The sequence below is a fragment of the Lontra canadensis genome, unplaced genomic scaffold, assembly GCF_010015895.1.
Source record: "Lontra canadensis isolate GAN:19392208 unplaced genomic scaffold, GSC_riverotter_1.0 scaffold51, whole genome shotgun sequence".
In the NCBI taxonomy this organism is placed as follows: Eukaryota; Metazoa; Chordata; class Mammalia; order Carnivora; family Mustelidae; genus Lontra; species Lontra canadensis.
Genome location: NW_022631045.1, coordinates 14,061,251 through 14,323,553, shown reverse-complemented (window position 1 = coordinate 14,323,553; position 262,303 = coordinate 14,061,251). Strand labels below are relative to the sequence as shown.

General features: G+C 43.1%; 6 protein-coding genes across 12 annotated transcripts; 4 read left to right on the top strand and 2 right to left on the bottom strand.

The window, feature by feature from the left end:
* Nucleotides 1-2,682: 2,682 nt before the first annotated feature.
* VPS36 (vacuolar protein sorting 36 homolog) lies at nt 2,683-32,755 on the bottom strand. The gene is made up of 14 exons (XM_032874138.1): nt 32,608-32,755; nt 25,925-25,993; nt 24,076-24,146; nt 20,559-20,673; nt 19,428-19,517; nt 18,615-18,701; nt 11,934-11,966; nt 11,748-11,825; nt 10,992-11,126; nt 7,534-7,599; nt 5,934-5,998; nt 5,355-5,439; nt 3,977-4,053; nt 2,683-3,891 (listed from the first exon to the last, which is right to left on the bottom strand). Exons 1-14 carry the CDS (start codon nt 32,701-32,703, stop codon nt 3,798-3,800), a joined length of 1,161 nt encoding a protein of 386 aa, XP_032730029.1. The 5' UTR covers nt 32,704-32,755; the 3' UTR covers nt 2,683-3,797.
* Nucleotides 32,756-44,020: 11,265 nt separating this feature from the next.
* On the top strand, nt 44,021-62,231 carry CKAP2 (cytoskeleton associated protein 2). Of its 2 annotated transcripts, none has more exons than XM_032874133.1 (9): nt 44,021-44,170; nt 45,137-45,218; nt 52,804-52,879; nt 52,994-53,853; nt 54,316-54,520; nt 55,810-55,980; nt 57,754-57,823; nt 59,534-59,780; nt 60,690-62,231. In XM_032874133.1, the coding sequence occupies exons 1-9, from the start codon at nt 44,101-44,103 to the stop codon at nt 60,943-60,945; spliced, it is 2,037 nt and encodes a 678-aa protein (XP_032730024.1). In that variant the 5' UTR covers nt 44,021-44,100; the 3' UTR covers nt 60,946-62,231. The 2 variants fall into 2 exon arrangements, with proteins under 2 accessions (XP_032730024.1, XP_032730023.1); XM_032874132.1 differs by having other exon boundaries at nt 52,801-52,879.
* A 4,141-nt stretch (nt 62,232-66,372) lies between these two features.
* Nucleotides 66,373-88,039, top strand: NEK3 (NIMA related kinase 3). 4 transcript variants are annotated; one of them, XM_032874128.1, is made up of 16 exons: nt 66,373-66,408; nt 69,262-69,434; nt 71,180-71,273; nt 71,361-71,458; nt 72,724-72,807; nt 73,587-73,654; nt 73,748-73,834; nt 75,682-75,736; nt 79,029-79,229; nt 79,656-79,728; nt 81,874-81,923; nt 84,373-84,472; nt 84,995-85,138; nt 85,635-85,769; nt 86,936-87,062; nt 87,466-88,039. In XM_032874128.1, exons 2-16 carry the CDS (start codon nt 69,318-69,320, stop codon nt 87,548-87,550), a joined length of 1,518 nt encoding a protein of 505 aa, XP_032730019.1. In that variant the 5' UTR covers nt 66,373-66,408; nt 69,262-69,317; the 3' UTR covers nt 87,551-88,039. The 4 variants fall into 4 exon arrangements, with proteins under 4 accessions (XP_032730019.1, XP_032730022.1, XP_032730020.1 ...); XM_032874129.1 differs by lacking the exon at nt 66,373-66,408 and having other exon boundaries at nt 69,062-69,434; nt 81,877-81,923; XM_032874127.1 differs by lacking the exon at nt 66,373-66,408 and having other exon boundaries at nt 69,062-69,434.
* Nucleotides 88,040-91,477: 3,438 nt separating this feature from the next.
* NEK5 (NIMA related kinase 5) lies at nt 91,478-150,493 on the top strand. Its single transcript, XM_032874126.1, has 23 exons — nt 91,478-91,490; nt 93,010-93,147; nt 100,368-100,464; nt 106,815-106,912; nt 108,821-108,904; nt 108,990-109,060; nt 110,314-110,400; nt 112,651-112,705; nt 115,054-115,254; nt 115,334-115,415; nt 117,353-117,486; nt 119,865-120,049; nt 121,041-121,107; nt 121,916-122,032; nt 123,000-123,086; nt 124,554-124,646; nt 126,973-127,053; nt 127,282-127,350; nt 129,269-129,395; nt 135,495-135,587; nt 136,605-136,742; nt 141,625-141,730; nt 150,079-150,493. The coding sequence occupies exons 2-23, from the start codon at nt 93,031-93,033 to the stop codon at nt 150,344-150,346; spliced, it is 2,457 nt and encodes an 818-aa protein (XP_032730017.1). The 5' UTR covers nt 91,478-91,490; nt 93,010-93,030; the 3' UTR covers nt 150,347-150,493.
* Nucleotides 150,494-155,788: 5,295 nt separating this feature from the next.
* Nucleotides 155,789-167,745, bottom strand: ALG11 (ALG11 alpha-1,2-mannosyltransferase). 2 transcript variants are annotated; one of them, XM_032874124.1, is made up of 4 exons: nt 167,640-167,745; nt 162,808-163,038; nt 158,615-159,546; nt 155,789-156,108 (listed from the first exon to the last, which is right to left on the bottom strand). In XM_032874124.1, the coding sequence occupies exons 1-4, from the start codon at nt 167,681-167,683 to the stop codon at nt 155,837-155,839; spliced, it is 1,479 nt and encodes a 492-aa protein (XP_032730015.1). In that variant the 5' UTR covers nt 167,684-167,745; the 3' UTR covers nt 155,789-155,836. The 2 variants fall into 2 exon arrangements, with proteins under 2 accessions (XP_032730015.1, XP_032730016.1); XM_032874125.1 differs by having other exon boundaries at nt 155,924-156,022.
* Nucleotides 167,746-168,116: 371 nt separating this feature from the next.
* Nucleotides 168,117-238,822, top strand: ATP7B (ATPase copper transporting beta). 2 transcript variants are annotated; one of them, XM_032874123.1, is made up of 22 exons: nt 168,117-168,289; nt 168,605-168,708; nt 198,693-199,923; nt 206,103-206,360; nt 208,266-208,429; nt 212,481-212,642; nt 214,678-214,754; nt 216,264-216,438; nt 217,483-217,716; nt 218,431-218,522; nt 225,312-225,439; nt 225,559-225,713; nt 225,930-226,064; nt 228,968-229,162; nt 230,569-230,751; nt 232,050-232,218; nt 233,601-233,744; nt 234,961-235,103; nt 236,486-236,689; nt 236,790-236,907; nt 237,395-237,497; nt 238,027-238,300. In XM_032874123.1, exons 3-22 carry the CDS (start codon nt 198,738-198,740, stop codon nt 238,298-238,300), a joined length of 4,299 nt encoding a protein of 1,432 aa, XP_032730014.1. In that variant the 5' UTR covers nt 168,117-168,289; nt 168,605-168,708; nt 198,693-198,737. The 2 variants fall into 2 exon arrangements, with proteins under 2 accessions (XP_032730014.1, XP_032730013.1); XM_032874122.1 differs by lacking the exons at nt 168,117-168,289; nt 168,605-168,708 and adding an exon at nt 188,249-188,497 and having other exon boundaries at nt 238,027-238,822.
* Nucleotides 238,823-262,303: the final 23,481 nt, after the last annotated feature.

Below are 262,303 nucleotides of genomic sequence, written 5' to 3'. Positions count from 1 at the left end.
GAGCAAAGTCTGATTCTGGTTATTGGGCTGGAGATGATAAGTGAATGGGGAAAAGTAAAGAGAGGCAAGTCTGCACAGTGTAAGGAAATAGGCCCCAGGAATAGGAAGGGGAATGCCTCATGTTGTTCCCCTACAAAGCGCCTTCCACCTACCGACAATCTGTTGGTCCTCGTGAGCCTAGTTTATGAGGCCCTTCCTCTCCCACACGGCCTTTCCAGATCCCTCCATGGGTACTACAGGACCCTCCTCCTGCCTGCCCCAGCAAAGTGCCCGTGCTGCTTCTGTGACAAGCACCTCCTTCCATCTTCAGGTAACACTGTTCACATGTCTATTTACCCAAGTAGGCCACCTTCCTAAAGGCAGGAGTTATATCCTATTATTAATCACCCCCACACACCAGTGGCCACACAGTTCCTCACGCAGCCAATATGTATTTAAAAATTTTTTTTCTTTTTATTTAATTGAATGGGAGGTAAGGTAGGATAAATGGAGCCAGGTTATAAAGAGGTATATACATCAGAGTTCACTCATTCAGTTAATATTTATTGAATGCTTACTGTGTGCCAGGCCCTGTTCCAGGGCTCTGAGGATATATCTATGAACAAACCAGATAAAACTCTCTCCCCTTGTGGAGTTCACAAGAGATCTATCATGAGGGGTGAGATTAGCAATAAATTTATATAAATTCAAGCATACCTAGTGGCCAAAAACCAAAAACAAACAAACAAAAAAAACCACACACATTTAAATAGTTTAATTACTGGTGTTATAAAAGTCTACTGATGCTATGTAGTTTTTATTGTGTATTGTATGTAATATACTTACTATGTTCATAATATATTCATATCCATGTATCACTCTACAGGGATTCTAATTTTAAGACTATACAGAGAACTTCATTGGCAATTTAAGAAATCTTCAGGGATCATTTTGAGCATGCTCGATTTGCTTCTGAGGCACAGTCTAAAAATCTAAACAGCTTGTGAGTCGTGACTCTACCATACCAAAAGGAAAACACTGAGATTACCGGGCAGAGCATGAGGATGAGGACATGACAAATCCATGTCTGCTCAGGCTAGTCTGGTTAAAGGGAACAAGAGACAGTACATTCATGTGAATACACAAGGTCAGTCAACGATGGACTTCACATCAAGAATTAAAACAAAATAAAACAAAAAACCCAAAAACAGTTCATGAGCCATTTCCCATTGTTTTCTTTTTAAAAAACTAAAACAGTAAGATCTTGAGGTCAAAAATAAAGAAAAAAATCTTAACATACTGGCTTATTCTCATTAAAGGTTTATCACTTTCATATATTTTTCAAAGAGTATTTTAAAAAGAACACGTTAAGAAAAAATCACTTAAAAGTTTTCCAGTAATTTTACTCTATATACATTAATTCTAATCATTTAACCCTGAAAACAATCTTTACTCTACAATGTAAAAATATTTTTGACAGTGACTAGAAAAATTCCATTACTATAAAGCTACAAACAAATTTATGCTCCTAAGAGCAAAGATAATAAAGCAAAAATAATAATTATACCAGTGATAAGCACCAAGATGATTTTTTTTTGCATTTAGGGCCTGATTGGTTTTATTTAAACATAACCTCTGCAACACCTTATTTGGCAAAAAAAAAAAAAAAAAAAAAGGGGGTGGGATAAAAAGTATACATACAGAGGTCTGGGAACAGTGAAGAATGCCCACTTTAAAAATAAAACAGTAGAATCATACTTTTTTAATTAATGTGACATTTGCAAAATATATTCATATGTCACTTTTCTTCCTCTTTAGTTCACTTTATACAATTTAGATTGCTCCATTTTTTTAATGTGTTGTCACACTAATGGAAATAAATACACTGAACCATGGGAGTCTGCTGTAATGAATCCAAATCGTGAAGCGCTAGATCCAGTAGCTCAAACAATCTTAGTTGCAACTCACTCCAACTACTGAGACACATTACTATTTACCTTTGTAATTTTTTAAAAACCTTAGCCAGATGAGATATCGTACGTGTAAGTGTGTGTGTGTGTGCACATGTGAGCGTGTGTGTATGCGTGTGCCAGAGCAGTGTGAGTACAACCCAGAGACAGGAGTGCCACATGTACAAGTTTACACAACGGCCTGCACGACACGGGCAGCCGGACACTGAATACCCTTCCAAACCAACGGAGGCTGAGCACTGAGGAAATGAGGGGATCTGTCATCATATTACAGAATCAACGACAGGTCTGGAAAATGAAGACAGGCAGGAGGCCTTGGCCGAGACGTTCCCGTCATGCTGGAGGACGAGAAGCAGCGACGGCCACTTTTGCAGGCAGGGATCAGGGGACCGAATCCGGCTGCGGTGGTAGGGATTCCCTGGGTCTGCAGCTGAGGATCCCTGCAACTTCCCCACAGGGCATCTGTCGTGGCCTCTGGCAGTGGCCTCCACCTCACCCAGTGACCTCTATGGGATCCCAGCTTGTGAGCTGGGGTATCCCCTCCTGCTGGTCACAACAGTTAGCTCAATACAGACACTATCCCTTCTGGAGAATTGGCCGAAAACCATCCCTACTTTCCATTTTCAACACAGTCTTAGAAGGGGAGGCTCCTTCTGTCCCTGTGGGGTCCCTGAGTTTGAGGTAATGCCAACACACCATACGCTGGAGAGCAATGATGTAGGAAGTCAGGCAGTCCACTTTAGAACTCAAGCAATCGACATTCAATATGAGCCAGTTTTTGTTATTGCAGTAATATTTCTCAGTGAGATAGTTTCTCTACACAACTTCTAACAAATGGGGTAAAGAAAAAAAAGTATTGCTGGAAGATGAAAGATTTTTTAAAGTGTCTTGTTGAAACTCCTTAAAGGAAGGAAAAGGAAACCGATTACTTGTCCACCTTCTTTGTTCCTGTCTTTGGCTTTCGAGGTCAAAGAGCACCAAGGTTCCTGTTAAGTTACTTAAAGGTTCTCCCGGCCCCTCCACCCACACAATCCTAGGGAATTCCTCGGCCTTCTACTTTCCAAATTTGTAATCATATCCCTGGGTGTGTCTATACAGCTCATTAATTCAGTTTCAAAATCCACAGCATTTTTTTCAACAAAATGAGATAGTTACATTCTTTAAATGCCAGCCATGAGAACATCATGTGAAAAAAAAGAACGAGTTAGATTATATATACGTAAGTCAATGACAATTTTCTCCTTTTTTAAGGTGTATGTTGAAGACATGTTTATGACTGCTTCTAAAGAAAAGCCCTTAGGGAAGGAGCCCCATACAGTGTCCCCCAGTCTGATGCTCTGTCCCTGTGCTGTCAGTTCTTAAGCTATACTCTAGCTATGACTTGCGTCATGAACGCCACCTCCCCAAATGGGCACATTAGATGCAGAGAAAAACTTCGTTTATAACTCAGTGAATTTTAGTCACACCAGAAAAATGATCTAACCTGTCCAAACATGCAACTTCTTTCTTCCCCCATTAACTAAACTCCCTTCTTTAAAAAAAAAAAAAAAAAAAAGGTTAGATTGGAGGGTCAAGTTAAAATCCACCATATTTCAGGTTAAACTCTGAGAGTAGCATGATTTCAAATTCATAGCAGCCTTCAGTTTTCTGTATTTTCCTATATTTATCTGAAGTAAATTTCCTGGACCATAATATTTAGGGAGAAATTAAAAGGGTTTTATAGTATAGTATAGTATAGTATAAAGTTCCAGAAATTCTCAGTTTATCAGGGTTTACTCTGAGCTCAATGTCCTACAACGTTTACATGATACGAGTACGTGAACAAGAAGGATTTGAAATACAAAACCCTCAGCTCTGTGTCATAAATAAATTTGGGTAAAAACGCAAGCCTTCCACTGAATCATCTCGGCAAAGATGGCCCATCTTCTCTGCAAGAAGCAACCTAGGAATTAAGGGGAGACACCACAATCATTTGTCCATTCAGAAACACAAATACAGTGTTAAGGAAGAGCAAGGACCGCACTTACCTTTCCTTAGCCAGGAGGACAGACATTCCCACCAGCTTAGCAAACTCTTCTGATGTCAGGGATCCCTTTTCTGAAACCTACCAGAAATACAGCAGAGACAAAAATGTGATAATTTAGGCCAACTAAGTACTCACCTAGGGAGAGTGTCTACCAGTATACTCAGGAAGTAATTTACCGAATTTCTTACTCAAATCCAAAGAATATTCACTATAAAACTAAATCCTCTTCACTAGTGTTTAATTCTACAAACGCTGAAGGACCGAGAGAAACACAGCAGAGCTGAAAATACCAACATATGGTGAAGCCCTCTACAATGTAACGAAGGCTCTATACTGAACAGAAGAAGAACTCTTTGAGATTCTAAAAAGGAACATGTAACAAATTCTGAGTGCATATTTCATGCTCCAGTAAAGGAAACTTATATATAGGTTAAGCTTTAAAATATATGGCAGAAATATCAAGTCTTAAGCCTCAATTTCCTCATCCTCACCTAGTTTAAAATAAGTGTAATAAATACGAATTATTCAAATCAAACAGGCTCACCACAGAGGCTATGAAGGCAGTAATATTTCAAGTCTCCTAATAAGTAATAGGAGTAGTTTGGCCAGTAAAATCCATCTAAACTACAGCTGCTTTTCATGTGTTTTTTTAATATTTTATTTATTTATTTGAGAGAGAGACAGTGAGAGAGAGCATGAGCAAGGAGAAGGTCAGAGGGAGAAGCAGACTCCCCGTGGAGCTGGGAGCCCGATGCGGGACTCGATCCCAGGACTCCAGGATCATGACCTGAACCGAAGGCAGTTGCTTAACCAACTCAACCACCCTGGAACCCCTGCTTTTCATATTTTTTGAAGCAATTATTTTGTAAAACAACTTGTGATGTTTTATAAAACCACTTAAGTAGGTGTTACTCAAAGAAAAAATTCTGTCAGGGGTCACATTCTGATCAAGAAAGTTAAAAACCTGTCCGTGAGACTGAGCTTCAAACAAAAAGACAGCACCTCACGAATTCCAGTTCTCCTTGGTTAAGTTTCAAAAACTTGAACAATGTAATTTTGATTAGTATTTATTCACTGTTAATAATAGGTGTTTTTGGCTGGTCCGAAGGTAGTGAGTTATCTCAACTGATTGTTCACAGGCAGTTACAGATCGAACCCCTTGTTCTACTCTTTCCCCCTTCTCACTACTACACTTGACTAGTAAAAAAAAAAAAAAGTAAAAAAGAAAAGTAAAAAAAAAAAAAAAAGGTGTTTTTAATTGGGTCTACAAACATTACTTTTTAGTAAAGTTAAATTCAAAAGGAAATCCTGTTTCTCAAGTTGCTAGGCATTCAGGTCTTGGTGGGCAGACTGATGAGGAGGAAATGGGGTTCACATACTGTCTCCAAGGCTGAGGCCACCATTTCCTCTTCCTTATGGCTCTGAAGCTCAATTACCATGACGCCACTGTCAAAAACTCGGAGCCTAAAAACCACAGATGGGAGAACAAAGCTGTGAATATCTAGGATCTTCACACACTAAGGAGGTGTAGCTACAGCATAACTAAAAAGCTCACGAATAAGCACTTAATGAAAGTATGAACTATGATCCACATGCTGAAGAAAATATGTCTGGCTCTCTTTACTGAACCTGGGGAGAGGAAAATATAATTCTCAGCTGAACATCTATACTTTTAAATCTCCAGAAACTAACACAAGATGTCTAGCAGAGGGGCTGGTAATTCTGACCTCCTAGGAAGAGCCCACATTCCTCTGTCACTGCCCCCAAGTCAACAAGACTTGGACCACTAGCCCTGATAAGGAGGGAAGCCAGGATGACAAGTGAATTCTGTTCATTTCATTCCAAGAGGGGCAATATGTTGGCTCACCATACAGACGGCAGGCCCGGCAGACCCTTCCTGTCTACCCTGTATGGAACAGTGGCTCTAGTTGGCAAGCTTCCCGCAGAGGTTCTTTTACCTGAGAGGTAATTTTAGTGCTTCCAGCATCTTGCACGCATTCACTAAATCTTCTGGTGAGAGCAACTAATAGGAAAAAAAAAAAAAAATCCAGTTTACATTGCAAATTAATAGAGTGATGTTATATAATTATAATGATCACTAAAACACAAGAGGAAACTTAACAATTATCATCTATCTGTGACTTAATCTCAGGGTCATGAGTCAAGCTCCATGTTGGCCCATGGAGTCTAGTTAAAAAAAATTTTTTTTAAATAAAAACATAAAAATTATCATTTATCAGGGATTTTAGGTGGCTTCATCACTCTAAGGCAAAAAGAATTAAAGAAGCAAAGCAGCACTATCTAACAGAAAACAGCACAAGCCATGTGTATAATTTTAATATTAATAAAATATTAGTAGTCATTAATAAAATAAAAAGGGACAGGTGAAATTAACTTTAACACATGTGTTTCATTTAACCCAAGAAATCTAAAACATCAATATATAATCAATATAAAAATTATTAAGGAGATATTTAAACTTCTTATTTGGTACAAAGTCTCCTACATGTGGCATATAATTGATACTTCTAGCATAGCTCCAGCTGGATTAACTGTATTGCAAGGTCACAGTTGTCACATGTAGCTAGCTACTGGCCACCCTTCCAGACCACACAACCTTAAAGAATCTGCCCAGCATGGTGGCTGACAAGTACAGCTTTGAGTCACCCAGAACAGCTCCAGAGCCAGCCCGGCCTGGGGCCACGTGCCTGTCAAACCACTGTTTCCAAGGCACAGCCTTGGTCAAGTAAGTGAATCTTTGTGAGCCTCAACTTCCTCATCTTCATATCATGCCCTTGATGGGCAGAGTGAGAGTGACTACCTCCCTGGGGTACCACGAGAAGAAATGGGGCAGTGCCTGCAGAGCGCCTGGCTCATAGTCAGTACTCACTGATGGCACTCACGGTGACCAGTCAGATGAAGACACAGCAGAGGCTCAAATATACGGCGCTGCAGCGAGCGCTGGAGGGACAGGTCTATGAGCTATTCGCACAGAGGCAACTACTGACACCACAACTGTGTTTGACTAAAGGGCACAAAGAGTGCACGGACAGAACATGGGGGGCCAAGGACACGTGGGTGTGAAGAGACAATGAGGGTCAAAAAACAGCCACTGCTTATTCCAAGCCCGTGGAGGAGGGCAGCTTTCCCCCGGCTTCTCCACAGACCATCTGTCTCCAACCCAGTGAATCTAAAAACAGTTGACAACCCTAGAGAAAAGACATCATACACAGGCTTATTAATCACAGTATGGACACGGAATAGTAAAGCCAGAAGGTATCAGTCAACCCAAATTCCCATTTCAAAGGTAGGGAAACCGAGTCTCAGTGAGGTTCAGTGAGCTACTCCAGGTCACTAAGCACAACACTTGCAAAACAAGGGACAGAGTCTTCCTCCCAGATCCCAAGGCAGTAGAGCACTCTTGTACTACACCACACTGCTTCTCAGAGAGTTCTGGTATTCTCAACCCTTCCTCAAATTGTATTCACTTTGGGGAATTTGTGTTATATTAAGAAAGTCTATATTTAGTTAAAGAATATCTAAATGTTCTATTCTTACTTCCATTCCTCGAGCTCGGTTTACTAAACAGTACACCTCCGTGAGTGACATTATTCCCCCTCGTTCCTGTTAAAATATGGAATTTAGCAAGTATTAGGTTATAATTAGCACCAGTTGGCATTTCTTAACAGAAATCATAATCAGAGTGAAATCAAGAATCATAGAACTTCCTAAAAAGTCTTTAAAAACTAAATTTACACACAGGAAAACCTAGTCAGATACATGAAGCATTTCAAATTCAGTATGTGGATTTTAACATCATTATTACTGGTTTTTTTTAATCATTTATATAAATTGTCAGATTTATTGGCATAAAGCTATTTATGATACTATCTCATTTTTTTTATAAACATATAATATATTTTTCCCCCCAGGGGTACAAGTCTGTGAATCGCCAGGTTTACACACTTCACTGCACTCACCATAGCGCATACCCTCCCCAATGTCCATAATAACCCCACCCCCCCTCTCCCAAACCCCCTCCCCCCAGCAACCCTCAGTTTGTTTTGTGAGATTAAGAGTCTCTTATGGTTTATCTCCCTCCCAATCCCATCTTGCTTCATTTACTCTTCTCCTACCCCCTTAACCCCCATGTTGCATCTCCTCTCCCTCATATCAGGGAGATCATATGATAGTTGTCTTTCTCTGATTGACTTATTTCGCTAAGCATGATACCCTCTAGTTCCATCCACGTCGTCGCAAATGGCAAGATTTCATTTCTTTTGATGGCTGCATAGTATTCCATTGTGTATATATACCAAATCTTCTTTATCCATTCGTCTGTTGATGGACATCTAGGTTCTTTCCATAGTTTGGCTATTGTAGACATTGCTGCTATAAACATTCGGGTGCACGTGCCCCTTCGGATCACTACGTTTGTATCTTTAGGGTAAATACCCAGTTGTGCAATTGCTGGGTCATAGGGTAGTTCTATTTTCAACATTTTGAGGAACCTCCATGCTGTTTTCCAGAGTGGTTGCACCAGCTTGCATTCCCACCAACAGTGTAGGAGGGTTCCCCTTTCTCCGCATCCTCGCCAGCATCTGTCATTTCCGGACTTGTTAATTTTAGCCATTCTGACTGGTGTGAGGTGGTATCTCATTGTGGTTTTGATTTGTATTTCCCTGATGCCGAGTGATATGGAGCACTTTTTCATGTGTCTGTTGGCCATCTGGATGTCTTCTTTGCAGAAATGTCTGTTCATGTCTTCTGCCCATTTCTTGATTGGATTATTTGTTCTTTGGGTGTTGAGTTTGCTAAGTTCTTTATAGATTCTGGACACTAGCCCTTTATCTGATATGTCGTTTGCAAATATCTTCTCCCATTCTGTCAGTTGTCTTTTGGTTTTGTTCACTGTTTCCTTTGCTGTGCAAAAGCTTTTGATCTTGATAAAATCCCAAAACTTCATTTTTGCCCTTGCTTCCCTTGCCTTTGGCGATGTTCCTAGGAAGATGTTGCTGCGGCTGAGGTCAAAGAGGTTGCTGCCCGTGTTCTCCTCAAGGATTTTGATGGATTCCTTTCTCACATTGAGGTCCTTCATCCATTTTGAGTCTATTTTCGTGTGTGGTGTAAGGAAATGACCCAATTTCATTTTTCTGAATGTGGCTGTCCAATTTTCCCAACACCATTTATTGAAGAGGCTATCTTTTTTCCATTGGACATTCTTTCCTGCTTTGTCGAAGATTAGTTGACCATAGAATTGAGGGTCTATTTCTGGGCTCTCTATTCTGTTCCATTGATCTATGTGTCTGTTTTTGTGCCAGTACCATGCTGTCTTGATGATGACAGCTTTGTAGTAGAGCTTGAAGTCCGGAATTGTGATGCCACCAACTTTGGCTTTCTTTTTCAACATTCCTTTGGCTATTCACGGTCTTTTCTGGTTCCATATAAATTTTAGGATTATTTGTTCCATTTCTTTGAAAAAAATGGATGGTACTTTGATAGGAATTGCATTTAACGTGTAGATTGCTTTAGTTAGCATAGACATTTTCACAATATTTATTCTTCCAATCCAGAAGCATGGATGGAACATTTTTCCATTTCTTTGTGTCTTCCTCAATTTCTTTCAGGAGTACTTTATAGTTTTCTGAGTATAGATACTTAGCCTCTTTGGTTAGGTTTATTCCTAGGTATCTTATAGTTTTGGGTGCAATTGTAAATGGGATTGACTCCTTAATTTCTCTTTCTTCTGTCTTGTTGTTGGTGTAGAGAAATGCAACTGATTTCTGTGCATTGATTTTATATCCTGACACTTTACTGAATTCCATTATTACTGTTTTAACATTTACTTCAATGAGAGGAGGGCTTCTACACCACGTTTCAAAAAGTATATTGAAATGTTTTAAGTTATTACAAATAATAAATGAGTAAACTATGAAATTAAACAGGAATATCACCACTGTAAGCCCAAATGAAGTTAACAGATCTAGCTATTGAATAGCAGGGGCTGCTGCTACATCACAAAAAAAAAGACAAACAGGCATTATGTACCCCCTGATGGAAATGCACAGCACACTCTATGAAATATTCAACAGAAAAAAAGAAAAAAGAACTTCTAGCTGTAAATTCCAGTCTATAAGGAATAAATTCCAGTCTATAAGGAATACATGATTTAAAATCAATAAAATCTGAGACACTCTATAATATAAACCACTAGCTTCTTTAATAAATACATTATGTGGAATAGAAAAAAGAGATAAGAGAAGGGGAAACATGGAATTTTAAAAAAAAAGGCGTTGAGAGAAAAATCAACCGATTGCAAGGTATCCTGATTTGAACAAACTAACTGTAAGAGAAAATGTGAATACTAACTAGATATTTGAAAATACTAAAAAATTATTTTTCACTTTTCCTGTGTGAAACGGGATTATAATTACATATAAAGCATGTTTATCATTGTAATTACATACTGAAAGTTTACATAGTGATGCGATGTCTGGGATTGCTTTAAAGTGATATTGAGTGAAGGCTGCTTACACACGAGCCTGGATAACAGGCACACAGGGATTCATCATACTATTCTATTTTGTCACGATGGAAATACTTCTTAACATAAGCGTTTTAATGAATGGAGTTTTGATTGCCTGAGTAATGTCAGAAGATAAATCTGTATTATGAGATGATTAACAGCACACTTGTATTAACATCCAAACATCTAAATGTCTCTAAACATCTCGAGATCATATATTTCCTTTTGAAAATCAGAGATAAGAAAAACTTTCTATCAAAGAGACTGAAGAAGTTACAGATACCTGAGGTGGAAATTGAAAACAATCTAGATTTTGACAACAAATCCACGAATAAGTAGACCAAACTGATTTAATATTCCTAAAAGGAAAAATAACATGTGGGATGAACAGGAGCAGCGCTGGGAAAGGAATGTGAAGCTGGTGTTTAACCTTACGATGACTTGGCAGTTACTTCACACAACCGAGAGCCTGCCTGCGCCCTGTTTTTACCTCTAGCGGCGCCTGCAGCATCCCAGCCAGCTGCTTGGCCAGCTGCATGTGGTACTGTGTGCCCGAGCCGCAGGTTTCCCTGGTAACTGGGTTGGCTATTCCCATGCTCAGCAAATAGGACTTAAACCTGATGGTCTATAAGTAGAGAAGAACATGCACAAAAAGACAAATAAGCGGCATTCATCTCTCCACCCCAACATTTGAAATCTTTCCACCGTAAACTCAATTCTACTAGTTATTTCTATATCCACCCATTTCTTCCACCTTGTTCCTATAGTATAAACTCGAAGAAACTGGATTTCTAGGAGTTCCCTGCATAAAGCTAATTAATTAGTCTTCTTCCTTCTCCTGTTTTGATATTTCATACTCCACTAACCTCACAGGTCTGGAGTGAGAAGAGGGTTAGGAAACAACTGTGCTGTATTTAATGCCAACCAAATGACAGAGCCAAAAACTTAGAAAGGAATGTGGCTGGGATCAGCCTGGAGATAAATTTAATGAAACAAATATCAAACATATGGATATGTATAAAACAACCACTCCTTACACATTTCACTATCTCTCTTTTCCACACTCCAAGAGAAGGTACTGAAGTATCTTTTAATCCTATTGGCTGGCTTTTTCTTTAATACTTTCATATATCCACAAGCCCTAACAGAAATCACTACATTAAGAAAGAAACTGCTGACCCACCAAAACATCACTGCATTATTTGTCCAATCTGGTTTCTAATGACTTAAAAGGCAACCTATTTACCTCATCTTCTGTGATGTCACCTTGCTTGTCTTTGATCTTATTAGCAATTGATTTTGATAACTCCACCATTTCCTTAGCCTGTCAAGAGAACAGTAAAAGACTGAAAAAAATCATGTCCCCAAAGTGTCTGTTAACAAAACTCCTATCATAATTGGTAGGAATCCAACAGGTGTAAAGTACACATACCTTGACCATTAGCTTGCTGAGGTCTTCAAAGGCCTGAAATGAGAAATGAGTTTTTGTTGGAATCTATCTAAAGAACTAGAGTGTTTTAAAGCAACGGAATACTCTATTTTCTTCCCTTAGACAAACATTTTTGAAAATGTCCTACAAATATCAATTTATACAAATATTTTTTTTAAATTTATACAAATATTTACATAAGTAATAAACCCATCTTATTCTAAGAATTTGATTTAGCTAAGAAACCATGCATTTTCCAAAAACAAACTGCAAAAAAAGACTTTTTACATTTTCCAAGAGAAAACAGTTATTATTGATTAAACAAAGGGTGACATAAGTAATACATTGTTGAGAAAAATATTATTTTCTGTTCTTTCACACAAGTAAGAAAATTTGTCACTGGTTTTTCCCCAAACCATTTCCTGACAGGAGGTCAAAAATCAAAGGCTTTGTGATGCCCTCCTGGTAGAAAATGGCAATGTGCAGCTGCCGGAATACTTCCTTGGGCACAACAATTTTGGCTTTCATAGCAGGTGTGATTTAACTGAGACTGAAAACCTCAGCCTCTAAATATTGAACAGATTATACTTGTAGCCTTGTATATAGTGGCTATCACAAAAGAAAAACATTCAAATACCACCCAAACATACTTATATAAAACTCATCGGTAGTTTGATTTCCTACAATGAATATCCACTTCAAAGTCTTCCTCAAACTTAATCAGACATATTTATAATAAATTTATTTCATGTGGCCAAAACTATACTTCCAGTAACGAACATCTTCCAAATGATGTGCACGGACGTTATTTTTTAAACCAATTAAGCAGCTTATCATTAAATGAAAAATCTTTTGGGCCATACAGAATAGTGGTCCACAGATTCTGATTAGCTCATGCCCATCTTAATTACAGGCAGAAAAGTATCCCCTATCTGCAAAAGGATTTTGCTAGAAGAATAGAGTGCTGTGTGAGATTCTTATGGCCAGACTTATTAAGGCTAATACTGAAAACAAAGGGGAATGTGCACACACCTAACAGGAATTTCCTCAGATAAACAAAAGGCTGAAACACTGGATTCTTATCAGCAACAGCCAGCAGATGCAGGAAACCTTTTGTGGGAAATTCTGGGCACCAGCTCTGAAGCTAAGTCAGTTCTAACATTTAAATGGAAGGCAAATAACACACCAACCTAGTTTTCAAAAATAAAACACACACACTTTATACACTTAGATTCTTACTTCAATAATGCAAAATATTGATAGACTTCTCTTACCTGTGTAAAGAAAACTAGTTAGAGAACACTTTTTAAAATTTTATGGTAAATCTCTTTATTTACTGTGTTACATTTTCATATAAAGAATATGCTAAAAGTAACAGTGACTCTACACCAAATATAGAATACATAAATTAGTGCTATTTCTTACAGTCCGTAAAAAATAAATACAAATATTTTAGTATGTTAGAATACCTGCATTTTAAGTAATCATAAAACACAAAAATTTGGGTGCCTGGTGGCTCAGTGGGTTAAGCCACTGCCTTCAGCTCAGGTCATGATCCTGGGGTCCTGGGATCGAGTCCCACATCGGGCTCCTCGCTCAGCGGGGAGCCTGCTTCTCTCTCTGCCTCTCCCTGCCACTCTGCCCGCCTGTACACTCTCTCTCTCTGGTAAATAATAAATAAAATCTTAAAAAACAACAACAACAACAACACAAAAGTTTCCTTACTTCTATCTATATTATTGTTCTAAAATTTGGAATTTGCCAATTATCTAAAAAATAGAGAAACTACCCATAATGAAATTAAAGCAATATACACACAAAGGCAAGATAGATGCATTTGCCCATTCTATCATTTTAACTGCCTCTTTATTGAATCATCTATCCCTCTGCCATAATCACAGTCAAATCTCCACTCCAATTTAAAAAAAAAGGGGGGGGCACCTGCTTTAAAAGTATCCTTATAAATTGATTTATCGCATTATTTCTTGCTTTCAGTCATTATTTTGGTTATTAGCTTTAGTAACTATCAATATATTCTTGAATTTTCTGTTTTAGTTTTATTGTTTTTTAAGAGACTGTATGTTTGTATGTTTGTTTTTTAAGAGACTGTATGTGCACATGCTCAGGAGGGGCAGAGGGAGAGGGAGAGAAAGAGAATCCTAAGCAGACTCCACGCTCAGCCCTGAGCCAGTGCAGGGCTCAATCCCAGGACACGGAGATCATGACCTGAGCAAAAATCAAGAGCTGGATGCTAAACCAACTGAGACACCCAGGCGCCGCCCCCGCCCCTGCCTCAAGAAAATCAAATTTTCTTGATTCTCTACCTTTACTTATTCTGTTCCCTCTACCTGGATCCTTTTACCCCTACTAGTCATCTGCCAGTCACTGCTAAACTTTCAGGCCTTGGCTTCCATTACATTTGCTAACAAGGCCTCTCTGACACCCAAAGAAGTAAGAGGCCATGTAATATGTTCCTGTTGCACCCACTATTTTCTCTACCATGGCATTTTTCCCACTGTAGAGAACACCTGTTTGCCTGCCTGTCTTGCACTGTCGTATCTAGAACATCTACCTGATGTAGTACTTTTGCGTAAGGTACTACTTGCACAAAGTAGAGAGCAAGGACCACCTGGTGAATAAATCACTGACCTAGGTGAGAGAACACGATGATTGTGTTAAATTCTTTGAGCTACGCAACTGTGTGAAGATTAGATTGAAACGGAATAGCATTTCATAAATTAGGAAAAACATGATTTTGAACACCGCATTAGCATGGCACCACTCAGAAAAATACTAGTAATTCAAAATCAGTTCACTGCTCTATGCCATCTCCATAAGTGTCACACAAAAAGATGACAACAAATGTCACCGAACTAGGACAGTGATGATAGTACCTTCCAAATGGCAAAGAGAGGGGCCATGACATAGGAGGACCACACTTGTCTGCAAATCAGGAGACCTGAGTTCTCACACCCTGCTTCCAAAGCTAGTCACTAGCTCTGAGATGATTACTTCTCTGGATAGTAAGAACTCCTGTAATGCCAAAATTCTGAACTTTATGAATTTAAAGATTCTGGGAAAATGATGGCTATGGCAGCAAAGTTTCTGAATCTCTCCAAATCCCAACATAAAGACAGAGAGGGCAACTAGATCTCAAAACCAAAAATCCACAGGCAGCATATACTGTAAAACTAAGTGACAAGATAGCAATACAAAAACCTCAAGATACAAGTAGGTAGGGACAAACCACGAAGAGCCACAAGATCGGCATGCTCTCCGCCTCTAGGAAGGAGAAAGAAAAGGGAAGCAACAGGGCAAGTGATGGCTTCCACAACAAGAGAACCCCAAAGGAGTCCACAGGTGTCACTGGAAAGAGAGTCTAGCCAATGTGAGGACAGGAACTGAAACAAGGAGGTTTTCACCCACTTCGATAATGGTGGGTATGAGGGGTTCTCAGGAAGGGCTGGCCCTCCAGTCTTCCCTTCCAGGAGGGGATCCTACACCAGGGAGAAACCGCTAACAGAGGATTCAAAAACTGAGCAAGATAAGAATAAGAAGAGAGGAAGGGCAAAATAAAGGTCTAGATAAAAATAAGGGGAAAAGAATATAGGGCCAGGAAATCAGAAAGCAAGCCATCACCTTTTTTTAACGCTGCATGAACACAGGAGAAGAGAGAGTTCTGTAGAAGAGACAAGCTACCTAGACAAGCTACCAGGCCTTCCTCTCAAAGTTCACAAAAACGAACTTCACATGAAAAATAGCAAAGTATCAAGGTCAAATGCCACACAAAGTTATTATAGAAAAAAGAAAATAAGGAGTAGAATAATATTACAGACAACAAAAGCAAGCTGGAAAGACATGCTCACAGATCAGATAAAAATTTAACCTTTTATTTTCAACATGAGCTAAAAGATGTTAATAAAATGACATAAGCCGTGAATGGATAAAATAAATCAGAAATGAAGTGACATGATTCAGGAAAGAATTTTTGAAAGAATAATTTCAGAAATAAAGATGATATTGGAACATAAGAATGAATAAACACAACAGATAGAATCTTAAGAGAAACAACAGGTTAGGAAGAAGGAAATTTCCTAATAAAAAAGAAATGAAAGAGATAAAAAAGGGTTTGAAAGTCACAAAGTGGGGGGAGACACCTGGGTGGCTCTGTTGGCTAAGCGTCTGCCTTCAGCTCAGCTCATGATCCCAGGGTCCTGGGATCGAGTCTGACACTAGACTCCTTGCTCAGCAGGGAGCCTGCTTCTCCCTCTGCCTGCTGCAGCCCCTGCTCTCTGACAAATAAATAAATAAAATCTAAAAAAACAGAAAGTCACATAAGGTAAAGCTAGGAAGTAGAACTGTAGCATACAGCTAATAGTCTCAGAGAGGAAAAATAAAAAAAACAATTATCAAAACTTAAAAATTTTTTAAAAATTCCCTGAAATTAAAAGAAACAATTTCTAGAACCAAATACTAAGAGCATATTGTGTACCTGAGAATAACAATCCAGAATGACTAACACATCAACACATTCTAGCAAAATTACTGGGCTTTATAAAATAGAGAGGGGGAAAAAAGCCTCTGGGCATCTAGGGAAAACAGTGACTTCTCAGGTAATGGCTGATTCCAAATCTGGGGCAGGAAATAAACAAGCAGGTCCTGGAACTTTTGCCACCCTAGATAGTAAGGAAGCTACCAAAGTCCACCAGGTCACGTCAAAAGCACTCAGGAGCCAACCTAAAGAGGCTCCCACTGCCAAAGATGGGACAGTATGAGCTTTAAACAGGATAATAACTGCAACTGATTGAAACCCATCAAATATGTTAAGATTTGTAAATTCATACTACTATGTAAAAAAACCTCTAGTGAGTTGCCATTAGAGGATGATAAGGAACCAATTTATTACCCTGATGATAAAGAAAAAGGCACTTACTCTGCTTCCCTGTATGAACTACATCACTGAGTAGTCAAATAGTAGATGAAGGGAAGCATCTCTTCAAAATGTATTCTAACTAACAAAAAATAAATCCTAGAATATCACCATTTGTAACCACCGGTGGACCAACAGAAGTAGGCAATGAACATGAACAGCTGCTGCCATTGTCCACAAAGACATGGTGTGCCTCCTTAGGAAAGAATACAGCATCACCGCTAGTCTCAGCAAAGAGATCAAACATGCATCTGATCAGGCCTCTGGATCCAGCTGCCATTTTGTAGGAAATACTCAGAGCTGAGGAACACATACAACTTTACCATATAGATGAGACCAGCAAAACCTAGACCAAGGGCACTTAATAGGTCAAATGACCTTGGTTTCTCAAGGATCTGTATTTTCAAGCTAGTGGGCCCAGAACTGGTAATATGGTGGTTAATTTTATATGTTGACTTGACTAGATCATGGGGTGCCCAGGTTCTTGATCAAATATGGCTGATGGGTCTGTGAGGGTACTGCCACATGAGGTTAGCATGTGAATTGGTGGGCAGAAGCAGAACTACCCTCCTCACTGGGGGTGGGCATCATCCAATCCACGGAAGGCCTGAACAAAGGGTTGGAGGAGGGGAGGACTCATGCTTTTCCTGCCTGACTGGTTAAGCCAAAACAGTAGTCTTACGCTGCCCTAGAGCTGGACCTAAACCACCAGCGTTCCTGGTTCTTAGGCCTTCGGACTCAGTTTAGGATTTCTATCACCAGCTTTCCTGGGTCACCAGCTTGCAGGAGGCAGATTGTGGACTCTTCAGTCCCCACAATCACATGAGTCAATTCCTTATATTAAATGGCATTGTATGTGTATATATAGAGAGAGGGATACATTGATATCTACATCTATATAGCGATATCTATATATCTACTATTGGTTGTTTCTTTCGAGAATATTGAATTCTTGATTAATACAGGTATCCCATAACTATTTGCAGTTTAGACTTTGATTGATATACCACCTTTGAAATTCTATGAACAGCACTAGTCAATGGGATTTTACTTATAAACTCCTATTAAAAATTAAAGAATTATTTCATAGAGTCATTTCATAAAAAATCCCAGACCAATTTTATATAAACACAGGAAGACCAATGACATGCTCTGATGTAGTAGCTAACCGCAGAATCTAGCACGCGTAACTGCTTAACTAGACTGCTTTCCCTTTCACTTGCATTTCCTCAAATATGATGAAGTTGCAGAAACACCGCAAAGTACATGCTCACAGCTGTTCTCCTGGTGGAAGGGATGGGATGGTCTGTGCCTTTCTTATTGTGTCTGTGTCTGGTCCCTGAGCATCAGTGGTAGAAAACTGTGTGGTGTCCGGCAAGGTTAACAGCCACAGAACAGCATTTTCCCCTCAACTAAGCTAACCAAAAGTCCAAATAATCATACAGAGGACCAGAACTCATTAGGAGGATTCTCCAATCAATTCCATCTAGGTTTTAAAATTTACACACAGCAACCCACAATGTTTTCTAACATCACAGAAAACAAATTTGAGTTTCATTTTTCTTTTTGGAAAAAGTTTTTTAAAACATGTTTTAACCAAATCATACCAACCTGAAGGAGACTTGGAATAAGGGACTGTGGCTTCAGGCAAACTAAACATATTCTAATACACAGAATGGAATTAGTCACAGCTACATCCAAAAGAATATGCACAAATGGCCAAAAAAGCTGACCGGAACTTATATATTAGCTACCTCAGAAATGTTTTTGTCCGTTTCTTTCCTTTTTTCTTCCAATTTCCTTTCAATGCCTACAATTCCTACAGCCCTTATTCTTCCTGGCTGAAAAACAAAAGTAGAAAATAAAACATACAAAATAGGAAGGACCCACTCTTTTACAACACACCACAATGTGTTTTCAATGGCGGGAAGGGACCCACAAAGAACCAAAGAAAACCAGCACACGATTACATCTGGTTTCCTTTCAAAACATTTATCAGTTTCTTGTCATACATAATGATTTTCAAATCATTATTAAAAAAACTAAACATACAATAACTGGCATATTTTACCCTGTATTTTAGATATAAGTTAAATTCATGTTTGTTCTTTGGCAAGCTATTATGTATGTATCAGATATTTTATAGGGTCTCAAACAGGCAAGAAATTGTAGTTAAAATTTTGGTATTTGACGGTTATTATACAAACTACTTTCACACATTTGAGTGTCAGCGCATGGTTCGTGGTTAATTTAGACTGGCTGAGAAACATCACCCAGAGGCATTGTCCGTTCTCTCAGATGCCACACTGATTATGAAGAACAGAATGTAATGAACAGAATCTAACTTCTACCACCCCAAGAATCACTCTGGTCCCCGGTCGTTTATTTTTGCTAAGTGTCTGCTGTCTGCAGAGCACTAAATTAGGTTCTATGAATACAAACGATTTTAATCAGAATATCATTATTTTGCTTCTGGCAAAGTTCTATAATCACAGAAATCTTTTCCTTTAATGAAGATGCAAGTACAGAACCAAACATATTGGATTAAGAAATAGTCTTAACAATACCTGGGGTCCTCTATTTGTTTGCAATGATTGGGAAACTGGCATATTCTCCCATCTTCTCTGTGTCATTTCCTCAGATAAACGCCTGTAAAACTGTTGTACACATATATTCACTTTAAGGAGTCAGTCAGGTTAAAATATCCTCATAGAAATCATTACTTAACATTTCTTTAGTTGAAAGTCCTGTTCAGTCACTTGCAACAAGCCTAGAAGTCTCAGAAACATCAAAGGAAACCAAAGGAAGTTCTCTTCTTGGATCAGCTTCATAAAGCACAAAGGAAAAAAAAAAAAGAAAGAAACTGACCTTCTATATAAAGTGAGCTATTCTCAACAAAGAGATGAGTGACAATGAATAAATAGACCTACTTTAAACAATCCCACATATGTGGATTGTTTTCAATCTATAGTGAAACAGATATAGTGCCAAGAAAAATATACAATCATTATCCATGAAGGAAGCAGAGAATAATTCATCTAGGTAAAATGTGAAGCCAGAAACTAGGGCCAAAACATCCCTACACTCACAAAAAATCAACTATAGTGAGAATGATTTCAGTTAGTCACTTATATTTGCTTAGTGCCTACTGTGTGAGGAGGGATGGGTGAAGTGCCATAGAAAACCACATAAATAATTTAGGGTATCAATGAGGAGATAAATACGTACTTGTAAATGTCTGAAGAATACTTATCCAGTGACTTACTAATCAGAACATGTAAACTATCATACTATGGAGTAAGTACTTCAGTGATTAGATTTGTGTGGAGTCAGGAGGAAAGACATCCTGCCTTAAGGCTGTGAGCTATCAGATACTGAGAGGGTTCAACATTTCACTGCATTATACTCTGCCTCTTTAACCAAACCACTGAAAACTTTACTAGTAGCCTAACAGCATTGACTTAGCATAGTTCCAGCTTCTGCTTTTCCTTGGAACCACACCCTCCAGCCTCCAATTCCCACCAAAACCTAAACCTCATATTTTCTACTGCTAAGGCTTAAGATATAAAAATTTTATTGTAAAATATGGTGAAACCTGGTATGTTAAACAGTAACAATTTACATCATATTAACAGACAACAACAAAAACACACACAAGCACACCTTTCTAGTCCAATTTTACGCATATAAAAACCTACCTCAATCTGGCCATGTTCTTTGAAGGAGAGTTTGATGTAGGAGTTCTTACTGCTCTGGAATGGACCGGGTTCTTTGTTGGGTGGAGCTGGGTGAAGATGAACCACTATTTTGGCACTACAGAATAAATGTAATGAATTTAATTACCTTTTAAGAATCACTAATTCTGTTTTCATAATTTTTAATATAGTTAAGTTCACTTTTAAAATTTATATACATCCTGAAAGGAATCCTTATAAACTGTGTATTAATTCAGTATTAATGAAACTTTCAAAAACACCTCTACTGGGTCGCCTGGGTGGCCCAGTGGGTTAAGCCTGTGCCTTTGGCTCGGGTCATGATCCCAGGGTCCTGGGATCAAGCCCCACATCAGGCTCTCTGCTCAGCAGGGAGCCTGCTTCCCCCTCGCTCTCTGCCTGCCTCTCTGCCTACTTGTGATCTCCCTCTCTCTGTAAAAACAAAAACAAAACAAAACAAAACAAAAAACCAAAACACCTCTACTTACAGCTTTTAAGCTCTGAACCAAGAAGTTCAAGTTACCAGCTCTATAGATTAAAAATGTGGTTTCAAAAAAAATAAGTTCAAAATAAATTGGCCAAATGTGTGACAGTTCATTATTTTGGTTTACGATTAGGGTTTTCCATGTACAAAGTCAAACCCAAAGGTTACCGGGGGGCCTATACTTTCTGCCAAAGCATACTACCCTAGTCATTTGAAAACAAAATATGAAAACTTATCTGTGTAAAACTGGCCAGCTGACATTTTATTAAAACTCCATCCAAAACTAACATTCTACAGGATCATTTTTGGAAAACGCCACTCAATCAACAGCATGATCTAGAAGATAATCCAACAGCAAAAACAAGTCTCAAAATGCTGCTATGCTAGAAACACAAACTACCATAATCTTTATAACTACCGTTGTCTCCTGTGCTATTAAAAATACTGGTATATTTGTTCAGTTTTGTAAGTCTTTTTCCCTAACCTGTTCAATAAACAGTCTGCTTCCATAAATTAGCAAAACCAAAAAACTCAGTCAAAATACTTTGGATATGCAGCGTAGAGCTTTTCCCTTATGACCACATTACAGGTCCGCTTATTTATTATTCTATTTCCTTTAGGTCCATTTAATTCCTAAATATCGCTGTGAAACTGAAACACTGTGTGTGGGGCCTCGTCAGTGTAATAAATGCTTTGGTTAGTAAACTGGGGATAGACTTGTAAGGACTCTTCACCTATTCCTCTGTGGTGAACTTCTTTAAGTGACTGAGCAAATAAACTGCAGTCACTGTAATAGGACTGTCTGACATGAACTGTCAGGTAGAGCAACCAAATACGACAATCAGGTTAAGGGAACTAAGCAAAGAATTACATAATCTTTAAAACAGAAAAACCTGAGCCCCACGATCAGATTTTGTCAAAGGAAACTCAGTGAAGAACTGAAGATTATAAGACAAAGTGAAGTTTAAAAAATCTCCAAGTCGGCAAAAAAGATCCAGGCCAGTTTTTAAATATATTCATTTCGCAGGTCATTCAATTACCATATTTCAAGTTTAAAAACCACCCAATCAGAGAAGGATCTTGGGAGGGGACAGGTTAAAAGGTGAAACTATATGGACAATTTTGAATCAATGAAATATGGTAATTGCTTGGGGCAAGGGGGCCGAGAATAAAGAGAATATCTGAGAAATGTTTACGTGACATATTATTAAATTCTTCCTCACTGGAGATGTTTAAAAAATAAGATACTAATGGGAAGGTAAACATTTTTTTTTTAAAGATTTCATTTATTTGACAGAGAGACATGGCGAGAGAGGGAACACAAGCAGGGGGAGTGGGAGAGGGAGAAGAAGGCTTCCTGCTGAACAGGGAGCCCAATGTGGGGCTGGATCCCAGGACCCTAAGATCATGACCTGAGAAGAAGGCAGACACTTAACAACTGAGCCACCCAGGCACCCAGGAAGATAAATATTTTAAACAATTTTTGTTATACAGTTTAAATTTTCTTGGAACACAGCAGAGGAAAATTCAAATGATTTGCAACACCTTCAAGTTTTACTTTATAGAACTTAAGAAAAGCAATATACACAAATATCGAATCATTATGTTGTGCACTCGAAACTCATACAATGTTGTATGCAATTGTACCTTCATTAAAAAAAGAAGAGGGGTGCCTGGGTGACTCAGTGGGTTAAGCCTCTGCCTTCAGCTCAGGTCATGTTCTCAGGGTCCTGGGATGGAGCCCCACATTAGGCTCTCTGCTCAGCAGGGAGCCTGCTTTCCCCTCTCTCTCTGCCTGCCTCCCTGCCTACTTGTGATATCTCTCTGTCAAATAAATAAGTAAAATCTTAAAAAAAAAAAAAACAAAAAACTTCAGATGGAAAAAAGTGAAAAAGAGAAAAATAAAAATTATAGAAATCACCTAAAGTCTGTACTTTTATTAACCTTTCTAAAATGTCAGTTTCTTTTATGTCAAATAAACAATCTTGCACGCTAGCTATACACTATAACTAATGCATGCATTGCATTTTCAGTGAAGTTCTGTATTTGTTTCACCTCTACTGAAATAACTATACTAAAGCTCAAAATGGGCCCACAAGGAAAACAAAATTCTTATCAGCAATACTTGTTCATAAGTTGCCCTCAATTATATGCACTTAAAATAAAAGCCAGATTTTTCTGTACTTGATTAAAAAGAAACATTTTAACGTGCGGCTTTAAACCAGGGTGATGACATGTCCTGGTTTGCCTAAAACTGTCCCATTTTATGCTTCCTTGATCCAATTATAAACACCGCACCCCCAGGGCACTTGGATGACTCAGTCAGTTAAGCATCAGACTCTTGGTTTTAGCTCAGGTCATGATCTCATGGGTCGTGGGATCAAGCTCCTCTGCCAAACTCCTCTTTGGGCTCCATGCTCCGTGGGGAGTTTGCTTGAAAGATTCTCTCCCTCTGCCCCTCCCCTCACCGTCCTGACTCGCTCTCTTGCTCTCAATAAGTAAATCTTTTAAAAAAATGATTAAATATAATAAACAGCACCACCTATTACTTTTATAAATGTCCCAGTTTGAACAATAAATATTATGAAACTCTATTTAACACTGATATCCAAAAATGTCAAAGTGAAGAAACTTAATGATCAACTAGAAATAGGAGTAAACTCAGTCATTTTTATCGGATGAGTCACTTCTGATTTTAAGTATTAGATTCACAGACAAGTCAAAGCGAATGCTTGTGGAAAGACATGCAATGACAGCTGGCCGACACTTACTTATTTTGACCCAAGGATATTACAGCAAATCGTAGTACTTAATTTGTCCATTTATCCATGAGTTTAATGTAGTAAGTATCTTCCTAGGGGAGCTTCTGACCAATGACTATTCTTTATAAAGCCCCCCAAAACAATCATTAGATTCATTCCCACATATGCAGTCATGGCACAACAATAAATCTACCAAGTTGATAATAGCTTGACTGGGACATTTTTGTGAAAAAAGACTGCCTCAGAGACACCTCACCTTTTCCCAATTCCAGCTGCCTGTTCTTCAATGAACACGATTTGGGAAAGAGGAATGGCCATGCAGCATTCCTAGAAGGAAACCATACAAAATGTGATTCATAAGTCTCCTTGTCAGAAAACCTTGTTTTATAGTATTTAATAGAGTGTCATGCACCTGTACTTAATAATAAAAACAATTTAAAAAATAATAAAATGATTTTATTCCTTAAATAAACTGAAGGAAAATGGAATGAAAACAGTAATGTGGTGGCATTTTGCCACATGGAAGAATGTAAGAGTTTTAAAAGCTGCGGGCGCATGGGTGGCTCAGTGGGTTAAGCTTCTGCCTTTGGCTCAGGTCATGATCTCAGGGTCCTGGGCCCCACATCGGGCTCTCTGTTCAGCAGGGAGCCTGCTTCCCCCCTTCTCTCTCTGCTTGCCTGCCTACTTGTAATCTCTGCTGACAAATAAATAAGTAAATAATCTTTAAAAAAAAAAAAAAGCTGCTGTAACCATCTTCGTTTTTAACATAGGTACATCTTTTTAAAAGTAGTATTTAGGGCGCCTGGGTGGCTCAGTGGGTTAAGCCGCTGCCTTCGGCTCAGGTCATGATCTCAGGGTCCTGGGATCGAGTCCCGCATCGGGCTCTCTGCTCAACAGGGAGCCTGCTTCCCTTCCTCTCTCTCTGCCTGCCTCTCTGCCTACTTGTGATCTCTGTCTGTCAAATAAATTAAAAAAAAAAAATCTTAAAAAATAAAAGTAGTATTTATATGAAAACTTTTTACATGTAAGCTATCCTTCTATGGAAAACAAAAAAAAGAAAGACAGAACAGGTAAATCAAAACAACTTTAAGGAGTGCTATACAGGTGATCTTTTTTTCTTTTTTTCTACACTTCACTCACCATTTTTAACAGAAAATGCTGATGTAGGTTCCCTTTATTAGTATATTTAATTTTAAGTTATTATAAATGACTGGCATTCAATAGGTCTAAGGGTTTCTGAATTAGCTTCTTGATATGAAAATCAAAAAATGATACTAAGATTAGTTTATAAACATATGTTTTAAGGACACCTATCTTCCAAAAAGACTTTTTCCTAAACACATACTTCTTTTAAAAGAATTAGATGCCATTAACAGTTGGAAGGTATGCGTTACCAACAACAGCAATGTCACCACTAAGGGAGGAAATACTGATTCTTGGGGGACAAAAAGAGCCAGATTTTGCAATAGTTAGTGGCCTTTCAAAGAGCCTCAGTATATAGTTTGACTGTAAAATTCAAATTTCATGGTGGAAGGGGCAGCAATTATGAAAATACCATAGATTACTTCTTTTACTGGCAACAATACACACATACACTTTCAAGTTAAAGCTCTTTGGAGTTAAAATAGCTTTATACACATAACTTGTTCTCTCTTCCTAGAAATGAAACAACAGGGAGGTTTCTCCTCGTGCTGAGTGACTTAGAGGCCATTCTTCTCAATATCTAGGTAAAAGCATGTACTTCCTGGCAGACCGTTCCTCCCAGTCTCAGGATCAGGTTGTTCTGAGGACTCCTGACAATGACTGGGAGAAATATTCTCATTACACACAGAACATTCAGGTATGGGGTAGGTTCTGACTGGTGTTTTAAAACAGGAGTGACCATGATTCTCTCTCTACTCAGCAATTACAGACTTTTCTGGAGCTGAATGAGGGACAACCCCTAACTCCTTTCTCTGCACTCCATTCAGAAAGATCACATGAGACACACTCTTTTAACATTCTGAAAATGGAAATTTACTGCATTTTTTAGTTTTGACAAAAAGAAAGAAAGACTTCAATGATTTAAAACCTAGAACAGATTTTTTAAAAACTGTTTATCTTACATGATTTTTCTGATCTCTCCAAATTAGTCGGTGTGTACTAAGAAGGAGGGTCCCAGCATCAAATTTTATCTAGAAAGACAAGATCATCACAAAACATTAATGATGTATCACTCAATGTGGTCCAGATTTTCCTCCTCACAAGTTGCACAATAGTTAAGTTAATCATATAAACACTAGAGAATCAGGCTTACCACAAATTAAAGAGAAGCAATGTTACACATTTTGTAAGCCATTTTATATATATATATATATATATATATATATATATATATATATATATATACATACATACACAGCCTTAATAAAATTGGGAAAAAATCACAAACAACCTAGATGTGTAACAACAGGGTAGTAGTTAAGTATGATACATTCATACTCTAGAATCCATGAGAGGTTAAAAAGAGTGAGGTAGAGCTGCATGGACTATCATAGAATTCTGTGACAGAATTAGTGGGGAGAGAAAGCAACTTGCAGCACATCACATATAATGTAATCAGATAGAAGATAGAGATAATCTCCATATTCCCCAAACTACATTGTGAGATATATGCATATGTCTGTGTGTGTACACATACACACACACACACACACACACACACACACAAGTAGTAGGAAAAGATATAAAAGGAATACTCACTGATCTGTTAACAAAGATTATCTCAGAAAAAGTGTGAGGAAATGGGAAGAAGAAAAGCAAAGGCCCCCTTTGAAAGTGGCCCCCTAACCACTTCACTATCAACTGAAATTTTTAAATTTTTTTTTATTTTTTATTAACATATAATGTATTATTAGCCCCAGGGGTACAGGTCTGTGAATCACCAGCACTCACCATAGCACATACCTTCCCCAATGTTCATAACCCCACCACCCTCTCCCTCACGGCATTGTGTCACCTACTCAAAATATAAATGTAAAAAAGTTCTTAAAACTGTAATACAATCGCACACACAAAAAAAGCCTGCTGTGTCTTTAGGACCAAACCCTTAATCCTCATCCTTTGTTATTATGCATTGAAAATCATATAAATAAGCAAATTTTAGAGTTTGAATCCAAGAGATAATATATCAAATTCTTTCATTTCTGTTAAAATTAAGAAATATATTGGAAGCTTCTTTTTAAGTAGAATTTGTCATAAGGTAGGACTTGCTTATATCCTTTTGAGGAGTAGTTAGTTATTTCTGAAGTTGTAAGGCTGCTCCCATATCAAGGCCACCTTACAAGACAACTCAGAGGGGGAAGGATGATACTGCATTGAGACAGATGGTGGCTACACTTGTGGGGAACACAGCACAATGTATAATCTTGTCAAATCACTATGTATGCTGTACACCCCAAACTAATGTAACATTGTGTGTCAACTATACTCAAATAAAAAAAAAATTGTTTAATTAAAAAAAAACTCAAAGGAAAGCATTTTCATTGGGGTCCAGTTTATTACAAATAATCCTTTTGAATTTAAAATAATCGGGTTAAAAAGCCAATGAGTAACCGATTAGAACAGGTATACATCATTAAGTAAAAATAATCATAAATTTAACTATGTATGCAAATTGAAAGTTAATATATTACAAAATACTCATGATATTAACAAAGAAAACCTAGGTTTCAAAGTGGTATACATAGCATGATCACACACACACACACAGCCACAAACAGACGGATAATGTCCCAAAAGTAATTATTTATGGGTAGTAGGATTACTAATTATTTCAAGTTTCTTCTTTTGGCCTACCCATATTTAACAACTTTATTATTTGTCTAATGAAAAAGATAAGAAATTTCTTAGAGACATACATAACTTCGTGAGGTTTGAAATGTACATAAATTATTTTTTGTTAAATCAAACATATACAGAAATACTTTTTCTGTCAAAAAACTTTTTGGATAATAACCAATCCTCTTTTTAATATCAATTTTTAAAAACTGTTTTCTAAGAGTAAGGTATACTCTATTACTAATATGTTAGTCATTATCAATATGGTTAATAAGCTTTGATGGTAAGAGACCTACTGAGCCGTCTAGTTTAAATACACTCTGTGAGATATCATTCCACAAAGGCACTTCAAACCCTCAGAGAAAAGACTTGATGAGTTCCATATTTCCTACCAAATCAGAAGTTATATACATGTACTTCTGGCACTTACTTCAGTCTGGCTCCAAATGTTTTATGGGAAACCAAATAACTGAGTTTAAGAGATTTTAAAAACTTCTTTTCTGTCAATGTGTAAGATTTCCCTTTTCCAGGGACGCCTGGGTGGCTCAGTTGGTTAAGCGGCTGCCTTCGGCTCGGGTCATGATCCCAGAGTCCGGGGATCGAGTCCCGCATCGGGCTCCTTGCTCAGCGGGGAGCCTGCTTCTCCCTCTGCCTCTGCCTGCCACTCTATCTGCCTGTGCTCACTCTCTCTCTCTCTGACAAATAAATAAATAAAATCTTTAAAAAAAAAAAAATCATTAAAAAAAAAAAAATTAAAAAAAAAAAAAAAAGATTTCCCTTTTCCAAAAACAAGTATTTTATCAACTTGAGAGTACACGATGCTACATGACAGCCTAACAGTTCTGATTAAGAAAATGCACTTTCTCTTACTGAAGTTCAAGCATAAAGATGTGATTATAAAGCTGAAGGCAGAGTCTGTTCCATTGCTATGTCAATTAACAATGTGCAAACGTAAAATGCTGCTGTTCTAAGTGAAGAATTGTGTAATACTTCCCTTCAGGGATTCCAAGGGATTATGAGCTAAACCTGATAGACAAGTTTAGGCTGGCTTGCTCCTGCCACTCAGAGCTAGAATAATTTTAACTACTTAAAGGTTGATCTAACTTGGGCATTAGCTAGATAAACTCTTACCCTGTTTTATTATTTAACATTTTTCTGTTATAAAAGCAATATACTGTTGAAGATCTGGGGAAAAAAGATTTAAGTCTAAAAAAGAAAATGAAATCACTCATAATCACACCAGCCAAAGAATACACACATGTATACATATGTATATTGAATAATCTTTAAATAAAATGAAGCCATTATATTTAGTTTTATAACTTGCTTTTTTCAACTGGTGGCCTATCATTAACAATTCCTCATGTTGATTAGGGTGTATCATATTTAATTAACAAAACCCTCTGGGCAACATTCGGGTTGCTTCCAATTTTCTATATATGTAATAATATAGAATATATATAACAATGCTGAGACGAGCATCCTCATTCATTATATTTTTATGCATCTCTGGTTATTTCCCAGGGGTAAATTCCTAAAAGTGAAATACCTAGCTGAAAGAAAATACACATTTTCCAAGTCTCCCAGTGTATGTTGCCAACTTGCCACTTTATACACTACTAACCTGCTTTCATTGTATTTTTAAATTAGCTGAGGCTATAGAGGCTTGTGTGAATTTAAACAAATGACCTGTCTACGCTGCTTAAGAAAACAACACACTAACCCGTCATAATGGGCCCATGAAAACTATGCCTGTAGAAACAAGCAGGCATGCATTTATCCACAAGAGGTGCTTGGGTGCTGGGGCGGTGGGAAAAGCCGTCTACTAGGGCTCCACCAAATACTAAGTGTGTGACCTCAGACAGGTCACAGTTTCCTCAGCTATCAACCAAGAGCCTCTGTGTCTTCATCTCTGGGAGTATCGACTATATTAAACATTACACAGAGTCTGACGCTGGTGGCTACTGTGCTCATGAAGCATCACAGCCACGCAAACCAAGTGCAGGCTTTGGGAGTCTGATCAAGAGATCTCACTCTGGTGTCTCCTGCTAACCAACTGTGTGTGGGCAGGCCCCTTTCTAACAGTTATTGTCTCATCCATAAAATAGCACCTCTTATGCCCACGGAGAAGATTAAATGAGATTATATGTAAAGCTCCTGGCACACAGTAGGTGCTCTAATTACTCAGGTCTCTTTTTTTTTCCCCCATGTACTTCATACCCTCAATGAACCAAAAGATGCAAGGATGAGTAAGGCACGCTTTCTGCCCTCGGGAGCGACCGCCTGATCTAGTAGACGGCCAAGTACACCCCTGCCTTGGGATGTGCACACCTGCCTTGGGAATGTGTCAGGATGCACAGCTATTAAGGCCACACTGACTGGACTCAAGTGCCCTAGACCAAGGGAGCCAGTGCAAGATACTGAAAGGGAACTTGACCAGAGTTCAAGTTCCCTGGAGGCCGATAGGGAGCTTCCTAGAGCCTTTAGACCACATGAGGTCTGGAAGCCTTCCAGCAGATGGAGGAAGCCAGGACACGGGACTTTTCCCCGGGATTCAGCCTAAGCCCTCAGCCACACTGGGGATGGCTCAGCCAGTGACTCATTCCATGCAGCTTGGGGACCGCAGCGGTGAGCAGGCTTGTCTTAGAGCTCTGCTTCAGTTTCAGGACACCTACATCCCTCCCTCACCATCTTCAGCTTTTAGAACAGTTAAGAATTCCTCAATAGATCAAAGGGACTTACTAAATTTTTTCCAATACTTTTTTATTAATCCTCTGATAACTATATCTACTTGTCTGCTAAAAGAAGCAAAAACTTAAAAGGAAACATTAGAATACACTGGTTTAGCAATTGTTCTTCCATATACAGGTACTCATGGTTTTGACTTTTTGTTGTCTTAAATAGAGTTCATAGTTCATAGAGTTCATAAAATCATAGTTTTATTAGGTGCCAGCCAAGATGTTCCTAATTTGCATACTAGAGTTACACAGAACAGGGTGTGATGTTTTGCAAAAGTGTGACTTCCAGCATGGACTGTCTTTAGTAGAGTCTCTGAATACCAGTCTATGATTGTCAGTACTGAGAGGGAGGCATCATCAAACTGGCTGAGGGAGGGAATTTGATTATGCTTTCCATTTAAAAAGCTCCAAAGACTGGAGGAGGTTTTGCTGAGTGAAATAAGTCAAGCAGAGAAAGTCAATTATCATATGGTTTCACTTACTTGTGGAACATAAGGAATAACATGGAGGACATTGGGAGAAGGAAAGGGAAAGCGAACTGGGGGAAATCAGAGCGGGAGACGAACTATGAGAGACTGTGGACTCTGAGAAACAAACTGAGGGTTTTGGAGGGGAGAGGGTGGGGGGATGGGTGAGCCTGGTGGTGGGTATTAAGGAGGGCATGTATTGCATGGAGCACTGGGTGTGGTGCATAAACAATAAATCTTGGAACACTGAAAAAATAAAGTAAAATTTAAGAATGAATTAATAAAAATTAAAAAGTTCCAGAGATTGTAACCTTGTTGTTAAAACGTTTTAGTTTAGTCACTCCAACCAAAAGATGTAAACCCAATTTGAGATCAAGTCAATAAAAGTGCTAAGGCAGGAAATCAAGCAAATCCAAGCAAATTATTTTAAGAAAAAGACCTGGACTTGATAATGGAGGCAACAAAGTACACGGAAAATACCCTCAGGGAAGCAGAACACCTGGGTCCTATGCCATGTCCACTGTGCCCCTAGATATCTGGGTCTGCCCTCCATGACCTAGGAGGACGGAAGTCTCAAGCTTCTGCCGACAAGGACCAGGAAAAGCTGTGAGTCAAGGAACAAACGCAAAAGTAGAGAAGGAAGTTTCATGAACGAAACCACAAAGAAGAAGAGAGAGCAAGTGAAAACTTCTGGAAACTAAAAATGTTGCTGAATAAATGGGTTTTTGACATTTTTCTGATTCCAGCTTATACATTTCATCCAGGTGAGGTTAGCAGTTCCGCAACAGCACTCTAACCTCAAGCTTAGGCGCTCCGTGCGGGCTGGCCAAACTCCCTTGGTGTGAAGGGGACTAACCTACCTCCCTTGAGACTTGCAGACCACTGGCCTTGAGGAGTGGACCAGACTTGCCCTGAAAATAAAGGCTGACCGCACTGGAAAACAGCTGCGGCTGATGCCAGCAAGTCTGTTCAGGGTCATGCCCACCTCGGACTAACCGCCTCGGCACCTGCTTCCCCTGCACAGAGTACCCCGCCTCCCCGTCCCAGCACCCTGCCTTCCCCTTTAAGCCCTTCCGGCTTCGCGGGGACCGGGAGGATGGTCTTTGGGGCGTTAGTCCACCGTCTTCCCGGGGAAAGCAGCCTTCCTCTCCCTCTCCAGAAGGCTCGTCTCTGGAGCGCGGTTCTTCCGGGGGGGAGAGGAGGGCGCAGCCCCAGCCGCGTGGGACCCGGCTCCCCCGCGCTAACAGCGGGACGGGAAGTCCGCCCCGAACGCTCACGCTGGGAACACTTCTCCCCATTCGCAAGCGCATCTCCTGAGGTTTCCGCCCGCATGACAAGGCACGGCCTACCACATCACTTTCCCAAACAAACGCTCTAGACTCCTTTCTAAAGTCATTCCCGGAAAAAAAAAAAGGGGGGGGGGAAGAGCCTTCAAAAAGGCGTCCCGGTGAGACCCGGACACGCTTCTCGGAAACCCCTGCAGGACACTACCGCCCGCTCTGTGGGGCAAACCCCACGCGCAACGGCCGCGCCCGGTCACGGAGGCACTCCGGGTCAGGGGGCCGGGCAGAATGGCCCGGCGCGGCGCGGCCCGGCCCAACCCACCGTCACCAAGCCCGAGCGCGGGCCGGAGGCGCCGGCACCCGGCCACTCGTCGACTGTCCCCGCCGCTCCCTGCGCGCCGCGGGGTGGGGAACCCGGGGCCCGGGCGGGGAGGCCCCGCAGGCCCGCCAGACCGCGCACCGTCCCGGAGGCAGCCCTCACCTTCTCCTCGCCGTCGTAAATGCGCACTCCGCGCTGCTGGATCACCAGGGTTTCGTTAATCTCCAGGAGGCCGCTGGTCCACAAGAAGCGGTCCATGGCCGCCGCCAGGCCGGCCTCCGCCGCTTGCCCGCGCCGGCGGTCGGGGGCGGCGAGCCGAGCGCTGGGCAGCCTGCGGCGCCCCCTGGCGGCGGGCGGGGCGGAGGCCAGGATGGGAGGGTGCCCGGGACCGTGGGGTCGTGCGTGGAGCGCCCCCTGGCGAGCGGTCGGCTTGTGGTCCGGCGGGAACGTCCCCCCGACCCTTTGTCCAGCTCTTCTGGGGGCGCAGACCCGGAGCTTACCAGAGACTTTGACGGAGGCCAGGCCACAGCCCGGACTTTCTAATTGTGCATTATTCTTGTATATTTGTGCCGTTTCCTTGTCAGGGCCCAGCGTGTTGCCACATTCATAAAAGGTTGTTTTCTTTTCAAATAAGGATTTATGGCCTGAACGGTTTTTTATGCAACGGCCATCAGTATGAAAGTACCATTTTGTGCCCCTCTTTCTTCCCCATTAAGATCATTTTCGTTTAAACATTTTCAACGTCAACTCGGACCTCATGTATTTACTCTAGACACTATTTTAATCTATGGATCTTCCATAATTTATCTGTGTGCTGTCCCCACAAACCCGTCCATGGCTGCCAATCGCATGGGCTGGGCCTCTTTCGCTGTCCCTGTTCATTTTACTTACATCTTTACGTTATAAACGAGTACCTATATTTGTACTCCCACAACTGATGTATTTTGGGGGCTTTGGAATTATTTTCTTAAGAGGGTCTTCCTGAAATAGAATTACTGCTTTAAAGAGTTTGCACACATTTTAGACAGCTTGTTGCATATTGGGAACTTTCTCAACAAGGATACAGTGCCACCTGCAAACTGGTCTTTTTCCCAGGCCAAGTCGTTCTGTCTACAGTAGACATTATCATTTTTGTTGATACTGCCTGTGAGATGATGATGTTTTCAAGTTGAAGACTCAAATTTCTGTCTTCTTCAGAAGTGTGTTCCTCTATCATTTATTTGATTATTGCTTCTGGTCTATGTGTTTGGGTTTTTGTTTTTTGGTTTTTTTTTGCCTCTTTGGGACCTTTATTTGTGTATTTTAAGCCTGTCATAACTGTCTGTCTCCCATGACTGCTACCTTTTTCCTCATCATATTCATTTCTATGTATCTGGGGTCTGAACATGTGTTTTTACCAGCGATCATTCACTTTTCTAATTCTTCTGTTGAATTATTAAATTGGGCATTTTTTTAAGTTCTAGAATATTTTTTAGTTCCAGAAACACCTGCGTGACTGTTCTGATTACATCTACATAGAGTTCTCGTTGAATTTTTAATAACGTTTTCTTCTAGGACTTCCCTGAGTTCACACTCCACAGTGACATCCTATTTTAATTCATCTTGTTCCTTCTCCTTTAAGTCACTGTCCCCTTAAGTTTCTCTTAATAACTTTATATGTGAGATCTTACACTGCCTATGCAAAGCAGCCTATTAAGATCTCACATGACAAGGACTGACAGGTGGTTTTTCCCAGGGGACCATACGCAAGTAGTACGGTAAGTTGAGAACATCTCTTCTGAATCACTTCAAGACAGGCTTCTTGGTTCTCAGCCTTCTCACTCATTCAACAAGTATTCAAAAAACATTTATTGAATACCCACCAGGTGTCAGGTACTATTCAACTCCTCTCCAGTGCCACTGGTAAGAGAAGCTGCTGGTTCCTCCCAAACTGGGCAGGATTGGCACTCAGGTGAGGGGAGGGAGGCACTCCTCTCAGGTGCAAAACCTAAGGGCATGCCAAAAAATTCAGTGATCCATATGAATAATATGTTAAAGCAATATGTTTGGGGTTTTTGTTCTTTTTTCTTAATTGACTATATTCCCCATTCTGTACCTTATATTCCTATGACTTATTCCACAGCTAGAAGCCTGTTTCTCCCACTCCCATTCACCCATTTTGCCCTTTCCCCATCCCCTTCCCCTCTGGCAACCATCAGCTTGTTCTCTGTATTTATGGGTCTCTTTCTGCTTTTTGTTTATTCGTTTATTTTGTTTTTTAGATTCCACATATGAGTGAAATCATATAGTATTTGTCTTTCTCTGACTTATCTTAGTATAATACCTTCAATGTCTATTCATTTTGCCACAAATCACAAGATCTTATCCTTTTTAAGGCTGAGTAATTCTCTCTCTCTCTCTCTCTATATATATACATATACCACCTCTTCTTTATCCATTTGTCTATCAATGGACACTTCATCATCTCCATACCTTGGCTATTGTAATTAATGTTGCAATAAATGAAGGGGTACATATATCTTTTAGAATGAGTGTTTTTACTTTCTTTGGGTAAATACCCAGTAGTGTAATTACTGGATCATATAGTAATTCTAGTTTTAGTATTTTGAGGAATCTCCATACTGTTTTCTATAATGGCTGCACAAGTTTGCATTCCCACCAAAGTGCATAAGGGTTCCTTTTTCTCCACATCCTCATGAACACCTGTTATTTCTAGTCTTTTTTAATTTAACCATTCTGACAGGTGTAAAGTGATATCTCATTGTGGTTTTTAATTTGCATTTCCTTGGTTAGTGATGTTGGGCATCTTTTCATGTGTCTGTTGGCCATCTGTATGTATATCTTCTTTGGAAAAATATCTATTTAGATTCTCTGCTATTTTAATTGGATTATTTGTTTTTGAGGGGTTGAGTTGTATAAGTTCTTTATATATTTTGGATATTAACCCCTAATTAGATGTATCATTTGCAACGATCTTCTCCCATTCAGTAGGTTGCTTTTTTGTGTTGTTGGTTTATTTTGCTGTCCAAAAGTTTTTTATTTTGGTGTAGTAAAACAGTTTGTTTTTTAAAAATCAGAATTAATTTTAAAAAATCCATGATAAATAAAATACCCATTTTAAATAAAGGCAAGATCAACAGGCCATGAATAGGGCAAGGAGAGTAAGGCCAGGCCATGCATGTGAGGCCACTTACCTCACTCTGGTCCCAGTCTATCAGGTCCTAAAGTTGATCACCTGCCCATGTGGTGGAGGGGTGGAGGGAAGACTCCCTTTGTTCCCAGGGCTCTGTATTTCCTCTAATCATGGAGTCACTGATCTGTAGCACAGGTTCTATGAGAAAGGTAAGACTCTTTCCAATTTTCTCCACTGAATTAAATTGCCACCTTTATCGTGTTCTAAAATCCTGTGTGTATTCTGGTCTATTTCTGACCCTTCTTTTCTGTTTTTGTATCTTTCATTTTATTGCATGAAAATATCCCAAAGCACTAAACTTTGACATTTTATTCATAGTAAAATATCATCATTACATGTGATCATTTACTGTCATTTCCTGATTTTTTTTAGCATTAGCATTTTTTAGCATTATTTATATATTTTTTAAAAAATCTTTTCTCCTGGGGCGCCTGGGTGGCTCCGTGGGTTAAAGCTTCTGCCTTCGGCTCAGGTCATGATCCCAGAGTCCTGGGATCGAGCCCCGCATCGGGCTCTCTGCTCAGCAGGGAGCCTGCTTTCTCCTCTCTCTCTCTGCCTGCCTCTCTGCCTACTTGTGATCTCTGTCTGTCAAATAAACAAATAAAATCTTAAAAAAAAATCTTTTCTCCTATTAAAAGTACATCATGTAAGCTAAGTGTCCTAGTCTGATGTGAAATTGTGCAGTTTTTCCTGGACTTTGCAATGATCAAAATGTTGGGCAGTGTGGACATGAAAACAAAGTATGCTTTCTGCCCTTGAGAGGCACACAGTTTGCAGTAAACAAATAGGAAGCCTGACATATCACAGCTGCTGGGATAAACCAAGAGTTTTCTCTTTCCAGGCTGGAGCAAGGAGAAACGTCATGTGTCTTAGACATGTCAATAAATGAGAATGAAGTAGGCCAGAGTACCTGCCTGATAATTCATCCAAGAATGTGAACAGGATATCTATATTAGAGTTCTCCAGAGAAAAATATGGGATAAAGAATTAGCTTGTGCTGTTATCGATGCTGGCAAGTCCAAAAACTTCAGGACTGGCAAGCATGCTGGAGACCCAGGAAAGCTAAGGTTATAGTTCAAGTCCAAAGTCCACCAGGGCCATTGATCTGGAGAACTAAGAGGAGCAGATGTTCCAGTTTGAGTCTGAAAGTCATTATTTGTTGAGTTTTTCTTGCCGTGAGTAGGGAGAGTCCAGCCTTTTGTTCTGTTCAGGCCTTTTAACTGATTGGATGAGGCCCACCCACATTATGTAGAGCAATCTGCTTTACGTGGAGTCTGCCAATTTAAACATCAATTTCACCCAAAAACACCCTCACAGAAACACCCTGAATAATAATATTTGACCAAATATCAGGGCACCATGTGGCCCAGCCAAGTTGACATATAAAAGTAATCATCACAGCATCTAAGTGAAAGCAGAAAGATGTTGAAATCCAATGGACAGGGCTGTCAGGATTCCCATGGGTCAGTCCCCCTAGATCCCTGACTTGGGAGAAGTGTTCAAAGGTGAGAACCAGGGAGAAGGAATGCTGAGAAGCCAGCAGGGGCAAGGAAAGTACCATCTTTTGCTCAGGATGCAAGTCAAGATTAAAACACTTCACCACAGTGAGTTCCCTAAAAAGAAGAGAGATAATAGAAGTGTACATGGTTGGGTTCTGTGATCTGAGTGTTCCACTACACGTAGGGAAGATGGTACAGGATCCCTTGTTTCCTATGAGCTGTGGAAGACCACCCCAGAATGCAATCTTTTTTTTTTATTTTATTTATTTATTTGATAGACAGAGATCACAAGTAGGCAGAGAGGCAGGCAGAGAAAGAGGGGAAAGCAGGTTCCCTGCTGAGCAGAGAGCCCGATATGGGGCTTGATCCTAGGACCCTGGGATCATGAACTGAGCAGAAGGCAGAGGCTTTAACCCACTGAGCCACCCAGGTGCCCCCCCAGAATGCAATCTCATGACCAAAGCTGCACACATATACACCACACACACCATAGGTTATATACCTTTTGAGCTAAGTATCGTATATATCATAGATCATAAACCTTTGGACCAAAACCAGAGCAAAGATATGGGAAGAAAGCTAGAGATAGTAGAAGAAAAGCTTAATTTGTGAGTTTTGTTTTTCTGCAGGCATTATGTTCCTCTCCTAAAATATAATTTTTTAATTATGAAATTCTTCTGTAATAATGGTAAAATGTTCAAAACTGCAGGTACATGTATTGTAATTATCACTAATTAAATTTATTCCACATTTTTTTAAGTATGTAATGGGAAGATTTCTGTTGTTATAAGACTAGATACTAGCAGTATACAGATTCATTGCAATATCTATCAAAATACCAATAACATTTTTCACAGAACTAGAATAATAAAATTTGTATGGAACAACAAAAGTCTTCAAATAGTCAAAGCAATCTTGAGAAAGAAAGAAAAAAAAAACCCTGGAGGTATCACAATCCCAGACTTCAAGAAATATATTACAAAGCTGCAATCAAAATAGTATGTTACTGGCACAAAATAAACACATAAACAAATGGCACAGACTAGAGAGCCCAGAAACAAACCCATGATTATATGGTCAATTAATCTGTGACAAAGGAGGTAAGAATATACAACAGGGAAGACAATCTCTTTAATAAATGGTGTTGGCAATAGCCAAACTATGGAATGAGCCTAGATGTCCATCAACAGATGAATGGATAAAGAAGATGTGGTATATATATACAATGGAATACTATGCAGACATCAAAAGAAATGAAACCTTGCCATTTGCAACGACGTGGATGGAACTAGAGGGTATTAGGCTGGGTGAAATAAGTCAGTCAGAGAAAGACAATTATCATATGAACTCCCTGATATGAGGAAGTTGAGAGGCGGTGTGGGGGTTAGGGAAGGAAAAAAAAACAAAACAAGATGGGATCGGGAGGGAGACAAACCATAAAAGACTCTTAATCTCACAAAATAAACTGAGGGTTGCTGGGGGAAAGGGGTATGGAGAGGGTGGCTGTGTTATGGACTTTGGGGAGGGTATGTGCTATGAAGAGTGCTGTGAAGTGTGTAAGCCTGATGATTCACAGACCTGTACCCCTGGGGCAAATAATACATTATATGTTAATAAAAATTAAAAAATAAAAAATAAATGGTGTTGGGAAAAACTGGACAACTACATGCAAAAGAATGAAACTGGACCACTTTCTTACACCATACACAAAAATAAAATCAAAGTGGATTAAAGACCTAAATGTAAGACCTGAAATAATAAAACTCCTAGGAGAAAACATAGGAAGTAATTTCTTTGATAATAGGCTTAGGAACATTTTTTTACATATGTCTCTTCAGGTAGAGAAAACAAAAGCAAAAATAAATAATTAGGACTACACCAAATCAAAAGCTTTTGCATTGCAAAGGAAACCATCAACACAAAAAGGCAACCTACTGAATAAAAGAAGATAGTTGCAAATGATACATTTGATAAAGGGCTGTATAAGGAACTTATATAACTTTACACCAAAAAAATAAGCAATCCCATTAAAAAATGAACAGAGGATCTGAGTAGACATTTTTCTAAAGAAGACATACAGATGGCCAACAGACCCATGAAAAGATGCTCATCTTTAACTACCAGGGAAATTTAAATCAAAACCACAATGAGATACTACCTTACTCCTGTCAGAATGGCTAGAATCAAAAAAGATAGAAACAAATGTTAGGATATAGAGAAAAAGGAATGCTTGTGCACTGTTGGTGGGAATGTAAATTAGTATAGCCATTGTGGAAAACATTATGGAGTTTCCTCAAAAAATGAAAAATTGAAATATTGAAATACCATATGATCTAGTAATTCTTCTACTGGGTATTCGCCCAAAGAAAATGAAAACACTGGGATGCCTGGGTGGCTCCGTTGGTTAAGACCTTCCTTCAGCTCAGGTCATGATCCCAGAGTCCTGGAATCGAGTCCCACATCAGGCTCCCTGCTCAGCGGGTGTTCTTTTCCCTCTGCCTACTGCTCCCCTGCTTGTGCTCTCCCTATATATATCAAATAAATCAATAAAATCTTTAAAAAAATAAAAGAAAATGAGAACACTAATTTGAAAAGATATATGCACCTCTATTATTTATTGGAGCATTAATTATAACAACCAAGGAATGGAGGCAACCAATACAATATATACCAACATATATACATATATGGAGTGTTACTCAACCATAAGAAAAGGATGAGATCCTGCCATTTGTGACATCATGGTTGGCCATAGAAGGCTTTACGCTATGTGAGATAAGTCAAACAGGGAAAGACAAATACCATATGATTTCATTCATGTGAAATCTATGTCTTTTTTAGAATTTCATGTAAATGGAATCATAAGGTATGTAGTCCTTTGTCTCTGGCTTCTTAAATGTAATGCCATGCTTTTGAGACCCACTCATGGTGAGATAATAGAAAATATTTATTGGTCTCTGCCCCTGGATCCTGGCATAGAGCTCCTAAACCCCGTGTAATTTCCTAAGTGATAAGCACACAAGGAAAATCTTTCGTTTTATTGAGGCGACTCTTGGTGGACTTCTGGATGGGGGTTGGTCACCAGAAATCCCTAGTAAGAGAAGTTTGGAATTTTCAGGTTCCATCTGGCCCCCCACTTCTCCAGAGAAGGGTGAGAGACTAGAAACAGAGTTAATAATTGATCGTGCTTACATGAGAAAGCCTCCATGAAATCCCAATAGTTGGGGGTTTGGAGATCTCCCTGGCTGGTAAACTCATCCACGCCTAGAGAGTAGTAAACCCAACTCCACAGGGACAGAGACTCCTACCCTCCGGACCCTTCCAGACCTTGCTCTATGTATCTCTTCACCTGACAGTTCATCTATATTCTTTCTGTTATCTTTTTAAAAACTGGTAAACCCATGTAAATACTTCTCTTGAGTTTTGTGAGCTGCTCTAGGAAATTATTCAAGCCCAGGAGGGATTCAGTGCCTAGGTTTCCACAGGCATCTGAAGTTGAAGGGAAGGAGTTTGGGGGGATTGAGAGATTAAGTCTTAGCCTGTAGTGGCTGACATTCTCTCCAGGTTGTGTTACAATTGACTTCAATCGTGGGACACCCAGCTGATGTCACAGAGAATTGCTTGTTGTGGGAGGGAAAAAACCTCCACACCTTTGGTGACTAGGGGTGTCAGAAGTGTTTCTGTGTGAGAGTAAAGAAGACACACTGGAAAGAAACACAATAGGGGGAAGCTGCACAGAAAGGGAAAAACTGAGTTTTTTCATTTTATCCATGTTGCATTTTTCAGTAATTTGTTCCTTCTCATTGCTGAGAAGTGGTCCATTGTATGACTATGCCACAATTTGCTTATCCAGTCATCAGTTGAGAATTTAGGTTATTTTCTGCTTAGGGCTATTGTGAGTCAAGATGCTATAAACATTTGTGTACATGCCTTCATTTCTCTTGGGTAAATACCTAGAAGAGTAATTGCTGGGTCATATGGTAAGTGTATGTTTAACTTTATAAGAAACCTCCAGTTTTCTCAAGTAGCTATATTATTTTGTATTACTACCAGTGGTAATATGAGAGTTCCAGTTCCTTGCCAAAGCTTAGTATTATCTATCTTTTAAGTATTAGCCAATTTAGTGAGTACAAAGTGAATGGTATTTGTGATTTTAATTGTATTTTCCTGATGACTAAGGATGGTAGATATCTGCCTTGTGCTTATTTTTGGTTTCTTGTATCTTCTTTGGTGAAGTGCAATTTTTTTTTTGCACATTGAAAAAATTGAGTTGTAAGAGTGCTTACACATTCTGGTGAAGTCCTTCATTAAATATGCTTTGCAAACATTTTCTCCTGCTCTGCAGTTTGTTTTTTAGTTTTCTAAAGTGACTTTTGAAGAGCAAAAGGTTTTAATTTTGATGAAATCCAGTGTACTGTTTTTTTTATCGTTTGTGCTGTCTCCTATTTAAGAAAGCATTGCCTAACACAAAGTCACTAAGATTTTTCTTCTATGTTTTCTTCTGGAGATTTTGTAGTTTGGGTTCTTACATTTAGGTCTACATTCCATTTTGAGGTTTATTTTGTTTGTATAAGGAGTGAGTTAAGGGACATGGTTAACATTTTCCATGTGGACATACAGTTGTCTCTGTACTTGTATTAGTTGGAAAGATCATCCTTCTCCTCCATTGAGTTATCTTAGAAACTTTGTGGAAAATCAAGCGACAATAGAGGCCCGAGCAGGTTTCTGGTGTCTCTACTATATTCCCTATATTCCATTGCTTTCTTTTTCTTTCCACCAAGCCAGCTATACTATCTTGATTACTGTGGCTTTATAATACATCTTGAAGATCAGGTAGTGTTAGTCCTCTGACTTTGTTCTATTTCAAAATTTTTTTGCTTCTCTAGATCCTTTGCATTTCCATTTAAACTTTAGAATCTGTCAATGTCTATAGAAAAGTCTTCTGGGATTTTGATTGGGATAGAATTGAACAGCTCAACTTGGAGAAAATGGACATCTTAACAACATAGGGTCTTCTGATGAATAAGCATCTCATCTCTCTCCATTTATTTAGGGTTTCTTGAATTTCTCTCAGCAATATCTTGTACTTGTCCACGGAGTATTTTTGCCAGAACCTCTTAGCTTCTGAATCCAATGGTTCCTTTCAGTCCCAATCTTACTACACCTCTTCAATGCCTAACATTGGACCATTACCTCTTTCTTTAGGCTCCTTTCTTCCCAGACTTCCTGTCCTCACCTTGCCTTTGTCTTCCTTCTGTTCTTTGGATAGTCGCACCCTGGCATCCTGTTCTCTCACAGGTGCTCTCCCTGTTTCACAGGAAGCTGATCAGCTATACTCCAGGTGGCTACAGTTAAATGTCAGCTGTGTTGGCAAAGAAAGTCTTCTCTTGGATCTTTTAGAGAATCGTCTGCCTTCCCTTCAACAATTGTGCGATGATGATATTTTAAACAGTGTTTTAAAAAGATAGCATTCTTGGAGTGGGTGAGTCTGGAGATGGAAAGGAAATTGCCATGTTGGAAAACCTAGCAGTTTTGTAGGATTTTCTACCCACCATCTCAGCCTATTGAGCTTTCCACATTTTCTTTGAGTCATTATTTTTAACGATGCCCATTTACAAAAATACTGAAATTTACATAACATAAAATAATCCTTTTAAAGTGAACAGCTCTGTGCGCTCTCCCCATTTGCCCCTACCTGTAGCCTCTGGCAACCACCAATCTGTGTCATTTCACTGTGGATTTATCTATTGTGGATATTTCACATGGAATCATACCATATGTGTGACCTTTGATGGCTGGCTTTCCTTAGCATAATGGTTTAAAGAGATTCTTGAGTCACTTTTTTTCTTTACATTCTATTTTGTTCTCTGTCACTTTATGGGAATCCGTGGTTACCCAGCCTGTCTGATGAAACTGTAGTAGATAATCGACAATATTAACAGTAATGTGCAAGCAGCAGTGTTGTCTTAGGTATGGTGATTGGTGCTGTTTGGTTCTTGGTTCTACCAGACCTGGCCTGGAGTGCAGGCAAAGTCACACAACTTTATACTTCACATTTCATCAAGAAAAAAACAACAGAACATCCCAAACTAACTTCCTCATTAGCAAGATGCTGCCATACGTGCCTTTAGGAAAATAGCAGAGAAAGACAGGAAGAACTGACCGTTGGGAGCCAGCTCTAGAGGCTCTCAGACCTGTGCAGGAGGTATAGAAGTTGTATCCTTCTGGCTCTGTGTCCATGCTCAAAACCAGGCTCAAACAAGTTACCTAAAGTGACACCTTTTGTGGGTCTGTCATCCATACTGGTTTACCTAAAGTGGCTCCTTCCGTGCCCCACTCCACGGACGATCAGAACAAACCTTCTCGCATTCCGGTCCAGGCCTACATTAACCTCCAGGGGCCTGGAACACGAATCCGGAGGGAAATCATTGCGTGGGTATAAACAGGATGCTCCGCCAAAGGAGAAGTCAGTGTTGTCAGCAGTCCCACAGACCCTCTTCCTAGCTGTCATATGGCCCCAGAGTCAAGTTGGGGAAAGGGAAATACACCTGCTGTGGGTACAGCAGTCTGTGCTTACAGCCTCCTCAACGAACACGCGGTTAATGAGCGCGGCCAAACACTTCTCCAGTCTGCCTTTCCCCACGCTCCGTGAGCGTTCAGACTAGTCCTATCTGCCACACAGCAGGAACTTGGCAGGTCCAATACCCCCAGGTCGCAAGCTCAACACGGAAACAGCTGACCAGGCTGGCCAGCCAGGGCACTCAGCTGGGCGGCCCTAACCGAAACTGGCAGACGCACCGCCCGCCCCCGCCGCCCAGGCTCCGCCCCTCGGCGCCCATTGGCTCATTCAATTCACGCCGCGCCTTCTACCGCCCCGCGGGCGGCGTGCTCTGTGTGCCGCCGCCTTGGCTTGAGCAGTCCGGGACTGTCAGAGGCGAGACGCGGCCCCCTCCGGTAGCGGCCATGAGCACCCCAGCCGTGCCTCAGGACCTGCAGCTTCCCCCGAGCCAGAGGGCTCAGCCCGCGTTCAGAGGTGAGGGTAGCGGTGGATGGAGCGGTGCGACCCCCGGGCGCCTCGTTTGCCCGAGAGGACGGGGGTAGGGGGGTGACCGTGGGGGAGGGGGTCGCTTGGACACAGCGGCCAGGACCTCGAGTCCTCCGACCAGCTTCAGCCCTGACCCGTTGTGTGAGAAGCCTGGACAGATCGCTCGGCCTCTCACAGCCTCATTCTCAGCAGGAGCGAAATGGACAACCAGAGCGGTGCCCTGTCCGTGGTGTTACTGTGCGGGGCTGAGCGCCTCACGTGCGGTGGTTACTGGCCGGGCGTGACCCTCTGGTGGCGGAGATGGGCCTGGCGTGGACGAGTCCGTTTAGCGAGGGAGGGTGCGTGGCACTCCTGCCAGCCCCCGGGGGTTGGGGACTTGGGACCTGCGGGGGGCGGGGCCGCGCCCAGCTCGAGGGCCGACTGCGCTTGCGCAGGGCGCTCCCGCCGCCTGTGTGGGGAGCTAGTTTTTGGGAGAGGTGGGATTGCATTGTCGGATGCTTCAAATTTAACGCAATCGACTTTAAATCCAGGGTGGACTGGGTCTTCAGAAATAATATTGTTAGTTCTTGGTCCTGCACATGGGAGTACAGAGGAAAGAAACTCAGACCCATTCCAGTTGTGGTAAATTAGAACTTGGAGTCTAGTGTCTCGACTCTGCTGTTTAGTGTCTTAAAGCTTGGCTTTCAGTAACCGTATGTTGAAAATGATGTCCTCCAGATTTTTCACTTTCAGACAAAAGAGAATGTGATTCTTGTGCAGTGTTTGTAGGGACCTTTTATAGTAATGATCTTTTAAAAATGGGATTATTTTTCAAAGTCAATACTGAATTGGGAAATTTTCTGTTGTGTTTAAAGTCTGATCTCTAGAAGAACATTTTTGGAAGATGTTCATTTAGTGAATATTTATTTGCTGTTATTGTAACAAATGTTGACTTGTTGCTTTTTTGTTGTCTAGAACAAAGAAGACAAAAACTTAAGGAACATATATTAAAAAGAAAAACTTTTTTTGCATACAAACAGGAAAATCACATACCCAGGTGAGGTCAAATTTTCTTGTTTCAGATCTATAAAATTGTATCAGAGCTGTCTAATAAAAATGTAATGGGAGCCACAGTTGTACCGTAATTTAAAATTTTCGGCGTGTCTGGGTGCCTGGGTGGGTTCAAGCACCCTGCTCTTGATTTTGGCTCAGGTCAGATCTTAGGGTCCTGAGATTGATCCCCACTTCCAGCTCCCCTCTCATCGGGAATCTGCATGTCTCCCTCTCCCTGTGCCCTTCCGCTAGTTGGCTCTTTTTCTCTCTTAAATAAATGAATCTTAACCTTTTTTTTTTTTTTTCCTAGGGGCACCTGGGTGGCTCAGTCATTAAGTGTCTGCCTTGGGCTCAGGGTCATGATCCCAAGGTCCTGGGATTGAGCCAGGCATCTGGCTGCCTGCTCAGCGGGAAGTCTGCTTCTTCCTATCCTCTGCTTGTATTCCCTTCTTGCTGTCTCTCTCAAATAAATAAATGAAAAAAAATTTTTTTAAGGTTTTATTTATTTGACAGAGACAGACACAGTGAGAGAGGGAACACAAGCAGGGAGAGGGAGAAGCAGGCTTCCTGCTGAGCAGGGAGTCCCATGCGGGGCTTTAATCCGGGACTCTGGAATCATGACCTGAGTCCAGGGCAGACATCTAACAACTGAGCCACCCAGGCGCCCCTAAATGAAATCTTAAAAAAAATTCTAGTAGCCATATTTGAGAAGTTTTTATTTATATATATATATACATATTATGTACAGTTAGTGAACATACAGTACATCAACAGTTTTTTATGTAATTATTTATATTTAAAAATATATATATTATTTGTTTATCTGAGAGAGACAGAGAGCACCAGCAGGGGGATGGGCGGAGGGAGAGGGGCAAGCGGACTTCCTGCTGAGCTTGGAGCCTGTGGTGGGACTCAATCCCAGGACCCTGAGATAATGATCTGAGCTTAACCGACTGGGCCACCCATGTGCCCCCTGAAAATTGTTTTTAAATGATGAATTGTAATAACATTTAGTCCAATATACCCCATGTTATAATTTCAACATGTAATTCTTAAAAGTTATTGAGACATTTTATATCCTTTTTTCGTACTGAGTTTTCAAAATCTTGGTATGTATTTTACACTTTCACACATCAATTTGGACTAACCACATTTCAAGTGCTCAGTAGCCTTACCTTCTTGGATAGCACAGCATTGCTTCCTGTGTAAATTAATTCATACTCCAAGATGAAACAATTAATTTTAAAAACAAAGTGCTTGTATATATCAAAATATTGACTTATGATTTATGCAGTGCTACAAAGGTCAGTCTTAATTTAGTAAGGTTTTTACTGTGTGTGTGAGAGAGAGGGAGGGAGAGAGGGGGGCGGGGCATGGATGGTTATTTTTGAGAGGTCACTCTCCTCAGATGTTTAGAGATCATTTGTTTTAGTCTCAACCCTCCATTGGGTTCTTATTGGTGTTATTGATGTTATTTTGTTAAAATTTAAAAACAAATAGCATATGGTTGTGGCTGGAAGGAAGCCCCATGAAAGTATATAAAGCAGAAGATCAGATGCCCCCTCTAGAGCTGTTAGTCACATCCTTTAGACTCTTTCTGGCATTCTAAGAGCATTGGCTTTAGAGTGTTAAGGGCTGGACTCCCAAGTCTGGCACTACAACTGTGTAACCTCAGGGGAGTTAACCTGGCTTCTTTGAGTCCATTTATTTATATTAAAATGAGATAGTAATGTGTGGTTCTTGGGGATCAGATGAGATAGTGAATGCATTGTACTATGCCTGGTATATAGAGAGAGCCCAACAAGCAGTAGCTATTATTTCACGAACTCTCAGTGGCTTTATACACAGAGCACTGGTTCTTGAGTTACTCTTACTCCTAGTTTCTTTAGTTTCTCCAAAGAGTTATTGCTATATTTTGTCTTTGCAAATGCTTCATACCCTTCCTTGTGGTTGAAAGTGGTCAGACGGTACTTATATTTAGGAGGTACAGGTGATAGGGCTTGCTGATGGGTTAGGTATGGATGGGACATGAAAGAAAGAGTGCCCTTTAAGAGGACCCTGAATGTTCCAGATTAAGAGCAACCACTCAATCCAATACCTGATCCTTATACTATGTCCTACTGTGGAGGGGGAAATGTTAGAAAAGACATTATTAGGTCAGTTTTCAACTAGAATATAAATGGTACATTAAGGGGTATGTCAAGTTGAATTTGATAACTAATGTAGTTATGTAAGAGAAAGTCACTATTTTTAAGAAATAAACATGGAAGCATTTAGGGTTTAAAGATAATCATGTATATATCTTAACTTTAAAGATTCAGGAAGAAAAAATTGCATGTACTCCACACCGACACACATTCAGAAACAATGCAAATGATAATGCAAGTGGAATAAAAGGTTAACACCATGTAGATCTGGGTAAAAAGTATGGGAATATACTTTGAACTATTTGTAATTTTGCAACTTTATTTGAGTTTCACATTATTTCCAAATGTTAAAAATTCTTTTTAATTTTACATTAATATGTTACTTTAAGTGCTTTACATTTTCTTCTACAAATCCTGCATTTCTTCATTTAAAACAGAAAGATGATCCTAGATTTTTTATTTGAATAACTGAGTGGATAGTGGTACCATATGTCTAGAAGGGAAAGACAGAGGGAGGAATGGGGGAATCAGGAACTTTGATTTGGCCATGCTCAGTTTGAGGTACCAACAGGACATCCAAGTGGAAATGCCAAATAGTTACATCTGAAAGGCTGGGTTGAGATTGGGACAAGAGATTTAAACTTGGGAATTATCAGTTTGTAGATGATATTTATTTAAAACTTTGAGGTAGCATAAGATTACTAGAGAGCGAATAAAGAGAATATTAATTCAAGTAAGAGCATAACTCTCAACTACTTATTTGAATAAGGAATTCACCTGGGCCATGGGATACTTTTATACACAGTGGGAAGACAAGAAAATTCTGAAATTCTTCTGGCTTTACCGAGAAATCTCACAAGTACTATATTTATTCCTTTCAAAAAACAGATGTCAACTTAAGTATTGTTATTTGAGCAACAAATTGTTAAATAGACAACTAATCAGAGTTGTAGCTTTTCAAAATTAAATCATTCTATTTTACAGTCTCTAGGGTGTGTATTTTAAGATTCCTTTGTTTAGATAACTCTGGTGAGGGCAGTTATAACAAGACAGAATGGGACAGAACATATTTTCATATAACTCTCCTATAAGGTAGATTCTCCTTATCCTGAAATTTTATAAGCTAGCAGTTGAAAGGTCAGCACTTTCAATACTAAGTACTAGAATTCTGTTAGCACAGACAGACAAGGAGGAGATCCTGAGAAGTATAAAACTAAAATAAAAAGCAGAAGAAAAATTTAAAATTTATTCATTTTTTAAAAAGATTTTATTTATTTCTTTGAGAGAGAGAGTGAGCAAGAGTGAGAGCACAAACTGTGGGGGGGGGGCAAGAGGCAGAGGGAGAAGCAGACTCCCCATTGAGCAGGAAGCCCAACATGGGGCTCAATCCCAGAACCCTGTGATTATGCCCTGAGCCAAAGGCAGATGCTTAACTGACTGAGCCACTCAGGCGCCCCCAGAAATTTAAAACTGAAATGCAGCTTTGAGCCCTAGCTCAGAGGTTAGGAAGAAGATAGACAGACCTAATCAAAGTGGACCAATTGAGGTAGGAGGAAAGGTAGAAGAGGTGGTGATCCATAGCCAAGCGAGGAAAGTGTCGTAAGAAAGAAGAATGTCTGCCTGTGTCAAGTGCTGCTTAAAGGTTCAGTAAGGGGAAAACGGAATTGACCCATGAGTTGTAGAAACATGGAAGCAGATGACATTAGGAGTCTCCAGTGGAGTGTTGAGGACACGCTCCCAATAGGCGTGGGCTGGGGAGAAAATGGAATGTGACAACATGGAGACAGTGTGTACAGATACAGGCTTTTGAGGAGTTTTGGTGTAAAGCAAAGAGAAATGAGGCAGGACCTGAAAGGGGGAACATTAGGTTTAAGGCTTTTAAAATGAGATAAAATAGATCGTGTTTATATGCTGATGGGAGGATGTAGTAGAGGGGAAAGTTAATGATGCAGAAGAACGAGCAAATCAAAGAACAAAGATCCTGAGTAGGCAAGTGGGAGAGCACAAATGGGGAGTCTGCCCATGGGTCAGCATGGTGTCAGTTCATGCATAGGAAGGAAGGCAGAATATCTGGGGACAGAGGCAGATAGGCGGGCAGGCTTCGGTGGGAGAAAGAAGGGCTAATTCTTGTTAAGATTGCTTCTGATTTTCTCTGAGGTAACATCACAGTATGCTGTACGCCCAGGTATAATACAGGGGTTCTGATTAGTTAAGGTGCCACATCGGGAGGACCTGACAGGTTGACCCTGAGCACCGTCTCCCACCCCACACCGGGTTGCAGACCAGTGAACAATCAGAGGAGTATTTGCCTCAGGTAGTGAATGCAGGGGCTTAAACTGGGGAGACATTGCTCTGTTCAGTGATGCGTATTGACTCTTCTCTGCCATCGTACAAAATGGCTAGTACAAGCTATGTCAAAGTTCTTCCCCTTGTCCAAGCAAACTGAGCAAACAGATGGGAAAAGCAATATAACCCAGATTGTCAATTATAGGGATAAGTTTTGTTCATTCTAAAATAGACACTTTTTTTTTTTTTTCATTTTAGCATCTCTGAACTGGGAATCTGTCTTAGAGTCAATGGCGTGTCTAATTGAGCCTGTTTTTCTTTTCTTAATGGAATACAGATTGTTATAATGACTTGTTAAGAGAATCTCATGGCCTGTACAAACCAGTCTATATCTGTTCAAAGGAGTGAACAGATATAACAATTTATATTATTGAGGTATATAATATACCTCAATAATACATTATTGAGGTATATTATATATTATTGAGGTATATTATATACCTCAATGTAGAATTTATATATATATATGTATACAATGTATATAGGTATATATATATACATATATACAACAAATTCTTAAGGAAGCATTTGTTTGGGATACATATTCTAAATACATTGCCATCTAAAAACCAAAGTCCACATTTGTAATGAATTGGGCTGTGAGTGTGTATGGAAAATTTTGGATTTCTTTTGGGAAGGCTATTTTTTTCTTTTATTCTTTTTATTTAAAGTATAAGGGACCTATAATATTATATTAGTTTTATCTGTACATCATAGTGATTTGACAATTGTACACATTAAATACTTTCCAAAAGCATGTGTAGTTACTTTCTGTCACCATACAAAGTTACTATAATATTATTGACTATATTCCCTATGCTGTACTTTTCATCCCCATGACTTACTTATTTTATAACTAGAAGTTGGTACTTCTTAACTCCCTTCACCTATTTCATTCTCCCACCCCCTCACTGCCTTCCTCTCAGGCAAAGATCAGTTCTCTGTATTTGAGTCTGTTTCTATTGTTTTTGTTTTTGGTTTTGTTTTTAAGATTCCACATAGAAGTGAAATCATTCGGTGTTTGTCTTTCTCCAGTTGTCTTATTTCACTTGGCAGAATACCCTCCAGGTCCATCCATGTTGTCACAAATGGCAAGATTTCATTATTTTTTATGGCTGAGTAATACTCCATTGTGTATATATGCCACATCTTCTTCTTCTTCTTTTTTTTTTTTTAAAGATTTTATTTATTTATTTGACAAGAGAGATGGAAAGTACAAGTAGGCAGAGCGGTAGGCAGAGGGAGAGGGAGAAGCAGGCTCCCCGCCAAGCAGGGAGCCTGATGTGGGGCTCGATCCCAGGACTCTGGGATCTATGACCTGAGCCAAAGGCAGCCGCTCACCTGACTGAGCCACCCAGGCACCCCTGTACCACATCTTCGTTATCCAGTAATTTATCAATGGACACTTAGGTTACTTCTGTATCTTGGCTATTATAAATAATGCTGCAGTAAACACAGGAGTGGATATATCTTTTGAGTTACTGTTTTCATTTTCTTCACGTAAATACCCAGAAGAGAAAGTATTGGATCATCTGGTATTTCTATTTCTAATTTTTTGAGGACCCTCTATATTATTTTCCACTGACTGCACCAGTTTATATTTTCAGTGCACAGGGGCTCCTTTTTCTCTATATATATCTTTGCCAACACTTGTTATTTTTTTGTTTCTTTAATACTAGCCATTCTCAGGGCACTTTTGTGGCTCAATCGGTTAAACATTTGACTCTTGATTTCGGCTCAGATCATGATCCCAGGGTCGTGAGATTGAGCTCCACTTCCAGCTCTGCACTCAGCAAGGAGTCTGCTTGAGATTCTCTCTCTCTCTCTCTCTCTCTCTACCCCACCCCTTCATGTTCATGCATGTGCACTGTCTCTCAAAATTAAAAAAAAAAATACTAGCCATTCTGACTGGTGTGAGGTAATATCTCATTGTGGTTTTGATTTACATTCTCCTGATGATTAGTGATGTTGAGCATCTTTACATGAGTTTGTTGGCCATCTGTATGCGTTTGGAAAAATGTCTGTACAAGTCCTCTGCCCACTTTTTAATTGGGTTTTCTTCATGTTGAGTTGTAAGAGTTCTTTATGAATTTTGGAAATTAACCCCTTATCAGATATGTTATTTGTAAATAACTTCTCTCATTTAGTAGATTGCCTTTTTTTTTTTTGAGAGTGTGTGTGTGTGTGTGTGTGTGTGTGTGTGAGAGAGAGAGAGAAAGAGAGAGAGAGAGCCATTTGGGGCAGAGGGAGAAAGAGAGAATCTTCTGCAGGCGCCACACCTAGTACAGAACCCAACGCAGGGCTGGCGGGGGCAGGGCTGGCTCTGTCTCACAATCCCAAAATCACAACCTGAGCTGTAATCAAGAGTTGGAGGCTTAACTGACTGAGCCACCCAGGTGCCCCACCTTTTCATTTGTTGATGGTTTTCTTTCTTGTGCAAAGGCTTTTTAGCTCGATGTAGTCCCAGTTATTTTTACTTTTGTTTTCTTTGCCTGGGGGAGACATCCAGCAAAATATGACTAAGGCTGATGTCCAGGAGTTTACTGCCTCTATTTCCTTATAGAAGTTTTATGGTTTCAGGTCTTATATTTAGATTTTTAATGCATTTTGAGTTTATTTTTGTGTATGATGTAAGAAATTAGTCCAGTTTCATTCTTTTGCTTGCAGCTGTCCAGTTTTCCTCAAACCACTTACTTGAAGAGGGCCTATATTTAAAAATTTTTCACTGTAAGTCCTTTACTAAGTAGTTAAAACTAACCAAAGAAAATGTTGCTTAATAAAGATTTTGAGGACTTATTTGAGTGACTAGGAAGAATGTTTTGGAATGAGATTATCAAGTGTTTACATATTCTGTGTAGGGGAGTTGTTAAGATTTTTAAGAAAATATCTTTAAATTCCTCAGCTATCTTCTTTATACTGTTAAGTCCACCCTGTAATAAAGAAAAAGGACACATAAAACTCAGCTCCATTCTGGCCTCAATTTAAAATTACAAAGTCAGATGATTGTTAATATTCTTCCATCCCTCCCCCCAAAGAGAAAACTTCCTTGGTACATGGTTAAACTTTTTTTTTTCCTTTTCTTATTTCTTAAAGTAGTAGAGACCAGAAAGTGATGAACTCTGAGGGCCAGGTCCACGAAGAGACAAAAGTTCTGAAATTTAAAACAAAAATGGTAAGATATGGATTATAGCCCTCCTAAATTGTCCTTTCCCCTCCCCCTTTCTCCTCCCCAAACCTTAAAGAAATGAGTTCTGAAAGACTTATTTGTCTGAAATCACTCTTTTAGGCTGGTAAAGAAAATGTCAGTAGACCTCCTGGGAACAAAAATCATATAACGGGAAAAAATTGTATTCCTTTAAGACCTTCTAATGAATCAACCAATTCAACAATAGCAACTGACACACATAATTTTGAGGATAATAATCAAATGGGACAGTCTGTACCAATTAAAGATGACCCTCAAAGTCAACACATGACATTAAGCCAAGTGTTTCATCTTAAAAACAACAATAAAAAGAAACAGGTATCCACAGAAAAACCAAAGCAAGATGCTAACACGTCCAAGAAGCTTGTGCTTGGGTCTTACCGTGGCCAAATTGTTCAGTCTAAGATTAATTCATTTAGAAAGCCCCTGCCAGTCAGAGATGAGAGTTCTGCAACAATGAAGAAACCTTCAGCCGCTGTCCCTAAAGCCCCAGAGCCTCTGCCCGCAGATACCCGAGGTGCGACCGTGAGAAGTGATAGAGCCCTGAACACAGTGACCACCACTAAATTTGGGAGCACAGCATCTCAGGACAGACAGCTGGTGCGGCCTCCTATCAGAAGTCACCGAGACAGCGCCCAGGACGCTGTGAAACAGGGCCTTGGGAGAACCACTGCCAACGTTACAATCCGGAAGGGGCCTCGGGAGAAAGAATTATTGCACTCAAACACGGTTTCATCTAGTGCCAAAACCGGTGCTCAGGATGTAGAGAGAAGGAAGACATTGGCAAGAAGCCTGACCTCTGAAACTGTAGCCAGGCCTGCTTTGTCTTCTAACACCAAACTGGTACAGAAATCAAAAAGCATTGACCCTCGCAGACACACTATAGCAAAAGCAACTCTTGATAGGTCGGCCCGGCCCAAAGAAACAGCAGAAGAGAGAAAGTAAGTTGATTTCATTTTATAGGCTTAGTTTTCAGTAGAGTGCCACTTGTGCATGCGGTTTATAATCTCCATGAAGGTACTAGAATTTTTGTGTCTGTATGTGTGTGTGTGGAATGTCCTCTGTTGTAGGCAGATTTATCCAGTGGTGGAGTAAATTTATCCAGTGGTGGAGCAGATGTGACCTAAGTTACTGTGCTTAAGTGTGTTTCATTAGGTTGCTGTAATCTGAGATACTTAATACAGTTGGGAAATGTCTTATAACCTCTCCATTTAAAAACACAGTCTTGGGGTGTTTGAGCATGTAATGAACATTGATTTCTTTTTCTTTGAACTTGGGAACTTAACGTGTGGGCCATGGGTGTGGAACTGCTTAAAGACCTGAGTTATTTTTTAACTTCTCTGTCTGACAGAATTCTATCATCAGTAGCACAGGTAACGCTTATATCCTGCTTCTAACTGTAGAGCTCGTCTGAGCGAGTGGAGAGCTGGCAAAAGAAAAGTGCTGAAAAGGCCTCCTAGTGCAGTGGTTACCCAGCCTGAGCCTGGAGGGCAGAACGAAAACTCAGTCGGGTCCTTTTGGACAACCATGGTAGAAGAAGATGAACAAAGATTATTTACTGAAAAAGTAAACAAGACATTTTCAGAATGCTTAAACCTGATTAATGAGGTATAGTCCTTATATTTGTGTAGTAGTTTATAGTTTGTAAATTATCTTAAAAATGTTCTCTTACTAAATTACCTTGTCACTCTTTTGACCATGTAATGTGTTAGTGGTGTTATGTAGACTCAGTGTTAATTGTGAGATTCTCTTTAGGCTTTAATGGACTGCATTTTCATTGAGGACATATAAATGTATCAAAAGGATAACTAGGTTTTTTACTTGATTTTTTTTTAATTTATAAATATGGTATTCCTCTAAGATGTTAATATAGAGTGGGCTGGGGGTGGATATTCACTCTGATACTTTAATTTTTTCATTCCTTCAGCATATTCACACATTTTTTTCTACTTATTACATATTTTATCAAAGACTAGCAACCTAAATTAGTGGGTCATTATCACAGATTAAATTCAAGTTAACTAAAATACTTGCAAACAAAATGCCATTAATTGAAACCAACATCATCATGGTCTTAAACTTATTGTAGAGTTTCACTATTTGGACCAAAATCCTACAGAGTGTAATAACTCCAGAATGTTTCCTTTATTTCCTGACTACTTTTTCATCTTGATTTGGTCACCCCTGGTGTCTAAGATCCATAACAAGACTGAATATGGAGAGTATGATTTCAAACCTTACTCTGGTCTTCATGAGTGTCTGTAAGCTTTTTGTGATTTTTGAAAACCAGTGAAAATTAGGACCAGAGTTTCCCTGATTATATTCTTACTTTTGCTCAGCTGGGGTTTGTCATTGATTCTGTGGAAGTTCTCTGTCTTACCATCTATATATAGCTCTTAACTTACTTCAACCATTACAGATTCATTTTAACCTTAATATCAAGAACTGACAAAGACTGTTTTTAAAAATCTGCAAGCTATTCCCCCCACATAAACATTTGGTAGTTGCAAAATTCCAAATCAAGTATTAAATGGAATCCCACAACGTATTTAAGGATAATCGTCAAGACAAAGTAGTGTTAGTCATTTGTGTGTGTGTGTGTGTTAGTCATTTTTGACTAATATTTTTCTCAACTAGTATTTCATTCTTTTCATGCTTTGTACTCATGACTAATAGGCTTCTTACTACCCATTCAGAATAAGTTTGGAGTAAGGAAAAGAATACTGAATATTCTAATGAATAATTTTCTGTCAACTTTTTCTTTTCTTATCATTGATCTTGATAGTACACTTACTTATAGCAAGTGTATATAGCAAGATATAGATCTTATAGTACACTTACTTAATTGTTCATAGTTCAGAGGCTAAAGGATGTCACTTCACTTCTTGCTGTTTTAGGGATGCCCAAAAGAAGAAATATTGGTCATACTGAATGACCTGATTCAAAATATTCCAGATGCCAAAAAACTTGTTAAATATTGGATATGCCTTGTACGTATTGAACCACTCACAAGTCCTATTGAAAATATTATCACAATCTATGAGAAAGCTATTTTGGCAGGAGCTCAGGTAAGATTAAAACTTACCGATCTTTACTAATACAGTGTAAAGGATTCAGAGCTATTTTGGAGCACATCACAACATAACTTGATAAAATTGTGGTTCCATATGTAGTAGTAATGTATGTTTAAAGGCCACAGTGATCGCATGTTATAAAAGCTGTTTCTCAACATTCTAAAACTTGCTCATGAACTAGTGATAATCAGACCTCCAAAGACAGATATACACTGAAATGTACATTAATGAAACTTGCTATAAGAAATATTTTAGCACATATCATTTTGTACATTTTCTAGTTAAGAAATCTGGGAAATTGAATTTTTAATATTAAAATTTGTTTAACAAATATAAAGCAAATAGAATTAAATTAACTTTTAAAGTGTTAGCAGGTTCTGTGGCTATGTGAAAGAAGTCTTTCACTTGAAGAGCATTTCTTAATGCTCTTACATGTTCTCACATTTTTATGCCATATGTTTGGTCCTACCCACGCATAGAATATGGCAGTAAACTAGTTTCTCTGACATACTAGCGCCATAGTGGTTTTATAAGACACCTCTCCCCTCTTCCTAGTCTATTGTTACAAAAGGCTCTGAGTATAGAATAAATTGTATCTGTAGGTTTTTCAGTTTGGCTGGGTTTTTTGTCTTTATGGGCAAGTATTTCTAAAATGCATTTCCTTTTGACCAAGTTTCCCAAAAATGCATTTTGGAGATTATTTACAGAGAGAGTTTTTAAAAATTCTTTTCTTTAGCCTTTCTTTAAGAAAGGTCTACTCACTTGAGTCTCAGCAAAGCCAGCAGATGCTATTTGACCTTGCACTTGGATCATAAATATTCAGCAGATATTCTCTCAAAGGCTATTATATAAAAAACACTTTGTTGAAGGGTGATTATATTTGACAGAATCCCACTTGGAAGAGGGTGTGGAGGCTCCGACTACATGAACCAGAAGGGACATTACTTAAGGTGGCTTAAAGCAGAATAGCTAGGATCCGTGCCAGAGGCAAGGACTCATACGGAGAGCAGGATGTAAAGAGAGAAATGTAACATGGCAGCAGAAAGTGGAAAGCAAGGATTAAAATTAGGCAAGAAAATTGAATGCAGGCTGAGTGAGTAGTTCAGAACTATGTTCTAGAACTAAGAATATGAGCCAGAACTTCCTTTTTATATAATATCTTGAATATGTTGCATTAGCAATCATGATAGTACAAAAGAACATAGTGCTTCCATGTTCTGGCATATAGTGGACACAAAGTAAACTGTTGAATTCGAATGAGTGAAATGTTAGGCTGGTCAGCCTTGAGCTGTTCAGAGATGCATTTAATAGCATGTGGAAAAGCATAGCCATGGACTTGAATGTAGGAAAAAAAGAGTAAACTTTATATTAAATTTACTTTAAATTAATATTATCAGCTCTTTGATATTGTTGGCTTGCTACTTATCCATTAATTTTGTTTATATCAGACAAATAGTTAAAAGAGTTACCAGAGGCTTAAGAAAAATTGTGGGGAGAATTTTAATCTGATAATTCTACCCCTTGTATTCATTTTTATTCTATAAATTAGAAAGAGAGTCATTTTCAAACATTCGAGTGTCAAAATAAGTATTCTGAGAAAAGACACATGATTTGCTTCGTTTTAAAGTATGAAATATAATCAGTGCTTTAAATATTTTTGGCTTGAATAACCTTGTTAATGTCTTGACATTAAATATTTTTGACTTGAATAACCTAGTTAATGTCTGAGAATATAAAAATTATATTTTCTTCATTAAAAAAATTAAGCCTATTGAAGAGATGCGACATGCAATTGCAGACATTCTAACAATGAAGAGTCAAGAGAAAGTGAAATATGGTAAGTTTTTAATTTTCTTCAAGTAAATTGTGATTTTATTAAATTTGAATTATTTGTCTTTTATCTTTTTAAATTTGTAGAATGTTTCTTTCCTCTTATGTCTGTAGGCATACCTCTGAGATTCAGTGGCCTTATGTAGTATAAGAATTTTTAATTAGGATGTCTGGTTCAGGGGTGCCTGAGTGGCTCAGTTGGTTAGGCAGCTGCCTTCAGCTCATGTCATGATCTCGGGGTCCTGAGATCAGGTCCCACATTGGACTCCCTGCTCAGCGGGAAGCCTGCTTCTTCATCTGTCACTGTCCCTCCCCTCTGCTCATGCATGCTCTCTCTCTCCCTAGCAAATAAATAAATCTTAGGAAAAAAAAAAAAGATGTTTGGTTCAAAATCCAAATTTATCATTGAGTGTTTTTGAAAGTTACCTTACTTCTCTACACCTTAATTCCCTGTGTTAAAAATGAGGCAGTTTGATTAGATGATCTCTAAAATTTTACCTATTAATTCTATCATCTGTTCTATGCTCTAGAGAAGCTCATTCAAGAATTCTCTTTGCTAGGGCTAGTAGATAGAGGGAAGAGATTCATTAGCTGTCAGGTATATGAAATGTAAACATTTTCTAGATTCAGATATATCCTATAACTGAAACATCTCTTGGTGCAAATCTCTAATAATTGCCTAATAGTCAAATCTAGAGGTCTTTTCAGCTTGCTGGATTTATCAAGATGTCTCAAGTATTTCACATCAAGCATGTTGTATTTTGAACTCATTGTCTTCCCTCATTGCTTCCCCATACCATCATTTGTTCCTCCCACCAAAAAAAAAGAAACTCCTCTGTCACTGAAGATGCATAAGCAAGAAATGTTATGAGAGATGCCCTCGGTACACCTGCACGTTCATTCTGATGTGCACATACATTCATTAAGTCCTAACTTAGAAATAACTCATAAACCTGCCTTCTTGCTGATGCCTACCTCTCTACCGCCTTGCCTAGAGACAACCTCGTTTGTCTTCTTATCATCACAGATCATTCCTTTTCATTCCTTGCCATTCTAAACCATCCTTTATAGTGGTCAAATCTGATTGTATCTGTTTCTCCAGTGAAGATTTTTTTTTTTTTAACCAAACTTCCTGCATGTAAAGTTCATTATAATCCAGCCCTTCCTACCTATTATCACCTCCTCCCCACATATATTACCCTATATTCTAGGCACTCTGGCCTGTTAATGTTGTCTTAATAGGTCATTTCCTTTTAAGCTTTATAACCAAGATTATCTTCCTTGGTCTTGTCAAGTACTCGTTTATCAAGCCCCAGACTGAATGTCATTTGTGAAGCTTTCCCTAGCTCTCTCCCTGTCCCTCAAGCAAAGGTAGTTGTTCCATTTTATGGGTTCCCATAACCCTTTGTTCTTACCTCACCTTTATAGAATTTTTCTCGCTTTAATTATTTTCAATCATATCTCTTCCATGGAATGTGAACTTAAAGGACAGGGATGATTTCAATCTTATATCTGTATCTATAATCCCAACCCATAGGTGATAGTGAATATTTGTTAATAGTTGTCAGCAGTATTGACTTAGGAAAAGTAACGGGTAGGAGATGGCAGTTTGGTTCTTCTATTTTGAAAATCTGACCAACTATGAATAACTTTAATGTCTTCTGATTTTTCTCTTTAACTTTGACCAAAAGCTTAATCTATAAATGTATTTTCATAGGAGAAAATGTTGAGGCTTGTGCAACTAAGGAATACATTCAAGAAGTCAACAATGAAGATATGGGTGTTAATCTAGAGTCAGGAAGATCAGAAATGGAAAAGAAATCTAGAAATGTGGTATTTCAAGATTGTGAAAAAGAGGAAGATGACAAAAAAGATCCAACCAATGATGTTAAAACCCCCAGTACAGAGACCAGGGGGAGTTGCTTAATCAAATATAACGTGTCTACTACACCATACCTACAAAGGTAAACTTTCAAAATGTAATGTTCTGTGATTGGTTTTTATGTTTAAGAATAATAAATATGGTATCTAAAAATCTTTAGCTTCCAACTTAGAATGGTTTCAAACAAATCAATATCATTGGGACACTTCACCTTGTGTGTGTATGTGTGTGTGTGTGTGAGAGAGAGAGAGAGAGCGAGAGAGAGAGAGCATAAAAGTCGGGGAGAAGGGGCAGAGGAGAAAAGAGAGAGAATCTTAAGCAGACACTGTACCCCTGTCACAGGACTCGATCTCACAACCCTGATATCATGACCTGAGCTGAAATCAAGAGTTGGATGCTTAACTGACTGAGCCACCCAGGCACCCCTGGACACTTTACCTTTTAAACACTGTATTTGGGGGCACCTGGTTGGCTTAGTCGGTTAAGCATCTGCCTTTGACTCAGGTCATGATCCCAGGGCCCTGGGATCAAGTTCTGCGTTGGGCTCCCTGCTCAGTGTGGAGCTTGCTTCTCCCTCTCCTTTCTGCTCAATGCTCTCTCTCACTATCTCTGGTACTATCTCCACCCCTCTCTCTCAAATAAATAAAATTTTAAAATTAGCGCATTTTCTTTGCTTTTACCCGAAGTATTGCCATTTTGTAAAAGAAAACTTTGACATCATTTTATTTAATGTCCATATGTTATTGTAGGTTATGGAATTGAGCAACTAGCCAATTGTACAGATAGTCAAGAATCTACTGTGTACAAACTGTGACAACAAATAGAGAAAAGAAGGAGTTCCTAACTACAAGAGCTCTCATTACCTCTTTTTCTATAAGGCAGGCAATCACATAGTTTTAACTTACAAGCTCTAGGATGATAAATGTCATAAAAGAACAAAGAGAAAATGTTAATGTTTTTTAACTCTGGGAATAATTTTGTGTCTTTTTAGTGTAAAAAAGAAGATACAGTTTGATAACACAGATACTACATTTAAAGAGCTAAAGTTTCTAACACCAGTTAGACGTTCTCGACGTATTCACGAGAAGACTTCTAAACTGCCAGATATGTTAAAAGACCATTACCCATGCGTGTCTTCACTGGAGCAGCTAACAGAGTTGGGAGGTGAAACCGATGCTTTTGTGTGCCGTCCTAACGCTGCGCTTTGCCCGATGTACTCAGAGACTGGAATAGCACAAGAGAAATAAAGTGATGATAAGCAACGGGGCTTCTGTTGTTCCTGGGGTCTTTTGTTGGCTTCTTGTGGCTTTGTATGTCTATTGCGAGTTGGCCAAGTACCTAAGTATTCATGGCGGTAAGCTCTTTTACTGACGTTCACCTTGTAGCAGGAATTGCCTTCCGTGTAACAGAAAGCTAATCCTACCTTGTCAATCTCAGCAGAGGGAGTTTCTAATAAAGGTAGATTTTGTCAAGTAGTTTACTATGTTCCTTGAATAAAGACAGGTTTGATCATAATATTGGCTTGTTCACTTTTAATAGTCTTAACTTGTTAGTCATTAAATATAAGTAGTACTGTGGCAGAAAGGGTGTTCAAGATAAGATTTCTATATTTGCGTGTTCTTAAAATTCACATGTTCTTAAAATTTATAATACACATGCCAGCTTTTAACAGAATACTGACTTTTTTTTTTTTGCCTTTCCTTAATTCTGGATCAGTAGGAAAGTCAGTAATTGCAATGTAGTGCGACCCCCTGCAAAAGTGAAGACATGGAAGACTTAGCTTGCGTTTTCACCCAGTTCTTGTTACCTGGGCTGCTGTGGTCTGTCGTGCTTTGGCTCTTCCCTCTCACTTTCCATCAATGCTAGTGAATCTGTGGTCACTGTTGGTTTCTTTTTTATTGTAGCTGAGGTCACCACAAATGATAATTCACTAAATGCCCCATTTCTAGGAGGAAATACTTTACAGTAAAAAAGAAAATGTGCCAAATGCAGCAGATATTTGAAACTTTAAATCTGAGTTTCTTCCTTTAGTTCCTTTTGTAACTTGGCTGTCTAAAATGTTAAAACTTTAACTGTCCTCATTTCATTTGATACAGTTGTAGACATTAGAATGGAATTAGAGAAGGGATATATGACGTCATTCTAATTTAGGTAGTATTTCTAAAATAACTAATATAAAATACAACTAATATAAAATGTAATAAAAACTTTACTGTTAAGTCATGTTCCTTGAACCATGATAGTTATATACAGTAAACAGTTTCTTCTCCCCACACATTAAATATCACCCCTAAAATTGTTTTATAAGTCTCCAGACTAATACTTAAATATCCTCTACCAATCTAGTTTCAAAGATTCGATAGTTTTAAAACTGCGTGTGATATAAATGTGCTTGAAAATCACAGTCTTGTGTTCACTCATTCACCATTTGTATAATAGCACCTATCTTTGTTCTATTATGTTCTGAAGAGGAGTCTTATTCTTTTATAAACTGTGTTCCTAATATTTATAAATAAATATATCAGTATAGCAATGTTTCAGTGACATTTATTTATTTCAACAAATATGAAATGCAGTTTAACTACAGTGAATAAATTTGAACCTTGCTTTTAGAATACATTATAGTTGGATTTGACTTGGGGTTTTTAATACTTAAATATGTGCTTAATGATATATTTCCTTTTGAAAAATTTATCAATTTATCTAAAAGTTTACCTTAATTTTTTTTTAATTTTTTATAAACATATATTTTTTTTCCCCCAGGGGTACAGGTCTGTGAATCACCAGGTTTACACACTTCACAGCACTCACCATAGCACATACCCTACCCAATGTCCATAACCCCACCCCCCCTCTCCCAAACCCCCTCCCCCCAGCAACCCTCAGTTTGTTTTGTGAGATTAAGAGTCACTTATGGTTTGTCTCCCTCCCAATCCCAACTTGTTTCATTTACTCTTCTCCTACCCCATTAACCCCCCATGTTGCATCTCCTCTCCCTCATATCAGGGAGATCATATGATAGTTGTCTTTCTCTGATTGACTTATTTCGCTAAGCATGATACCCTTACCTTAATTTTTATCTTAAGTTTTTTTTCATACTTCGTATGAGTGGTACAAAATATGCCATTTTGAAATAAACTTCAGGCTGGCTTATACTCTCGGCTTTAACAGGAGTATACCGTGTTGTTCATTTGGCCATACAGAGTAGCTTGAAATGCCTCAGTGAGAGGGAACTTGAGATAAACCATTCCTTTGGAAGTTTCACAGAGTGCTTTTCTCCCCACCCCCTACCCTCCCAGCTGTGAGGCAAATCCGTCTCCTCAAATAATCCTAGTGCTACCCTTTACAGACATTGGTCTCTCTCCTTTCCCGGTGCTTAAGAACATTTATCAAGTGTCTGACCTAGGTTTGTTCCAAGCTAAATATCTCCAAGCATGTAATATACGGTACATGAGCTTTGAAGTCCAGCAGATCTACATTCAAAACCTCAGCTTCTACCTTCCCTTAAAAGGTATGCGACTGCAGAGGAGTTAGTTGAACCTCATCTTTCTGCGGGGTAAAGTGGAGATAATCCTCTGTTATTTTTGTGTCATAATTACTGGCTATGCCTCTGGTTAATAGGACAGAATGGGCACCTGACCCAACATGGACTGTCAGAGACCTTTCCATAGGTATTTGGGAATCAAGATGGGGTCTTTTCTATGTAGTTAGACCTGAAATATGTAAAAATGAGGTACTGGGTGACCACATGAAGGTTGGGGAGCAAAGGTCACCAGTAAACCAAATGATGAAGTAACTATCCAGGCAAACGCAAAGAGACTCCTGCCTGGGGTTTTCTCTAGCTCATCACTTCTATATCTGAGTATGTTCTTGTTAAATCCAAATACAGGTAAAACACAATTTTTCTACTTCAACCACACCACCCTTCTTAAATGTTATCAATATTTAATACAGACTTATATAAACATGTGTGTATGTGTAGATTTTGTAGGTTGTTTTGCTTTGTTGGTCATAAATGGCACCATATACTTCAGGTGTGTTCTACAACGTGTCTTTTTTCTAATTTATTTTATATACATATATAAAATAAGGAACTTTTCATTGACCTAGATCAATGTAACATTAAGACTACATGGGAGCTTTTTAAGTCAGCTTTTCACACTGTTTACCACTGCAAGCAACATGTATTACTGCAGGATAGTGGTTAAGAATCAAGTTTTGAGTCCTACTGCCTGGGTTCTAATACCAGTTCTACCACTGACTAGCCTCTTGTGCCTCAGAGATAATTGTACCTTTTAGGGTTGTTGTGGAGTTGATAGCTAATATTTAACTAGTCCTACTCTTACACACTTCACATGTACTGACTGACAAAACAGTGCCTAGTACCTTGTATATGTAATCTGTAGTAATATCTTATTTCCAATCACAACCCATTTCGGAACCTCCCCTGGCTGAGATCCACACCTTGGCAATAGCTAGAGGAGGTAGGGTTCAGATCTGTTCTATTTCCTCCTCCAGTCTGTGCTTGCTGATGGTTAATGGTTGATTTTGTCATCCCCAAAAAGATACATTGGAATCTTAAGCCCCAGTACTTTTAGGATGTGACCTTATTTGGAAATAGGGTCATTGCAGATGCAATTAATTAAGATGAATTCAGGCTGGTCCTAATTCAGGCAGGTTCCTAATCCAATAGGACTGGGAAGATGATGTGAAGAGAGGGAGAAGACAGCATTCTACAAGCCCAAGGGATAGGCCCAGAATAGGTCCCTCTCTGAGTCCTCAGCTCAAGAATCCTGCTGACAGCCTTATTTTGGACTTCTAGGCTCTAGAACCCTGAGAGGATATGCTTCTCTTGTTCAAGCCCCTTGGTTTGTGATACTTTGTTAGGGCAGCCCTAGCAAACTAATGCACTCACGCAACAAGATAAAAAGTCCTTTTCACCTGGGACGCCTGGGTGGCTCAGTTGGTTAAGCAGCTGCCTTCGGCTCAGGTCATGATCCCAGAGTCCTGGGATCGAGTCCCACATCAGGCTCCTTGCTCATCAGGGAGCCTGCTTCTCCCTCTGCCTCTGCCTGCCATTCTGTCTGCCTGTGCTCTCTCTCTCTCTCTCTCTCTCTGGCAAATAAATAAATAAAATCTTAAAAAAAAAAAAAAGTCCTTTTCATGTCTATAGGCATTGGGCAGGGGGGTGGGGAAAGAGTTGGGTGTTTTTATGACTTTTGCCCCAGCACTGTCATGAATATAAAGTGGTTGGAGTTTGTGCCTGTGGCCAAGCAGCAGGCCCATTAGTTCCTGGAAACGGAAGTTGTAGCAGCATTCTGGGCATAGGCATGATAGTAGTTTTGGTTTTGTTCCTTTTTTTTTTTTTTTTAAGATTTTATTTATTTATTTAACAGAGATCACAAGTAGTCAGAGAGGCAGGCAGAGAGGAGGAAGCAGGCTCCCCGCTGAGCAGACAGCCTGATGCGGGGCTTGATCCCCTGGGATCAAGCTTTAAACCACTAAGCCACCCAGGCGCCCCTGTTTTTGTTTCTTTAATTGAAATCAAGCAGAGCAGATATCGCAAATGTTGGGCCATTCAGAAAGAAGAGGATACTCCAGAGACCTGCTCTTATCACTACATTTACAGATTAATCACATATTAACTCTGCCATGTCATGCTGAACACGCTCAGCACTTACAAGTACAACCAGAAGTTGTTCTACAATATATTCTAATATATCCGTTTTGATTTTCACAAAACTCCTAGGAGGTAGGTTCTCTGCCTTGCTGTTATGAGTTTCTTAGATTTGCTGCTGTAACATACGACCACAAACACAGTGGCTGAAAACAACAGAAATGTACTCTCTTCTACAAATCAGAAGTCTGGATTGGATCTCATTGGACTAAAATCAGGGTATAAGCAGGATGATGTTTCTTCTGAAGTCCAACGGGGCAATTCGTTTCCCGGCCTTTATCAGTTATTTGGGTGGAGGGAGAGGGAGAAGCAGACTTCCTGCAGAGCTGGAAGCCTGATGCAGGGCTCAGGCGCAGGGCTCCATCCCAGGACTCCGGGATCGTGACCTGAGCCAAAGGCAGAAGCTTAACCCACTGAGCCACCCAAGCGGCCCCTTTCCCAGTTTCTTAAGGCCTCCTGCTTTCCTTGGCTGGTGGCCCTATCCTCCATCTTCAAATCTCTGACCACCACTCAGCCTCTCTCTTCCACTGGGAGGTGCCCTGGTGATCATACTGGGGACCCTGGAGAATCCAATCATCTCCATATTTTAGAGTTAGCTGGTTGGCAACCTTAATTCCACCTGCAGTCTTAAGTGCCCTTTGCCACGAAACCTAACATCCACAATTTCCAGGGTGAAGGATGTGCCCATCGCTGCAGGGGCTACTCACTCTTCCGCCCTCCTCACTTGGGCCCAATGTCCCCCAGCTAGTAAGGGAAGTGCTGAGCCCGAGAAACTGATCGCGTAAACTGGAGGCAAAACTCTTGTTGCTGGGAGACACTTTCCCTCAATAATATTGGCATTGATCTAGGGCGCTTTGGAGCTACAGTTTTAAAACGCGCCCTTAGTAGGCCCGGCTACTCCGATAATAGCGCCTCCCGCCCAGCCCGAGAACATTCCTTTAACCAGCAACCCGAAAGACGACCTGTCGGCCCGCCCCGCGGAAACGCGCTAGTCCGGGGACGCCGGGGTCGGCTCCGGTCGCCGGGAAAGCCGGTAAGCGATCCCGCAGCCTGGCAGGGAGCCTCTGGAGGAGGGAACGCGGCCGGCGGTGGGGACTTGGGGCCCGGGAAGCGGGCGGCGCCCTCGCGCGATGGGGGCGAGCAGGAGACCCGCTGTCGGCGCTGTCGGATCCCCGCCCCAGCTCCGCTCCCGGCCTGGGCCGCTCACGCCGGCCGCGGCCCCAGCGCTGGAGGAGGAGGGGACGCGGCGCGGCAGGATTCGCGCTTGGCCCGCCCCCCCGCATGGTGAGGGCCCCCCGCATGGTGCGGGCGTCCGCGTGCAAACCTGAGAAGATCACGCGCCCGGGTGTCTCACCCGTGATCCCACTTCTGGCTATTTCCAAACCATTTTACTAGTATTTGGGAGGAGCATGCAAAGGGACTTCGTCACAGTGTATACAGGTCTCTTACTGATCTTACGGGTGTCGTCAGATTGAGTAGCGGGTAGATGGGGTGACTCAGTGGGTTAAAGCCTCTGCCTTCGGCTCCGGTTGTGATCCCAGTGTTCTGGGATCAAGCCCCGCGTCGGGCTCTCTGCTCAGCGCCTGCCTCCCCCTCCTCTGCCTCTCTGCCTACTTGTGATCTCTCTCTGTCAGATAAGTAAATAAAATCTTAAAGAAAGAAAGAACCAAAGAAAAACTGGTTTTCAGCTAAGAAAATCAATGGTGGTTCTTGCTTATTGGTTATGTCTTTGACATAAAATGAAGACCCTGAAGAATAAAAGAAAAGAAATATGGGAAAACGTGGCCTCCTTGTTACTTTTTTTTTAAGGATCTTATTTGTTTATTTGAGAGAGGTAGAGAGAGAGAGAGATTGAGAGCAGGAGCAGGGAGCCCAACCCAGGACTGGATCCCAGGACCCTGTGATCATGACCTGAGCTAAGGGCAGACGCTTAACCAACTGAGCCATCCAGGAGCCCTCGGCCTGCTTGTTAAATCGGGTAATACCAAGGGCCAGTTAGAATAGGAGCAACTTTTTTCTTTCAGATCCCTAAATACACTGAAAGACCAGACTGTTCTTGAAAAGAATTGTTTTTGAACACAGTGCCTCTAATTTGGTTAATATGGAGCAATTAATTTTAAAGTTGCTGGGTGATTCTATGACACATGAATACAAACGACATTTTACAGGTCGCTGTAGTGTTTGTTTTAGTTGTGATTTTTGCTCTACCTGCTGTGTTCTCTGTGCCTCATAATTCTTTGTGGTGTGATTAAAACAAAAAACAAACAAAAAAACCCCACTACAAATAAGCTTTCTGAAAATTAAGTTAATTCATTCTGGTGGTTTTCTTTTTACTTAATGCACCAAGTTGCTAAGGAAAAAAATGCGTCATGTTGCTAAGGTTTTAGTAATAATAATGGCTGCCATTTATCCACGGCCTCCCCTGTACCAGGCAAAGTGTTAGGTACTTTATATTCAATCTCCTTTACCTATGATCCGATCCAGCTAACTGCTTCATCTGGGAAATACAGAAAGGGAGACTGAAGTTCAAAGACTCTGCTTATGTCTTCTTAATCCCAGCACCTCTAGCTCAGTGTGTCCTAAAAGGAACATGTCTCCCTTCAACATGCTGTTCCCCAGCCCTGCCACACTCCCACCGCCAGAAGAATGAAACACACACACACATACACACAGAACCATTGTGCTTTTCCTTTTTTTCAGGGAATGGTATCATCGTTCACCTAGTTTACACTGGAAACCTGGGAGGTCTGCTTTGTCCCTTTCTCCCTGCTTATCCCCCATAAATTTGTCACCAAAAATCTTACGAGTTCTTTCTACATAACTTCTTCTCATTCTTCTCTTCGTTCCCATTGCCACCACCCCATTCCACTCCATCATCATTTTCCTGCCTTTTCTGTTGTCGGAGTCGCACTCCAGCGCTCCTGTCCCGTCCTGTGTGCAGTCCATTCGCTCTATGGCCAGAGTAAGTTATTTTTTCTAATATGCTCTCTTGGCTAAAATCCTTCAGAGATAGCACATTAATTACCCCAAGGATAAAATCCAGCAACCTGAGTTTGGCTTGCAGTGGCCTTCAGATAAGACCCTGTCTGCCTCACCAGCCTGTGACAGTCCTCTTTCAATTCCTTGAACTGAACACAATCCCTTTGGCTCTTTTTTTAAAATAAGATTTTATTTATTTATTTGACAGAGAGAGAGATCACAAGTAGGCAGAGAGGCAAGCAGAGGGAGAGGGGGAATCAAGCTCCCCGCTGAGCAGAGAGCCCGATGTGGGGCTCAATGTGGGGCTTGATCCCAGTACCCTAAGATCATGACCTGAGCTGAAGGCAGGGGCTTAACCCACTGAGCCACCCAGGTGCCCCCTCTTTGGCTCTTAAATATGCCAGTCCCTCTGCCTACATCGCTTCCCCCTGCCCCCCATTGCCTAGCCAACTTCCAGTCATCCTTCAGGCTTCAGTAAAGTATCATTTTCCTGACTTGTCTGGATATTTCTGCCATGCGCCAGCCTAACTCTGTGAGACTTATCACCCTACATTTGTTGAGGTCTGAGGTCCCACCTGCTTTGGGGCATGCGTGATAGCAGGGACCATGAGAGGTCAAAGTCTGGTGCTGTAGCATCAACGTATACAAACCACACCGTTCCTTGAACAGTGCAGGTTTGAACTGCACAGGGCCACTTACATCCAGCAATTTTGATAAATGCAGTACAGTCTGTAAATGTATTTTTTATTCAGGATTATAAAACCTGGCATGGGTGCCCAGGGTCTACCTGTTTAGCCAATAAAGGAATAAACTGCTGTTGTCCTACCATGGTCATTTTGAGCTACTTTGACTTCATTCTGCCTTTTGAAATATATTTAATTTTCAACGTTTCCGTTTTTGAATACAGGTCGAGAGAGGTCGTGGTGACCGTGTCAGTGGAGCTGGGCTGTGTGGGTTCCCAGCATGGATGGCTACGTGGTCCTGAGAGTGATCGGAGAGGGCTCCTTCGGCAGAGCCCTTTTGGTTCAGCAAGAAAGCAGTAATCAGCTGTTTGCCATGAAGGAAATAAGGCTTCCCAAGGTCACTGCTGAAGCCATTAGCTCATGTTGAAAATGTAGATGCAGTTTGCCCAGGAAAATTAGTTCTTGAGATTTAACATGGAATTGCTCTTTCGTGCAAAAGATGTAATGGGTTTATTCATTAGCTTTACAAGGTCTTGATGTATTTTATATGGATTTTAGGTAATTTTTGTAATTAACAAAGAGGGAGAAAAAATAATCTAGGTGGCGATTGCTGTTTATCTCAATGAATAATTTCCAATTTTGCATACCTAAGAGGGAAAGAAGCTTTGCCAGAAGCAGCTCAGGAGCCCTATTAATGAAAACAGAGCATAAAAAATACAATGAAGAGCAAAAACCTAACATGCTAACTTTTGATATCAGAGAAGCTATTTTGTGGATCAGTTTTGGGTTTTATTTCCCTGGAAGGTGAGGAAGGTGCTACCTGGTTCTTGTTTATCATAGTTGTTGCAGGAAAGAATCTGTGCCATTGAGGTTGTTTAATAACGTCTTGATCAATTTTCTAAAATACATTTTGATACAATTCTCAGAATTCTAAGCATTTATTTCCCCACTGTGTTCTTGACCTCTTTCCGTGATTCTCGAGTGGGCTTCAAAGTCATCTGGAGGTTAAAACACAGATTGCTGGGCCCCACCCCTAAGTATCTGGTTGAGGAGGTGCAGATGGGCTGGTGAATTTGCATTTTTTTTTTTTTTTTTTTTTTAGAGATTTGTTTATTTTGAAGAGAGAGTGAGAAAGAGAATCTCAAGCAGCCTCCCTGCTGAGCGTAGACGCCAACAGGGGACTCCATCTCATGACCCTGAGATCCTGACTTGAGCTGAAATCAGGAGTTGGAGGCTTAACCTACTGAGCCACCCAGGCGCCCCTTTTTAAAATATCTTTTTGTAATTCTTTTTTTTTTTTTTTTTCCAATGGCAGTTTCTTAATTGAAAGACAAGCCATTCAGAATTTCGTCCTCAGAGAGTAAGTTAGGGATAAGCAGTTTTGGAAACCAGCTTTGTAAATCACCTTCTTCCATGCTTACTGCATTAACATATCAGTCTTTCTCATCTGGGCCAGTGGGCTGCAAACATGATGCAGACAGTAAGACATGAGAGCCCCAGTTCTTAAGGATATGCTATGGTTAATAGCATGCCCATTCTCCACATCAGTTACGATGAGACTGATGTGAAAACTGGTTTACGTTCTATACTTGGAAGGATATAAGGGTCAACTTTAGCATGTAAAATATAGCCACAGTTGAAAAATCATGTTTTCTCGTAGAGTTTGATAAACATAAGTTGGGTCACAGCGTGTTGCTTCAAAACTGCCTCTGGCATTGACGTATACAAACCACACTTGACCCTTGAACAACACAGATGTGAGCTGCGTGGGGCCACTTATATGCAAATTTTTTGGATAAATGCCATCCAGTACTGTAAATGTATTTTCTCTTCCTTATGATTTTCTTGGTAACACTTTCTTTTCTCTAGCTTACTTTATTGTGAGAATAAAATATTATTTATTGTGAGAATAGCATATAATACATGTAACATACAACATGTGTGTCAATTGACTGTAATTTGACAATGCTATTAATGGTTATGTTTTGGGGGAGTCAAAAGTCACAGGTGGATTTTTGACTGCACAGGGGAGCGGATCACTGCTCCCAGCTCCCATGTGGTTCAAGGGTCAACTGTATTGTTGTAAAGCTGTCCATTTTAAAATGAAGTATTCCATTTATGCTATTTAAAATCTTCTTCTAGTCTCTCTCTGGTACACAGAATTCTAGGAAGGAGGCTGTTCTGTTAGCCAAAATGAAGCACCCCAATATTGTTGCCTTTCAAGAATCATTTGAAGGTAAATATGAATTCCCCCAAATAAATGCATTGTGGAATTTGACTTATGGCCTCCAGGCTTTACTCAGGAGTCTTCTGTTTGTTCTAGCTGAGGGACACCTGTATATTGTGATGGAATATTGTGACGGAGGGGACCTAATGCAGAAGATAAAGCATCAGAAAGGAAAGTTGTTTCCTGAAGATACAGTAAGAGAGGGGCTTCCACGATTTCTCTCAAGATTTAGAAGCAACTTTCCTCCCAAAATGGGTATAAGTTCACATGAAAGCATTATACGTGATATAATATACCTGACACACTTGTTAGAAGGAACTCGCTTCCCTATTGCTGCTCCTGTTTGTGTGTGGGAGGTGGCTGCCAGAGATATTTCCAGCAAGTTCAATAGATATGTTTATAAAATATCAAGGAATAAAACTTCTGTGTGTAGAAGAGTTTCAAAATTGTATTGCTCCTATTTTGTCCCGTATATTTCAAATTATAAATTTTGTGGTACTGACATTGTAGAAGACAGATAGAGTTATTTGGCATTACTTGATCATCAGAAGAACGAAGCCCAAATTCCTGGGTCATGGAAATACCTCCTCATGGGAATACCTATTCTCATACTTTTTCCTTTTACAATTTAGCATTTTCCTTTATGTCTAGTATTTCCTGCCTTTTTAAAGGAAAATTGTGTATTAAATATTATTAGAATGAATTGACTAAGGAAAATAGTTAAATAAACACCATGAATGGGACTTTGTCTGGTTTAGGGTATAACATGTTATGAAAGCATATTGGTATAAATATTTTTATTTAGCAGTTGTGTTGTTAAAAATATGGATTCCAGAGAAGGAGGTCAACCTTGGCTTCAAATGAATGAATCTCCATAGCAAAAAAGGAAAAAAAATCAGTTTGACATTTAATTATAGGCTTAGAAATTCTGAATACTACTGACTTAGGATTCGTAAGAAGAAAATGCTGACTCACAGGATGGTTGACAACATAATGAAATCTTTTAATGATAATAAATGAACACTCTGAAAAGGCAAATGAAAATCTGATGTAATGATTACAAAAAGTTGTAGCATACTCATTCCTTAGTGGTGAATTACCTTTATATATATATTTAAGAAATACTTTTATTTGGTTGAATTCAAGAAAACCATAGTGGGAGTTTTATTGAACTAAATTGCTGTTTAGATCATACGTAAGATGATGGAACATGGGATTCACAGTTTTTCTGAATTCTCCCAGGCAATGTGGAATCTTAATTGAACTATGTAATTTTTAGGGTTCTGTATTAATATTACAGAAAAATCCAGGTCAGCTAAGGCCTGGAGATGATTCTTTGGGATTTGGCATGTAAAATACAGCCACAGTTGAAAAATCACCACGTTTTCTCGTAGAGTTTGATAAACATAAGTTGGGTCATGCAGTAACGAACCAGTTACTGCATGCCTTTTCCTTACAGATACTTAATTGGTTCACACAAATGTGCCTTGGAGTAAATCACATTCACAAGAAACGTGTGTTACACAGAGATATCAAGTCCAAGGTAAGTGAAATACCTTTTGGGGCCTCAACACGAAAACAGAAACAAAGACTATTTCACTCAGTCTTTTTTCTGTGTTCTTCTGTTTCGTTTTGGGACATTTTTATTTAGCCTAGAAGTCTTTGTCAGCCTAATATTTATACGAGCCAAGGAAGGTACTACTTGAGAAAGATCATTTAATCTCTTTACTAGTGTATGTTACTAGGTTCCTAGCTCTCTTAGCGATTGCTAAGACTATCTTTCTCAAATGGAAAATGGTCAAGACCTGTGCCATGGAGTCCCCCTGACACGTTCCCAGGCGCTCCATCGGGCTCTACTGATACGAGATTTTATTTATTTATTTGAGGGAGAGAGAGAGAGAACACACACACACACACACACACACACACACACACACACAAGAGCAGGTGGAGGTGTAGAGGGAGAAGCAGACTCCTCACTGAGCAGGGAGGCCCAATGCAGGCCTTGATCCCAGGACTCTGGGATCATGACCTGAGCTGAAGGCAGATGCTTAACCGACTGAGCCACCCAGGCTCCGGTCTACCGATAAAATCTTAAGCTCGCTTGTTTGATTTCTAAGCAGTGATCCTGAATTCCCAAGCAGGGTAACGTGTATCTGTCAGAAGGGTGTCTTATTTTGTGTTCCGCTCCAGAACTGAGCTGTCAGCATCTCTGCCCTTAATCTCCATCACCAGCAGGCTTTGATAGACAGCTTCTCCGAGATCTCTGCCTTTCGGGTGAATGATGCAAGACATAATCTCAGCTCTTCTTTTTTAATGCAGAACATCTTCCTCACCCAAAATGGAAAAGTAAAACTGGGAGATTTTGGATCTGCCCGTCTTCTCTCCAAGTATGTATATCTGTTTTGTAGTAGTGACAGCAATCAAAATATCCCTTATTCAGGAATGCGCTGTAATCGTGCTTTGCCTTCTTATGGTTTTAGTCCTATGGCGTTTGCTTGTACATATGTGGGAACACCCTATTACGTGCCCCCAGAAATTTGGGAGAACATGCCTTACAACAATAAAAGGTAAGTAATGTTCTTGCTTGATACATTAAGTCCTGAGCTTGACCACTTGATGACAGGCATCGTAACAAGGGAAGTTTGGTTTTTGAAAAATATATTTGAAAGCAATATAGAATCTAAATGCCCAGGCTTCTAGATGAAAGTCACAGTTTTCCAACTGTTTTAACCAGAGCTAAAAGGAGCCCAGTGTAAATGCTAAAGGAAAGGCTAGTCATTTCTAGGGAACAGTATGAATGACATAATAGAATGAATGACATGACTGCTTTTCACACTCTACTGCTCTCGCTTTTAAAAGTCCCAAAGCTCAGGTTGCAGCTCTACCAGTTACATCAGAATGTCAGGGGGTGAGAAGCGTACATCGGTAATTTTCCAGCATCACCAAATGATTCCAGTGTGTGGCAAAATTTGGGAACTACTGGATTATGTCAGTGAGTTCATATTGGCAGGACTGGATAATAAGTACTTGACTGATAGGTTAATTAATTAAAAGAAGATAGTCTTAAGACCTTATGATTTAAAACAGAATTTTTTTCTGAATATAAGTCATGACATGCCCACTGATGGAATGGGTGAACAGAGGAATACCGGAAATAGATATACAAGAAAGGATATGGCCATCACCTACTTTTTCACTGCTGTTAATAACATTTTGATGTTTTTTTCCATCCATTCACTTCCTCCTGCCAAACCTAGTTTATGTATTCTATATACAACTTAGTATCCTCCTTTTTTATTTTATTATATCATATTCATATCACCACATATTTAAGCTCTTCACAAATATTGTTGGTCTAATGATATATTTCCAATTTTCAGTATCATAATCAGTGTCATGATTAATAGACCTGTTGTGAGGAAACATCATTATTTTGTAACACATTCTTGGCATGAATTCCTAGAAGTAGAAAACCTACAGGCTCTTGTTACCTTCTGTCGAGTTGATTTCTGTAAAGAACATGGTAATCCATACTGAATAGTTTCTTTTAAGAGTAAAACTGAGTGCACTGGGGACACAGCAGCTATGGAGAAACTTACTGGGCCAATTGGGGAGATTCGATTTTGGACAAATATTTGGTGATATGATTGAATTAAGGTTAAATTTCTTGGATGTGACAATGGTATTGTGTTTATGAGGGAGAGTACATGCTGACGTGTTTGGGGATGAAGTCTTTGGTGTCTGCAGTCTTTTTTTCAAGAGGTTCAGATATATGTGGAACTAGGTGGTAAGAAGGATGGAGGAAATGGGGATGCTTAGAATGAAGAAGGGTGGGCCTATGGGGCAAATTATAGAACTCTTCTGATTTATGAAGAACTGTTTGGGGGAAGAATGAGTAGTCTTATTCTCTTGGTTTGGGAATGTAGAGCTAACACAGGGTGATGAGGGTATCCAGAAGACACATTTTGGCTTATGATAAAGACCACTCTCCCTAGAGCCATCCAACAGGCTGCGTACAAGGTAAAGAGCTATTTATCAGGAGGTGTGGCCAAAAGGCCTGGGGTTGCGCACAGATGGTCTAGGTAGAAGCAATACTGCATGACTTCTAACCCTCCTTCCAACTATGCCAGTCTGAGTCCACAAATACTCCCTTCTGTACTGAATGCTACTGAAATGATATCTGAACAGCCTTGATTTGGAGGGTAGGGGCTCGGGAGCAGAGAGTTTTACTGTGACCATTACTGTGAGTAAGTATCTAAGTATTAGACCAAACTTACCAGGTATTGTATTTTAATAACTAGGAATTACTTGTGATATTTATTCTTATTGAAGATAATTTTTCATTTTTTTCTTTTGTATTTCATATAATCACGCATAACCCATTTGTCATTCCATTGCTTCTTTATGCTTCCAGTGACATCTGGTCCTTGGGATGCATTCTCTATGAGCTCTGTACCCTTAAGCATCCAGTAAGTATGGTGTGTAAATTGGAAAAGGCAGCCTCTTGTCAGACCTGGCTAAGTCCTTAGTAATGTGCCAGGTTCCACTTGGCCGTGTGCTTCCCTTGGGCTCTGTAGGAGTGCTGACAGCATTGACTCTATCTTTGGCCTGCCATGTTGGCCCACAAGTGGTACCACAAGGGATACTCCCTTGTGACCTCACCACCATGCTCCTCGCTCCAGGGAAGCTGGGGATTAAGGTCCAGATAGTTGCCCTCTAGAGAACAGGGCAGAGAATAGCTGCGTAGTGACCTGCATTCCCCTGCCCGCCTTGCCCCCGTGCCCGTTGTCCCTGTCGGTAATTACCCTGCATAAAACTCTGGGTAAACGATATGGAGTGGCTTGCTTTGTGTTTCAGTATTAAAATGCCTTCTTGGTCTGAATGGTCCATGACTGACCCTCCTCTCCTTTCTGACAGATGAATTCATACTCTTTCCTTGGGTGTCACCTTTGCCTTGAGTCCCTTTGGTAGCATATACTAATAGGAAATTTTCATTATTTAGTTTCTGTAGTTTTATATTTAGCTTGCCTGCCTTCCTTCCATTTTTCTTTCCGTCCCCTCCTCCATCCGTCCTTTCTTTTTTTTTGCTATTCTCAATTTTTTTATGTTGGTAAAATACAATCTCTATCATGAAATTAGCCTTTTTAACCGTTTTGTGTGGCATTGATTACTTTGCAGTATTGTGTAATCATCTCTGGTACCTATTTGCCAAACTTGCCCAGCCCATGCTCCTAAACAGAAACTCTGTACCCATTAAATGATAACTTCTCATCCCCATCCCTCCCCACCAGCCCCTGGTAACCTCTAATCCACTTTCTGTCTCCAAGAACGTGTGTATTCTAGATATTTCCGATAAGTGGAATTACACAGTACTTTTCCCTTTGTGTCTGGCTTGTTTCATGTAGCATAATGTTGTAACATGGGTCACAATTTCATTCCTTTCTGTGATTGAATGATATCCATTATGTATGTTTATATCTTATTTTGTTTATCCATTCATCTGTTGCTGGACATATGGGTTATTTTCTCCTTTTGGCTATTGTGAAAAAAATTATCTTTATTTTTTTTTTCAAGATATTTTAAAACACAATTTAACAAAAAAGAGGCTAAATAACTTGGCCAGCTTGTTTAGCAGTTACTATTACATAGAACTAACAATCATAGCACTTGTCCCTGTTAAGTCTTGGCTTTTCATAGAAATAAATGCTGTCCTTTGGGTATAGATTGAAACTTAGCTCTAACCAAGCATTTTTTCATTTTTTATTTTTTAAGTTTTAATTGAAATACGGTTGACATAGAGTGTCATGTTAGTTTCAGGTGCACAACATAGTGATCCAGCACTTGTAAATACAGTATTGCTCACCGTACCCATAGTCACCATATTAAGTTACTATGATATTATTGGCTGTATTACCTGTGCTCTACTTTTCATCCCCGAAACTTAATTATTTTATACTTGGAAGTCTGTGCCTCTTACTGCCCTCTGCCTATTTCACCCATCCCCACCCACCCCTGGCAAGCATCTTTTCAGATGTGCCTGAGAGGTATGAGAGTGAATGATGGAGGAACAGCCTTCGCCACCACTAAGAAAGCCCCTCACACTGAAACCACATGCTGTCTTCCTCCAGTGTGCATGGTTTATAATGCCTGCTGCATCGTTACAACAACTTGGGAGACTTTACAAAATGGCGATACCTGGGCCCTTACTATAGTAATTGAATAGAAACCCCGGAGGGTGTCCTGGACAGTAGTGTTTTATAGAACAGGTGATTCTAGGGGCGCCTGGGTGGCTCACTTGGTTGAGGGCCTGACTCTTGGTTTCAGCGTAGGTCATGATCTAAGGGTCATGAGACTGAGCGCTGCGTGGGGCTCCCAGCTCAGCTAGGGCTCTGCTGGAGGTTCTCTTCCTCTCCCCCTGTTCACATCTGCTCTGTCTCTCTGTCTCTCTCTCCCTCTCTCAAACAAACAAATAAATAAATAAATCTTTAAAGCAGGGGATTCTAATGTGCAGCCCAAGTGGAGAGCCACTGTTTTATATAAAAAGGATTATTTTTAAAATACCAGTACTTTATTTATGATTATATTCTTTATTCCCCTGATTCTGTCTTTTGTGTGTGTAGGTGTGAACTTTCATATACATGTTCTTCTTCCTTCTAGCAAGAATAAGAATTAAGGAGTATGGTGCCCTGATATTTGACACACAATCTGTTTTCTCATCTGCTTTGAGGCAAAAGTAGTTCTCAAACCTTTAGGAAATGCAGAAACCTGGTATAATGGTTCAAAAGCTGGAGACAGAGCAGATTTAGTCTCATTTTTCACTACCTGAATTTTTCCCTTGTTATCTGTTGATTTTTTCTCTTTTTTCATATCTTCACTTGCATATTTTACTAATCGGGTACATTTTCAAGGCAGAATGCCAACATGTTCTTACATTAAGTATCACCAAGACTAACTAACATCTAGTGTTAATTTCAAAGTTTATTCTACAGTGAAGATTTTTTAAAAATGTTATGCTGGCATGTCATTCTGATTCCCATTCTATTGCTTGTCAAATTCTAATAGCTACTTTGATTATATGAAAGGTAAAAGGGATTTGGCAGTACACTTTTAAAGCTGGAATAGTCTGGAATGCGTATCATGAGGGGGCAGGCCTAGCAGGTTCTGGGGAGGAATGAACCTAAGGGATGTTACACTTATTATTGGCCTGTTAGGACCATTGACTTCTTAAGCTACATGTATGTGGGGCTTCTGGGTGGCTTAGTGGGTGAAGCCTCTGCCTTCGGCTCAGGCCATGATCTCAGGGTCCTGGGATCCAGTCCCACGTTGGGTTCCCTGCTCAGCAGGGGAGTGTGCTTCTCCCTCTGCCTCTGCCCCTCCCCCTGCTCCTGTGCTCTCTGTCTTGCTCTGTCTCTCAAATAAAATCTTTTTAAAAAAGCTACATGTATGTATTACCTTGATTTTTAACATATGTTAACAATGTGTATCTGCACACACGTTGATTATGAGTGATAATGTACCCAAAGCTGGCATCAGTGCTCAGATTTTCCTCTAGATGGGCAAGTTTTGCCCTGTTTATTTTTACCTTCCCTCTGAACCCACCATAAGATTTCAGATAGTACCTTAAGGATCCCTCTGGGAAGTAAAATGACCAGGCGGCATATATTTTTATAAAATTAAATTAGTTCATAAGGATTTTGTTGAGCTGGCAATTTCTTCCACTCCTGCCTTGTCTCTTCTCTTACATTCAGTTGTACTTTTTAGTTTCAGGCAAACAGCTGGAAAAGTCTTATTCTCAAAATATGTCAGGGGTCCCTGAGCCCACTGCCATCTCAGTACTCCTGTGAACTCCAGCTTCTGATCAAGCAGATATTTAAAAGGAATCCCTCACATCGCCCTTCTGCTACAACACTTCTCTCCAGAGGCTCTTTGGCTCGGCTTATCCACAAGTGCTTACCCCCAGAGGTACGGTGGGTCAACTGTGAGTGGTTTTCAAGTATGGCCAAATGGTTTGTTATCTTTTAACACAACATGTAGGACATGCTTGTAAAAATTCAAATAATGCAGAAGAGTATACAAAAAAGTAAAAACTTCTTTTCCCTCCTCCTCTCCCTTCCACAGTACCGTTCCCTGAGAATCCTCATAGGGAGAGTTTGCATAACCTTTCTGGTCTTTTTCTAGACCTGTAGCAATATCTATATATGTGTCTAAATTATAGGCATTTTCTAAATGGCATTTTAGATGCCATAAATCATATATTTATGATTATGGGGAATATGTTTGTGGAGAATATGATTGTAGGGAATAATGTTGATAATTAAATGACATTATGTCAGTATCTAAAGAAAAGTGTACCTCACATATATAAGATTCTTTATTTGAAACTTTCAGATCATCACAGAATATGGCAATCAGGTATTAGAAGAAACCAAAAATTCTAAGCATAGTACACCAAGGAAAAAAGGTAAGAATTTTAGAAAGCTTGCCTTTTGTTCCATTTTCTTTTAAAATATAGTTTAACAAAAAAGAAAAAATATAATTTTCAAGTTACTAGAGACAATTTCAGAGATCTCTTAAAATTAAAATTTTTTTATTGCTATTTCAGATGTAATTCTGTACTGACTTTTATGCTTTTAATTTTCCAGGGATCAAAAGGCCTAGTTTGGAGATTTTAGTGATTTAAAGATTGTTCTCCATTTCATTATTAGTACCATGTTCCCTTCAGTCAGGTAGAAGGCTTCTGTGGCCTGGCCTAGGAATCTAACCATGAAAATACAGTGTTAATCTTATAGGAAATTATCCCCAAGTATCCAAAGAACCATCTGGTAAACAAAATTTTAAAAAGCAGAGCCATGGGACGCCTGGGTGGCTCAGTCAGTTAAGCGTCTTCCTTCAGCTCAGATCATGGTCCCAGGGTCCTGGGATCAAGTCCCACATCAGGCTCCCTGCTCAGCGGGGAGCCTGCTTTTCCCTCTCCCTCAGCACTCCCCTTACTAGCTGTGGGACCTTGGGCCCAAGAGTGGAGGGCGGAAGAGTGAGTAGCCCCTGCAACGATAGGCACATCCTTCTCCCTGGAAATTGTGGATATTGGGTTCCATGGCAAAGGGCAGTTAAAACTTCAGATGGAGGGGCGCCTGGGTGGCTCAGTGGGTTAAGCCTCTGCCTTCGGCTCAGGTCATGATCCCAGGGTCCTGGAATTGAGCCCCGCATCGGGCTCTCTGCTCAGCAGGGCCTGCTTCCCCCTCTCTTTCTGTCTGCCTCTCTGCCTACTTGTGATCTCTCTCTGTCAAATAAATAAAATAAAATAAAAAAGATTTTATTTTATTTATTTGACAGAGAGATAATAAATAAATAAATTTAATTTAATTTTAAAAGATTTTATTTATTTATTTGACAGAGAGAGAGATAATAAATAAATAAAATATTTAGTTTATTTATTTGACAGATGGAAATCACAAGTAGGCAGAGAGGCAGGTAGAGAGAGAGGAGGAAGCAGGCTCCCTGCTGAGCAGAGAGCCCGATGCGGGACTCGATTCCAGGACCCTGAGATCATGACCTGAGCTGAAGGCAGAGGTTTAACCCACTGAACCACCCAGGCGCCCCACCTGACAGTTCAATTTTAAATGTTATTTTTGTAGGAAGGTATATCCTTCTAGTAATGCAAACCCTGCAGTCTTGTAATTCAGCCTTTCTCCATTCCTCAAGGGGTAGCCAGTTACCTTTGTTTCCACAGTTTGCTTTAGTGTTCATTTTACCTTAGGTACTATTTTGTAGCTTTTTCCCCTTCCAGGGTATTGGGAAATTTGTTTTAAAATGCTGGGCAACAACAACAATAAAAGCCAGTCTAAGAAAAGTTTTGAGATAGTTTGGCCAAGTGTAGTCTTACTATTCCTAAATAAGAGGAATAAACCAGTGGAGAAGGGCCACCTTGGGAGACCGTGTGTCCGGTGGCATCTCCACCTGGCCAGTAGACAGTGCCACCAGGGCAGTGAACGTTCCCCGTGATGGCTGGGGCTGTGTCTCATTCACTCCCAGTTGTAGCCTCAGCACCTTTCATCACAGATGCTCAGTAGCCATTTTTTACAATGTTGAATGAAAGAGGAACATGGGCGGCCGGGCTCTGTCAGGGCAAATCAGCCTCTCTTTCCAAAGTGATCGGATGCCCAAGTTCTTGCTGACTGCCACCGCCACTGGTGCCTCAGGAGGGAACAAGCAGCCCCCTCCTTCCAAGGGATCCCTGTTCCACAGGCTCTCGTCACTGTTGGGGACAGCAGAGACTCCCTCGCTGTTCTGAGCTGGAGGTGATGGTGACCTCCCCGGGATGTGGAGGTTCTCACCTTCTAGAGCCTAAATGGGCTGGCAGAAGTGAATCGTGATGCCTTACCTTTCAGATGTTAGCATTAGGAATAAAACAGCAGAAACAGCCTTTGTTTAAATTACTGCGTGGTTGAAGCTTGATATCACTGTTCAGGCTAAGGCTTTGGCTCATGGACTTCAAAAACTTCGTTTGTCTTCATTTGCCTTTTGGGCTTTCTGCAGATCACCTGAGAAGCTTAATCATGTGATCTTCTGTGTGCTTTCTCTTCCTACCTTCTCTCTTCTTTTTAAGCAGACCCCAGCAGAAGCAAGATAGCTTTGGAAGATGAGGCAGCCATGATGGTAAGAGCTTGAAAATTACGATTATGAAACACCCGTCTCCTGGGTACCAGCCGGGGCTCTGAGATGTTGGTAAGACTGGGACCTGCTCCCTCCTGGCCAGCAGTTTTTCCGCCTTTGGCATGTGAGGTAATTGGTGGCTGTCGTCCATACTGTCAGCTGAGCCACTGGAGATCACCGAGCATTTGGTTCACGTGCCTCATTTTGTCGTTTTTAATTATTGATGACCAGTGGTGTCAATATAGACGTGAGAGAACTCTGTTCTGCTTTCAGTCATGAACATCTTGTTTAAGCCTAGCTTTTAGTTTGTTTGTCATTGTGGTAAACCATACATAACACAGAATTTCCCATTGTAGCCATTTTTACGCATAGGATTCAGCAGCATTAATCACATTCACAGCATTGGGTAACCGTCACCACTGTTTCTAGTACTTTCTGATTACCCTGTTACAGAAACTCTGCCCTTGTATAATAGCTCCCCATTCCTTCCCGAACTGCACTGCCACCCCAAGCTCCTGGTGACCTCCAGGCGCCCAGCTATGAGCTCTTTGACACGAGAGCTGCGGTAATGTCCTGAGGAGAATAGCGGATCCACTTCTCAGAGCTGCCAAACCCAACTTAGTAAATCATGCCCTACTCAGGATTTGTTTTTCTTTCTTTTAATTCCAAAAGAAATTCCAAATTTAATTCCAAAAAGAAAAAATCTTGTACTAACAACAAATCATTCTATTTATGGAATGTACTAGAATTTAAACTTGTCAATTTTTTTTCGAATGGAGATTTGGCTCTAAATAAATAACAGCATCCCACCATTATGTTGCTACAAATGGAATAGATCCTGCCCCTGTACTTTTTTTTTATTCTTGTGAGAATATCTTTTTTTTTCCCAGCTTTGTTGAGGCATAATTTATATGCAATAAAATTTACCCTTTAGTGTAGAGTCTGATGAATTTTGAAAAATTTTTAGTGTCACATAACCACCACCATAATCAAGATCTAGAAATCCCAAGCATCCCCCCACCCCCGAGAAAGCTTCCTGAGGGCCCTTTGTAGACAATCCTGACTTCTGTCCCAGATGGTCACCACTGTCGTTTTAATACCATCTACAGTGGACACATCCATGTGTTCTCGCAAAATGAAAAGAGCAAAATGTAAGCAGAATGAAGAGAGAGCTGGAAAGGAAGTCAGAGAAGGGAAGAGCTGAGGTAGGGAGAAGGTCCCAGGCAAGCCGGCAAGGTGTGATGGTGTGAGGGCAGAGCCGAGTGGCGCCAAGCCAGGAGCACTGTTTGAGGCTGCTGTGTGTAGAGCAGTGACTGTCACTGGGGATGGAACATCAGAATCCCCTCAGGGCTTTTAAAAACTGCTCATCACCACTACCTGCCAAGATTCTGACTTCTTTGTCTGGGGGGGGGGCCCTTTGCCGGGTGGGGAGAGAAGTTTGAGAACCATCGATAGAAGTAAGAACAAAGTCCCAGCCACAGTCTGCTGTTTATTTATTCATTCAACAAGTCATTGAGAACCCACATGCTGGAAACTGTTGAGGAATAGGAGATGTATTCTCAAAATATATGCAGATTTAGCAGCGTCTAGACAGTGTGTTACTCTATTTCATGAAATCAGGAGCTTAGATAATTTGGAAAAATACCAAATTAAGTGGGAACATTTTAAAGATTTTATTTATTTATTTTTAGAGGGAGGGAGGGGCGTGGCAGAGGGAGAGGAGGGTGAGGGAGAATCTCAAGCAGACTCCCTGCCAATTGTGGAGCCCTACATGGGGCTCGATCGCACAACCCTGAGATCGTGGCCTGAGCCGAAATCAAGAGATCAAGATGTTCAACTGACTGAGCCACTCAGGTGAAGTGGGAACATTTTGACCATATATAGCAACTTTATAAAGTACCTCATTTTGATATTCCAGCATAAAAAGCCCAATACAGCAAACAATATTGAAGTTTTTCATTACTCATTGCTTCTATAAAGCCCTCTCAAATACCTGTTGTTTTATATATCCTCTTCATATTTGCAATGGTTGATATTAATGACTAGTAATATGGGGGCCCCTGGGTGGCTCAGTCGATTAAGTGTCTGACCTTTGATTTCAGCTCAGCTCATGATCTCAGAGTCGTGAGATTGAGCCTTGTGTCGTGCTCTGCGTCAGCACAGAGCCTGCTTGGGACTCTGTCTCTCCCTCTCCCTCTGCCCCTCACTCTCTCTTTAAAAGAAATATAATGATTACAAATATAGATGACTTTAAATACATATATGTATGTATATATATGGTTTTTAACTTACATATAAATATGTATGACATATAACATATGTATAGGATTCTGTGGTTATGTTTTTTAATTCATTAATCTTTATTTAAAATTAAGATAGCTGACTTTGCATACTTTACCTTGTTTGTAGCATTTCAAGCTTTTTTAATCTGTATTTTTAATCCCTTTTAAAGCCAGAAGAAGAACAAGATAGAAAGTATAGCCACACTGATTTAGAAAACATTAATAAAAATTCAGTTGAAAGTACACTGGGGACATTAAATAAAGAGAAAGGTAAGTTATTCAAATTTTAATGTTGTATAAGTGAGGAACTGGGGAATATGGAAGAAATATTAATTTTCATCTTACTAGGTTATAGGTATCATAAACATGGGAAGATTTTTGTTTGCTTATCCAGTGATTTATTTAATGGTACAGGAATTCTTTATTACTCTTAAAAAAGAAGAGAATAGTGTTATTAATAAGAGCCTGTAGGAAAGGTAGTATTTGTTGTACTATCTGTCATAGAAACCATGTACAGAAATATACAGCCTCTTGGGGCTTCATTCTTATACATTGTGTAAGTATAAATATATACATATTTTTAAAAATTCACTTTAATGATTAGCTTTACCTTTTCATTTGGAGGTTTCTTTTTCTCATCTCCTTTACTGCTTAAACTCAAAAAACATTGTGAGTAGGCGTGAGTTTGGAAGAGAAAAGAAAGACTTCTTTCTCTGTAGTTGTTCGAGTATATGTGTGCGTACAGATGATAAGTAATATGCTCAGCGATACTTTTTTACATTTTAAAATCAGATAATAAATCAGTCCATCTGAGGAAACGCAGTTCACCAAGTCCTGTCAGGAGACAGTGGGAGAAAAATGTCCCCAACACAGCTCTCATGGCTCTGGAAACTGCAGCCATACTCTCCTCCAGCTTAGCAGCCGGGGATGAGAGAGGTTAGTAGTCAGATTGAATGTTGTTACTATCAAACATTTTCTTTCTTCTTCTTTAGGTGATTGATTGATTGATTGATTGATGAGAGAGCAAGTGTGAGTGGGGGGAGGGGCAGAGGGAGTGGGAGCCAGAGAGAGTCCTAAGCAGGCTCCACTCCCAGTGTGCAGCCTCACATGGGGGGTTGATCCCACAGCCCTGAGATCATGACCTGAGCCGAAATCAAGGGTCTGACACGTAACCACGTTAGCCACCCAGGGACCCACTATAGAACATTTTCTAATGGTTGTTTGATGGGCCGGAGGTTGTTCTTGTTGTTGTTTTTAATGTCACTCTGTAGAAGATATTAGGTGTCACGTATCAGAGCAGGGCCCATGTAGGTGAATGAAAGAGATTTGAGTAGCAAGTCAGATATAATTACCTTTGCTTAAAATATGGTCTGGAAGATATATGCTGAGAATCTTTTTTAGATGGCCCTAACTGTCACCTTTTCACAACTAGGTGGTTCTGTAATAAAGTACAGTGAAAATAACACCCGTAAGCAGTGGCTCAAAGAGACTCCAGAAACTCTGATGAACATCCTTAAGAATGCGGATCTCAGCTTGGCCTTTCAAACATACACAATATATAGACCAGGTGACTCAAGCCTATCACGTACCTATGGAAACGCTTTGATTTTTAAAATATTTATTTATTTATTTGTTTATTAAAGATTTTATTTATTTACTTGAGAGAGAGTGAGAGAGTTCATGAGCAGGGGGTAGGGGCCGAGGGAGAGGGAGAAGCAGGCTTCCCACTGAGCAGAGAGCCTGATGTGGGGCTTGATCCCAGGACCCTGGGATCATGACTGGAGCCAAAGGCAGACGCTTAATGACTGAGCCCCCCAGGCACACTGATAATTCAATTACTAAGGCATCTTGCTAACTCAAGAGCTAAGACAAATTACGCCAAGTAGAGTGTGTAATGCTGTGGCAAGTCTTGACCCTATTTATTGTAACAGATTTAGTTGTCTTTGTTTATTTGGTCAGTATTTATTGAGTGCTAAATATGCTGGGTTAAGACTTAAAAAAAAAAAAAGAGTAAAACACAGTTCCTTCCCTGGGTGAGCCCTCAAGGAGAGAGTTTTAGAGTGATATAGATGAATTTTTAGAGGTGTTTTCTGATAGAGCTGCGTGCAGATGGTCATAGGAGCCCCAACGGAAATGGGTGCATAGAGGGATGGTGTTGAGGAAGGTTAACAGTTGTGAATTTTGTTGTAGCAATTGTAGGTCCTGGATTTTGTTTCTGGTCCCTGTTCACTGTTCAAAACCTATGTCATAGCTCTAGTATGAAAGGCTTTTATAAAGATTTAGCTCACATTTTTATATTAGGTTATTGTGTGAGCAAAAATCTGAAAACAGTTGCCATCTAGAAAATTCTTTGAAAGCATTCATGCATGTGGTCTCCATTCCCTAATTTTTAATTCCCCATCATGGGGAAAAGTTGGGGGTGGAGAGCTCAGAGGAAAAACAACTGGAAGATGACGATCCAAAGATAACTTTAATATAGTTTCTTATATTTGAAGGTTTTAATTATAATTTTCTAAATTTTTCTTTTGAAGAAAGTACTGTTTTTAAATTTTATATCCATCCTAATGCTTCATGGGCCTGTTTGATGCCAGAAGTCAGGCTGTGTAATGGGGGAGGCACTACAAAAGAAATATAGCATTGTCCTCAGTGAGCCAGCAAGCTTTTGGAGGATTTTAGTCCAACATTCACTAATTATTCAACTACTGTTAAAATTGGCATAATTTTCTGCTGAAGGTTCAGAAGAATTCTTGAAGGGCCCCCTGTCTGAAGAAACAGAAGCATCAGACAGTGTGGATGGTGGTCATGATTCTGTCATTTTGGACCCAGAGAGACTGGAACCTGGACTGGAGGCAGAGGACACGTATGTTGGGATATATACACATGGTGCTAGTCGTTGTGTGTGAAAATCAGACCTTAATTTCAGGTTTAGCAGGAGCTGGTTATATTACTCAACATCACAAATGAATATTCATATCTCAATCTTTTGTCTGGGATGAGTAATGTATTACGGTATTATTACGGAATTCCTGAGCCTAACTGTTCAGCTTGGACTTACTGTTTTTTGTTTAATATATTGGGTTTTATTGGCAAATGTTTTAGAAACATGAAAGGAGTGCTCCTTTGGAAGAGCTAACAGTTTTTTTCCTCTGGTCAGTTGCTCAAAAATGTAAATATTTTGATGGTAGTGTTCTGCTTTGAGCCACCCAAAAATACTTACTGTGCCCCTGCTATGGAGGCTTAGTATCAAAATTGTTTCTTCACAGGGATTTTGAGGAGGATGACGACAGGCCTGACTGGGTGTCAGAACTGAAGCGGCGAGCTGGCTGGCAAGAAGCTTCGGATGGGTGACGCCCAAGGAAGCGCTCCGTAGTCACATCGAGTAGATGTTGAAAATGAGGAATTAATGTTTGGATAATATCAGCTCACAGGATTTATAGTTTTCCTTGGACACAGAACGAAGAAGGGGAAACTGTGAATATTTAAAATTGTTCCTGATTAGTACCACAAGGCTTAAAAAACCTGTAACTCTCATGAGTTGTTGAACTGAAAGGAGAAGGCGTAGAAGAATGGCTCTGAACTTCAGGCTTTCAGTCAGAAAAGAAATCGGAGGCTACTGCTTCCAGTTTGTGTGATTGTGGGAAATTATTGAAGCTCTTTGAGCCCCAGTTTCCCTGACTCTAAAACGAGGTGATAATGCCTTCCTCACAGGGATGCTGACCAAAGACCATGGCGGCGGCCCTTCACATTATTTCTGCACTGTTACGATTGGTGCTTAATTGCTGTGTAACTCTTTTTACATTTCTGAAAGGCTTGAGGATCTAAATAAATTAAATTGGAATATAAAAATGTGTAGTTTTCCAGTAAGTCCTATTTCTGGGTGATGGTCCATGATCTTCAATGATCTTCGCCAGTGACCCGCCATCCTTAAATACAGCCCCTGTCAGGATGCACAGAAGGGCCCAGGTCAGAACATCAGCCGTGGGAAGGTGGGGAGGGACACTACAGATCCTGTCAGAAGTTGGCAATCTTGTGCAGGAGAAAGAAATAGGCCAAAGGTGGGAAATACTGGAAACTAGAGAGTGCTGTGGAACTAATGGGATGCCAACTTGTGTGGGTCACCCTGACACACATGTTCTGGGTCCTGTCGTTCCATACTGGGATGCTGTTGTGAGGTGACATATTGTACTCCAGAAGAAAGAGGCTCCCCCCCCGAAGATCTCGCGGAGGCAAGTATGCAAACAGCGGAAGCCTAAGCCAGTATGAGGAATGGTGCTTGAGTGAAGAACCAGGGGAAGTAGCTGAGTCTATGGCAGGATGGTTAATAAGGATCTCCTGGAGTATGGAATACACACATCTTGTAGATTTAAACAATTTTTTTTTTATCTTCAGTTAACAAAAACTGTGGTATAGACCTTCACCCCACCCTCTTCATCTTCCTTGAGACATCTTGTCATCCTTTGTCTCCTCTGTTCTCTCACGGTCTCTCCATCCGTCCTTATTTTTCAGGACCTTGACATTTTTGAGGAATACCAGTTAGGCATTTTGTAGCATGTCCCTCAGTGTTTTGTGTGGTGTTTTTCTCATGATGAGGCTGAACTCAAGGGTTTGGGGAAGAATATCATGGAGGTGAGGTGCCCTTTCTGCCACATCTCATCAGGGAGTAAGCGATTTCAACATGATTTATTACTGTTGTTGTTAACTTTGGTCACTTGGTTAAGGCAGTGTCTGCCAGGATCTCCACTGTAAAATTACCTTTTCCATTTTCGAGCACTGGGATACAAATTTCCCAACTAGAGGACGCAGTATATATACTGTCCTAGTGCCTCTAAGCGACTCACTCACTGAGTCCAGCTCATCCTCAGCTCTACCTCCTGAAGGGGGCTCTAATCCAATGCGAAGTCATTTGTTTTGTTCCTTCAATTGGTCTAGCTTTGGCTGTTGGGAGTTTTCCAGTTGCCTCTGTGTTCCTCTGACATGCCCTCATTCTTTTGTGTTTTGAGAACCTCCTTCCTTCCTGGTACTACAAGAAGATGGTCCAGACACATCTTCAGCTTTCTCTGTTGCAGCTCCAGAATCAGCCATTTCTCCGAGGAGCCTTGGTTTCTTTCATCAGTTTGGAAACCAGGAGCTGGGGGCTGGGTGTGTTTGTTGCTGCTGGGCTGTCAATGCTTCTAGGCCCTCTTAGCAGACAGAGTGAGGAGATCCATATATGTTTGCTATCCTGTGCACATCCACACAGCTATAGTCATTTCAGTGTCTCTCCATCTCTTTGTGTGTTGAGCCGAGGGTGAGCTCATACTGATGTCTTGGACTCTGATCTAGTACTACAGGGTTCATTCTAGCCTTCCCCTCCTTGCTTTTCTAGCTTCTCTTCTGACAGTGAGAAACCTGGCTTCAGCCATCCATTATCTACTAGATTGCTCAACACTAGGATACAGATGTTTCCAAATTATCAACCCATACTCCTGTGAGAAACAAATTTCCTAACTAGAGTACAGAGTTCATGTACTGTTCTAGTGCCTCTAGCCTTACAATTCCAATCAAAACACCATTTTCCAGAGTTACTTAGGTTAGGTTCCCCCTGCCCTTTTTTTTTTTTTTACCACTCTCTTTTAGTGGGGATAGCTTTAAGGATAGTTCCAGATACCCAACTTCCATAAATACTATATTCTGTACCTCTTAGTCATCTCAAACTTTAGCATTGCCCCAGGGGATAAATATTTCCAAACCACCAAACAAAGGGAACTTGAAATTATGTATAGTTATTGAGAGACTCAATGAGTCTTGATTGGATGACAGATCATTTCACAAGTCAGTTGGCTTGCAGAATTTTGCTTTTAATAACATTCCAGGATATTTAATGGATGATTAGGAGCCAGTTTTAGTGATAGATTATTATGATTCTTGACTTAAAACCAGGCAAGAATTGAGGGATACTTTTTTTTTTTTAAGATTGTATTTATTTTTTTGACAGAGATCACAAGGAGGCAGAGAGGCAGGCAGAGAGAGAGGGGAAGCAGGCTCCCTGCTGAGCGGAGAGCCTGATGTGGGGCTCAATCCCAGGACCCTGAGACCACGACCTGAGCCAAAGGCAGAGGCTTAACCCCCTGAACCACCCAGGCGCTCCCCGAGGGACACTTTTAGCAAAAATTCCAATTCCTATTTATTTAACTGAATGAGTTTTCCCAGTACTTAATGGCTTGAAAGAAAGAAAGGATGAAAGAAAAGAAAGAAAAGCAAGAGAGTAATTTTTGAACCTTGCTATTCCAGCAAAAAGTGAGCATTCATCTAGTGATACTAATTGAGGGGGGGAAGCCCATTGACATCTTTAAGTGATAAATTTCCAATACAATTTTACTTTTTATGTTTAATGATTATTTATCAATGCAATTCATTTTTTTGTTTACCAATTCTGTACCTACTAGTACTGTTAATAATTCAATCAAGAATGAAAGAAAGCCTATGATTAGGAAATATAAATTAATTTCCACTTATATGATAGTGATCAATAAAACTTCGAAGCAGAAAAACATTAGCTATAGGGATAGTTCAAGGAGAGAAAGGAATGATGTAAACTTTATGATTCTCAAAAGAAGAGTTTACTTAAAAAGAGAATGATGGTTGCTTTCAAATTACCGTGGTTTTTAGATTACTTTGGATATGTTTTACTCGTGTCAGTATTTATAATTGCTGGAAATTACATCCTTTTCAACTATTTAGACATGTAATGGAACGTTTTAGACAGCAGCTTGGTGTGCCTTCGCAAATGGGGAATGGGAAGGCGGGGGCGGGGATCAGCGGGGAGTGGCGCCAGTTTGCAGACCACTGGGTTGCGGCCAGTTTGGTAAGGCCGCCAAATGGAGACCGGTGTCTGTCCATCTTTTGATAGTATTTGAGCCTTGCACGAAAAACTCTTCCTGTCTCCATTTAGTTCATTTAGAAAACGATGACCGCTACTTTGCTGGGTTGTTGCAAAGAACAGAGATAATTTCTGCAAAGCATCTGGTACGCCGTGTGCGACAAACAGGAGCGTTGTGCTGGTGGAGTGAGAGGCACCGGAGTCCCGACCCAAGACAGCAGAAGGTTGCGCGGCCGGGTTTCCAAACTCCCTGGCCTCGGATCGCTCTTCGCGGAGGACGGTGCAGACCAGTCCTCTCTCCGCCAGCGCCCCGCGCCCCGCCCCCCTTCCGCTGCGCGGCTCCACCCCCGCCGCCCGGACGCTCAGCGTCTGGGGGAACCCAGATTCCCCCGCAAGGAAGCTTCCCGACAGGCGGAGCCGGCTCAACAGGTATGCTGCGGGCGGGCCGCCCGGGATCCTGACCCCGAGCTGCCCCCAAGGCTCCGGGAGCCGCGGGGAAAGGGACCGAACCCCCGACGGGTAGACAGGGGCTGGAGGGGAACTGCCCGAAGTCCCGGGCCGCGTCGGTCTCCGTGGCAACGCGCTACACGCGGAGCTCCGGCCGGGGCGCCAGCTCTGCAGCCCAGCCAGCGGCCGCCTCGCGGAATGCCGGTAAGGTAGAAGGCTTGTCCGGAGAGCTGGGGGCTTCCACCCCCTGGTGCCGCCGGGACGGGACGGTCGCCGTCCCTCAGTTCCCGGGCTGGAGTCCTCGTGTTCCAGTTCCGCAGCCGCCTCCCTTAAAACCAGGTCCTCGGGTGTCTCCGGCCTCCCCTGGCAGCGGAGCTGGTTCCCAGACCCATGCCACCTAGTTGTCCCCTTTCCTACCATGACACAAGTGATCGAAAACCTGACCGGTCTGCTCACGCAAGTTTTAAAAGTGGGCATGATGTCCTAATTGTGGTGTAAAGAGGAAATACAAGGAAACGGTTTATAATAAAGTTTGCATTTCAGTCTGCAAATGCTTGGTACGACCACAGTCGAAGAAGTTAGGGAAGTAGCCAAGGGCCCGCGCCTGGGCTAGGAGGCACCTCACCTTGACGGCCGCCCACTGTTAGGTCTCCTCTCGGCTAAGGCTACCTTGAGCAGCTCAGCCAGCTGGGGCGTGATTTTCCAAACCCGTGCACAATTCTTGGTAATATTCCAAACACAACAAAGTACAACCAAGCCTTGATTTACATGCGGTTGCATTCCTCGAAAATTCAGTGTTCAGTAAAACTGCAAAAAATATTCTGTATTTACGTGTAAAATGCAGTTTGGTGCTAGCTGCAGATCGTTATAAGTGGATTTTTCCATGCACATGAATGTGTGTGGGGACTTGCTAGGGTTGTAGGGCCGCGGGATACTTCTTTATTTTCAGGACTGTGCCTCGCATCTCAGGACATTAGTATTCCAGGCCCCAACCACTTCTAAATGCCATAGTGCTTTTCACTTCTCTGCAAGGAACAGAAAAACCTCCGCAAATTCCCAAAATGTTCCCTAGGGGGCAGCACGTCCCCGTTGAGAAGGGCCGAACTGTAAAACCGCACCAGTATTAAGGACATTCCCGCTTTACAGAGGAGCCAAGACCCGGGGTGTTGTATCTTAGATTCTCAGAACAATCTTGCAAAACCAGGTATTGTTATTTCCATTTTAGTAATTAGGAGAGTGAGGTTTTGAGGGATTAAGTGACTTCCCCAGGATCACAACACTACAGTTATCAAAACTGAGTCTGAGCTCAGATTACACCAAGAAACAATGTTTCCCCTTCGTTGTTGCCTGCCATCCCAAGGAAAGTTATTTGACTTTGTCTTGGTGAGGTTGGTAGGAAAGTTTTACCAAAAGAAGTTCCTTTACACTGCAGTGGTCAGTTGTGTGACTTTGTTCACGTTTATGAAAGGTGTGCAATAAAATTTCAGTGCTCTAATTTCAGGAACCACCGTGCATTGACACCATGGATAATTATGATGTGATTAAGGTCATTGGGGAAGGTGCCTTCGGGAAAGCATTCTTGGCTAACGGGAAATCAGATGGCAAGTACTGTGTTATTAAAGAGATCGATTTTGTGAAGGTAAAGTGAAGAAGTTCACATTCCTGTTCATTTTCAGTAATATATTCAGTTGGCTTTTAATTTAGTATGAAAAAGAAAGTCATTTTTTTGCTTGTTTGTTTTTATAGTATGAACATTAAGCCTCAGTTGACTAGGGGCACCTGGGTGGCTCAGTTGGTTAAGCATCTGTGGAACTGGAACTACGTTGAGTGTAGAGATCATTTAAAAATAAAATATTTTTAAAAATCCCTTTAGTTAAAAAAAAATGTGTGCAAAATCAAGTGTGAGTGTACTTAATGCCTCTGAACTGTACAGTTAAAAATGATTAAAATGGTATTTATTTTATGTTCTGTATATTTTACCACAGTTTTTTAAGGTTGCAAAGGAAAACAAAAGACCTTCCCAAACTTACACTAAAGCTCAGGTGTAGATGGTTAGCTTTGGAGAGAATGCTTTTTTTTTTTTTTTTAAATATTTAATTTATTTATTTAACAGAGAGAGAGATTACAAGTAGGCAGAGCAGCAGGCAGAGAGGGGGAGGAAGCAGGCTCCTTGCCGATCAGAGAGCCCAATGCGGGGCTCGATCCCAGGATCTGAGCGAAGGCAGAGGCTGAACCCACTGAGCCACCCAGGTGCCCCGGAGAGAATGCTTTATTCACCACTATAGGTCCTTTCTTGTGGCCCTGTGGCATCCTACTACTAGTGTCCAGTTATTCTAATGCGCTCTCAGAGCTTCCTTCCTCGACATTGTTCTGTTTGCTTTCCTTTGTTTATCTGGCTGCTCTTTCAGGTCTGTCTGCCTTCTCACCCCGTAGATGTCCCCCACCATCTGTTCTTTGCCGACTCTCTTCTCTTTCTCTGGGCAGTCACCTCTCACTCTTGTCTTTCCCAGTAAGCAGACCACTCTTAAAACTCTATCCAGCCCTGGTCCCTCCCAGCCCCCGGTTCTGCATTTTATCTGCTCTGTGTTGCACTGTGTTCCTGGCATTAGTGTCCTTGTGAGATCCAGGCTCAAAACCATGGGATCACCTGTGAGTCTTTGTCTCCCTCCACGTCCGATTACTTGCCACATACTGTTGGCTCCTTCTGTCCTCTGAGTTTGTTTTATTTGTTTGGTCAATGCCCTGGGCTGCTTCAGTATCTTTGCCAAGGCTCCGGCTTCCATGTAGAAAATTTTTGATAATGCTCCATCCATGTCCCCAGACCTTCACTGGGACAGAAGTTGTCAAGGAAAGATGACTGGATGCATTGTCACTTTTGAGTACATAAAAACATAAAACTTCTGAATGACAAAAAAACACCATGAATAAATTGAAAGGAAGTTGACAGAATGCCAAAATATTTGCAAGTATTGACGAAAAAGTGCTAGCCTTTTATAAATGAATAAAAAGGAAAAAACCCATAACCAAAGACGTCATCATACAAAAACTTCAAACTCATGAGTAAAGTAAGAAATATATATCAATACATACAACTTTTTGCTTATACATTTGGGAAAGATAAGAAAGAATATAAAAGTGGGGAAGTGGGCACTCTTCCTCTGATGATGGGAAGGTAGATTGGTATCACTCTGAAGGGAATTCATTAGTATGTATCAAAACCTTAGAAGGATCTATGCCCTATTTGCATTATAGGTCCACAGTATGTTGTAAAGATGAAAAAAATCAGGCCACCAAAAGTTATGTATGTAAGTGTGTGTGTGATGTTGACAGTACCCACACACACACACACACACACACACACACAAACACGCACACACACACTAACAGTGATTATTGCTGAGTGATAGGATTTCGCCTCCACTACTCCTCTCTGCATTTGCAAAATTTTTAACATGGAGCATATATTCTTTTTTTTTTAATTATTAACCCTCTTTTTGTTTTTTTTTTTTTACATTTTTATTTATTTATTTGAGGGAGAGTGAAAGCGAGAGAGATCACAGAGGGAGAGAGAGAAGCACACTCCCCACTGAGCAGGGAGCCCAGCATGGGGCTTGATCCCAGGACCCTGAGATCATGACCTGAGCTAAAGCCAGATGCTTAACCGACTGATTAACCACTCAGACGCCCCTGAATTGTATTATTTGTGTAGGCAGAAAAAGTTATCTTCGTTTTGAAAAAGACAGGGAAAAAAGTACACATCCCAGGATCTACTTTTGGGAGTGTACTCCAAGGAAATACCCGGAGACGTACAGTCAGAAAGCAACTTAAGTGTCGAACAGTAGGGGATTGGTTACTTCATTTATAAAAAAGGAAGCGGCTTTTAGAAATCATGTTGCAGGTGAAGTGTTGAGGTGAGAAATGTCACAGCTTCTGCTAATTGAGAAAACAGTGTGTGTAGAACGAGGTACTCTTGGTAAAAATATGTATTCTCTTTCTCCAGGAATATAGATACCCATGCATGTAGTCACATACATAAGAGGAAGATGTACTCGATTGTTGTTATGTAGGTGGAATGTGGGATTGTGGGTAATTTTTGCCTTGTACTTTTATATTGTTTTACTCTTCGGATTAGTTTTCATACTCTCTCTGGTTTGTTTTCCCAAATTCCATTTCCAACTTCCCCTCCACATACCCAGCTGTCTCTGTGCTCACCCATGGGGCTCTTTTTTCAAGAAGGTCTTTGCCTGCGCGTCTCCAAGCATTAAGATCCTACTTGCTTGGGGCTGAGCTCCAGGAGACCTTCCAGGACCTTCCCACTTGAAGTAATCTCTCTCTGTGTAAACTCATAGCTTTTTACCTGTCCTGCTGCTATGGTACTGATTGTCCTCTTCTCTGATGGGCTTTGACTGTTTTGTGTGTGTGTGTCTGTGCCTTCTCTGTGCGTGCTATGCATGCAGAATGCCTACCTTACTTGTCTTGGCCTTCCACACAACGCCTAATAATGCTTTGCCTCTGTAGGTAGTCAATACATTTTTTTTTTAAAGATTTTATTTATTTGACAGAGAAAGAGATCACAAGTAGGCAGAGAGGCAGGCAGAGAGAGAGAGAGGGAAGCAGGCTCCCTGCTGAGCAGAGAGCCCGATGTGGGGCTCGATCCCAGGACCCTGGGATCATGACCTGAGCCAAAGGCAGAGGCTTAACCCACTGAGCCACCCAGGTACCCCTCAATACATTTTTATAATTTATAAATAATTCAGTGGCTAGACACTTTCAGGCCTTCTAGCTCTGTTGTTAAGATGGTACGTACTTAGGAATTACAATACCATTTTAATTCTAAGGAAAGAAGAAAGTATTTTGGGAGGTGAATTTTCTACAAGGATATATATTAATTCACTTTATAGCATCTCTCCCATTCTTAGTATACATAATAAAAAGTCAACCATATTTTTCTAATATAGCACTGATTTTTTTCATCCATTTTCTCATGAACCGCCCTGGCCTCCAGGCCACCACTAAGGAGAATGTCATATTAGGCCTTGTTTTTCTTGCTTTCCCGTATCTCTTTATGTTATTAAATTTGCCTAGCAACGCCTGTGTCCCAGTATTAATAGGTATTGCTTCTTTCTTCCTTTCTACCCTAATGTAGTTTTTCATTACTTCTTATCTAGAGAAATCTACATTTCCTCACATTGCCAGTGTCTCTCCATGCTGTAAACTCTAAATACAAGAACCTGAGTGGCTTATTTCTTACAGGTACCAAAAAGCTACTGTTTTCTCTCTCATCATCCTACTGTTATCAAGCATATTCTTTTGATTCTTATTTATTTTTTTTTATGTAAGTTCTACCCCCAGTGTGCACCTTGAACTCCCAATCCTGAGATCAAGAGTTTTGTGCTCTAGCAATGGAGCCAGCCAGCCGCCCCTATTCTTTTGCCTCCAAAATGTGTTGTATACTTTCTTGATTATAAAATGAAAGTGTTCATTACACAAATTTTTGAAAAGAACTGAAGGGGAAAATAAGGCCATTTAGAGGAAAATACAATCACTTGTAACCTCTCTCTTTAAACATTATGGTACATTTTTTCTCCAGGCTATTTTTTTTTTTTTTAAGATTTTATTTCTTTATTTGACAGAGACAGTGAGAGAGGGAATACAAGGAAGGGGAGTGGGAGAGGGAGAAGCAGGCTTCCCACTGAGCAGGGAGACCGATGTGGGGCTCGATCCCAAGATCCTGGGATCATGACCTAAGCTGAAGGCAGACGCTTAATGACTGAGCCACCCACGCGCCCCTCCAGGCTATTTTTAATGCATAAATACTTTATAAGATACTGGCATGATAGGTGCCATGATAGATATACTCTTCTATAGCATCTTTTTGTACTTAGCAATCTGTCGTGAATATTTTCTCAAGTCATTCAGTGTTTTTATATAGTAAAATGTTCTTTGGGGCCCCTGGCTGGCTTAGTTGGAAGCGCATGTGACTCTTGATCTTGGGGTCGTGAGTTCAAGCCTCACGTTGGGTGTAGAGATTAATAAAAAAAAGTAAGTAAATAAACTTAGAAAAATATTCTCATATAATAATATTAAATGTTCCCAATAATAAAGATAATGCTTACCACTTACTGGGTGCCTATTTTACTTCTGCCATCCTATGTGATTTACATATATCAATTTATTTAATCCTTGCAACAGCCCTGAAGATCTATCTCGTGGCTCATTGTATACATAAAAGAGCTGAGGCTCAAGGATGTTAAGTGATTTGCTCAGTGATGCCCAGTGGCCAACAGATCTCTCTCACTCTTCTATTGCTCTTTCTGCTATAACACTTTGCCTCCCTTGATTTCTGATGACTGCATAATATGACATCAGGTTACGAAACACCAGGGGTGCCTGGGTGGCTCAGTGGGTTAAGCCTCTGCCTTTGGCTCAGGTCATGATCCCAGGGTCCTGGGATCGTTCCCTGCACCAGGTTCTCTGCTCAGCGGGGATCCTTCTCCCCCCGCCCCACACCCTGCCTGCCTCTCTGCCTATGTGATCTCTGTCAAGTAAATAAATAAATACATAAAAAGAAACACCATGATTTAACTATTTTTATATTTTCAGACATTTATGTTTAATTTTTTAGGTATGATTAAATACCATGTAATAAGAATATAAGTCACTTTTTGAAAGATTTTATTTATTTATTTGAGAGAGAGACAGGGAGAGTGAGCAGGAAGGAGAGGGAGAGAAAATCTGAAGCAGTCTTCCTGCTAAGCGTAAAGCCTGACACGGGACTCGATCCCACAACCATGAGATCATGACCTGAGCCAAAACCAAGAGTCGGACACTTAACTAACTGAGCCATCCAGGCGCCCCTAAGTCATTCTCATTAAACAAACTATGTACAAATGTTTACCTCTGTGTGCATTAAATAAAAAAATTTAGCAATTAGCAGCAATTACTCCTAAGGAATGGGAATTAATGGAATGGGTGGGGAGGACAAGGGGCAGTTTCACTTTCATCTTGTTCACTTCTGTCTGGCTTCAAATAATTTTTAAGATCACAAGTGTATGTTATGACAGTAATTAAAAAACTAATAACAAAGCATGGTAATGAAGGTTTTATATGAAAACACTTGGCACATTTCTGATTATTTTCTTTCGATAAATTTCTAGAAGAGATAAGCCAAAAACAGGAGCAATTTAAAGTTTCTTAGTTCATGTTGTAAAATTGCTTTACCCCCACATTTATATACCTATACCAGAAGTATATGAGTGCCGGTTTGCTGCTTTTTGGCTAATCCTAGGTATTAACATTCTTGTCTTTGTTTATATCATAGGTGAAACATTATATCATATTTTATTTCAGTCTTTGTTCTTTATTTTTTTTTAATTAATTTATTTATTTGACACAGAGAGAGAGAAATCACAACCAGGCAGAGAGGCAGGCAGAGAGAGATGGAGAAGCAGGCTCCCTGCTGAGCAGAGAGCCTGATGCGGGGCTCAATCCCCGGACCCTGAGATCATGACCTGAGCCAAAGGCAGAGGCTTAACCCACTGAGCCACCCAGGCACCCCAGTCTTTGCTCTTTAGATTATTGAGTGGGGTTGGATATTTTTTTCTGTTTCTCATTTCTGTTTCTTTTCTTTTTTATGAGTTGCCCATCCGTGTATTTTGCCATATTTGTGTTAGCAGGTTTGCTCTTTTTGTCTTGTTAATTTGCCAGAACTCCTTATATATTATAAATACTGAAATATTTGCCACATCTATTGCCAGTATTTTTACTTAGCTATAAAAATACAGTCACCTACCTATGTGTGCCTTTTGGTTTTGTGTATAATGTTCTTTTGAAAAACAGTAGTTAAAGTGGTTGAGTAGCCAAGTCTGTCAATCTCGTAGGAGTAATTCAGTTACTTGTGTTTTGAAACTCACATGGAGCAGCTGTTTTTAAATTTAAATTGGGGTGGAAGAGACAAGCTGAGATTTAAATGATTTACAGAAGGATACATAGGTAGGAGGCAGTAAAGTTGGGATTGAGAACGTTAATGTTTAAAAAATGCTTAACTCTCAGTGAGGATGAGAAGTATGGGAACTCACACATACCGCATGGGCTGGTGTTGAAGACCATCACAGAAGGAGCGGGGGAGAGGAGCAGGTGACCTGCGGGGGCTGGAAAGGTGGGGCAGCCAGGCCAGAAGTCAGGTGGAGATGACCAGTCAAGCAATCGCAAAGTGTCAAGAACGAGGAAGAAGGGGTGGGAGCCACTGGCACCGAAACAATCGAAAAATACTTTCAGTAGATGATCTATCGAGTAATAAGAAAATGCATCAAATCAAAATGAGGTCCCAAGAGACCATTTTTATTTGAAAATGAAAAATGTAGTAATCTTACTACAGAATTTTACCGGCCTGGTTGAGGTGATATATGACTTTTTTTTTTTTTTAATTTCATGTGTTTCTTCTCAGCAATGGTTGCTGCTGAAACATTGCCTTTTTATAAGGAATTTCTTTGTTGCTGAGAGATAAATATTTAAATAAGTTTCCTCCAGAGGCCTAAGTAATTAACAAGGTGCCACCAAAGCAACTGAACCTTTAATACAGCAGACCTTCACCAGAAATATTTATTTTCTTGTTTACGATTATCACCGACAAACCATTGATTTGCTATAGATCATGCTGTTAATTCTAGGAATGTCATTTCCTGCCATTGAACGATCAGTTTCAGAAGTGGCATTAGAAGCCAATGAAATCTTCGAGAGTTTTAGATGATAGCAGAAAGCATGTTCTTGAAAACAAATTATTGATAACTACTTAGATTACTTTATAGATAATACTATAGGTAATAGTATCTTTATACTCTGTCTCTTAATGTAATTTAGATGCCCAACCAAGAAAAAGAAGCTTCAAAGAAAGAAGTAATTCTTCTGGCCAGAATGAAGCATCCCAACATTGTAACCTTCTTCAGTTCGTTTCAAGGTTTGGCTTTCTAATATTCTTCAAGTGCTTTAATAATAAAATGTAGGCACATAGACATCTAGAAAAGATTTTTGAGAACTGTGCATAAATTCATTTTTGTAAAGGGACTCATTTTCCCATTTACTTAAATCATAATTTGAGACACTGACTTTATTTCCTTGCTAGTGAGTTTTTGTAGAAAGCTTCTAAGTTCGCTTAATTTTTCCCTCTCCTTAATTCTTGCTGCCTCGATAGTTAATGCTGGTGTATTAGTTTTGCTACAGTAAGAACCCCTAAATTGTGGCCTCCCAGTAATCCACATAGATTTCTCACATTACACCTTGGCTGTGAGCGGGCGGGGTCTGAAGTCTGGGGTCCAGATGGTGGAGCAGCCAAGACAGGGAGCATGCTGAGTGAGAGAATGAGACAAGACACAGAGCCTGCCACGTGATCACTCTCAGAGCCCTGTTAGGATGTGGCCTGTTCCTCACCTTCCGTCTGAGCTCCCATTCCTATTGGCAAAGCAGCCATGCAGCCAGCCCGGGTCATGTGGTGACAGGGATGATGTACTCTGCCTCTGAGAGTTCTTGCATGTGCTGGGGCAATAGGTGGGCCCCCGATCCTCTTACAGCAAACAGCCATGCTCTAGGGAAAAAACATGCTCGAACACAACATCTCTTCTGCCTCCGTCTACAGTCGGCAAAATAGGCAGAAGTTACTGGCCTGGCAGAGCTTATCTTCTATGGGGAAGAGACAGGCCATAAACACGTCTCCTGTACTTCGGGTGCATCTTAGGCTGTGATGCACTGTGTCTGCCCACAGCTCACCACGGGGCATCCCCCTTCCAACCCCTGGCACTGGGCTGGGAGCTTGAATTCCCAGGTTGTAAGTAGTTAATGGAGCAGGAATGTCTTCAATGTCTTCAAGCGCCCTCGGGGGTGTACAAATCAGGAGATAAATATGCAGAGCCACTATTTTTTGAGCTTTCACACTGTGTAGAGCACTTGGTTCCTTACAAACTAAAACGACTGCGTTCAGAGCAGTTCTCTGTATGGCCCTCTTTGACTGCTGGGTATTTAAGAGAGTTCTTAGGGCTCTTGTGTGGTCTTCCTGGGACTGGAGCAGTAGACGTGAGCAGGAAGTCGAGTTGTTTTGAACAACTTCTAAGGGGCAGCCACTGAATAAAGTGCCCTCCTTTCCTATTCTTGGATTCCTAACAAAGCCAAAAGACGATCTTTCTTTTCCTCATTCTTTGGGTTGTTGCTGTGACTCCCTCTGGCTAATGTCTACTCATGCTCAGGCCTTCTCCGAGACTGGGGGTCTCATCATGGCGCCCTCTACTGACATTGCATAACACCTCTGCCCTTGTGCGCATGCCTCTGTTTACAGGACCAAGTCCAAATTCCTTTCAGATAGTCGCATTAAGAATTCTTCTGTCACCACTTGATCCTCCACATCCAGCGTGTAGTAGGTGCTTAATCCCCAGTTGGCTGAGTGACTACGTGGTCTGAACCCCTTTCATAGAGTAGACTATGTCTTTATGCCAAATAGACATTTGAGGACCATGGACACAGGTGCTGTTATAAAATTAGAGGTCATTTGGACCACATAAATGACCTCCACTGAGTCTGTTTATATTGTAAGCTTAAACTTTCTTAGAACAGCTTATTTTTTGTTTTTGAAGTTGAGTGCCCCTGTGTTTAGGAAAGCCAGAGCTATGGGGATGCCCCTGGATTTGCCTGGCAGGTTTTCGGGACTTGAAACCTGGAGCTTATCAAGATAAAGGCTTTGTTTACTCTCAACAGCTTGTCTCCAAACAGAAGAACCGTTGCTCTAGTTCAGCAAATGTTTGTCTGTAGAAAGCATGAACTTTTTATAAGTTTGAAGCGATGTATGAAAAACAGGGCATGTAGTGAGATTTTCCTAAAGCTAAATTGATTCCACTTAAATTCCTTCAGTAAATATTTATCAAGTCCTCTTACATGCTGGGTGTGTCCTGGGTTTCATCAGTGAACACAGGAGGCAGAAGCTCTCCCTGCACTGTTGTTTTCTGTTGCTGTGTAACAAACCATCACAAATTCAATGGCTCCAACCAACACCCATTTATCCAAGATCACAGGTCTTGGTGTGGCTTAGCTGGATTCTCTGCTCAGGGAACCACAGCTGGGTCTGCTCTCTCCATGGAGGTGCAGAGTGCCCTGCCCTGCTTACTTACATTGTTGGCAGAACTCGTCTACTAGGATTGTAAGAATGAGGGGTCTGCTTTCTTGTTAGCTGTTCACTGGGGGTGGTTATGGCCTTCTGGAGGCCAACCACCCTTCCATGCCCTATGGCCCTTTCAGTAGGCCTTCTTCCACTTGTAATCTCTCCCTTCCTCTGTCTCTGACCTCTAGACCTAGATCTCTATGGCTCTGGTGATTAGGTCAAGGCCCCCAGGTAAAGTCTCCTTTTCTATGAACTCAAAGTCAACTGACTTCAGCGATATCAGCAAAATCCCCTCTGCTGTATGTAGTGACATCGTCAGGGGAGTGATAGCCCATTGTATCTACAGGTCCTACCGGCACTCCCCAGGGAGGGAGCCCACACCGTGTATGCACTGGGGCTATGGTGGGGAGAGACAGACAATAAATGGAGGCATAACTGAGAACCACATTGTAGAGTATGTTAGAAGGTAGTAAATGCTGAGGCAACATAAAAGGGTGGGGCAGGAGTACGGAAACAATTTCCAGCAGGGTGGTCATTTGAGGAAAGACTGGAAGATCCATGCTCAGCTCTGCTGAAGAACTTTCTGGGCCAGAGGACCAGCCACTGCAATGGCATGAGGGCAAGAGCAGGCCTGGTGGGTTAAAGCACTGGCCAGGAGGCCTTTGGGAAGGGCTGTCTGCCATGGGCCCTGAGCATCTCTGCACATCTCTGCAGAACGTGCCAGGAGTGCGAAGTCCTGACCGCTGTCTCCCCAGGCTGTATCTCCAGATTGGGTTTGTGGTGAGGGACACTGAAAGGCAAAACATCTCCCAGGCAGAGCTGGCCTATTTGCTGCTCACTGGAAAGTGGCAGCTTCCTCCAGCTCAGGTTCCTCTCCTGTCATGTTGCCCATGGCAGGTGCACACGTCCGTCTAGGCTCATGTGTTTTACCTCCGTGGGATGAGTGCTAACGTGAAGCTCTGACACCTGCTTTTGCCAAGAGTAATAAAGTCCTTGGCCACTGGCCCAGGAGTCACATGTCCTAGTATCCATGAAATAGAGGCTTGTAAGTGGAGGAGACACAGAGCCTTGTGGGATGTCCTTGTGAGTACAGTGCAATGGGCAAGAGAGAAGAGCAGAAGTACCTTCATTCTTGATGCTGACTCTGTGTCCCTCCTTGATTTGGGGCACTAAAATGCTCTTATTTTATGGAATGATGGTGGTAGTGGGTGATACTTCATCAAATCTAGAGGCCATCAGTTGCCAGATGCGCCATTTCATGCTAATTCCGAGGAACAATACTGCCAACTTGACAAAACAGTGTTCTTCCTTAACCCAATTTTTATTTTCTATGTACTAAAAGAGCTTTTTAAGACGTATTTACTTTCTATTCTTCTTGTACATACATAAAAAGGAAACTACGGGCGAATTAAATTGGTTAAGGGGTTCTAAAAATTATTCAAGCAGTGGTAATATCAAGACTGCTGGGTCCACAGCAACCGATTGAAAGATGCCAATATCTGTAAGATGCCATCCTGATTTTTACAAAGTGCACTTAAGAATGAATTAATTACAATATTAATTAATTAATTTTTGCATGTTGGAATTTGACCGTAGAAAGGTTGGTTAATGTTAGTCCCTACTATGAGTGCCCCTTGGTAGTTTAGAAAGGTTAATGACCAGTGAGCTTCGTAATTCCAGAAGTTGCTGCCCTACAATGTGTCTTGCACTTCTTTTTTTAGAGCATCCTTTTCCTCCTTTCTGCATTTTCAAATATTATGCATGCTTTAAGACCAAACACAGATCTGTCCCTTAACGGAAAGGGACCTCTCTCACTTCTGCTCTGAGAACCTCCAAACTTGTACTCACATGGCACATAATATACTGTATTATAATGCTAGTGTATAATCTTCATTTCCATCTGTGAGACGAGGCCATGAGGACAATAATTGTTTCTTATACCTCTTCCCCCTTCCCCTACAGTGCTTACTTTGCTTAAATAGATGGAGAATTTGAGAATATAAATGGTCTTTCCAGAACGTTCTAAGCCCATCGCATACGAAATTAATGGTGGCTAGTTGGGGGGGCAGGGGAGGATGTGTATTTAGAGGCAAATGATACTCATTGACCCAAATAGTTTCTTCAAGATGGCTCCGCCATGATTAATCCTGAAGCAGCCACTTAACTTCTGTCACAGAAAGCCAGTGTAAGGCAGAGTGAGTTGAAGGTTGGTGGCAAGGAAGTAAAATGGAGCCCTTTCTCCTTAGTTTTCCTGATTTCAGCAGTCCCACTGCCACACTGCCATTCCTTCATTGCTGAAGTGGCCCTCTCAAGGACTAAGCTATGAGAAATAGCAGTTCTCCTAAAACTCATGCATTCCTAAAGATAATTTACCCCCTAAATAATTAGGGCATGTCCGGAAACACCTTCTTAAAACCTTCCTGGACTCTCCATGTCTGTCGTTCACTGTCTCATCCTCATTGCCGTCTAAGCCACAGACCTCTGCGGTGGCTCTTCTCACCTATGCTGACCGACTCCCCAACTAAACGGTCGCCTCCTCATGCAGGAAGGATGGCTTGTTTGCTTTTTATTCCCAGCACCTCCTTCCTTGGCATGTCCTCAATAACGGTCTGTTGATGAATGAATGGATCTGTCCCCTTTAAGGAGGCGGGAGTCGAAGTGTTCTGTGAGAGGAGCCCTGAGTTTGTGAATTAGCTGCAGCAGAGGGCAGATGCCATCAGGGTGCTCACAGCCTCCGGAGCTGGTTTAAGCTCCTTGAAAGAGAGAGGGAGCAAATGATAGCTCTTGGCAAGAGATTCTGAAATTTAGTGGATACTCAACAACAAGAGGCAAAACACGAGGAGGATTAATACTTGTTTTTAAGCCTGATTTTATGCCATTTTTTGTTGTGTTCCTTAGATGGTTTTATGAAACCACTTAACCGCCCTTCCTGAAGCCCCTTCCAGGTGGCAGTTCCCATGCCAGGTGCAGGGAAGACAAAAGAACAAAGTGGGGACTCTGTCTGCAGGGAACCCACAGAGGAGTGGGAGAAACGAGCAACAGAGAAGGAGCCCTTTCCAGCAGGAGTCCAGCTGGCAGTTGGCTGGTTCTGGGGAAGAACTGGTTGAGCAGGAAATTGCACACACATATTTATTTTCATCTATAAATGCACAACCATTTGCCGAACTTTTGACAGAAGACCAAGGCCTCATCTTTGATGCTGAACACGTGGACTAGACTTCTGAAGACTCCTTCTTGGGAAGGCTACTCTCCTCGTTTCTGGCTTCCCATTTCCTTTCCTCAGAGTGGAGTCAGAATTTATAGACAGTCTGGGTGCACAGTCTTTTTAAAGCTTTGTCAGTTATTTTCCACTTGTCTTACCCAACATGTAGGTCGAAGACACCCCACTCTTTTTTTTTTAACTACTTTCTTTTACTGAGTTCTCCACAGTAGTCAACATAGGTTTTGTAGAAATAACCACATCTGTCTTTTTCCCATTCATTTTTCATCAGTTCGTGCAATAATGGCAATAACAAGTGTATTTGGCTGAACAGATTTGGGGATGGACACCATGATCTTGGTGACAATTCATGGGAACAGAGGTACCTGAGCGTGTGGGAGAGTCTAGTAGGCTCCACGGGTACCCTTGAGTGGGCAGCAGGAATGGTAATGACTCCAAAAAGTAGGTCAGGGAGAGGTTAGTTTAGAAGAGTGTGCATTGTGCTCAACAACATAGTTGAGTAAGTGCCATATAAATAAAAGGTTACACCCAAGTTCAAAGGTCTATTAATGCTTCCTGGGGTTTGGGTTAAGATTCATGGCTGCCGTGTAACAGAAGATTTCTCATCTCCGGGAGGAATGTGTTCATAATTGTTAACATTTATGGAACTCTCATTATATGCAGGCATTGTTGTGAGTCTCTGACACGGATTAACTCGTTTAACCTTTGCGACAATCCTTAGAGGAGTTTCCATATTATTATCTCCACCTTACAGATGAGATAATGAGGCACAGAGAAATTTAAATAACTTGCCCAGAGTCAGAGAGCTAAGAATGTTAAGTGGCAACGTGCGCCGGGAATCCAGTCCATGATTCTGCAGCCAGTGTTTTTAACTGTCGTATAATGCATTTTTCTGTATATTCTCCACTTTTGAGAGCACGAAAGGTAATGATGCCTTTTCTTACAGAGAACAACAGGTTGTTCATTGTGATGGAGTACTGTGATGGAGGGGATCTCATGAGAAGGATCCGTAGACAACGGGGAGTGTTATTTAGTGAAGATCAGGTAAAAATGCCTCCAGTTTGCCTTTTAATTTGTACTGGGGGGAATTAAATTCAAAATGCCACAAGTACGAGGCCGTGTATATATACAGCATGATTTCTGGCAGAGAAATTCAAACGTACAGTAGGGGATCAATATTGTTGATAGATTTAGTCCAGAACAGATCTGCAATTGAATTGAAATTGAATCTCTTTTTGAGAGTGAACCTTGCAAAGAAGATAGTGTTGTATTTTGGGGCAATCTCAAGTAGGATGCCCTTGAGATCAATCTTCATGGCTAAAAAATTGTGAATGTGGATATTCCTCAGCCATTTTAAATGTGACATATTTATAGCTTCACTCTTCTTCCTTTTACCATTTAGTACGTTGTTATAAAATAGCTATCCCACTTTGCTAGGGAGCATAGAGGCCCTTCGTGGCAATGGCTATTTAGTTTCATTGATTATGAAGAGAGAGGAGAGAAAGGCCAAGAATAATGGCCTCGATTCCCATTCTCTCTTCACACAAACACATTTTTCTTCCACCCTCTGAGCGTCCTTTGGAACCCTCTTGGGAGCTGTGCCTTTGAAGGACACAGCAGGAATGTGTGTGTGTGGAAGGGAATCTGAATGGGGCCTGTGTGACAGGTGGGGCAGACCGCTGCCTGGAGCAGCACTCAGGAATGGCCCGCCGCCATCTTTTGGCAGTTTGTTTCTGTGTCCTATTTTACTATTGAAAGACCTCATGCCTCTATCATTTCCTCCTAGAGCTAAAATGGAATAGTTTGAATGTACACATTTATCCCTAAAACTTTGTAAATTTAATCAACCATCCTTCCTATGCTCCTTCACATTATATATTAAATTCAGTATTTGTAGAAACCCTCCTTTCTTCCCCTCTAGGGATTATTTTGCCACATTTTTTTTAAAGTCTGCTTTTCTTTTCTTTTCTTTTTTTTTTTTTTAAAGATTTTTTTTTTATTTATTTGACACACACAGAGAGGGAGAGATCACAAGTAGGCAGAGAGGCAGGCAGAGAGAGGAGGAAGCAGGCCCTGCTGAGCAGAGAGCCCAATGCGGGGCTCCATCCCAGGACCCTGGGATCATGACGTGAGCCGGAGGCAGAGGCTTTAACCCACTGAGCCACCCAGGCACCCCTATTTTGCCACATTTAATAAAAATGCTCTTCACCACAAAATTTTGAATTACATTTCCCTTTGTTGGAAAAGAGCTAAAATTACAACTGAATCTTAGCATCTGGAGTATGGCTATTTTTTGCTTTTGTTGTCCTTTTTTTTGTGGAATCTGGTGGACAAGGAACCAATGACATTTTGGAAGTTTAAAGAAGTCTTTATAAGCATAGAACACATTTTTAAAAAGAGGCTCATGGCCAGTTAAGATAAAATAAAATCATGACTAAGAAATGAAATTAAGTTCCGAAAATTTCAAAAGTAAAATACTTGTTTTTATATTATATACACATATATTGATAGTTCATTGAAAATTTTAATAAAGTCACAGATTCTCTGCTTACTCTTTCCCGCTCTGCCTTGGCAACCCCTTTCCATGGAATAGGAAACACCAATGGCACCAGGGTTATCAGGAAATGCTGCTTATCTGCTATCCTGATGGAGTCAGCAAACCAGTGTTAAGAGAAAAAAAAAGCACAACTGACTCCCTCTTTCCTGTGCTTCTACATCTCTTTTCTGTATGTGGAGTTCCCTTTGTTACTTGCACATTTAGATTGCCTTTGTGCACCTTCATTTTTTTTCTATAAAAGAGAATTGTGTGATTAGATGATATATCTAATATAGTTTCATTCACATAAATACATACACATAAATATGTTATTTCTCTCTTTTTGCATATTTTCATGAAGACATTTCAGTGTCCACCAGACTACTGATTGGCTTTGTTTTATGTTCCCTCTACAGATTCTGAGTTGGTTTGTACAGATTTCTCTAGGACTAAAATATATTCATGACAGGAAGATCTTACATAGAGACATAAAAGCTCAGGTAACAGCTTGGAGAGATCAAGACAGAACTGATCTTTCGTTTTCTTGAAATATCTCCAACAACGTAGCATTTTCTCCATTTATAGAACATTTTTCTTAGCAAGAGTGGAATGGTTGCAAAGCTTGGTGACTTTGGTATAGCAAGAGTTCTGAACAAGTAAGTATTTTTAAAAATCATTTTCTATTTATAACAGCCAAAATATGTATTTTTAGGTATCATGAATTAAGATATTTAAAGTTTGGTTTCCAGATAATTTTAGAGAGCTATTTATATAAATTCACTAAATCATTCATTCATATGATGTTTTGCTTACGATTAAAATTTCCAAGATTGGGGCGCCTGGGTGGCTCAGTGGGTTGAGCCGCTGCCTTCGGCTCAGGTCATGATCTCGGGGTCCTGGGATCGAGCCCCGCATCGGGCTCTCTGCTCAGCAGGGAGCCTGCTTCCTCTCCTCTCTCTGCCTGCTTGTGATCTCTGTCTGTCAAATAAATAAATAAAATCTTAAAAAAAAAAAAAATTTCCAAGATTAATCTTGGTATAATAGAAAGATAGTGGCAATGTTTTATAGTATGATATAAGTTTATCAAATGAGTTGTGACTGCATATGCATAAAGCTGGTGAGAATTGAGTGCAACAGGACAATTTGCACATGCTCTGGGCCATATGTTGATGCAACTATTTTGGAAGACACTTTGGTGGTGATAAACATCAAGAATTTTTTAAATGTTCTCTTTGTTCTAAAGGAATAGTTTGATATTTGGACTAATTTAAATGCCTAATAATTGGGAAATGGGTAAATTTTATAAAGCTTGGCACAAGCATGTACCTGAATGTTATATGGCCACTCACATTTATGATTTTGAAGACTTCTTGATAATGTGAGAACAAACTTTGTTATATTAAGACAAAAATGGAATTCTGAATTTTAAATACTCTGTGATCACACCTATATGAAAAATATGCATGGAAAAAAAACAAGAAGGAAATATATCCAAATTTTAATAATAACTATTTTGGGATAGTAAGATTCTAGGTAATTTTCTTCTTCTTTATTCACTCCCATATTTTCCAAATTTTAAGTCATGTCTGCATTACTTTGGTAACTGGAAAGGGGGAACTCTTTCCACATCTAAGAGTTTTGTAATGTAACAATCTATTTCTTTGTGAAGCCTTTAACCATAAATATATTTTTATGTGTAGATTTTGGGCTGGTGAAGTATAAGTTTAAAAATCAATTTATTTTACTACTCTGTTATTAATATGCAATATGTTGGCTTTATTTTAATATGTATATTCATCAAATTTTGTGTTACCCATTTTTATACTTTCTTCTCGCATGTCTGTGTCTTAAGCCTTTTCTTACTCCAATAACAAACCATGTTATTTTATTATCTAACATAACTTACTAGTTCCATGGAACTTGCTAGAACTTGTGTTGGAACGCCATACTACCTATCCCCAGAGATCTGTCAGAATAAACCCTACAACAATAAAACGTGAGTTGCCGACGATTGGTTTGAAAGTCTCAGTAAAGCGGGCGGATTCTTTCTCATGGTACTTTCATAATTTCATTTCCTTCACATGTGAAATGGGGATCGCGGTGACTGTCTCCAACCACCTCAGTGTCCCCTGAAGCTTTTGAACATATTTAGAAGAAATACATTTCATCTGAAGACACAAGTGATAAAAAGACTAACATTGAAAATTGCAGTCTCTGTGATGTGCATCTGTTTGATTTTTCATACCTTCCAAACACTGTTTAGCCTAACACAGGAAAGTGTTGTGGAGGGGTCAAGGAGAAAGCAATCAGAGTACTGGATTAGGAGCTAGGAGCCTTGGCCCTGTCACCATTTTGACCCCGTCGATTGACCTCTGTAGGTCTCAGTTCCCCTAGCTGTTAGTTAGGCAATTGTTAAGGTATTTCCAGCTTTAAAACCCAACTAGTTTTGTGTATGAGATACCAGAGCCTACCATTCCGGAATAATATTAATATACACAATAGTAAAAGGTGAACATGAGGTAGTTTTTATTTCCATATAAGAGATGCAGAAAAAAATCACTTTTCAAAGCTGCCTGTTGAGCTAGTTGGTTTAGCAGGAAGACTGAATTCCTTCTAGGGGTTAATTTTGCATTTGTTTTGGAAAGTACTCAAGGGATGTTTGGCTGTTTGACTTTGCAAGAGATAAGTGGAGGGCAGAGCCCAGAAGGTAGAGAGTTCTAAAAAGAGTAGTAAATATTTCTCTGCATAATAGAAAAACAAGCTTTTTTTTTTTTCTTTTTCTTTTCTTTTTTTTTTTTTTCCCCCCTGGAATAGCCTAGAATAATACCAAGAAGGGGTTTGGCCTCCAGTTGGGCAGGAATGCAGCTAGTATAGCCTGGGTGGAAAGGGGGACTGTCCAGAGAAGCACCCTGGATCATTTGCATTGTTTTGTACTGCTTTTTACAATACTTGAGTCAACATTTAAATATGCTGACTTGGTGCTTTTGTTAATTGGAAGACCTTAGCAATAATCAGCTGGGTAGCTGCTGCCCCCGTGGATCAGGAAACCAGTCCCTGGCTCACCGTAGCCCCCACCACACGTAGGGCATAGGAGACTTGTAGAAGTTTCCACCCAGTGCCGGAGTGGCTGTATTCCCCACTGGACCACACTGGCTGGTATAGAGGGCGATCTGGGACAGGGGAGGGTGTGGGCCTAGGGAAGACCCGGTGATTGTAAAATTCTGTGTGGTCGTGGGAAGTGGTCTGTGAGTTTCTAGAAACTCTTAGGAAAACACTAGAAAGCAGTTGGAAATTGTTTCCTACCTATTCTGTAATCGCTCTTCATTTCCTCAAGCCTTCAGGATGTCTCCCTCTGCTCCTGCCCACACTCAGAGGAAGTGTGGCTAAACAGTGGGGCCGTTTTCCTCACTTTACAGAATCCTTGTTTTCATTGTTTCATTTCTCACTGTATTTTCTTTGGTTTTTTAGATTTAATGATGCCTTTTTTATAAGATAACTCCTTATTACACCAATCACATAAAAGCACTAAGTACTGAAGAGCAAGCCTCTGGTCATATGTTACAAGCACAATTTTCAATTTATTGAGTGCCAGATACTATGTTGTCTCTCTCTTTTTTTTTTTAAATAAACTTATAATGTATTATTAGCCCCAGGGATACAGGTCTGTGAATCGCGAGGTTTACACACTTCACAGCACTCACCATAGCACATTCTGTCCCCAATGTCCATAACCCCACCACCCTCTCCCTATCCTCCCTCCCTATCGCCCACCCCACCCCCCAACCGTCAGTTTGTTTTGTGAGATTAAGAGTCTCTTATGGTTTGTCACTATGTTGTCTCTTAATAGAGCTTTGGTTCTGTCAGTGGCTTTAAGAAGAATATACCTTCCTAAATCAATCAAATTTTACCCTTTGAATCAAAACAAATCCATGTTTGAGTCTTGCCAGCTTCCTCCAAATTGTTCAGAATTCCTTACATACACACATTTCCTCCGAGCACATGAAGCTGAGGTAAACACTGAGCCCTCAGATTGTAGCAAAGTTAGTATATCTTTTCTCTGCTAGGATTCTCACAAACTGTGCCTTGTTTCGATGTGACCTCTTACCTTAGTAGGACAAAGAATTGAAAAAGTAAGGATAAAACCTGTAAAATTGTAAGGATACACAAATATCAGTCACTGTAAGGATAAAGACTTTAATTGAGAATTATGGATATTTCTTGGCATGTGATCTCTTATCTTCCCCAGGGATATTTGGTCTCTTGGCTGTGTCTTATATGAGCTTTGTGCACTCAAGCATCCTGTAAGTATGTTAATCATCAGAGTAATCTTGAATTATTAAAACTATAAAAGTGAAATTATCTTTTGAGAGGAAAAAGGTTAATGTTTGGAGTTATTAGGTTGTTAAAAATCACATGGACAGGGGCGCCTGCGTGGCTCGGTGGATTGGAGCCTCTGCCTTCGGCTCGGGTCATGGTCCCGGTGTCCTGGGATCGAGCCCCACATCGGGCTCTCTGCCCAGCAGGGAGCCTGCCTCCTCCTCTCTCTTTCTGCCTGCCTCTCTGCCTACTTGTGATCTCTATCTGTCAAATAAATAAATAAAATCTTCAAAAAAAAAATCACATGGACAAGCTATTAAGATGAGTGATCAATCCATATATACAGACATGGAAAAATGTGCAACTTGTACAGTAAAAAACCCAAGCTACACAGCATATTTTCCTTAAAAATCAACTGTGCGTGAATATATAATCAGCAAAGGGAAAAGGTGCGTGGGGTGAAGTCTGTAGGAAACCAGACACAAGCTTCTAAGACCCTCTCCCAATGGAGTCACACAGGAGTCATGCTACTTTCTCCAGCAACAAGTAGTGACAGCACCTGTGAAAGGTTCGCACCCAGGGAAGCTCCTTAGAGACCCAGTGCTCAGGGTTTTGATGTGGAACTGGTCATGCAGGAGCCCTATGCCTGGCAGGTACCACGCTTCCAGACTCCCAGGAAGAAGTGGGTGTTTAGCATCAACCATATTGTTTGCACCATCAGTGTAGGCAAAGAGAGCCACTCTGAACACTGAGAGAGCCGTGGGAACTCTCCAGAAATGTGAGTTCCCAGAAGCCAGCCAAGGGCCAATGTGGTAAGGAGGCCTGTCTTTTTTTTCTTCTTCTTCTTCTTCCTTTTCTTTTTTTTTTTTTTTAAGATTTTTTTTTATTCTTTTAACACACAGAGAGAGAGATCACAAGTAGGCAGAGAGACAGGCAGAGAGAGAGGGGGAAGCAGGCTCCCCACTGAGCAGAGAGCCAATGCGGGGCTCAATCCCAGGACCCCAAGATCATGACCTGAGCCGAAGGCAGAGGCTTAACCCACTGAGTCACCCAGGCACCCCAAGGAGACCTTTCTAAGGAAAGCAGCCTTAAACCTGCTGTGTGAACACTTTTCTACACAGCTGTTATTATTGTTATTTATTATTACTACTATTATTATTGTCAAAGGTCAGACAGCTAGTAATAGCCTGATTAAACCTGATCTTTACTGTGTCATCGAACGTTATGCTTATGTGTAAACCCGTGGCCTCATACAATGGAAGATTCTCTGGTTAACGAATTTTTTTTTTTTTTAAAGAAAGATCAGAAAGTAGTTTAACGTTTTTTTAAAGATTTTATTTATTTATTTGACAGACAGAGATCATAAGCAGGCAGAGCAGCAGGCAGAGAGAGGGGGAAGCAGGCTCCCTGATGAGCAGAGAGCCCGATGTGAGGCTCGATTCCAGGACCCTGGGATCATGACCGGAGCTGAAGGCAGAGGCTTTAACCCACTGAGCCACCCAGGCATCCCTGGTTAATGAAGAATTTTTGAGGAAATGTTTTTGCTTTGTTAATTTAGAAAGCAAGGTGTAAACTTTCATATTGTTATGACTTCAACTCTGTAAAGTAAACATTATTTTACTTTTATCAAAATGTAAGTTCTATGCCCAATGTGGGGTTTGAACTCACAACCCTGAGATCAAGCGTCACATGCTCTCTGCACTGAGCCAACCAGGCACCCCAGTAAACATTGTTTTAAAAGACTAGAAGGAAATATACCCTTGGCTGACAAAATTATACATATTTGCCCTGTTTGTAGCTTCCTCTTGCTTCCAGTTTTTCATAATGAATAAATATTATTTTGATAAGAAAAAATTAAAACTAAGAAAAGCTTGTTTTATATAACATGGCATCACATTGTGTAACTGCCTATAATATCTACTCATCAAATATTAGTTGATGAAAACCATTTAGGGTGGACCATAGTACTTCTAACTGAAGCCTTATAACGTTGTGTTTCGGTTTCGCTTTAAGATTCAATGTCCACTTTTTTAATTTATAAAGTCCAGCTTGAGCAAAAGCAAAAGGATTGCTTCCCCAGGGTCCCTCAGCTGGATCAGGGAAGGGTGGTCAGTACGAGCCCCCCACCCCAGTCCTGGGTGCAGGAATCTGAGGGTGACAGGCACAGACCCCCACCCCCAGTGCAGGGGTATGTTTCTGCCACAGGCCTGCCTGCGTGGGGGCCCTTCTGTTGAGCACTGGCTGGAAACATTGTTTTGTTCCTTGAAATTACTTTACAAACTAGTATTCAACATTTTCTCTGATTTAGTATCACCATTCCTTGTCCTTTCAGTTTGAGGGTCACAACTTACACCAGTTGGTTCTGAAGATTTGTCAAGCGCATTTTGCCCCGATACCCACAGTGTTCTCCCGTGACCTGCAAGCCTTGATATCTCAACTCTTTGAAGTATCTCCCCGAGATCGGCCGTCTATTAATTCCATTTTGAAAAGGCCCTTTTTAGAGAACCTTATTGCCAAATACTTGACTCCCGAGGTGAGCTTGGAGATGATTCCGTGTGGATTTTGGCAGAAATTTTGGTTAGCAGGTCCTTGACACATGTGTTCCATCTTAGGTCATTCGGGAGGACTTTAGTCACAGCCTCACACATAAAGCAAGACGGTTGGCTTCTCAACCTGCAGGGAAGGGGGTCCAAGGTAAGAACGATTTGACCACGTGATCAAAGATCATTTCTTACGTGTGTCATACACGGTGAGTTTTAATATATGGCTGACAACATTAGCAGGGAAATTCCACTAAATACACTGAACATGGACGTTTAAAATATATGTGCAATGTTGGGGTGCCTGGGTGGCTCAGTCGGTTAAGCATCCAACTTTTGATCTCAGCTCAGGTCTTGATCCCAGTCATGAGTTCAAGCCCAGCCTTGGGCTCCACACTGGGTGTAGAGCCTGCTTTAAAAAAGAAAAATTATATATATGTATACACACACACACACACACACACACACACATTTTTCTTATATATATATATGACAGTTTTTTTCATATATCTATTTTTCCTATATATTTTTCATATTTAAATAAGTATATGTAGTATTCACTAAGTATATATATATTCAGTAAGTATATTGAATACTATTCAGTAATACTGAATAGTATTCAATAAGTATATATAGTATTTCAATAAGTCTAGCTGAGAGAGTATTTCATATATATATATACATATATACATATGTATATATATATGAAAAATCATCCTTTCGAATGGTGACTAGTGTGTGTGCCTGTATATCTAGTTCACACCTGCTCTGAATGACTCCTGTCCTCTCTTCCATTAGTCAGGAAACTTTAGGAAGCAGTGGATTTACTAATGAAGATACTTGACAAAGTAGAATCCTAACTTAACTTTTGTGTAGGGAAGAGACAGAGAGTTGGAGAAGGTTCACAGACAGACCCAGGATGATGAGATGAAGCTAATTTTTTACAGGGAGGAGGGACTGGTGGTTCAGAGTTCTCCTGCAAAGGCCTCATGGAGCTGCAGTTAGTATCTCAGACCTAATCGGTGACTGTGATCACTATTTTAGGGCCCCTGAGCGAAGCAGGGGATACTTTAATGATCAATAGAGAAGCAGTTTTAGTGGCAGGTTCAGGATTAGCTGATGACATGCCCCATGCATGTGTGTGCATGTGAGAGACACAGTAAAGAAGACAAAATTACTAATTCCACTGATATTGTGAAATAAGTGCAGCGTGGACTTAGTCATAACCCAATGTCTGAACTGAAAGGATGAGGAGGAGTAAAACATCTCTCCAGGAAGGCAGTGACAGGGAAATCTATCTACTGTCATAGAGACACTAGGATTGAGGTAAGTCGTCAAGGGAAGAAGAGCGACTGAGTCCCCCTGCCATGTGTGATTTGGTTTGCTGTTGTTATACATGGGTTTAGATTGAGAATGTTTCAAAGTAGGTAAGAGAGGGTGAGAGAAGGCACACTGTCCACATTTTTAACAGAGGAAGGAAAGGAAAACAGGAACAAAGCCTGATGGTGGCAAACACAGAGATGTATTTCATGGGGGCGCCTAGGTGGCACAGTCAGTGAAGCATCCAGCTCTTGATTTTGGCTCAGGTCATGATCTCAGAGTCCTGAGATCAAGGCCTGGGTGGGGCTTGGCACTCAGCAGGGAGTCTACTTAAGATTCTCTCTCTCTCCCTCTCAAAAAAAAAAAAAAATCCTGCTCACACATTTCCCACAAGAGTGTGGTGTGAGCGACGTGGCCTGTAGCCCAGGCGATGATGACTACATGTAATTACTTATGCCATTATCCAATGGATCTTTTTTCTGTAAATGTTAGTGTTAACCCCTAATTTTTTAAAAGCACTGTTAAATATACTAGAAATATGTGAGGGAACCCTGGATAAAATGGTTTTTTCCATTAAAAGACAATGCAGACTAGTTTTCCATACGGACTTCTCTCATTGGGTCTAAACATCTCAGGCTAAAGCTACCTTCCTGGGTCACGAAAGGTCCTTATATTCACACTCTCATGAGCACTGATGTTAAGATGTTGCCATTTTAAAGAAACTGAAGTTTTTTTTTTGTTTTGTTTTGGTTTTTTTTTTGGTTCAATAAGATTCTATGATACAGAAAGCAAGATTCCAGGGAAAGTGTCTACCAAGATCAAGGCTATCAGAGCCATTTAAAAGGAAGGAGATATTGTATAGAAATGAAAAGAGACCCCCAGCTGGATCTCAGAAGCCTGTATCTGTAAGTTGTACTAACCCCTTCCTCTGGTTTGTTAGCAGGTGTCATGTCCTACAGACCTACATGCACATGTTCCTAGGATACAAGTCCATTGCTTTGGAGAACACTCGTTTTGTCCTTATGAGCAAAATCACTGTGCACTGAGCATTAGAGGGGTACTCCATTGGACAACTCCTAGTTGTATTTCCTTGGAAGTATCCTATGTTCTAGTTTAAGTTTTCCTACAACTCAAAACCTTTTGATTTCTTTAAAGAAATAAGGTTTTTCTAAATAGAGTAAGTGAGTCACATTGCAGCAGAAAACGGGCTGCATTTCATTCCCTTAATTCTAAAGTGTTATATATAATTGAGAAATTTTTAGTATATAGTCAGGGTGATTTTTTTCCTAGAGATTCTCTAGGCTTAGTTATCTGAATCCATGTCGACAGAGCATAGAACCTCTTAGTTCATGCTAGTGGAATGCTTCTGGTATATAAGTGATAAAATGGCTATTGTCTCTTCATTGAATTGTATTTTTAAAGAAGGTTATGAATGTATCATTAGAGGGCTATTTGGAGGTATGTTAACTAAGTGTTTACTTCCTACATAGACATTTTAGAAAATGTGGAGGTGTATAGACAGATTTTGAAACTATGAGTTAAATTATTGCTCTTTGTTTGATAGACTGTGGTTTCACTTACATTAAAGAAATGTGAAAGTCAGGGAACCTGGCTGGCTCAATTGGAAGAGCATGGGAGTCTTGATCTCGGGGTTGTGAGTTCGAGCCCCAGGTTGGGTCTAAAGATTACTATAAAAATAAATAAATAAATAAACTTAAAAAAACTTAAAAGTATGTTGTGATTTAGAATAGTCTGTAGCAGACTGGTAGGAGAGAAAAGAACACCTAAAAGATTCCAGGATGAATTAAGTTACAAGAACAAGTCTGATGTTCTCATTACCACTTGGGATTTTAAGGAAAATCCTAAAGAAGCTGATAATTTCCTTCCAATACTTTTCTCTATTTCTAGCCATTTTTCAACAAATAGTACCTTGTTTGGGTTGTATATAGGTAAAATTGCGAAACTTATTAACATACATCACACTTTAAAATATTTTTAAAAATAAATATATAATTTTTGTCTAGACTAAGAGATCAAATTTTATACATTTACTTTAATGTTTAAAGAAAACTATATGAAGTTGCCCATTTAAAAAAAAAAGATTTTATTTATTTATTTATTTAGAGAGGGAGCACAAGCAGAGGGCGGGGAGAAGGGAGGAGAGAGTGGACTCCCTATTAAGCACAGGGATCAGATCTCAGAACTTGATGTTCTTGATCTCAGAACCCTGCGATCATGACCTGAACTTAAACCAATCTGAGTCAAATGTTTAACCGACGGAGCCACCCAGGTGCCATGAAGGTGACATTTTTTTAAGTTAAAAATGATCCAATATCTACAATTCCATAGGGTTCCTCTAACATATGTAGGAACCACACAGCATTAAAAAGAACAGAGAACATAGTGTGTTACTTCTTCACAGTGAGGAAACCTCAGGTTAAACCGTTTGGTTATTTATATTTCCAGCTACCAGTTCTTTCCAGTGGTTTGAACTTCTTTTTCTCTTTTGTTATGTAGGCAGTTGTTCTGGCTGTTGTTGAATTGGCCCTAGTTTGCTAGTTAGCAACAGGGTCTTGGCTGGTTTTCATCTGTTAAGCTGGTCTGGTTCTTATCTCATAACTCAGTGGCCTCACTTAACTCTGAGACAATCATTTGTTTCTGATTCTCCTCCTGTCATTCTGTTCTGGTTGGGAAGGGCGATGAGGTGTAGCTTGGGGCCATAGCTAATACGCCATCACAGCTGTTAGATGACTTTCCTTGTGTTTACTTGGGAAGAATGACTGAATGAATCAGCATCGTCTTTCCTTCAAGTCATGATGACATCTCGTATTTAGTTCATCAGCACCTAAAAATGTTACGAATCCCAAATTTGTGACTTGTGCAATAACATTTATTCTCCCATAAAGTACAGCAAGATGTAAAGAAGTTTACAAAAATAGACAATAATAATACTGAGTTTAGTTTCAGAGCTTGGGTTGAGTATGCACACTTCCTAGCTAAGCATTTTTGGTAGACCAACCATGAAGTATGCAGGATTCCTCTTCACACCGTAGTAAAATTGTAAACTACTATGCTACAGTAGGACTTGCATTTCTAAAATATTTCCCAGTTCTAGGATTTGGGGATTCTAAGATTATTTACTTTGAAAAATGAGTCTAGAGCAAAAATGACAAAAACACACTTACAGTGCCTTGTTTTAGCTGTGGTCACTATCACACTGTCAGTTATCATGGATTTTAATTTTGTGTCTTCAAAATCTCTCCTCTTCTTTTTGATCCTTCAGATAAAAATGGTAGAAAGGCCCAAATTTGCTGCAATGCGTGGACATTATGACTATTATTATGCCCAACTTGATGTGTTGAGGAAGAGAGTGCACGAACCAATTTACCACTGTGTTCCTCAAAAAGATTCTGGAGTTGAGGAGAATTATAATCAGGAAGAAAGCCATAGTCCGTCACCAGGTCAATGGTAATGTTAGAGTCTAACTTGAACTTTGGTCCTCTGAAAATATTTTGATATATCAACATTTATTCCAAAGCCCTCCCAATTCTCCTAAAACAAATAATCCAAGAAGAACTTCCAACTCTTCATCTTGAATACCAATTCACAGTTCCCTTGACACTGTGTCATCTCAAATCTGATGTAGCTTATCTTCTTATTCATGGAGCCATTGAACCGTGAGCAGAAATTCATACTCCTGAATTTTTCCTGTTTTTTTTTTCTTCCTTCTAGTAAGTTCCACCATCTGGGAGGAAGAAAAGAGTGGCATATATATCATTTTCCAAAGAAATTATTAATATTTTTCTTCCTTCTAGTAAGTTCCACCATCTGGGAGGAAGAAAATAGTGGTATATATATCATTTTCCAAAGAAATTGTTAATATTAATCCATAATAATTGAATTGCAATCAAGTTATTTAAGACATTGAAAAGTGAAATATCTTTCATTCAGTATCTATCATCTTAGGATCTTGCATTTGTGTACCAGTGTGAGGACCAGAGGTAAAGGAATGGGTACCATCTTGCTCTCAAGGAGCTCAGAGCACAGTTTATAAAATGGACAAGCAACTGGGGTGGTGAGGCCATTGATCAGATACCTGCCCAAAGTGTGGGAAGAACCTGGCATAGGTTTTTCTTTTTCCCTCCAACACATTGTAGACCATCCTGTCTACAGGATGGACTGTTCCTGTCCTGAAGGAAAAATCACCGCATCAGAATATTTTTCTGTTTGATCCTCTCCTGTATCTGCAATTGGTACAGTTCTCTTTGCTTCCTTTCTTTCTGATTCCCAAGTACACATTCTGTAACTGTGAACTACTTCTTGAATTCAGAACTTTCAAGCCACCAGTGAACTGTGAATCTCATTAATAAATCTCACAAATAAATAAAATCCACTTCTCAAATTAGTGCCTATGACTAGTAAAAATTCCTACTCCAGCTGAACATTTTTATTTTCTAAGGCCTGCGGAATACCTTCAGAGGAAATGTGAAGCCCAACAGTATAAGCTGAAAGTAGAAAAGCAGTTGGTAAGTAAAATTCCAGTTCCGAGGGGTAATCAGGAATTTCCTGCTCACAGATACTCATGGGTCCTTCCTTAAGTCAAAGTGCATTCCACATAGAGGGTCAAGACCACCCTCCACCTTCTCCAGTTCTTAATAGCTAAAGAGGAGTAATGGAAACGTGCTTGAATCAGGGTGTTGAAAGCTTGGTTTCTTCCCGGGCTCTATCACTTGCTGTGTGACATTGGGCAGGTCATACGACCTCTCTGAGCCTCAGTTTGCTTTTTATAAATGACGGTTTGGAAGTAGATGAGCTTCTGAGGGTCCCCTTCGGTGTTAAAATTCCTTGATTCTATTTTAGTAGAATTTCATACATTTCTTAAAGGTGACTATTGTATTTTATCTGAAGTGAAATTTACCCTTTAAGTGTAGTGTCAGAGTTCTGGGGCTGAAGGAGGCCGGATGTGCATCCTATTTCTCTTACTCTGGTTTTGGACTGCTCAAAAACTCTAGTTCTATTCCCCTGCTTAACCTGATGCCCTAGGGCAGCTCAACTTTCATAGAACTTTGATTTCACAAATTATAGTTCAGTAGTTCAGAAAATGAATAGAGGTGTCTCACGTGGTAAACATGATAAACAACACAAAGGGTTTTACTAGTGTTCTTTGCTTTTTAAACATGTTATACTGAAGTTAAGAAAATTCTACTGCCCGATCCCCAACAGTGAATCTGATTCACGATACAATTCTTATTTAAAGGAAAGGATCCAAGGTGAAACGAGAAGACATTTCTAAAAGGCCAGTATGCTTTATAAATCATTTTGTTCCATTGACAGGGTCTCCGTCCATCTTCTCCTGAGCCGAATCACCACCGGAGACAAAAGCGAAGAAATGATGGAGAAGAGCCTCGATTCCAAGAGCTGCAGATCAGGAGAAACGAAGTGAAGGAACAGGTTAGAAACAGTCTGATTCCAGGTCTGCCAGGGACCCTGCACCGTTGTCTCTCGCGCTGCGTGGGATATAACTCGTAGCGCTACGCCTGAGGGAGGGCCCTCTTGCATAGTCCTCGGACACACTCGTGGGAAGCTCCTTCCTGGGAGTTTCTGGGGATACAGAGATGTGGAGTTTACTTCCTCAGAGAACACAGCAGAGCGAGGGTCATAAAGCTTTTGACCTCGGGTTGATAAAATAACTGTCCACCACCACCGTTTTTGAAATTTGTATTCATGTCCGAGGGTCGCCTTAAGAAAATTTAACAAACCAGGTGGTTTAAGACACCACAGAAAAAAAAACACAGAAATATATTGTCTCCCAGTTCTGGGGCCAGAAGTCCAAAATGAAGGCGTCAGCAGAGCCCTGTTCCCTTTGAAACCCAGAGGGGAATCATTTGCTTCTTGCCAATCTTTGACAATCCTTGGCTTGCGGCTGCGTGACTCTGCTTGCTGTCACTCCGCTTGCTGTCATCCCGTGGCTGTCTTCCTCCAGGGACACCCGTGGTGTTGGATTAGGGCCCCATTTGACTCCAGTGTGACCACATCTTAGCTCAACTAGCTGCATTTGCAATGACAGTGTCCTCAAATAAGGTCATGTTCCGAGGTACTGGGGGTTAGGATTCCAGCGTATCTTTTTTAAGCGGGGGGGACCAAGTTCAACCTGTGAAAGTGGAATATATAAAGGAATTGTATGTCATGGACCCATTTTGGGTTTTATATAAAAGTGAGATCACCGAAAGCCCCCTGTCACTCCTAGGGAGGGAAGGACTGCAGCTGAAATGTAAGGCAGGTTATCATCTTTAGGGACACTGGGTTTTCTAATTCTTACTGTTGATCATACAGCCTTTAAATTCTTAGGCTGTGTAGAGATTACTCAGCTCAGTTGTTCACCAGTATTTAAAATTTTTGGATTGGGATTGTCTTCCAGGAATATTGGAAGCAGTTAGAGGAAATACGCCAACAGTACCACAATGACATGAAGGAAATTAGAAAGAAGATGGGGAGTGAACTGGAGGTGAATACATTTTTCTCCTAAAGGAAACTTGATTCTACTGACTGAGAGCTAACTAAACTTGTAATAGGAAAGCTAACATTTAATTGAAGCTTTTATAATGGCTTACTTGAGACTACCCACACTGGTGAGGACATCTGAGACTCTCATTTGGGAATGGGTATTATTAAAAATATTCATTGTCTCCCTTGTGAATCAGTCAGTACTCACTGACAGAGCAGCTGCTTTACACCAGAACCAGATTAGAGGCAGAGAGTAAGTCTGTGCCCATAAGGGAGAGAACAGGATGAACATTTACTGGATTCAGCTATATTGGAGAAGCCTCATATGCAGGGGTAAGGTTCAAAAGTCTGGATAAGGCCACATTTGAGTGCAGTCGACTTGATTGATTCTTGAAACTTCTTTAAAGTCACCGCATTGGAAACTCATTCTTCCATCTCTCAGATCACTGCTTTTTCAGTAGAGCTCCAGATGAGATAGCTGGCCTGTGTCTGTAGACCATGTTGCATGAAAAACACACGAATGTTTGACCATAGAACCACCATCCTGGAACACTCCTCCTGTAAGAGGCCAGTGGTTCCGAGGCCTGCCGAGGACACGGCTGGCCCCCAGCTCAAATGCATGCAGTGGAATTGCCCACACAGCTGGACTTGATTTCTTTCTCCTTCCCCCACCCCTGAGGGCACATAGATGAATGAATATGGGTGAAGGGAGCGTAGGGAACAATTCAACTGTACGTACTTGGGCTTTGAAGCAGAGTCTTCACACACATTATCTTCTTTTACTCCCTGTGATAGGGAAGGTTAATAACTCATCCAGAGCCACTTTGATATTATGAGGTGGAGTAAACATCTGATTCTGAAAACTCTACTCTTTCTAACATATGCACTTCTACTCACAAAGAGTTGGAAAGACATGACACACACGTATGAGCGATGATTGAGTGAGACTGAATATAATTAAGCTCTGTACGTGCCCAGGAGTAAGGATGAGCCAGGAGAGCATTTTCATGGTCTAATCTGGCCTGAGAAGAGGAGCGGAATTTGGGGAGGCAGAGCTGAGGGAGAAGGCATTCTGCAGGAACCACGCAGAGGTCCACATGGGACTGGTGGCACTGGAGGGGGAAAGTTGGAGATGGTTCTCTCCAGAGCACAGGCTGGTTAATGGTGAGGAGCCTCAGCCTTCTTTTTAAGGCACATCTGTGATGGGAAACCCGAGTCCAGGAAGGATGGATAGCAGACTTTTCTAGAGAGACCAGGAAAGATGCAGGTGGGGGATTGCCGAGGGCAGCCACAGGGGAAGGGACCTGGAAGGAGGGTGCTGTTCCAGCCACTTTCAATGATGGCGCCTGGGCAGTGGGAGGAGAGCGTTTCCTCACTAGATCCCATTCAAAACTGGCCACGGTCCACACTGTGGACTTCAGAACCCAAAAAGAATTAATCCGATTGACTGTATAATTTGTACTTTTAGGAGGACTCAAAAATAAGTCATAAAACCTATTTAGTGAAGAAAAACGACCTGCCCATCCACCAAGAGGCACCTGAGGAAGGAGCTTGTATGCAGGTGATGGTTATAATGAGGTGATAATGCATTTCCCAGTGAACTGCCTCTGGCCCAGAAGTTCTCAGCCCTCACTGTGCAGGGGAGCCATGGGCGAGAAGGTTCTTAAAAGCTCAGATGCCTGGGCTCCAGCCCAGATGGTCTGGGGGTGGGGCCCAGGCACCCTGTTTGCAGCAGCTGGCTGGGCAATTCGGGGTGCAGCTGAGTATGAGAGCTGCTCTCAGGCATGTATGAGAGCTCAGCATTCTGGATAATGTTCAAGTCAGGGTCAGACACATTGGTCAGAAGTCTGATGGTTAACGTCTTTCCACTTCAACCTTGTGTTTTTGGTGGGAAGAGGGAACTGGGCAGAGATGAACTATCCCATGGCTCTCAAGAAGCTTTTTGGTTTTTCCCTTCTGGGAGGTCTTTCACCTTTACCTTCAAGGTACCACAAAGGCTTGGTGAAGGGCAGGTGAGGGGGACCCATGTTGAGAGATGACCAAAAGTGTCTTGCCTTGTGAAAAACCCTGGGACCTTCCATGACCTGATGCTGGGGAGCTCTACAGTGGACTGAGTCAGGGGGACGGGGTTCAGGAGTCTAAGATGGTTGTATTTTAAGGAAAATAGAGAAATAGGACACTTCTTCTACAATTGAGACAACCAGACTACACAATCCAATCAGACAGCCAACCTCACAAAGAAAGTAAGATACAAAATCACAGTCCTGTTTCATAGTTCAGGATCTTGCAAGGCAGAAAAACAGCCTTCCCAGGGTTGTGGGGCAAACGGGTAATAGTGAGTCAAGGCAACACATCTTGTATGTTAAGTACCTACTGATGAGGCAGCAATTACTTCTCAAGGAGAGATGATAGAGACCTTGTGTAAAATGGCTAGAAGACAGAATTGAAACACACGCATGCGCACACACACACACACCAAGGAGACTCATGCTTCTGGCTGGAGAGGGATCGTACCTTTTACTAAAGACTGGGAAGAGTGGCGAGCAAGCTTGCTGTGGGGGGCAGTCAAGAGTTCCACTTCGGACATCAGTTGAGTGAGAGAAAGTCTGAGGGCTTCAAGGCCTATTCAGGGTGCCAACTTCACTGCCCCCCAGCTCAGAACACGCTTTCTCCAGACCTTCATATACGCACGGTACAACAGCATCCCAGGGGTCACGCCGAATGCCGAGATAGGCTTTTCCCATGTTACTCTCAACCTGTGCTCATCTTCTATGCTATTACCCTATTTTATTTCCTTTTACCACCTAGTACTTTCTGAAGTTATGTTGTTAATTTACCTCATGGATTACCCATTTTATTCCAATAAAATGTAAGTTCCATGTCAGCAGGGACCTTTGGTCACCTTCGCTGCACTAATGCCCTGTGGAGGACAGTGTCTGGCCCATGGTGGGTGCTCAGTGTGGGTTTGTGGAATGAATGTCAGAGTAAAGATGTTGCTAAGTATGCGGCTGAGTATGTGAGCCTGCAGCTCGTGGCGGGGTAAGGGGGGGGGGTTGCGGCAAAGAGCAAACCTGGAGACAATTATTTCAGAGTCCTGGCATAAAGGTGGGGCTTCTCTCCACAGGAATGGCTGAGACGGTGCACTGAGGAAGAGAAGGGCAAAGGGCCCAGGACAGGACCCTGAGAAAGCTCAGAACTTAGAGCTCCTTTGACATTCTTGTCATCCACCCACAGTCTTCTCTTCTTTGAAATTGCCTGTCAATTTTTAGAGCCTTCACCTTCCTTTTTACTATTATGAGCTGTGCACTTTTCTTGTTTTCCTGATCACCATCGTAAGCCTCTTAAGGAAGGGCTCCTATAGACAAAATTACATTCTTAAATAAATAAAATCTTTTTTAAAGTGGTCGGGGGGACGCCAGGGTGGCTCAGTCGGTGAAGTGTCAGCCTTCAGCTCAGGTCATGGTCTCCTGGTCCCGGGACAGAGCCCCGCATCGGGCTCCCTGCTCAGTGGGGAGTCTGCTCTTCCCTTTGCCCTGCCTCCCTCTCTCCCTCAACTAAATACGTAAAATCTTCAAAGCGTTCTTGAATTAGCTTAGATTGTACTGGACCAGAGTGACAAGCACTGTCACATTATGGAGTTTTCCCCATTGCAATGCCCCTGTTCAGTGTATTAATATTTCAAGTTAATGGGTGCTGTGTCCAAGATTTTAGTGAATTATTATTGACTTTCCTTTACAAAGGCATGTTTTTATTCTCAAATTAATTATTGGATTCAACCCAGAAGTCAAATAATATAAATAGACCATGCTGTGAATTCAAGGATTGTGAAACTATAATTGTTTGATCAATATTAAATGCTAGATATTAATTTTTTTCTAAACTTGCAGGACATTGAAAGAGACTTGAAACAAATGAGAGTTCAGAACATAAAGGAAAGTTTAGTTCTAGAACAAAACTGTAAAGCTAAGGTAATAATCATTTTGTCTTATGATGTCATATTAAACGGCTCGCTGGAGGGTCCCCACCTTGCAATCTGGGTTGCCTACAGGATTCTCCCCCCTACTATTTTATGGAATTGCCTAATTCTGTGATGTTTGAGTAATGGCTTTAAGTATGCGTAATACCAAATAGGAGTTGTGATTTTAACATTTTTATTGGATTGCTAAACTAACATTATTTTCCTTGCTTTCTTCTAGAGAGGGGTGAAGTTTGAAATTAGTTTAAACCAATGTATTTCTGATGAAAACACCCTCCAAGAGGAAGAGGTATGCCATTAAGTATTTATTTCCATTAACAGGTATAAGAAAAATGAGTGTCTTAATAGCACATTTAATGAAAATTTCCGTAGGATATAGGGAGAATTTTTTTTAATCTTCCTAGAAGGATCTCTAGTGTTCAAACCAGTCTTCCAAAATGCCTTTTTATCTTCCCATTATCTTTTCATTGAGATTATTCCCTTAGATGGATTATTCCAATTTAATTTACTTTTCTCTTATAAAGGAATTATTTCCCTCATAATACTAACTTTCTTGCCATTGCCAAATTAAAATAAGAGACTTAATTATAGTCAACAACTAATATACTTACCTAAAAAACTGAGCAGATATCCTGAAACCATGCACATTTATTTAGGTCTTAATTAGTTATTGATAACTTTGTGCTAGTCTTTGGGTGAATCTCAATTATGCACTTGGGCTCTCATTGACACAGTGATAAAACACACACGTATAGTAAACTCAAACCTCATTTTATTACTTGCATTCAACATCGTTTTTAATCCCACTTTTTACCAGACCTGCTAACAAATATCAAGATCAACTGATTTGTGTTTCCATTTCACCTTCTCTAACTTTGCTTTTTAAATGACCAAAAGTTATGTGTGTGGATGTAATAGGTTCTGTATCACATCTGATACTCAATTTCTTTCTTTCATGTTCTTCATTAGCACAAAAATGTTTAATGTTATCATTTCTTTCTGATTTTTTGTTTTGAATAGATTTCATGTTTTAGAGCAGTTTTGAGTTCATGGCAAAAAAGAGCACAAGGTGCAGAGATTTCCCATCTATTCCTGGTCCCCTCATATGTACAGTCTCTCCCCACAGGGGTGGAAAATTTGTTACGACTGATGGGCTCAGATGGACACATCATAATCAACCAAGTCCACAGTTCACATTGGGGTTCACTCTTGGTGCTGTACTTTCTATGGGTTTTGACGTAACAACCTTTATCCATCATTATGGTACCACACAGAATATTTTCACTGCCCTAAGAATCCTCTGTGCTCTACTTACCTTTGAGATTTTTCCTACCATTTTGTCACATAGGGACTTCTCAGAGTGGTGACTGTGAACTCTCACTTCTTTGAGCATTCAGCATCTTGGTGTCCCAGAACCAGGAGGATCAAAGGAGGCCTATTTCTGGGATGGAGCCACAGTGCTCCCATGAAGCCAGGAGCTGAGGTTGGCCTGGTGGTATAAAGGGATGGAGTCAACAGTTTTATCTTCCAGGATGTTCACCCTTTGTTACTCGATGCTTTGGTGTGCTTGAAACAGAGTGATCATTTTAGTATTGATCAGGGAGTGTCAGGAGGAGTTTTAGGGACCAATATTGGGAATGTTGTGCACCTGAAGCAGGGCGTGGACAAGACAACCTTGAGAGTTCTGTAGGATGGAACCTCAGGAGAATTATATTGAAGGCAGCAAGTCTGGATAAAATCAATTTGCCACATGATCAGTGCTTGTCACTGTCGACAAGTAGAAGAAATAAACACACTCCTATTTCTATCTTGTTCCAACATAGTTCCAGTTTTAAAGTGTTATAACTTGGGGCGCCTGGGTGGCTCAGTGGGTTAAAGCCTCTTTCTTCCGCTCAGGTCATGATCCCAGGGTCCTGGGATCGAGTCCGCATCGGGCTCTCTGCTCTGCAGGGAGCCTGCTTCCTCCTATCTCTCTCTCCTCTCTCTCTGCCTGCCTCTCTGCCTACTTAGGATCTCTGTCTGTCAAATAAATAAATAAAAATCTTAAAGAAAAATAAAGTGCTATAACTTATTGGTTTAATATACATATACTGAATACTTACCATATGCCTTAGGAAATGTCATTACTGGAAACACGCAAAAAATTTTTAACATACTTTTTTTCTCAAAAATATGGCTTGTCATGAAACACTGTGGCCTTGCTTTAGGCAATGGATGTGTGCAATAAAACTGTAACCTTTGAGGATGGCATGAAGCTTAAGGAATATAAATGTGTGAAGGAGTATGAAGAGTATACAGACAAAGCATTTGAAGAACTCTGTGGCCCAGAAGCAGGTATGTGTCATGGCCCTTGGAAGCCAGAGATGAGAAGGGATATTTTACCAGCAGTCCATCACAGTCCCCGTCCTCACTCACCTGCAACATCACTGTCCCTTTGCTGGGCAGAGCCCCTGGTCCTCTGCCACCTGAGACCCAGGCCTTGCTCTGTGCTGACCCCAGCCAGCAGCTCCATGCCATCCTTTTTCCTCATTATCTGCTGGAAGGCTCCATGGACAAGTCCCACTAGTCTCGCACACTCTGCATTTGTCCACTTGAATTTCAGAGCTCTTCCTTCCCGATGATCTTTTATTGCGGGTACGGCCAGCAGCAGCCTGGCAGTACCTGCTGTTCAGCTGGGGTGGGCTCTGCCCTCAGATGTCTCTGGAGTTTTCCTCCTTCGTTCCCTCTGCCAGTGGTTTCGGGCCCTGTCACCTCTCAGCGGTGTGGTGAGGTAGAAAGTGGTAGAAAGTGAGTGCATGGACTTTGGAGACAGACGGGAGTTTGGAAGCTGGCGCTGCCACTTTCTGACCAGGTGACCTTCCACAAGTGACTGCAGTGCTCTGAATCTCAGCTTCCTCTAGGAATGGGGATAACAGGACTTGCCACACAGGTTTATTGGGGGACGAAAGTGAAATTTGATATATAAACACCTGGCACATATTGGTGCTTAATAAATGCTATTTCTAATTTGCTCTTTTCTTGCCTCTCACCATACTGCCTTGTTCTCCTATGTGTTTTCTTTTCTCTAGTATCTCCCCCTTCATTCTCTAAATGGCTGCTGGAGTTAGCTTGTTATATTAGTCTTCTACTTCAATTTTTTTGGGTAATGCCAGCAGGATTCCCCATTGTCCATTCCACATATTATCTTATTTAACGCTGTGGAGCCTGATCCTGTGGTGACCCTCCTTTCCTGCCCCAGCACCCCCCTTTCTTCCCACTGATGATGGGATCCAGACAGCCTCCCGGAGCACCCCTCTCTCATAGAGCTGTGTGAGCACTTATACACCCTGGCTTGGCTCAGGTTCTTCTTCCTGGAATAATCCATCTCACCTCATTTCCATCTGGAAAAACCTTCATTCAGTTCAGCAGGCATCTTATGGAGATTCTCCCAGGTGCACAGACTGTACTAGGTGGTGGGGATCTCAAAGATGAATGAAAACTGGGTCCGCCTTCAACATCACTGTGGGGTTGTGAGCCAAAGAAAGGAGGCACAAAACATGTTTGCTGAGCCCAAATGCTAATCATCGTTAGAGCACCAGCTGGCTAAAGCCAGGGAGGTACCCACTCCTACAGAGCCTGGCCTGCTAAGGAGCTTGGGCTCTACCCTGTGTGCTGACCTTTGGTCAACGGGAATTAACTCCTATCTGTGATGGAGAAAGCTCGTGCTGGCCGCAGTGTCAGGAGGGCGTGGGGTGGCAGGACTAATGGCAGGAGGATAGCAGTCCAGGTGGGACATAACAGGTGCGTACGGCAGAGCAGTGTGGTGAGAATAGACACTAAGTGCAGACCACTGAGTATGGGGGTTGAGGAAGAGAAGGAGGTCAAAGACCCTCTTGTTTTCTAATCCAGATGGATGAAGCTGTCACCAACCAAACAGGCACACACATCATGCAGAGGAAGGTGAGGGGACATAGTTTAACACTCTAGATTTGGGACATACTGGCGTTTAGGTCTTTATGAGCCTCAGATGGAGATGCCTAGAAGATGCTAGCTATGTGAGACCTAAGCTCTGGGGCAAATCAAGGTTTCCTTAGCATACACAAGGTATTATCATAATTGCCTTAGCAATAGTTGAAAATACCTAGGCAGAGGGACTAGAGTGAGAAGGAAACGGAGCTTAGGACAGACCTTAGCAATGTTTAGACAAGGTTTGGGGAAATCCGGAGAGAGCGAAGCCAAAGGAGGAGAGGAAGTTCTAGAAGAAGGTGCAGGGTTGGCAGCATTAACTAGAAGAGAAAGGCCAAGTGAGGTGGGTTGAATAACAAACAGCCAACGTTTTGGCCACCAGGATCCCTTAGTGGCCTGAGCGAAAGTTCCAGTGAAAGTGATGAATTCCAGAGTTATTCTTTGTGTAAGTTTGCTGGGAAGAGGAGATCACGAGTTATAGGTCTCAAAAGAGATAGCTGCCCCCCTTTTTTTTAATTAAAATGATCTCCGTTTCATACTGAAAATTGTCTTTTAACTTGTCTGCATTCTTATAATTCACGTTGAAAATAATTTTCCTTAGGATTTGGCCATCTTATGTCTCTTGTGAATTATGGGCTCTTAACTTTCATCCCTTTATCCACTGAAAATGGCATTTATTTTTTTTCCTTTATAAGACTCTTCAAGTTAAAGCTTTACCTGTAATATGTATTGCAAATATTTTTGCCATTTGGTTTTCAGATCTCATCTCCAGTAACAGCAGCAAATGTGTGTGTGTTCATATATAATTTAGGAATAAACTTTACAAGGATTATGTAGAGCATGTGAAGAATACTATGAAAACTTACTGAAGTATTTACAGATCACGTGAATAAATGGGGATACATACATTGTCATGTACCAGAAATATTCTTTCCAAATAAATATATGGAATTTTGTCATTTTCAATCAAAATCATCAAAGCCACAAAAAAATGGAGACATCTTGGCATATTGGAGAATCTTGGAGACTCTTAAGCAGACAAATTTAGAAAAGAAGAGCAGTGAAGGGGCACAAACACTTTCAAATATCAAAATATATTCTATAAATTATAAAACAATATGACACTAGCATCAGAAAATCAGTGAGAAGAAGAAATAGTTTAGAAACAAACCCTAGGGTGGATAGTTATTTGGTGTATGTTGAAAGTTACATCAAAGTCAGTGGGAAAGAAAGGCTCAGTCAAATAAATGCTGCTAGGCCAGTTGGTTAACAATTTGGGAAAAATTGTGAAATCAGACCTAATATAATGATACAACAACATACATTTTTAAAGAACCAAAGAGTTTATATATAAAAATAAATTTCTATATTAGAAAATGAATTAAAAGAACAATCAAACTCAGATGGCAACCTATGGAATGGGAGAAGATATTTGCAAATGACGTATCTGATAAAGGGTTAGTTTCCAAAATATATAAAGAACTTAAAAATCTCAACCCCCCACCAAAATGAAAAATCAAATTTAAAAATGGGCAGAATGGGGCACCTGGGTGGCTCAGTGGGTTAAAGCCTCTGCTTTCAGCTCAGGTCATGATTCCAGGGTCCTGGGATGGAGCCCCGTGTCGGGCTCTCGGCTCAGCAGGGAGCCTGCTTCCACCTCTCTCTCTGCCTGCCTCTCTGCCTACTTGTGATCTCTGTCTGTCAAATAAATGAATAAAATCTTTTTAAAAAATGGGCAGAAGACATTAATAGATATTTTCCCAAAGCAGACAGAGGCTAACAGATACATAAAAAGATGCTCAGCATCACTGGTCATCAGGAAATGCAAATCAAAACTACAATGGATGTCACCTTACACCTGTCAGAATGGCTAAAACCAACAAGAAGAGAAATAACAGGTGTTGGCAAAGATGTGGAGAAAGGAGAACCCTCTTGCACTGTTGGTGGGAATGCAAACTGGTGTAGTCACTTTGGAGAACAGTATGGAGATTTCTCAAGAAGTTAAAAATAGAGCTATCCTATGATCCAGCAATCGTACTACTAGGAATTTACCCAAAGGGTACAAAAATACTAATTCAAAGGGAGACATGCAATGCTTATAACAATGCTTATAACAGCATTATCTATAATAGCCAAACTATGGAAATGGCCCAAGTGTCCATAGACTTAGGAATGGATAAAGATGTGGCATACTTATATATACAGTGGAATATCAGTCATCGGAAAGAATGAGATCTTGCCATTTGCAATGACATGGGTGGAGCTAGAGAGTATTATGCTAAATGAAATAGAGAAAGACAAATGTCATATGTTCTCACTCATATGTGGAACTTAAGAAACAAAACAAATGAACGAAGGGGACAAAAAGAGTGAGAGAGAGAAGTAAACCAAGAAACAGAACCAAGAAACTATAGAGAACACACTGATGGTTACCAGACGGGAGGTGGTGGGCGTGGGTGAAATAGGGGATGGGGATTAAGGAGGGCTTAATGTGATGAGCACTGGGTGTGTAACTGATGAATTGCCATATTGCACACCTGAAACGAATATTACACTGTATGTTAACTAACTGGGATTTAAATAAAAACTTTAAAAAAAAAGAAAATGAAGTAAAAGAAAATATAGGTGAGTTTGTTTTGTGGGGGTTTTTGTTTTGTTTTGTTTTTTTGGATAAGGAAGAACTAGCTATTCAAAATACATGGAGCACAATCATGAACAAATTAGTAATAGATTCCACTTAAGTAGGGAAAAGCTTTGGTGAAGTAATTAATACTAGCTCCTAGAATTGTCACTTTCAATAGTTTATCTAGAGTAAAAATCATGAACGTCCATAAACATTTAGCTGCAGTGATTTCATTTATAGTATTATTTATAATAGTGAAAAATGGCTAGAAAACAAAATGCCCAACCATGAAAAATTAAATTATAATACGCTCATGAAACAGAATACTGTAATTGCCTTAAAATGGTTGTATAGGGGGCACCTGGGTGGCTCAGTGGACTAAGCTTCTGCATTCGGCTCAGGTCATGATCTCTGGGTCCTGGGATCGAGCCCCGCATCAGGCTCTCTGCTCAGCAAGGAGCCTGCTTCCCCCCCACGCCCCCCCACTGCCTGCCTCTCTCCCTACTTGTGATCTCTCTGTCAAATAAATAAAAATCTTAAAATAAAATGGTTGTAAAGAACAGTGGTTAATAAGGTGGGTATGATAATGTTGCTCATTGGAAAGAGCAAGTTATGAAAGTTGCACATGGTGTGAGGTCCATTTTTTGTTTCAAAACAAACTATATTCAAGGGGAAAGTTTTGAAATTTTCATGGTCTCTAGATGGTGAGATTATGGGTGATTTTCATATGTCTTATATTGAGACATTGTAATAAATAAAGAAAAAGATTTTTAAAATTAAGATAACAGAACTCAGGGTGTCTTGGCTGTACAGTCAGTTGAGTGGCCAACTCAGTTTCCTTGTCAGATCTGATCTCAGGGTCATGAGACCCAGTCTTGTGCTCAGCGTGGAGTCTGGGTTTCTCTCTCCCTCTCCTTCTGCCACCCCCCAACCCCTGACTCTCACTCTGTCTCTCAAATAAATAAAACTTAAAAAGAAAAAGGTAACAATTGATTGCATTTCTATGGAAACTGAAGTAAAATGCTCAGAGATGCCTCACAGAATGTGTCCATTCTTGTTACTAATACTTGTTTGCATTTAGATATATTACCTGGTTACTCAAATGTTAATAATAAAAGTGAAACAATTTTTAAACCTGTTGATAATTTTAGTCTTGTAAGTTATAGTCTGTCTTAGTCCGTTTGGGCTGCTTTACAAAATGCCATTAACTCTGTGACTTATAAACAACAAATATTTATTTCTCATAGTTCTGGAAGCTATAAAGTCCAAGAGCATAGTGCTGACAGATTTGGTGTCTGGTGAGGGCCCACTGCCATGTTTTCGCTATGTCCTCACTTAGCAGAAAGGGTGAGGAGCTCTGTGGGGGTCTCTTTTTTTTTTTTTTTTAGATGTATTCATTTATTTGTTTGACAGAGATCACAAGTAGGCAGAGAGGCAGGCAGAGAGAGAGAGAGGAAGGGAAGCAGGCTCCTTGCTGAGCAGAGAGCCCAATGTGGGGTTTGATCCCAGGACCCTGGGATCATGACCTGAGCTGAAGGCAGAGGCTTTAACCCACTGAGCCACCCAGGTGCCCCACGTGGGGTCTCTTTTATAAGAGCACGAAGCCCATTCCTGAGGGTTCCACCCTCAAGGCCTCATCACTCCCCCAAAGACCCCACCACCTCCTAAGATTTCAACATAGGAGTTTGGGGAGAGGTTGGACATAGCATTCAGTCTGTAACAATGTATATTAGAATAAGTTGGTAATTTCTCTGTTTTTGAGGGCACCCACAGGTGAACGACTTCTGGATTTCCTAAGAACTCTTTGGTGCAATTAGTTGTGCTTTGACTGCTTTTAAATTAATGAGTTATTTTCTCATACCCAGAGTTGTTCATTCAAGACCCTGGCTCTGCTGCAGAGAGCAGGAGACGGTGGGACACGCAAGCTCCTCGGACTCTGCTGGAGATGATGACAGCGGGTGACGTACCCTCTATCTGCTCCACTGGGCCTGAGAGTGAATCCACACCCTAATTCCATAGTTCTCTTTTCAGTACAATCCCTATAGATTTGATATCAAATATCTTCCAAAGATAATGTTTTGGTATCTCCCTCACCTCCTGAGAAACTTGCCTGCTAAGTATCCTAGACAACTGACCACCCCAGATATGAGAATATAAAGGAGGAAAGATCTAGAATCCCACCTCCCTTGCAGTTGAGGGAGATGGTCTAAGGAGGAGTGGTTGGCTTGACCTGTCTTCCATGCTAGCCCAATTATTTCCTTGGAATTTCTTGGAGGGGGTTGTTTTTTTCCATCAATAAAATCCGAATTAAGATAATAGCTATCCCACAAGGTTTAGAGTTAGCAGTACAAAAATAAATATAAAGTTGCTTTGTACGCCAATGTGCTATTTAAATGTTAAGAGTGTTTAGAATATGATATTTCCCACCGAAATTCCTCCATTTACATTTGAGCTTCTGGCATAGTCTTTGCATAAGAGAAGTTCACAGCAACATCTGGGTGTTCTTTTTACAGATGGTAAGGACTTTTATTACTTATTTCCTATGTTTCTCTTGATAACATGGGGCTGGGGGAGAAGTAAAATTTATACCCCTTTTATAAATTGGAAAATGCAAGTGTATCACTGACATTTATAAGTGTGTGAACTGACTTACATTTGTACCATTACAAAACACTGAAGGCCTCAAACTTGCAAGAAAGGGCTTGCAAATGTAGCAATTTAATCCATTCTAAGCCGGTGAGACCAGTTTAAAATAGGTAGAATAGAAAATTTGACACACTAAAGTGTTTGCAAAGCAAGGGACTTTCATGCCCATTAGCCGTGTGACGTAAGTCACTAAAATATTCTCTATCTCCATTTTCTTACTGGTAACACGAGGGGTGGGATCAAGCTACCTCCAAGGTTCTCACGTTCTGTGATTTTATAAGAAGCCAGATGAAGCATTTTTATTTCCAGTAACACAGTCTCCTCCTCAGGTGGCCAAGGGATGGTGACCTCAGGCATTCCAGAAAACAGGAGACGGTGGCGGCATGAAGCGCCTGGAGCTTTAATGAGTGCTTGGGCTGCAGCACGTCTGACAAGTAGCTCGTTTTCTGCCCACGAGGGCGAATGGGGTACGCAGTTTATTTTTAAGAACATAACCAGTCCCCTGGGTACTGTTATCAGAGCCCTGTGAATTTGGACAGGGGGTAAAAATACCTTCAGCCTGGACAGAGAACTGGAAAGGGCTCAGCCTCTTCAGAAGCTGATTTGCCTTGTCCAAGTCTGTTCCAAATGCCAGCAACCCAAGACTGGAGCTCCCCAGAAGAATGGGGGTAATTTACTTTAACGGATCAGTTGACAACTGATGAAAGTGAATAGGGCAAGTGGCTTTGTAGGTGGTAAGCGGGTACTGCTTAGCTCTACCTGGCAGTATGTTTCTGACAGCTACTCGACAGGCTCAAATTGCTATTCTATAGGCAATGAAAATACATCGTCATATAGTTTCTGGGCTTCGGGGAAGGTTTTGTTTTGTTTTATCTCTGACTTTTTGCAAGATGATGCTGGTGTTTATGGGAAGCCAACCATCCTTTCCCAAGGTTGAGGGAATTCATGTCGTGGGGATTTTGTCTTGGGAAGGCGTGCAGTGTGCAGCGCTTAGGGACCCATGTTTCAAGAATGCGAGATTGAGGCAATAAGGAGGCAGAGATACAAACTAGGCGTAATGGAGGCTGTTAAGTACTTACAAAGTTAAGGAACAATACAAAAATATGTACCACCCTGAGGATAATGTAAGAGAAGTATGATTGCCCAAGAGTGGGTCTGCCGGCTTGTGAAGCCTAAACTCCACAATCTTTGGGAAATCTGTGTAAAAGTCTTCCAAGAATGTCCAGAAGGATGAATGTGTTGGGAGGGGAGGACTTGCAGATACACAGGCCTGTGGCAGACTCTGAGAAAACCGGTTGGACTGAAATCTAGGAGCAGGCAAGGGGCCCAGGGTTCCTGAGTATATAAAGTCCTTCGAAATCCTTCACTCTTGCGACTTCTATCAGTTACCATGCTGTTGCTTAAAAGTTAAGGGGAGAGAGAGGAAGAAAGGAAGAAACTGCCCTTGGGACCCTCTTTCTATTACATTCAAATTACAAGAAGTCGTGTTTGTTTTTTTTTAAAGATTTTATTTATTTGACAGAGATCACAAGTAGGCAGATAGAGAAAGGAGGGGAAGCAGGCTCCCCACTGAGCAGAGAGCCCGATGCGGAGCTCAATCCCAGGACCCTGGGATCATGACCTGAGCCGAAGGCAGAGGCTTTAACCCACTGAGCCACCCAGGTGCCCCAAGAAGCCGTGTTTTGTCTGTTTGCTTCCTTCCCTTCCATCCTGGGATACAAGCCTTGTCCCTAAGGATGGGGCTGGAGGTGGTGAGGAGGAACCTTTGGGCTGACCTGGGTTGGCCTGGAAGCCAAGGGCTGGAACCCTAGGGCAGGTGTGAAGGATGGCATTCATTTCTCAAGACACTGAGACGGGGACATACTTGGTGGCTTTGATGTTTTTTCTTGAATTTGTTCCTGTGTGTCTTAGAAAGAGTCAAAGGAAAGTCTTCATTTGGTCTGTCATGCCAAATTAATTCATTCATGAACTTCTGTATCTTTATATGGATGGTTTTACATTGGGCATATATGAGCAATTTATCTGTCAAGTGAGATTGGAAATAGGAATGTGCCTCCCAAGGTGCATTCAAAGGAGGGTACAGATGTTTTCTTTTACAGCCTGCTAGGGTGCTGCGCTCCCCCAACTCCAGCTGTGCTCTGCGTCTAACTATGGTTGGCCTCTTGACTTCCTGTCCCTGGTCATCTTTTCTTACTTTAGCTCTACCCTTTGCAGCCTTGCTGGATAATCTACCTAAAATGGACCAAATCTCCTTTCAGCTTAAAATCCTGCCAAAGATGCCCTCTTACCCTCAGGATAAAATCAGTCTCTTGCAGACTCTGAAGACTGGCATGGCCCTTTGCAATGTTAGGCTTGCTAGTTTTTCTCCCTCAGCAGATGCTCCTCCCTCGGCTTAGAATGCCGGCCTCCTTTTGCCAGGATAATTCCTCCTGCAAGATTTCCCTCTGGTGAACCTCCTCCCATTTCTGTCACTATGTGTCATAGTGGGTGGTGAGGTGGTGAAGTGTGGGTATCCTTCTCTCCCTGGTTTTCCCTGTACTACCTGATGGGGCTTTGTAAAGGGGTCTGGAATGACGTAGATCCTTAAGTGCTCTTTTTTGCATGAGTGAGTGGAAGACCCTGTCACCATATTAATATACTTCTCTTCAAACCAAAACAATTCTAGGAAGTCTTCAAGTTTGTTTAGTCTCTCCCTGCCTTTTTCTTTTTTTAATTTTATTTATTTGCCAGAGAGAGAGAGAGCAAGCACAAGCAGGGGGAGTGGTAGGCAAAGGGAGAAGCAGGTTCCCTGCTGAGCAAGGAGCCCAAGGTAGAACTTGATCCTAGGACCTGGGATCATGACCTGAGCCAAAGACAGATGCTCAACCGACTGAGCCACCCAGGCATCCCTTCCTGCCTTTTCTGTCAGCTGCTTCTCACAATTTCATAGTCATTCAGTCTCATACTCAAATTTGTTCATATTCAAATATTTTTGTTAAATGCATGAAATAGTGACATTTCATCACTATATTTATCTTTTAAATTCAGGTCATAAAAGGATGCAGTATTTTTATTTGAATTTTTAGTGATTGTATGAAAAACCTGGATCTCAAACTATTTCCTGTGTTCCACGGTTGGGGAGCCACTGTTTTAAATGATTAAGAAAGATCTGAGCAAGCTTCCCTTGCATCACTGTAGGCTTGGCTTTGCTGCTTAATACCCCACAAGACACTGTAATTCTCTGATCATAAAAATAATGTTCACTTTAATTTCTGATTCTTATTATCTTTCTTCCCCACTAGACCCTAAGCTTACAAGAGCTTTGTCTTGATTACCACACTGTTTCATCTCTCTCTGTCCCTAGTGCCTAGAACTTAGCAGGTGGCCATCATCTTTATGAATGAACATGAAACCATAGCACGTTTTTAGTATTACTTTATGCAAAGGCATGTGATTACCAATAGTCATATTGCCGTTAAGTTGGAGAGGGAAATTATAATGTGAAAAATAATTCTTAAGACTGTGTAGACTTTTCATGAAGACTTCCTGCGTGTGTAAGTTTTAATAACTTTGACTGCAGGAATAACAGACACAGTGTATAAAGGTTTTCAAGGATTAGCTATTGGTCATACATTTAAGCATTATTCATAGGTCCTCCATCACTGTTTAGCTTAAACTTCCAACTCCTTGAAAATAAATTGCTTTCATGTTTCGAGCCCTGCATTCCGTTAAAAGTGAAACTTTATCAACTACCTATTTAATTTATCCTAACTTTAAGTTTAAGATAGGAAGACTTTGTAAAATCCTCTTCGATGATTTTTACTAGTAAAAACTACACTCTTACTATAAGGACAAATTTTTTTTTTTTAATGTGTGCATAATTAATTCAGGTCAGTAAGTTTGTTTACAGTTTAACCACTCCAAGGGCATCCTTGGTGGGAAGGTAACCTCCATTTTTCTTGTGTAAGTTTTCAGGCCACATGGTTGCCTTGGTAATATCATAGATGCATACCCCAATAACAGCTGATTTACATTTCTATAGTTAGCCATTCATTCTTTCTCCTATCCTGTTAAACAAAAAATAAAAGCCTCCTAAAATTGTCTTCCTAAAACAGAAAAACAAAAACTATGATTCCCACACCAACTAGAGTACTCAAGCTGCTATTAAGTAGCCAGACTCCCTCACAGATGAGAAACATCAGTCAACTCATTTATTTTATAATGCAGTGTAGGAAATAATATAGGCTATGATTTGGGATGACACATATTATTAGAAATAGAGAAATATTTAAGTACAGTGTGGTAAAATTTCTACTTATAGTTTGTCCACGAAGAGTCAGCTTACCAAAAAAATAGGCGCACTTTAAATGTTTGAATTTCATCTTTGGAGAAAAGTTCCTATTTCTAATCCCACTTGTTAGCAGTGGGTAAGGATTTTTTGTTTTGTTTTGTTTTTTTTCCTGGAGACTAACGTGAAACGCAGTTTAGCCCAGTAGGAACCACTTGGTTGCAGAGTGCAGGCGGGGGAGGCAGATTCTGGTAGGTGACCAAAATGAGCACATGCTTTGCTCTTCCCTGTATCCCTGCCCTTTGCAACATGACTTTGCAGCTCCTCCAGCATTAAATGGCTTCTTTCCCCTCCGCTTGGATCTCAACTGGCTGTTGTGATTTGTGTGCCTGAGAAGAAAGGAATAGAAGCAGTGGTGTGCCAGATCGGAGTATTCAAGGAGCTTTTGCCTCTTTTTTTTTTTTTTTGGAAACCTGTCTATCTCTCGGCTAGCCCCAGTTGGCCTGCTGGAAAATGAGAGACAAGTGGAAAAGAGAGACAAGCCATCCCAAGAGAGGCCATAGCAGGCCAGCCAGCCTTCCTCCAGCTGCTCTGGCAAGTGACTGCACATGGGTGACTGGGTCCAACAGAGACTGGAAGGAGCGAGCCAGCTAAGCCCAGCCCAAACTGCCTAATGGCAGAATAGAGACCTCCATAAATGGCTACTGTTTTAAACTACCAAGTTACTGATGGTTTATTCCGGAAAAAACAACTAATATAGACATGCGTAGCAAAATTCCCAAAGTGGGGGCTGAAAGTAGGCTAGACATAGACTATGCTGACAAAGTTTTGAAGCCAGCATTTTTAATTCTTCTGTGAACTCTTTTAGCTTTTGAGATTTTAGGAAAGTCTGTCTCTACATTGCTCTTGACTGCCGCGAGGTTGAAGTTATGTAGGAAAAAACCTGACATCATCTCTGTTTTAATGGAAACAATTTGAAGGTTTACCTTCATGGGTGATGTCCAGTACGGGTTTTGGGATAAATACCCCACATCGTGTACATAGGCTGGGAGACTTTAATCTCTCTGTTATTTCTTTAACAGTGGGAACATTAGAACAAAGGCTTCCTAAAGAAGATGAGGGGAATATGGAAATGGCCTCTGGCATTGAAGTAGATGAGGAACAACCAAGATCTGATGATGATGATACGTAAGTAGGTCCTGTCTGGATACCTGAATGAAGCACTGGTGGAAAGTTAAAATGCTATTGCTGAGATATGGACAATAGTCTCAGACCTAGCTGAGGAGACCAAGTTTCACTCACACAAGGGTTTGTTTCTGGGCTCTCTGTTCTTTCCCAATGACATCGTTTCCTATCTCAGCATGAGTGATATTCCGTCTTAAATTACTGTGCCTTTACCATATCTTTTGGTATCTGGTAGGCGTAGTCCCATACCTGCTTCTAGTCTCCATATCTTTTTCTTCAAAATTATCTTAGCTGTTGTTGCCCTTTACTTACCACATTATCTTTGCATTTTCTTGTAAAGTGTCATGAGAAACTTTGTTGGGATTCTGAAAATGGGATTACATTTGTTGATTAATTTATAGGATTTGACATCTTGACAATCATAAATCGGAACGTCCATGAATGTAGTATAGCTCGGTGTCTCTTTATGTCTTTTCTTAAAATATCCTTTGGCATTTTTGTAATTTTATTCACAACAGAGGTACCACTTACCTTGGTTGTTGTTGCTGTTGTCATTATTGATGGAGCTGTTTTTCTTTCACTGTGTTTCAACTTGGCTACTACTAGCATATGGAACATTACTGATGTTGTATTTTGTAACCTTACTGAACTCTTTTATTAGTTCTAAAATTTGGAATCCTTTGAATTTTAAAAATTTTATAATTTACTTTTTAAATAGGTAATACCCTCACATGGCTTCAAATTCAGAAGTTATACTCTTTTCATAGTCTTCTTGCTATCTCTTTACCTCAGGCACACAATTCCCCTTCTAGAATCAACCAATCGGATATGCCTCCTGTGCACATTTCTCCTGAGGAATTCCATTAAACTGTAAGCCAATATGTAGATCTTTATATGTATGTATTTTTTCTTTTTTTATACAGTTTCCTAACATACATGCTATCCTGCAATTTTCTTCTATCACTTACCACTGTAGCCTTAATACCCATCATGATATACAAATAGTAGTATACATGCAGTTTAAATACCCAGGAAAGTCAAGTATGAGGTCAAATAATATGGATGTTTGTAATTGGCTATTGTCAAGCTGTCCTTCACAGAGGTTACACCTATGGACACTTCCACTGAAGAGTATGGAAGTACCTGCCTACTTGCACGTTTTCTTGCTTAGTGTGTTACCAAACTTATGGATCATTGCACAATTGATAGGTTCAAAATGAGGTTTCAGGTTAGTTTTAATTAGCATTTCTTTTTGAGTAAGGTTGTCTTTCCATATGCTTAATATCCATCTTTACTCCCTCATTGGGGAAAATTTATTCATAGCCTTAACTGTTTAAAAAATTAGGTAACTGGGGCACCTCAGTGGCTCAGTTGTTAAGCGTCTGCCTTTGGCTCAGGTCTTGATCCCAGGGTCCTGGGATCGAGCCTTGTGTTGGGCTGCCTGTTCAGCGGGAAGCCTGCTTCTCCCTCTTCCACTCCCCCTGCTTGTGTTCCCTCTCTCACTGTGTCTCTGTCAAATAAAAAAATAAAATCTTAAAAAAATTAGACTATTAACATTTTTTTAAAAAAAATATTTTATTTATTTACTTGTCAGAGAGAAGGAGAGAGAGGGGGAGCACACAAGCAGGAAGAGAGGCAGGCAGAGGCAGAGAGAGAAGCAGGCTCCCTGCCGAGCAAGGAGCCCATGCAGGACTCGATCCCAGAACCCTGAGATCATGACCCGAGCTGAAGGCAGCGGCTTAACCCACTGAGCCACCCAGGCATCCCTAGACTATTAACATTTTGTTGATTTGGGGAAAGTTTTGCATTTTAGGGAAATTGATCTTTTATCTATAATATGACTCTAGAATATTTTCCCCAGCTTTTTGTTTGCCTTTTGATTTTATTTATAGTGGCTTGTGCCATGTAGAAATTTCTCATTTTTACCTAGTTAGGTTTACCAATTATAAGAAATGATACCAGTATTTTTTAGTACTTTTATGATTTAGTTTTTAGTTAGTTAAATAATATGTTCCTCTTGAATTTCACTTATACTACCCTGCAAAGTATGGCTCCAGCTTTACTTTTTTCTAAATAACTCCTTACTTATTCCAACAACATTTATGGAAAATCTTCATTTTTCTAACAACTTGAAATGTCATTTCTATGATATACTACATTTTTATATATACTTGCATCCAACTCATTCTTTCTAGTACAATTATTGTATTATAAACATGTTTTTTATAATATGAATTATTATTTTGGAAGGATAGTTCCCTTAAATGCTCTCCTTTTCCAGTATTTTTCTATCTAGTCTTACTTGTTTATTTTTCCATAACCAACCTGCCTAAGAAATAAAGAAGGGAAAGAGGGAAGGGAGGAGAGAATTTTCTCAACCTGCTTCCTGCCTGTAGAATTTTGGAGTCCGGCAGGCTCTTTTCAGTTAGGATTGTCTGTGTCCCTTTGGGTCCAAACTGGTTATGTTTCTGCATAAATATTTCTTTTGAAAATCTGGAGGGCTCCACAAATCTTACTGCTATTCACTTTATTTGACAAAAGCCAAATCCACAAATCTTTTTTAGGTTTCCCTGGGAACCCTACTCTTCGATAATAATTTTGAGATTCATCCAAATCAATAGGTATCAATAGGTCATTCCTCTTTATTGCTATGTAGTATTCCTTATATAGATATACCACAATTTATTTATATATTCATCTACTGACTGATGTTTGGGTTGTTTCTAGTATTTGGTTATTATAAATAAAGTTGCTATGAATATTTATGTACATGTCTTTGTGTGGACATAAATTTCATTTCTCATGAGTAAAACCATAGGAATAGAATGCCTGAGTTGTGTGGTAGATGAATGTTTAGTTTTTTAAAAAACTGCCAAGCTATTTCCCAAAGTTATTGGGCCATTTTATATCCCCCAAAATAGTGCCTAAGTGTTCTAGTTGCTCTACATCTTTACCAACACTTGGAATGGTCTCTTTTAAAAAATTTAGCCAATCTAATGGGTGTATGTGGTGTCTTGGTAGTTTTTGAGTCATAGGCATTATTTATATATCCTTGCCACCAGTTCTTTGTTAGATATCTATATTTTGTCAATTATTTTCTCACTGTCTGGGTTTTCTTATTCATTTTCTTAATGGTATGAGTCAAATTTGAAGTTTCTGACTAATGAATTTTTTAATCATTTTCTAAAATCAGAATTTCCAATTTACTTGTACTTTGGACAGAGACCATCAACTGAATTTTAGTGATTTAAAAAAGTTAATTGGTACTCCCTTTGCTATTCAGTACAGGGTCAATTTTATGATTGTTACACATGTACTTGAAAATATGCATATTCTTATTATTCCAGGGGCACATATGTTCTCTATAATTATCAAGCTTAAAACATTTTTTTTTGTGAAACTGCTCTATAGCCTCCCCCACCCCTTATCACTTCTGGATGGAAGTACATTAAAATCTTCAGCTGGGTTTGTGGCTATGATTATTTCTCCTCAAATTTCTACCTCATTTTGATGTACTTGAAATACATAGAAACTATGATTGTTCTATCAGTTTGGTAGTATACTCCTCCCTTTTTACATTATGTGTTTTAATTTTTGTCCCTATTAAAACTGTTTGTCTTAAATTCTATTTTGTTGGATACTGACAGTGCTATTACAACTTTTCAATTATTTTATATTTTTTAGGATTTTGCTAATGTGTATTTTTAAATTTTATTTTCATTATTTCTGTGTGGTTTCATTATAATGTGCTTCTTATAAAATGCATGTAGCTGGTTGATATGCTTCTTGTCCTGTGATAACCTCTGCCTCCTAATTAGTTTAATATAATAAATGTCATTGTTGACATACTTGGCTTTATGTTTTAGCTTGATTTTGTGTTTTTTGTTTGCTTTCATTTGTCATTTCCTTCCCCTCTTCTTTTCTAACCTTTTGTTACATTGACAAACTTTTCTATATTACTCTCCTCTATACTAGTTTTGAAGATACAGATTATATTTTGATTCTTTTAATAGCTAGTTTTGGGGCGCCTGTGTGGCTCAGGGTATTAAGCCTCTGCCTTGGGCTCAGGTCATGATCTTAGGGTCCTGGGATCGAGCCCCGAATCAGGCTCTCTGCTCAGAGGGGAGCCTGCTTCCCCCTCTCTCTCTGCCTACTTGTGATCCCTCTCTCTCTGTCAAATAAATAAATAAAATCTTTGGGGCGCCTGGGTGGCTCAGCGGGTTAAAGCCTCTGCCTTCGGCTCAGGTCATGATCCCAGGGTCCTGGGATCGAGCCCCACATCGGGCTCTCTGCTCTGCGGGGAGCCTGCTTCCTCCTCTCTCTCTCTCTGCCTGCCTCTCTGCCTACTTGTGATTTCTGTCTGTCAGATGGATAAATAAAATCTTAAAAAAAAAGAAAAAAAATAGCTAGTTTTTATGTACTTCCTATGGATTGATATAACAAATTCAGAACTTGTCCAGTGTTTTTTTTTCCTCACGAATACGACAAACATATCTAACCACTAAAAACCTTCCATCCTGATATTGTTACCTAGAGTTATAATTTTACTTAAAAAACATCTTTTATTGTGGAAAACTTTTAAACATAGTAAAAATAGAGTGCACAGTGTAATGAAACCTTATGTATCCATCATACAGCTTAATAATGATCAGTGTTGTTCTTTACTGCCCACCCTGCCCCTACATCCTTTTTTAAAGTTTAGAACATTCTACGTTTGAGACATCAAATCATATAATCCTATTTTACCTTTTTTTAAAATAAAAAATAACATTTTTTTATTCTCAAACTTAATTTGCTATTGTAGTTTATCATTTTCTGAACTTGCCATGTTTTTTTTTTTCTAGTCTGTGGTCTTCCTTTGGTTTCAGTTTTCTTGCTGTTGTATATCCTCTAATAATTCTTTAAGATAATTCAGTGGCTGGTAAACATTCTTATTGTTTGCATATCCAAATCTTTTTTATTGTTTTAATTGTAATTTAGTTGGGTATACAATTTTAGGTTGACAATGATTATGCTCCTGATCTTTATCACTGTTGATGAGAATGCTAATTGTTTTCCCTCTATAGATATGCTAACTTTATCCCCAGCACATCTGTAATGTTCTTTTTATCTTTATGTTCTTATGTTTCACTGTTGTATGTCTGGTCTGGACTTCTCTTTTATCCTGCTTGGCTCGCTTTCTTCTGAGACCCATGACTGTCTTGAGTTCTGGAAAATTTTTACCCATTACTTTTCCAGGTGTTGCTTTTCTTATTTTACCCATTTTGGTATTCTAAGTAGATATGTTTTGGAGCTTCTCAATCTTCGTAAGCTTCTCAATGTCCCCAGTAACACCTAATTATACTTTCATACTTTTTATTTATCTCTTTGTTCCATTCTAGGTGACTTCATAAATACTATTTTCAAAACTATCTGGGTATCATCTATTAAGTTTTTAATTTAAATGATTACATATCTCCTAAGAATTATATTTGTTTGTTCATATTTTTATATGCTCTTGTTTCATTACTGCATAATTATTTACCCTAATTTGAAAATATTTAAAAATGGATGCTGTTCTTTACCTTTTTGAGCATACTTAAAGAGTGTTTAGGATTGTCTATGTCTCTTTGGGTCCAAACTGCTAAAGAGTGTTATCAAAATTCTCCCTAAGAGTAATTCCATCTAGACCTTGTTCCTGGTCCCACTTAAATTTTTTTCTTTTTGTTTATTTTTCTCTTACCATTATATTTATTCACATGTTTTGGAATTTTAGTTTACAGGATCATTTTGTTTTAGAAGTTTTGTGTTTTGTTTTTAAATTTTCTTCCTTCCCTTTCTATCTCTGTTTACCTCCTGCATATCTAACAGGTTTTGTTTTCTTCAGTGTGTTCCCTTACATTCTTGCTAGCTGGAGCCCTTGAAGAGCTACACTTCAGTGCAAGGGAAAGTGCAAAGGAAAAAAAATCTCAGTAATATAGCTTGTCTGTTTGGTCTTAATCTCTGGGAGAATTCACTTGGATTTAGAGTTTGAATTTACAATACTTGGCTGTCTGGAAACATGTATATTGAGAAATCAACATTAAAATTAATAGTAAGAAATCATAAATACTCTGGGATCTCTAGAAGAAATAAATACGAAACATTCTGGAGGGGTATAACTTCAACCCAGGCTACACTGAAGTTTCTCACTAAGGCACTGCTGAACATGAGTTCACAACTAAAAATAGAATCCACTATGAGAGACAGCAAGCACAAAAAAATAGCTGAATTAGACCATAAAGAACTTCAGATAATATAACTATCCTATGAATATTTAATATTTACATAATAATTAAAACTGCATTTTTAAAATTATTTAATCAAAGTAAGGAATGGAAACGTAAGAAAAAAAGCAGATCTATCAGAAGGGAGCAGGAATATCTGATTAGCCAAACAGAACTTCTAGAAATGAAAAAAATCCACTAATAGAAATCAAATGACAGTTTAAACATAGAGGGACTTAAGAACTGCAAGACAGACCTGAAGTAAAAAATGATGGAAAATGTGAAGGAGGAGTTAAGAGTCATGAAGGTCCAACATATATCTAAAAGGAGTTTCAGAAGAGAATCAGAGAAAAGCAATATTCAAAGCAATTATAGCTGTGAACTTTTTACGGTCATTGAAAGCCTTAAATTGTGATATCTGGGAAGTAAAACAATAACCAATAGGAACAATGAAAAGAAATTCACACCTAGATACATCATACTTTAAACTACAAAGGAATGAAGATAAAGGGAGGATCTCATGTAAGCATGTATCTCAGGAATGATAGCTTCACAGTGGGAGCTCTAGTTGCTGGTCTACCCCGAATTTATGATCTCTAATTTTAGTGAAGTCCTCTGTGGTATCTGGCAATCCTATGCCTGGTTTGCTTCCTTCCAAACCCTCCACCCAGTAGGCTAACCCCTATCCACCTCACTCTCATCATGTGACCGTGCCTCCTACTTCAGAGATAATACGTGGTTTGTAAGTGGAATGGTCTTGTCTAGTTTCGTAACTTCTCTCTATCCACATGAGTCCTCATTGCCTTCTCTTTCCCTATTTTCCTTCTGAGACAAAAAACCGTCTTCTTTCCTGCTGAAAGCACATCCTGACACAGGTGTCCTGAATCCCAGCCTTTCTTAGAAAATGTGTTCCTATCTATTATCTGTCCTTTTCCTATATTTTTAACATCTATTACCTACTTCCTCTCAGGATATACACATGCCCAAATCTGTCCCTTCTTGAGACACACCAAAAAATCACTGCTCTCATCTTCTTGAGTTAACACCATCTGTTCAGAGCCAGGCTCACCTCAAAGGAATTTAAGCTCCTTGTCACTGCTTGCTTACCTCCTACTGCTTTCTTGATCCCCTGATGGTTCCTGCCACATAGCACACTGAAATGTTCTTGCAAAGGTCATCTATTACCTTGAAATTGCCAGGTCCAACTGTCATTTCTGACTTACTCTTATTTGGCTGCTCCCTATCTGGAAATTCTCTGCCTCCTTGGTGTCCATGATTAACACTTTCTTGGCTCCTACCAGATCTTCCTCAGCCTCTTTATTTGCCATGTAAGTATTAGGGATCATTGAGATGGTTTTCTTGGTCTCCTGCCTTCTCCCCTTCTAAGCATATCCATGCTGAGGTCTTAGATACAATTTCGATTCCTAGTCCTACTGTTCAGTATCTGAGACCTTGGGCAAGTTTCATTAACCTCTCTGAGCCTCAGCTTCGTTATAAATTGATGGTGAGAATGTCTACCTCAAAATGTTGTATTAGATGAAATATCGTATGCATAAAGTGCTTTAGGGTGGTTGCTGGTGTATGATAAGGGCACACTATATGGCAGCTGTTTTTTTTTTTTAAGATTTTATTTATTTATTTGACAGCTAGAGATCACAAGTAGGCAGAGAGACAGGCAGAGAGAGAGGGGGGGAAGCAGGCTCCCTGCCGAGCAGAGAGCCCGATGTGGGGCTCAATCCCAGGACTCTGGGATCATGACCTGAGCTGAAGGCAGAGGCTTTAACCCACTGAGACACCCAGGTTCCCCTATGGCAGCTGTTTTATTCTTCTCTCTTCCTCTCCTTTTAAGAGTAGATGGGTATTAACAAATATAATAAAGGTTGTTGAACACAAGTCCAAGTAAACAGAATACTGATTATCCCAATATTGGCTTTTTTTTTAGTCCATCTGGAAAGCCAGACTGATATAATAAATAATTCATTACCTGGGTGAAAATGCAACTATTAAATTGCTTCAGTGAGGATGGGAAGTGAGATGGGAAACACTTTCATGTGTATGTTTCATTGTTTTGATATCATAACGTTGATTTTTACCTCTTATTTTCAGAAATTTTGAAGAATCTGAAGATGAGTTGAGAAATGAAGTAGTAGAATCTCTGGGAAAACCTGCTCCTTCCAAAGAGGAAGAAAAAAGAGAAGAGACTCCTGGTTTCTCTAAGGGTGCTGAAAAATTAGGAGGAGAGAAGATAAGCACCCAGAAATATACAGAATTAAATGAAGATTTAGAGAATATTTCTACTCGAGCTGACGACAAAGTATGCATTGCAGGTGAAAACCAAGAAACATCAACAACCCATCAAAATATACAAGTGTGATTATTGCAGTTTTTCTTAAGTGATAAGTTAGTATCTATTAACTGTAGTATCTGGTTGGGTCCAAGTCATAAACATTCATTTTGTAAGAGTTTTCTAGCAATCCCAGGGATTTATTGTTTTTTTTTTTTAAATTGGGTTATATTAGTTAGCATACAGTACATCACTAAGTTTTTGATGTAGTAGTGTTCCATGATTCATTGTTTGCCTCTAACACCCAGTGCTCCATGCAATCCGTGCCCTCGATACCCATCACTAGGCTAGACCTTGAGACTGACCGATTTGAGTGTAGAAATTAATATTTTACTTTAAAATTTCTATCAGGAAATCTTTGGGACAATATATGTGGTAGGCAGACAGAGTAATGTGTCTCTCTTCCTGCCACCCTCCCTCCCAGTACACCCAACAATGTGAATATATTGTTACATGGCAAAGGGGAATTAAAGTTGCAGGTAAAATTAAGGCTGCTAATCAGATGACCTTCAAAGAGGGGAAGGCATTTCTTTCACTATCCAGGTGGATCCAATGTAATCACAGGGCTATTTAACAGTGGAAGAGGGAGGCAAAGAGAACAGGAAGATGTCAGCGAGAGAGGGGCTCAGCCTGGTGCTGCTAGCTTTGAAGACGGAGGAAGGGGCCAGAGGCCAAGGAATCCAAGCAGCTTCCAGAAGCTGGGAAAGGCCAGGCGATAGACTTTCCCCAGAAGTCTGCAGAAGGAACACAGTCTTGCTGACATCTTGAATTTAGCTTTATGAAATCCACTTTAGACTGCTGCCCTGCAGAACTGTAAGATAATAAATGTGTGTTGTTTTAACTAAGTTTGATAATTTGTTAAGACAAGGAAAGAAAACCAATACAGTGTACAAAGTAATTCACTTAGAATAATGAATGTACTATTTTAGAAAACCATGACACTGAAATTTCTTAACTTCTATTGAATACTTTTTTGAAGCAGGTGTTGACTCTTAAGGGAGTAGGTTAACTGAGCAGAGAGGATCAAGGCATGTCATGTTAATGATGCACCAAGTAATCATCTTACTATGTATTATTGAATTAATTTCTAACAGCTTCAAATGTGTAGATTATAAATTACTTAAGGGCAGGGACTCTACCTGGTTGTTGTATCTTATGCTGGTCTTTTTACATATGGGGCTTAGCAGAGTGCCACATTATAACAATCCCAGTATTGAACACATGCCTGGGGCTTAACAGACATTTGTTGATTGTGTTGTTGCTATGAAGGACAGAGACTTTACATTTCTAAGTGGTAGAATTCTGCCTAAAATATATGCTCGGTAATAAAAATACAACTAAAATTGCACGTTGATCCATTGCTGAGCCAAGAAAACAATGAGGAAGGGTTGGTCGGATTATTTCTAAGGTCTGCTTAGTGTTTACATTTGATGTAACTTTATTAAATGTTGGGAAAGTATCAGGATTCCCCTAACTGTGGGATGAATTCTACATGATGTGTCTTTTATGCCTGTATTTTCCTGGTGATGTTGGAGGTACTGTTCTTTCAACTTGGTGTTTTGGGTTATAATCTACTCTTTTCTGGAGTGCTCAGCATGGTCACATCATGAGGCTCAGAATATTTAAAAATTTCTCACCACTGCGTTAATGTCTATCTTGGTAATGCACGACGTTGAGAGATTGAAGCATCATTAATTCTAGAAGTCTTTTAGTGGTCAGTGTACACATGTTTAATTTACTTTCAGAACATTATGTGGTTCAGACATACTATATCTGTTGGTGTGCTAAACAAATACTAAGCAGTGCTTGAATGCATGGAAAATGAAACATGGTTTCTGAAAATCCCAAAGATCCAAAGACTATTCAGTTATATGTGGGGCGGGAGGTGGGGTGGGGAGGAATGAATGTTTAAGGTCAATATTTAAGAATAAGCCTATCGAGTCTGCTCCAATGACAAGATGCTTGCTGGAGTTTCTAGCTAAAAGCCGCCAAGCCTTATCATTCATTCTAAGATTTTGAGTTCTCTGCTGTAAAGTAAGAAGTATTCATTGTGATAAGTATACATACATGCAAGGTTTTTCAACCTACTTCAGCCCCTAATTCATCTTATCCATCTTACATATACCATTACCTAAATCATGTTCTTGAGGCACAATCAATTATTTTATTCTTGATTTACGTCTAGTTCCATGTGTTAAGTTGAAACTATTGATCAAATTTGAATGTGTTTTTAGAATAAATTTAAGAATTTTTAAAAAATTTATTTGACAGAGAGACAGCCAGAAAGGGAACATAAATAAGCAGGGGGAGTGGGAGAGGGAGAAGCAGGCCTCCCACTGAGCAGGGTGCCTGATGTGGGGCTCGATGCCAGGACCCTCAGATCATGACCTGAGCTGAAGGTAGACGCTTAAAGACTGAACTACCCAGGCGCCCCTAGAATAAATTTTATTAAAAATTATACATCTTGGTAACTACGTATCATAGCTATCAAACTGATCTTTCTTTAAATGGTGTATCAACTCTTAACTTCCTTTCTAAGTACCTTGTAACATGTACAGTCCAAGTGAGCATAAAGCCCTCAACTATTAGAACTGATGCATCTTTAAAGTCAATGGTGGCCTCAGAGTTAGGGTGGGGACAGAGAAGAAAATCAGCTGAGGAACAGTGGGAGAGGGAAAATTACAAGCCTGTAATTTGATTTTAGTAATTTGCATAACTTCTTGTTGTGGGTAACTTTTTTGTTGTACCCAAATCTATTGAAAGATTTAGCAGACACTCTATATTATATCATAGTCCTGGCGTCTAGGGTACATTTACATAATTAAACACAAGTATTCTGAAACATTTATAATTACCTGACCACTCTCTCATAAATTTGTCTGTAAGATGACTTTGTAAAAAACCCTGAAAATTATTAAAATAAAGTGTAGGAAGCTCTGCAGTGTTTTGTAGGTCTGAAATATTTGTTAAAAGAAAAATGTCTATTAAACCTGACAACCTATTTTTCTTGGGTATCAGAGGCAAGACAATTTTACCTTTAAATTCTTTCTCTTTTTTTCCCTTTCCTTTCCTTTTTCCCTTCCTTCCTTTCCTCCCTCCCTTCCTTCCTTCATGGCACACGGAGCTTAAGAAATATTAGTAGTAGGTAACAATTCAGCACTGGGAGACCGCATGGAGGTGCATATGTACTATATGGAGGAAAGTATCCAAGATAATGAAAATTACTTTATATCACAAACACATTTTGTATCTATTAAATCAAAATCATATTAGACACAAAGAGATTACTATGCAAAGAACATGTAACATGTATTTTATTATGTAAAACCCAAATAAGAATGTGAATCCCCACTGCTGGGGGTTCAAAATATATCACGTTTGGACCACTCAAAAACCACATTTTATAGGAATGAACAGTCACTCAGAAGTTCTCGAGACAGACAGTAGTTGACACATTGTTTTGACACTTCATGGTTGTCCGTCATTCTGGAAAAAAGACACATAATAACCACACTAGCAATAGGGAAAGTGAACAGATATGCGAAGTACGTTTCCAGTGATGGGTGTGACAAAAATAATTTTGAAGAAACAAGATTAAAAAATGCTCTATGGCATTTCAGAATCCTTTTTTCCTATATTGCATCCTTTCCTTCTGCTTAGTCCACTTCGATTTTTTAATCCTATGGTTTTCTGAGGGTAGAAGGGTAGACTGCGGGTACAGTGGCACAAATCTTGCCCCAAGACTAGCTACAAGATAAGAAAATGAACTGGGCTGGAGTCAGAGCACCCACTTATAATCCTGATTTTGTCCCTAAACAGCTTTGTGAGACTGGAGTCTTAAAGTCTTTAAAGTGTTCTTGTCTGTAAAGCTGAAAATGAGAAACTGGACCCGAGGATTTGTAGGGTGCCTTCCAGCTCCAGTGTCCAACCGTCTTCTTTTTCTAAACTGAATCATCTCCACCCAAAGCTGTGTTATGTCCCACCATCCTGGGACTCTGTTTTGCTGCTTTTCCAACTGATGACAGAGGTGGCCCGCAGACGAGTCAACAGTGTAACTGGGAGCAGATGATGAAGCTGGCGGGTCCCTGACTGGATGAGGAGTTTCCCAGGCCCCTTACACACACACATATCAGACTGTGCAAGAGTTCCATTCACTGAACTAGAAGGAGCTAATTATGTATGCAGAAAACACCAAGTGTTGTAGGTCTCTCAAGCCCTATCTGCATATCCACATACTTTTAATCACTGCTAGTGATTCAGCACAGTAGTCCTAGCTACCGACTTAGTAACCATGAGTCTCCCTTGAGTCTTCATGCATTAATAAGGAGGACTGATTACAAGAGACATCTACTATATATTGTTACTTTTAATGAAATTACTTTATAAAGGTACCTTTAAAAAAAAACTTAGTTCTGGTTTTCAAGGTCTTTTCACATACTTTCCAAATCAGAGTCACTGAGAGGTAGTGAGGACAGGTATTACCATCTATAGATTATAGGTGAAGAATTGGAATTTCAAAAAGATTTAAGAAGCAGCTTGGGTTTTAGGAGGTCTGATGTTTATAAATGAAGGTGCTGGAGTCTGAAGTGCTTTTCTAAAAGCCACCTCATCATCTCCCAAGGCACGATGCTGCCAACAGACCCGGGAGGACGGAGCCCGTTCGTCCATTGTCACTATGAGAAGAGCAACTTGGCATGATGTTCTCACTCTGACCTTCTGAACAGCCTCAAGCAGACTTGCAGCTCCCGAGATGTGGAACTGTGATGGGATACCAGGGTAGCCCTTTCCATCAGTACAAATGTACTGGGAGCACTAAACAAAAAGCTACTCTAGTGAACCCCAAGCTACAGAAAGACTCTGTGCCTCTGCCCCTAACAAACGCCTGTGGGCAGTTCCTGTCCGTCCATCTTTACGCCCGCAGGGCAGTCACTGTCCGTTAGAACCCAGGAAAAAGAATTGTCTTTTCGCTGTGTGCTTTTAGAATGGGATGACGCCTGCTTCAAGTGTCTTTTCTCTTTAAGGAAAACCGTCAGATATATTCAAGAAGGTCATCCACAGTAACATTTAGAATTTAAATATACCAGAATTTTTCTGTGTTCCCAAGATGTCAGGACAGTGCTAAAGTACTGATCTAATCGTCAGTTCTCCATTTTCCTTTCCACATTTCCTATATTCTAAAGGGAAATTCTTTTTCCTGCGTTCTAACGGACAGTGATTGGACAAACAGGATCTGAAAAATAGGGATTATACCAACATTACAACTGTTCATTTTTTCTTTCAGATCCACATTTTTCAGAATTTGGGACAGAATACTAATCTAAAATCTTTTCATTTAAACTATTTGGTAATTTTGCCTTTTTTTCATTTTCATTGAAATAAATATCCCATCTCTCTATATATTGCTGAGAGCACTATTTAGGCTGACTTCATTATAATACAGAAAACGTTCAGGAAAGTACTAACATATGAAGGTATTTAGCCGTTTTATATAAAACATCTTTAATTTGTACAGATATGGCATTATTTAAGTAAGTTCTCCACAGATGACAGGAACGCTAGTTCAAACTCCAGATCAGAGAATCTGCTTACAGATGCCCGAGCATTGCTGCGGATTTGGAGTCTCTTTTCCTCAGACATGGAAAGAATATGAGCCATAGTCTCAGCGTAGCCTTCCTCGCTTTCTGCCAGAAATCCAGTTATCTCTCCCTGGTGAGGAACGACAATGTCAAGCTTCGGGCCCCCTGAATTGTGGGCAAGGATAATCGTGCCAGCAGCCATACACTCAACCACTCCTGAGAAACAAACAAAAACCGTGTAGTCTTTTAACATTTGAGAGCTTTCATAACAAGGATGAGCAGAAGTCTCCACAGATTTTAAGACACTCATGACAAATTTAAGTAAATGTCTGTTGTGTCTATAAATAAGCTCACTAAACTTCCACGGTACCAAATAATTCTATGTTTTTTCGTTTTTAAGCCTCATAATAATGCTGCTTTGCTCTTCATTGAAACAGACAAGCAGGTGAAAGAACAGTCTATAAAAAACACACTGCAGGTTATAAAATAAGGTAGAAGACTATAGAATGTTAGCAAGATGACAGATAATGGTTACTGAAAGGTAAAAGGTGTAAAAAGATATCACGAGCAAAATTTCAGGAGTTCAAACAACAGCATCAGGAAGTTTCCCTCCTCTCTTTACTTCTTTTCTCCTTTGTTGGCAACTCTTCTTCTACCCACTTGCAAACCGTTCTTGTTTTCAGCATTTTATACCAGGGCCCTCCTCTCACTGGGCACAACTTTCCTTAGGCAATTCTACCTTCATCCATGGACCTTCCGGAATGAGCCGGTCAGTGATGCCAACTCCTCAGTCTGTGTTCCCAGGTCAGGTCCCTCACCTGCGCTGCAGACTCGTGTAGACAAGTGCCCAATGGACACACACACACTCCCGTGTCCCATGGATCATTCTAAGTCTACATATGGGAAACCTGGCTCGTCAACTGCCTCTCCTCTTGGAGCCATCTCTAGGGGAAAGCCATCCACCATTCACACAGCTGTCCAAACTCAAAGCCCCAGGAGGGCCTCTCCGATTCTTCTTTCTCCTTTGTTTAACAAATCCAGTTCGTCACCAAGTCCTGTTCAGTCATGCTTCAGAATCTCCCTCGAGCGAATCTGCCTACCACCTTCAGACGCAGCACCTCATCAAGGCTGCCCAACACATCCTCCTGCCTCCCTCGTCTGGCTCTCCCTGCTCCTCACCAGTACCCCCTCCACGGCAACCACAGTGAACTTGAGGGAACAGAAAGCTTTAAAATCCAACACTTAGAATCAGTCTCTCTTTTCTCACTGGCTTCATGTGGCCATGTGATCTGGCCCCAGCTCCCCTCTCCACGGGCGTGCTGTTCCTCCTGCAGGTTCTGGCCAGAAATCTTAGCACCTTGAGTGTGCCCGCTAATGCTCCTTTTGTCACATGGGTCACAACGCCACTCCCTCTGCTGGACATTCTCTCTCCTGCAAGGCTAACTTCAAATTACTGTTCAGGCCCCTGTTTCCATGGCACATTATTTCCTTGGGCAATTGTTCTCTGACCTCACACATCTGTGTCAGGTGTTTCTCTTGGGTGCTTTCATGTCGCCCTGCCCTTGCCCTGGGCACAGCTCTTAGGACCCTCTCCAGCAAAGTGCTACTCAACTGGTCATTAGCACACACAGAACTGCAAGTACCTGAACACCAGCTCCTGCCTCCCATACCCCCCAGCACAGTTAATGGTCACTACGTCTCCGTGCAGGGAGGCGCAGAAGTCAGACTCTGCGCAGAGGGCTGAATCAAAAAGTTCTGCTGTATGTCTGGATTTCGTCGGGTGCTACGAACCAAGGAGAGACAAGAGTATAAGATAAACTATGGCCTTAGTATAGGAAACTTCACTTTTATGTTCTTCCCTTTCCCTTGTAACACCTGGCAGTGTGACGCACAAAGCAGCCTCTTGAGAAATACATCTTGAACCACATTAGACACCAGTACTTGATTTTACATCAAAATGTATGCCTAATGGGGAATCAGGGGTAGAGAGAGCAATTTGTGCTAGAAAAAACAAGGGAGGCTAAATTAAAGGCCAAGGAGATTAAAGTCTGACACTTATAATGGGATTTGGCAGAAAGAGGAGAGGCCATTCCAGTAATGAGTAGGAAATCAGTAGAAGAACCAACAGAATCACTGTGAGGAGCCCAATGGGCTCAGGTTTTGGTGCCCAACAAATCACCTGAGGGGCTTTACCAAAATACATCTACCTGGGCCTCACCCAGAGATTCAGATCTGGCCCTTCAGGGAGATGAGGTCAGGAACTTATCCCAGTTTGCAGATAGGGCTAGGTGGGGCAGAGAAACTGTGGCAGGTTCGAGCAGGGGCTCTCTGAATGAGGATCCAAGCTCTACCTCTTACTGTGATCAGACAAGGGCAGGTTTAAAACCTCTCTGTGCCCGAGTTTCTTTATTTGTGAGATGGGAATAAGAACTTATATGAAGCAGGGTTTTAGAGTGGATTAAGTCAAGTAATAATTGCAAAGATCTCAGCAGTGACCTACATGCACTAAGCTGTCAATAAATATCAGCTATTATTAGTGACTACCTCCTGTCACGTCCTGCAGGGTCACAAATGAATAAAGCTGACATGGTAGACTGGGAGAAGAGCATTAAAACTGGATAAGAACTGTGGAAGGATAACTTCCACAGTGTTATCATTTTATCAAGAGAACCTAGAATGTACATCTCATGGCACCAAATGAGTCACTTAAAGGAAGACTCACCAATCCCAAAATGCTCATTCCACATGGTGTGCAGACCAACTGTTGCTTCAGACAAGTAATTCTTCAACTCATCAAATGGAATGTTTATTTTAAATTCCACATCTTCTTGAATTCCTAGCTCCTCAGCAAGCCTTCTCAGTTGGTTTACCCTCAGCTCATCATCTTCGTTTCGACAACCCCCAATGAGGATAAGTTTAAGGGAAGGCAGTGACTCAGCCACCTTCTTATTCAGCAATTTAGCAAAGGCTTTGATCTGCAAAGGATGGTTCTTTTCAGGCCGGAACTGGCCGATGGAAACCAGTAAATGTCCTGGGGTTTTCTTTTTGTCCAGTAAGGGAATGTCCAGAAATGTCTGCACGTCACAAGGCGGATAAACAATGTTAGTGCAATTTCCAACCTTCCATAGGGAAAGAATGTGGTTTAGTGTCCAAGAAGAATTGACCATCACGACATCACTGCAAGAACCAACAAGTCCATAAATAAAAGCAAATAAATAATAATAGATGAGCTTTACTTTGCTAAGAAAAGGATTCCTGGTAATGAAAGCTGCGTTGTTAAATCCAACATTTTGATTCTTCACTACAGAGAGCATGTCAGTGCTGATCGTGGGATAATGAACATAGCTTCCAATGCGACAACCGCCTAAATACTTAAACAGAGGAAGTGTGAACGCGTATCCCATCGAATCGATGTAGACGTCGGGAACACACTGCATTAGTGCTTCCCAGCCAAGAAGAATGGAGCCTAGACTTTGGCCCAGCAGTGTGAAGTGAGGATAGAGTGAATCTTCCACAAGATAACGGTTCCTTAAGAAAACAAACTTCACTGGGTGAGTGAGTCTGATGTTAAATCTTCGGAAAGCACCTTCTAGTATCTGTTGACCACTGACGTTAACATCACCAGTATAAACGACATAAACTGCTTCAGGATGCCTAAAATAGAATGTAATAGTTAAGGTTTTCATTAGCAAAAAGTTGTAGATAATTATTTTCTCACAATCATAAAGAGGGTTATTTTTAGATTGGAAAAAAATGTCTTCCACTGATTTTTCATTCATTATACTTGGTCTATTGATGCTCCTCTTTGAGTCTTCTGCTGCCCTGCTAGTGAAATGTTAGTCCTCCAAATGAGACCTTTAGTTCTTTGCTATTTCCTCTTCTAAGAGTTTTGCACAGGGGCGCCTGGGTGGCTCAGTGGGTTAAAGCCTCTGCCTTCGGCTCAGGTCATGATCTCGCGGTCCTGGGATTGAGCCCCACATTGGGCTCTCTGCCCAGCGGGGAGACTGCTTCTCCCCCTCTCTCTGCCTGCCTCTCTGCCTACTTGTGATCTCGGTCTGTCAAATTAAAAAAAAAAAAAAAAGAGTTTTGCATAGAGCAGACATCAACAAAAATTGCTGATTCTGTTTTTAAGAAATATTCAGAAACTTAATTTTGACAACTCTCTCAATATAAAATGGTAACAAAATACTAATAATAATCACAAACAAGAATTAAAACTTACTAAATGTATCTTTAGATAGGACCGTAGGTACTAAAGCATTACTCAGTGTTTTTATCTGGGAGATGCAATAAGATTCTAAAAGCTAGATCTGGTGCCTGCCATCAAAATTAGATCTGATAGAATTATAATGGAAATACGTAAAACTACACTCTTCTGACTATTTATGCTTTTGGCATTTGTTCTGACTGTGTTTTTAGTTATTCTTTGAGTCATCAAACATTTATTTAGTATCTAGTATGAGCTACTTGGTTCTGGGGGTTCAGAGATTAGAGTCTTTACCCTCCAGGAGCTGAGTCCAGTGGAGGAAAGAGAGATGCAAACCGAAAACTGCACAACTCTGTGGAATGTGTTGATAGAGATAGCCACAGGGTGTTGTGCAGACCTAAAGGACAAGCACCGAACAGCACCTCCCAGCAGCCAGAATCATCCTTATAAAATGTAAAAGGGATTATCATCTGATGAGGTGGCCACGAATTCTTTGACACTTATCGAGGGGAGGAATCTATGTCCCCTCCCCTGGAATCCTAGCAGGCTCTGTGACTCCTTTTACCATCAGACTATGTCAAAGGTGACATTTTGGCAGTCTCTAGACCAGGCTCTCAGAGAATGGCAACTTCTACCTTGCTCTAGAGAAGTCAGCTGCCATATAAGGAGTCTGGCTGCCGTGTTCTGTGCAAACCCAAGGCTGTCATATGGAGAGGATGTGGGGTGACAGAGATGCCTGACCCACGCCTCCCACCCTCAGCCACTATAGCTGTTGCAATCGTCCCAGCCCAGGAAGCAGACACGTTAATAGAGGCCTTCAGATGACTCGGCCCCAGCTGCCACATAGTCGCAGCCGCTTGGCATGAGGGATTCCCAACAGGACCTGTCGGTCCCCAGACTATTAGAAACAATGATACATTGTTTTAGCCATTATATTTTGGGGTGGATATGCAACAACAGATAAGCAGAATGTCATCTCTCTGTTTGAAATCCTCACAGGGTTTTCCAGAGCACTTAGAATAAAATCTAAACTCCTTACCCTATTCACTCAAGCCCTGTGTAACGTGGGCCCTGCCTCCACTCTCACATGCCCACAGGGTCAGCCAAACTGGGTTCCTTTCTGTGAACAAGCCAAGCTCCTTCTGGGTCCCAGGGGACTTGCAGGAGCTGTTCCCTCTGCTTTGAATTCTCTTTTCTCATCTTCACTGTCTCTTCCTGAGGCAGACAGTACGGTCTGTGGTTTATAATATGGACTCTGGTAACTCCATTTCCTCGTCAGTCAAATGAGGGTAACAGTAAAAACCTCATAAGGTTGTTGTGAGAATTTAGTAAGCTAACACCTGTGAAGCACTTCAAACAATGCTTGGCATAGAGTAAATGCTCAGTAAATGTCGGCTGCTTTTGTCATTTAGACTTCAGGTATTACCTCCTTGGAGATATTCCCTAATTACTCAGTCTAAAATATGGACTCACAAATTATGCTGTTTGTATTTCTCACATAGCATTTCTCACCATTTGATATTTTTCTACTTTGCTTATTATCTTGTCTGTCTCTCTCAGCTAAAATCTAGGGTCCATACCTGGTAGAGCTATCACAAAACTTTACCAATGCCCTCAAAAGCTAGAAAATCCAGTTAGACAAGTTAATGCGGAGTTATGTGAAGCAAAGAACCGGAGGGATTAGAGTAGGAGTAGGGAAGGCCTCAAGGAGATGGATAGTAAGCGGAGATTAAAGAAAATGTTTTGAACCTAGGCAGTTATGGAAGATGGCAGAGGTAATACAGGGGTGGTGGCTGGAAGCCAGGATGAGCCAAGAATATAGAAATGTAGAGTGGAGGGAATTCTGGGTGAAGGCTCTGGATCTGGATGAAGGGTGAGTGTCAGGAAGTACTGTAACCATGGAGGAATAAAAGTTTTCCTCCTATGATACATCCATCAATGGAATTTTGACTTTACTGTTTGTTCCTCCTCTACAAGGGGATCGTAAACATTTTTGGGGTGAGGATGGGAGTGCAGGTAGGGAGAACGAAGCCTAATACTTTAAATGACCCGTTTTAACAGCATACTCTTTCTAACATGGTAACTTAAGACTATCTAACTGGTAATGACCTCAACATCAGAATCAAATAGATGCGTTCATACAGATGATTTCCTCTGTGCCACTACTACTAAAAGTATTCAGTTTAAAGCACTCCTTATGAATTGGTGTATTTGTTTATTATTCAAGTTCTTCTCTACATATTCTTCCAAGGTGACAGTTATCCCCACTAAATTTTACAATCAAAGGGCAGGTATTTTCCCTTTCTTTCTTTCATTCTTTTTTAAAAAGATTTTATTTATTTGAGAGAGAGTAAGCGAGAAAGAGCATGAGAGTGGGAAGGGTCAGAGGGAGAAGCAGACTCCCTGCTAAGCAAGAAGCCCAACGTGGGACTCGATCCCGGGACTCCAGGATCATGACCTGAGCCAAAGGCAGTCGCTTAACCAACAGAGGCACCCAGTTGCCCTCCCTTTCTATTTCTTTATCATATCAACTAAAATTCCACAGGATCTTGTACGGTGGGTTGGCATATAACAGAAGTATTTCCTTATTGAAGAACAGTTAATTCCTGGCTATGAATAAGGTACTAGAGAAAGGTAAATATCTGGATAATGATTTTTTAAAAAATAGTAATAATAAAGTAAATTAGCTAAGAAAGATGCATACCTACTTTTTCTGCAGGGCCCTTAAGGCACACCACAAAACTCTTTCTCCTCCTCCGCCAGCATTGCAGTAAGGATGAAAAAATGCAACTACCATCTGCTTTTTCCCATTTTTGCTAGTTGATACTAATGCTTTCTTTCTCTGTAGCAGCAGTCTGATTCCCCAGAGGATAATAAACAGACATACGCATAAAGTTCCACAGACTGCCAGCCCAGGGAGGAATAATGAATAAAAAAATCTGAAACAAAAAGGAAAATGTAAAAATCAACACAATGCCTATTCAAAAGAAACTACAAATTAAAGTCTACTTTTATATGCCCGCTTTCTATATTAATAATGAAGACAAAATTTTTATAGCTGGAAGTCTGCTAACAAAATACTCAATTTTTAATATTCTAACACATAAAATGTCCAATATCAAAAGGCAAATCCTTTTTAATTCCAATCGCCCCAGAATGCTAGCAATTCAACATAACTTTTCTTTTTAATTGACAGTGAAAATCAATGATGAGCCATCTTTCTCCTAACAGTGTATTTGTTAAAGGATTAAAAACAAATTTAATTACTAACTTAAACAAGACAAGTAGGAATGGCATCTGACCCTCAGAATTATGACACAGAACCCAAGCAATATGTCTTTGAATGATTAATAGTGAACTTTTAATTTGTTAAAAGTTTGATGATATACTAAATCATTTTCATTCTCTCGCTGCACCTCAAATAGAACAATTTCTGGGGCAAAAGGAACTTAGATACTTCCATTTCTATTACAAGTTCTGCATTTGATCTGTTTCTATGATCCTAAAATCACCGCCTTCTTTCATGTGCCTCTAAATGAGTTGCCAAAAATGCACCAACAATCTACTTCACGCACATTAGTGAACTTACTCCCACACTGGCTGCTAAAAGGCTCTCTTACTGCCAGGCTGACTACGGCTCTGCAAACACAAGGAAGACCCAGGCTTGCTCACCACTGGATGCCAATGCCTAGCATAATACCTGGCACAAAGAAGGCATCCACTAAATATTTGTTGACTAAATACAAAATCTTATTACCTCCTCAGATATCTCTTAGATTGTGCTAAAATAATTTTTCAAAGTATGTTTTTCTGTTATGGGTTGAGCAAAATATCCTGCCTACGCTTTAGAAGGAGAAGGAGCTTGTAAGGCATAAAAATACCAAAATACTAAAACTCAAATACTGAAATTCAAGACAAGGGGAAACAGAGTTAAAGTATTTGGTGGGGAGGGGTGACAGTTGGGGGACAAAGATATGGAAGGTCTAAGTTTGTGCATAGTAGTGAACAGCAGATTGGGCTCTGAAAGGCTTAATGATCCCAAGCATATATGGGGATATTTTGTATAGTTACAAAGTTCTCATTGTCCATAAGTAGAAAACACATAAATTCTTCAGAGAAATAAGTATCTTATTCATATTTAGTTTGGAAACAATTTCTCATGTGTAACTTCTTATTGTGAGTAAGTTTATACCTGAAGAGGTATTTCACTTATTAAAGTGATTTGGTCTCCAGATAACTTAACCTCTTAAAAATAACTGAAGACCATACAGCTTTTGTTTCTATCAGGATTTCCCAACCTCGGCACTACTGACATTTTGGACCACATAGTTCTTTGTTGCTGAGGCTATCCTATGCATGAAAGGATGTTTGGCTCCGTTCCTGGCCTCAACCCACTGGAGCCCATAGTTCTGTACCAGTTATAGCCATAAGAATTATCTCCAGATATTGCTAAACATCACCCCTTGTTGAGAATTATTCATTTACATTGATTATATCTACCAATATTGAGCATATGAGAAATGAACCTGAGGAATTAAAAACATGAATTATCCTAAAAAGAAATGACAGATCTATTACATGTTAATATATAATTTATTTTTACTAAAAACAAAAACAAAAACCCTGTATTTTCCAAACCCAAAATAAATAAATAAATAAATAAATTCAGTACGAAGACTAACACTATTTTGTATTTTTGCAAGATTCTTTACTGTCTGGCTTAAAAGAAGACAGTGGCTTTTCACATCTGCTTCTGCATTCAATCTTAGTGCTATGTTGTTTTACATGAAGTATATGAAGGCAATCCAGGCTCACTCAAATGTAGTAGGAAAAGGGAGTATGTTTAAATAGTCTTTTCAGATACAGTATTTTTCTGTGATATTATACCAAATTAGACAAGTGGCAATTTCTTAATGGCCAGGTACAACATGGAATATGAAACCCAGTCAATGACCTTTTCATACTGTTATACTGAAATCTATTGGCCTATCCTGCACTTTGAATGGATCTTTTACTTATACATGATTTTATAACATCAAGACTTGATTATTTGGAAACTATTGGTTCACGACTCATGGTGACTTCCCAAATGTGGGCATATTTCATCGAACAATATCCCCAAATCACATTTGTTAATATCACTACCCATCTTATCAAGGAAATCTTTTAATTACTGGAAAGTGGTCAAGCTCTGAATGGCAGATAAAAATTTTCCGAAGTTCTAATTTTCTTTTTTTAAGAAGATTTTTATTATTTATTTATTTGACAGACAGAGATCACAAGTAGGCAGAGAGGCAGGCAGAGAGAGAGAGAGGGAGGGAAGGAGGCTCCCTGCTGAGCAGAGAGCCCATTGCGGGAGTTCCATCCCAGGACCCCAAGATCATGACCTGAGCTGAAGGCAGAGGCTTAACCCACTGAACCACCCAGGTGCCCCATGAAAGTTCCTATTTTCACTTGAAAGTTTAAACTTTACTATTAGCAACAAATTCTGTCACTTGTTTTCTTTGAAGTGAGAGGATCACTTCATTCATTTTCAAATACCCAAGTAAGAAGAACCATAGTTTATCCGTTGGTAATTCTTTCAAGTAAAAACTATGTTCCATTAAAAAAAAAAAAAAGTATCTAATTCAGCTTGCAACTTAGCAATCACACAAGAGCTTTTCCTTGAGATAACCATCAACTTCAGTATGGAGACATTATATAATATATTAAGAAGATTATGTATTCAAGTCAAGGGTTAATATTTAACAAAATTAATAATTTTTACTATTTCATCAAGGACATTCTTAGTAAAACTGGCTTTAGCAGGTGCATGGTGTTGAAAAACACAAGACTGTAAGAACACTTTGATGTCATTCCCCAATTTGTGCTAAGCCACAGTTTTATCCACCATTACTTTTGCACTATTGGTGCAAATGTAAAGATAATGAAAAAGCAAATGTTATCTTAAATTATTATAAACACAGTTTTGACCTTGAAGAACTATTCAAAGGGTCTTGGGGACCTACTAGGGTCTATGACCATACTTTGAGAACCATGGTCTTAAAGGATGAGCAGAGTTTGAGAGAAGTGGTAAGATTTGTGATTTATTTAATATTTGGAATACATGAGTTCATGTATTAAAGCAGTATTATAAAGCTTTCCCAGAACAAGCCAAAAGCCCATTTAATTTAAAATGTGGCTGACCTATAAGAGTATAAAGACTTTTATGGCATTTCCTTCTAATGAATTAAGTGGGCAAGATTCATAGGATATATTTTCAGATTGAACGATTTAACTTAAAATCAGAAAAAAAAATCATGTTAATGACTGAAGTTGAGCCAGTCCTTTATTGAGTCAGTTAGTTTCAAAGACACAGACTCTACAAATACATTTATTAAACATCCTTAGTATTTGCACATTAAAACTACCCACTTTTGGGGTGCCTGGGTGGCTCAGTGGTTAAATCCTCTGCCTTCGGCTCAGGTCATGATCTCAGGGTCCTGGGATCGAGTCCCACATCAGGCTCTCTGCTCAGCAGGGAGCCTGCCTCCTCCTCCTCTCTCTCTCTGCCTGCCTCTCTGCCTACTTGTGATATGTCTGTCAAATAAATTAAAAAAAAAAAACTTAAAAAAAAAAAACACCTTTGTATTTGTGAAAATAAAAAGAACCCTCACTAAAATGGAGTCAGGAGACCAGAAGGGGCAACGCAAAAGGAGCCCTATCACTCAAATTTCAATTTCAATTTCACGAAAAACTGTCTATGATTGACATAGACATATCATGATTGACAGGAAGAAATCATCACCAACAGGCCCCCACAGGGAATGGTGTACATCACATCTCCTACAAGAATACTCCTGCACGTTGGTCGGAGAAATCCTCACCACTCTTGCTTTTCTAAAGGACTTTCCTTCAATCCCACCCCCAATTTCCTCCTTCTCTAAAAAACAATGGTCCTCTCCTTTCTTGGACTTGCCTATGGTTTTGCCATAGTTTGTGCATCCAGAAATGCAACTCTCCGCTATTCCCGGAAAACAAAAAACAAAACCAAACCAAACTATTTTTGCTGGTAGGATAGCTGTTTTATTTTTAAAGTTAACATACTTAAGTGACATATGTTAACAGTGACAGTTCTGGTGACTGAAAGCGGGGAAACTACGATGTGAGAAGGAAGAGCCAATTTATTCTTTACCAAAAGGAGAGAAACGATAGTTTGGAAAATGATTCGTGGCTCCATCATAAAGAAAACTGAGGACTGAATATGAATAATTAATGAAAGAATAATTGGAGAGAGATGAAGAGAAAAAACAGAAGGGGAACCTCGATCCCTCACTGGAATGAGCAGGCGAAGAAAACGCGGTGAACGGAGTCTTTAACCCAGTCAACTCTAGTCTAATTAGAAGACTCCAAAGCGAGAGGAAGAGCGTCCACTATCCTTGAGGAAATTGCCTAGATTCGTGACACGAAGACCCCCCTCCCTGCAAATTTCAGTTGCATTGAACAGACAAATATTACCGTGAAACAAAACGCCTGCAGACCCACACCACCTGCTACTCACCTCAATAACTCGCACAGGCACCAAACCCCTTTGGTGGTCGCCATCTTTCCTCGACCCCCGAACTCAGGAAGCGCTTTCCTGTTCCTCTTCCCTATTGGGTCCTAAGGAAGAGGGCGGTGTTTTCTCCGCCCCCACGGCGTCCATTGTGCGTTCCAATTGGCTGATGGTAGCAGCGTCCCATGGCCTTCCAGCCAATAGAATCTTCGGGGGTGGAGCCAAATTTTCAGCGTGGCGCACAAGGATCCCGCCCCCCCAACGGGTGGGGCCGTAGTGGGAGTTGGGCTGGGGAGGGCGTGGCCTGTGATGGACAGGCGGCACACCCGCCCTCCGCCCCCTCCCCCATTGGAAGCCCCCTCCCAGAGCCCGCCGGCAGTTGAGACCAATGGGAAGTCCTTGCGCGTCTCCGATCGATTTTCCAGGTGCGGAGTTCACTCCCGCGGCGGCTGCGGCGTTTGGAGTCAGCCGCGCTCGGGAGCAAGGCGTGGAGCTGACCCTAGCCCGGCTCCCGCCACGCCGCACCTTCCCCGGCGGCGGCTGGCGAGACCTGGGATCTGCATCTGCGGTCCGGCTCTGCGCCGCTCGCCCGCCCTCCTTTCCTTCGCCGCACGCGCCGGAGGCCGAAGACCCATTCCGCAGTGCACTGGCCCGAGGTAGCGGGACCTGGAAGGGAGGACCGGCTCCCGCCGGGGATACCGGCTGGGCCGCCTCCGGGTGTGAGTGAGGGTCCGAGGCCCACCCTTCGCTCTTGCGCTCATTCCCGCCCTGCCCCCCAAGGGCCAGGGCGCCGTGGCGCGCAACTTTGAACCAGTCCGTAGGGCGAGGGCTGCTGACCTCTTGGTCTGAATGCAGGGGCCGGTCCCCAGACCCATCCCCGGGTGAGAGAACCGAGCCGCAGAGATGCCACCCATAGCCGGCTCCTCTGCTCGCCGGGTTTTAACGCGCCCCGCTTCTCCTCCACTAACCAGGTGACCTGCGGGCTCTGGGCCGATCACCGGAGAAATTGGCTCCCGCGAAGGAGGTTGCTTGAACAAGGAAAGACATTACAGCCAGAGAAGAGGCCAGTCGGAAAGTAAGTTTCTTTCCCCGGGTGCTGTGTGCTCGCACCTATCTGGAGGACTTTCCACGCCCACCTGCCGGCCTTTCTCTGCCACCCTGTGTGCGCGCGAAAGGCAGGGCGCCAGAATCCCAGCCCCAGGGGAGTCGGGGATCGTAGCAAGAGCACCCTCGGAAACGGCATGACATTAAGGGGTTTGCAGGAGCAATTTAAAACCCAGCACTTTTCCACTCATCTTTGTTAAGGGATCTGAAGCTGGAGATGTAAAGTGAGCGTCGAGTTGCTGTATAAGAGCTCTTAATTGCCTAGAACGATTAAATTAATTACCTAGAGAAGTTACTCGGAGTGCGTGGATCTCTTTATGATGTATTCAGGTCCTGCAACTTTTTTTTTTTTTTTTTGGGGTGAGTAGGCTCTACACCCACTGTGGAGCCCAACAGGGGTACTGAACTCAGGACCCTGAGATCAAGACCTGCCTGAGCTGAGATCAAGAGTGGCGCTTAACCCACTGAGCCGCCCATGCGCCCCCTGCAACTTTTCTTTTTTAAAGAACTATTTTGAATTCATTTTAATTACACAAGTAACACACTAATGCGGTGACTTAAACATGCAAACAGTTCAGAATTATTGAGCATGAAAAGCAGATCTACTCTCTAGTCCTTTTCTGTTCGTTTACATATGTCTTCATTTGTTCAGCAAACATTTATTGAAAACTTACTGTGTTTCAGACATGGTGTTGAAGAGCTGAAAATACTGTGGTTTAAAAAAATGTGTGTATCTAGAGAAATCTTTAGGTTTTGTATGTGGGTGGTTTTAAAATTTTTGTTTTGTTTCACATAAATGAGACCACATAGTGTAATTCTCCAACGTTTCCCCCCACCCCCTTTCAACAGAACTGTGTTTTAGAGATTGCTTCAGGTCAGTACATAAGCATCTGTCTTGTTTGGTTTAACCTCTGTACAATATGGCTGCATACCATGTGCATACCATAGTATGTTTATCTTTTCCCTGTGGGTGATCCTTCTGAATGCTTCTAATTTTTCCTCCCCTCACAAGCCATGCTGTAATGGACATCCTTGTACATGATTTGTAGTGCTGACACTTGGATATTTCTCAGGATAGACATGTAGTGAAATACTGGTCTGCAAATTCCCAAGTTAACATTATTGTATGCCCTTTTGTAGTGAAATCTGTCTTGGACTTTGGTGGTATAGCAATGAAAGGTAAGTGGATAAATGGATGGTTATAGAGAGAGGCTGGCTAATCGATGATTCTAAGTGTGATGACTCTGCATTTAATGGAGATGTGAAGAACACATGATGGAGGGGTGTCTCAGAAGGGGAGACACTTGCAGTACCCTCACCTCTCTACCCATCAGAAAAATCCTTATCCTTCCAGATCAAGCTCAAGATGCTTTCTCCCGGAAACTTTGGTAACTGCTTCTCCCATTGTTGACCTCACCCTCTTCTGGATTCCTCAGATAATAGTATTAACCACGGTATTGAGCTTACCACTGCTAGATGCTGTGTTAAGCATTTTATATCCCCCTATGTGCACAAAACCCTTCGATATAGGTCTTATTTTCCTCTTACCACCATTGATTTAACCTTTTTTCCTTTTTTTTTTTTTGTACTATGTGCCTGGTATTCTGGGCACTGGGGATCAGGGTAAGACTAAGACCCTGCCCTCAAAGAACTTATGCCCTAGAGGGAGATGCAGAAATTTAAAAAGGTAAACAAAGAGGCGCCCTGGTGGCACAGTTGGTTAAGCATCGGACTATTGGTTTCAGCTCAGGTGTGATCTCAGGGTCATGCAATCCAGCCCCGTGTTGGTTCTACGCTCAGCCCAGAGTTGGCTTGAGATTCTCTCCTCTCCTTCTGCACCTCCCGCTCCTGCTCTCTCTATCTCTGAAACAAATAAATAAATCTTAAGAAAAAAGGGTATACAAATAGTGTGATTTTTGGTACTAATAAGCATTGTGAATAATGGAGGGTTATGGGCATTTTGAATAACATGGGAGGGGAGATGCTATCTTAGGTGTCAGGAAATTCTCTGAGGTGGTTGTATGAGTAGATACCTGAATGGTTCAGATTTGGGAGAAGACTTGTAGGTTGAAGAACCAGAAGGTGTCAAGGTCCTAAGTCAGGTGTAACCTGAATATTAGAGAAACAGTAAGAGAAAGCCAGAGTGGCTAAAGCAGAGAGGAGAGAAAGTATACAATACAAGGTCAGGGTTCATCTTTACAGATGGTGAAGCTGAGGCAGAGAGAAGTTAAGAAGGTTGCCCAAGGTACTGTAGGTAGTAAGAGGCAAATCCGGCATTGAGTCCTAGTCAGGCCTTTTTTAGTTTCTCAGGTTGGTATTTTCTTTCAAACTTCCATGACACCTGGTATACTGTTTGGTATGATTGTTTAAACTTACTTGAATATAGGTTTTGTTTTTTTTTTTTCAACTCTGCATCTTGAAAGTAGGGACCAGGTTTGTATTTTTTTTTTTAATATTTTATTTATTTATTTTGAGAGAGAGAGAGAGTGTAAGCACTTCCATAGCAGGCGGAGGGGCCGGGGAGAGGGAGAGAGAATCCAAAGCAGACTCCATGCAGAGCAAGGAACCCAACTTGGGGCTCGATCTCACGACCCTGAAATCCCCACCTGAGCTTAAACCAAGAGTCAGACGCTTAACCAGCTGAGCCACCCAGGAACCCCAGGTTTGTATCTTAAAAAATATTCTCCATAGCCGGTAATAATAGGTGCACCACAGGCATTCTTGAATGAATGGATTATAGCAAGATTCTTCCCTACCCTCCCCTGCCTCCCCTTCCTCTGCCATTGTTTTCTCTTCAGAAGCCTGTCTGGGGAAGCAGTGCTGCTGGAAGGGAGGTGGTGGTCTGTGGAGCTGGGTCATGCCACCTGACCAATATGGAGCAGCTTCTGTTTCTCTGAGACAAAGCAGAACCGCGGTGTGAGAGTGGCACAAAGATGAATAGAAGTCCGCCCACATGCTGTTGGAGCTGACAGTCACAGTTGTCTACACAGCACAGCATTCAAAGGCAAGAATGTAAGGGCTAAAAAAGAACTTCAAGAAGACATGTTGCAGGAGTGAGGTGTTGAAGGAGAAATGCTCTGTGTTAGCTGGGCACACGGAAGAGTGAAAGGAGGGATGTCCCAGGTAGGGACCAGCATGTGCGAAGGTCCAGAGGATAGGAATGGAAAGATGGATTTGTTCTGAGTGGCTGGGCAGAGCTGGAAAGGTGATGGTGGGAGGCCTTTTTCTTCAGGTCTTTGTACTTTGTCCCACAGACTGGGGAGTTTGTGGAACCTGGGCAAACAGTGTGAGGTGCTCCTTCGAAGAAGGGTGAGTGGGGAAGTGAGCTGCTGGAGACTTGCGTAGAGGCCTTTGCCAGGGTCAGCCCACCCAGACTCAAGGTGACTGAAATACCACATAACTGGGAGTCCCATTCCCTGTGGAGTTGTCGTGTCAGGAGAGAAGGGTTTTCTAGATTTCTCAGTGTCAGAGTGTCAGTGTGTCAGGCAGTCCTACCAGCAACACAGAGTGTAGTTGGTACACGAGTAACTGGGGATAAATTGGGGACTTGCGGGGCTGGGGGTGATGGAAGGTGGGGGCAGCAAGAGAATTGGATTTTAAATGCTCCTTTATCTGACATTTATCTTCATGGCAAGGATGGAGATGGCCCAGGGCCATGATGAGTGGTCAGTGATGCCACTGATGGGTAGCAGGAAAGTGTCCATATTCCAGTGGGTGCGATGTTATTTTTATCTATAGGATTAGAATCGTTACCCGGTGAAATTCTCAAATGTCTGACTTTTTTTTTTTTAAACTAAGTTAAAGGAGGAAAATCTGAGCAGATCAAAGGTCATGAGATAAAGTCAAGGGCAAAGCAGAGTGACTTTTTATTGTGATGTAACTGACATGGTAAATACGATTTAAAAACACCAGTAGTTGTGAAATCTGTGGATTGAGAATGCATCAGTTGTGTTGAAACCTCAGTCCCTACAGAAACTCAGAAGTTCTCCGCACCGGGCATTAGAAACACTCAGAATTCTTTTAAAAAATTACTATTATAAAAGTAATTTAATTCTATAAGGGAGATTGGAAAACAAAGCCCCAAAGGGGAAAATTGACTATTACTCTTATCACTCTTAGGATGACTGTCAGCATATTTATAAATTTCCTTCATTATTTGCTTTTACTACATTAGGTTATTAATTTTTAGAAATAAAAAAAGTCCATTCTTACAACTGACAGAGAACCAGTGTTAACATTTTGGTGAATTATAGTCCAGTCAAGTCTCTGATGGATTTTTTTTTTCTAAACTCCATGGTGTGTGTGTGTTTTAACAGCCTTAAAAGCTGCCCATCAGCAAGTCTGTCATTCTTATCAACAATCTGTGGCCTCTGCCTATCCTGGCAGACCAACTGTTTTGATCAGTAGCATCTCCGTGCCACCCCGCCCCCACCTGGGGGTCCTCTCCCTGCTGCCCCAGGGCAGTGCTGTACCGGTCCTGCCTTCTCTGCTCCTGCAGGGAGTGATAGAAGCTAGCACAGTCAGCCAACCACGTGGTTGATGCTGCTAGCTCTTTTTTGTTTCTAATCTCAACTGTGCCTGTAAATGCTTTTCACTTGTTCTCTGGCAACCTTTTGCGACTCAGTGAGCCTTGTGCTCCATCTCTGCCTTCTTATTCTCAACAAATGACCTCGGTTCTTACTTCGAGAAAACTGCCACCACGGTATCTGATTTTGTTCCACTTTCTGCCTACCTCCTTGCACCTTCTAATAAAATTTTATTTAACTCTACAACCTATTCTCACTTCCTGATCTAGTCTCAGGGGGCTTGCTTTCTTTTCAAGGTCATCTTTGTTATGAGTACCCTTGACCTCTGCCCTTTCTTCTCTATGTGTTCTGGAGCCCATACTGGTCATCACTTCATCTCTTCTCTCGCCTCCAGTCTTTTCCTCCGCAAATTTCTCCCTTTTGGGAGAAAATTATCGATTCATGCCATTTTCCTCCATTTAAAAATCTCTCCCTTTACTTGGTGTCTCCCATTAGCTCTTGTATTATTTCTCCCCTCCCCTTCTTCCGAACGTTTGCATTTGCATCTTTTCACTCTCCCATTTAAGATTTTTCTTTTATTATTCTGTCAGTTTATTGAGCATTAAAGAAATGTGTGCAGCCAAATATATAGCTAAAAAACATAACAATAAACAAAAAACAGTTTTTTGTTTATTTTAACCCGGCTTTTTGGTTTTGTAAAGTTTTATCACATGTATGTGAATGACAGAACAATATATTATTTACTTTTGCTTGTTTCTGAGCTTTAAAAAAATCTTCCATAGTATTTTTAGTCTTCTGGGGCTAACTTTTCTCACTAGGCATTACATTAGGGAAGTTATTTATTTAATTTAAATAAAAGTTTTTCATTTTTAATTCAGTATAATTAACACACAGTGTTATGTCAGTTTCCGTAATTCTCTACATTCCTCAGTGCTCATCGTGAGGAGGGTGCTCTTAATCCCCTTCAACTGTTTCACCTACCCCCATCCACCTCCCTTATGGCAACCATTAATTTATTCTCTGTATTTAAGAGTCTGTTTTTTTGTCTCTTTTGTTCTTTGTTTTGTTTCTTAAATTCCATATATGACTGAAATCATAGGGTGTTTGTCTTTCTCTGGCTGCCTTATTTCGCCTAGTGGTATACCCTCTAGATCCATCCATGTTGTTGCAAATGGCAAGATTTCATCTTTTTATGGCTGATACTCCATTTTTTGTATCTACACACTTACACGCCACATCTTTAATCTGTTGATCTATGGATGGACTCTTGTTTGCTCCCTTATCTTGGCTCTTGTAAATGGTGCTACAGTAAACATAGGCTGCATATCTGTTTTCAAATTAATGTTTTACTTTTCTTCAGGTAAATATCCAGTGCTGGAATTACTGGATCACATGGTATTTCTATTTTTAATTTTTTTGAAGAACCTCCATACTGTTTTCCACTGGCTGCACCAGTTTGCATTCCCATCAACAATGTGCCTGGGTTCGCCTTTCTCCACATCCTCGCCAGCACTTGTTTCTTGTGTTTTTGATTTTAGCCATTCTGACAGGTGTGAGGTGATAATCTTATTGTGGTTTTAATTTGAATTTCCCTGAAGATTAGTGATCTTGAACATCTCTTCATGGGTCTGTTGGCCACCTGTATGTCTTTGAAAAAATGCTCAAGTTCTCTGCTCATTTTTAATTATGTGTTTCCTTGGTGTTGAGTTATAAAAGTTCTTTTTTTTTTTTAAGATTTTATTTATTTGAGAGAGAGCAAGCGAGAGCAAGAACAAGCAGGGTATAGGGCAAGGAGGGAAGCAGCGTCCCCGCTGAGGAGGGAGCCCAATGTGGGACTTGATTCCACGACCCCAGGATCATGACCTGAGCCAAAGGCAGACGCTTAACCGACTGAGCCACTGAGGTGCCCTGAGTTGTGTAAGTTCTTTATGTATTTTAGATATTAGCCCTTTATCGGATATGTCACTTGCAACTATCTTCTCCCATTCAGTATGGTAGGTTGCTTTTTTGTTTTTTTGGTGGTTTCTTTTGCTGTGCAGAAGCTTTTTATTTTGGTGTATTCCCGGTAGTTTAATTCACTGGACATTGAGTTTCTAAGATTCGTCGCTATGCATTATGCCACTGTGGGAATATAGCATCAGTAACCCTTTTTCCTTGAAGAATTTGGGTAGTTTGTGGGATTTTGCAGCTACTAGCAATCTGCTGGTACACACTGGCACTCTGTCCACTTCTGTTCCTAGTATTTTACCACTCGCCTGGAACCTCTAGGTTTCCATGAATGCCAAAGGCATATCCTCCCCAATTCTTGTTTTAATAGTCTCTCTACTACATTAAAAAAAAAAAAAAAAAGCTTTCTTGAGATGTAACTCACAGATACATGCATTTATCAATCACAGTCAATTTTAGAATTTTCGTTACCTCAGAAAGAAACCCTACACCTTCAGCTCTCACTCCCTTCCTCCCCATGATCCCCATGCCTAAGCAACTATGAGTCTACTTTCTAGCTCTTTAGATTTCCCTACTGTGAAGATTTCATATAAACGGAAACCTTTGTCTTGTTGCTGATCTTGGGGAAAGCTTCCAGTCTTTCACCATAACGTACAATGTTAGGTGTAGGTTTTTCATGGATACCCGTTGTCAGGTTGATGAAGTTCCCTCCCAATTCCTAGTTTCTCAAGTGTTTTTATCATGAAAGGATTTTGGATTTTGTCATATGCTTTCTCTGTGTCTATTGGGATGACCATCTTTTGATTTTTATTCTTTCAATGTGGTGCATTCCATTAATTGATTTTGGATGTTAAACCAGACTTTCATTCTTGGGACAAATCCCACTTGGTCATAGCATGTAATCTTTGTATATGTTGCTGGACTGGGTTTCCTTTAATATAGGTGAGGAATTTTCATGTCCATATTCCCATGAGATACTGGTTTGTAGCTTTCTTGTGATGTCTTTGACTGGTTTTAGTATCAGGGTAATGCTGGCTTCATGCATAGAATGAGTTGAGAAGCATTCCTTTGTCTTTTGGGTTTTTTTTTTAATTTTTTATAAACATATAATATATTTTTATCCCCAGGGGTACAGGTCTGTGAATCGCCAGGTTTACACACTTCACAGCACTCACCATAGCACATACCCTCCCCAATTTCCATAACCCCACCCGGGTTTTTTTGGTTTTTTTTAAAGACTTTATTAACATTTTGTATATTCCTCAATTAATCTTTGATGGTATTCAGTGTTAAAGCTATCTGAGCTTGGGCTTTTCTTCATGGGAAGATTTCCAATTACTAATTCAAGATCTTACTTGTTGAAAATTGATTCAGATGGTCTATTTCTTTTGGTAGGATTGGCCTGTTGCATCCAAGATATCTAATTTACTGGCATACAGTTGTTTCTGGTATTCCTTTATAATCCTTATTTCTTTAAGATCAGTGATAATAACCCCTCTTTCATTTCTGATTCTCATACTTTGAGTCTTCTATGTTTTCTTGGTCATTCTAGCTAAAGGGTTACCAATTTTGTTGATCTTTTCAAAGAATCAGCTTTTGGTTTTGACAGTTTTCTGTATTCTTCTATTCTCTATTTCATTAGTTTCTACTCTAGTCCTTTATTCTCTTGTGTCATGGGTTGAACTGTGTCCCCTGAAAGATAGGTTGGAGTCCCAAGCCCTCATACCTATGAGTGTCATTTTATATGGAAGTAGGGTCTTTGCAGGTGTAATTAGTTACATTAAGATGAAGTCATACGGGCTTCTGGTAGACCTTAAATCCAATTTCTGCTATTCTTAAAAGAATGCCATGTGAAGACACAGAGAAGAGAATGGCATATGATTATAGAAACAGATTGGAGGGATGCTTCCATTTACCAAGAAATGCTAAGGATTGCCAGCAACCACCAGGAAATAGGAGACAGTCATGGAACAGATTCTCCTTCAGAGCTCCAAAAAGGGAAATTTTGACTTCTAGCCACCAGAACTACGGGAGAATAAATTTCTAGTACTCAATTTGTGGTGTTTTGTTACAGCAATACTAGGATACTAATAGAATTTCCTTCTGCTTCTTTACATTTACTTTAGTCATCTTTTTCCAGCGTCTTAAGCAGAAGGTTGGGTTATCGATTTGAGATCCTTCTTCTTTCTTAATACAGGCAATGAGGACTATCAGTTTCCCTTTAAGCACTGCTTTAGGTGCATCCCATAAATTTTGGTATGTTGTGTCTTCATTTCATTTGTCTCCAGAGTATTTCCTAATCTTCCTTTTGATTTCTTCTTTGACCCACTGGTTATTAAGGAGTGTCCTGCTTAACTTCTGCATATTTGTGAGTTTCCCAGATTTCTTTCTGTTACTGATTCTACTGTGGTTGAACTTTTCATTATTTCCATTGTTTTAAATTTTTGAGATTGATTTTATGGCCTAGCCTATGGTATATCCTGAAGAACGTTCCATGTACACTCGAAAACAGGTCTATTATACTGTTCTCAGGTGGAGGGGTCTGTCTATATCGGGGAGGTCTGATTGGTTTATAGTGTTGTTGCTATCTTCTGTTTTGCAACTCTGATACCAATGCCAATGTCTGGGTTTTTTTGTCCACACCAAGCAATTGTTTTTTTTGTTTTTTTTTTTTAAATAAGATTTTATTTATTTATTTGACAGAGATCACAGGCAGGGGGGGGCGGGGGGGCTGGAAACAGGCTCCCCACCGAGCAGAGAACCCGACACGGGGCTTGATCCCAAGACCCTGAGACCATGACCCGAGCTAAAGGCAGAGGCTTAACCCACTGAGCCACCCAGGTGCCCAGTACACCAAGCAATTCTTGAGCCAGCTGAGTGTTCTACAATTTAACTTCATCCTTAAGCTATCTACCTGGAGATAGCATCAGATCCCACAGGTTCAGGGCTCAGTCCTACAAGACTCCCCTCCTACCTGCCACTTCAGACACCAGTCCCCAGTCCACATTGTCACCTATGTGTCTGAATGACCATAGGATGGATGTTCCAACAACCCCCTCCTTGGGTTCAATTAATTTGCTAGAGTGACTCACAGAACTCAGGGAAGTACTTACTTACATCAGTGTATTATAAAAGATATAACTCCGGAACAGCCAGATGGAAGTGCTACATTGGGCAGGGTCAGAGAGAGAACTTTAATCACACATCACTTAGAAATTTCCAAGGGCTTTAGGAGACCAAATATTTATTTATTACTTCCTTCTTTCCTATTTTCTTTCTTCCTTATATTAAAAAATATTTTATTTATTGCTTTGACAGAGGGAGAGAGCACAAGCAGGGGGAGTGGCAGGGAGAAGGAGAAGCAGGCTCCCCCTGATCAGAGAGCCCGACCTGGCGCTTGATCCCAGGACTGTGAGATCATGACCTGAGCCGAAGACAGGTGCTTAACTGACTGAGGCACCCAGGCACTCCCCAAATAGATATTTCTTATTATAAATCACAGTATCACCTGTTTCCTTGTTGATGCTCTGCCCAGTTTTGTTCATTATTGAAAGTGGGTGTTGAAGTTTCCAACTGTCCCTGGGAAATTGTTTTTTCTATTTATTTCTGTCAGTTTTTTTTGTCATGTATTTTGTGAGCTATTCTTAGATGTGTATGTTTATAATTTTTATATCTTCCTGGTGGCAGGTTTTATCATTATAAAATGTACCTCTTTGTTTCTGGTAACATTGTTTTAAAGTCTGTTTAGTTTGTCAGCCTAGCCACATCAGCTTTCTTATTACTGTTTGCCTGCTACATCTTTTTCCATTCTTTTATTTTTAGTCTATTTGTGTTTTTTGAATCTAAAGTTTATCAAACTTTCTGGATGTATAGGCTATTTTTTTCCCATTAGATTTGGGGTTTTTAGGGACGCCTGGGTGGCTTAGTGGGTTATGCCTCTGCCTTCGGCTCAGGTCATGATCTCAGGATCCTGGGTTCGAGCTCCCGCATCGGGCACTCTGCTCAGCAGGGAGCCTGCTTCCTCCTCTTTCTCTGCCTCTCTGCCTATTTGTGATCTCTCTCTCTCTGTTTGTCAAATAAATAAATAAATAAATAAAATCTTTAAAAAAAATAAATAAATTTGGGGCTTTTAGTACTATTTCTTTGAGTATTTTTCCTGTTCCTTTCTCCTGGTCTCTCATCACACATATGTGGTGTGGGTAATGGTGTCCCAAATTCCCATGAGTGTACCCAAGACCAAGCCTGTCTGCCTGATGTACAGCAAAGCCAACAGCCCAGACTGATTTGCAGCAAGATAAGGGTTTATTCGAGAGGCAGACAGACAAGGAGTTGGGAGGGCAATCCTGAAACCCACTTCCCAGAAGGGGGACAGAACAAGTTTTTTAATAACATTTAGGGGTTGAGATTTTCTACATATTGATGAGCGGGGGAGAAACTTATGACTTCATGAGGAACGATGGAGTGTGTGTATTGAGCAAACACATACGTAACATATGTCCCATGTTCACTTTAGGGGAAGACAATATCAGAATGAAACAAAATTGAGCCCCTGATGTTAGGACGTGATCTTAGGACAGGGAGAAGGGGTGTGCATATGCTCTAAGAGCTGGTATAAACTGCAAGGGGTCTTGGGCTCCTTATCTTGGGTAAGGAAGTCAGAGCCTTGCTTGTTCATAGGCTGGAACCACATCAGTTGACCTTGAGTCCAGGCTTCTGCAGAGACCACGAGTGGATTAGATACTGGAATCTGAAAAGACACAATAGCTGATTAGGGGGAAGCAGTTCTCTGAGAAATAAGCTTTAAACTTTCCTCGAGTTGCAACCTCATTAACTCTGTGAGGCTCAGTTTCCTGAATTCTTGTTCTTTTTTTTTTAGATTTTATTTATTTTTTTGTCAGAGGAAGAGAGAGCACAGGCAGCGGGAGGAGCAGAGGGAGAGGGAGAAGCAGACTCCCTGCTGAGCAAGGAGCCCAATGCTCGGCTCAATTCCAGGACCCCAGGATCATGACCCAAGCCCAAGGCAGATGCTTAACCAACTGAGCCACCCAGGCGCCCCTGTTTCATGAGGTTTTATTCAGTTTTCTTCAGTCCTTGTTTCCTCTCTGTTGTTAGATTACATTATCTTTTTGATTTCTTCTTGTTGGCTAATTCTTTCAGTTAAAATCTACCGTTGGACCCAACTAGTGAATTTTCATTTCAGTTACTATACTTTTCAACTCCAGAATTTCCATTTTGTTCTTTTTTATACTTTCTATCTCCTTATTGATATTCTCTATTTAATGCAACGTGTCATCATCCCTTCCTTTAGTTCAAATTGTTTTAATGGTTTCAGTCTTTGTATAGTAAATCCTATATCCAGTTGTAGTCACAGGCAGTTTCTGTTGGCTGCTTTGTTTCCCCCTGATGTGTGGATCATACTTTTTCTTTGCACGTCTCACAATTTTTGGGTAGAAACTGGACACTTTAGATGATTCTGGATACTGCTACTTCCTCACCACCACTGCCCTTTGACGGGATGTTCTTGAGCTTAGCGTTTTTTATATTTTACTTTATTTTTTAAAAGATTTTATTTATTTATTTGACAGAGAGAGAGAGAGAGATATCACAAGTAGGCAGAGGCAGGCAGAGAGAGAGGGGGAAGCAGGTTCCCTGCAGAGCAGAGAGCTCAATGTGGGGCTTGATATTAGGATCCTGAGATTATGACCTGAGCTAAAGGCAGCGGCTTAACCAGCTGAGCCACCCAGGCTCCCTGAGCTCAGTGTTTTGAGATTTGTTCTGACCCCAGGCCATGCTCCTCCGGGCTCTCTCCACCCCCACCACCCCACCCCTCCTTGTTACTCCAGCAAACTGGCCAGCCTAGAGTTTAGACTGGTCCAATGGATCTACCATTATCCACCCAGTTGCCTTTCACCCAGGCAGAACTTCTGAACCAAGGCTTGAGCTGGGAATGAGAACAATGTCACACTTCTCTGAGTGATTCTCCCTCTGTAAGAGCTGAGTGCTTGGGAAAGGGAATTCGCGGCAGCAGGGGCAGGCAGTACCCTCAGTTCTCCGTTTTCCTCTCCATTTTCCTCTCTTCCACATTATGAGTCCTGGCAAGGGCAGTTGGGGTGTCATATTCTGGGTGCACCGTTCTCAAGGTAGAGCCTTCATACCATCAGTGGGGATGAGATGGAAGAAGAGACCCTCCACCTCTTGGCTGCATTAGCCTACAACTTAGCCTCCAGGATGAGATGGCCAGGGTGAGAAATGCTGATGTCTTTCCCCTCCTGGGAAGAAAGCCCACTGACTGGTAGCTGGGTGGAGAGGGATCCCTGTGTTCTTGACTGCACCAATCAAGTGGAGTTTTCCACCTTAGTGAGTTCAGAGAAGGGAGGGAGTGTGGTCTTGATTCAAACAGCATCGACTCTTGCTGTTCTTACCAAATTTTAAGAGGTGGTTTTTTTTTTCATTTTATTTCATTTTTTTTTCATTTGCTGTATTTTTTAGGATCATTTCGAGAGCCTTTCCTTGTTTGTTTGGTTTCTTTAAAATAATTTTCACCAGTTTCACTGGGGAGCTGGTCTGCACAGCTCACACTGCCATGCCAGAAGTCCCTCCCCTCTACTGCATTTGACACTTGTATTAGAATTATGTTTGGCTATGGGTAACAGAAAATCCAGCAGTATGGCTGTAAGTGAAGTCTGGAGGCATGTGTTCAGGTTGGTGTGGCATCTCCAGGGTCATCAGGGACACAGACTTCTTTTCTGTCTGCTCTAGAAAGCTAGGACGCAATGCTCATCTTTGTGGATACCTCATGGCCCTAAGATGGCTGCCAGGACTCCAGCCCTTTAATCTATGTCACACACAGCAGAAATGAGGAAGGGGTACTCTCTCTTTTGGGGAACCTCCTCAGGAGCTCCAACAAGCAGCTTCTCCTTGTATTTCTTTGGCCAGAACTCTGTCTGCTTTCAACATTTTTAAATTAGAAGATTTTAGTGTGTAAAACTCCAGCTACTAACATACTCTTGGAAACTCTGGAGCCTGAGAGCCTCATTTAGGTGGAATGTGTTAAAAAGAAAACCACAGGATCAAAATGGCATCACTTAGGTTAAGTCCCCTTCACTATAAACTAGCAGGTTTGGTACCTAATCTAATTGCAGTTTCAACCTCCTGCAGGAATACAACTCTGAAGGCGTTAGTCAGGAGTTTTCTGATAAGCACCGATGACGTAATCTGTCACATGGGTCTTCTCCATCCCCCTAAAGGAAGATGAGGTAATCTGCATAGTAAGACCCTCTGCTCTTCCCACTAAGGGAAAGTGATCTTGCCTGAAACAGTCTTGTCTTTTGCTTACAACTTTCATGACCCACTCTTCTTCCCTTAAAATCTTCCATTTTGTGCAACTCCCGGGAACACCCCTCTGCTTGATCAAGGGGATGCTGCCCCATGCATGGATGGATCGTTTAATAAAGCCAATCAAATCTTCAGATGTACTCAGTTGAATTTTTTTTTTTTTTAAACAAGGTCAGTGCCTGTTCTCCATAGTAATTGAGTTTAGACTGTTGGCTTGGAGGGGGAAGGAGTAAGTAAGGGAGAAGAGAGCCAGCTTTGCATGGGGCACCTTCTGAACGTTGAATACTTGCTTGCAAGTTAAGTAGTCCCTGTTTTGTTTTATAGCAAGCAAATATGTAAGTTATTTTTGTTTCGTTTTCTGTGTCATTCCTTCAACAAATATTTATCGAGAAGCTTAAATATAAGCACTGCTGTCGTGCTGGGAATAGAGGTGAGAAAAGAAAACAGACAAGGGGTCCTGCCCTTGGGAGATTTACATCCTACTGGAGAGACGGTCCGTAAACAAATAAAATATATATTACTGTATCAGATGATAGTTGAGTGCTCTGAAAAATAAGCAGGGAAGGACCATAGGGAGGGAGAGTGTTTGAAATATAAACAGGGTAATTAGGGGCAAGCCACAGAGAAGGTGACATTTGAGCAAAGACCTAAAGAAGGTGAGGAAGTGAGCCATCTGGACAAGGGGTGTTGGGAGAAGGTTGTTTTTAAGGCCCAGAGAGTAGGTGGTGGGGGGGAGTCCCCAAGGTGGGGGCAAGCCTTGCTTTATTGCAGAAACAGCAGGATCCGAATGGTTTTAGCTGAGTGAGTGAGGGGTGAGCGGTGGGAGGACCCGCTGGAAAGCTGGCTGTGGTCATCTGACTTCCCCTCAAGGGGGTTCTCTGGTTTGGGTGTTGAGAGGAGACTCTAGGGACCAAGAAGAAAGGCCAGAGGTCACTTAGGGGGTTGTTTGAATAGTGCAGGTGAGGCATGCTGGAAGTTGGGACCAGGGCTATGGGGGGGCTGCTGAGAAGTGACTGGGTGTCGGATGTAGTTAAAGATGGCACTGACAGGATCCGCCAAACATCTGCCTGCAGGTGTGGAAGGAGACTGTTCTCGTCAAGGTCTAATGCAGGTTTTCCCAGGGCAGGTGGAAGGACGGAGATGGGAAAGACTGGCAGAAGCAGGGAAGGGACAGCATACTGGGAGCTCAGATTTAGAAAAAAAGTTAACGCGCACAGTGCATGTTAACTATCCAGCGGGAGATGGTGAGGCCCTCGGATCCCTCCGTGTGGAATTGGGAGTTACTGGGTAGAGGTGCTATTGGTCTTGGACTGAATGAGCTTACCAAGGAATGAGTACAGACAGGGACAGGATCCAAGCGAGGGCTGAGCAGCAAGCCACTCTAGCATGAAGGACTTTGGGGACTACTAGTAGGCTCCTGTGAAGGCCTTGGAGAAGGAGCTGGCCGGGGGCGGGGTGGGGGGGCAGTGTTGGAGGAAAGCCAGAAGGGGGTAGGTACTTGGGGCCTGACCTGGGGGGCAAGGACAGTTCTCCCTGCAGCCAGAGGGAAGGATGGATGTGGGTGGGTGGGTGGTTGAGATGTTGGCAGGCTCATCCGTGGGGATAGGGGTAGGGAGTGGAGGTCAGAGGAGCAGGAGGGAGAGGTGGACGTGCGGCGGGTCTTCTAGAAGAGGGAGAGGGAGAGGATGAGGGAGACGCACAGTTGGACTGCCGGCGGCACCAAGGGCTCTCTCCAGCTTCCTGGACTCAAGGCAGCATGGCCGGGCAGCCTGGCTGTGTTGGGTCTCATCCGCATTTAGCTGGGAGCAGACAGACCTGGAGTCTGTGGGAACATAGAAGGAATGAGGGCTGGAGTTGGGTCAGGTGGGCCTCCGATGGCAAAGGCAGCCACGGAAGCTGAGGTGCATGTGATTAAGCTTAGAATGGAGACATTCCCTTTTATTCTGACAGTCTCAAGTGTTTCTTTTTTTGGCCCTGCCCAGTCTCTTTATGATTTAGAACCATTTTAATTTTTTTCGCTGTAGGCCATCCAGCCAGGTTTTTCCTTCTTTCCTCTCCTGTGAATAAGCTAATCTAGAAGTTGTGCTGAGCTGTTTCAGTCTCAGAGACCCCTGTTCCTGGGGATGTGAGGAGCAGCCCCTGAGTCCTTCCCCCCAGCAGGTCTTCCAGGCCAACTGGCCTGCAGCAACCCCTCCCACACCAGGCACCTAATGTTGGAAGGATTTCTTTTATACTTTAACACTGTCCTGTACTGTTCTCTCCGAACCTGCTAACAAACTCCTGAGTGCAGAAAGTGTCTAGTGTCTTCGGATGCACGTAGGGCCTAAATGGTTAGCTCTCAGGCTCCAAAGTACACTCATGTATTAGCATTCCGCCTCCGTTGTGAAGGATGGGCTGTTTGTACTGCTCACGTTCTCTGTCTGGGAACCTTCCGGGCCACTCCTTCCCAGCGTGCGGCTTAGTGTCAGGTTCTGTGGTCGTGTCCTGTCACAGGATCCACGGCTCCTCTGCCTGTCTTGGGAGGACTGGCCCAGCGTTCTCTCTGAGAAGCCTCACCCAGGGTGAGCTGCTCAGCTCTGGCAGGTGCTGAAATACTGGAACCAGATGTCTCTCCTCCACAGAACGTCGTCAGGCTTAGAGGCTCACGGAAACATGAGCTGCCCATCTGCCTTTGGGCCCGGGCTCCTCAGGTTTCAACAGGATTGGTTAGGACACCAAAGGGATTTTTATTTTTATGCAAGAAGGATCCACAGAGACTGGGAAGGTGGGTAGGATGAATTTATTTTGGAGAATAGCTGATATAATTTGCACCTGTAAGAGGCAAAGGTAATTTAGTGTGAGGAGACCCTTGAAGACCTTTAGCTCTGGAAGGAATATGAGAGCCAAGGTTGCCCTTGCCCTGGGACGAGGGGGCAAAACCCACCATGAAATCCTAGGTGGAGAGCACCTTGGGATCCACTGTGCTCGGTCTCAGTGAGCCTCTATGTGACATCTGGGCAATGAGGTTTGTTTGTCACTGTGTTAGGTAAGACGGAAGAACCTTGTCTTCTAGGGGCTTCCAGTGTCTTGCGGTGCTGGCGTGTGCTAGGCATCAGGAGCAAGGATGGACTGATCTGGAGGCCGCCTCTGTGGAGGGAGAAGACTTGCCTCCAGTCACTCGGAGACTCGATCCCTGCCAGGCCTGTGGTGTTGACACTGGTGGCACTGGAATTCAGATAAGGGACAGAGCCCTGCTGGTGTGAATGGAGGCCACACTGAGAGCAGGACTTAAAGATAAGCAGGATTGGCAGGGCAGAGGAGGGGAGCCCAGGGGTCAGGTGTGAGGAAAGGGGGAGGTGCCAGAAAGAGAGTTTGGACTCCATTCTCAGCCTGGGAAAGTGGTTCATGCTTTGGCTGTTTTGCAGGTCTCTTAGCCTCTGTGGGAACAAAGGAGAAGCCACCATTTCCACCCCAGACATGCTTCCCCCCATTCCTCCTCATCTCTGCCAAACTGGAAAGGGCAGTGTGCCCCGCAGGTCCTCTTGAGCTTGGATTGCTGGATCACTGAGCCTGGAGGGCCCCCTCATTTATTTAATCCTACCCTGCTATTCATTTTCTCTGCTCCTTGTAACTCTATAGCCGCCTCTCCCCCGCCACCCGACCTTGGAGTCTTCGTTCTCATGCCTGCCCAAACCGTATTTCCAAATCACAAATATAAATCATGTAAGTCTTTGCGTTAAAAACTGGCAATTCTCCACTGTCCACAGGACAAAGTCTAAACTTCAGGCCTGTTATAACCTGGCCCCAGCCTCCTTTCTCTGGCTGTGTTCTGGGTCTGAGAGGCCAGTTAGGAGAAGTAAAAATATTTTACAGTAAAGTATTCAAATTTTCTATGGTGCTAACAGAATAGACTGTTCAGAAGCACTGGGGATGTGTGATTCCAACATATTTTCCTTATTAATCATGCAAAGCTGCAGCACAGAAGCGTTTATATTTACAGTGACCCCCTATCACCAAGGAAAAGTTGAAATATTACAGTGACTCCTATTTTAAAAGACAGCAGAAAGATAAACCACGTCTTTGGGGAAGGCTTTCTACCCAAAAGGACAATTTTTTTTTTTTTTAAATCTGTGCTTAAAAAGATAAGCCGCAGCTTTCCAGAGAATATATTTACGATGCACATGAAGGAACTGTGTGGTGGTCGCAGGCACACACAGACCCTGATGGAGCCTATCAGGAGACAGGGAGACCCTAGATAAGCAGGACGTGAGTGATGGCCGGAAAGCAGGCCCAGATATCCCAGACTCCTCCAAGCTGGCTCTTTTGCGGCCTGCGCGGAGGCGCTTAGCATCAAATGTGCCATTCCTTTTTGGTCACTCATTCGCATGGTATGTCTTGGAAAGGGAGGCAGGTTCTTTTTTGACTGAGCACAGGGCAGATAAGAAGCCAAGCGAGACACTTAGGAGGTGGCTGCCCTGAGCATGTTTCAGAAGTGGTCTAGTCCCCACAGAGCAAATGAGGGGTAGAAAAGCAGGCAGCCCTGGCGGGCCTGTGGTGAGACTGCCTTTCCTCAGAGAGAACAGGTATCTGGGGCAGCACTTCTTGTTTTAATTGGGGAGGAAGGGTCACTGCGAGACAGAATCCTCGGTCCCCTGGAGCAGAAGGCCATGGGCTCTAAGTGCTCTAGGGGCACACCACTGTGACCCCACCCTGCCCTGCTAGGGGCACGCTCATTCCAGGAGAGGAAAGCAAAAGAATATAGTGTCTGTTTCACTCACCCGGTTCACTCCGCCCATGCACACTTGGAGGGGGTGGCGTTGCCAGGATTACCGGCTGGCGGAGCCGTGCCTTCTCCTGGAGGGTGAGGTTGCCTCTTTCCCAGCAGCGAGCCTATGGGGGCAGAAGGGGAGACAGTGCTGCCCAGCAGAGCACGAGGCCTCCTGGATTCTCTTAATCCTGGAGCAGCGGGTAGCCGGAGAAGCCTGAGCTGTGGGTTAGGTCGTGGCTGTCCCGACCTAACCACTAAAAAGTGGATGAGCCTGGCTATCCAGTGAGTTTTTGCAGTCCGTCCTCACCGAAGTCAAGCCAAGTTGGTCCAAGGGAAAACAAAGCTGCAGGAAACATGGAACTTTCTTACACCTTCTTGAAAATGCAAGTCATGTTGCCTAGGAAATACTTCTCTCCCCTAGTGTGCTGCACCCCGCCAGCTCTGGAGCTATGGAAGAGGCAGCTGAAGTTATTCCAAGAAAGCCCTGTAAGTTTGGTAATAAAAGGAAGTGTCATTTCTCCCCGCCTCAAGGCTGGGGTTCTGGCAGTGCACATGGCCGAGAGGAAACTGTGCTCAGCTTTGGGAGGTGATTACGTGCTGGGCGCCTGCACATGCTGGCCGGTTGTCCTGGCAGGGCTGGGTGAGGGCACGCGCAGGGCCGTGTGCAAAGATTCCCAGTGCCGAATGCAGTGTGATGAGTGAGAGGGTGCCAATTGGTTGGAAGGATGTAGGTAAACAAGAGCAAATATATATCCAGCGGCGTGCAGCCTGCCCGAGCTCCGAAGCCGGCTGCTGGACTTGGCCGGCAGCCTCTCACCGAACTGGCTCCGGAGCAGAGGGGACTCTGCAGGACTGAGCACAGCAGGTGGCCTGCCCCTGCTACTTAGGGGGACACTTTTAAAGCATTTGCTCCTCCCACGACCAGGTAGTGTGGTGAGGGTGAACTGCTTGCTCGAATGGTGGGTAAAGGTGTGATCGCGGACACTGTGATGGAGGAAGCTGGGGGTGAGACACCCAGGAGCCCTGAGCCGTCCTTCCTGGCGACCCTGGGTGACCCACAGGTGACCCTGGTGTCCGTCCACAAGCGGTGGTCCTTCAGGAGGAACCCTGGGGCCAGGGGCTCCAGCAGTCCAGTGACTTTGGAGGAGGAAGGAGAGTGTTCACAGAAGGTTTTGAATGGAACACGGGGAATCCGTTCCAATCAGGTCAGTGCAATTGCTAAAGGGGTAAAAAGCCGAGGGGGAGTTGGCCGGGGCTTGCAGATAGAGGCTTCTCACATGTCCTATGGGGCTCAGGGAAGCTGGTCTCGGGGAGGGAGCCAGAGGCAAGGTGGATCTCCAGAGACGAAAGTCTATCACGGTAACTCTCGGGTTTTGTTGCTTATTTTTAGGATATTTTGTAAGCCTCTGTGGAGCAGAAGTTTTGCAGAAGGCAAATCAGACAAAAATGGATTTTCCCCTCTTCTTATTTTTTTTTTGAATGTGTACCTTATATTGTTAATGTTCACATTTGACTAAATAAATATTTTGAGCATGTTGCTGCAAAACGAGCTGCTCTTCTTAAGCAAATGAAAGTTTTGTTAACCCAAAGGTCAGGTCATGTTCAAAAGTAGGGCAGTGTAACGTTTTATAAAGATGGTGCCTTTCCGTGGCATTTCCACGTGGGACTGGTGGTTTGTGTGGGGTCTTTTTTAGTGACAAAGGCAGATGGACACAAATGCTGGTTAGATACAAAAGAAAATTTCCACAAGACTCTTGCTTCTTTAAGAGTTATTTTTGTTTCTTCTGGTTTTTATGGCTTAAAAAGTCCCCAAAGCTAAAGGAAATTTTGTGAAAAGAAGGTTTTAAAATGTACTCTGCAAAAGATTTACATCTGTTGAAGGAAATTTATGAATTTCTTTAATGCAGTGCATGGTCAACTTTTATATTTCTTAGCTGAGTGTCTCAGCAAAATACTAAATTTGGAAGGGGGAAATGCCTGATATTTCTTTAAAATGTTCAGACAACGGCTTTACAAAATCCACCCTATTTGAATGTGAAATATTCTCATCTTTAATGGCCAGTACTAATCTCACATGACTAGGGGAGCCACCTGAACCTGTCTGGGGGAGCCCTTCAGGAAGGAGGGCCTAAGTAGAGGTCAGGGTAAAGGCTATAGCCCTGAGTGTCTGATGCAGATCCATGCTCTTCTGGTGCCAGGCTGGGGGACATGGCAGGTGAGTTTCAGACTCCTCCAGCTTCCCATTCCCCACTGCAAATTGGAATGATCAGTCCCACCTCCTGGGATTGTGAAGGCACTTTGTGGAGTACTGTAGAAATACAACAGGTATTATTTATGCCAAAATTACTATATTCAGTAGAATTCCCAACTCAAGATGTGTTTGGTGCTCTCTGAGTGGCTGGGAGAACTGTGTCAGCCAGTTAATCTGTCAGAGCACAGTTCCAGCTATTTCCTTCTAAAGCTCTGATTGCAAAAGTAACATGTGCTCATTATATGAAACAAATTTAAGATGAGGCAAGGGGAATAAAGAAAAGTATTAGGAAGAAAATGTAAGCAACCATATGCCCCAGCCATATATGTGTACATGTATCTACTCATTTATTTACAGGTACAGGAACAGGGGGTAATAGTGGTACATACATCTTATATTTTTTACTTAGTATTTTTTGAACATACACCCACACCCATATGACATATACATCTATATCTATAGCCTTTAATTGCAGTCCCACTTTTAAATTTAGGATTATTTTTAGAAAGAATTTAAATGAATTATTCTAAAAAGGGGGAAATTTGTAGTAGCTGGTTTAGGATGATAAGAACCAAGCTAAAAGTCATTTGTAAATGAGTACTTGTTCATTGCCAACAATGTATTGACCCAAAATCTGTCAAATCACACTTTGGATCTACTTGAGATTTAAGTTATTTAGTACTTGGTATGTCTTTTTGATGATAGCCATTCTAATGGGCCTGAGGTGATACCTGGTTGTGGTTTTGATTTGCATATCTCTGGTATTGACAATGTTGAGCCCCTTCACATGTACCTATTGGCCATTTAGATGTCTTCTTTGGAGAAGTGTCTGTTTATTTCCTCTTCCCTTTTTTTAATTGTATGTGTATAAATATAAATATAGATATTTTATATTGAGTTATAGGAGTTCTTTATGTACTTTGGATATTAACCCTTAATCAGGTATGTGGTTTGCAAATATTTTTTCCCATTCTATGGGTTGTCTTTTCATTTTGTTGATGGTTTCTTTTGCTGTGCAGAAACCATAGTTTGATGTGGTCCCACTTGTTTATTTCTCATTTTGTTGCTTGTGCTGTAAGTGTCATATGCAAAAAAGTCATTGCCAGGACCCATGTCAAAGAGCTTTTCCCACTATGTTGTCTTCTAGAGTTGTATGGTTTCTGGTCTTCTGTTTAAGTCCTTAATCCATTAGGATTAATTTTTGTGAATAGTGTTAAGATATGGGTCCATTTTCATTCTTTTCCCATGTGAGTATCTAATTTCTCCAGCACCATTTATTGAAGAGACTATCTTTTCTCTCCATTGAGTATTGGCTCTTTTGTCAAATATTACTTGACTGTACATTGTTTCTTTAAAAAAAGGTTTCTTGACTACCTCCATTTCTTTTTCTGAAGATTATTTTTATTTATTTATTTTTTTAAGATTTTATTTATTTGACAGACAGAGATCACAAGTAGGCAGAGAGGCAGGCAGAGAGAGAGGGGGAAGCAGGCTCCCTGCTGAGCAGAGAGCCCGATGTGGGGCTTGATCCCAGGACCCTGGGATCATGACCTGAGCTGAAGGCAGAGGCTTTAACGCACTGAGCCACCCAGGCACCCCTGAAGATTATTTTTAGTACAAGGTTCTTATTGTGCATTATAGGGTAGCATATGCTATAAACATGCGTTTACACCTAAGACTTTCAAAGGGATATATTTGTTTTATGTTGAGCTGATCATACCTATAATTCTAGGCAAAACTTACATTTGTTAGCCATTATAGAATACAATTTTGTATGATAAAATACTAACTGCAGTATTTCACAAAATCTGACAACCATGTGGAATTTATTGATAATAATAATGGGCAAAAATAATCCCAAGGTCATTGACTTCTGTCATATAATTATCTGAGTTACTAGTTTGGTGTGACATTTCTTCCATCGCATTCTTTTAATTCCGGCAAATGATATAAGGGAATGGTGACCTTATGATTCTGACTTAGACTGTTTCATTCAAATGTAAAAACATATTTGAAGACACTGACAGTCGCTTGATAGTGACAGGCCTGTTGTACAAAATTTCTTTGATGGGAGGGGCTTGAAATACAATATTATCAGAGAAGGTTCTGAAGCAAAAAAAATGCTTTTGATTCGATAAAAGTCTGAGGGAACAGTTTTTGTGATAGACCTAAGTTAAAAGCCACGAAATTCTCTGAAATGGTTAATAGTAAAGCTGTTGTAAATGAGACTGAAAACAAGCTTTCTGAGGTAATAATTGCAAAGTACTTCTTGGAGAGAGGTCTTAGAGTTTTTGAATTTCTAAATTTTATTTTGTTGTAGGTCGAAAACAACATGCGTTGTATGTATATATTGAGACTAGTTAATGTAACTTTATTCACTTTTTCTCCCAAGCAAATAATGGATATACTGCATCCCATTTCTCAGGAAGAGTTCATACTTTTCCTTACTGTGGTCAAGAGAAGGAAACAGGCAATACATCTGTTCAGAATTTCCCAGAAAGTACACGGTCAACACCAGAGCTGGGGTGGCTCCGGAGCCTGAGGTCCAGGTGTTGCACACACAGCTGAGGCCCGTAGTTGGCCTCATCAGTGCTTGAATTAATGCCTGAGTTTTGGTTAGTTTTTTTGTTTTGGTTTTTTTTTTTTAGTAGATAAAATCTAAATAATAGTTTCTGGAAGCTCTTTCTGGACCTTGGTGAAACATCATGAAAAAACAGTTTGAAGGGGTTGGAGTGGGGTTTGGGGGAATACGGACACTAGTTTTAATCGTTAGTTTTCCTTATCAGTTAAGTGGTAGACATAGTAAGTTCCCTGCTTACCTATTTGGGCCACTTTTGAGGACCTAATGAGTCATGCTCATCTTCCTAGTCATTCCTTTTCAAACATTTATGATGTCAGCTTTTTAAAAAATATATATACTATTTATTTGACAGAGAATAACAGAGAGAGGGAACACAAGTAGGGGGATTGGGAGAGGGGGAAGCCAGCTTCCCGAAGGCTAGGAGACTGACATGGGGCTTGATCCCAGAACCCTGGGATCATGACCTAAACCAAAGGCAGACGCTTAACAACTGAGCCTCCCAGGAGCCCCTGATGTTAGCTTTTTAAATCTTTTTAGTTTTCAGGCCTTCCTGCCAAACTGTAGGATCGGCTTTCTCACTACCCCATTTTATCGACAGCTAAGAAAACTGAGGCTCAGATTTGCTCAGACATGGCTGGAATTCATATCCAAGACTGTCAGACATGCCCTCAATAAATTCACAGCACTTAAGAAGGACAGATATGTAAACAAATATGTGACAATATTTTTTAGAGTATAAAGCCATGTGTCATCAGGGCATCACTGTTGTCGTCTGGTTAATATCGTTGTTGATGTTGTGTGGTTTAACATATTCTTTGCCTTAGAGAAACTGAAAAACCACATTTGTTTTCTGGTATAAAATGACACTTTTTTAAATTTAAATTTTAATAACTGGAAAATATATAGTCTCACCCATGGTAGCCTCAATTTTATGTATTAATACATAAGCATATATTCATGTAATTGTGTACATACAGGTTTAACAATGAGACATGGACCCTTCCTCAGTGGAGTTCTAGAGACTGGTGCCAACTGCCTGGAGTGTTTCACGTGGGATCTTTTCTTGAGTCAAACAATCTCTTCTCACCCTCCCTCCCTTATGAACCTCTGATACCCAGACATTTCTCAGAGAAGAATAGGGCCTGGCAATGACTCATTCACACTGTATTCAGGAGGATGTAGAAGGTTCCAGAACCACTGCCACCTTCCCTTGTGTCCTGCCTCGTCTTGTAAGTGTGGTTCCCTGAATATGTTTGCAGTCAGGCATACTGGAGAAAGCAGAGTGAGTACTGATGTTCTGTGGTAGTTTCTCTGAGTAGTTCTGAGTAGTTCTGTAGTTCTGAGATCCCAGAGACAGCTAGAGGTTACCCACTAAGGGATGAAGGAAGGCTAGGCTCAGACTCAGGCAGCTGAGCTCTGAGTTCTTGGCTGTTCCTCTGTCTCCTGACTGTGCTTCTTCACTTAGCTGTTAGCCTCTTGGTTATGTGGCAGGTAAGATGTGGCTCTTTTTCCTTGTTTTCTGAGTTTTGCTTTTTTGCATTTGCTTTCCTGTATTGTTGTCTCTTCCTGTAATTAACATGGCTAAAAGGAAAATGTAACCTTAAATGTTGTTTTAAAAAGATAGCCTGCTGGACTTTTGAGCTGGATTTAAATCCCAGCTGTTATTTAAATTGATTTTTGACCTTTGATAAGTCTGAGACTGTTTAAACAGTAAAATGGTGATAAGAATACTTATTTGTAGAATTATCTTGAGCACTAGGGATATAAAATGCCATCCTCATCAAATAACACTGAGAATCATTAACTATATGCTCTTGCTGGATCTGCATACATATGAAAACAGCAGGACATCTCTGTTTTTTGAATTCCACAGAAGTTCAAGTGCAGTTGTATGAGGTACAGGTTAGAGGCTGGAAGGGTTGCATGCTTATAGAACATTTCTGCCTCCTCAGTTGTTAAGGGTGTTATACACCCTTCAAAGTTAAAGAGGGCTCAAGGGTAAGTTGGGCCAGTGGTAGGAATCCTTAAGGTTGATAGGGTTCCCAGTGGAACTAAATCTCAAACATGGCTAGTGTGTGTTGTATCATGCACGTAGTAGAGTTGCTCTTTGATTTGTGGTCACAGACATTTTCTACAAAGTATGTCATTTTCTGGGATTTTCAATTTCAGTCTGGCTCTGAAACCTTTCGTCCAAACACGCATCCCATTTCCAGTTCCTTCTTCATACTAGACTGGCCTAGCTACAGATCTTACTTTTCTTTTCCTAGCTCCACCTTAGTGAATCGACCATTTATATCCCTTTATACATCTTTTCTTTTACAAGCCCTGGACTCACAGCAGATTCCATGTGGCCTGGGTCTCTAGAGTAGCAAAGAATTGAAATTCATGTTTGGATTCCCCCTATGTGCAAATCCCCCCTCTTCCTGTGTTGCCAGTCCCTTCTAATCCTGATGCCCACCATACTAACAATTTGTTAAAAATTTAAAACCTAGCAGAAGTTCTTCCCCAACCTTTTGGGCTTGCCGAAGAGGTCCCAGACATCTGTCCTCAAGAAGTATATAATTTAGTGAGAATTAGGCAACACTGGGGTTCTATAAGGTTTTCCCTGGACACGGTTAGTCCCTGGACCCCCTCCCCAATGTCCATGGTTGCTTATTGAGCCCTTAGCCCTCAGTGTGTGTTTGTTTTCTGAACTCATTAAGAATTTTCCCCCCCCCCAAAGATCCTCTTAATTAAAGAATGGAATTAAAAGCACGCATACACACCACATGTGTACACTTAAAAACTGTTCAGATACCCAGCTAGTGTTATGAGGTTGCTTCTAAACCAACAGAGACTCTGGTGTTTCATAAAGTTGTGTTACGTGCAAAGCTTTATCTTTCGTAGCTACTTGTCATTAGAAACCTGCCTGGTCTAGAAGGGGGACCTCTGAGTATTGTTCGTTACAAACAAATAGCTTCCAGCGCTTCTGCATAGATCCATAATCCTGGGATTAAGAGCTAGCATTGTGGCTTGGGGTTTGCAGAGTTTTAGCTAGACCTACCTAGGACCAAGCAAAATAAGTTGGATAGTAAATCATTAGGTATTTGTTTTTCCAACAGACTAGGAGATTGAAGGTTATGATTTGTTTTAAAGAGGCAATTCTGCTTATGAAGATAATATATTGGGGCGCCTGGGTGGCCCAGTGGGTTTAAGCCTCTGCCTTCGGCTCAGGTCACCATCCCAGGGTCCTGGGATAGAGTCCCGCATGGGGCTCTCTGCTCAGCAGGAAGCCTGCTTTCCTTCCTCTCCCTCTGCCTGCCTCTGCCTGCTTATGATCACTCTCTGTCAAATAAATAAATAAAATCTTTTAAAAAATATTATATTAAGGTGAGCATCCTTGAATATCTTAGTTTTTCTTTCATCTTTTTCAGTTAAGAAAGTATTTAATACCAGTTACGATCTAGTCATGGTTCTAAATTTTCTTTGTACTCGCGTTATTTTAACTTTTAAACTAATTATTTTTTAGAATTTGGTAACGCGTGTACGTTAGACAAGAGGTGATACACTGAAAAGTAACTCTTCCTTCAGCCCCTCCTTGCCTCAGCCCTGGATCCTCCTCAGATTCTCCCGGAGACAGTCCATGCATTTGTAGCCAGCTCTGTGTCTAATATTCTTTTTCTCACAGAGAGTGCTGGCATGCTATGATAGACTTCCTGTGGTGGCCCTCCCAGTGAACTACACCTCCTTGTATTTAAGTCCTTCTGTAAATTCCTCCATATTGGCTGAGCTTGGCCATGTGACTGGCTTTGGCCAACGGTGACTTAGCAAGTGTGATGCAGGCAGAGGCTTTGTAAGTGCTTGCACATTGGAACTTGTTCTCTGGGAACGTTCACAATTGTGACACTGCTGCTCAGAACCCAGAAACCAGCAACTGTGAGGTACCCAACCTAGCCACGTGGAGATTCTTCACGGAAGAGAACCGAAGTCCCTGCCCATGGCTATTACAGCAGCCAGCCAGCATCAACCTGCCAGCCGTGTGATGGATAGACCATCTTCTTGGGAGTAGAACCTCCAACCCCATTGACACCACTCCAGATGATGCTATGAGGAGCAGAGACAGGCTTTCCCTGCTGAGCCCCATCCACACTGAGACCACGTGAGCTGTTCTGAGCCACTAGATTTGGGTTATCATGCAGCAACAGAGAACTGAAACACTGTAGTCACTGTGTATTCTGTGTCCTGCTTTTTTTCACTGAATGATATATTTGATAATCAGTCTATTTCAGTATATGTAGAGTTACCTCATTCCTTTTTTTAAGAGCTGTATTGCTCTGTAGTGATTGAATTAATCAACCTCTTATTGATGGACATTTATGTTTCCAGTTCTTTGCTGTCAATATCTTCACTGCATGCTTGCTTTTATACATGAACAAGTATATTTATTGAGTAAATTCTTAGAGATGGAGTTGCTGGGTCAAAGGATCTTTGGCTCCATCATTTTAATATGCACTGCCAAACTGCCCTCACAAGAGGTTACACCCCAGCCGTAAGGCAATGCTGTTGGAATGTCACATCTCTGCCTTGCTGTTGTTTTGGCATATATTGAAAAGGCATTTACATTTCCTTTTTGATGACCTTCCTTTTTTCCTGGTGGGTAGTTAGCCTTTTTCTTTTTAGAAGGAGCTCTTTATATTTTAAAAAATTAGCTGTTCTTTAATATGAAGCAAATCTTTTCTCCCCCTCCATTTCTCACTTATCTTTTTCCTTGGTTAGAGCAATGTTTTCTCTTAATTGTGTTTATTAGATTTATCAGTCTTCTGCAGCTTTGGGATTTTCTTGTTTTTCTATTTCTTTTTTCATGTTTAGACTTTCCCCTGCCTGAGATTACAATTGGTATTCTCCTGTGTTTTTTTGTTGTATTATTACTGTTTTGCTTTTTACACCTTCATCTCTGAGCTGCTTGAAATCTCTCTTGATATATAGGCTCCAAATTCTATTTTTCCTAGTTGTCCATTAAAACTGTCATGCCATGCCATCCTTATATTTCCATATTTATACCACAGGTAATCTAAGTATATTTATTTAATGCAATAAACTCTTTTGAGTTGCCAGCCCATATATTACTTATTTTCTCTGCTACTTTAGGACATACTACAGTGAATTTTATTTTATTTTATTTTTTTAAAAGATTTATTTATCTATTTGACAGAGAGAGCAAGCAAAAGAGGGAACACAAACAGGAAGAATGAGAGAGGGAGAAGCAGACTGAGCAGGCTGCGCGGAGAGCCTGATGCAGGGCTCTATCCCAGGACCCTGGGACCATGAGCTGAGCTGAAGGCAGACACTTAACGACTGAGCCACCCAGGGGCCCCTACAGTGAATATTTCTTAAAACAACTCTTTATAATTGTTAATCCCAGACCAGTTTAGGATTTCCTTTGTGGATGTACAAATGAACATTTATAGTCTGCTTTGAAAATTATTTAAACTTTAATTTTGTTAAGCTGCTCAGAAGCCAAAGTTGGAAAGATGGGCATTTTATGCACAGGAATATGGAGGAGATCATTCTATGTAACTGAGATTCATCTGGAGATATAAGTAGGATTGGGAAGGGACAGAGAGTGGTGTGCTTTCTGATCCTGTGCCACACAGGAAGGCCTGTTCCTGAATTTCAGAAGCACATAATAGTATTGGTATAAAAACTATATCTAATCAGGAGCGTGGGGAGGCTGGGACCCTGCTAAAGGAAGATTTGGTTTTGCTAATAGCATGGCTGAAGCCACTTCATTATGGGAAAAAAGAAGTCAGGAAATTATTTTTGTACTCTGGTACATTAAGAAAATGCATCCATTTAATTTGGGGAAGCCCTTGTGATTAAAAGTAATGACTACAACTGTCCTGGACCCCCAGGGGGGCAGTGCCACTCAGTGGAGGCAAAACTGAGAAGTTCCTCCAGCCTTGCCCCTCCCGCCCCTTTGAGCAGCCACTCATGCTCATTTCCCCTGGCTTATGCAGCATACTTCCAGACCTTTTATTTCACAGGCCTATGGTCTGACCCCATGGGGCTCGGCGGGTCTGCATTTGGAACAGGTGCCTATGGTTGTTAAATTTAAGCCCTGCTATGAGAATGAATGGACAGCCCTGGAAGGAAAGACAGAATTAAAGTGTTGCCCAATGGACAAAAGTGCGTTGCAGCAGGATCCAAACTGTGCAGGGTGATTTCAGGAGACCCCCACAGGTGGGCCAGCCACACCACACTTGTTCCAGCCACACCATGCTTGTTTCTTCCTGAGAGAAACCTGCACTTCTAGGTAAGAAAATACATGTCGCTAAGGTGGGCAGTTGACGTCTAGGTTCGGAGTCACAGAATGTTCTAGCTAAAAAACCCATTAGAGCCATTTCATTTGGTCAATCACGTTTTTGTAGCTTTCCTTCCCTGCTTTTTACAATCTTAAACTCTCGGGCCGTGTTGGCACCAGTGGCATTGTTTTTCCTTTTCTCAGTGCCAGACAAGCTGGGCTATTTTAGCAAATCCTTAGTTTCAAGGATTAAAAAAAAAAAAGAAATGTTCTTTCTTTTCCCTTTAGATCTTGTCTAAACTTTCTTTGCCCGCTCGTGCCTGGGAGCCAGCGATGAAGCAGAGTTTTGCCTTTGACAATGTCGGCTATGAAGGCGGCCTGGACACTGTGGACCCCCCTCAGACGGCCACTGGCACCATCAGCATTTCGGGCATGACTTGCCAATCATGTGTAAAGTCTATTGAGGGCAGGGTTTCTAGCCTGAAAGGCATCGTGAGCATTAAGGTTTCCCTGGAACAGGGCAGTGCGACGGTGAGGTATGTGCCGTCCATCCTGAGCCTGCCACAGATTTGCCGTCACATTGAGGACATGGGCTTCGAGGCCAGCGTCGCAGAGGGAAAGGCTGCCTCCTGGCCCTCGAGGTCCTCGCCTGGCCTCGAGAGTGTGGTCAAGCTTCGGGTGGAAGGCATGACCTGCCAGTCCTGCGTCAGCTCCATTGAAGGCAAGCTCGGGAAACTGCAGGGAGTAGTGAGAGTCCGAGTGTCCCTCAGCACCCAGGAGGCAGTCATTACTTACCAGCCTTACCTGATTCAGCCCCAGGACCTCAGGGACCAGGTCAGCGACATGGGCTTTGAAGCTGTCATCAAGAACAAAGTGGTGCCGGTAAACCTGGGACCCATCGATATCGGGCGCTTACAGAGCACCAACCCAAAGACCCCTTTGGCTTCTGATAACCAGTCTCTCAATAACTCTCAGACCTTGGAGCACCAAGGGAGCCACACGGTCACCCTGCAACTGAGAGTAGATGGAATGCACTGTACATCTTGTGTCCTGAATATTGAAGAAAACATAGGCCAGCTTCCCGGGGTTCAAAGTGTTCAAGTGTCCTTGGAGAGCAGAATGGCCCAAGTACAGTATGACCCTTCTCACGTCACCGCCACTGCCCTGCAGAGGGCTATCGAAGTGCTTCCACCTGGGAACTTCAAAGTCTCTCTTCCTGATGGTGTGGCAGGAAATGGGACAGGTTGCAGGTTTTCCAACTGTGTCGTCCCCGCCCCCACGCCGAGACCCCAGGTGCCGGGGGTGTGCGATACTGTGGTGCTCGCCATTGCTGGCATGACCTGTGCGTCCTGTGCTCAGTCTATCGAAGGCCTCATCTCCCAAAGGGAAGGGGTACAGCGGATATCGGTCTCTGTGGCTGATGGGACCGGCGTGGTGCTCTATGATCCGTCTGTTACTAACCCAGAAGAACTCCGAGCTGCTGTTGAAGAAATGGGATTTGAGGCTTCAGTCATTTCTGGTATGTGGTTGACCCACGTGAAGCTCACCCTGGGGTCTCCTCCTCTGCTTACAACAGAGGGCCTGCAGGGTGGGGTGGGGAGGGCACGCTTGCTGCTCACCTGTCAACAGGGGTGACCAAATTCTGCAGCTTTTCCTTGTATGTTAAGTGTGTTAATGTAGAAGAAATAGAATTTTTTGGTGGGTAGATTCTGCCTCTCATGGAGCTGGGACTAAAATGCTAAGCTCTTTGGTTTTTTTTTCTGAAGAGAACTCTAATTCTGTGTTCTTTTTTTAAAAGAAGAGTCCTGTGGGAGCATCAGGACCTTCTCTCTCCAAAGGAACCATCATCACGTTCTGCGCTTTCTCTGCTGAACAAAGCAGTACAAGCAGAACCTTAGTCCCACCACCAGGAGCGCGTTCTGTTGAAAGCGGGTATTTAGGAGGGGATGCGGTGATGATGGCTTGCCCTCCTCAGTGGCCTTGGGGAGAGGCGCGCATTTTTGCCGTGTGCCCTGTGAGACCTGTGAGCGGTGGGCTCTGCCCAGAGCCAGTGTTGTAGCGCAGCAGGCCGAGTCCCATGTGAGCTGGCAAGGGCAGGGGACGGGGCGGGGACGCTGGAGGCAGCTCAGGTGTGCTGGGGGTGCCGAGAGGAGCGGCTGAGCATGAGCACTCAGGAGGCGGCGGGACCAACCGGGCAACAGGTGGACCGCTCCGAATGGGCCGTGTGTCCAGCTGAGCCGGTCTTCTCTGCAAAGGTGAGGGGTGTCAGCGGTGGGTTTTAATCCAGAGGCCATGCAGGGGAGTCCACACTAGAGCAAGCTGGTCGCAGTCAGTGCAGAGTGGACTGAGGCTTGGAGGGTTCACAGGACACTGTGTGACAGTGGAGCTGGAGAGCAGGGGATAGATTAGAACAACATCCAGGAGGTTGTGTCCAGCAAGCTTGGTCCGAGTGAGGCCTGTGATACGGCGGGCCGGGGAGGAAGGGGAGAGCCTGTGGCCAGACCAAGCTGCGGGAGGACAGCAGAGTGCTGAATTCTAGCAGAGTGGGGCTGGAAATGCAGATTTGGGTGGTGGGAGCCAGGGGAGATGACAAAAGGTGAGGGAAAGGGAGTGTGATCCGGGACAGGCAGAGGGAGGAACGTGATGGCACTGATGTGGAAGGAAAGGTATCTAGAGAATGAGATTTTCACAGACAAGGACAGCACTCTGGAAGTAAAGGAAGCTGTTTAAAGGAGGCGGGTTACGGGCCTCAGGCTCCATGTAATTAGGAGGTGGTGGCTCGGGTGAAGAGGTGCCTAGCTGCATGGTGGGGGGAGGTGCAGCCCTCCAGGAGCTTAGCTGAGGAGGGACGGAAGTGATAGATGGGAAGGGGGTTTGCAGAGAGGCTGAAGATGAGGGAGAGCTGGGCATGCAAGGGACAACTGTGTTTTCATGGCTTCGATCCCAAGATACAGGCCCTGGACAGCAGTGCGAGTTACAGATGGGACCAGGCCGGTAGAGCCCCATCAGCCTGCGTGGCAGCCTGTGCCATAGGGCGGTGGCCAGCCCGGCTCTTGGAAGGGCTCCTGGGCAAAGACCCGTGGCCGTGCCCAGGGCCAGCCGGGCTTGGGTGTCCCACATCCACCTTGCGGTAGCTGCCAAGATAAAGTGTGTCTCCTTGAAAAGTTCGCTCTGTCGTGGTGCTTCCCTGCACACACACCCTTATAGGGAGTGGGTAGGTCATGTAGAATGACTTGGCCCTGTTCTGCACTTTGTCTTTTGTACCCGGTTTCAGGAAGGAGGTTGTTTTTAAACAAAAATCAATAAGGAAAACACAATGGAACAGTAAATCCTGTACTTGAAAGGTAGGAAATGTAGTACAGAGTCATCATCTGCTGTATTTGTATGAGGTTTCAAGTCTTTCAACAGTAGAATCAGGTTGTTGGCAGGAAAAAGAAATTTGCATTGAACTGCATAATCCGGAGTAACTGGATTTGACTAAATAAATCTAGAAAGAAAAAAGCAGTGCTTTTTATTGGTCAGAATTATGAGAATTATGTTTTTAGCCCAAGAGGTATTTAGTGTACCAGATTTAGCAAATAAAGATACAGGACACCTAGTTAGATTTGAATTTCAGGTAAGTAGTGAATACTGTTTCAGTCAAAGTGTGTCCCGTGCAATATTTGGGACATACTTATACTAAGAAGTTATTTGCTGTTTATATGAAATTCAAATTTAGCTGGGCATTTTGTACTTCACCTGGTGGTTTTTAAAACTTAGGATAACCCATGAGTGCCCTTGGTGACCATCTTTCTAGCCACTTAAATGCTGAGAAGGCATTATTTGTATTTGGTTGGTCGTCCTGGAACAATCAGGAAGAATTGCTCCTTGAACACAGTCTTCAAAACCATGTTGTTTCTCCTTGGACTCAGCAGCACCCAGCACATAGTAGGCATTTGTGGGTGGGGGGGAGTGGAAGAGAAAGAAAAGGATGGGACAGGTGGGCTCACGGGGTAGCTCAGTGGCAGGATTTATACCAGGGCATGACTCAGAAAATGTTAGAAAGAGCTGAATAACCACACCGGGAATGGGAAGGAAACCGAGAGATGACTGAGAGCAGGAGGGTCTGAGGGAAGAGGGCCCCTGAGAGCCGGGGTTTGAGCCGGTGGCACTGGAACTTCTAAGGGAGAGGCTGTGGCCAGGAGCTGGGCTCCCAGTAGGTAGGTGGGAAACACTTTGGGCTTTCCCTCTTTCTGTCCTGTTGTTTCCCACTGGTTACCTCCCATGTGCCAGATTTAATCAGAAGCCAGTTAGCAAGGGAGCCTGGGAAAAGTGGTTTAGCAGGGGTCAGCCCCCTTAACAATAGGGCTGGGAGAGGGAAGGGAGCAGTCTGAGAGCGTGTGCACAAGTGGCGGGCATTGAATTTCGGCCAGCTTACTGGACAGCTAAATATATAGACCTGGTTTGTATCTAGAAATCAGCTCTGCTTGTGTGCACTGGTTTGCATGGTAAATATTATCTGAATGAATGAATGAACAGATGAATGACTATATGAATATACCATGAGGAAAAGTCATCTGTCACATGCAACATGTTCCCCTCACCCTTATAAATGGGCAGTGTCCCTTTGGGGGCACTGTTCCATGATCCCAGCATGTGTCATGGGGCTTCTGGGTCCCAGGCACTCTGCCGGCTGCCGTGAGTGCTCAGAAACTGCCCACATATGTGGTTCCTGCTTGACAAGGGAAGCATCTCAGAGACCCATCATCCAAGGCAGGTTGGAATAAATGTGACAAGGGAAGTGTAGGTAGAGCGCTCTGGAGATTCAGAAGGGGAAGAGAGAATCCAGCATCTGGACTTGATTAGAGGTGACTTTGGAGCTGGGCTTGAGTCAGACTTAATAGAGAGGGTCTCAGCAGGCAGAAAAGGGTAGGACTGCACCAGACATGACGGAGTAGATCCAGCACAGGCCCGCGGGCAGGAGTCTTCCTGCTCTGTCCTGGGAACAGTCCGGCTTGGGTGGAAATAGAATATAAGTAATGGGAGATAAGGTCAGCCAGGCCAGCACTCTAGTGCAAGCCACCATCCTCTGTGTCCTGGATCCTGGAAGAGGTTTGGAACTAGTCTCCCTGCTTCTGAGCCTTTCAGCCTTACAGTCTGTTTCCTGCCCAGCATTCACAGTGTTCGTGTTACTCTGCTGATACTCTGAAACCTTCCCATCTATATTGTGAGAGGGGGTCCTTAGGGAGCTCTAGAAGCCCCCTCCCTGACTCCCTACCTTTCTAACCGCTTCCCAGTCCTCATAGCAAGTTTGTTCTCACCTCAGTGCCTTGTACTTGCCAGCCCCCCGGTCTGGTATATGCTTTCCTCAATATCCACATGGTGCACTTCATTTCATCTATATTCTGGACTTTCACCAAAGTCTATGTAACTTATATTTAGAAATGCATAGATTTGCATTATACTTGGTGGTTTTGTAATCTCTTTCACCCCGCAGTTTATCATAAACATGCTTATAGGTCCATCCGTACGTCTGTGACGCCATGTGCAGCGGCTGCATAGCATTCTGTTGTGGGGATGTGATATAACTTAGTTTCCAGTTGGACTGTTCGCATCTACTTTGTGTGCGTGTGATTGTAGATAATACCAATAGCGATCTTTGAGGCTACATTTTTTGCACATACTTAGTTATTTCCTTATGATAAATACCTGAAAGTGTTCATTACTGGGTCATAGAATATGAACTTTATTTCATTCCATTACGAATATTTATTGTGCATCTACTAAGTGCCAAGTAGTTGGAGGTACTGTTTTTGATAATATTGTCAAGTAGACTTCCAGAAAGTCAAACCAATTTACATGCCCACCCATAGTCTTAGTGTAGATGAATAAAAAAATGGGGCCCAGTAATTCAGACTTTTTTGGGTTTTGTTAGTTCATTTCAGCTTTCTTTAATGATCTCCAGAAGCCCAAAATTTAGGTGAGTTAAATCCCAGTGTGGGAGAATGGCAATGTGTAGATTGTAGGTTAGTAGAGGAGTCCAAAACTCTCTAATAGGACAATAGGACAAGTATTATTAAAATTGTTGACCACAATATTTGGATAGAAAGACAGGTGAATCCAGAAAACAGGTGATGGACTAGGAAAATGGGGAGGGGTTGAACAGGTGCAGGAGGCTTGAACAGGTGCAGGGGGGTTGGACAGGTACGGTGCAGGTGGATGGGTGCAGGAGATAGAATGTGGAGAGGTTGTGGCCATAAAACAGCTTTTGTGAGTTTGGCATCCAAAGGGCAGAGTCATTTTGAACAATGACCGAGTCCAGGAGCGTATAGCTGTGCTGGTGGGGGAGGCGTGGTCTCCGCTTCAAGAAGGTAGAGAGGCCCTGTGAGGCCAGAGCTCTGGAGGTTGCCCACGAAGGTGCTGAAAGGGCCAGTCAGCTGGACGGTTCGAATGAGTGGAGGCAGTTTTAAGCACCTTTCAGAAAACGAGCAAAACGTCCAGGATGTGAGATTCATTTAGAAAAACTTGAAAGGCACAGCCTATTGTCAGTACACATTAATGCCAACTTCTGTCTTTTGTAGCTTGGATTTTCAAATAACGAGAGTTCATTGTTAAACGATATAATTATCTTTTGTATATACTCTTTAAAAGTACTTTCTGTCATCAAAATTGTGTGACTTTCTGGAGTGATGGAAACTCTCTAGGTCTCGATCTAGGCGATTAGTTACATATGGGGGTCCATATGTGGTGGGCAGAGAAATGGCCCCCAACGATGTCTGTGCCCTCGTCCCCAGAACTCAGCGGGGGGAAAGATGGTCTTTTCAGTTTATGTGCTGAATCAACTGGGTATCCAAATGGGAAGAGATTCACCTTAACTCTCACTTCGTAACCTACCCAAAGTTAATTTGCTGTATGGCAAATACTGTGGAAGTTTATGAAAGTAACAGCTTCTAGAAGAAAACAGTATGAATATTTTCAGTGTTGAGCTGGACAGATCTGCTACCAGAGCACAAAACATGCTAACCACTAAAGCTGGTTTAGTTGGTTGGTAAGTTGGGCCTCTGTCCAAAGAGCCACCGTGAGCTGGGAGTGCGGGGGCAGAACACAGCCTGGCGCGGGTATGGGCAGCACGGACGCCCAACAAGGACTCGTGTCGTGAGCACATCTGGGGTGCAGGCAAACACAGGGAAAGGTGAACAACTCACTAAAGGGCTTTGGGGTCCACTGGGTTCTTGTGGGGAGAAGCAAACCTCTGCTAAGGAGAATGGGATCCTTAGTGCTTAAAGGCACAGATCCTGGGGGTAAAGAGACCGTTTTAGAAACTAGCTTCATTACTTAGTACCTGAGGGGTCAAAAGCACATTTTAAAATTTCTTTAACCCACTTCTGTCTGTACAATGGGGATGGTAGCCTCTGTACCACAGAGAGCTATTTTAAAGGAGGTCATCCCTGTGCTTAGTAGAGGGCCTGGTGAGTTCTTATTGTTGTCATTGTCTGATTAGAGCACTCCTCCCGCTGGAACATTCCATTCTTGAGTACTGGCATCTTCTAATATGTCTGCAATTGTGTGCCTGTGTCTGGGCGGGGGTGCAGTGATAGGAACCAACCCCCATGGAGCTTCCTCAAGAGCTTTCATTTGCATACTGTCAGGCTTGAACCTCCGTTCTAAAAAAAGTTATTTGTTTTTCTAATCAGAATGATTTCTTATGTTTCCTCCTAGAAAACTATTCCACCAACCATGTTGGAAACCACAGTGCAGGGAATTCCCCAGCGCCCCCCGCAGCTGGCGTTCCTGCGTCTGTACAGGAAGTGGCTCCCCGTGCCGGGGGGCTCCCTAAAAACCACAACTCTGGCTCCTTGTCCAAGCCCCCACAGGCCTCTACCACGGTGGCTCCCCAGAAGTGCTTTCTACAGATCGCAGGCATGACCTGTGCATCCTGTGTGTCCCACATAGAGAAGAGCCTGCAGAAGGAAGCAGGTAGGAGGTCTGCCCTGGCCTTCCCCTGGGGAGGCTACGGGGGGACGTCAGACACTGCAGGCGGCAGAAAGGGCACAGGGCTCTCCTGCCACAGTCCTCACTGCCTCCCTCAGCTCAGCAGCAGCCCTGGTCATCGGGCAGCAGGTTCGTAGTATGACAGCAGAGAGTCTGTCTGATGCTCTTGGGCACTTGGCAGTGTGCTCTTCAGGAAGTGTTTAGCTTGTTTAAGATAAAGTGTATCTCCCAGTGAGCTGGTGATGGGAAGGTCAGTGTGCAGGTTCTGGCACATTCCGTAGGTAGCTTCCTCAGCTCATCCCGGCGGTCATCTCTGTTTTCCCCTCCAGCCGCATCCATCGGCTTCGCACTGTCGCATGAGTACGTAGCCTGCAGTTTGTGGAGAAGCGGCAATTTTGAACATCCCGTCCTTTGTCCCTGTATGTCACAGAGTGTTGTGGAAGTGCCACAGTGTTGTCCTCTAGCCCACATTTCCAATACTGTCTCTTACACCTGAAAGTCCAACCAAAATTCTGTCCTAGTCTTTTGTTTGGAAAATACCTTAACCATGACTACCCTGCCAGCAGAGTCACTTTCTCTCTTTCCATGTATCTCTCTGCTCAGACTCCTTGGCCCTCACAGGCAGCCCTAAAGTAGGGGGCTGCATTTCCAGCCGCTGGCTCCCTGTGCTGTATAGTGTGCTGGAGTTCTAGAATGACTGTTTGCACACGGAGGCATGCTTGTCCTCCATGGGCTGGCTGCTCATAAAATACCCTAGATCTCACGGTGCCTGTGTTTCTTTTCCTGACTTGAATCCCTCATTTTTATCAATTATGGCATCCTTTCTAGAGCACAGTTCTTGCTTTTATGTGAATGAGTCATGTTTCCCCCTCAAACTCACACAGAAGTGTTAGCAAGGTACAGATATGGCTGGACTTAGGATAGTGTTACATCCCAATAAACCCATGATACCTTGAAAATATCATAAGTCAAAAATACATGTAACCTAGGGAACATCATCATAGCTTAGCCGGACTGACCTGGAACAGGTCAGGATGTATATGGGTGGTTCACCTTCACGGTGGCGCAGCTGATGGGGGCCAAGGCACTGAGCCACTGCCCAGCATGGCCAGAGTTCTGTACAGCATAGCGCTCGCCCCAGAAAAGGTCCAAACCCAAAATTTGAAGTACGGTTTCTACTGAATGGGTATCCCTTTTGTACCATCTTAAAGTCAAAAACCTGTAAACCAAACTGTTGTTGGAAATGGTCTGCAGTCTGGAATTTCTCTTCCACTTCTTAAAGGGATTCAAGAGTGGAAAAGAGTAAGGAAACTACTTCTGAAAGAATTTTGTATGTGTGTGTGAAAAGTGCCTGAAGATAGAAGTCCACCAATGAGGTCCCAATAGTTGTGAGCTGCAGACTGTATCCCTTGCTGTGAGATGTGTGCGCCCTCGGCATCTTCCCGAGCCCGACTCAGTGGCCCCCATCCAGCAGCCCAGGCATCGTCTGGGAGCAGGGTGCAGAACCTCAGGCCCACTCCAGACTGACTGAACCAGAATCTGGAGTTTAACAAGGTCCTCAGGTGCTTTGTATGCCCATCAAAGTGTGAGAAGCATTGTTCTAGAACACTGGTTCTCACACTTGGCTGGTGCATTAAAGTCACCTGGGGAGCTTTTTAAAAAAAAAGGTGGCTGGCGTCCACCTTGAGGGATTCTGATTTAACTGGTCTGAGTTTAGGGCCAGGCACAGTGATTGTTAAAAGCTCCCCAAGTGACCTCATGTGCAGTCAAGTCTGAGAACTCCTGTTCTAGAGGCTTCTGGGGCAGATGTTTTCCTTTGTTAGGTGATGTTGACTGTGTCATCTCAGAGGCCTTGCCTGGAGTGATACACCTGTGGCCCGATGGTTCCAGGTATTCTGTCGGTGCTGGTTGCCCTCATGGCTGGGAAGGCAGAGGTCAAGTATAACCCAGAAGTCATCCAGCCCCTGGAGATAGCTCAGCTCATCCAGGACATGGGCTTTGAGGCGACAGTAATGGAAGACTACACAGGCTCTGATGGCGACCTCGAACTCATCGTAAGTGCGGCAGCTGAGCGGGAGCTGGGGCGGGACCTGGGGCCGGAGGGCTGCAGGCCTCTGACGGGGGCCCGGAAACTTCTCCCGTTTTGCACATATCCTGCGTGTTGTTGGGGTTTTGTTTGTTTGGTTTTCCTTTGAAGCCAACAGCAACAACCTGTTCCTTTTGTGAGGAAATGTCAGTCCTGTCACAGTCGCGGGGTGCATCCCACTGGGCACGTTCACAGTGTGAGGAGGAGGAGGGGGTGAGTGGCGGGAGTGTAGGAAGAAGAAGAGTTTCAATGGCAGATGTACAGAGTTGGATTGGAGGCGCTGAATCTGAACACATTCCAGAAAGCCCGGAGGGAAGCTAGAATGCCAGGGGCGTCTCAAGGCCAGAGGTGAGTCAGCGTGGTAACCAGTGCCCTGGTGCCATCACAGCCCAATGCAGGCACAGGGCTGTCTAGAAGGTAGTTGGCGACCAGTGTCCCGAAGCACTCAGTCTGAGGTGAATGCCAGGGTGTCAGGGGCAGTGGTGGGCGGGGGGGCATTACTGTTTGCTGTCTCTCCACTGTCACCAGCTGTGCGTGACAGCAGACCATGGCAACAATAGGTGTGTCTAGCATTTCCAACGTGCTGTATTCATAAGCACTTGTGTATAAAGCTCTTTTGTGTAAATAAAGGGAGACTTAGGACAAGGAATTGAGTAATACTGTTGTACCAAGAAGGAAGGGTCTTACTCCCTTACTGTGTCTAGTCACTGCCATTAGTGGTAAGTAAATGTTTGAAGAAAGAGTACTAAGGACACCAGTGGCCCTTTGAGCTCTTGATAAGGGGCATTCTTTGTCAAGCAAACCCTTGGCTCTGGTTGGGCCTCCTGGTGTGTGTTCGGGTGAAGTGTACTGCTCTTGGGCTTATGGTCCCGGCGCCCCTGAGGCCAGAGCGGGGCCCCTGCTGAGACCCCAGCCCCAATGGGGAATGCCTCTGCTTGCACAGACCACTGTGGAAAATCTAGATCATGAATACTATTGGGAAAGGTGAAAATATTGGTTTTTTAAATACACATTTTAATCTTTCTTTTGCCAATGAGAGAAAAAGGTAATAAATTTGTGAGTAAGACAAATGCATTAACTCAATTTTTACTTAATTATATGTATATGTATTTGTCTATAGGCCCAAATGACCAAATCAGACAATTTATTCATTGAGTTCATGGGTTTAATTGTGTTGAGAAAAGATAGCTTATATATAAAAGTTGTATGACATGGTTTTTGAGCTTTAATTTATTCAGGTGTGCGATTCGGTTATGAATAGTTCCTAAAATACGTTATGTTTGACTTTTAATCTTCACAAGATATTCTTGCACAGAACCGAACATACAGAGTATGGATGAGATATTAAGCACTACAGAACTTTGAACAAAGCAGAGCTAGAATTGTGGAGAGGTTTTTACCAGAGTCATTTATTGTCTAGGTTCCAGTTTTATTAAAGCTTTTAATTAAATAATTAAAGTATTTTAAATGTTCCAGATTTTTAAGTGTCAGGGTAATATTTGCAAATTGCAACACTCTTGCAATGTAATGCTTGTTAAAACCTAAAGGAATTGAATTACAATGGCTATGGTAATATGTAATGTATTCTTTTTTTTTTTTAATTTAAATTCAGTTAATGTATGGTGTATCATTAGTTTCAGAGGTAGAATCCAGTGATTCATCAGTCTTATATAATACCCAGTATTATAATATATAATAATACTCACCACATCACATGCCCTCGTTAATGTCTATCACTCAGTTACCCCATCCCCCCACCCACCTCCCCTCCAGAAACTCTCAGTTTGTTTCCTATGGTTAAGAGATCTGGTTAAGACATCTGGGTTCTTTCCATAGTTTGGCTGTTGTGAACATTGCTGCTATAAACATTCTGAGGCAGGTGCCCCTTCAGATCACTACATTTGTATCCTTTGGGTAAACACCTAGTAGTGCATTTGCTGGGCCATAGGGTAGCTCTGTTTTCAGGAACCTCTATACTGTTTTCCAAGTGGCTGCACCAGCTTGCATTCCCACCAACAGTGTAGGAGGGTTCCTCTTTCTCTGCATCCTCACCAATACCTGTCATTTCCTGACTTGTTAATTTTAGCCGTTCTCACTGGTGTGATGTGGTATCTCATTGCACTTTTGATTTGTATGTCCTTATGCTGAGTGATGTTTAGCATTTTTTCATGTGTCTCTTGGCCATCTGATGTCTTTAGAGTGATGTCTGTTCATGTCTTCTGCGCATTTCTTGATTAGACTGTTTGGTCTTTGGGTGTTGAGTTTGATAAGTTCTTGATAGATTTTGGATAATAGCCCTTTATCTGATATGTCATTTCCATATATCTTCTCCCATTCTGTTGGTTGGTTGTCTTTTGGTTTTGTCAGCTGTTTCCTTTGCTGTGAAAAAACTTTTTATCTTGATAAAAATAGTTAATTTTTCCCTTGCTTCCCTTGCCTTTGGCAATGTTTCTAGGAAGAAGTTGCTGAGGCTGAGGTGGAAGAGGTTGCTGCCTGTGTTCTCTAGGATTTTGATGGATTCCTGTCTCACATTTAGGTCTTTCATCCGTTTTGAGTCTATTTTTGTATGTGGTGTAAGGAAATGGTCCAGTTTCATTCTTCTGAATGTGGCTCTCTAATTTTCTGAACACCATTGGTCAAAGAGACTATCTTTTTTCCTTTGGACATTCTTTCTTGCTTTGTTGAAGATTAGTTGACCATAGAGTTGAGGGTCCATTTCTGGGTTCTTTATTCTGTTCCATTGATCTATGTGTCTGTTTTTGTGCCAGTACCATACTGTCTTGATGGTCATAGCTTTGTAATAGAGCTTGAAGCCTGGAATTGTGATTTTCTTTTTCAACATTCTTTTGTCTATTCGGGGTCTTTTCTTGTTCCATACAAATTTTAGGATTATTTGTTCCAGTTCTATGAAAAAAAGTTGATGATATTTTGATAGGGATTGCTTTTAATGTGTAGATTGGTCTAGGTGGCATAGACGTGTTCACAATATTTGTTGTTCCAGTCCACGAACATGAATGTTTTTCCATTTCTTTGTGTCTTCCTCAATTTCTTTCATAAGCGTTCTGTAGTTTTCAGTGTACAGATCCTTTGCCTTTTTGGTTAGGTTTATTCCTAGGTTTCTTTTGGTTTTGGGTGTAATTGTGTTGTAATTTTGGTGTAATTGATCGATTCCTTCATTTCTCTTTCTTCTCTATCATTGTTAATGTATAAAAATGCAACTGATTTCTATGCATTAATTTTATATCCTGACACTTTGCTGAATTCCTGTATGAGTTCCAGCAATTTTGGGGTGGTGTCTTTTGAGTTTTCCACATAAAGTATCATGTCATCTGCAAAGAGTGAAAGTTTGACTTCTTTGCCAATTTGGATGCCTTTTATTTCTTTTTGTGGCCTGATTGCTGAGGCTAGGACTTCTAATACTATATTGAACAATAGTGGTGAAAGTGGGCATCCCTGCTATGTTCCTCACCTTAGGGGAAAAGCTCTCAGTTCAGTAAAAACATTTTTTGAGCAATGTTCAAATTGGTCTCAGCAGTTGTTAACATCATCACATGTTCAGACACTGTATGTAGACATTTTATGTCTGTATTTAATGAGAATTCTGGGAAATGATGATCACTAACACTCAAAAGAGTGACTTGTCTGGCTTGCTAACACCTATGTCTCACGTCAGGCTCTCTTTCTCTCATCCATAAGCACAGTGTGGCAGAAGTGCCATTATAGAGAGGACCGGGTGGCTTAAGAAAGCTCATCCCTGTTGGTCTGTCGCCATCTGCTTCATGACTAGCTACGTCTCTTGTCCCTGGGTTGGGGATGAATTGCTATTCACCTGCCCTCAGCCCCTGGGGGAATGTGCAGATCTTGCCCATGGAGTCTGGAGGTGAGAGTCCAGAGCCCTCGGAATGATGCAATGGAAAGAGGAAGGACTCATGGCTGCCTGTTGACCCCACTCCCTGTGGGCTTTCGGTGAGATCCTCTCAATCCCAAGTGAGTAGTATTTTTGTCATCCTGTGTGGCAGATCACGGGGATGACCTGCGCGTCCTGTGTTCACAACATTGAGTCCAGACTCACAAGGACAAACGGCATCACCTATGCCTCTGTGGCCCTTGCCACCAGCAAAGCCCACGTGAAATTTGATCCTGAAATTATCGGTGCACGGGATATTGTCCGAATTATCGAGGTGAGTCGTTCATTAGAGCACGTTACACAGACTCCTGTGATGTTGTGTGTCACCTGTACTTCCATCTAAAAAACGTGCCCATCTTTTTAAAACCAGTGATTGATAAAGGAAAAGGTCACCTAGCCTATCCTTCAGGTTTTCCCAGGGAAGTAAAGGTGAATCATTTTAAAATAAACTGAAATTAAGTAAATGTCAGATAATATGAGGGTGAAAAATCAGTGAATGGGAAAGAAAAGGAAATTATTGTTTTAATTGCAGATACTCCTTGAGAAATATCAATATCAGCAAGATATGTGGCACATTTCATTACCTGATTATAATTGTAAATATTATTTATATCTGTGCCAAGTATCTATAGACCAAAGGATGGTTGGTAAGGAGAGGACTTACTGCATTTTACCACTGTGCTGGGCCTGCTTGACGATGGGAGAATTCAGTCGTTTCTGGATTGGAAAATCAATTAGAAGAGTTTTCACACACTTCCTCTCTCTGTTCCCTCCCTTGCTTTGTCCACGGACACTCCTCATTTCCTTTATAAGGTCTGTTTCTAGCAACCATAAGAGGATAAGCATTAGTGGTGATCTGATGGGTTAAGACAGTTCCAAACCCGAACAAGATGAATTCATCACACCTGAGGGTCAGGATAAACACAGTTCAGCAGGAAGTACTAACGCAGTGAAACCTCTTGTATCAGCCTTGACATTGTCTTTCATTTTCTCTTGGTGTTGTGTGTGCTTAGGAGAGATGTCATCTGTTATATGGCTCAGCAGGGTTCCTTGATGTGCGTTAATAGTAGGCTGCTGCTACTAGAACCCGATCTTCCAGGCAGACAGCAGAGCTTCTCTAGCAGATGGGGAGAGATCCCCAGAGATGTGAAGTGACTCCACTTGCTGGTATCCAGCTCAAGGCTGCAGGAAAACCCAGACCTCACAGTTCTAAGCTCAGCGGCCTTTCAGTTTTTGCCCTAGCACAGGTCTTACAAATCAGTACTGGGGGGGGGGCATTGATGAGGCCCAGAAAGCAGACTGATGTGCTGTCAGGAGGGTCCCAGGGGGTGCTTGGAACCCATCTCCGTCACCTTCTTATTCCTCATGCCCTTCTTGGCCTCCACGATGCTGGCTGAGCTCAATACAGCAGCATCTCTGTCCTCATCTGGGGACTTTTGTTCATGTCTGGCCCCCATTCCTGTGACTCTGCTGCCTCTTTCCCTAATGTAATTAGGCTGGTGTTTGTTGTAAGAGGATTTGTCTTTAGACGGTCTTAGATACTCTTTCTCCATTCGTGACTTTTAATTTTCGTTTTAATCATCAGAGTCCCGGGGCCCCTCTTTGTGTTATGCTGACCAGCAGGACATTTCCTGGCAGCCTTTCCTGTGTTATTTCATAAAGGGGTCAGATAGGATAAGGTGAAGAGGGTCAGGGAGCGAGGCGGCGAAAGAAATGCTGGAGTCACTCCCTGAAAAGAGCCAGCAGATTGCCAGGCAGGACCCTTCTGGCTTCAGGGGAAGCGGGGCCCACAGAGGCTGAAGGAGTCTGGGTCTGCTCTCTGGGGAGAGGCCCGGGTGGGGAGCCCTGAAACCTGTTCCCTGAGCCTCAGGCCTTGCTCTTCCAGTAGCTCAATGGCTCTGGTCTTCAGTTTCCTCAGGCAGGGAATGCCAGCACCTGACCTGACCACTCCCTAGGTGGGGTTCCTCACAGAAAATTTCTGTGTGTGTAAATTCATCATGGATCAGCCTTGGGGCATGTTGAAGTTTCTCCCAGAACCTGCTGCCTTTGCCCACAGAAGGACCAGGACTCCCCATCTGAGGCCATTCACTTGGGGATGATACAGTCTGTGAGCAGAGACGGCGCTGGGCCTCTGACAGGACTTGTAGTGTGATTTGGGTACAGAAGTCATGAGCAGAAAAACCCATAGTCTTTTGAGGCAATTTTTTATTAACTTTCTAATTTCCAAAGATGTAAAATGCTTTCTACCAATGCATGTTTAACCAAGTGCTTTCCTCCTTGTTTCTCACTTCTCCTTTTTTAATAATAAGGAAATCGGCTTTCATGCTTCCCCGGCCCAGAGAAACTCCAGCGTGCATCACTTGGACCACAAGGTGGAAATAAAGCAGTAGGTAGAACAGAAAAGACACACTGGCGCTCTTGACCAAGTGTCCCCCCGTCACCGGGCCTGCCTCATTCTGTGCTCATGGGTGTCTCTGCTGTCCTGGCTTCCCACGGCACCCTGTGATGTTAACCCTCTAAGACAGTGCTGTCCGACAGAACTTTCTGCGATGACAGAAATGTTCTATACCCACACTGCCCAGGGTGGTGGCCACAGGCTACAGAGTAGTTAGTATGACTAAGGAACTGAATTTTTTGTTTCATTTAATCTTAACTGATTTTAATTTAAATCACCACTTACGGCTGGTGGCTAACTTAAGTTGGGAGGAGGAGAGTGGATTTTTTTATTTTACAGCAGAGTATTTTAAGACTTTATTTGAATGGGTTCTAGAAGTAGGGTCTGAAGGCAGGAACTACGGTCATGGGAAAGAACGTGGCCTGAGAACAGGCGGCCTGCGTTCTTTCATTGTTGCAGACGTTCACTTACTTGGTCAGCAAGCACAAGGGTGCTGTTGTAGGCAGGGCACTATGCCAGGTGCTAGGGATGAATAGGATACCATCCCGGCCTCGGAGGGGCCCTAGCTGGGCTGGGAAAGAGTAGATGAGCAGTGGATCGAGTGGGTTCAGGGGGGTCCGGGAAGCCAGCCAGCAGGGGACGCATGATCTGAGCCTTGAAGAGTGAGTGGAAGTTTGCCAGGCTGTGGGGGTGGGGGTTGACTTGAGGGTCTTCTAGGGGCATGGAGACAGGGGTCTTCAGGGACTCCTATGACTGCTGTGGTCAACATGCCTGGAGCAGGGAAGGACTGACAGGATAGGCACCTGGAAGGCGAGCGAGGGGCTAATCCTCGGGGCCCTGGGGGACAGGCTGAGAGTCTAAGACTGCGGTCTTGCGGGCCTGTGGTTTGCAGAGCGGAGTGGAGGTGTGCTAGGGCTTCCACAACACGTGGTGGGAATGTCACAAATGCTGACATGAGACCACAGCTGTCCCCTGTGACCCCCATGTCAGACTTCGGTGTCCACCAAGATGGCTTTGCAGTTCTCACTGACTATATTACATAATAGTTTAAAAATCAAATGTAGAAGTAAGTTCGGACTAATAAAATTTTGTTTTTATCTGTTTTTTTCCTTGGGAGGCTGTATGAAATTTTATTTTGATAGAAGAGCAGCAGGTAGCCATGTGGGCTGGGGTGTTCCCCTTCTTTAGGGCTGGGTTCTCAGTTCTGGGCCTCAGTCCCCACCCCCCACCCCCACAACGGATTAGAGGCGGTGGGTCAGCCTCAGGCGGGCAGGGTGTCTGTGTATCTCTGGAACATCCCCAAGAAGTTTAAACCCGTAGGTGCTTTCTCAGGTGGCTGGGTGTCAGGGAGGGAGCCTTCCCCTTGTTCCACACCCCTGGTGGTCTGTCTCAGACAAGTGACAAAAGCAAGTCTGAAACTGAGGCCCCAGGAAGAGGCCAGCCCACAATCCAAGTGACAGATGCTACCCAATAGGCTGGTGTCACTGCTTTGCTTTGCAGGTGGAGGAAGTCTTTCCTGTGCAGCCTAGTGTTTGGCATCCCCGTCATGGGCCTCATGATCTACATGCTGGTGCCCAGCCATGAGCCCCATGAGGCCATGGTGCTGGACCGCAACATCATTCCGGGACTGTCCATCCTCAATCTCATCTTCTTTATCTTGTGTACCTTTGTTCAGGTGCGTATCAGGGGGGGCCAACCTCTGCCTTCCCGCGCCAGACACAGCCCTTCAGTGTGGCTCTACCACAGCTACCCTGTGGGGGCTTTTTTTCTGTCTTAAAATGCTTGAGGGGCAGGGGGCAGGTGAGCATAAAAGGACCTGGTCTCACCGTCACTTTCACGGTTGTAGGTGATCAGACTCTCCCTGTATAACAAGCCCTGAGCCAGGCCCCCTGGAACTTCCACTCCAGGGCTGGTAGGAGGAAGCTAGCTGTGTTGCTGGTAGGAAGTATGCCCTCCGCCTGCTTTAGAATAGAAAATAAAACTCCTGCCTCAACGATGGAATGTTTAGTTTAAGACTATCTGAGGGCAATTATTATAGCCTGAACTTGCTTTTTCCTATATTTTCTTTTTAATTACAATTGTGATGTATATTTGTTGTAAGCAGTTTAAACCATGCTGAACTAGAAGAAGCAAAGGGGAAGATACTCCTTCCTTGGAATCACACCCAGCCTCCAGCCCAGTCCTAGTCCCCTGGGTTGTTATTAGTTGGACGTGCATGTTCACGGATCCTCATCTATGTAGAGAAAATACATGTTTGCTTATATATGTAGGTGTGTGTGCATGTTCACAATATACAGACACGTGGACTTTTTTATTCTTAAACTGGAATAGGATCATACAAGATAAATTGATTTATAACCAGCTTTTTCACTTAATCGTGTATTACGGGCATCTTTCATGCCAGTGGTTTGTAGATCTAGCACATTCTTTCTCAGGACTACAGAGTCCTGTCCACAGTAGAAACGAGCCATGACTTATATCCCCGTGGCCCCCTCGCCCTGTTGATGGACATCTGTTCAGGTTGACCCTCAATGGGTCAAGACCTTGGCCCTCCATTCCTGTGAGTGGCTATGAGTCAGGAAATGCATTGCCTCCATGTCTCTTGCCGAGGAAGAAGTCATGTCTGAGCATTTGCAGGCCGAGGGGCCTCTGGGCATCTGGTCACTCCTCAGACTCCAGGCCTCCTTGAGCAGCTGTTGCTTCTTCCGCTGTCTTTTAGCTCCTCGGTGGGTGGTACTTCTACGTCCAGGCCTACAGGTCTCTGAAGCATGGGACGGCCAACATGGACGTGCTCATCGTGCTGGCCACTACCATCGCCTACACCTACTCGCTCGTCATCCTAGTGGTGGCCGTAGCTGAGAAGGCGGAGAGGAGCCCCGTGACCTTCTTCGACACCCCCCCCATGCTCTTTGTGTTCATTGCACTGGGGCGGTGGCTAGAACACGTGGCAAAGGTAACTGTAGCTTCAGGTGAAAAAAGAACTGTTTCTTCAGTAACATAAATCTTAATTCATCCGAGCACCTTGTTTAGAATTACTAATTACACACAGTCTAGAGAAAGACTTCACGAAATGTGAAACCTACTATAATTAGGTGTTCTGATCACTAATCTCCCAACTGGTTGCTACTTCCGAAATCCCAGCTAATCTGATTAATTATTGAAACCTTTGCTCAGGCACATTGTGTAACAGAAAGAACCCTGGATGGCAGGCCAGCGCTCACACTACCTCTTTGTATGGAACCGACCGTGTGGCTTGTTAGTCCACAAATCCACGCATCCATCTGAGGGTCATGCCATTTTTAACACCCTGCATGATACCCACATTTTAACCTATTCTGTAAAAGAGTGGGACTGTAGCTCTAAAAGAAATTAGATTAAACCTTAAAAAAAAAAAAGCAGTTACTGGGCAGACTGGTTTTGTATTTTCGGCTGAAATGTAATACATAGAACTTTGTGACGTTGTGCATTTGGTGTGGTGACGTGGCTGTGTGTCGATGGCAGTGACATCTGTCCTGGAGTATTGCGCGTCCTGACGTGCACTATGGCTGTGTTCAGGGTCAGCCTCTTTCTGCAGGGGCTTTCTGTAACACCTGCCTAGTGAGTGTTGGTCTGGCTTTGCACAGGTTGCTTACGGTAGATCTCGTTTTCCATTCTGATTATTTCCTAGAGCAAAACCTCAGAAGCCCTTGCCAAACTCATGTCTCTCCAAGCCACAGAAGCCACCGTTGTGACCCTTGGTGAGGACAATTTGATTGTCAGGTGGGTTCTCTTCAGAGTTTTAAACCAATTTATATTAATCTCAAAACACCCTCATGTTCCCAACATTCCACTAGACCTTGTGAGGGCAGGTAAGGACTTGTATGGTCAGATCTGTCCTTTCGATCCAGGTAATTAAGAGGGCATTTGCAGACTACAACATAGGCAACAACTCAGGTGGCGTGTGTGGGTAGGCTACATGACAAACGGGGGTCCTCGGTGACTAGTGTTCCTGGATAGAGAAGGGGAAGGCTAGAGGAAGGGAGAGCTTTCAAGAGCACGGACTACGTGCTAGACCTTCCTTTCTCTTTCTCTTTCTCTTCCTTTCTCCTACCCCAGCCTGCCTCTTGGCCTCAGCCTCTTGTGCCACCACACCTCCATCTTGTCCAGGCACACCCCCCGGCAGCTCCCAGGGAGGTAGGGTTTCAGCTTGCCAAAAATACAAGTGGGAGAAGTACTTCCTTCTTCATAAAGTTGGAAGATATTAAAAATAATAATGATTATTATCATTACTGCTGGAACTTACATAGCATTTGCTGTCTGCCAGACACTATTTTAACCTATTTGTATTAAATCTAATTTAAAGAAAAAACTGTAGGAGGAAAGGACTGTTGCTAGCCGTGTTTTGCAGATGAGGAGACTGATGATCAGAAAAGCTAAGCAACCTACCCAGCGTCACAGGGGTGCTAAGTGCTGGGATGGGCCATAAGCCAGGCTCTGGACTCCAGAGTCCATGCTCTTAACCGGTCCACATACTGACTCTTAAGGTGTGTAAATAATACGGACATTTGCACAACTTAAGGCTTCTGTACTTCCCTGGTCAGCCTCATTTTCATATTCTAGGGAGTGCTTATTTCAGACCTTCTTCACATTCCTGAACTCTCTCTCCAGCCCCACCACTTTCCCCTTTGACCCGTGACCTCACTCTGACTACTGAAACTGGAAGCTCCGAGGTGGGAAATCCATCAGTTCCATGTCCCTCAGCCTGCAAACCCTCCCCACTGCACGCTCCCTTCCTCCCACCCTGGGGGAAGAGGTCTCTGCTCTGGTTCTCTGTTCAGGAACCTCCCTCTGTCAGTTTCTCCTTGACTTTCAGGGTGGCCGTCTTTGCTGATTCCAGCCATCCAGTATGACGTACAGTCTAGACTCCTGTTGTCAAAGCCATCCTGTGCCCCGCCCCCACCATACTTGCCCATTCTTCATGCTGTTGCCAGTGTGGGTTCATGAGTGTGTCCCCCAGAGATGGCCCTCAGAGGCTGAGAGCCCCCCACTTTGCTTTCCAGGGGGGCACTCGGTGAGCCCGTGCGTAAATGAGGCACTGGCCGACCACAGCATGGAGGCACTGTTTTTTCTCATAAATCCTGGGCAGAATTATGAGATTTGAGAACCTACCATGTATCAGTCCCACTGGCCGGTACTTCATGTAAACTACCTAATTTCACTGGTTAACTACCCTGTGAGGTTGGTGCTCCCACCATCACCGTGTCTTTAGGAAGAACCTGAAGCCCAGTGGGGTGGAGTGACTTGCCCAGAGCCTGGGGCAGGTGAGTGGCGGAGCTGGGACAGGCTCCTTCTTGGCCACCTGCTCCCTGTCTTCCAGGCAGGAGGACCCTGTGTGATCGAGCAGCTGGCATGTGCAGGCCCCCACACACACTCGACTGTTTGGGTGGACCAGCAGCATTTGCATATCTTGACTGGTTTTTTCCCCTTATAAATTAACGACATGAAAGTTTCTGAGACATGGAAGTGTTCTGATGGGGAGCAAAGCTGTGACAGCTGCTTTTCCTCACTGCCTTTCGTTTTGAGCACTGGCCGCACTCACACGGACTGCTCTGTTGATTGGGCTATGAGGACACATGCATCCTTGCCAGAAGGCAAAAGCTGTGTGAAATGCCCAAGGACGGCAGGGTTACCCCAGCCACAGCTTAGTTCTTCATCAAAGACTGCGGTTCGCTTTTGTTGCTGTGGACATTCATGGGCCAGACTCCTACCTTCATCATGTGGTGGCGACATTTTCTAAGTTAGGGGCCAGAAGACCAGGGTTCCTTCTGGCCTTGCCGTAGACGGGCTGTGTGCAGGACCAGGTCAGTTATGGCCTGTGAGGCACGGTTCCTGTCTGTCAGACTAGGGTGGTGGTTCCTACACCACCTTCCTGACCGTGTGCTCCAGGCTGCTGGGAGGTGACAGGCCGGTGGTCACACTCTGCTGTCCCAGGGCCAGGGCCACACACTGTTCTGCTGAGGAGCTTGACTTTCTATAAGAGGAGCTGTGCTGGTGCCAGGGCCCCCAAGTCAGCCTCCGCCTTCTGTGTGGCCTTGCCACACTGAGCCTCTGCAGTGCCACTGGAAGGCCACCAGAGTTTCTTGCCTCAGCTATTTCCTTTCAGCGAGACTTGGGCCTGTCCCTCTGCCAGGGACACCTGTCTGTCCCAAGTCTTGGGTGATGGGAGGGTCTGTGATCAGTCTGGCATGTGGTCCCCTCTGGTAACCCCTACCCCTTCCTGTTGTCACTGCTCTGTCTCCTACAGCACTGCCACAGGGTCTTCCTTGGCCTCCTGTGGGGATAAATATCTTCCCGCATTCAAACCAGTGATCTCTTGGAAGCACAGATCTGCCGCATTCCTCTGTAGCTGGAGCTCCTTCTGCAGCTTCCTCCCGTCCTCAGGATGAAGTCTGTGTGCTTAATGCACATGTGAGACTCAGTGTCTACCCCAGCCTGCCTCTTGGCCTCAGCCTCTTGTGCCACCACACCTCCATCTTGTCCAGGCACACCCCCCGGCAGCTCCCAGGAGGAGGCTCTCGGGTCTCGCCTCATACTTTCTTCCCCTCTGCCTGGCTCCTTGTCCTTCAGGGCTCAACTTGGGGAGTGGGAGGGGTGGTGGGGAACGTCGTCCGGAATCCTTTCCTGTCCCCAGACCTGCTTGGCTATTGCTCCGCTGGCCCTGGGACACCCACGTGGCAGGTGCTCAGATTACTAGCTAAATGAATGAAAGGACTATGAAATGTTAAATCACCCCATGTTTGTGGGGGTGACATTCAAGAGCCTACACAACCTGGTCCCCGGTCTGCTGCATTGAAGTCTCCTGCGGTAGTGGGGAAAGCAGAGTTATACAGTTTGTCTAGGTATTGGCTGCTCTGTTCTGAGTTTTTGTTTTTTTACCTTGTGTTAGATGAGGAGGGAGAGGAGCGAGGAGACGGGTGTGGTAGACAGACTCCTGGCAGAAGCTCTTGAAGCAGAAGAAATGCCAGGGAAATCACTGTCTCTCAATTAAGTGTATTCCTGCACCTTGACCTTTTGGGGAGATACAAGCTTCTGAAGAAGAAATGCTGGGAATTCTCTGGATGGAGCCACCTTGACCCCCATCAAGTGCTTTTCACCTTAATTTAAGCTGTTTGGACTTAGAATGATATGGTTAATTCAGATCGAGGGAATTCAACTTTTGGTTAAGCAGAGATTGGCATTACTAAAGGTTTCTTTGAAGGGCACCCAGTTGGACACGGGTGCCAATTTTTTGAAGCAGCCCCATAGAAGCAAACCTTCTAAAGCTTAGTCGTTAGGTTGTGCGGAGGAAGAAGGCTCTGCTCTTAGCTCCCGATGCCCTTCACAAGTGAGCAGGTGCTCCTTCTCCCAATAGGCCTGTCTTGCCAAGTGAGGACCTGGTGTGATGGCAAACTCCTCCAGGTCACGTAGGCAGGCCTCAGAGGGCAGGGCCTGGGCATCCCCATCACTGGGAGACTTTAAGAAGCACCAGAGAACATTCTCACATTATGGAGACTCCTCCTCTCCTCCTTGTTTGCCACCCTGACCAGGCCCCAAACAGATTTCCTCATACCTACCCCCGCATTCAAGACCTCAGGGTGCCCCTTCTTTTCCTAACCCGTTTATTGTATTGTGGCCATTCCTGGGCTTACATACATGAGTCTGCTTGTGGCTTCTGGGCTGTCAGCATCTTTGAGAGAAAGGCTCCATTTTGTCCTATGCATATCCCAGTCCAGCACAGGGCCTGCTACACAGAGACCTGTCACTAGGGAAAACGTCCATTAAGTAAAGTTCCCTGGGTGCTCACCGTATGCCAGGCACTGTACTACGTACTGAACATGCATCATCTCAGTTAATCCTGGAACAAAATCCCTGTTGGAGAAAGGAGGACACTGTGGCTTTGTACAAGGATTTGACCCAGATGGTACCAGTGCCCTGTGACTCACCAGTGCCCTAGCAAGGACTCTGAGCTCCCAAGGTCAGGGCCGCGTCTGCTTTGCTCCCCACCGTGTCCCTGGCACCGGGCACACACACGGGCTCCTGTGGTGCTGAGCCTGTATTTCTGTGCACTGGCCTGAGCTGCGCACGCTCACAGCCTTGCAGGGAGGGGGCGGCACAGGGCGCGAAGATGGACCTCTGGAGACAGACACACTCTTGAATCCTCGTTTTGCAAGGATGCTCCTGCGCAGTTTTTTAAAAAAGAAAACTTTGATGGAAATATTTACTATCTCTGCACATTTTGGTTCCCAAGTTTTATACATTTATCCATAGCAACGTTTAAAGAAATGGGCGTGTGGATTCAATTCCATGCCTTTCTAAGAAATCTTTTAAGTTTTTGCTCTACTGGGAGTGAATATCACTTAGCTCATATACTTTTGGGAAGATTCGGTGAGAAAAAAAAAATGTACAAATCCACTAGCCTGGTACGTACACTCAGTAAAGTTCTGTTTTACCTTCTCACGTGACTAAGGCAGCTCATTGTCCATTTTTCTCTGTGGAAGTTTGAGCGTAGTCCTTGTAGAATGAAGGAATGTTAACATAACCTCTGAGCCCGCTTATCTGCCTTTGTCACTGTTCGTGAGGCACTGTTATAAACGGGTGACCCTTGAACACTGGTGGGGCACAGGGGCACTGACCCAGCGCAGAGTTGAAAATCCAAGTGTAACCTCTGACTCCCAAAAACTTGACTAATAAGCTACTGTTGACTCAAAGCCTTACTGATAACGTAAACAGTGGGTTAATAACTGATTTTGTATGTTACTATATGCTGTGTTCTTAAAGTAAGAGAAAAGAAACTGTCAGGAAAATCAGAAGGGAGAGAAAACATATTTGTATTTCTGTATTGTATTTATTAAAAACCTGCCTGTACCCACAAGGTGCAAACCTGGTTGTTCGAGGGTCGGTTGTATACAGGGACATGTTTTTGGCCCCTGTGGTGGTTCCCTGGCAGGCTCCGGCTGGCTGTCTCGCTGTCCCCGCCCTTCCCTTCCCTCACGCACCATGTGTCTGTCTGTCTCAGGTCGACCCTGCCCCTCCCGCCCCCCAGCATCCAGTCCTTACACACCTATGGCCCCCATGTTCCTGTCTGACCCCATGCCCTCTTCTGCCAAAGCACAACTTCCCGCAAAAGCATCCCGAGCTGCTGTCCTGGCTCCGCAGGCTCCCATCTGCCCCTCCCACTGAGCTGCTGCCCTCCACCAGCTCCTGAAACTGTCCCCTCACCCAAGCAGACCACTTCCATGTACTCCAACCCAACTATTGCCGGGTTTGCCTTTGTTTTGGCCTCTCACCAGCCTTCCCCCAGGCCCCCAGTCTCTCCATGAAAACTTTCTGTTGGTTTTCTTTTTTATGCATGTGTGGCTGACCTTCACAGAGGTACAAAGCCCAAGTGCAGAGTGTGATTAAGTTTGCATATCTGGCAGCTAGATTGGGATGCCTTCTCCCCGACCTTGCAGGCCTCCCTGCCCCATCTACCTTGGTGCAGCGGGCCAGCCCCAGGGCTTAGTTCTAGATGCCTTGTCTTTTCCACTCGCACACCCAGGTGAGCTGGCACCATTTCGTGGCTGTAAATGCTGTCTGTATTTGGACAGCTCCCGGATCTGTTCCTCTCAGCTCAAGTCCCATTTTCTACTTCCTGCTTGACATTTTCCCCGGAAGTTGCATAGGCTTCCCAGACCCCACATGTCAACATGAAGGTCTTCATTTCGTCTCTTCTTCTCTTCTCTCACCCTCCCTCAGCCACTTCTGCACACTTGCCTCCATCTCAGTAACAGAACTTAGAGCTCCTCTTTGATTCTCTTATTGCCGCATTAAGCCTTTGTCGTCTTTTGCTTGGGAGGCTGCCACAGCCCACCTCTTCTCCTGGCTTCTATTATCGTCCCTGCTGCCTGCTCTCACGCAGCAGCCAGAGAGATGACTTGAAAATGTGAATCAAATTATGGCACTTCCCAGTAAGAACCTTACATCCAAAGCCCATACTGTACTGTGCTCCGCACGTCCCGACAGGACCCGGACTGCCTGCTTCACTTCCTGCTTCTCAAAGGCACCCTTCCTGCCTGCCTTAAGGCCTTTGCATTAGTTGGGTTTTTCCCCTTGAACTTTCTTTTGCCTATATGTTGTTCCCTCTTACCGTCCAGGTCTCAGCTCATCTTCCAAGTGAGCCCTCCCTCCCCCGCAGAACAAACAAACAAAACTTCTGGTCATATTATTTGCATCCTAATGCTTCTTTAATACCTGGGACTATCTTGTTATCTGTTTCTCCTGCAGAATTGGTCTTCCTGAGGATAGAGACTTGGCTGTCCTATTCCCAGCTATACTGCCAGTGCCAAATACAGTGCCTATCCCTTAGTATTTGCACAGTACATATTGGCTCAATCTGAAAATGGACAGATAAAATGAGTACTGCTGCTTGGTGTAAAGCGAGGAGCATGTAACCAGTCCAGCACTTGGTTGGAAACCCGAGCTGGGTGCCCGACCGGGAGGGCTGAGCTCCGGCTCGTTGCTGTGCGTGTAACCTGAGCAGCTTTGTTGCAGGGAGGAGCAGGTGCCCATGGAGCTGGTGCAGCGGGGCGACATCATCAAGGTTGTCCCCGGGGGGAAGTTCCCAGTGGATGGGAAAATCCTGGAAGGCAACACCATGGTGGATGAGTCCCTCATCACAGGTGAGGCGGCTCGTCTCCTTTTCCTGTGGGTGGGTATGGTGGCAGTTGCTGGGTCACATGAATGCTGAAGGGGGTGGGTGGCTGAGGGTGTGACGGTTGATGTCCTTCCCCACCTCCAGGAGAAGCCATGCCTGTCACGAAGAAACCCGGAAGCATAGTGATTGCTGGGTCTATAAATGCACATGGCTCTGTACTCGTTAATGCCACTCACGTGGGCAATGACACCACGTTGGCTCAGATCGTGAAATTGGTAGAAGAGGCTCAGATGTCAAAGGTAATGAAGAGAGTTAAAAAATAACCTAACGTCAGCTTCCTCCTTTTAGAAGTTATTCCGAGAGTTTCATAGATTCAGGCAGATTTTGTTGAGTAGGGAGTGATTAGTCAGCGTGTTAATGCGGGGGCTCAGAACTCCAGTGCTCACCCGTGCCTGTGGGGGTGTATTTCTTTGTGGATTGTAATTTCCCGTGGTCTTGGTGTTTTATTTTCATAGGCACCCATTCAGCAACTGGCTGACCGGTTTAGTGGGTATTTTGTCCCATTTATCATCATCATTTCAACGCTGACGTTGGTGGTATGGATTATAATCGGTTTTATCGATTTTGGTGTTGTTCAGAAATACTTTCCCGTAAGTTGAATGCTTTGGGCAGTATGGTTGCTATGTTTTAAATAATCTGTTGCCATTAATCCTATTCTCTTATATCTTAGATTCGTTGGGCTTTAATTACCCCTTACATTTATTTGCTTCATTTATTGGCGGCAAAATCTTAGCCAAGATAGCACGATCACTCTATTTCTGCAAATTTTTTTTTTAAAGATGCCCTTTGCCTTCTAGTTAAATAATTTTCCAGACACCAGTTAGCTCTCAGTTGTCATGTCTATAACATTTAGATAATGTGACCTTGGCCATTTCTGGGGTCATGAGGCACATATCATAGGTCACTTCACAATTTTGATGGCATGATAATATCATTTTAACAGATTTTAAGAAAATTTGTTTTTTGCTCTCTGTGTCTGATAGTACCATCTTCAACCTTGTGGCTCCCCGGGCAGTGCTAATAGCTTTTTAATAATAAATATTTATTAAACATACATGAGACAATAGAATATACTTTCTTGAGTTAGAAAGTAGATGATGAATGCTCTCTTAGAAAATACTATGTTGTCAAACTTCCAAAAAAGTGGAGAGACCCAAAAAAACCTTTTCTGCTAGAGAAGTAAGAACTCTATACAACAGTAATTCTCAATAGGGAGTAATTTTATTGTCCCAGGAGACATTTGACAATGTCTGGAGGTATTTGGTTGTCATAGCTGGGGAGGGAATGCTGCTGACACCTAGTGGGTAGAGATCGAGGGTGCTTCCAGACATCCTACCAGGCCAAGGAAAGCCCCCCACAACCACGAGTCCTCTCTCCCCAAATGTCAGTAGTGCCAGGCTTGAGAAACCTTGATATGCATCAACGGGGAATGGCCCCTTGGAATCGTATTTGACAGCTGCCCAGTGAGTGGAACGGTGTTTTATCTATGGTTTAAAGTATCTCCTACTTAGCCAGATCGAATGCCTCTTTTACCTTAGAGCCATAGAATAAGAAACTGTAAATGCAGAATGGATATTTTTTTTTCTTTAAAAAAATGTCTACCCTAATTAAAGGCATATCTGAAATTTTTGGGGTGCATGTCATTTACTAAGATGTCATCTTCTCTCTCAAATGTCCTATCCTAAAATGAAAAATGTCCTAGTTGAACTCTTGACATCTAAGGAGACCTCAGTGCTTTGAAGAGTAACCTAGGACTATATTCCTAGAATTTGCCAGTGGCTATTATGGCACTTGACTCCCTCAAATTCCTGCTTTTGTGGGAGAACAGCTCATTGGCATGTGGCTGTGGGAAAAGTCATTCCTAAACAGGTTGGAGTATGGGGCTTTCTGCTGTTCCCTGCCTTTCCATCTTACTTTGGCTTCTTCTGTTTTTATCTGCAACATCAGGGAGGATGCTGGCAAAGGAGGGACTGCATGTTCCTTTAAGGTATTATCACCCTGCTGTCTAAGTCATTTGTAGGGAGAGGTTCATGTCACCCTCTAGAAGTCCACCCATCCCATCAGAATGCCAAGTGTTATTTTGATGAGAATTACTGGAGTTTTGGGGTTTTTTTTTGAAATCACATCATCTTTATCTCAAAAAATTTCATGTCTTAAACACAGTGTCCCTCTATCCAAATCCAACTATTTCTAATCAAAGTGAAATGACCCTTTAATAATACACCTTATCTTAGAGTTCTGCCTTTCAAAATCAAGGAATAAAGTGTAGGTGGAAGCTAAAGAGGTTGTGGTCTGTATCCTTGATTTCCGAAACACACTGCGATGAAAGTGAATTTAGTGTCTCCTGATTGTGCTGCAGAGACACCTGCCATTTTGCAAAATAAACCAACGTAATGCGAAATGTCAAAATGCAAATGGTAATGCCTATATGTGCCTCCAGGTAACTGGAAAGGAGGCCCACATTTTGTTCATTTTGGGTTTACAAAGAAAACGATAGCGGAAAAAATAAAAGAAAATAAAGATGGCTCCAAATTCCATCCCTAGGAATGATGATTTTTTGCACTCTGGGAAACCTCTTTCCAGTATTGTTGAAAGCTGTATAGAGATACAGGCAGGTAATTTTGCGCTATTTCAGTCACAACACATGCCATTTTGTACTTGCTTTTTTTCCTTAACAATGTTGCTGGGATCTTTCCATGTCAGCAAGTATAGACATACACCATCGTTTCAACAATTGCATAAGATTTCATTATGCACCTCATACCCTCAATTTAACATAAATTCCCTCTGAGGTGTCTCTAGTTTTTTAAAAAAAACGATGTGATAAGTATCTTTGTATATTTTGCCACTTGTATGATTATCACCTTAGGGTAGATTCCTTGGAGACCTATCATTTTTTAAAATTTTCACAATAATGATAAAAATTATAATAATGTGTAATATTGTTAATATGTAATATTGATAATGTGATAGTTACAGTTTCTCAGAGGCTTCGCCCATGCCAGGTTTTGTACAATGTATATTTGTGTGTTTATGTGTATTTATATGTGTATCAGCTCATTTAACCCTTACAACAACCAGCTGGGCATGCTTGGTCGTATTGTGTCCATTCCTAACGGGAGGGAGCTGACCCTCGCAGAGATGTGAGTCAGTGCCAGGGCCAGCATGGACGTACATGGTCCAGTTCCGGAGTCTGCGCTCCTTCCCCTAGCAGGGAGTTCTACACGACTCTCTCCTCCCATCATGCGCCTCTTAGAGAAATGCCTGGAGTGTCAAGCTGGAAAACTGGGGTGGGAACCAGTAAGGTGAGCCACGTGATAACAGCGCTGAAGCAGAGTGAACCCCACCCGTTCCCCAGACCCTGGCTCATCACGCATCTCAGCTCGCAGCTGCTCGTGCTGAAATGTGCTCATGCTGAAATGTTCTGTGATTGGAAGTCAGTGTGATTCCTCCTTTAACCCTCAGCCTGCCTTTATCTCTTTCCCCTTTTCAGACCCACAACAAGCACATCTCCCAGACAGAGGTGATCATCCGGTTTGCGTTCCAGACGTCCATCACGGTGCTGTGCATCGCCTGCCCCTGCTCCCTGGGCCTGGCCACGCCCACGGCGGTCATGGTGGGCACCGGGGTGGCCGCCCAGAATGGCATCCTCATCAAAGGAGGCAAGCCTCTGGAGATGGCCCACAAGGTTGGCCCTTGCGCTCCTGGCTATCCTCTGAGCTGTCGCCTGGAATGACTCTGTAGCTGTTACTTTGTGATTTTTTTTTTTTTTTTTTTTTATGGAAACTGAAGAGACTGGTGGGAAAGTAGTATCTGTTTACATTCTGTATTAAGAGAAAAACCTGGAAGAGGCTTGAGGGCAGCACTGTTAAGTAAAACAGGAAGCCCGCAGGGGCTGGGAATGATAATAGCAGGAACAGCTAACAGCTGCAGGATTAAATAGGAATTGATTTAATCTCATTAACAACTCTTTGATGTCGGTGCTTATCATTCCCATTTCTCAGATGAGGAAGCTCAGCAGGAGCTGAACCCAGAGAAGAACAGGGAGCGGAGGAGGGATCTGAAGGGCCCACGGTGGGGGTGGGACTGGGTTACTTATGGCTGCAGAATGCAAGGATGGACTAAAGGAGGCAAGGATTGTTGGAGGAAGAGCAGCTAAGTGTGTTGCAGAGACCATCACTCAGCACTGGGCCAAGCTGAGTGCTGTGGGCTAAGTGAGGGGGAGCCGTGCCTGTGGGACATTCGGACCACAGCAAACAGCTGGACTTCTGTAAGGTTTGGGGAGGTAGGGAGCTCAGGGATGAGTGGGCTCTGGCCATGGACACAGGTACCAAATGGCAGAACCCAGACCCATGGGGACAGGTGCAAGTTGCCATTGACCAAGTGGGCCTGGTGGAGAAACTGGCTCTGGTGGTGGCTTGTTATTGTGGCTGGGGAACGCTCCCTTTTTCACTCTCGCTCTTTTTTTAAGATTTTATTTATTTGTTTGAGAGCAAGGAAGGAGAAAGCGAGATAAAGCACAAGAAGTAGGGCAGGGGTAGAGGGAGAAGCAGGCGCCCCACTGAGCAGGGAGCCTGATACAGGGCTCAATCTGGGGACCCTGAGATCATGACCTGAGTGGAAGGCAGATGGTTAACAACTGAGCCACCCAGGCGCCCCTCCCTTCCTTTTTTGAACCTGGAGTGCGAGCTCCTTATTCGCAGTAGGCGTTTGCACTTAGGCCATAGAAACGCTGTGCACAGGGAGATGGGCAGACTGCCAGGGTCCTGACATGGGAAATCTGCATGGTGTCACTTTCCAGAAGATGGTACCATGCCATGTCCTGTCAAATTAGAATGACAGTTTCTTGCTCAGTCTGGTGAAGGTTAAGTCACAATGCAGACTGTTTTGGCCAGACAGAAAGGGAAACTGGGTCTTCGTCATGGGAGTGGTTGAACGTGGGATTGATTGCAGAGGATGTGTTAACGTGAGTTATGAAGGGGTGTTGTTACCTGCTTGAGCTAGGTTAAATGGAGTTCTGCCCCAAGACTGTGCGGGCTCTTAAAGTCCCTTCCATCTGTATTTGTGGTCACCAAGATGTGGTTGTTTTGGCAGATAAAGACCGTGATGTTTGACAAAACTGGCACCATCACCCATGGGGTCCCCAAAGTCATGAGGGTCCTCCTGCTTGTGGATGTGGCCATGATGCCCCTCAGGAAGGTTCTTGCTGTGGTGGGGACTGCGGAGGCCAGCAGCGAGCACCCCTTGGGCGTGGCAGTCACCAAGTACTGTAAAGAGGTATGCAGACCTGGGCAGTGCTCGTCTCTCCCCACCCCCCCTGCCACCCACTGCAAACTCCCCCTTACCCTCCCCCGACCCCAGCCTCCTCTTCCACTTCACTGGCTGGGCTGGAAGCCTCCAAGTGCCTTCTTCCTCACATGCCTCTTCTGCTACTGCTTCTGTACCCCGGCTCAGCTGCCTTGCAGGAGCCGCAGCTTGTGGGGTTTGGGAACCCCTTAGCAGGCCCCTGTGGAGCAGGTGGAGATGCAGCACTCAGTGATGGGTCACTTGTCCCATTTCCAGATCATCACAAAAGTGGTTCAGTATTACTGGTCACTTACAGAGCAGGTACTGAGCGTCTGTGCTTGGAACAACAAAAACAGCTGGGATGTGAGCTCCACCCTCTGGGAGCCGACGGTCTAGTGGGGAGGGCAGTCGGCAGATCAGCCCAGTCCTTCATGAGTGCTTAGTGCAAAGGGGAATACAGAACTGGATGGAGGGTTAGGGTGAGACGAGGAGAGGGCCCCTCAGCCAGGGACAGGGAAATGGAGAGGAACCAGCAGAGGTGAACCAAATGCCCAGTGGATTCTTGGCAGTTAATGGGGAAGCATTCGTTCTTTGACCTCGCCAGATGAAAGGTCCTGTTTCGTTTTCTGTCTTCAGTCTAAATATAGAAGCAGCAGGTTGTGCCAGAATGTTGGCCTGAAAAATTTTAAATGGTCTGGGCAAAGACAATTAATGCCTTGGGGCAAAGCTGACTGCTCTACCAGGATAGGGAGTCTTCCAGAAATCTCTGTCAGTGTTTTGTGAAGGGTCATTCAGACCGCCATTTCCCCCCTCTCTCTTGTGATACTTCAGGACAAATGTGCTCTGTCATCCCTCCTTTGCTGTGTGGTTAACCCCATGTGAAGCTCCTCACGCCTTTCTCCTGCCTCTCCCTCGTTCCCCCAGGACCTGTAAATGGGCAGTGACCTCCTGATAGCCTCCAAGCAGCTTTGTTCCCGTTTGCCTGTTCTATCATTCTCATGAAATTATTTGCAACATAAAAATAATATCTCTCCTCTTTTTGCCCTCCCCCCAACCTCCGTTAATTTGAGGTATTTGCTGTGAACTGCTCTTCTCCTTTCTGGTCTGTCCCTTGTCCCGTGTCATGAGACAGCCATTTAATAATTATCATGTCTGCGTCGGATGAGGGAAGGAATTGCTGAGTTACTAGTCGATCTCCTCACCTGCCCCGTCCTGCTTTCCTCTCGGCTCCTGCTTGGTGCCGCTCTCTCTTGCCTCTACTCACCTCCCCTCTCTCCCTGGCTTCACAGGAATTGGGAACCGACTCCTTGGGATACTGCACAGACTTCCAAGCAGTGCCCGGCTGTGGAATCGGCTGCAAAGTCAGTAGTGTGGAGGGCATCCTGGCCCACAGCGAGAGCCAGCAGAGCAAACAGGCGGCTCCCCCGAGCAGGGCTGGCAGCACTCCCGAGGAAATAGGTATCCCAGGCCCTTGTCTCTCTGCCCAGCCTGCCATGGCTTGGGCCCGGCCGGGTCAGCTGGTGGCGTGCCTAACTAGAGAGCACCAGGCCAGCACACCACCGTGGGGTGTCTGGCTGTGGACAAGGGTGGCTCCTGGCCGGGGCACCGCATGCCTCCCTCCCCTAGAAAGGCTTACTGTTTGTCCATGGTTGCGTTCTCTGATACTTCTGAATCTTGGTGCTAATGGCAGACAGTAGTATATATTACTGAAATTCGTGGAGTATTGCTTCCGTGACCCATAATCTCGAGTCTCCTCTTTCTTTTTTCTTTTTTTTTTTTTTTTTTAAAGATTTTTAAGATTTAAGAGAGAGAAAGAGAGTATAAGCACAGAGGGAGAGTGGGAGAGGGAGAAGCAGACTCCCCGCTAAACAGGGAGCCCAATGTGGGGTTCGATCCCAGGGCCCCAGGATCATGACCTGAGCTGAAGGCAGACCCTTGACCGACTGAGCCACTCAGGTGCCCCAAGTCTCCTCTTTCTTATCCCCAGTCAGTCTTGCTTCTCTAAGCTACGGAGAGGACAGATGGGAATTCCTTTGCTCCTCCAGTCCCCCTCCTGTGCCGTAGAATCCCAGTGGGATGGGTCACATTTACAGCGCTCGCAGTAGCAGGGAATGCAGATGGAAGTGGTCTGCCTGAGCCAGGAATGGGTACTGCTTGGAATGACAGCTGCCTTTGAAAACAGTTTTTCTGATTCAGAGGGTGGCTTGCTAGCCATCAGGGTGAGAGTGGGGAAGCCCTCCCAAACCAAAATGCCTGTGTCTGGTGTTCTCTCTTAAGTGCTCTGGGGTCTTATTAGAAGCCTTCTGCCACCTCCTAGCAGTTCAGAACCTCAGCACAATCCTTCCATTTAGCTGCCAGGACTGATCTGTGAGGTGACCCCCAGGTTAGTGGCACACACAGTTAGAAAGTGACGGGGGAAAGACTCACCCGGCCTCTTGGGAGATGCAGCTGTTAAACATCCACAGACGTAGACAAGCTGTTTGCTGACGCTCCCAGCTGCACTTGTTGCTTCTAATCTCTGCAGAAGAGGAACCAGCAGGTACCGCCTAAAGGCAAATAAGGACACCACCAAATGTTTAACATTTTTAACATCTCTAACGTGCAGTACACGCTGTCAGGACCTCTTAACACACCTTTCGGCTCTACCCACCCACGTCCCACATGGTAATTGCTCTGTTACCCTGTCCTTTAAGGGTGGTGTTCTGAGAGGTGCTCGCTAGTTACAGTGTTTCAAAACAGCTCAATGCACTTTTTTGCTGTTAAACGGACTCCATGGTGTTGAGTCCTTTCTCACAGTAAAACTGGACTATTTGGGAATAACCACAAACTCTTTGGAACAGACGTGACCCCCCAGACCTTCTCTGTGCTCATCGGGAACCGCGAATGGATGAGGCGCAACGGCCTAACCATTTCCAGCGACGTCAGTGACGCGATGGCGAATCATGAGCTGAAAGGCCAGACGGCCGTGCTGGTGGCCATTGACGGTACTGCCCCCCTTGACTTCTGCTCTGGACAGCGGAGTTTCTTAGAGTTCTCTGGCAAAAATAGGCTTTCTCCTTTTTTTTCCCCCAGTAAATCTTCCTCTCTGTTAATTTAACTTCTGTGTCCCAAAAGGCTGCCTTGCCAGTTTCTCTCTTCCTTCTCAGTCAGAGGCCCACTCTCACTGTGCCTGTCCTGCCCCCGAGAGTGAGGCGTCTTAGTCTTAGCCTCCTCGGTCTTAGAATCCTCCCCTGCCTTCACCACCCCCATCTGCTTCTGTCTGAGCCCGTGGTTCCATCGCCCTCCTCTTCATCGCTGCACATGCAGCAGCGGCCTGTTATCCAGGGGGACACCCACCGGGTCCTAAGGAATGAGATTGCTGCCCCTCCATGGAGTTCCTCAAGATCGCATGTGTCTGGGCACTTACACCTCAGATGACTGGAATCTTACACTGTTAATGGCAGTTTCTGCTTATAGAAGTAAAACTGTGCTGATGAGCAACATAGATACCTTTAACGCTTCCACGAGGTGTGTCCGCTCCCACTCTTTTTTCCTTCTTGCGCCGCCATGGCCTTTCCAACGTCCTTAAAACCCTGTAGTCCCTTCAGCCCCTCAGATCAGAACCAGCTGCACTGAAGGAGCCATGCCCGGTGTCACCCCACTCCCCTGAACCTGCTGTGCCACCCCTCAGTGCTCGAGTGCCTTCCTGCATCACCAGCTAAAGACTCGTTCAGGCAACCTCCCCCATCCCCCACCCAGCACAACGAACGCTTCCTGGAGGAAGAGGAAGGACTGATTTTCTGTTTGGACATTCATCATTTTTCAGTAGCCTTTATCGTATTCGTTCTGTTTCTCCTATTGTAATAGCTAACATGTACCGAGTTGTTATGAGCCAGGCACTCTGCAACGTAATAGATGTCCCTTGCAGAAAATTGGGAAGATTCTGAGGGCTATACAAAAGAAAATGCGATGACTCCTTATCGTACCCCTCAGAGAGCCCCTGGGAGTGTTTCATATTCCTTCTAGACTTTCGTGTGCCTCTGTAAATGGAGGTCATTTTTAAAACACAAAATCAAAACCAGGCTATGTTCTATAACTTCGTGTTTTGTTTTTCACGTGTGACGTTGAGCTATGGAAACTGTTTCTGGTAGCAGAGCCTCCTTTGCCCCTTGGGCTGCCCAGGGCTTGCCCTTGTGGACTGACCGAGGGTGTCGCCTGCAGGCGTGCTCTGCGCCATGATCGCCATCGCCGACGCAGTCAAGCAGGAGGCAGCCCTGGCCGTGCACACGCTGAAGAGCATGGGTGTGGACGTGGTTCTGATCACAGGGGACAACCGGAAGACGGCCAGAGCCATCGCCACCCAGGTGCGTGCCAGGGACCCCGTGCCGGGGGCTGGACATCTTCCCCCTTTGAGGTTTCTCCGAAGCCCCCCAGAGCACTTTGAGGAAAAGTAGGAACACCAGGGCCTGCAGCACTCCACATTGCTTCTGGCCTTACCCTCTCCAGGTGCTCCTGCTCTGTTCCAAGCTGTGCAGCGCCCCATGGGGACCGCTGTGCTGCCATTGCCAAGCACACGTCCCTGGAGCCTGGATGTCTGAACCTGGGACAGGTAGCTGCCCTGGAAAACACAATTCCAACATTCTCTGTTTCTGTCTTTCCAATGGGACAAAAACAAAGATCATGGCTCGAGAGCTGAAATATACAGGTTCTGAGGCTTGGTGTTCAGGGAATGATTTGTCCACTCAGCTCTTCAGTATGCCCGTGCGGCAGACAGACAGATAGACGTCTGGGTTCTGGCAGGTCTCCAGCAGCCCTCACTTCAGAGTGCGTGCGTTGAGGACAGCACCGCTGCACGCCTATCCAACCCTGCGTACAGTGAGGACTCCTGAGCCAATTCCCAAAGGCTATGCACCCTCCCCAAATGTGTGTATGCCGGATGCTTTTGAAAGTGAACTGCTTCTTACAAGGGAAGCAGTGGTACTTCTCCGCATGGCCTTTCTCGCCTGTTGAGTACCATCTCCCCTCCTGGTTCAAATTTGTTTAGCTGTTCAGCAAGCACTTAACTAAGCCCCACCCATGGGACCCGCTCCAGAGAGGAGCAAAGAGGGTGGGCGCCTGCCCCCCAGCAGCTCTGTCTTGGGGGGGAAGGGTGACCAGGGGCCAGGGTTGAACTGAGTGCTCACTTCTGCAACAGAAAAGTGCACCGGACGGGTGGGAGCTGCCAACTGACCCCAGAGTGGCAGGGGCTGGAGCCGCCTTCCAACGGGAGGAAATGCTTAATTCAGGAGCGGTCGGATGAAGGGGGAGGGGTCAGAGAAAAGGAAGCTGACATTTCCAGGTCAGAGTGGGCAGCCTGAGCACCACAGCATTGGGCTGGAGAGCAGCAGGAAGCTGAACAGGGCAGAGTCCAGCGTGGGCTGGAGGCGGGCAGGACCAGTTCCTTGAGGAGTGTGGATGCCATCCCAAGGGAAGTACAATCCACTGAAAGTAACGTGACCAGCTGACCACTGTTTTGGAAAGACCAAAGATTGGGAGGTGGGCAGGGAGACCAGCATGAGGACTAAGCCCCCATGGAAGGGGGCACGAGGATGGCAGGCCCTGGGATCTAGGGTTTGGTGACTGACACCGTTGCCTGGGCTTGGAGGCCGGAGGTGGTGGGGCCAGGATGCCTCACAGGTTTCTGCTGCTGTTCACTATACTTTGCCAACACCAGGTGTTGTCACGTATTTGTTTTTTTTCCTTTTAGGTTGGTATCAAGAAAGTCTTTGCAGAGGTGCTGCCTTCTCACAAGGTGGCCAAGGTCCAGGAGCTCCAGAATGAAGGGAAGAAAGTTGCCATGGTAGGAGACGGGGTTAACGACTCGCCGGCCTTGGCCCAGGCCGATGTGGGCATTGCCATCGGGACGGGCACGGATGTCGCGATCGAGGCTGCTGACGTTGTCCTCATCAGAGTGAGCTTGGCTATATCTTCTTGTGCCCTGTTGTCCTGGTTATGGGAGCAGGGAGGGCCTGGGGACAGAGCTCCTGACAGGCGGTGTGTTCCTCCTATAGAACGATTTGCTCGATGTGGTGGCTAGCATTCACCTCTCCAAGAGGACCGTCTGGAGAATACACCTCAACCTGGTGCTGGCGTTGATTTATAACCTAGTCGGAATACCCATCGCGGCAGGTAGGGTGGCTCTCCACTGCGTGGTTACCTTTGACTCCAGCCAGAGGCCAGGAAGGCTTCTCTCTGCCCGCTGGGTTCCTGCCCAACTTAGTAAGCGGCCCACATTGCTGGGCAGCCAGCCGGCGGGCAGGGCAGAAGCATTTTAGAAGGAGTTGATATATTTTCCACTTAGTAAGTCTCTAAAGGGAAATGAAACCTGCTGAGAGGGTCCCTGGGATTCCCTGTTCCCTTGCAGTGCCCCCTGAAGCCCACGATGCCGCCTGTGGACAGTCCCAGGAAGGCCAGAGTGGGTGGGAAACCCCATTCCCTGAGACTGTAACCCCTGCTCAGCTCCAAGACCACCTACTAAAGAGGCATGCGGGCACGTGGTCATGATGTGGCAAAAGGGGGTTCTGAGCCACCCTGAGATGGAGAACTTCACAGGGGGCAGACCGAGGTGAGGACCTTCTCTGGGCTATGGCGTGAGTGTTGTGCTTCCCTCGGCCAGGGGTCTTCATGCCCATCGGCATCGTGCTGCAGCCGTGGATGGGCTCGGCAGCCATGGCGGCCTCCTCTGTGTCTGTGGTTCTCTCGTCGCTGCAGCTCAAGTGGTGAGTCCCTCTAGGCCGGAGCAAGGGCCTTCTCCCCCACCCCGCCGTGTCTAGCCCCCTGCCCTGTGGGCTAGTGATGGGTGGGTGCCGTGCGCAGAAACCTGGTGCACCGGAGGTAGGGGTGTATAATGCCCGGATGGGCAGCCCAAGGGGGCAGCTCCTCGCCACCCGGCATGCTGGGCTGCTGTAGCAGTCACTCTGCTCCAGGGTTGTTCCAGTAAATGACGTGTGCACCTGGGGTCCTCATGTATTGCCTTTCTTACTTTTTTTGAAAAGACGTTGATTCGTGCTTTCAGTGGCACAGCTGCAGGGTGCCGGGCATTTGGATGGGAGGTTTCTCAATCAGGCGAACTTGACTTGAACCCTAGGAGCTCAATACCCTCTCCTTTAAAAATCCTAAAATCCATGAGGTCTCCATACCATGCGTAATCCCAAGACTTTGGTGAGAGTTCTTTACCATCCTCCAAAAAAAGAAAAAAAAAGTGTGTGCCCGCAGTGGCTCAAATGCTCTTGGATTCTCACTTGACAGCTATAAGAAGCCCGACCTGGAGCGGTATGAGGCCCAGGCCCAGGGCCGCATGAAGCCCCTGACGGCGTCGCAGGTGAGCGTGTACATCGGCATGGATGACCGGCGGCGGGACTCCCCGAGGGCCACGCCCTGGGACCAGGTCAGCTTCATCAGCCAGGTGTCTCTGTCCTCCCTGAAGTCCGACAAGCTGTCTCGACACAGTGCTGCGGCTGAGGATGGTGGGGACAAGTGGTCTCTGCTCCTGAACGACAGAGATGAGGAGCAGTGCATCTGAAAGCTGCGGGCGGGTGGAGACCCAGGGGTCTGTCTCCTCACTGAGTAGCTGGCCCGGCTTCCCCAGGGACCGAGGCTCGGGCCAACAGGCACAGCTCCAGCAGCAAGATGGGCGAAGCTCCCCTCCAGCCCTGGGGACTTCCACTCCCTGGAGATGGCTGGTCATCCCTCCTAGCATGGGTGGTGCCCCTATGTGACTGCTGGGTCCCCCCCTCCCCGCCCCCACTGGGATCCCAGCGGCACAGGGGCCAGGCTTCCCGGCCTGACCATGCTGTGGGCCTGGGCTTGTCGGGAACCTTGCTGGACTCTAGCAGAGCAGGGGACAGCCAGCCTTCCTCGCAGACCTCTGCTTTAGTGTTTGGAATGACTGCTTGAAAAACAAGGAAAATCTCATCGGGACCAAAAACTTAGCTGGGCCTTTCCTCACGAGAAGCCTCGTGTTGGGTTCTTTTTGACACACCCACATGACTGCGTGTCTGAGACCACAGTTTACCTCAAATACACCCACTGATGTCTGCTGGCACCATGTCTTCCTTTTGTGTTCTTAACGCTGGGGCCACCCCACCGCCAGCGCACCCCTGTCCAATCTCTGACAGCAGGAGCGTAGTGATCCCTGCTGCTGCTCTCAGGCGCTTCCACCCAAATCTACTCCCTCACACGCTGGCCAGAGAGCCCACCTTGCTTCTCTTCAGGCCGAGGAGTTCTTTCTTGCTTAGGTACCGCTTGGCCACAGAGTCCTGGACCCTCACTCCTCAGAATGGCGTGCCCTTGTGGACTGTGGCTGCCCCACTGGAGTGAGGGTCTCAAAGTTTGAGACCTGGGAAATCCTGCCTCCTGTGGGGTCCAGGTACTTGGGACATGTGGAGGCCTGTGGTGCTTGAGACAGCGTCCCTTGTGGGGAGGTGTGTGTGCTTGCCGGGATGGCCTTGCAGGGCTCCGGGAGCTTCAGGGACGTGGTCTGCTATGGGACTGCCAGCTCACAGAGTTCAGTGCAGAGTTCAAGGCTGTGGTGCCCCTGGTGTGCAAGTGGGAGGAAAGCCGTACCGAGGAAGAGGAAATCACACTTACTCTCAGGGAGCATCTACTTCTGCGCACAGAGCTGGCGCCTTAGGAAAAGAGGCACCTGTGGTGATTGACAGACCCACATGGGAGTACACGACTAGAAAGAAAATAAATTTTAAGGTAGAGTCCTCATCACACACAAAATAGTTTTATTTACTGAGTATCAGTTATGTTTCAGGGACCATGTAAGCACTTCTTCTAGGCTGCTTGTAATCTTCCCAACAAACCAGCAAAGTACTGTCCACATAGGACAGACAGGGCAGGAGGCTCAGAAAAGCTAGGTATCCTGCCCAGGATCACACAGCACGCACACATGCCGGAACAGGGAAGTCTTTTCTCCGTTGCTGCTGCCACCTGGATATCAGTCGGTAAGAATCAGCAGGAAAAAGCCTTCTGGTCCTATGAGAACAAGTCTGCCAGGTTATAGATTCGTTGTTGGCGACTTGGAGTGAAATTTGATCTTGGGGTCAACTCACCTTTCCCTAGGATAGTTTGTTTCCATTTTTGCCTATAATTTCATGTTGCTGGTTTCTTACCCCCTATGATTCTGCAGTGGGTCCCATTGTGTTCCTGTTGTTTTCAGTCTTCCTTTCCCTTAGGCCTCTTCCTGCTCCGTCTGTCCTTTATTCCTGGGTGCGCTCAGGACTTTATTGTTTTCTAATTAAGTTAATCATGTCTAAAGAATCTAATTGTATCGATTTCTCCAAGGCTTTTAGGACCATAAACCACATGTGTATATGGCCATGAAAATATTTATAAGATTGCACAGACTATAACTTTTAGAGGTTCAAGGGGTTAAGAATTTTGTGTGTGTCAGATAAGAACAGTTCCTGTTTCAAAAACTTTCCATGCTGTATTAGAGTAAAGTTTATTTTTACTGATCTAAAGGCCGCCTCCAGCTGGCTCTGCGTGACAGGAGCATAATTGAGGCCAGCGCAATGTCGCTTCTGCAAGGGTCTGGCTTTGCCCTGACTGGTCTGCGGGGAGAAGGGTCGGGTTTCACCGTGGAAGCTGCTGGGGGGTGGCCAGACCCTCTGGTGTGCCCACCCCTCTAGCACCCTATGAGCCCCTCTCCCACATGCGGGGCCTGCCTCAGTGGTGTGTGGGGAGAACTCTCTGGAGGGCAGCCCTTGTCCAGGTACCTGTCCCACGGGGCCAGACACAGGCCTCGATCTGCCCCATTCGAAGCGCTTCTCTGCTTGACAGGAATTGTCAGCAGAAGGCTTTCTCAGACGTACACATTTTAATCAGGAGGGCTATATTTTGGGTCCCTTGACCCCAAAGGAGTGGGGCAGGGGGAGTAGTAGAAAGGTCTGGACCAAAGGGCTCTGCTGGGAGGGCTCTGTGGGCATCTTGGGGTGGCAGGAGGCCCTGAGTGAGCTCTAGCTGAAGGGAGGTGACAGGGTAGTTTGTCATCTGAACCAGGAAGCTTTGAACAGTGGAAGGAAGTGCTATTAATAATTGTGCCGGGCCAGCCGGCCTAAACTGAGACTCTCCAGGCAAACTAGGACATGTGGTCACCTTCCTAAAAAGGGAAACAGACATTGTAGTCACAGGCAGAGACTGCAGCACCTCAGGATTCTGCCCTGACTGTAGGTTCCATAGACGTGCCGGGACCTGTCCTTTATCCGGTTTGGGATTCTTCCCTCCTCTGGCCCATCCTGAGGCCAGTGCTTCCCTGCAGAATCAGGGCAGTAATCACCTTTGTGGCTCAGTGTGACCACATGGAGAACCAGTCAGGGGTTTGTCCTCCTTGCTGGTCCGCTGCGGTCCCTCCAGCCCACCACGTAGTGCTTCATGCCAGGCATGCTGGGCCGTTTGTGGATGCCCATGTATGGGAATTTCATCCTGTAGGCATGTCCCCTTGTGGGAAGAGAGGGTTGATACCCCATTAGCAAGGGATTCCATGTCCTTAAAAAAACGGATCTTTCTAAAACATGAGCAAATCTCCCTGATAACCATTCCACATGCACCAGAAGAAATCACTGTCTGTCCATTCCTGGTAAGTTTTCAGTCTTTAAGATCTTAGTGGAGCCTTGTGATAGGGTCACCTTTCAAGTAAATGGATAATAATTCTAGTTTTTGGGCAAAGATGGCACCTTCAAGTTGACATGGCAAAAAATGGTCAAATTGTTCTGCTAGTTTGCTAAGAAACAGATTAGTAAAAGTAGCTGTATTTTAAGAAAATCCAGCATAGACCAAGCCCATCAAATAGGTTAATTAGAAAAAGATTATTTGAATTAGAGAAGGATTTTTTGTTTGTTTGGTTTTTGGTTTTGGCTTTAAAAATTTCAGGCCAACAGGTGCCTAGGTGGCTCATTCGATTAAGCATCCTACTCTTGATTTCGGCTCAGCTCATGATCTCAGGGTTGTGAGATCGAGCCTTGTGTTGGGCTCCATGCTGGGCATGGACCCCGCTTAAGATTCTCTCTCTCTCTCCCCACCTCTGTTCCTCCCCCCTCCCCCAGCTTGTGGCAGTCTCTCTCTTAAAAAAAAAAAAAAATTCATGTCAATATTTCAGCAGGTAAATTCCCTAATGGATATACAATTTTTTTTGAGTTAGAAAGGTTCTATTCTTCATACAACTTTTTCTTAAATTACATCTTTTGTTTAAAGAAAACAAGTAAGGAATGCATAATACAAAGAAATGAATTCAGCAAGCAATCACACTGACTCAGTTTCCCTTTGCAGATGACCCTGTAGGAGCTGGTGGGAATGAAACCACTCTGCTTCCTGCACTTTCGCACACAGCATGGGCAAGAGCATAGACACCACTGTGTGGGTTTATTCCAGAGGGAGTCGTCTACTTGTTTGCTGTTTTCCTTTGTGTGAAGACAATGACAACAGTTGAAATTACAGGATAGACTATGAGAATGTTAAATAATGCCACGAAATCCCTGAGTCTTCTTTATTCTATTCAAAAAGATGAATAAACAGACGTGAAATCATCCATGGGCTAAGATGAAAACAAGAATTGAGGGAAATTTAACATTTTTTTTCCTCTGAAAAAGAAATGGCCATCATTTCTTCTTACTTAATGTAAACGTAATGACTGCTTTGGCAAAAAATTTGAACACCGGGAAATATAGAAGGTGGGAGGGGGACACCCAAAGGATACCCCATGAAAATGATTTTGTGGAGAGTGTCCTGTGTGGGTGGATCACACTGAGACCTCGAGGGGGCAAAGCCTGTCTGCCCCCAGGGGCTCAGCTCCCGGATCTCCCAGTGCTGTAGTGAGCAGGGGATAGAGCTGTGGGGAACCCACAGATGCCCAGGTCCCAGTGAGGTCAGGAAACAGTGTTCAAAGACCAGGAGGACTGGCCGCAGCCTCTGTGCTGGTGCCCCAGAGGTTCTGTCTCCTGCTCACCCTGTCCTCGCAATGTCTTGAGAACGATAGGCATCAGCCTCGTTTCCTTAGATGGGGGGTCCATGCTTAGGGGAGTCCAGCTGTCTGTTCAGGAGACAAAGCTGGGAAGGGTGTTCAAGCCCATTGGGCTCTGGTCCTGCCAGGCCCACCTACCTCCCTGCAAAGGTGATGCCCAGTGCTCTCAGCAGGAGAAGCAGGGTCTCCGTGCCCCACCCTCCCCGCCCCCCATTGCATGCTTGGGGTAAGAGAAGTGTCCTTTCATGGGACAGTGTGTTTTATCGCAAGAGCCACCAGGTGTCTCTCTGACCAAAACAACCTCCTAGTCTGCCGCACGTTCCCAAAATCTCTTAATCTTTTTTTTTTTTTTTCTTGATGCATCTGGAAATTCAAATAAATCTCATCATAATGTGAATGGGAGATGGGACAGAAGGTGAGGCTGGAGTCCAGCTCCGGCATGGGGCACCTCCAAGCTATGGTGTGTGTGTTCATGTCTGTGCTGTCAGCCCATTTAGCCCTGCAGAGTACGTCGCTGGGATGACTCGGCAGTGAACTTCTCTGCCGTCACGTGTGTCTGTCTGGGCTTCATGCTTTCTATTTCTAAGATTTTTTTTTAAGCTTGAACATTTAAAAAAGGGGGAGGTGGTTTTAAAGGCTTGTGGTGATTGTCAGTGTCCCCAAAGCTCTAAGTTCTGAGACTCCTGTGTTGGCTGTGGGTTTAGAGACCTCCACCCCAAGCCCCTGGGGAGAAGTGTGTCCCCGGTAGTGTTCATATGGCCCCCTTGGGGTCACTTGATCCCGAGCAGGGCTTACCTGCTGCAGACCTCTACCTCCTCTTCTATTCGGTGAGGAGCACTGCCCTATTTCCTGTCCCAAGTGCAAGGTGGCAACCTCTGTAGGCAATGCAGGTGTGGTCCTGTCTCCTGTAGATCTTCCTGAGAAAGAACAAAGCGTGACCTGGGGCACTCCGCTTCCTCGTGTGCACAAAATGGGGTAATAATAGTTTCCCTGTCCCAGGATAGTGGTGAGGAGAGGAGAGCACACACAACAAATGTTAGCTGCTATCGTTGATGTCATGCGTGACAGTGGATGTGTTCTAGATGAACAACTCACCACCTTTGCACACAAGCACTCGAAACCCACCCTTGTGGGTTCCCTTGCCGGCCCCAAGGAAGCACGCTCTTAATGGGTCTGCTTCTCAAACCTCCTGGGCTGTGTGGCTTGCTCTTAATGGGTCTGCTTCTCAAACCTCCTGGGCTGTTGGCTTGCTCTAAAAGAAGCAGCCTTTGTCCAGTAACTGCACACTAGGCCGGATTCCCCTCCTCACTTCCCGGTGGTTCTAGAGCCTGATGCTCCATCGCGACGTGGCCCGTGTTCCAAGAACATGGCAGTGGAAGGCCACGCCCTAGAGGACAGAGTAAGAGTACCCACTGCCGACCTGAGTTCAAAACCCGATTCCACACCATGAGAAGGTCACCCTGCCTTCTGAGCTTCTGAATCAGTGTAGAAGAGAGGAGCTCCTCCTTCCCCGGCGTGTGTAGCCTACATGCAATTGACGGTTTGAAAGATACACAATGAGAATTAGAAAAATGATTGATTAAAGGGTGCTAGTGAGCAGGAGCGACTAAAAAGGAAAGTGACTTCTTTTTACCGCGTCCTGCCAGCCTGGTTTAGAACCCATCTGCATCCTATTCAGGATTTGAGCGTTTTCACCAATCTCTTTTGATGCCTTTCCTTTCTCTCCAGGATGAACTTAATGTCACTTCAGGTATGGTTGCCTTAAGAATATACGAATCCTTGATTGATGAGAACAATCTTGCTGTCCTATTTCTGATGACCCAGCCTCAGGGACTAAATCTATCCCCAGCGCAGAGGTGTGGTGTTTCCGTCTCCGAGTGGGGCGGGCCGTCACATCCCATGGATTCAGTCGCAGGATAACCTGCCTTTAATCATCCCCTGTGGGGTGGGGACAGGGAGAGGAAATTTTTTTTCTGGAGGATTACAGGTATGTTATAAACTTCTGTTTTCTCCTTCCTGTTAAATGCTCAGAATGAAAGCTAAAATCCCTAAGACCTTAGAATCCAGCGAAATTTTGAGTGCAAAGAGGGGATCCTGGGAAGATTGCTGGTGCCAACCTTGGCCACTCCTGGTCTCAAACCCTCTCACAGGATTGTGAAGACCAACAACAGGCTGCCTTCCCTCCCAGGAACTGTTAAGAAAAGCTAAAGGTGTAGGGTGGAGAGTCCCATAGCATCTTTCGTGGCTCTAATCTCCAGATGGTCGCCCTGGGTGGCCCTGGGCAAGGGCGCTGAAGGGCAGGGGAGGCAACAGACTTGCCCATCTGGGGTCACAGGCTGAGGAAAGGGTGATGTCTGAACTCAACAAGACAGGAAGCTTCTCCTCTTTCCCACCTCGCCCCAGACTGGAGTGGGACTGATGTTCCTTCATTCACTCAGCTGGAGGGCTGCTACTTCCCAAAGCAGGCACAAAGCAGATACCCACCCGGAATTAAGGCCCAAATGGATACACAGGGCCTAGGGCGTGCCTTTAGAAGGAGATGCACCTGCCAGGAAATGGAAGCACCCCCTGGCTTCTGAGCTCTGCCAAAGGATGGGCTGAGGGCCCAGTGGGAAGGGGGGGGGGTGCTTTCCTTTCCTACCTCCATGCCCCCCACCTCTCTCCTTCCCTCTCTTTTCCTTTTTTTTCTCTTTCCCCCTTCTCCCTTCCTTCTTCCCATCCCCCCCCTTTTTTTTTCTTGTCTTTTTTTTTTTTTTCTTGTCCTTTTTTTCTTTCCTTTTAACAGCTTTGGAGTTGTTAGTGTCACAGGCTTCTTTCAAGTCCTGGTCCTCAGTCCTCAACCCCAGCCACAGGACAAGCTGAGTGGTGGTTGCTACCCACTTTTGAGAGGCACTGCCTGCATGGACCCCTGAGACAAGGTGTTCTGGCCAATGCTTTTCCACAACCTCAGTGTAGATTTGACACAGCTGATTGTGCTTTTGTTTCTCCTGACATTAACAATCCACCAATTCCACTGCTGCCCCAGGTGGCCATGACCGGGGATGGTGAGGCCGTGTTAGGTGCACACAGCCAGTTCTTCATCGGCCCATTCATATCTGATTTCTTGAGACATCTTACCGAATGGCTTGGATGCAAGGCCTCTACAAGAGGGAAGCAGGCCTGAGTCACAGCCCAGAGTGCAGAGTCTAAAACCAGAGCTGGTTGTCCCTCTACTCCTGCTGGCATCGGTGGGCTGCAGTGCAGAATTCCCAGGGGCTCATCCACACTGGCCAACACAGAGGCCTGTCCAAGAAAGTTGCCCAGTCAGCTCCACACGGAGTGACATGCCACCACCTGAATCTGGTCAAGGCTTCAAAGACCCCGCTCCATCCCCCCAACACCATATAGTATGGTAGACGGAACAATGGCCCCATTGATGTATACAACCTCATCTTCAAACCCTGTGACTGTCACCTTACACGGGACTCTGAAAATGTGATGGAGTTAAGGATCTTGAGATGGGGAGAGTCCCTGATCCCTCAGGTAGGCCAGGGTCATTGCAAGTGGAAGACAGGAAGACCAGGGTCAGAGAGGAGATGTGAAGATAGAAGCAGAGGTTGGGGTGATGTGCTCGAAGCTGGAGGGTAGTGCCTCAAACCGAGAAATGAAGGTGGCCTCAAGAAGCTGGAAAAGGCAGGGGAGTGGATTCTTCCCTCGCACCTCCAGAAGGACCCACCCCAGCCAAAATCTTGATCTTGGCCCATAAAACATATTTTGGGCTTCTAACCTCCAGAATCGTAAGATAATAAATTTGTGCCATCTAAGCCACTGAGTTTGTGATAATTTGTTTCAGTGGCCATGAGAAACAGAGTCTCTGTGGTACCTGAGCCTACCAGTGCCTATGGTAACAGCCTAAACCTTCCCCAGACCCACCCAGGCTTCTCCAGAGAAGATCCAGAAGCCGACTGAGTTTGGAAAACCCTGATGTAGAAACGGGACTCTTTCATGGAGACCACGCCCTCAGAACCTCTTGTGTGCTGATGTGTCTGAAAAAGAAAAGGATGTGTGCAGAAGGTTTCTGGGTGCTCTTAACTGGGCAGGTCTGCTGAGTGATAACTCCTGTGGGAGGAGTCTGTGAGGGATTGACCGAGGTGCTGTGCACCTCTCCCAGCCCATTTGTCTCTGCCCCATGACCTCCCCTACTCAGGGGTCATAGGTACCAGAAAAGAGGTGGGAGGAGGGACCCAGAGGATGAAACCGGGAGTCCTGCCCTTACATTTCAAAAAGGCCCAGCTCGGGGGCACCTGGGTGGCTCAGTTGTTGAGGATCTGACTCTTGATCCCAGCTTGGGTCTTGATTTTGGGGTTGGGAGTTCAAGCCCTATGTTGGGCTCTGTGCTGGGCTTGGAGCAGACTTAAAAAAGACAGACAGAACGACCCAGCCCAGATATACAGCTGAATTAGTAGGAAGACTGCCCGATCAAGCTGAACTGGCATGCCTTTCCCCAACACACACACGTGCACATGCCCCATGATCCAGGGGGAAGGATGATGGCTCACAATCATGAGGGACGAGAAGGCTCACACTAGGTTAGGCTCCTGAGAAAACACCTGGGACCCTGCCCCCACCCGCACACCACCCCTCCAGGCTGAGTCAGAGGGAGGGAAGAGGAGGGGGCATGTATTTGTGGGAGAAAATGCTTAAGCCCCTTTAATTCTGATGGCTCAAAAGTCAAGTAGCCCATCACCTGCCACACTGCGTGTTGCTGTGGGAGGCTGTGGGCTGCCCAGAGCTTCTCTCATGGCTGGGGCTGGCAGAAGACAGGTGCCACCAGGGCCATCTGTCAGGTGTACTGGTGGTGGCCCTTCTGAGGCAGAAGCCACCTGGCACGACTTAGAGAGGGACAGCCCCAGGGCCCAGGGTGCCCAGCCACGGAAGATTTCCTGGACAACACACAGCCTGGCAGTGGACTCCCGGGGACCGCTTGGAACTTAGACCTGAGGACTAAGGAGCGAACCGTCCAGGATAGGGAGTGGAGGGTCACTTAAGGCTCCTGGATTCCTGCATGAAATGTCTGACATGTCATTTCCAGCCCGGTAGCACCAGCAGTTGCAAAAGCAATTACCTGACAGAGGTTTATAGACTGAGAAGAAACTGCTGGACACCTCCAAGCCTGCTCCACATCAGCTATGGGAGGAAAAGCCCAGGCTTCCTCCCCGCATCCCTTGACATGAACCTTACTGCTCACGGTCGCTCCAGATCCTTGACAGCCTGAGTGGTCAGCAGCCACTTCTCGGTCCCAGGGCAAATGTCTGAGTGTTGACCGGGACCAACACTCCTGACAGCTCCCTCTCTGCCCGGCTCCTCGAGCTTTGCTGGAACTGTGAATTGTCCATATCGGGAGCCAAACCAAGCAAGTTGAAGCCAAGGGGGGGATTTATAATCGGGCTGTAGGAATGTTAAGGAAAGAAAGTCGAGCCTCAGGAAGAACTGGGGCTGGGAATCTGAAGGTCACCGGGAACCCGTTCCTTCCCTAAATATTCACTAGGCACCTATCCCGATTGTAGGTGCTGGGGCTGCAGCAGGCGAACGAAGCAGACAAGGTGCATGGCCTTTAGGACTTGGAATTCTAAGGCAATAGGGAAAGACAGCAATAGACCAACATAAGCATGTCTCTGCTAGTGGGAAGCGCCGCAGAGACCGTGCCACAGGACAGTGGGATGGAGGTGATGGCGCTGAGGGGGTGTGGAGGGGGTATTTTAGCTAGGCAGCAGGAGAGCTATCCCTGCAAAGTGTCAGTGGAAAGATACAGGCCTGTGCATGTGAAGGCCTGAAGGGGCCCCAGCTGGGAGCATCCCAGGACAGCAAGGGCCAGAGAGTGGGAAGGAGCAGGGTTGGAAGGGTGGGACCAGAGCTCACAGGGGCATGCCAGCCAGAGCGAGACGCTGATGCCAGCAGAGCCAAGGCTGAGGGAAGACATGGGGTAGGGTGGAGTTGAGTAGAGGAGTGACATGATTTCATTTGTGTTTCTAAAGGATCACTCCAGCAGCTGAGTGGAAAGGGGATTGCAGCAAGGCCACTGTGACAGCAGCAGGCAGGACGCCAGTCCTGGCCCTGCTGTAGCAGCCCTGACCTCGCAGGGGTCCGATGCTCCACACCCCTCTTGTCCAGGAGCTAAGCCTGCACCTGCTGGAGGTTAGTGAATGACCGCACCACCCAGCAGAGCTCTGAAGGAGCCCAAGCCCAAGTCCATCCTGAGTGCCACCTCCCCAGCTGCCAGCCAGTCAAGAATGGTAGCTCCCGTGACTCTCATGCTGACCCCCTCGCCATCCTTGTGCCCTAGCCCAGACCACCCTCAGACTTCACCTGAGCCATGCCTGGCACAGAATAGAAGTTAGGTACATGTTTGCTGAATTACCATGATAACCTTGTCCTTTCTCTCTCTTTACTCTCGGCTGGCTTAAGACAATGTAGTTTCACTTCATCTGAAAAACTACACAAACTAGTCTATAACTGGCTTTTATCAGAAACTTAAGTACTGCAAAATACAGGCAGTGGTTCCCCCTTTTCTCCGGAGATATAAAAGTGTTCTGAGAGTACGCGCTTTGATCCCGGGCATCTAAATCACTATTACAAGGCCTCTTGGACTCCTCACTACCAACTTCATACCTGAATTTCCACAAAATCGTGCCATTGGCTGCCTAGTCCTTTGATCCTGACCTTGGTGGTGGAAGGTTCTATGACGTCCTTCCCTCTCCCTCTTCCTTCCTTCATGTTAATCCACTGTGAGTTAGGTTATGATGGGATAATAGCAGAGAGATGAAATGAGTGTATTCCGCTTGGGGTCGAGTGGGTGAATCAGAGAGCAAACAAGCACAGGCAAGTGTTGAGGGCCATGGGCGGTGATCTACATGAGGACAATGGCGTGCTCACGCAAGCGTCCGCAGGGAGTCATCACCACACTGTGTGTACGGGGAACAGCCCACGAGTCCGTCAAGAGGGGAAGGGCTAGACAACTTGTGGCATGTGTTGTATAAGAAAATAATCTACTGTACTCAAGCCAGATGAGCTAGAGCTACATATATCAATATGGAGAACTGCCAAAAGCACAATGTTGGGTGAAAAAAGTTGCAGACAGAAAAATAGAGTGAAATCACTTTATATAAATTTTTATTTGTGTTTTTATATTTTTTAAAAAATTCATTTTAGAAAGAGAGGAAAAAGAGTAAGTGTGGGGACAGACAGAAGGAGAGGGAGACAGAGAGGCAGACTCCCTACTGAGGGCAGAGCCCCACACTCGAAGGGCTGGATCCCACAACCCTGAGATTATGACCTGAGCCACAATCAAGACTCAGATGCCCAACCGACTGAGCCACCCAGGCACCCCACTTTGTGTACATTTTTTAAAGAATAGTTGCATATACTGTTGTAGACACAGGCTTCTGGAGTCAAAGTATACACATGGGATACAGAAGATACCAACTGGGGTTCAGAATAGCAGTTTCCCCCAGGAGAAATGAGGAGAAATAGGTCTGGAGGGTCTGAGAAGTATTTAGGCTTTTCAACTTCTATTTGGGTTTTTTTTTTTTTTAAGATTTTATTTATTTACTTGACAGAGATCATAAGTAGGCAGAGAGGCAGGCAGAGAGAGAGGAAGGGAAGCTGGCTCCCTGCTGAGCAGAGAGCCTGATGCGGGGCTTGATCCTAGACCCCTGGGATCATGATCTGAGCCGAAGGCAGAGGCCTTAACCCACTGAGCCAGGCAGGTGCCCTTTCAACTTATATTTGTAACGTGTTCTTTCTACAAATCGGAGACAAAAATATCAGCACTGGTCAAATCTGGGTTATGGGTACATTGGTTTTGAGACATACATATTTAGCAAATTTATATATACATTTAAAAATATGAATAGATTTTTAAAAAATGCATGTGGGTCTGCAGTTTGGCAAGAGGTCAGGCCCGAAGCTGCAGAGGAGGGGTTCATCTTCACCAAAAAGTCAGGGGAAGCTGTGAGGCAGACGCCTTGCTCAGGCTGACCTCATTGATTCATGACACAGAAGGGAGCAAAGATGGCGGAAACACTTATCTTCAAGCAAGGATGTGGAGATAGAGCCAAGATAGGACTCAGGAGAGGGCTCAGGAAGGAAAACAGCCAGGAGGGATACATGATGAGGAGGTTCTAGAAAACACATTTTTTTAAAGCAGCTCAGTATATAGAAATACAGATAAGAACACAGTGAGTCTCCATGCATTTGCCCTTAACCTCTCCTTGAATTAAATACTCGTCAAGGTTTTGCCCAAATTGCTTCTTCTCTTCTCCCTTTTCTTTCCTTTTTTGAGTAGCTAAAACAGTTTAAAGCAAATCCCAGACGCCGTGTCTTTCTACCCCTCTATACTGCAGTGTGCATTTCTAAAATATCCAGGCGTGGAGGGAGATTTTTAAGGAGGGAAACATCAGAAGCATTAAAGATTGCAAAGGACTGGAAAGAGAACAGATGGAGGGGCCGTTCACCCAAGGTCCCTGACGCCAGGAGCAGCGCCTCCACGGGGCAGGCTGGCGGGAGGAGGGGCTGGCCCCAGAGGCTCTGCTAGGATTGGCTGTAGGACGTGGTGGAGGCCGCCCCTACAAGAAAGGCAGTTTATCATTTCCAGAAGCCTGGTGGCAAAAGGGTGGCAAAAGAAAACAGCATGCGGATGTGGCAGAGACGACGAAATAGATCTAGGAAGGAGGGACATCAGTATCTGGTGGCCCAGAGGGCAGATATGAAAAAGGAAATAAAACGGACAGAGCAGACTCCCAGGGCAGAAGTGAGTGAGGGACAGTACGATGGGGCTAATTCTTCAGTCACCAGGAGCGAAGTTACTCAAAGATCTAGTGGTGGGAAGAAAGAACGTCGACGGTCTTTGAGGACCCCAGTCTGCCATTTGGGACGGGCGAGTCTGGAATTCCCTGCGGGCACAGGGACCGGGGGTCAAACCAGGATGCTGATAATATTGTGATTTATCGAGCACCTGCTGCAAGCCAGGCGTGTTCCTGAATCTCATTTTATCCTCACACACTTTACAGCTCGGGAAGGGGGCTCAGAGGTGGTCAACACTTGCGCACTTAGTAAATCACAGAAGTACTCTGACCACAGGGCTCTTCTGTCTTTGCTCTTGAGTCTGTGGAGTTTCTAAGCTCATTCTGAGGTCTCCCTCTCGTCCCTCCCCTGCACGCCCTCTCTGGGGCAAGCCGGACTCTCTGGGCACCCCCTACACCCTTCTGTCATGCAGCGTTACAGCCGCACTGGCTGGTCCCCGTTTGTTCAGAAAGCCGAGTCTGCAGGGGAGGCTGAGCCACTGGAAAGTCTCTTAGAAAAGGAAGCCAAGCTTGTGTCTCTGAGCTCCATGGTCATATTTGCCCCTTTCAGGGGTATGTTACAAAACAAAGAGGTTAACTCAGGACTAGGAGGTGCGTGGGCTGTGATCCATAAACCATATCCTCCTCTGTAAGAAAAGTCCTTGCATGGCCAGTGGGTGGGACACAGGGCTTCACCCACAGGTGAATGTTAAGTGGGGGACTTGCTTGTGCTCCTCCATGCAGTGGAGTGGACCAAGCACTGGGTTTGGGCACAGACCTGGGTTCAAATCCCTCCTCAGATCACCTTGGGCACGTCAGGCAGCTTCCTTGAACCTGAGGATCAAAGGAGAAAGCTGCAGAGGAATGCTGGGAAGGTGGAGGAATGAAGAAGTGGGAGGGGGGAATGAATGGTCAGCCAACCCTCGCTGAGTTTAACTGGAGTGGACCAGTGTGTTATATACGGTCTTCCAAAGAAGATCACCAAGGTCATGGAGAAATTTCAGGTGGGTGATTTCAATGCTCCCATTTGAAGATTCCTTAGGTAACTGACCTAAGGTGACCCTTATGGACTTCTGGCCAGATGTCTTCCAGGGGGCCTGCCGTGCCTGGGAGACACACACTGGGATAAGGGACTGGGCTTCTTCCCGCTCTGAAGGCCCAAAGCGCCAAATCCCAGTCAGAGCCTGGTGGCTCCCGGTGATGTTTTTGTCTACACTAAAATGCAGATAAGAAGAGATACATTTTCTTTTCTTTTTTTTTTTTTTAAGATTCTATTTATTTATTTGACAGACAGAGATCACAAGTAGGCAGAGAGGCAGGCAGAGAGAGAGGGGGAAGCAGGCTCCCTGCTGAGCAGAGAGCCTGATGCAGGGCTTGATCCCAGGACCCTGAGATCATGACCTGAGCTGAAGGCAGAGGCTTTAACCCACTGAGCCACCAAGGTGCCCCAAGAGATACATTTTCAACAAGGAAAGAGCTTATTGAAAATAGAAAAAAATAGAGAGACCTTATTGAAAAAATATATATATTAGGCACCATCATATGTATGAATAAAGCCTTTCACATCTCTTCTCAATTTCACACAGACACATGTAAAAATATGCTTCCACTGTTTATCAGAGGACAAACGGACACAAGACTACAGAGGCCATTCATAGTGAGCCCACAAAGCTTCTACTTCACGGCCCCACTGGTGCACAGGCCCCTGCCCACCATGGAAGGCACCCAACACCATGTTCTCAAGGTCAAGTGTTTTGTAAGTTTTGCCAAGTAACTTACTCTACTTGCAAATGGTTATGACTGGTTTCTCTTTCCACGTGATGTCTCCTCTAGCACATGTTTCCTTGTGTCAGGTGACACTGGATGACACCGTAAATTTTTGGGTAGGGGGATGCCAAGTTCATCATACACTGAGTTTGGGTAGAGTGACCTATGTTTAGGGGATTTGCAGTCACTTCTGTGTACGGCTCAGGCTAGCTTCCTGTGTAGAAAGGGCTCTAAGGACAGCTCCTAGGTCCACCTTCCTGACTCACGCAGTGTCATGGCCCTGAGTGTGTGGAATCTGTATGGAGGCATACGGATCTGGGAGGGGACACAGGTCTGGGAGCTCAAAGCTGCTCTGTGGAGAATTCTCCCAAAGACAAGATGTGTAAAGTTGTTAGAAGAGGAGTTGATTCTCATTGATAGGAGTTCTCTCCTGTCAGGAATACACTTGATAATGCAGCATATACAATTATAAACATGACATACAGTGTTTCCTTGTTTGACAGCAACTGTAGAAATAAATAGAATTAAGCACAGGTGGTGTGTTTCTAGGGCACAAATCAATAATAATAGTGTATATAGTGAATATGGCTGTGTGTGTGTGTGTGTGTATGTGTGTGTGTGTGATATTGCAACTTCATGAGGTCCTACTGTCAATGGTGGAACATATCCATCAACCCTGCTAGAGGGAAGACCAAATTATCTTTTGTAAAACTGTTGTCATATGCACGTGAAAAAGTGCTCCACATCACTTGGCATCAGGAAAATACAAATCAAAACCACAATGAGATACCACCTCACACCAGTCAGAATGGCTAAAATTAACAAGTCAGGAAATGACAGATGCTGGTGAGGATGTGGAGAAAGGGGAACCCTCCTACACTGTTGGTGGGAATGCAAGCTGGTGCAACCACTCTGGAAAACAGCATGGTGGTTCCTCAAAAAGTTGAAAATAGAGCTACCTTATGACCCAGCAATTGCACTAGTGGATATTTACCCTAAAGATACAAACGTAGTGATCCAAAGGGGCACGTGTACCTGAATGTTTATAGCGGCAATGTCCACAATAGCCAAACTATGGAAAGAACCTAGATGCCCATCAACAGATGAATGGATAAAGAAGATGTGGTGTATATACACAATGGAATACTATGCAGCCATCAAAAGAAATGAAATCTTGCCATTTGCGTTGACATGGATGGAACTAGAGGGTATTATGCTTAGAGAAATAAGTCAATCAGAGAAAGACAACTATCATATGATCTCCCTGATATGAGGAAGTGGAGATGCAACGTGGGGGGTTTGGGGGGTAGGAAAAGAATAAATGAAACAAGATGGGGTCTGGAGGGAGACAAACCACAAGAGACTCTTAATGTCACAAAACAAACTGAGGGTTTCTGGGGGGAGGGGGGGAGGGAGTGGGTGGTTTATGGACATTGGGGAGGGTATGTGCTATGGTGAGTGTTGTGAAGTGTGTAAACCTGGCGATTCACAGACCTGTACCCCTGGGGCTAATAATACGTTATATGTTAATAAAAAAATTAAAAAATTTAAAAAAAACTTGTCCTATGGAGAGGTGCTCAGAACTGTCAAATACAGGATGAAAATATTACATAAAGGTGTTAAGTTATTTCTCTGGTGTTTGTGGTATTTGTCAGCTCTTTAATATCTGTAATTTGTTGTGAAGTTTCTTACATTCTAAATCGTTGCTTTTGCACCTGATTTTGTATTTGCAATTTTATAGACCTGAGAATGTGCCCAACCCGGACACTCGGGTGACTGACGGATAAGCGTCCAGCTCTCGATTTTGGCTCAGGTCATGATCTCAGGGTTGTGAGATCCAACCCCGTGTCGGGCTGGGCGTGGAGTCTGCTTAAGATTCTCTGTTTCCGGGGCACCTGGGTGGCTCAGTGGGTTAAAGCCTCTGCCTTCGGCTCAGGTCATGATCCCAGGGTCCTGGGATCGAGCCTCGCATCGGGCTCTCTGCTCAGTGGAGAGTCTGCTTCCTCCTCTCTCTCTCTGCCTGCCTCTCTGCCTACTTGTGATCTCTGTCAAATAAATAAATAAAATCTTAAAAAAAAAAAAAGATTCTCTGTTTCCCTCTGCCCACTTCCCACCCCCACTCACACATGCTCTCTCTCTCTCAAAAATAAAGCAACAACAACAACAACTTGGGTCCATCCTGAACAGGGTAGTTAAGGCACATGCCGAAGTCACAGCCACTAAATGATCCAAACAGGACTCAAATCCAGAGTCCCAGTGCCGGCCTCATGCTGAGTCTCAGCCTCTATCCGTCCACCTGGGGCTCTTGTGAAAGTCAGATTCTGATTCCGTAGATGCGCACTGGGGCACTACTGGCATGACTGCATTCTGAGGAGCCAGGATCTCTAAGCTAAGGTACCATTTGGCTAGCTCTCGTGCAGTGGAATTAGGTCACTGGAACGGCTTCCTTACGAACTGGGTCTAGCTCACCTGATTTCCTCACCCACAGCCCCCTTCCCCTCCCTCCAACCCTCAAGGGAGGTATGACATTGAGAAGTTTCTTGAACATGACTTTTCACTACCCAACTTCCTCTTACACACTTACGGAGCCCCTACAATGGGTCGAGTAGTTTCCGTTGACCATCACTAATGCTCCAAGGTACTTGGCTCCAAGGAGGCAGGTTCCCATCTTGTGGATGAGAACATTGCCATTCAGGGAGGTCATGTAACTTGCCCGAGGTGGCAGGGTCAGTGTTTGGACTCACATCTCCAGCCCCTCCTTACCTGGTGGCAGGTGGACTAAGCAGGGAATTCAGGAATCAGCCTGTGCTCCCAAGGAGAACCCCCCACCACCAGGCACCTGTTCCCACCATTTGGAAGCCTCCTGCCTCTCTCCTCTCTCCTCTCTCCAGGTCTTCTCTGCCTTGGGATTGGCCCTAAATGCTGCATGCCTTCATTACTGGTCCATTAAATGGACTTAATGGGCCCCACCTTGTAGAATTTTATGGGGTTTAAATGAGGCATTACCCGATGAGTTACATGATAGTACTCATGCTGGCCCATAGCACCTATGGAAGTGGTCACTTCTGTCCCTTGGATAAGCTGACCTTGGCAATCAAGGGGGTAGTCCTTCCAGCTTGTACCCTGGGCTTCCTTCTGGTGTATGTTAGGAAGAGACTATGTTAAAACACCAGGACATCTGAAAACATCTCAAACCCTGCAGAGTGCTGAGCAGAGATGAAGGGCTCGATGGCCACTAACTGTTCCCTGGCAGATGTCAGTTTCTCCTGTCTGTCTCTCTCAGTGTGTCTGCAGCTGTGTAACAGGCTGATGGCCTCAGGCATGCTCGTCCTATCTTGGTCCTCCCAAATGCAGCAACAACTCCAGCCACGCTGCCCAATGACCACAGGCCCACCTGATCACAACACGCTGCAGGAATCTTCTATGTCGTCTTTAGAACACATGAAGCAATATTATTTTCAGAGACATCAGACATCCTGTGGATGCAATTTCCAGGAGAAAATGCCAACAGATGGGGGCAGGCTGCATTCCCTGGCTGTCCCTATCCTCTGGAGGCTTCTGTTCATTAGCACCCCCCAGAAGGATGTGCACCACGATGGCTGCAGATGCAGGGTGGTCTTGCCGCAGGCTCTGTAACCCAGAAGGTTCGACTTCCACATTCCCAGGCAGCCTGGCCTGGATTTGGGTTATTTTAAGCTGCCCCTGCAATGCAGCTGCAAATTCAGAGAAAGAAGCGCGCAGGTCCTGCTCACCAGGGAACAGCTCGCTAAGCACACGCTGTCACTGACTGCTCTGTCTGCGAGCAGGCAGACAACATAATTACAGTCATTCCGAGAGACACATTCTGCTGAATTGCCCCTTTAGGACCACCCCTCCTATTTCTTGGGTGCCGGTACAATTTTTTTCAAACCTTTGGTAAATTTCAAAATGTCACAGGTAAAAGCAAACCTCTTCACTTAGCTTCTTGGTTGTTTGTTTAGGATTTTATGTATCTCTCTCTCTCTCTCGTTCTCTCTATACACACACACACACACACACACACACACACACACACATATATATATATATATCCCCCCCCAATGGATTGGCCCTGCCTTTTCAGGGAAGAAAGTGTTCCAAGAGCGGAGCAGAGCTTGACCTCAACCGTACTCCATGTGGAACATTAGCTTCAGGACAACAACAGCATAGATCAAGCCCTAGGGATGCAGCTTGCTTTCTCTGGTTCTTAATTTGGTGTGTGAATCAACAGGCTTTGTGCCCAGGAAGAGGAAGAGAAGAAGCCATGGAATGTCTTTCCCCGGAAAGCTTTGTCTAATGGCCACCTGTTAGTACCGGATGCCAGACAACGTTCTGGGCTCAGGGGGTGAATTTCAGAACTCTGAAGTCCTTTCTCCTGATCGTTTCCATCAGTGTACTTTATAGATTCCAAAGCATTCCTTCTGCTTCTTCCATTCATGGATTCATTCACCCGCCCAGTGAACATGGAGTACACATGAGCTGTGTGCTGGGACAGGGGATGACTGGGTACGGGGGACACTGCGCCTGCCCTCCAGGTGCCTATGAGCTGGTGTGGGAAGCAGGCAGTGGGAAGCAGACAACAGTCAGTACTGCTCTCCGGGCAAGCCCAGGGTCTGGTGTGTGTGGGATGGTGCCTACTCCGTGTGGGAGGGGGACAGATAAGGCTCCCTGGGGGGACCTGGATAAATAAGTGGGGGCTGCCTAGAAAGAAACTTTGGGGAAAGAACAAAGATATTTAAAGGGATGTTTTTTAAAGTACAGCCAAATGGGGGCACCTGGGTGGCTCAGTTGTTAAGTGTCTGCCTTCCACTCAGGTCATGATCCCAGGGTCGTGGGATCGAGCCCCACATCGGGCTCCCTGCTTGGCGGGAAGCCTGCTTCTCCCTCTCCCACTTCCCCTGCTTGGGTTCCTGCTCTTAATCTCTCTTGCTCGCTCTCTCTGTCAAATAAGTAAAAAAAAAAAAAAAAAAATCTTAAAAAAAGTATGGCCAAATGATGTACCATGGAAACTCTCTCCAATCTCCCCATGGTTTTTAGAGAGACACCCCTCTCTGTGAATGCACTGTGGCTGGGGGCTCTGTCCAGGATGCATGGTACGGGCTAGCCTTGCAGCAAGACGGGTGTGGGTGAGACCCGAGGCTGCTGCTTCCTCGTGAGACAGAGAATGCTGTTTGCAGAGTGGTCATAGGCAGCAGGGTTAAAGCAAAGTCTGCACACACAGGCCGCAGGGGCTCTGTGACCATGCATTTATTTGGTCCTTTCATATTAATGGAATACCTGTTACACGCCCTGCTCCAGATGCTAGGAGTACAAGTGGTGAACACTGCTGGGTCACTGCCCTTCTGGACTCTTAGGTACAATGGGTGGGTTGGGAGGTGGGGGGAGTGTGGGAAAGTAGCAATCAACAGACAGTTACATCTAGGGTATGCCTGATGGTGATGAAGGAAGATGAAAGAAACGAGCCAGTGTAGGGCAGATGTGAGGATAGGGGGCACACCAGCAAGTAACATTTGAGCAAACACTCAAGGGAGTAAACCATGTGGCTCCCCGAGGTAAGGTAAGGAAATGGTAAAGTGCAGAAGCCCAGGGAACAGAGTGGGCTTGTGGAGCACAGGAAGAGGCGAGGGGTCCCGGAGTAGGTGTGTGGTAGAAGAGGAGGAGAGAGGGGCATGGGTTGGGGGGTGCCTCGGGGGCTCTGCATCTGAGCAAAATGAGGAGCCTGTGGAGGTCTGGGCAGTGGGGCGGCACGATATGACCTTTGTTTAGTAGCTTTTCCCCTGTCAGGTCAACGTGGGCCTGGTCTTCAGGGCTGGGAACTGGTGCCTAGCAAAGAAAAGTCAGGAGCCTACAGAAAACCAATTAGACAAAGATATTTCTAGAACATTCCCTTCATGGGGGACACTGGACACTTGGCCAGGCAGTTTGGTCCTTATCCTGAGGGAGGGCGCCCCCTGGGTGAGGGGAGGACATATGCACACAGGGAGATGACAGCTAGATTGTTCAGGGAGGTGTCCTGTCTCAGAAAGGACGCCCACTTGGGTGAACTCAGGTGGCCAGTAAGAGGAGCTGCCCTGGCAGTCCCCTAAGCACCTTGGTCTTCTTCTGTGGATGGGGTTAGCACGTTTCAATTGCACGTGGGACCCCTGAGGGTCATGGTAGGCAGAGGTGAGCCACTCTGTACTTCCCTGGAGGGGTAAGTCTGAAAAGAATCTGTCTCATTCGGGAAAAGGCTAAGTAAACTGTGCTTTGGTAAAGAAATATCTGAATTTTATTTATGAAACTACCTACCAGGATTTGCCATGAAGCGTAATCTCAGTCAAGCATCCCAATCAATAATTTCACACCACAAGCACTGGGACACCAAACACCAAATGTGGTGGCTGTTTTGGTGAACTATTGTGCCTTAACAAATGACCTCAAAACTTACTGACTTAAAATAGCAAATCCTCCTGATTCGGTTCGCTGGGAGGTTCTCCTCAAGACCTCTGGAGCGCAGAGGTCTTGTCTGCGCTCACTCACACGCCTGTGTTCAGCTGGGGGTTCCATCTGGGGACGGGTGCAGCTGAGATGCTGTGTCATCTGGGCCCTTCTCTCTCACGCAGCAGTGTTCTGATGTATCAGTTTTATTGTGACTCAAGCATGGGGAGGACAACAGATGAGAGATGATTGCCATCAAGAAGATAGTTTGTTATACCCCCAAATCCCTGGAGGAGAAGGCATGCCAGGTCATGCAGGTCCAGCGGGGAAGCACCAGGGTCAAGGCAGGATGCAGAGGATGTGAAGGGAAAATGTGGGCAAGAGCCTTCCCTGTGGGTTCGGTGGGAAGGAGTGAGGGAGGCAGGGCAAGCAGAATTAGGATTGGCAAGTTTGAGTAGTTTCAGCAAGCTCAGGAATACAAGGGCTGTCCCGAGTAGTTTGGCATATTTGGGGCAGGTGGATAGGGGTCCAGAGTGTGAAAGCCCAAAATACTTAGATTGTGGTCCCTGGATTTGTTTTGTGTATGAAAAGCATGTTCACGGGGAATTTTCTTACTGTCTCTAGGAATTGGTCGACCCTGGGAGGAGCAGTCCCTCAGGGTCAGCAAGCCCAGATGTCAACACAGCAGAATACAGTAAACAAAAGCTGTGGCTCCCACAGGTCTCTAGGCCTCTCTCCACACGGTCTTTCAGTAAGGGCTCCAGAGTGCCCTTCCTGAAATGATGCCCAGGGCATTCAAGTGAGCAGGAGCAGAAACCATAAGGCCTTTTTTTTTTTTTTTTAATTTTATTTATTTGACAGGGAGAGAACACAAGTAGGCAGAGAGGCAGGCAGAGAGAGAGGGGGAAGCAGGCTCCCTGCTGAACAGAGAGCCCGATGTGGGGCTCGATCCCAGGACCCTGAGACCATGACCCGAGCTGAAGGCAGAGGCTTAACCCTCTGAGCCACCCAGGCGCCCCCCATAAGGCCTCTTAAGGCCACATCTCCTCCACTTGATTAAAGAATCTCAGAGCTGCTCCAGATTCATGTTCTTGATCAGAGGAGAGGAACCCTCGAATAGCACCAGGTAGAACAGCTGTTGTCGCCATCTTGTCAAACAATCCACCACAGGTGTGCTTCTAGAATGCTGCCAGGGCCTGTTTGAATTGCTCAGATCAGCAGGAAGGACAGAAAGATGTGGAGTTTCAGCTCCTCTGCCTTGACTGGCGTGTGGACAGCATGTGACTTCCCTCCACATACTGGTCCCAGCCACCTGCCCTCGAGTCCCCAGGGACCTTTTCTACTCTCACCGGAGGGTTGCTGAAGCTCTGAGCTGCCGTCCCTCAAATGGCCTCAAGGTCTGGCGTCCCAGGGAAGAACCTGCCTGCTCTGGCAGGAAGCCCAGTGCTGTTTGCCGACTGTTTGTGAAGGCCTTAGGGTCAGGCTCTCCTATTATTTTCCCATCAGGAGTTAAAGTCACCCTGTAAGTTCTCCCACAGGAGCCCAGACGCTTTACTGTAAACATGCTATTTGCAAAGCATGTGGAGTTGGGCCAACAAGAGCCACCTTCCGTCTCACACTTCAGGCTGATGGGGCACTTTCTCGTATGTTCTCTCATGTGTTCTCACAGACACCCACGGAGCACATGTCGTTATCCTGCTTGTTCACATGAGGACCCTGCGGCTCCAGTGGTCTCAGGGACTCCCTGGGCGTCTATATCGGCTTCGGCCTCAGGAGGTGGCCTGGACCCATGGGTGAGGTTAACGGAGCCCAGCAAGTGCTCTCCCACTTCATTCGTATGGGTGCTTCAGGGACGCCTCCCTCCTGTTACTGCCCTTCTCTCTGGCTGTTCTCATTGGATGGCTGCTCCCTTTGAGTCACATGCCGCAAAGAGTCTGCTCAGTTCTCTGAGGACTTAACCCGTGGCCAGGGGGATGCCGCTCGGACACCGCTAGAGACAGCCCAGCCCTGCCCACGGCTCCACCCAGCTCTCGCTCCAAAGACCCCATTGGGGCCCGCCATTTGCTGGGGACAGATGTCAGCCCCTCAAGAGCACATAGCCCGTGGAAAGCCAAACAGGCCCTCAACTCTGGGCCCCCAGGTCGCCCTCCATGGCATGGTGATGGGACTCGGTGAGAGAGTGAGCCATTTGTTCTGCTTCTAGGAGTCTGAGCTGGACACCCACTTGTTTGCTTCAAAAGCCCAACAAGAGAAACTGTCCCTGTCGATCCATCTGGAGGTAAAGAAGACGGAGTTGTTGTTGCGTCAGTACCCAGTGTAGCGCGACGGGCCACTCTCCCCAGACACCCACGGGCATTCACGGAGGATAATGAAGATTCTGCCTTCATTATCCCGTTTCTTTGGAAACCGGAGTGTCGGCGGCGGAGCCCGTGATCACAGTCTGCATTTCCTGGAACGTGGAGGCTTCTGCAATCCCTCTGGGGACCCAGGGGCATCCAGAGCAGAGGCTACATGTCAGGATTCCATTTCCTATGCAGAG

Coding starts and splice junctions, on each gene's coding strand:
- VPS36 (XM_032874138.1), bottom strand. CDS start 32,703: ATGGACCGCTTCTTGTGGACCAGCGGCCTCCTGGAGATTAACGAAACC. Junction 18,702..19,427: donor AAACAAATAGAGGACCCCAG/GTATTGTTAAGA, acceptor TTTGTTTTTCAG/CCAGGAAGAATAAGGGCTGT. Junction 5,999..7,533: donor ACCGAGCTCGAGGAATGGAA/GTAAGAATAGAA, acceptor TTTTCCTATTAG/TTGCTCTCACCAGAAGATTT.
- CKAP2 (XM_032874132.1), top strand. CDS start 44,101: ATGAGCACCCCAGCCGTGCCTCAGGACCTGCAGCTTCCCCCGAGCCAG. Junction 54,521..55,809: donor GCTTAAACCTGATTAATGAG/GTATAGTCCTTA, acceptor TTGCTGTTTTAG/GGATGCCCAAAAGAAGAAAT. Junction 57,824..59,533: donor TCAAGAGAAAGTGAAATATG/GTAAGTTTTTAA, acceptor GTATTTTCATAG/GAGAAAATGTTGAGGCTTGT.
- NEK3 (XM_032874128.1), top strand. CDS start 69,318: ATGGATGGCTACGTGGTCCTGAGAGTGATCGGAGAGGGCTCCTTCGGC. Junction 81,924..84,372: donor AAGATGAGGCAGCCATGATG/GTAAGAGCTTGA, acceptor TCCCTTTTAAAG/CCAGAAGAAGAACAAGATAG. Junction 84,473..84,994: donor GACATTAAATAAAGAGAAAG/GTAAGTTATTCA, acceptor TTTTAAAATCAG/ATAATAAATCAGTCCATCTG.
- NEK5 (XM_032874126.1), top strand. CDS start 93,031: ATGGATAATTATGATGTGATTAAGGTCATTGGGGAAGGTGCCTTCGGG. Junction 109,061..110,313: donor ATAGCAAGAGTTCTGAACAA/GTAAGTATTTTT, acceptor ATAACTTACTAG/TTCCATGGAACTTGCTAGAA. Junction 127,054..127,281: donor AACAAAACTGTAAAGCTAAG/GTAATAATCATT, acceptor GCTTTCTTCTAG/AGAGGGGTGAAGTTTGAAAT.
- ALG11 (XM_032874124.1), bottom strand. CDS start 167,683: ATGGCGACCACCAAAGGGGTTTGGTGCCTGTGCGAGTTATTGAG. Junction 163,039..167,639: donor TGCCTGTGCGAGTTATTGAG/GTGAGTAGCAGG, acceptor TTTTTGTTTCAG/ATTTTTTTATTCATTATTCC. Junction 159,547..162,807: donor TTAAGGGCCCTGCAGAAAAA/GTAGGTATGCAT, acceptor ATTCTATTTTAG/GCATCCTGAAGCAGTTTATG.
- ATP7B (XM_032874122.1), top strand. CDS start 188,249: ATGGTGGGTAAAGGTGTGATCGCGGACACTGTGATGGAGGAAGCTGGG. Junction 212,643..214,677: donor ATATTGTCCGAATTATCGAG/GTGAGTCGTTCA, acceptor TTTAATAATAAG/GAAATCGGCTTTCATGCTTC. Junction 218,523..225,311: donor GAGGACAATTTGATTGTCAG/GTGGGTTCTCTT, acceptor GCTTTGTTGCAG/GGAGGAGCAGGTGCCCATGG.